Genomic DNA, 288,358 nt, shown 5'->3' with positions numbered 1-288,358 from the left:
TGTTGTTTTATTTTTTCTTTCTTTTTTTTTAAGAGAACTACCTTGAAAGAATTCTATTGTGGATGTTTATCTTTCTATTTCATTGGACCCATTTTTTTCTATATCTGCAGTGTTCATAATAGAAGTTGACTTTGATCAGAAGTTTTTATTCCTCTATCCATGACTGAAATTCTACAATTATTTCTTCTAATTCTGAGTTGAAGTCCCCCTCTCCTTATTTTATAGAATACTATTTAATCCAATGTTCGAACTTCCAAATTTACCTTTCAAAACAATTACTTTACCTATATTAGTATTAATTGTTTAGGATTTCTTTTTTTAGTTCTTTGATATTATAAACTTGTTCTTCAATATTATCCTCCTCGTTCAATGACTTTAGCTTAGCTACATCCATTCTGCCTTTTACTTCTTCGGGTGATATTTTTAATCCTGGTTTAATTTTAAATTTTTGTAATTATCCCATTATCATATATTTTGTTTTTAAAATACTGAATTAGTTCTCTCTTTTAACGAACTTGTTACAGAATGTTTTAAAATTTTCTTCAATTGCTTCTGCTGCATTTGCAACATGTAATTTATTATTAACTCGTCATTTGATTCTTTTAAATCATAAGATGTCTTCATTTTGCTGAATTCTTCTTCCTTTCAATCTATCATCCCTTCAAGTTATCTTTTTTCTCTCACTGCTAAAATGCTATAAAAAAGTAGTCTAAAAGTCTTGCAATTCTCATTTGTACTTACCAAAAACTCCCACAAAGTTCAGACATAGAAAAATCTGTTTCACATTATAAAAAGGATCTGACTAAAGGCAAAAGCTAACATTACATTTAATAAGGAAATACCGGAGAGTTTTCAAAAAATACAGGAGTAAAATAAAGATACCCCCCTTTCCATGATGTTATTTGATGCAATTCTAGAAATTCTAGAAATTAGTAGTAAAAAAAGAGAAGGAAAGGAAAGGATAAAAATAAGCAAATAAATAAAAGTCACAAAGATAAACAAAACAGATACTCAATTTTCCATTTGTCAGTGATATGATAGTTTGCATAGAAAATCTTGGGGGAATCATCAAAAAAATAACTGAGGCCATCAAAAGCTTCATTAAAGTTGTAGGCTACATGAAAAATAAAAATAATTTCTAAAGAGCAATAACAAATCAGGAGCAGTCAATATTGAAAAGTAAGTTTCATTTAGAATAATTATAACAATGTATAAACATCCAGGAGTCAATCTAATAAAACATATTAACCTCTAAACAGTTATCTCATATGAATATTGCATCACATTCCTTTAAAAATGAATAATCAGTTAATAACTGGAGCAATGATCAATGTACATGACTGGACCAGCCGACATAATAAAAATTACAATACTACTGATATAATTTATAGATTTGATCTTTACTGATGTTAAACTACTAATGAAATTATTTAAGGATGAGTTGTTTCAGTTATGTCCAAGTCATTGTGATCCCATTTGGGGGTTTTCTTGACAAAGGTACTAGAATTGTTTGCCATTTCCTTATCCAGTTCATTTTACAGATGAAGAAACTGAGGCAAATAGAATTAAGTAATTTTACCAGAGTTAGACAATACTAAGTGTTTGAGGATGGATTTGAACTCATAAAGATGAGCCTTCCTGATTCCCAGCCCAGGGTTCTATCCACTATACCACCTACCTGCCCCATAATTTACAGAGCTAGAAACAAATATTAACAAATTTAGTAGAAAGAACAAATGTTCTAGACTATGAAAGAAAATAGTGAAAAAAGGTCCAAATGAAGGAAAAATAACACTTCCAGATTTCAAACTATATTATATAGCTTAAGTCATTAAAACTATTTGAACAATTGTTTAAAAATTAGAAAAGTAGATCAGTGCAGTAGACTAGACAAAGATCAGAAATAATTGAACATAACCCAACAACATAAACCCTAAAACATCAATTACCTAGGAAAGAATACTCTATTTGATAAGAAATCCTGAGAAAAACTGTAAAACAGTTTGGCAGAACTTAAATTTAGAATAACATCTTACACCTTATACCACAATGAATATGAATGAATACATGACCTGAATATAAAAGATTATAGCATCAAAAATTAGAAGAGAAACAGATCAGACATCTTTCACAGCTATGGCTAAGGAGTGAATTCTTAACCAAACAAGGAATAGAAAAGATTACAAAAGATAAAATGGATAATTTTGATGACATGAAACTGAAAAGCTTTTATATGAACAAAACTTCAACTAGGATGAAAAGACAAGTTGTCTGGAGAAAATCTTTGTATCAAATATTTCTGAGAAGGGTCTGACATCTGAGATACATAGACAATTAGGAGAAATTCATAACTCCCAAGAGACATTCCTCAGTAGGTAAATGGTTAAAGGACAGGAAAAACAGTTCTCAAAATAAGAATTGCAAACTTTTAACATGGCTGTAAGGAAGATAGGGCATTGGATGTAGAGACAGAAACACCTGGGTTTAATTCCTATCTCAGATGTTTATCACCTGGATAACCCTGGGCAAGTCATATAACTTCCAGTTTCTAGGTTTCATTATCTATAAAATAAGGAAATTTGACTCAGTGATCTCAAAGATTCCTTTAACTTCTATGTGATCCATGTGATGGATCTCTGATCCATGAATGCTCCAGATTACTAATAATAAGGAAAATGAAATTAAAACAACCTGAAAGCTTTCCTTCACCCCTAACCAACTGAAAAAAAATGACAAGTTTGGAATAGTCTGTTTTGAAGGAGTTAGAAAGATGGTACACCAATGCAGTAATTAGTATAGCCGTGATTTTACCAAACCATTCTGGAAAACAATATAGAATTATGTGAAAAGGATATAATTAAAAATATTTATTATAGTAGCCCTTTTTATAGTGGCAAAGAACCAGAAGCAAAGAAGACACACATTGATTGATCAATAACTAAACAAATTTTGGCAGATGAATATATAATGGAATATTGCTATGTTATTGAGAAAGAGCTGATATAATTAAGAGAAGGAAAACTGAAAGAACTCTTTCCTTGAGAGCAGGAACTTTTGCTTTGTTTTACTTTCTTTGTATTCCCCTTGATTTAGCATAATTCCTGGTATATAATGGATTCTTCATAATTTCTTGTCGTCTTTATTTGAATGGTATAAACTGAAGTAATCAGAACTATACATGACTATAACTGAAAGATGTGAAATTATAATAACCAAACCTGATCACAAAAAGAAATAGGAGAGGGCACTTCTCTCTGCTTGTTTGCAAAGATGAAAAACATGGGGCAGCTAGTTGGCATAGTGGATAAAGTACCAGCCTTGGAATCAGGAGTACCTGGGTTCAAATCCGGTCTCAGACACTTAATAATTACCTAGCTGTGTGGCCTTGGGCAAGCCACTTAACCCCATTTGCCTTGCAAAAACATAAAAAAAAAAGATGAAAAACAGCATATACCTTTTTTTTATGTTGGTTTGGTTTTGCCAAACTTCTCACACTTCTGTTTCAAAGGATGACTCTTTGTATTGAAGGTGGAGAAAATAAAACATTGGAAAATGCAGATGATATAAAAACAAAAGATATCAATAAGATCCTGTGTTTGGGTTTGGGGAGGTTGTTTGTTTTTATGAACAATGTTCTTAAACTTTTCTACTTCCCAATGTGATGATGTCCTTCTGTTGCTCCAATTGGGAAGAGCATGGGGAGAGAATCTCTCCCTCTCCTTTTCCTGCACTCTAGAAGAGGACACAAAAGGAGAAGGAAAGACCCAGTCCACAAGAACTGAGAGTTCCAATGAGTATGATTAGTTTTTTTAATTCTTTATGAAGGGAAATGGCTGATTCTTCAGTCAATCGCTAGGAGTTTCATTTGTTCTGTGGAGGACATTTCAATTTGCTTAGGGGTTAACTAGTCTTATGTCCTGTAACTTCATCAGGTTTATTTGAGAATTTTCCAAACTGATCAAAGATCTTCTGATTTTTCCAAACCTTATGATATTTTAAATGTTAAATCTAGCATCTTTCTCCTTCCTGAACTTCTATGTTCCTTTCCTCCAGGAGACTCTCCTGGCTTGGCTTTAATGACATTTCTCTCTCCCATTTTTTTTTTCCTTTTTCTTCTCTAAAATTCCCTTAGTTTACCTATCTGACACATTGTCCTCCATCTCAGTCCTCAAGTGCTATCTCAGGACCCATCCTACATTTCATCACTTCTGTGGTGAACATATGCACTCCACTGGATTCATTCATGACCTCTCTTTCTTCCCCTGAAGTCCAGTCTCACACCACCAATGAGATGAACTGAGCCATTAAAATTGCTCAAAAAGACAAGTTGTCTACTGGGGGAAAGTTGTATCTCAACTTGTTCCCCACCTACAACCTACCCCTTCCCAAGCTCATTTTTAGAGATGCTGCCACCTTCTCCTCAGTCACTTGGCCTGAAAACCTCAGAATCATCTTTGGTTTTCCCTCTCCCTTATCCTTCATAGTCAATTCAGTTTGATTCAATTAACATTGTGCTAGTCATAGTTTAGTCACTGGATATAAGAACAAAAGTGACACAATACCACCTTCCGGGAGTGCTGTGACAGAGCTCTCCTCTATCTTATTCCCTCTAGATCCCTAGTTTTCTGAGAACATAGACTAGGGAGTGAAGATGCCCCAAATGTTTTTCTCCCCATTTCTCTATAGTCAAATCTGATGTACTCCTTTCCCTTCTCCAGCCTGCATTATCAAAATCCTAAACAAGGTCTGGGTAAGAGGTAGCAGCAGTTTCTTTGCCTTTTTACTCACTCTCTGAGAAAGCATCAATGCCTTTGTTCCTATGGCCTTCTTCCCTGCTGTTCCAGGGAAATGTGGGTGAGTGTTCTAAGCAGCATGGGCTCTGCAGAGGGACTGGGGCAGGAGATCAGGGGCTGGGCCACTTAACAGCTGTCCCTGTGTAACTGCAGCTGCTAGATCTCTCTAGGAAAATACATTTGCTTTTCTTTTTTAAAAAAAGGATTTTTTAATTTGTGTCCCCCATCCCCACTCTGCCCCTGTTTTATAAAGTGATTTTGTGGTGGGGTTGGAGCATAGGGATAAGGAAGATTGTGAAGTTGATCCCCCATCTTTTGACTAGTCACCTCCTTCAAAATCTTTTAGCAACTTTTTTAAAACCACAGATTTATATGTCCAAAGGGCAATCAAACAATATACATACCATTTGTCTAGCAATGACACTGTTAGGTCTTTAATCCAAAAAAAAGGTTAAAAAATAGGAATGGGGCAAACCAAACAATATTTTTTAAAAAGCTATAGGCTGGGTATACTCTTTGTATTCCCCTTTGTACAAAAAATATTTATAGCATCTTTTTTGTAATGGCAAAGAACTGACAATTGAAAGGGTATACATCAATTAGAAAATGACTCAACAAGCTGTGATATAGGAATATGATGGAATATTGCTGTGCTCTAAGAAATGACCGGCAATAGATTTCAGAAAATTTTGGAAAGACTTACCTGAACTGACACAAGGTGAAATCAGGAGAACAATTTATACCATAACAGCAACATTGTACATTGATCAACTATGGATGACTTGGTTATTCCAAACAATACAATAATCCAAAACAATTCCAAAAGACTCATGAAGAAAAATGCTTCTCACATCCAGAGAATGAGTTGATGGAAGTCTAAATTCAGATCAAAGCATACTATTTTCACTTTTCTCCATGTTTTGTTTTCTTTTGAATTGCTTCTTCTTTGAAATCACAAGTTCAGCCTCAGGATTTGAAGGCATGCCTCACAAAGAAGGTTGACAAGTCTATCTTCTCTTAAATGTGAATTCCCTAATCCCAAGGAATATTTCATTTTTTGTTTGTTTTTAAATTCAATTTAATTTGTTTAATGAGCAAAAAATCTGTTTTCTCTTCCTTTTTTTGAGGTGGAGAAGAAAAGGAGGTTGGGAACCCTTATAATAAATGCACAAACACAATGACCATGTTTTATTGTCACAAAAAAATAGATATCTTGGGGCAGCTAGGTGACACAGTAGATAAAGCACGGGCCCTGGGGTCAGGAGTACCTGGGTTCAAATCCAGTCTGAGACACTTAATAATTACCTAGCTATGTGGCCTTGGGCAAGCCACTTAACCCCATTTGCCTTGCCAAAATCTAAAAAATATATATATATTATATATAATATATATATATATATATCTGAATAAACTCTGAATAAACCTACTTCTGAGAAGATGCATAACTTGTTTCAACATTGGTCTCTAGAAGTGTGGTTGGCCATTGTGTTGAATAGTTGTTAAGTCTTTCAAAGCTGTGTGTCTCTACAATGTTCTTATTATATAAATTGCTCTTTTGCTTCTGCTCACTTCACTCTGCATCAGTTCATACAAGAATATTCTCTGGTTTCAGAATGTTCCTTTTTCAGCTTCCCCAACCTAAGACCAAAGCTGAATTTCCATGAAGCCACACTCCACACTTTATATCTTTCCTAGTAACCAGATTTTGAGAGTTCTTGTTTGATTACCTGTGCACTACACCACTACACCCCCACCAATGCTTGATCTGTGTGCACAGAAGAGGGGGAGTCTTTTGAATATCCCTTAATCAGTTTGTATCATAGTGGACAAAAGGGTATCTGAGACTGATAGTTATTACTTACATGGGACCATCCTAGTCTACTTTTTTGACTGATGTTCAAAGGCTTTGCCTATGTGGTCCGTCACTGTCTATTACCCTGTCTCTTTCTCTCTCTCTCTCTCTCTCAAATTACCCTGACACTTTGCTCACATTTAGCCACCACATCCTTAATGCAATTTCCCTGAATATCACAGCTTAATGGCAGGGATTCATTAGAATAATAGCTCCCATTTATATAATGTCCTATGGTCACAACAGCCCCTTATGAATTATGTGTTTTATCCACTCACCTTATGCTTCATTTTGTCCTCCTGTAGTTTGCCAAAGAGCAGGTGCCTTCAAAACCTAATGTAGGTTCCATTGTCATAAGTAGATAGTAATGATTCCCATCCCTCAATAGTTTTGGGAACTCGAGGTCAGCCGTATAGAAGATGATTATTTCCACTTAGGAACTATGCTTTAAAAACTAGTTGCCACCAGGTGAAGATTATTATCCTTGAATCATATGTGTTCAGTCCATAGCTTTTCCTCTGTTTTGTATATATAGCATTTCTATAACATATGAAAGTTTGCAAAGAACTTAACATGTTATCTCATTTAATCCTCACAATAAACCTATGAGATGGGTACTATTATGGATATTATGAATAGGGAAACTGAGGCCGAGAGTAAGTGACTTGACCAGGGTCACATAACTAAAGAGGCTCTAAGGTCAGATTTTAAGTCAGATCTTCCTGACTCCAGGCCCAAGGCAGTATGAACTGTGCTAAAGTTGCCTATAGTGTAAAAGTAGTAGAAATTAGTGTGAGAAATCAGAAGAAAGGATTTATTAAAAAAAAAATGCAGCAAGGTGGCAAAGTGATAGAGCACTGAACTTGAAATCAGGAAGGCTCATGTTCATGAATTCAGCCTCAGATATGTTCTAGCCGTGTGACCCAGAGAAAGTCACTTAACCCTGTTTGCCTCAGTTTCCTCATCTGTAAATGAGCTGGAGAAGGAAATGACAAACCACTCCAGTATTTTTTGCCTAGAAAACATAAATCTAATCACAAACAGTGGGACACAAATGAAAATGAATAAACAGTAAATGTATTAAGTGACTACTATTTTTCAGACACTGTATAGTGGGGAAGTTTCATAGAGGAACAGGCACCTGAGATGAACTTTGAATGAAGGGAGGGACTTCAACAGATCTGAGATAATACATTCTAGGAATAAGTGATAGCATGGGCAAAAGGCAGACATGTGATTGCCAAGTAGGTTACTTTTGGCTGAAGTACAGCACAGACAAGAGAAGAATACTCTGAGAGACAAGGCTGGTCTGTGTGGGGCCGTAAATTGGAGGATTGGGAATTTTTATTTTATTTGGCATTCAAGGGGAACCACTGGATGTTTTAGAGTAGAGGAATGACATGATTGGAGAAATGTATTACAAAAATTACTCAGGCAGCAGTGTGAGAGATGGACTAGAACAGGGCTAGATTGGAGTCAGGAAGGTCAGTTAGGAGGCAATTGCAGTAATCTACGTAAGATGAATGAGGCTCTGAAGAAGCATCTTAGAAAGGAGGGATACAGGAGATATTGTCAAGACAAAAATCACCAGGGCTTGGCAGTCTGACTAGCTGCGAGGGGGTATAAGAGATGGAAGAATCCAAAATGAGGTTGTGAGCCTGTGTGAGTGGGAGGAGGATGGTACCGTGAAGACAAATAGACAAGTTAGAGGGAAGTGCAAGTTTGGGGAAGAAGATGAGTTCAATCAATCCAGTATTAAGTGCTTACTTTGTGGCAGGAATTGTGATAAGAGCTGAGGACACAAAAAGTTAAAACCATTCTAAAAGAGATTAGGTTTTAAGGGGAGAAGATAAGATATGGAGATTGGATATGTTGAATTTGAAATACGGATGTGAGACAGGTAATGGCATTCATAGACAGTTGGAAACATAGGAATGAAACTTTGTGAAGATGTTAAGGGTAACCATATACATTTTGGAGTCATTTATATAGAGGTGATAAATGATGCCATGGGAATGGATGAGATTATCAAAGGAGAAACTGAAAAGAGAAGAGAGGGTAAAATTTAAGGTCAGCCCATGTTTAAAGGGTAAAAAGAAGGAAGAGAAGCCAAGAAAAGGGAACATTTAGAGTTGTAGTAGGTGAGCTATGAAGGTGTCGTTTCACAGGTGCCAAAGGAAGAGAGGGTATCAAAGGCATCATCTACAGTATCACATGTCACTGAAAAGTCAAAGATAAGGAATGAAAATGTCATTACATGAAGTGATAAGAGAATCATGTGCAGCCCTGAAGAAAGCTGTTTTAGTACAGTGAGAGGAACAGATTGTGAAAGGCTTGGTGAAGGATAATGAAGGAAGTGATTCTTTCTAGAAGTTTTAATTATGGGGGGGAGTGGGGAAAGAAGCTAGGACAATAGACTGAGGAACTAGAAATTAAAGGAAAGGTCCTTTTTTGCATTAATTTTTAAGAAGTCATAGTAGATTGGTAAATTTAGGACTGAGGGAGCAAGGCAGTAGAGAAGAAAAAAATTGAAGATGCCCAAAAGAAGGGGAGGTTGATTGACACTGCAATACCACAAGAGGGACAGAAGAAAGTAGAATCAAAGGTGATTAAACTTGGGAGGAAAAGGGGGCAATCTATCTCATCTGAGGCAGTCAGAAACATCTGAGTTCAAATCCTGCCCCAGATACTCACTAGCTGTGTGACTGTAGGAAAGTCACTTCAGCTCTCTCAGTCTCAGTTTTCTCATGTGTAAAATAGAGATAATAATATCTTCTATCCCCTAGGATTGTTGTGAGGATCGAGATATCTAAACTTCTCTATAAATTTTAAAATATTATATCAATTCTGGCTATTATTATTATTATCTTCTAAGATTGGAAGTTAGAAAACATGGTTTAAAAAGGGTGGGTTTTTGATGACCCCCCCCCGAGAAAAGAAGGAGGCACTCTGCTGAGAATGAGAGAGGAAGTAGGAAGTTAGCAAAGAAGCTTGAAACAGCCATTCAAAAGAATCAATTAAAACATGAATAAATTTGTGATTTCTTTGATGTAGATATTCTTCCTACAGGCTCCTATCACATCCCATACCATGCAAGAGGCATGAAATTTGCAACATAGAATCCATGAACTTGGTTTGTTGTTTGTTTAATATTTTTGTAATTTTATTTCAATATAATTGGTTTTGTCTGTAGCGCTGTTTCATATATTCAAAAACATGGTGCTAAGAAGTGGTCCATAGACTTCACCAAACTGCCACCAAAGGGGTCCATGACACATGAAAGGTTAAGAACTCCTCCAATTCTTTTCATATTTTAAAATTATCAATATATCATTCATTTGCCATCTGTTTTCTCTCACTCTTGCTATAAGACCTCCTAAATGATATCCATTACACCACTTCTCAAATGTAGGTCATCATTGGAAATATTACAGCTTTCTTGTGCCTATTATACATCTCCACACTGGCCTTGGAGTCACTTAAAATATTGGTTCTTCATATATTTTGAAGATCCAAGATTTGCTTCTAGGAGAAATCACTGGGAAACATTTATATTTTTAAAAAGATGGGCTTTAGTGTTGGGGAACAGTTTGACGTTATTAAAAGCACTCTACAATTTATCAAATACAACTGTCTACTTTCTTCCTTATGTTCAGTTCTCATAGCATAATATGGGTTGGGGGTGTTTGGGGAGAAGGCCTTTTTCATCCATTTAGTTTTTCTGATATGAATTCAAATCAATCTCCTTTGAATAATCCTTATCTCACTGAGGAGTCACTGTAATGATCTTAGACTTTGTTAAATAAATATGAGCTCCAGCAGAGACATAACTAGAAATTTTTGCACCAAGCATCAATATTAACAATACAAACTGTGCCAGGGACATCCTAGGATGAACAAAGGAATGAAGAGTATAAGACATTGTCCTATGCAGGGAGAGACGCAGAAGTCCTTCAGGGGCTCTCAAAACTTTATAAATTCAGCATCCTTGGACAAAATTTTTGCTCATCTCATTCTGATTACAATTTTGTAATCCAGAAACAAAAGCAAAAAGAATCCCCATCTACAGGAAATTCATCTTCCATTTGAGTTCTATGTAAAAAATCTTCCAATTATAGCTATGAATATTTTTGACTACAAAATATTTTTGACTAGTCTTTTCCCTCATCTGACACTAATAATCAGAGGGCTATTATCTCTATGATTAACGTTTATCAAAGAATTTTGTAAGATCTCAATAGAGAGGGGGATGGGAGAACCTCTAATGATAGTGGAACCATCATATTTACATCCTAACATTTCAGCCTTCTGGGGTGCTATAAGAGAAAAAAGACATGGCAGTTAATAAGATGAAGTCAGGAAAAGAACCATTGAGAAAACCTAACTGTTGGCTCAAAATATTTTTGTTACCTTCAATGTATGTACATATTATTAACATAGATTTTAAAAGATAAAAATGTAAAACTTATGGGCCAGTAGTTATTAATATCATCTTACTTGCCATGTCAGGGAAACCATATTATCCAGAATTTTCTCCATTATTTTAATGCTTCCTCTCCCTGAAAGATCTTATAAAATGTCTCTTTCATTGCCTTCAGCAGAGATTTCCTCAGATATATTGATCTAAACCAATCACTCTTCCAGATTTCATCTTATTCCCTGCTATGTCTATTTTCCTATATAGCACTACAAAGTTTGAGGTGTCAAGATTCAAATGTGGTGATTTCCACTATCAATAAAGATGATAATATGTTGTAAATACAACAGTAACCAATCTGTTCTGTTTTCTACCTACTTGTTGTCTCGTCCTGCCAGCTTTATCTATGAACACTCCGGGGATAATCTGTCTTACTTTGGTCTCCTGGAAAGTTTTCCATAACTTTGGTTCTGCCTCCACACCTTTTGACTGTTTTACAAGGTGGTACAATTTGTAATCTTCCAGGATTTTCCCCCATAAATGAGCATATCTACTAAAGTAGTATTGTCCCTAGTTATTGCTTCTCTTCACTTGTCTAGGAGATCAAATATTTGATCATGGAGTTAATTAAAGATGAATAAAATAATTGCCTTGAAAAAGTGAAGGCACAATTGAGGTTAGACAGTAGGAATTATAGTGGACCCAGTTGTCACAGAGCCACCTCTCAGGTCTCTGACCTCAAGAGGATGCTTTCCACAGATTCTTCCAATATGTCGGACTGCTTGGGTATAGAATAGGACCAGATTAGAGGAATTACATAGCATTCAGTGATCTCAGACAGAAGAAAAAGGGGATAAGAGATTTAAAGATGGAGGGAAAAGGCATTATTAAAATTGTGAGCTACTTGAGGGCAGAGACTGTCTTTTACCTCTTTTTGCACCCTCAGTACTTCGCTCTCAGTCTCTGGCAAGTAGGCTGGTAAGCTCTTAGTAAATGCTTATTAACTGACTGCTGACAGAATCATTACAGGGTAAGTACAGAAAGTGAGAGTATCATTAACAAGTGTTTATTAAGAATTTATGTGCCAGACTCTGTGTTAAAAGCTGGGGAAGCAAAGACTATCCATGCATTGAAGGGATTCACATTCTAATGGGGAGGGAGGGGGAAAAGCAATATTTATTAAATATTGGCACTGTCCTAAACACTTTAAAACTATCTCATTTGTTCTCATTCTAATAAAGAAGACAACATGCAAATAACTATTTCATATATATATATATATATATATATATATATATATATATATTCAGTCATGTCTGACTCTATGACCACATTTGGGGTTTTCTTGATGAAGATACTAGAGTGGCTTGCCATTTCCTTCTCCAGCTCATTTTACAGATGAGAAAACTGAAGCAAAGAGGGTTAAAGTGACTTGTCCAGAGTCACCCAGTTGGAAATGACTGTGTCTAGATTTGAACTCAGAACTTTTTGACTCCTAATTCAGTGCTGTAGCCACTGCAGCACTTAGCTGAAAGGGACTATATAAATGTCAGTTATTGTTATCAACTTGAAACATTCCATTAGCAAGGACAAGACACTATCAGTGGCGATGGAAATCAGATGGGCCCACCCTCCCGTTTGGAATAGAGCTGCTGATCGACCTCACCTGGTGGTTCCTTAAGAGTCCATTCACAGAGGCACCATTTACCCTAAGAACATAATTCCCCTGAATGGTAATTTTCACTCATAAAGACCTTTCCTTAACAGCCTAACCTTCAAAGCAGGATATTTGCATGTGCTGCAGAGCCTTTCGAGGCTCAGGCTCTCTTGGGAGTCATTTTTTAGTGACAGTTGTGGTTTTATGACACTTTTTTTAAAGACTTGTTCAGCTCCTTGAAAACCACAGAGCTTGAAAGTTTCCAGACGTGATACCATATCATCTCCTTTGCAGTTTCTGATGGCATCAGCTCATCTGGTTGCCAGCCACAAGACAGATTCCATTGACTTCTAGTGAAGTCAACATTTAGATTTATTGACTGAATAGAACATTACTGACCGAAGCTTCACCCAGCTCAATATTTGCCTAGAGACAATAAATCTTGGTGCTGACCAAAAATGAAAGTCAATGTCTATGTATTGTTACAGGCTTTGCTTTGGCAAGAGGAATCAATCGCACTATGGATTTTTATATAATATCATTTTGAAGTGGCCATGAGGCTAGGTTCAGGAAACAGGAGGTGGAAAATACAAGAGGAACAATTGTTCTTTGTAATCCTGTAGTTAAATATGGTACAGTGTGCAGTATTTAAAAAAAAAGCTGTCAAATGTCATCCAGAAAGGCTGTTTTATGTAAGATGATGTCATCATAATGGCAGAGGGTGTTAAGTCCTTTGTGAATCCCCACAGGGTATTTGTCCCGCATGAGAATCAATTACTGAAAAGATAAATGGTGCATTAGAAGTGGGATTTGGCATATATTTCATTCCTGATATATGTTGTTCTGCTGAGCAACAAACGATTTAGATAAACCTCAAGGTCATGTTGAGACCAGAGAGATGTTTTTCATTAGCCAGGCAGTGACCATCCTGATAATAGAAAGAACAGCTGGTTTGAAAATTGTAAAACACTTCTCTCCTAAGGGGACAGACCTAAGCAGCTACCTGGCCAACAACGATCACCCTGGTGTTCAAAGAAAGGTGATGTTATAGGCAAGCTGGGAAAATAATTTGTATTTATGGAGATGGATGTCTTTGGCACTGTCCCCCCACCATGTATTATTCTGGGGTTTCTAGATGAATATTGCCTTGAACCAGAGCCACCTCTCAGGTCTCTGACCTCAGGAGGATGCTTTCCACAGTACAGCTTTCAGGCAATCACAAATCCACCTTGTTTCTGAGACTGGATTGTTTTCTACAAAGCTTTGTGGACTGATCTATCATTATTCTTCCCACCTCAGCCTCTGCCTCTCCTCCTCTCCTTGTCCCTTAGATCTCCTGAGGATCAACTGTGGCAAGGGAAGGAGAAATTATGAAGGTTCTTGGAGGTGGTAAAATGCTTTTTTTTCTTATTTTTTTCTGTATAATTATTCTCTTTATTTTATTTCTTTATTTTTTCCAACTACATGTAACAGTAGTTTTCAATTATCATTTTTTTACATTTTTCTCCCTCCCTTCCCCTTAACAAAAAGCACTATAATATAGGTTTTACATCTATGACCATGCTACACATAGATCCATATTAATGATGTTGTGAAAGAAGAATCACATCCAAACAGGAAAAAAATTTAGAGGAAAAAATTTCACAAGGCAATTTTCTTTTAAAAATTGAAGATAGAAAACTTTGGTCTGCCTTTAGACTCCACAATTCTGTCTTTGGATATGGATATGGATATGCTATTCTCCATCACAAGTCTTTAAGGATTGTCTTTGGTTATTGTATTGCAGAAATGATCAGAACTATCATAATTGATCATCGCCCAAGGTTGCTTTTTAGTGTGTATAATGTTCTCCTGGATCTGTTCACTTCACTTAGCATCAATTCATGCAAATCTTTCCAAGTTTTTCTGGAGTTCTGCCTCTCATGATTTCTTATAGAACAATAGTGTTCTATCACATTCATGTACTACAATTTGTTTAGCCATTCCCCGATTGATATGATGCTGTTTTTTCTTACATAATTTATCTCTATAGCTATCACTAGTCAGAGTCCTCAGTAACATTTCCTTGGGGTAGCTGAACTATTCCCTCCTCAGCATTTCCTAAAACCCCTCAACATTCCACAGAGTGGCTTCCAACTCATGATCTAAAAACGCTCTACCTACTTGCTGAATACATGGTATTCCAGTTATTGGAATTGATCCTCTTATAGCCAGATTCCTTATCCTTATGCAGTCCAATTATGTGTTTCCAGTTTGTTGTCATTCAGGGTCATTGTACCCCAGATCTGAATCGCATACACTCTGAAAACTCAGTATCTTGATCTAGGGACCTGATATTATTGAACCCAGTTCAGTCCCACCATGACAAGTTATCCCTTGGAATCACTGCTTCTCAAACTTCTGCCTTATGAGAGACTTTCTTCTGCATTTCTCTAACATAAAGTTCAGAGAGCAAAAAAGAACAAAAATCCATTTTCAGAGCATCAGATTATTAAACACAGTTCTATGGTTCCCTTTTGGATTTTGATGCCAACAGGTCAGAAGCAAGAGGACCATCTTTTGGTCTTGGTCTCAATGTTTCCTCTTTAGGCATAGAATAATAAAGCTAAAACTGGAAGGGGCCTCAGATGCCATCAAGCATCTCAATCACTTTCTCATTTATAAAGTGAGAAAACTGAGGCAGAGAGAGAGTTGAAGTGACTTTCCCAGGGCCATAAAGGTAATAAACATCTGAGGAAGAACTCCTGTACCAGGTTGAAGTCTCTTAGTATAACAACACATTCAGGAAAGCTTATATAATGGTTGAGATATCTATGCTCTAAGTTCAATTTTACTGACTCTGCTGACAGTTGTAATGTTTACGGAATCATGGAATTCTGAACTGAGCATAGGGGACAAACAAGTTGTAATGAACACAACTTGGATTCTGAGATTCATTGGCATCTCAAATTCAGTGGAACTTGAAATCAGTATTTCTCAAATTGTCTATCTCTGGCTACTCCTGGACAGGAATTAAACAGGCTTCCTTCTAAGCAGTTGTAAAAGAAACTCCCCTGGTTGAGATACCTAGCTAGACAAGGAGAGATAAATTTTCCAAGGGGAGGAATATTATGGGTTTCAACTTACTTCTTATTATGCAAAGCCCATGTAGCTGTGTCATTTTTACTCAGCGCTAACATCTCTTTACCACCTTCTAAGCTTGTACTTCCCTCCCTCCCTCCTGCCTGAGCAGTCTCAGCCTACAATAGTTTATTCTCTTGTCCCCTTTTAACCTTGTGAAACTCTTGACTATGTGAAGTCTCCTCTTCACCTTCTGAATATTCAGAGACCTAAATCCCAGAAGGCTGACTCATGTGAAGATTCCAACTTTTAAGTTTGATAAGAAGGTTGGGGCTTATTGTTTGCCTTTTTAAAATGGGATTTTACCTTTACTATTATTCTTACATAACTTACCTTTTTAACAGGATGGCTAGGGGGTATGTTGGATGGAACACTGGGAATGGAGTCAGGAAGACTCGTCTTCTTGAGTTCAAATCTGAACTAGCTGTGTGACCCTGGACAAGTCACTTGATCCTGTTTGCCTCAGTTTCCTATCTATAAAATGAGCTGGAGAAGGAAATGACAAACCACTCCAGCATTTTTGCGAAGAAAACCCCAAATGAGGCATAAATAGTAGGATACTACTGAAAAAAATGACTGAACAGTGCCAAATGAAAAAATGTTGAAATCTCTTAAGATAAAGAAATAAACATTCTTAATTTCTATGAAATCTCAAATTGATGACTCATGAAAATTGATATAGAATCTCAATTATCAACACCAATGCTTTACAAATGGATTATCTTTTTTTCTCCTTCTTACAATATCAAACACTCAAAAAAAAAAAAAGAACCATTGCAATATCAAACACTCTAAGCCAAGACTTTTCTCAAGCCTCTAGCAAGAAATTTAATAATAGGGGGCGGCTAGGTGGCACAGTGGATAGAGCACCAGCCATGGAGTCAGGAGCACCTAAGTTCAAATCCGGCCTCAGACACTTAATAATTAGCTAGCTGTGTGGCCTTGGGCAAGCCACTTAACCCCCATTTGCCTTGCAAAAACCTAAAAAAAAATGAATAATAGGTATTATAATTAACCATGATTGTCTCTTTGTTTGGCTACAACTGTAAGAGACAGCACAGTATAGTGAAGAGAATATGAGTCTCAATGCCAGGAAGACCTTGGTTCAAGTTCTATTAGTGATGTACATTATCTAGGTGAGTCACAATTTCTAGGTTCTCCCAAGCCTGTTTTGGGGGAGAAAGTTTCTTCAATTAAACATTCTCTATAGCAGTAAAATCACAAGTTCAGGTCTTAATTGATGACAATAGATATTCTTGGGAGTTGTTGTATAAAACAAAAATATTGAATGTCCTTGAGTTAAGAGCCACTTCAAATTTCTATAAAACTTATTGTTTTCATGGTGTCATATACAAAGCTTTTTATAATCTAACTCCAGCCTAGTTGGCTTTCTGCCTCCTCTCCTATAACTTTGATATATGATCCTTGACCTCTCAGAGGCAACATGGAATATTTAAGAGCTTTGGATTTCAAGTCAAAGGGACCTGCCTTTGAATCCCAGTTCTACTAATAACATTGTTGCCTTAGACAAGTCACATAACAAGCAAAGCAGGTTGGACTAACCATCTGTAAAATTTCTTTCAGTTATAAATGTATAATCATCCAAACCTAGGCTACTCATTATTCATTATTCCTCAAAGATGTCTTGTGATTTTTTACCTTTTTGCCTTCATGACTACTATTTCTCTGCCTAAAATGTTCCCCTCTGCTGCCCTGACTACCTTTTGACTTGACAGTTTCCAAAATCTAATTCAAATGCTATTTCCTGAAAAAAATCAAACTATTCATAAGCATATGAAAAAATGGTCCAAATCACTAATAATTAGAGAAATGTAAATGAAAACAAATCTGAGGCTCTACTTCACACCTATCAGATTAATAAAGATGATTTTTAAAAAAAACTGACAATTGTTAGAGAAACTATAGGAAAATAGACATACTAATGCACTTAGTGGTGGTGTGAATTAGATTTTCTTTCTTTTTCAGCTTGAAGGAGGTTGAAAGAAATAGGAAAGCTGAGGGGTAGGATTTTCCAAAAAGAATGAAAGAAAGAAAATGGTGTTATAAAGATCTTTTAAGGCACAACAATGGGGTGGCTAGGTGGCACAGTGGATAGAGCACCAGTCCTGGAGTCAGGAGTACCTGAGTTCAAATCCAGCCTCAGACACTTAATAATTTACCTAGCTGTGAGGCCTTGGGCGAGCCACTTAACCCCATTGCAAAAAAAAAAAAAAAAAAAAAAAAACTTAAAAAAAGACACAATAACGTTAAAAACATAATAACATTGGAAAATACAGGTTGTATTTGGTCATATATATGGAAAGAAAAGAAAACTGTCCATGGGAGATAGTCACATAATTGTGATATAGCAGAGATATACGAAGATAAATAATTAAATGAATGCAGTCTTAGAATAATTTCTAAATCAAGTACCTTCCCCTAGTTATCTCAGCCAGAAACAATCCTTTCCTACGAAACTAGAGAGCATCAGGCTTTTTTTTGATATCTTGCCTGACATGTCACCTTTCTTGTAGGACTGTAAATTCCTTAAGATCAGGGCCAATGCCTTATTCATGCTTGTATTCCTTAAAGTGTCCCAGCACCTTCTTCACACATACTGTTGTGAGCACTCAGTAAATATCTGTTGATTTACCAAATAATAATAATAACAATAATAACAAATAATAAAAAAAAAACAAATACACTCCTCGACCTTGACTTCCTTAGGTCGCACTTCTTAGGCAGCAGTGAGTCTTTCAGGTAAATTCCTTTAAAACGGTAAAATTAGGAGCAGCTAATTGTATAGAAAACCAGCTCTAGTCAGGAGGATCTGAGTTCAAATTTGACCTCGGACATTTGATACTTACTAGTTGTGTGACTCTGAGAAAATCACTTAACCCCAGTGATTCAAAAAAAAACAAAATAAAATGGTGAAATTAGACTTTATAGATACATCTTTTCACTCCTATGACACAAAGTCCTAAAGATGACCAGGATTTTACAGAACTCCAAATAGCATAATTTCAGAAAGGCTGAGATTCAATATAGATACTTTTATATGCTTATTTCTTCATATCTAAGTATATAAAAAGGAAGGGCAGAGAGAACATTCTGCAACACACAGGCTGTAAGTCCCTTTTTTATGACTGAATCAACAAAATTCTGCTTATAGACTACTTTAGATGCAATTCTGTGTAGCTCCAACTATACCAGAAACTTTCCTGTAGTCAAGGAGGGAAATAAAAATGGATTGTTCCCCCCACTACCACCACCACTCTCCTGCTCCATTTTGAAGTTGTATGTGTTAACATCAGGGACATGATGTCGTCCCCTGGAAAATCACCTTGGTCCAGGGCCTAAGAGATGACAGGGGACATTGCCCTGAACACACCAAGGCTTCATGGCAGAAACCCCAGAAGGCTCCTGTTGTCAGAGGGGTTTAAATAAGCATATCAATCAGGTCTAGTCTGCCCTGGTACACTTACAAGGAGCTTCCCCTGCTCTTTGATGACTGCATTCTTTGCTAATAAATCCTCCAGTTGGGAAATGGCTTTTCTTGAAGTTATTCAGAAATGCGGAATGCTCAGTAGGCCTTTGGTCAATATGATTTTATGGTTTGTTTGCAAATGGTTAAACAGCTATTAACCATCTCCCTTGCCTGTCTGTTTCTATGCCTTTATACAAACCACAGATCCTTGCTCTCCTCCCTTTCTCTGCCTCTCTCACCTCCTTCTCTTTCTTTGTCTCCTTTCTCTTCTCTCCTCTGTCTTTCTTCTCTCTTCCCTGTCTCCCCCCCTCTTTTTTAATCTTTTTCTCCTTCTCTCTTCTCTGTCTCTCCTCCTCTCCTTTATCTCTTTCACTCCTTTCCTACTCTTCTCTGTCCCTCTGTCCCTCTCTCTGTCTCTGTCTGTCTGTCTTTCTGTCTCTCAGTCTCTCTCTCTCTCTCTCTCTCTCTCTCTCTCTCTCTCTCTCTCTCACACACACACACACACACACACACACACACACACACACACACACCTAAAACCCCATGGTTTTCCATCCCTCTCAACATTCACTTGAATTTCCATGTTCATCACCTGCTTCCAATCTCTCAGACTTACCTCTTGCTAATAGCATGTGGCCTTATTTATCAAACCAGAACTTATGACTAATGTGTAGACATCCTTTCTTGAACCACTCTTAATTTCAAACAACTCATTAAAATTGATAAAAATTTAAAAAGTTTTCTTTGCTTAATGATTCTCCAACATACTATATTTTATTTCTGCTAAATTGGCAAAGATTGTTGACCAAGTTTATTCTTCACAATTCAGGGAGTCTAAGTGAATGGTCCCCCCCCTCAGCTGACTCACAGCTCCTAGTTCGAAATCTCATATGGTCCATTGGCTTAGGCAGGGAGTCTCTTTCAGGAGCATATTTTACTAGCTACAAGCTGAATTGTCATTTTGATCAGAAGCCAGGCCCAGATTCTTTTCCAATGTCACTCAAGGGAGAGACTCTGAGGCTGTGAGCCTTCTTCTGGGAGAATTCCATCAAACAGTTACACAGAACATGAATTTGGCCTGCCTGGTTTGAGACAATGCAGAATAGAATAATTTCCACTACTTTTATCTAGATAGCATAAGAAGGTTTGGTTGGGATGGATTCATATTTCCTATTATGACACACTTGGGCAGTTTTCTACCTACTACAGTGTGTTAGCTGAAAAAATATTTAAGGAAAAAATTCCTCAAAGGATAAATTTATTCTGGGGGGAGAGGGGGTTAAGAAGAATAAGGGAAAAAGAAGCAGATAGTGAGACAGAAGGAGATTTAGATAACATATATATATATATGTATATATATACATATATATATATGCTCCAATCCCTAAATTCTTCCCCATTAGAAGATTGAATTTCAAGACTTCAATCCACAGAATAAATTTGTATTAACTGAATTGTCCCCAAGGACACAGATGATTTTTTTTAGCAGTTTTAAATCTGTTCTCAAATCCAGAAATATCTCAATTTTCATTAACTTCCTCTTCATTTATAAAAAACAGGCAACTCAGGAGTCCTCAACTTCTGGGCAAACAAAAGACTGACCAACTTCTTTCCAGAAGCATCTGCTAATTATGGAAACAGATGAGCTTTCCACTGCTGTATGGAATGAGAGAGATTAGCATTTTTTCCTTAGGAAAATGAGGAAATGCAGTGAAATGAGGAGGAAAGCAAGGATAAAGATGACCTACAGTTTCTTGCACAAGCCTGCCAGAAAAAAGTTATAGAACATAGGAATGACTGGCCTAGCCAAAAAAAAAAAAAGTCCTTCCAAGAATAAATCACTAATTTAAATCTTAGTAGGTTGATCTACATAGAAACACAAGTTGCCTGCATTGTATGATTTGAGGGGAGAGGAAAAGTCTTATCCTCTCCCTCCTTTCCCCAAAATATCTTTCTCACTAATCTCTGACCATTCATTATTAAAGATATATGAAAAGCATTCATTTTTTCTGCACTATGTTCTTTTAAAGGGCATATGTCCCTAGGATAGTCCCAATATTCAGAGCTAGAAAGGACCTTAAAAATAGATTGATTCATTCAAAACTCATTCTGCAAATGAAGGAACTAAGTTAAGTACAGTTTATAAAGTCCCAGTGTTCCTCAAACTTGGTAGAATTCCCACTGGCGGGCAAGGCTACATACCTCTTTTATTGGGTGTTCTCCCCAATATAGATGTGAAGGTAGAGGAAAGCCCTCTCCATCCAAGTCAATGTATTCTTGTTGGTCCTTCCCATAATTGAATATTTTCTATTTTTTTTAAATGTTGTGGTCCACAAGCATGGATACTGTGTTCTAATCCCAACCACTGGAATTCATGGGAACCACCAAATTGGCCTGAGGTATGTCTGTCCCAAAATCCTATTGATGCTTTTATCCAAGTCAATGATAAAAAAGCAGAACCAAGAACATATCAACATGGGGCACATATTATAGACTTCCCTCAAGGGTGTCATTAGCCCATTAATGACTACTCTTTGTTTTGCTCATTCAATCTGTTTTTAATCTATTTTAATTGTACTCTCATATAACTTCTGTCTTTCCATTTTATCTTCAAGAATTATGTGAAAGACTTGCCAAATGTCTTACTCAAATCTAGGTTATGCATCTATGTCTTTACTCTGATCTTCTAACCTGATAACCCTATTGGAAAAAATAAGTACACTTACATAAAAAGTAATATTTTAAAGTATAATTTACTTTTCTTAATTTTATGTTTTTTCTCATTTCGTATAATGATAGTTTCCAAACCTTTTTTTTCTAAGATTTTGAGTTCCATATTTTTCTCCTTTCCTCTCTTCCCCCCTCCCCAAGACAGCAAGTAATCTGATATAGGTTATACAGGTTTAATGATGTTAAATGTCTTTATGACCTACTTTTCATCAAATCACACTGGCTCTTGGGGGGTTATCACTTTCCTATTAATAGTATTCACAAACATTCTTTTAATCATAAATCCTCTCAGGAAGATTGATGAATTTATGAGAAATCAGGACTCAATACTTCAAAACCAAAAAAATGAAAAATTGGAAGAAAATATAAAACATCTCATTGAAAAAACAACTGATATGGAAAACATATTTAGGAAAGATAATTTAAAAATTATTGGAATACCTGAGTCATGATCAGGAAAAGAGCCTTGGCATCATTTTCATAGAATTGCTACAGGAAAATTACCCTGATATCCTAGAAGCAGAGGGCAAAATAGAAATGGAGAGAATCCACCGATCCCCCCGAGAAAGAGATCCCAAAAAACCAACCCCTAGGAATATTATAGCCAAGTTCCAGAACTCCCAAGTCAAAGAGAAAATATTACAAGCAGCCAGAAGGACACAATTCAAATACCGTGGAGCTGCAATCAGGATCACACAGGACTTAGCAGCAACTACATTAAAAGCTCATAGGGCTTGGAATATAATATACCAGAAGGCAAAAGAGCTTGGAATGCAACCAAGAATCAACTACCCAACAAAAATGAATGTCCTCTTCCAGGGGAAAGAGATGGACTTTCAATGAACCAGGAGAATTTCAAATGTTCTTGTTGGAATGGCCAGAGCTGAACGGAAGGTTCGATCTTCAAATACAGGACTCAGGTGAAGCATGGAAATTGAAGGAGAAGGGGAAAATATGAGGGACTTAATGATGATGAACTGCATGTATTCCTGCATAGAAAAAATGACACTGATAATACTCATATGAACCTTCTCAATTAACAGAGCAGGTAGGGAGCTTTTATAGTTGAAGCACAGGAGAAAGCTGAATTTGAAGATAAAATATGGGTTAAAAAATGGAGTCAATAGAAAAAAAGGAAAATGTGATGGGAGAAAGAAAAAGGAGAAGGGAAATAGGCCAAGATATTTCATACAGGTCCTCTGGTTGATAGTTTAAGGAATCCACTTTCAACTGGGAAATATTTTCCCCATCAAATATCTCAGATAAGTTTTGAATAACAATACATATAGGGAATGAACACAGATATATAAGACCAAGAACCATTCCCCAATGAACAAATGGTCAAAAGATATGAACATACAGGTCTCAAAAGATAGATAGCGGGGCGGCTAGGTGGTGCAGTAGATAGAGCACCTGCCCTGGAGTCAGGAGTACCTGAATTCAAATCCAGCCTCAGACACTTAATAATTACCTAGCTGTGTGGCCTTGGACAATCCACTTAACTCCATTTGCCTTGTGAAAACCTAAAAAAAAAAAAAAGATAGATTGCAAACTATCAACAATCATAAGAAAGACTGCTTCAGATAATATCCCACACTTAGAAAATTGGCAAAGATAACAAAAAATGTTCATTTCAATATTGAAAGATCTATGTGAAGACAGGCATGCTAATAAATGAGTAGTGGGAACTGTGAATTGATTTCCCATTGTAGAATGTAATTTGGAATGATAATTTTTTAAAGTGACTAAAAAGCCATATCCTTTGACCCAGATATCCCACTGCCAAGCATATACCCCCCCCAAGAAATTCAAAGGTAGAAGGTTCCCATATATATCAAATTATTCATAGCAGTACTTTCTGTGTGAGCATTGAACTGAAAAATATCAATGGATTGGCTAACAAATTGTGGTACATGAATTTATAAAACTATGACAACCGCAAGAAATAACAAATATGAAAATTTCAGAGAAGTAAGATTTCTTACATGAACTGATACAGGGTAAAACAAATAGAACCAAGAAAACAATATGCACAATAACTACAACAATGAAAATAGAAAGAATGAAAACAACAAAAAATGCTGAATACTGTGTGATTATATTATCCAAACTTGACAATGAAAAGTACTTAAGAAAATTCAGCTCCCTTCTTTCCTTGCAGGAGTGGAGAATTATGGGTGTAGAATATTGCATTTATTATCAAACAGATGAATTATAAGTTGGTTTTGCTGAATTGCTTTTTCTTTTTCTTGGTTATCCTTTGCTTCAAAGGATGGTTCACTGGGGAGGGGAGGGTAAAAGACATCTAGAAATGTGGGTGATATAAAAATAAAAGATATCAACATTTTTTTAAAAAAGAATCTACCCTACTCCCTTTTATGAATAGTAAAGCAGCATTTGACCATCTCCTTTTTTCAAAGGTCATGGATTATTTCTATATTCCTGTGTATCCATACCAAAACAAAATACAGGACTCTGAGCTGACATAATAGCAGCAACCTAACTCCATCATTCAAGTGATTTTCCAAATAATTTACTTTTTCAGTAGGAAAACTAGTATATAGAAGTAAATTTTAGAGAAACTCCTCTTTTAAATCTTATGGGTATTTTTTTGATTTTGAATCTGTTTCCTAGCCATAAAGGTTCTGCCCTACATACAATAGTGCTGATTCAGGGTTTCATTTTCAATGAAAAATGTGATCACTATGAAAGTACTATTTGCTTTACTGTTGCCGCAAGGGTACTATTGTTTGATAGAAGTTAAAAAGTAACTACCCTACTGATAATGGGGAAATAATAGAAGATAGGTAACTGACTCCTGATAATAAATCTCTTCTTTGATTCTATGGCAACTGTTCCATTTGTGGTAAGGAAGCAAAGTAAGCTGGTTTGTCACTGGGAACAAATTAATCTTCTGTTACCCTACATAAACTATGCGGACAATATCCTTATCCTTCCTGATTTGGCAGTGGTTTACTAGGATATTAGATAGGGTGAACTGTCCTTGGGACCTCCCCAGTCAACCTTCCTCCCAATAGCTAAAACTACTTGCTCAGTAACTCTTGACGATGCTTAATTGGCCGTGGCTATTATTAATAATGATATAATGTATATGCACCCTGCCTTAGGCTTTAGAGCCATTGGTATTCTATTCGTTTAGCAGACACATAATTAGAGAAACAGAGCCTTGAAGTGACTTTCTCAGGGCCATAGAAGAAGTCAATGGCCAAGCTCAAGAACAGAATCTAAATTGAATATGCAATTCCCAGAATTCTCAGTTCTAACAGGCCATTGTCTTGTCCTCTGACAAGGATAGAGATATACACTATTGAAGCTGTTTAGGTGAAGATACTGATACATGACCAAGTAATAGATCCAATTTAGAAGAGAGCAGGAGGAAATAAATGTATTTTAACCACTCTGCAGGGTGATCACTCAACAGACTTGGGATGCTGCTCAGCAACATGCACGTGCATACCCTATTGATGATGGTCATTTAATCACCTCCCTAGGTGGTAGTGGAAACATCTTGTTCTCATATGAATGAGGTCACAGTAACTTTTTTTTTGCATTACAGAAAGTGCCTCAGACAAGGTTCAGCGCACAGTGTCACTGACAACCTTGCTAATTGAAATCCCATCTTAAGTGTTGTGCTTAACTAAAGGAGACTAGTCAAATAAATCAAGGTTTTTCACAACAATCTTCCTTCTGTTCCCTCCCCATACTACTGAACCTCAACTCATTTGGCCAATTCATTTTCTGTTGATTTTCAACAATTTGCTGGTGGGATACCCCAAGTGACCCAGAATTTGTAATTTATTGAACCCTGTCATGATTTGGTTAACAATTATTAAATCCCCTAAAATGGCTGATAATAGAGGAAGACTGGGAGATGAGATATTCCAAAAAAAAGTAACCAACCTCTCACCTTGACCTCAAGAGCAAGTAAATGAATTAAAGTGATCAGGGAACAAGGTCTTTTGAAACATGATGAGTCATTGTTTATATGTATATAGATATATAGATTGTTAGTCTAAGGAACAGACCATAAAAGTCAACTCTTCCCACCTTCTTTTACAGATGAAACTGAGGACTAAAATGTTTAAATGACTTACCCAAAGTCACTTAATGACTATTACCGTTCCCATACAAAACCTTGTTCTGTCTTACTTTAACTTTCTGGAACCTAGGCATTGAAACCCATTGAGGTAAGTATACTATCACCCTAGAACTGTCCAAGTACATTTCCCTTACTCATAACCTACTTCCCAGTGCCACAGCATTAGATACTAGCCCTAATCTCTCTTCCTTCTAAAACTATTATGACCTTGCTTCTTCTCCACATTAGAGCAGTACACACTAGGCTTGATATTCCCAGCATCACAACTTCCAGTGACTTGGAAGATTAACTGTGACCCAAAGGAAACCAAGACACTAATGATGTACCAGTGAAAATTTTATAAGACAAAAAAAAAAAAAAAAAAAATATATATATATATATATATATATATATATATATATATATATAAATGCAAGCGAAGAAGTTACAGGTTCCTTGGAAAAGAACAGTTTGTCTGGACCAGTTCTTGGTCAGGAAAGTGCATCATTTATTACCTTTATCTTGGGATATAACCCAAGGAAGCAAGTCATTCTGTAGTCAACCAAATTTTAGCCAGCTTGGAAATGTCGATTGTGTCTGGAGATTGTACAAGTTTAGTTATTTTTTAGCACTTTGGCCTGTCATAAAAATGCTCTCTCAAATCCCAGTGTTTCTCCTTCACCCGCATAATAACTTCGAAATGTATTATTGCTGAGAGACTCCACTCTGCCAACACGTCCCTGGAGAGATGCTTTAGCAGGAGGAAAAACTTTTTACAGTCATTGCATGAGAGAGAGTCACTCATCCACTGGACCTAATCAAGTTTTCCAAGAGATGGCCCAGAGCAGACACCCAGAGCCTCAATCTTGGTTTTTGTTCTTTTTTTTTATTTTTCTCTCTTAAAAAAGAAAATGGAAGTGGGTAAAATTATGTACCTTTTCTTCCATTGCAAGCATAATAGACAGTGCTGAATGACTGTTATTATGTGGGTACTAATAGAGAATCTAGCTTGTAAGTAAAAAGGACTTAGCAGGACCAGAGGACTAATTAACAGGTCAGCCTGATAATGTACTAACACAGTAGGAAATGTGTGTTTAAAAAATAGGGTTGAGTTAGTACAGCATACTGTCTACTGAATTTTTAGTTGCTCTTTTGGCTCCATGGAAGAGTATTAGCATCAGGGGAATGGAAATCTCAGTTCAAGCCCCATTAGTGACTTCTTCTCACCTCAATGAATCATGCCTTATATACGGAATTGAAGTCCCTCCAGAGGCCAAGATTTGGGCTGAGTGACTTTCTCTTTCATTGCTTAACTTAGATTTTAATATTTACTGAGCATATCCAGTGTGTAAGACATTTGCTAGAACAACTAGATTCACATATCACCTCTGATATTTACCTGAATGCCCCTGGGTGAATCCCTGAGCTTCCATTTTTCTGGATTGAGTTAGACGGTCTTTTCCAGATCTAGACTATGATCTTATGACCTTATGATGTGATCTAGGAGATATAGTTCTTACCTTCTCTAAGGCAAAGTGACAAAAATCTACCAGATAAACAAGTACATCCTATCAACAAAAGATGCATCTTTATCTATCTTTTCTTTCACTGAAAACACAATGGACAATACTGAATGTCACCATTCACTGTCACCAAATAGATGACTATACATGTATTATTTAAATACATAAATGTTTAGATACAAAAACATATATTTCTCCTTAAGCTTTTCTTTATTTAAATGCTCTATATTTATACAAATTATATCTATATTTGTAGATAGATATGGAGAGAGAAAGAGAAATTTTAAAAAGGATTACATGTGGAGATATTGATGAGTGTATTCATATTTATCACATATGCATTCCTAACTGGTTTGTTTGATATTCTATCAAATAGAAATTTCCAAGGTGCCATGTCTGTATATCTCCAGTTCATTGATGTTCATAATGATGCTCTAAAGGAACTTTAAGATTCTGAAATATCTTCTCACTTGTCAAAGAAGCATCACTTCTGCTCAGCATAGTTTTTAATGTTAACTTCATTTGATTATAGATTTTTAATTGATAATTCTTACATTGGTGTGTATAAATGTGTGTATTGTGTATGTATGTGTGTATATATATGTATATATATACATATATATATATATATATATATATATATATATATAATTCTCTTCCTGTTTCTTCCATCTCTGTCTATCTCCTTCCCACCCCTCATCAAAAAAATCTGTTCTCAGGAAAAGAGCTTATAAAGTACAATTTAAATGTTAAACTTGCAGTGCCAGTGGAACTTTCTAATAGAGATATCCTATGGGCGACTGGAGACAAAGATCATAAGGTCATAGGTTTCAAGCTGGTAGGGACCATAGATATCATCTAATCCAATCTTCTCACTTTAAGGAGAAGGGGGCTAAAACCCATGAAGGGATAAGTGATTGGCCCCAAGTCAAAAAGATAATTGGGAAACTAGGTGGTGAAGTAGATAGAGTGCCAGGCCTGGAGTCTGAAAGATTTATCTTCCAAAGTTCAAATCTGACCTCAGCCACTAACTAGCTTTGGGACCCTCAGCAAATCATCTCAATTTCCTCATCTGTAAAATGAGCTGGAAAAGGTAATGGCAAAATACTCCAGTATCTTCACCAAGAAAACCTCAAATTGAATCTCAGAATTGGACACAATTGAAAAATGACTCAACACAGAGATATAATAAATAGCAAAAGAATGGCATATTGGAAGGAAGTTCAACAGTAATCTAGTTCAGCCAATACTAGAAAGGAATCCCATTATAACATTCTTGTGATCACCTAATCTCAGTTTAGTCTGGTGAAGGGCAATCCAACACCTTTCTTAGCATAGTGTCTGGCACTTAATAAATATTTATTGATTGATTAAGTGGACTTAACAGAAGTCTTTTCAATCCAAAATCTACGTGCTATCTAATATAGACAGAGCTTCAAAGAGTCATCTTCAGAGAGGCAGTTAGGGCAACTGTATGGCAAAGAATGATTCTAAGAGAGAAGAGTTAAGGGCAGACCCAAATGAAGAGATCCGAAAGATGATTAAAAGTGAGAGAATTGATTAGAAAACAAATAGGGAAACCAGGAGATTATGGTGTCAACTGAAGCTAAGGGAGGGGAATCCAAGAGATAGGGTAGTCAGTCACCTCAAAAACTATAGAGAGAGAGATCAAGGAAGAAGACTGAATCAATCTCCAACTCTGGGATTTCAGACATAAGGATAAAGGCTGGGAAGATGTTTGGGAGAGCTGGGAGTGTCCTGAAATCACACCATATAAGTGGAGGCCTCTCAACCTTTGTTTGAGGCCCATACATGTACATACATGCAATACTATTAAATGCTGACTTCATGCGGCTGGGTATTTCCTTTTAAATCAGAGCTTCTTACTCTACCATAGACTTTTCCCCTAAGGGATTTAGGAATAGATAGTAGGAATTCTTGAACTTGGGTGGGAAAGAAAGTTGTATCTTTACTTCAGTATAATTGGTTTACTTTTTTTTTAACTTTTTAAACAAAGGTTTAAAATCCTTTGTATTTTATTTTATGCATTTAAAAGCATTTTTTTTCTGAAAAGTGATCACAGGTTCCACCAGATTGCCAAAGGGATTCATATAGGAGGGTGTAGGAGCCAGCTAGAACTAGGTCCCATTCATTAAATTTTCAATATAAGCACTTACACCCCAGAAATCTGTAAATTCTACAAATCAGGATTTGATTTTTATTTTGTTCATTTTATAGACTTAAGACAATGATAAAGAAAATGTTAATAATGCACTTTAACTTAAAAGCCAGTCAAGAGAATACTCTCCCCCCCTCCCCCAATCAGAAACAGTTATTTATGAGCACATTGCTGAGTCCATGATACAAAAAAAGGTTAAGGCTAAACATCTACTTTAGCTAGATGTTTAGAAGAGGAATCCTTCTTCAAACTACCAAATCAAGATCAGTTTTCTAGAAGAACATTTGGGGTGAAGGCGGGTATATCAGTGGCTAAAAAAATACAGTAATACTTTATGCAAACTGGGATATCAGTAACCATAAATCAAATTGTTGAATTCTAAGCCAAAAAAATAGATGAGGACCCCTAGAACCTTCTGTTAACTCACTTTCTAGATGAGTGGAGAGCCTTACTTTCATGGGCTTCTTTATGGTATTATTGTTCAGTCATTTTTCAGTTGTGTTCAACTCTTCATGATCTCATCTGACATTTGCCTGCCTGTCCGTCTGTCCATCCACCCATCTGTTTATCTTGGCAAAGATACTGGAGTGGTTTGCCATTTCCTCCTCCAGCTCATTTTAAAGCTGAGGAAACTGAAGCCAACAGAACTTAAGGCATTTGCTCAGTCACATACTAGTAAGTGTCTGAGGATGGATTTGAACTCAGTTCTTCTTGACTCCAAGTCCAGTACTCTGTCCACTATACCACTTAGCCATCCTCACAGTATAATAGCTAGTTTGGTAATACAGACTTGGAAAAAATCTCATGAAGTTAAGAAAGAAAAGGTGACCAAGATTAGGTTGACTTGGTTTAGCTAAAGGGAAGAATGATTAAAAGAGAAAATAGAGGAAAATGCAAAACCCATGGATGTCCAATGAGAATATGAGATGAATAATAATACTGAGTCTAGGAGAGAAGAATGATGCATTATGAATCACAGATTAGGAAAGTGCAAAGGGTAAAAGCTAGATAACCTCAATGTTATTAAAATGGTGCAATAAAAATTCAAAAATACCAACCTGGAATCAAAGTAGAAAATTTTCTTTATCACTAATTGATTTAGAGACCTTATATATGTATATATGTGTGTTTGTTTCTGTGCTGTATCATTTCAAATCTTTGAAAGAATAAAATATTACTTTTAATCACAGCATCGATAAGCTATAATGTTTATTTGTTATCTTTGTTTGAGTTAAGGACTACCCAAGGAGCTCTAAAGAATCCTGTGTGGTCCTAGAGGTACTTATCACCTGTATCAGAAGGGAAAGTAACTTTGGCAGCTTCTATAGAACTTCTGCTTATTGGAAGGAGATGAAAAATATTGTCAGTAAGAGACTGTTTAAATTGGTTAGTAAGTGTAAGCAACAGCATAGAGGGTTTACATTGTGGTTCAGCTAGCTGCTTAATAATTATCCTAAAGCACAGAACAGACAGACAGGGGAAGAGAGAGAGAGAGAGAGAGAGAGAGAGAGAGGGAGGGAGAGAGAGGACAACACATAGATGTTAACTATTGGAAAAGTAGATGGATGATATAGTTAATAGATGAATAATCAGATAGATGTTTAATACCCAAATGCTAGATAAATAAGATGACAAACTTATAAACAGACAGACAAATAGATAGATGATAAGTGATAATGGATGGGTGGATGGATGGGTGGATGGACAGATGGTCAGACAAAGAGACAGATATCAATAGGCTGATTGATAGATGAATAGATGGATAGATTGACTGATAGATGAGCAGATGGATTGAAAGGTAGATAGACAGCTAAACAGAGATAGAAAGAAAGACAGAACAAGATTGATTGATAGATATTTAGAAGAACAAGTGGATGAATAGATGTTTAGATAGATAGATGGACAGCTGGCTTGACAGAAAGAGAGAGATGAATAGATGGACAGATGATAGGACAGAGAGAGAGAAAATGGATAGAGAGATAGATAGATAGATAGAGAGAGAGAGAGAGAGAGAGAGAGAGAGAGAGAGAGAGAGAGAGACAGGTAGATAGATAGAAGGCTGGCTGGCTGGCTGGCTGGCTGGCTGGATGGATGGATGGATGGATGGATGGATGGATGGATGATGGATGGACAGATTGATGGACAGATGGACTAATAGATGGACATATGGATGGACCCAGAGAGACAGATAAATAGATAGATGAGTAGCTAAGTAGATAAAGCATTTATTATTTACTGTATCCCAAGCACTGTGCTAAGGTCTAGACATTTAGATAAAACAAATAAGACAGCCTTTACTAACATCCTCCTCCATGCCTTATCATGGCAGGAAGGTGACCTCAGGTTTTCAAACTCTATGTCAAGGGAGTGTAAGCTCTGACAGGCCCTGCCAAGTTGGCAAAGCTCCAAGGACAAGCCTGGCAACAGACTCTGTGCCTGTCATCTGAGAACCAGCCTCCCTAGATTCAGAGAGACATCACCAGAGGGAGAGTCACTATGTTTTCAGCCATAGCAACTCATGAACACTATCTTCTAAGGCATGGAGAGTTTTTGACTTTTATCAGGATCAGGATCAGTAACTTTGCTTTGCAAAGTTCTTTATACATATCATCCCACTGGATTCTCACAACAATACTATGAGATAGATGATATCATTAAGCTCATCTTAGACCTGAAGAAACTGAGGCAAAGAAAAGTTAAGAGATGTGATCATGGTCAAAAAGTTGATGAGTTATAGATGCTAAGATTCAAAGAAATGCTGGACTCTGGTGCCAGAGTTCAATCTCTAAACTATACCTTATGCTAGTCTAAGTTCCATCCCTAACCTTTTCCTAAAGGCAAATCTTGTCTTTCCTGGCAAGAGTTCACCTTTTAAATAAAGATATGAGTTTCTGTGGGAAACTAATTTTTCAAAAGGACTTCAGAAGTTTCACATTAAGGATGAACATCCATGAAATCCTGTGCAACTTATCCATAAGCTGTCATTTTCCTTTGAAATAATGAATATAGCAGACACCAAATGGGGCTCAAATAGACTGCCGGAAAATTAATAAAAGCCACATGGCATGCATTCCACCTGTACTCAGTGGTCTTATAGCTTACTTATAACTGCTCTCTTTAATCCATTCTCCCTCAAAAGGGGATGAGCTGGGGTTCATTACACGAATTCTTAAAAAAAATCATGATTTTGTCATTGTGAGCACTTCCTCCACATCTAAATTAGTGATTACATGAGTTGCTGTGGCAGAAAAAATTCATCCCCAAGGGATCTGACCCTTTTAGGATCCTTAGACAAAGGACACATAATACATTATAGGCCTATCCCCAGAACCTTTCCAGCCTGAAAGTATCTGCCAGATCTTCTCTTGTTGGCATAGCCTTCAATAATTCAAGGTTTCCACCAAAGCATGATGAAGTATTAAAATAAATTTCTCAGAGATAATGTCTTTAAATGCCTAGATTTACAAAGGAAATCAATGATACTGAAATAGATACACACATGAATTACAGAGATTCTTAATCTGGGATACATTAATTTTTATATATATGTAGGTATATGTATATTTGTGTGTATACATATGTGTATGTGTGTGTTTGATTCAAGCTGTCTTTATTTCTATAGCGACATTTGAACAAAGCAAATGGGTTCCCCATATCATCCCCACCATGGCCCTTCCCAGCTACAAGGAGAGGAGTGCAGCCCCCATCCTCAGAGTCTAAGGAGGAGAATTAGAAGCATTAGAAACCCAGGTGTGAGAGAGGAAGGAATGGTTCAGCAAGTGGTACCTCAGGAGGGAGACAGGTACTAAGAGAGGGTGGGGAAAACAGAAAGGGAGGCAGGGAACAGGTAAAAAGTACCTGGAATGTGACTCAAAGACAGCTTATTTAAGGTCCAGGAACCACCACATGAAAAGGCTCCATGGTGGATAGATGGATAGACAGACAGACGGATGAATGGATAGATGGATAGATAGAGATATCTCTGGGGAGATATCTCTGTCCACAGAGATATGTTCATATATCTACAGAGATATCTCTATCCATCCATCTATCTATCTATCTATCTATCTATCTATCTAAGTCTCAAATTAATGAATCCCAGTTAAAAATTCCTCTCTCATAATAATAATCTCACATACAAACCTTCAAAATGGATTGCAAAAGATCATGCTCTAACTACAGACTATTAGGATTTGAAGTCTTGGAAACATGGTGTTCTTTTAGAGATGATATTAATTTTGTTATCTGATAGAAGCCATGTCCAGTGATCAGTTAATTTAACATAATATTTATGGGACATAAGCCGTCTTCAGAATGTGCCCTCTTTTTAACCTGGCTTCACATCCCACTAATTAAATGTATCAGTTCTAAGATCAGTCAGAGTCCTTTGATCAACATTTAAGTTTTGTTTTCAGTTAAACTTCTTAATTGGGATCACTGAGGAATTGCGATAAAATGGAAAGATTAAAAGAATAAAATTCAAAAGATTAGGATTTTAATTCTGACTTTGCCACTAACCAGCCATATGATATTGGACATGTCATTTTATTTCTTTGTCTTGGTTTATTTCTTTATTTTTAAAAAGATTATAATCCTTTCTTCTTTGACTGCATTTTTGGACCTGTGTTGATCAGTTCTATAAATTATAAACCATTTAGCTGATATAAAATATTGATACAATGGGGGGAAAAACTGACTCTAGGGTCAGACATTCAAATCCTAACTTTGATACTTATTAAATGCGTGACCCTGGGTAAATCACTTTACCTCCATGGTACTTAGTTTCCTTATCTCTAAAATAAGGTGGTTAGACAAGAAATATGGCTTCTGAAGTACCTTCCAGCTCTAGAGTTAGGATCCTATTGTAATTTTCTCTATCTGTATGATTCCATCAGTGTAGAGAACTCAATGAGGAAGCTTCTTCCACTAATATAGAAATTATTGTTTTAATTCCAAATGCCTACATAATGTGAAATGAAAGGTATCCAAAGGCCCCTCTGCCTAAGCATGTCCTTCAATGTCATTGCCATAAATCCTACAGTTTCTGCAATTATTCATTCCTTTGAGTTAGGTCACTGAAGGTCCCTGTCAGAATGTAAATATATGTTTCAGGAGGGATAATACATTAAGGTATTGTCATCCATTAATATTTCTTATGAATTAGTTCATTCAACAAGTAATATTATTTTAATAATGTTTCTTTTTTCACCAATTGCATATAAAAACAACTTTTAACATTCATTGAGTTGTTTTGATTTTTTTTAGTTTTGGATTCCGAATTCTATCCCTCTCCCTCCTCCCCTTTCCCTGAGACAGTAAAGAATCAGATACAGAGAACAAGTATTATTAAATAACTCATCTGGCTCAAGCATGATGCTTAGTGTTAGGGAAAAAAAGACAAAAGGGAAAATAGTCCTCAAAGAGTTTATCTGGGTAATATATATCCCTGAAAAGGTAAAAGCAAAATAACTTTAAGAGATAGAGAGCACTAAAGATAGAAGGTTGGGGACGCCTTGTATAGGGAACAATATATGGGTTCAGTTTAATTCACTTCCTCTGGTTGGTGAGTGCCTGACCTGGGTCATCCTATCTTGAGGGACCTGGTTCAGGTTCATGTCACTCTCCAGACTTTATATCCTTTGGTTGTCTTCTTCTCATTGTCTCATTATATCCTTTGATTGTCTTCTCATTGTCTCTCTCTGTCTTTCTCTTTCTCTCTCTTAAACACATACATGCACACACATATATAAATACATATATAGACACACATACATATCTCTTAAAGCAGATAGAGCAGGAGAAATGGAACAGAGAACAGGAAAGTTTTATTTTATTTTTTTTAGGTTTTTTTTGCAAGGCAAATGGGGTTAAGTGGCTTGCAAGGGCACACAGCTAGATAATTATTATTAAGTGTCTGAGGCCGGATTTGAACCCAGGTACTCCTGACTCCAAGGCCAGTGCTCTATCTACTGTGCCACCTAGCCGCCCCAACAGGAAAGTTTTATAACAGATCAGAAAGTTCTAGAACTTGGAAGGTTATCTAGAAGAAGCACTGTGGGCATCCCTGGGGAGAAGGTTTGAAGGAAATAGGAGGTAGCAGGACACTACAACACAACCTATATCTCAATTTTTGCCAATTATGGATGGAAATTTAATATTAATCCCATCATCAATGGGAATGCCTCATGGTGGCCTTTTAAATATCCAATTAAAACTGATATTATAATATATCACAAACCAGTTCTTTACAAGGGAACAAACTTTCTTCCTTGAGTGATAGGTTCCTCATCTATGAAAGGAGTTGATCTTAAAAGGGCCCTTCCAGGTTTAACTTTATTCTTTTTTTTTTTTTTTTTTAGTTTTTGCAAGGCAATGGGGTTAAGTGGCTTGGCCAAGGCCACACAGCTAGGTAATTATTAAGTGTCTGAGGCCAGATTTGAACTCAGGTACTCCTGACTTCAGGGTCAGTGCTCTATCCACTGCGCCACCTAGCCGCCCCTCAGGTTTAACTTTCTATGAATCTAAATTTGTTGAAGGGAACACCAAGTGGAATGCCCTCAAAGGTTCATGCATGACTGCTTATGATATTTAAAATACACTACATATAAAAATTTGGAGAGGCAAGCTGCAATAATGGTGAGAGAGCTGGACTCAAGGTCAAGAAGACCACATTTTTTTAACTTCTGATTCCAGGACCATGGACAAATCACCCTCTCAGTAACCTAGGCAATCAATATAGAAGTTCATTCGTGGAAGGCAGCTAGGTGATACAGGAGATAGAGTGCTAGACCTGAAGTCAAAAAAGACCTGAGTTCAAATCCAGCTTTAGATATTTACTCGATATGTGACTTAACCACCACCTGCTTCAATTTCCTCACCTTTAAAAAATGTGGATAATGATAGCACCTACCTCTCAGAATTGTTGAGGACAGAATGAGATAATATTCAAAAGGTGCTTTGCAAACCTTAAAGCACTATGCAAATGCTAGCTATTATTTTAAATTACAGATGGGTTGCCCACCTGCATTGAACAAATTGGCATTACAAAGTCTTCCCTACATAGAAAAAAATTATAGAATCAGACACCCCAGCCCAATAAAAAAAATTACAGAAAGCATTATAAGAAAAAAATCCAAATTCTCAAAAGTCCTTGAATTATAGGCAAAACAAGATTGTGATATTTAGGTGAATGGACGTACAGCTGGCCAGGACAATTCAATTTATTTAATTAAAAAAAAAAAGTAAAGTAGTTTTTCTGAAGAGCAATGTACCCAGCCAGGGAATGTACTCTGAGCCAAACAAACATCCATCATACTGCTGGAAGAAGGGATTCGAGGGTTACTGCCGAAGAATTACTGAAATCATCAGTTCTTGTATGTGTGTGGAATTGTTCCCTCAAGGAAAGGGATGGAAGCTCCATCATGTGAGACTTTCAAAACTGAACTGGACATTGTGTGGGGAAAGATACCTCAAGGGGCAATTATGGCCCGGCAGGAGAATAGACTGGATGACCTAAGGGCACAAGACCCTTCCAAGACTGCTCCTGTGATTTGACATACCACCCCAAAGTAAAGAGAAGCAAGACCACCAGATATTTGATCAGATTCGCATGGAATAGGAAATGAGAGAATATGAATGGACTCTAAAACAGTCATGTTTCTTATTAGTGGAGTGGACCCTCTCACTGAGTGTATCATGAGCAGGCAGAAGCAGCCACACTCTGGTAAAGCCTGGACATCCCAGCAGAATCCCATACCTAGGTTTTTCCCTAGACACCTTTCTAACTGAGCTGGCTGCTCGACTTGATGTAGTTACTTATTTAAATGAGGCAGTCTGATATAGTGACAAAACTCTAGACATGGAAAAGACCTGGGTTCAAATCCCACCTCTGATGCTTGTTAGTTGTGGGATCACATCTACTTCATCTCTGATACTCAGCTGCCACATCTAAAAAATGGGGATAAGTCCTTAACTCTTAGAGTGGAGACCACTTGACAAATGAGTAGAAAGCACTTTGCAAATGTTAAAATCCTATAAAAGTACCCGTCATTATTGGTCACCGATAATGATAAAGTAGGGGCCCATGGGCTGTGATCACTAAATCTTAGAGCTAAAAGGGCTCTCAGAGATCTTCTACTCCATTCTTTTACAAAGCAGGAAACTAAGTCCAAGATCACACACCACATACAAAGTAGACCGCAGTCTTCTATCATCTGACTTCCTTAACAGGAGCTATGGAAGTAAGAGGCGGTCTGAAATCACTTTAGGAAAATCTGGAAAAAAGGAGTCATGGGAATTAAATAACCCTTTTCAACTTTGGAGATATGTCTAGAAAACAAACCCTAATTGTTTCTAACATAGCAGTTCTTAATCTGAGGTGGTCCAAGGATAGATTTCAGGGGTTCCTAGAACTAGGATGGGGGGGGTCACATCTTCATTTTCACCAACCTCTAATTGAATTTTAACTTTTCCTTCAATTATTTAGAAACATTAATCTGTAGGTTTCACCAGACTGCCAGAGAGGTCCAAAGCACACAAAAAAAAAGTCAAGAATCTGTGCTCTAATGGGAACCAATCAACCTTCCTGGGGATACAAGGATTCAGGGGCTAAATACTGCTCCTCTCTTATGTGAATTATCCAGCAATGACAAGAACATCACCCAGCAGCCTGCCACCCCTTCTGCTGTGAGGGCAAGGGCCAAGAACAGCACCACCTCCCTCTAGCAACAAAAAGAGGCACACCATTTAATCAGCTTTCCAGATTTCTTTCATCAGAAATCCCTCCTGATAGGTATTTCTCTTCTTTTCCCTCCTGTCCTGTCCCTTGCTTCCCTTGGAAACTATAAAAGGTCCCCAAGAATCTTTTCCTCCTACTCTCTCCCTTGATCTCAGGTACTGAAGTCCCCAAGGAGTCAACAATCTTCCCTCTCTCACTCCACTTTTACTGATGTCAACTGCTAACCTTGTTACAAGTCCCTCAGCAGGGCAATCTGAGCCTATCAGAACAAGCAAGAAGGAAGGGGTATATTGTCTTTTAAGCCTGAATATTATCCATGAGAAACAGCAGATTCCCTCAAAAGGTCCTTTCCTGTATGAAAAAGACAGGACCCGAGGACACATTGAAAGTTGATGGAAGGGGCAGCTAGGTGGCATAGTGGATAAAGCACCAGCCTTGGAGTCAGGAGTACCTGGGTTCAAATCCTGTCTCAGACACTTAATAATTACCTAGCTGTGTGGCCTTGGGCAAGCCACTTAACCCCATTTGCCTTGCAAAAACCTAAAAGAAAAAAAAGTTGATGGAAATGATGTGACTTTTTTCACAGAATTTCTTTTGTCCAGACTTTTAATGATGATGATGATGATGATTTGCCCAGGGTCCCATAGCTAGTATCTGAGGCTGAATTTGGAACAGGTTTTCCTGACTTCAGGTCTGGTATTCTATCGATATATCTATATGATTTAGTTGACTTTTCAGCGAGTCAACTTCCTCTACTAAAGTTCCTCTATAACTAAAAGTCTTTGAGAGTTTCCTGAGGCACTGCCAAGCTAACTGAGTTGTCTTTGGTCACCTGGGAAATAGGATTCAGAAGCATGACTTGAAATGAGATCTTTCTAATGTCTAAGGCTGGCTCGATGTATCCCCTTTGCCTCACTGAGTCTCAGCAGAATATGAAAAATCAAATTCATAGTCTTCATTTCTGACTTGCCAATGCTTCCCCCTGATGGTTTACAGTGTCTGTAAATCTCTGACTTTCTTATTTAATTGTTTAAATAATTGGGGGGAAGGGAGGGAAATGAAAGAAAAAAGAGAGGGAGAGCATCCTTTATTCATTTGTTAAATATCACAGCTAGAGGTGAGATTGAAAAATGGTTCCTTGGGGTTTTAAGACAAGACCAACATTTGTTAAAGTGTTCCACTGCAGCACCAGCTGGAGACCTCCCAGTCATTATAGTTGAGACCCAGGAATGTTCCAGAAGAGGACACAGAATAAGGGTAGCCTCTCTGAATTCCAAGTAATATGACTTTCTTCTTACTTCAATGATTTTTTTAACAGAGGCCTGGGTTTGAGTTTGAGATGCCATCCTCTGTTCTTTGGAGACACTGCTGCTGTAGTTTCAAGAAGGCCATGGCAAATGAGGGCAAGGATATTTTGCTGGAAGTTGACTCCTGGTTGCCCAGCCCTTTCTACTGTTCACATGAACTTAGAGTACCACCTAGTGGACATTCCTAAGAAAAAACTGCTTTTTGGTTAAAAAAAATGTTTTTCTGATGTAGACAGGACAAACAGTTTGTGTTTTTCCGGTTGAGACTCCCTGGAGCATTCTCAGACACTGACCAAACACTGGCTTCCCCCAAATCTCCAGTCCATTGTGACTGGTTCTGACCATTGGAGAAGGATTACTCTTCCTAATAATTAAACAGGGTTCAAGTGCTTTGCATACTTCCCAAAGGAATGTTGAAGATAACATTGAACAGAATAAAGATGATCAGAGTTGCAAAAACTTCAATCTATCTACTACAAAAGGTTATGACAAATGGTCCTTGGGGGATGGTCTGCAGTTTTTATAGTTTGACCAAAAGGAAAGGCTAGGAAGAAAGGGAGAGAAGGGGAAGAAGAGAGAAGAGAGAGAACGTGGGCGGGGGGATAAAGAGGGAGATTGGTGGGGAGGTGGAAGGAGGAGACAGAGAAAACCTCCAGTCCAAGCAACCTAGAAGACTCTGAAATGCTTTGTTGTCACCCTAGAGCAGAATGAGTCGTTTCAGTAAACAAAACCATTTTTCAAATGGAGAAGGTGAAGGTTGAGAAGGAAAAAAATCAAAGGTGAGAACACAAATACCTGAGGGAAGGGAACCTGTATTCTCAGGTGGTTAGGGGTGAGAGTTGGGGGGTGAGACCAGAAAGGGACTATACATGAGGGAGGATTGGGTGAGAAATTTCGCAGTGATCAGTAGTAAGGATTAAGAAAAATCATTTGATGTGGGCTCACTTGACCTGGCAATGATGGCATTCCCCTCCTCACTTAGCTTTGGAGTAAATCACTCTTGAAATGTCCCAGAGATAACAACAACAAACAAAACACTACCTCCCATAGCATCTTTCATGCAAAGTGTCCCAAAGAGGTTCAGCAGAATAGAATTGAGCCCAGTGCTGAAATGAGAAAGTATATATGTATATATATATATATATATATATATATATATATATGCTATAAAGGAGCATTCTCTCTAGAAGCAATCAATCCAAGGTGATTCATGCAATCAGTCAGACAGAGGTGTAAATCCCGAGAGGGGAATGAGGTAAGCGCCTGGCCAGGATGCCTATTTTCTAGGGGCAATGAATGAATGGATTCCCCCCCTCCTTCCCAGGCTCCAATGCTTTTAGCAATTGGCACTGGGGCTGGATTTATACCACAGTCCTTGTAAATTGTACCTTCTCTCTCTCCATTTCAAAGGTTTCTTTCAATAAAATGCAGATGGAATTGTTCAAGAGTAGCTTTTCATGTGTTTATAGGTTACTTCTGCTCCACTGCCTATGCAGGTGCATGTCCCTAGGCCTCTTTGTTTTGTTTTTTTGCTTTTTTTTATTTTCTCTGCCTATTAGGGAAATAGAAACATATGGATTTCTTGTTTGGGCCCAGTGGACCTTATATAGCAGTATCCCAGTTGCCTTCCCCACACATCTTCCCATAATCACATGGCTCTGAATTAGACTCTTAATCCCAAGTGAAAAGGATATCATGGGGAACATTTTGGGAAAAGTTATGTGCCATGTGAATGTTGATAAGACATTTACAATTATGGACAGAAATGGAATAATATATACAACTGTGTGACAAAAAAGCACTAATGAGCAGTTGTGGTGACATGTGATTCTACCAATGATGACATGGGTAAAAAAATCAAAATGGCAGGCTCCCACCATTGCTCAGAGAAGCAAAGGGGATGATAAGGTGTTATAGAAGTAAAGAAAAGCTCCTGAAATACAAAGACATGAGTCTGAAAGAGAACCATGGGCCTCTGGAAAACCTATATGAAACATCTGAGGGGGCCCCTTCTCTGTAAATAAAGTGCAGTTCAGAAAGACAAGTATGACAAGGAGAAAGTGTTTCATCTTTATGTGGGTTAGGCTATTGCAATGCCCTGGCATAGTGAACTGTGCCTGGAGGCGGGAAGACCTGAATTCAAATCCACCGTCAGACCTTTGCTAGCTCTGTGAATCTGAGCAAGTCAATGAACTCTTGCTTGATTCAGTTTCCTCATCTGTAAAATGAAGATAATAATGGCTCCCAGATTGCTGTCGAGGTCAAATGAGATAATAAATGTAAAATACTATAGTGTTTAACACATTGTAAGCATTACATAAATCTTGTCCATTATTATCCAGAAGTAATATGTATGGGTGAACATCTTGGATAGAAGTTTTTGGTATATTTTGTGTAGGAGTCCCCATCCCATGGAGGATGAATGGAGATGATCCTGCCCTGGCCCCTTCTGGTGAGCCACATATACTCTAGTCCCTCACTAAAGGATGTGAATGAATGAAAAGTACTCATTGGACTCTTGGTCCCAGTGATAGTTAGAAGAGCTAAAAAAGATGGCAAAGCCACCCAGTAGGCTAATGAAAAGAGAAAAGCTTACAATTTTTTTCAATGCAACTTTTTTGTTGAGACAAAAACCAACTTACCCTCTGACTCACAGCAAGGGCTAAGAAAAGGATTTTTCTCCCCTCCTTAGTAATTTAACAACTTCAAACACAGTGGGGCTCATTAGAAGGGCCCATAGAGTATACTCAATCCCAAATATGTTCCATGGGATACTTTCCATTACATTTTTTTAATTCAATTCAACAAGCTTTCATTAAAAGCCTACACGTACAAGCCTCGAGAAACAAAAATACAAAAATAAAGTTGAAAACATTCCCTACAAGACCTCCCTATACTCATCCCAACACTATTTGTTGGGGATAGGGAACAGGTTTGGAAGATTGCATATATTGCCAGATTAAATTTCATTCCATTGATTAGGGCAGCTAGGTGGCAAAGTGGATAGAATACCAGCCCTGGAGTCAGGAGGACCTGAGTTCAAATCCACCCTTAGACACTTGCTAGCTGCATGATGCTGAATAAATCACAATTCCAATTGCCTTCAAAAAATGTAATAATTGGTTTCAATAATGTTTTTCCTTATACCTCTCTCTTTTTTTTGAAATTCTTTGTTACAATGGATGACTCTCTGAGAGGAGAGAGAAAGGAACACAGGAAGAAATGTACCACATTTCCCCATGTATTGATGTACCCTTGTTAAAAAAAACTGGGGGTTTAAAAACTGGGAGTGTCTTATACAGTGGTTGTAGATTTTTTTAACTTGCATTTCCCACTCTTTCTCTCTTGTCTTTGCACTCATTGTTTCACATTTGCTACCACATTTGTTAACGTGTTCTACCCAGAAATGGTTCGGAAAAGATTTTTATACAGTGCTGAATTCAAGTTCAAAGTGATGTGGCTTGCAAAAGTGGATGGAAATCCTGCTGTTGAACATCAGTTTGGTCCTCTTCTTGAGAAAACAATCCAAGACTATCTATGGGAAGAAGAAACTCTACTGAAAACACCATGGCAAAAGAAGGCCATGGGAGGCAAGGCAGCCAAATGGCCAGAGAGGGAATTGAAGAGATGGACTGAAGAGCAAGGGGCCACTGGAATTCCTATGTCCACAAAGGTAGTTTAGCAGTGACTCATTGAGAAGGAAGACACAACTGGTGCTTCAGATTCATGAAATGGAATGGACTAAGCAAATATCCACACACCCAGACTTGCCCAAAAGATGCCTGAAAGCAATGAGCAGAAGGTCCTTGAAATTCATGATGAATAAAACTTGAGGGGTGGCTAGGTGGCACAGTGGATAGAGCACTGGCCCTGGAGTCAGGAGTACCTGAGCTCAAATCCCACCTCAGACACTTAATAATTACCTAGTTGTGTGGCCTTGGGCAAGCCACTTGACCCCATTGCTTTGCAAAAACCTAAAAAAAATGAATAAAACTTGAGTTCAATAACTGTATTTAATACATTTTTTCAAATTTTGGGCCCCAAAATTAAGGTGCATCTTATACATAGGGAAATATAGTAGTTCTGTGAAAAACAAATAATTTTAAAAATAAAATACTCAAGAACAAAAAAAAAATTTTTCAGAAAAACATTCTCTACCCTCAGGGAACTTACAATTTATTTGATGAAACTTAAACTCCAACTGTGCTACAATATTGTAATACAATAATTTTCATTGCAAATAATTATAACACTAAATTGTAAATTGTATATATATTTTATTGAAATATCTTATGTATCCCATCTGTCCATGAGGATGTCCACTGTCCCCAGTAGGAAAAGAGCTTAATAAAATTGCCCGATCAAGAGCAAACAATGTCTAAAAATGCTCTTGGAGCCAGACATCTTCCCAGAAATGATCATTTCACAGTTCTCCTTACACACCTTCTGAATGACAGCCTCTCCTCATCAGGAAGGTGAAGGGGTGAAGATATCTGCACTCATCTGACATTTGAAACAAACACAAATATATCTCATTATGTGCAAAGCATCCAAGGTCTTTCATGGGCCACTAGAAATGAAGGCAGTGTTTCCCGGTGTGTGACTGCAACAAGTCTCTTTATATTGAGAACATTACTAAAAGATCATCAAACAATACTCTCTTGATGTCATGGAAATGGGACTGTTGTTCAGTCATTTCATTCATGCCTGACTCTTCATGACCTCATTTGGAATTTTCTTGGTAAAGATACTAAAGTGGTTTGTCATTTCCTTCTCCAGTCCATTTTACAGATGAGGAAACTGAGACAACCAGGGGTTAAGTGACACATAGCTAGTTTCTAAGTTCCTAAGGCCAGATTCAAACTCACAAAGATGACTCTTCCTAATTCCAGGCCTGAGTGCTCTATCCATTCTGCCACCTGGCTCCATACATATCTGTATCTTTATGTAGATATAGATTTATATCCATATAGATATATAGATATAGCTATATAGATATGTAGATATACACATACATATACATGTATATAGATATATCGATATATGAGAGGTGTGTGTATACACACACACATATATATATATGTGTGTGTATATATATATATATATATATATATATATATATATAGTCCCAAAGTCTTAGAGCAATTTTAAACTTTAGTAGCTCAAAACTGCCCAAAGACTTTTGGGACACACTATATTTGCAAACTGCATTAGAACCTGGGTCACTGCAGATCCTCCTAAATGAGATTCATAACTCCTATAATAAATTTAGCTAAATAAACCTAGAAAAGACTAAGTATATGAAGACTACTCATTGTCTAGAATAGATTATAATATGCAGTTGAATAATTAGTGCATAGAGTTCACCTATTGGTATATCTCTATCTCTGCTCCCTATATCTTTGCACTGACTGTCCCCCATGTCTGTAATCTACTTCATAGACTCCCTCTCTTCCTTCAAGATGTAACTAATGCACCTGATCCTCCCAATTTCTCATACTCTTCCTTCCTAACAATCTTGTATCACTTCTCTATATACTTTTATATGTACATGATGCATGAAGAATGTAAGAATTCGGATTGTCCCAGTCTGCATATTTGTATTGAAATTACCTGCTAGAGGGGTGGCTAGGTGACATAGTGGATAAAGCACCGGCCTTGGAGTCAGGAGTACTTAGGTTCAAATCTGGTCTCACACAGTTAGTAATTACCTAGCTGTGTGGCCTTGGGCAAGCCACTTAACCCCATTTGCCTTGCAAAAACCTAAAAAAAAATAAATAAATAAAGAATAAATAAAATAAATAAATGCATATAAATACAGATGCAGATGCAGATATGTATATATATATTATATATATTTATATATATATGTATGTATAGACACTGTCTAGGTTGCTGTTTACCCTTCATTTCGAATGGATGACATCATGAGGCTATGTCTTGACTTGTGTGTGAACTGGATTTAAGTGAGATAGAGTCACACAAAGTTGTCAGCCTCACTCCCTCTTCCTGAGTCATCAAAGTCCAATAGTTGGACAAAAATCAGGACAACTAGTGATGGACCAGAATGCAGCAGATGACATTGGTGCCTTCGATGTCTGACCAAGCACCTGCTTCATCTATCTTCATGGCTATTGGAACAAATTATTCTCATTTGCCCTTTCTGCCACAATTATTCAGATGCTTCAGGGAGACATCCCTCTAACTCACCAGCAGGTCTGAAGCTTATTAGTTACTGTTTATCCTGCCATGGAGACAGTTTTAGTGGAGGGTGGCCACTATTCATACTGCAGCTTCTTGGAACCACAGGTGAGAGTTGGGAGACAGGTGGACACCAAAGATGGATGAGGGGCTCTGAAAAGTTCTCAGCAAGCCCTCACACCAGGTGCTAGTCTTCCCTTAACATCTCATATGTGTATTTATATTATATAGGTGATTTCAAATGGATAATCAGTTATACAAAAGCAACTGTGTAGCATGGTCAATAGAGCACAGGACTTGGAGTCAGGAAGACATAATGTTAAATCCAGTCTCAGATAGTTACCAGCTGTGTGATCCTGGGCAAGTCATTTAATCTCCATCTGCCTCAGTTTCCTTATCAATAAAATAAGGATAACAAAAGGTAGGCTTACCATTCAGAGTTGTTGTGACAAGAAAATGAGGTGTTTGTGAAAGTGCTATAAATGTTAATTGTTTTTATTATTACCATCATTTCTGTTATCACAGAAGTGAACAAGATGAGAAAGATTGCTTGTCTTTGGGAAATTGCACCAAAATTTTTCAATAAAACAAAGGTTCCTCTTTGTAATGTTTATTCTTCTAGAGCTGATGCATGATTGAGAGCTACAAAACACTGTCTTTGAAAAATTGAAATTGTGATTCCCACAAAGGGCAACCAAAAGTCATAAGGTGACTTGCAGCAAGCAGATTACAACATATTGCAAACAAGAAATTAGGAAAGAAAAGCATAGTGAATGATGTCAAAGAAATAAATGAGTAAAAGGTGGCAAAGAAATGGAAATTGAGGGAACGTCTCCATCAATTGGAGAATGGCTTAACGAACTGTGATATATGTATGTGATGAAACACTATTGTTCTACTAGAAACCAGGAGGGATGGGCATTCAGGGAAGCCTGGAGGGATTTGCATGAACTGATGCTGAGTTAGATGAGCAGAACCAGAAAAACACTGTACACCCTAACAGCAAAATGGGGGTGATGTTCAACCTTGGTGGACTTGCTCATTCCATCAGTGCAACAATCAAGCACAATTTCAGGGTATCTGCAATGGAGAATACCATCTGTATCCAGAGAAAGAATTGTGAAGTTTGAACAAAGACCAGAGACTATTACTTTAATTTAAAACAAAATGTTATCTTATTATGTAATTCTGCTATATCTCATACTATATGTTTCTTCCTTAAGGATACGATTTCTCTCTCATCACATTCAACTTAAATCAATGCATACTATGGGAACAACATAAAGACTAAAAAAATTGCCTTCTGTGGGGGGTGGGGGAGAGAATCAAGATTGGGGGAAAATGTAAAACAAAATAAATAAAACCTTTCTAAAATTAAGAAAAAAAAACTAATGCTTATCATATGATAAGAGTTCAGGATAGCCAATGAACAGACCATGTGCTTCTCTAGTATTCTCGTGATATGAGGAAAGGAAGACACTCCCTCTCCTCACCCTCCACCCTCCCCCTGCCAATTAATTGGATATAGTCCCTGTGGTAAAGTCATACACAATAGTTGCACAAGATTAATGGACATGGATGGGTTGCAATCTGTAATACCTGTATCAATGAAGTCAAGGACATTTCTGAGTTTTTAAATGTAATAGACTCTTCTGAACTACTAGGATGTCAGAATTACTGGACCATGAACCAAAAAAACCTGAGTTCTAGGTCATATTCTGTTATTACCTAACTGAAAAACCTTGAGCAATAGTAACACTTAAACTTGCATTCTTCACAAGAGCTGTGATTTCATTGATGTGGGCACTCTTATCACTTAAGCAGATTGCAATGGCTTAGTCAATAGTTTCAGGAATTGCTGTGATCATAAATCATTCCCCAGTGGCCAACTTTTTTAGTGATAAACTTCTTTGCCCTGGATTAATCTGATCTACAGAGCAGGGGTCTCTGGATGGACCATAGGCCTGAATTCCAAGGACTTACCAAAACTCTACTGGCAGAGCTTCCAAGAACCCAGGGTCCCTGATGTACTGTGGCAAGATACGAGGGAAGCCTTTAGTGGAGAAAGAACGATAGTAACTGTTATTGCTAGAAACATCTTAGGGTCTTCGTATCTCCTTATCTTCAAATGGGGAGATTATACTGGATGACCTCGACAATTCCTTCCAGTTTTAACCTCTTATAAGTCTATTAGGACAATATTAGAATGTTCTGTCTGTGATACATGAAAGGTGTTCCTGGCCAATTGGTTGTTCAGAATGTTCCAATCCAGATGGCTTCATCCAATCGCATTCTCTTGCCAAGGTCCCCTTGTGACCACCAGCCCACTACTAAGCTGCAGCTGGCCAGGAAAGCTCAGAGCTTGCCTCTCAATATGAAATCATTTCCTCATTTCGTTTCTTTTGCCAGGTTCAAGATACAAACAGTAATCATTAAAATAATCTTCTGTGGTATCTTTCATTCTGACAAATAGCTCTTCCCTCTCTTTACATAAACAAATTAGAAAAATAATACAAACACATACAGTCCCTGTAGAGACAGAGAGGGAAAGCCTACTGAATAAGGCATCCAGGATATGTCATGAACTATATTATTTGCCAGAAAATGCTGCTGTTTCAAATGTAATTAGTTCCGTCACCCTACCCTTACTCCCCCACTGGACAGGGACTTTTCAGATGTGAACAGATTCCACTGTATGCACATGAATGGTGTTCAATAAGTGACAAATACAATTATAATAATTAATAATTCATATGGATAATATACAATTGCACACATGCACATACACACACATGAATAATATCAGACAATTCCATGCAGCCGACTTGGACATTTCTTCATACTCCTGAAAGTTGCCTCCAAAAGGTCACCTTGAACAGAAGATTGCAGCTGTCTATCAAAGAGAGATCATGGGTGAGAAAGCTTCATTTTCATCTCATTGCTTTCACATTTCAAATATTTGGAACTGTCTACAAGCCTCTACTCTGATATAGAAAAGCTCTTGTTTACAAACTTGATAGAGGTCTTTGGTTCTCTGGAGTCTGGTGGGGGGAGCCCCAGAATCATAAAATCATAATACTTAGCTAAAGTTCTTTCCTTATCCACCCTCACACATGAATTAAGTGAGATTTACATTCAGATCTTGCCCGTTGTCTGGGCCCCACTAGAGCAGTTGAAAGAACCTTGAACCATGGAGATTTTGCTTATCTAGGGTGAATTACTGAACTTAGTTTGGCAAATCCTTATCCAACAGTGAACCAGATTGTTCATTTCAAAGACAGCCACAAAAAATCAAAAACTCAAACAGGTTATTAATATCCTAGCATGTCTTCCCAGGAGAAAGCTAATGTTGTTCTCTTTATCTTTTCTGTGTTTTCTTTTTTTCCTGATATTCTTTGATTTTATCACAATGAAGGTAATTTTACCCTATTTGATCAGAACTTAACTCCATTGCCTAATGAATTTCAATGACTTGTTTATTAAGTTTTTCCACTTAGCACCACCTCCTCCATGATTCTGATTGACATCCAAACTGAAATTAAAACTAGAGTTCCTAGTTTGCAGATTGGTGTTGGTTTCCATTTCAGATATTTCTATTTACCCTAACGAGGTCTGTGTCTAGTGTAAGTAGGTAGTTCAGTGGATGTGGTGCCAGACCTGGAGTCGGGAAAGCTCATGTTCATGAATTCAGCCTCAGATACTTATTAGTTGTATAACCCTTAAAAAGTCATTTAACCCTGTTTGCCTCACTTTCCTCATCTGAAAAATCAATTGAGAAGGAAATGGCAAATCACTCCAGTATCTTTGCCAAGAAAATCCCAAATGGGGTCATAAAGAGTTTGAAACAACTGAATGACAACAAAGTTCAATGTCTTTATGGGGGGGAGGGGGTAAAAGACTTGCCTAAGGTCATTCAGCTAAGTATTAAGCATCCAAGGTGGAATTTGAACTTAGATCCTCCTGACTCCAGGGTTGGTGCTCTATTCACTGCCCCAGTTAGCTACCCAAATTTTTATGTATTTATCTGCAGTTTTTTTCATTTATAAAATGAAGGTAATTTCTATGGCATTAGCCAGTTTGAACTGTGTTCAGATCTATGATCCTAGTGGTAATAAACTCAAAAGACAGCACAAAGAAAAGTCAGTTCATTAAAAATTGGCAGTATTAGACCAATGGCTCTGGGGGCTTGAAATAGTGAAAGAATCAGAAATGATTATTTGAATAAATAATCTGGAGAAGTTTTACTGCTAAATAAAATAAAAAACAAAAATCTAGTTTATTACCTTTTCTATATCTAACAGAGGGGGAAAGTATTAGTATAAACATTTACTCACAGAACTTGTATTTATATGGTACATGGTACATAGTTTGGGAAATCCTTCATTAGACAATCTCTACTCATGTAAGAATGGTTCTATCAAGGGTTTGATGGAAGCAGATCTGGTCAGATTATTAAATTTTCAATGTGAGCATATACATTTCAGAAGTTGGCAAATGCTACAAATCAGTACTTGATTTTTGTTTTATCAATTGTTAAGACTTGAGAAAGTGATAGAGAAAACATCAATAGCATACATTAATTTTAAAGATGTGTTCTGTATACATCCCCACCCCCATCCCTACCCCAGAAAGATACTGATTAACCATTTACCTGCACAATCCTGACTAGAAATAACTTGTTTTTTAATGGTTTTTGGTTTGGCAGGATAAAGTTTATGATCTTTAAGGTCTCTTCCAATTCTCCTGGAATATTCTGATACAGAGAATGACAAGTTAAAATTTCAGATATAATTTAAAAATGTTTTTCAAATATGATTTTGCTGGATGTAATACACTGAATATAATCTAAACCTGAGAATAAAGTTCTAATCCCATCTCTGACTAATTTAATGTTTCTTAAAATAGCATTAGCAGTGAACATTAACTTCCTGACTGGAGTCAGAAAGACTCATCTTCCTGAGTTCAAATCTGGTCTCAGACACTTGTTATGTGACCCTGGGCAAGTCATATAACCCTATTTGCCTCCATTTCCTCATCTGTAAAAGAAAATGGCCAACCATTCTAGGTTCTCTGTCAGGTAAACCCCAAGATGAGTTGGAAAAGAATTGAACACAATTAAAAATAACTGAACAACAATAACATTAGTATTGTTCTTTATTAGGATGATCCCCAAGAGAGTTTGGCCTAGTTAACTCCATACTGATCTTTAACCCAGAGTCTCCTCTGTGGAATTACAGCTATCTCCGTGCCTAATCCTCTATCTAATGTTGAATAAGGCCTGAAAGAGTTCCCAAAGACTGAAATGAGAAAGCAACAACAACAATAAAAAAACACAATTTCTTTGATAACTCTGTTCCTTAACACATTGTTATTAAGTATGTATTGGGACGGCTAGGTGGTGCAGTGGATAAAACACCGGCCTTGGAGTCAGGAGTACCTGAGTTCAAATCCGGTCTTAAACACTTAATAATTACCTAGCTGTGTGGTCTTGGGCAAGCCATTTAACCTCATTTGCCTTGTAAAACCCTAAAAAACAAACAAACACAAAAAGGTATGTGTTATGTAAGATCAAAACTGGACCTGTGATTTCATTGGAATAAGGGATTCCTAGGAGAGAAAACTCCCTCTATCAATACAGATTGAACTTTCTTTGGATTTTACAGCTTTTTCAGAGTTGACTAGACCAAGTTAAGTGACTTGCTCAGGATCACAGAAGCCAGTATGTACCAAAGACAGGATTAGAAACCATATCTTGGGGCAGCTAGGTGGCATAGTGGATAAAGCACTGGTCCTGGAATCAGGAGTACCTGGGTTCAAATCTGGTCTCAGACACTTAATAATTACCTAGCTGTGTGGCCTTGGGCAAGCCACTTGACCCTGCTTGCCTTGCAAAAAAAAAAAAAATTAAAAAAAAACCCAAATCTATGGCATTCTTCCCTTTGGAGGAAAATGTACACAAAAGCAAATGTTGGGGCTATAGGAAAGGGGACTGTGATGGGCAAATAGCTATCAAAATAGTATTTGACGGGAAAGCTCAGTTAAACCCATCATGTATGCAAACGTTCTCTAAATAGCTATTGGGTTTTTTTTAAAAAAAGACAGTTTCCTCATCTACATAGGCAGTTGTACTTTTTGATTCCACCCCCACCCCCACTTATAGGAAGTATTTTGTGTATATTTTGTCTACTCTATACAGTGAGCCTTGCAGGGGGCTGGGAAAGAAGCCTTTTTTAAAACATATGGATTTCCTTAGTTGTTTCTTTTTTTCCCCTCTCTCCTCTCTCATGCTTCTGTCTTTCAGTGGATGTCAAAGGGATAGTACCATGGCTTTAACCCTTTCCTGCCAGAATCATCAAAAAGCATCCTCAGCTTTAGCCAAGCTTTTTCTTTCACTGAATTCCAGATGCATCATTTAAAAATTCCACTGCCTGGCTATAAAAACCCTCTAAGAAAACTCTTATATACTTGAAATCAAGTATTTTGAATCGTCCTTTGTCATTGGCTGGATAGCACTGATCAATTAAGTTTTTCCCTTTTTTTAAGAGATTTTACTGATTTCTTTTGTTTTTTACATCACCCATATTTCACCCAATATGCTGTCTTCTCTTCTCTGAGGATCATTCTTAAAACATGAATTTTTAAATAGGAAAGGCAGGAAAAAGCAAAAGTAAAAATTAATCAGCACCAAAATAAATATCTGCTTTTATATATTCTATACCTCTACAAAGGAGCAAGCTGGAGAGGAGAGGGAAATGACTCCTTTGTGGTCCAGCTTAGTTTGTTTTTGTTTTGTTTTGTTTTTTACAATGGAACATTTACTTCAAAGATACATAAAGAACAAAGGTAAAAATATTTTTCCAACATCTGGGATGTAGGGAGGTGGGAGCAGGGATGGGGAGAAAGACACTTTTGTTATACCACTTCCATCTCTGGAAAGAGGGTGCTCAAGTTTAAATCATTTTTCCATAGCATTTGTCCCACCAAAGTCACTTCCAAATGTGGCATAGGGTAAACTCAACAGATGGACGGTTTTACATCTTTGCTACTGCTGGAATGAGCCAGGGAGGTTGCTTAGGACTTCAGTCCTCACCATCTGGCTTCCAGTGAATATCATCACGGACTCCACTCTGGGACTTCCAGGGGGGCTCAGTCTCCTGACTTTGCAAAGGTCACAATGTCATAACTATCTCCAATCTCCTTCACCTAAAAGAAGGATAAACCAAATGCAAAGAGGTAAAAATAGAGTCCAACTTGGCCTTGGGTGGGCTCACCTTACAGGATCATCTCTGTCATTAGAATTCAGGGAGGAAGGAAAAATCCAGCAAAAATACTAACATTATTCTTTTTTTTTAGTTGTTTTTTTTTTGCATGACAATGGGGTTAAGTGGCTTACCCAAGGCCACACAGCTAGGTAATTATTAAGTGTCTGAGGATTCGGACTCAGGTACTCTTGACTCCAGGGCCAGTGCTCTATCCACTAAATCACCTAGCTACCCCAACATTATTCTTTATAATTTCACAAAATTCAGTTTTTATTGTTTTAGGTTTTGTTTTTTAAAAATTACATTGTAGTAGTCATTGTGCAGAAACTCCTTAAAATCATTAGAATTGGGAAAATCCCTGAACAGATGTTCTCTTGTTGAGCAAATTCTTCAAAGACAATTTGTGAAGTTTTTTGATAGTAAAAAGTATACTTTAGCGATCTAAATTCTATTACTATATAATCTCAGGAGAATCCCTTAATATTTTTATGCCACAGTTTCCTCATATGAAAAATGAAAAAGTTAGTTGGATACCACGACTTGTAAGGTTCCCAAATGGAGTTAAAATTCCATTAATTTAAAGAAAACTCTAAATTTTATCCCAAAAAGCAAATACTTATTAAATGAACCTCTAGTGTGCAGAAAGAGATCTGAAAAGTCCAAATAAAGTGATATTGCCTGCCCTCGTGATATTTGTCCTTCTTTCTTGAAGAATACATTAGAGAGGTGATTCCTTGACAAGCATGTGATTTAGATTTGAGTGAGGGGGATACTGTGCAAAGCCATCAGTCCCACATTCTCTTCCAGAGTCTTCTGAGTCCAGTGTCCAGATATGGATCAGGATGACTGGAGATGATCCTGAATACAAAGCAATCAGAGTTAATCGACTTGCCCAAGTTCACACAGCTAGCAAGTATCTGAGATCGGATTTGAACTCAGGTCCTGATGACTTCGGGGTCAGTGCTCTAGCTGTGCCCACTATGCTACAGTTTAATGTCTAATGACAGAATATAGAAGGGTGATTAGGCTACAAAAAAAAAAAATTGTTACTCCAAACAAAGAAATCTAGGAGTAACCAATGACATTAGCAAAGTCAATTAATCTAATTAACAAAGCCTACACCCTGATGCCTATCCTCTTTGATTGAATTACTAAATCAATCAATCAAAGGTATAAAATGGGTGTCATCAACCTCATTAATGAGTTGGGAGGGAATAAAGTACTTCTGCTATTGGATGCAATCAGATGATGAAATATATTGGGATAACATGAAAGAATAAGATATACCTCTGGGTCTCTCTATGACAAAGGAGGAAATTCCAGGAGGAGACTCAATTCCAGCAACTGCTTTGAGAATTAAGCTTTGAAGAGCCGGGCCCTTGCTCCTGCAACCAGAGTGAGGGAGAGAAGATAGGAGGGGGCTGAAGTACTCCCAGAGGGAGCATTGCATTCCTGTCTCCTTTCTATTTGGTCATATCATCAAAGAGACTAGACCTGAATTAAATAATTCACCTAGCAAGGCAGTGAAAGAAGACAAAATAGATATGCTGAGGAAAGGCAGCTTTAGGGGTTGGGACTTCTTTAGGGTAGAGAATAGTGAAGCTTTAAGATTATACAATGGCTTCAACCTTTGGTTCCTAGAGGAGACAACATGCATCAAGGGAATTTCACTGAGACTGGCAAAATAGGACCATCCGACGAAGACATCTGAGTTATCTCTTGTTCATGTATTGTCTCTAAACTTGGTCATGTTTCCCCTGGACTCTGTATATACTTATGGAAATATGTTCCCGACTTTTAGGAAGGAAAATTCTGTACCATCAGTAAATACCCCTTTCTAAAAGCTAATTATCTCTAGCTAGTTAATTGATGATCAATGATGAGCATGCCAGTGACAGAATTAGAGGAAATTGTTCAAACTTTCCATTATCCCTAAAACCCTGAGGGATGAAGTAATCAGCTGCCCACTGCAGTCTTAGTCCACCAATGTAACTAGGAATGAGGAGAAAGCAGTCCTTTATAGGAATATTGACTACTGCTCACATCCATACCCTTGTATTCTAGGGTAAATGATAATGATGGTAGTTTGGAGAACAGAAAGATTAAATAACAATGATTCTGACCATAACCATGCTTTCTCCCCCCTTACTGAGAAATACAAGAGACTATGCAGAACACACCTTTGGATAGTTCAAAGGAGAGCACAGAGGGATATAAAGAAACTTTTTAATCAAGTATTAATCTGCCATAGCCCTTGCTCTTATGGGCCATATTGGGGAAAGAGAGAGGACAGTGGAAGGTGACTCCCAGTGGGGTCAGCACTCCATAAACAAGTAAGGTCCAAAGAGAACATGTTGTGGAAGCAGGCAAAGGCTATTGATGTGGAGACCAGACCCAGAGAGTAGACATTCAAGGATAAAAGCAGAGGAGATGGGTAGCTTTAGTTATGTTCCAAGCAAAACCAACCCTCACCAACTGGCAAGAATGCTGGGAAACTGACCCACACCTCTTGGTATTCCCTATTTTCTTTTGTTTTTACCATTCTAGACCAAGACCCACATTTGGGTCTCAGCCATCAACATGTCTTCTTTTATTTCCTTTCCATGGCCTACATGTACAAGAGAAGTTTCCAGATATAGTGGAGGAAAAGGATGCACAGGAACACTGAAACCATTTTCCTTGTATTTATACCATATTAAAGTAAACCATGTAGCTTCAGAAAGTGGATTGCTGGTGCACGTTAAATGTAGGGAATTATTTGGAATGGGAGAAGAATTTCCAGAGAAGAAATAAGAGATGCATCAAATTTAGTTTTATTTTAGAGTTTACTTATAATTGGGGAATCATATTTTGTCATAAATTATCTGAATTTAGAATCCAGTTTACGTAGTAGTAGTAGTAGCATTGTTACTGCTCCTGTTGTCATCTTTCAATTGTTCCTCTCCTCTTCCTGGACCCACATACCCTGGGATGGGAGAGGTTCATTTCATGTAAAAACCCACTATAGGGATCCTGCCCACTCTTGCAGTTGCTTGGAGTAGACCACCACCTGGTGGGCTAATGATAAATAACACTCCTTTGCTGGTTAATACAGTGTCACTAAGAAATACAACTCCAATCCCAGTTTGAGTTGCTTTGCTACCAGAGAACCCAAGCACCTCATGAAGTGCCCACCATACAGCCCAAACAGCCTAAAGAACTGTTATATTTAGGGGGAGGATTGAATCTATGATTCCATTAGCATCATGAACCTCCAAGGAGGAAATTCCTTCTATCAACTGAGATTGTTGTGTTTGCTTGCTTCAATAATCACTTCAGGACATGTCAATGGAATGTCCTATTCTCCACTTCAGAGTAGGACTGTTTCCAGTCCACTAATCTTGAAATAAAGAAGGCAACATAAAGAAACAAACTTGATTGGCTTCTGGGTAGGAACTGGGAGTACCTACCAAAGACACCCTTAAGGGAAAGTTCATTCCTTTCCTCTTTAGTTGGTATCGAGGAGGTCATGCTGCTATGGACCTCTGGAGGGGATAAGGCCTACAGGCAGTTAGTATTATAGAGAACCCACTGGAATAATGTTCACTGAGGGGAGTTCACTACCACAGTGATTTAAGCCTTCATTCTAGCATGCTCACTCAGTATTAGGTGCCATTGCTTATTATTACTGCTCACTTAACCAATGAACATCAATTAGCTTTTACAGTTATTTCCTGAGAATATATAGCAAGAATGGAAATACAAAAATATTCCACCAAGCCTGGAGCACACATTTCCTTATCCCACCTCCTTCCCTAAGGAGCTCCATAAACCTTTTGCTCCATCAGGCTCATTTCCCAATTTGAATTTGGCATAGAATTTGGATGGCTTGTTTTCCTGCTTGTGGGACCCAACATGTTGGCTGCAGGGTCAGTTCAGTGAGGGACTGGATCCTGGTTGCTTCTCTGAGTTGAGCATGTCACCTGTAAACTCTAGCTTTGACTCACTCTGGACTCATTCACCTTTCAATTCACAAGGTAACAGTTGAGTCTATTCTGCCTCTAAAACTTCTTTATCTGAGGCAGGAAAGAAGAGGTGCAATTGGAATGGAGAAAGAAACAAGGTCATACGTTCCTGGTTCCACGTCAACCCGGGTGGTGAGATTAAGTCCCTGGTGGGTTCTATCTCTCTCCTGAACTCCTGACTTCGTACTGGTTTCCAAGTGAGATCCCTTGAACACCAGGAAGCAGTTTGTCCTACTTGTCCAGCTGGACACCAAGGAAGGAAAAATTAGGAGCTGAATTGCTCGCAAGTCTTTGATGTGCGCTCCCCTGTTTTAGGTCTGCAGCCAGTCGAAAGTCCATTTACCAAAAGTCCAGGGTACTTCTAGGACTGGATCCTCAAATGACCAATTCCTCATTCCCATCCCATACATCAAAGCTAACAATATTGTCTGCTTTGAGAAAGGGGGGGGTCTTATAGAATTACCCAGGGTCACTAAAGAGTTTTAAAAAACCAACCCTGCGCACATGCACACACACACACACACACACACACACACACACACACACACACACACACAGTCTCCCTCCCTCCTTCTCTCTCTCTCTCTCTCTCTCTCTCTCTCTCTCTCAACTCTCCTCTCCTCCTCCTCTTTCTTCTTTCTTCTTCTTCTTCTTCTTCTTCTTCTTCTTCTTCTTCTTCTTCTTCTTCTTCTTCTTCTTCTTCTTCTTCTTCTTCTTCTTCTTCTTCTTCTTCTTCTTCTTCTCTCTCTCTCATATCAAAGCAGAATTTAAACTCAGATCTTTCTGGCTTCCAGGCTGGCTAAGCCACGTTGTTACTTGGTGCCATATTCCATATTTCTTAGAATAAATGAGTTAATGGCAGCTAAGCTATGTGGGAACCACCCTCCAGCAAGTTCCCCCCACACACCCAAACTTCCACCTGGTCCCCAGGAATGGTGATCATAGACCATGTGCCCAAGGGAGGAGCAGGCTCAGAACAGCAGCTGCTACCCTGGAATTTGAATGTTTCAGCCTTTGCCCTTGCACTTCTTTGCCCAACCTGATTCAGTGAGGCTCCTAGTAATCATGAATTTTAAAAGAAAACAGCCAGGATCTTCCGGGACTCATTCACCCTCAACACTAAGGGGTTGCAACATTGATTCAGAAAAATCCTGGGAAGGTGTACACATCTGCTAAGAAAACTAACCTCTATGCAACATTTAGCATTCACATAGGATCAAATTTTCTTTTAGATACCCAGAGACCTTTTAGGTATCCAAGGTTACCTCTGAGAAGCAAGATTGTCTTTCTTATATTGATATTAAGTAGGATCATTTAAAGTAGTGCAAAGCACATAGCTGGCACAATGGAAAGAGCACAGGCCCTGGAGTCAAAAGGACCTGAGTTCAAATCCTGCCTTGGGTAGTTTTACTAATTGTGTGACCCTGAGCAAGTCATTTCATCTGAGTTGTCTTCAAAAAAAACCCCAAACAAAAGTAAGTCAATATATTTTATGACTATCTTTATTTCTCACAACCTCTCTAGAAAGAAACATCAAAACTTGATGTGTTTACCAGAAGTCAAGTTGTATCCATTTCCTTCAGCATGCTATAATGGGAAGAACACTTGATGTCAGGAAAGATCTAGGCCAAGGGTATGCTGGAGAGAATTGTTAAATTTTCAGTGTGAGTATTTACACTTTGATTTATTATCTTGTTTATTGTCTAGTCTTAAGAAAACGAGCGGGAAAAAAATCTTAATAATTAAAGTTAAACTTAATATTTTTAGAGGCAATCAGGGTTAAATGACTTGTCCTGGGTTACAGCTAGTAAGTGTCTAAGGTCATATTTGAAATGGGGTCCTCCTAACTCCAGGGCTGTTGTTCTACTGCAACACTAGCTGATCTCCCCTGCCTGCCTTCCCATTAAACTTTTTTTTAGTTTGTCTTTTTTTTTTTGCAAGGCAATGGGGTTAAGTGGCTTGCCCAAGGTCACACAGCTAGGTAATTATTAAGTGTCTGAGGTCACATTTGAACTCAGGTACTCCTAGTTAATTATCTTTCTAAAATTCAATTTCCTCATCTGTTTGGGGCGGGGGAGGATAATACTCCAAATTTCTCAGTCAGAGGATCAGATGAAATAATGTATGCAAAGTGTTTTGTTACTCCTGATAAAGCAGCTCTCTCTCTGTTGCATAGACTGTACCTTCCCCCCCCCCTTGTCTATTCCATATTCTGAGGTACCAATGAGAGATGGAAGTATTAAAAGATCACTTATCCTAGGTCAATTTCAGAAAAACTTTTCTTTTACATGTTTTTTTTATTGAACAAAGTTTTTCAAGGGGTCAGACACATTGCTTTTGAGTTGTCATTGTTATATCAGTCACATTGAAACAAACTCATGTTTTCAATATAAAGACTATAGCAGAACTGACAGTTAATGCATTCAGCCTGTTTACTTAATACATGAGGTCTCTGGAGCTATGCTGAGAAACAGGATTGGGATCTCCAAATGAGGGCTAGGGTCATTGGATTAAATTATGATTTTTTAGGGAAATAATCCTGCCACTAGGTAAAAATGTAAACCCCAAAACATAAAAGTACAAACAAAGGTCGAGACAACTGTTAGGTGAACAAACATGCCTGGTTTGGAGTGAGCCAATGTAGCTATAAAGGTTCAGGCACCACTTTCTGATTTTAACCTAGAGAGTAGATTTGAACCCAGGTCCTCTGACTTCAAAATTATTATTCTTTCTATTCTGGCAAGGACTAATGATACAACCTTAGAACCTAATTAAAGAGCTGCCACTCAGAGAAAACAAATGCTATCCCTTTCTACACAAACCTGTTATCCAAAATAATTGTCATGTATCTCTGAGACTTGCTGATAGGTGTAAAGTAAGAAGGGAAGGAGAAAAGAAGGGATAGATTTTCTCTGTCTTACTTCAGCTGCAAATTTTCTAGGCTATACGACCGTGACAATTGATTTATTTTTCATTTAACACAGATTTATTCTGTGCAGCTTTGAACACTCTTTACCTGCGAATAGGGAATTTTCACTTTAGTAAAGCAAACGCTCAATAAATATGATTGGATATGAAATTTGTTAATCTGTACTTCCCCTGTTTGGAGATAACCAGGTTTTCTGCTGCTCCATTTGACACATCTCCAACATTTAGCATTTCAATGTTAATCTGAAATGATAAGTGATCAAAGCCCATAACCCATTTCCTTTTCAAAACTTAGAACTGACATTAAAAAAAAATAACACCTCAATCTTTAAATTTTCCAAAGAACTAGTCAGGAATCCCTAGAGAAATCTAAGCAGATCCATTATGTTAACCATAAAGGATGTCCCCACCCCAGGAAAGAAAGAAGGATTTTTCAAAACTAGAAAGTAAATTGCCAAGTCTAATGGATTCACCGTGTGACCAAATCATTGTATTATTTCTCATGTTTGAGGATATATACACATTTCATGGATAGGCTCACTAGATGCATCAATATTCTTGCTTTTACAGCTGTTGACTGTTCTAGTATCTAAGGTCAAGTCTGCCAAAGGTAGAGCCCATCAGCTCTTTACAGAATTGGACCAAAGACATGAATGGATGAAAGAATTTTTTGTTGATATTATCCTAAGACTTGAAGCACTCTCTCCACTCTGCCCCAGGGTGGAAAAGAGTCTGATGAGAGGAAGAGAAGAAAGGGTGGGGGGGAATCTCTCCAGCTCATAATGGGATGTGGGTAAGATTAGGGGGATGATAGCCGATGATGAAAAAGTTCTCAAGGGTCTGGGAAGCATGAGAAGCTTCAATGAGGTGGGATCATAGGATTTAGAGCTGGAAGGAACTTGAAGGGAGCCTTTAATCCAATCACCTCATTTTACAGATGAAGAAATTAGTGCTAGAAGAGGTGTGATGACCTTGTCCTTCCTCTACAGAAGCCAGAAGGTGCCCTAACACTGCCTGGCTGCCCCTCTCATTTTTCTCCAACTTTGTCCTTTCCATTTAACTTTCGTGAATCTGCTTCTTAGTGACCATTACTTTCACTCACTCCAAGGAAAACACAAGCTTTTATCCTTGCACTTTTCTTAGAGTATATACCCAGAAAGCTCTACTTTCATCTAACTATAACTTAAATATCAAATATAATCTGGCCTTCCAGGCAGAAAGACTGTACTCTCCCATCCCATTTCCCTCATCAGAAGTTTTGACTCCAGCCCCTTAATCTGTTTACATACAACTTGCTCGTTTCTATAGCCAAGTCTTTGAACGCACCATTCCCTCAGTCTGGAATGTTCTCCCCCTCTTTTTTCAATCCACATCCTCACCTCCTTCAAACCCCAAATCAAATCAAGATTCCAAGAGGTCTTCCTTGCCTTGAGAACAAAATAATGGCTGCTTGAAGCAGAAGCTTTGATCTCTGTCCAAGAATGTGCTTCGGACCACAATGTGGGAAAGGTGGAAAATCTCAAGTGCTTCTTTGGTCAAGAAAACAGGAATTGCTGTAGGATTTTCTTATTCTGAAATAAGAATAAAAAGGCATTATCTTGGAAGAAAAGTCCCTAATGGAATATTTGGTCAGAATTAGATCTCAGAAATAGATCGCTGGAACTAAAATGTTTTGGGTTTTTTTTTTTCTGGTCTTAAAAAGGAGAAGGGAAAAGGTTACCGTCTCGCTTGGCTTCCCCAAATGGGTTAAAATTTGCTCTAGTTGATAAGTTCCTTCATGAATTTTCTTTAGTTAATACATCTAACTCAATATAAGTCATATTTTTTATTGCACTGTGAGATTTGCAAAAAACCTCTGAGGAAGTTCTGAGAAGGCAGTTTGTAGGCATCTGAGGTAAGACTTAAACCAAGGTCTCTTGAAACTGAGCACTTCTTCCTTAACACTACATAACTCTCAATCAGATTTTAAATTCCTGGGACAGCTAGCTGGTACAGTGGATAGAACACTGACCCTGGAGCCCAGAGGACCTGAGTTCACATATTGCCTCAGAAACTTAAACCTAGCTGTATGACCTTGGGCAAGTTACTTAACCCCAATGCCTTATTTAAAAAAAGAAGAAAAAGAAGAGGAATATAAATTCCTTTAAAAAAAGGAATTGTGTTTTCTATAGCAGTGGTATGGATCCTGACTATAAGGCCTCTACAATCTTCTCAACTTGATGAGTTCAGATAATAAAACTTGTTGACTCACTTTCAAAGTTGGCCACTTGGGGAATTTTTGCATAGGAAGACCAACAATTTCTATAAAATTGTTTCCATTCCCCAACATCAGAATACTGATTAGATAGGGGTTCTGAAAATAATCATACCTACATATTAGAAAGGGAAATTAGGAAACACCTCTGTTCCTTCTCAGACTGTTCCTTTTCCTATCAAGCTGTCATTTGGGATGGGCAAAGGAAAGAAAAAAATGTCTCAGAGTCATAAATGAGAAGCACAGCAGCTTAGGAGGGTTCATTACACCTGGAAATGAGATAGACAATCCGAAAGCAGGAATCACTATCTGTCTTCAGAGCAGAGAAGGGCTCACTCAGAATAACAATTTCAGGCTAACTCTCAAAGGCACTAACAGACAGGGAACTAAAGTCAGCTTCCCAAAATACATAGAATAAAGCATTTAAAAAGTATTTACTGTGTGCTAAATATTGTGCAAAGCACTTTTGGGGTAGGAGGGATATATAGAAAGACTAAAGGATAGCCTCTGCCCTCAAGCAGTTTATTTTGGAATAGGAGAGAAAAAGGGAAAATTACTTAGATACAAATAAGATATATGCAGAGTAGATGAAAAGTAATCTCATAAGGGAAGGCACTAAGCAACAAATGCAACTGTTTCTGAATGCAGATTGCATTTTCATGATTCTCAAAACTCTGAGAAAAAATAAATAAAATAAAAAGAACAGGTCTAACAGAAAGAATTTAGTTAGGGCTGATCCCCTCTCTGCCTCTTACTGTGTGACTTCGCCAGACCCTGAATTTCCTTATCTATAAAATATCATTTTTATTTCATATTCTGATTCCAATTGTTCAGTCATTTTCAATTGTGTCCAACTCTTTGTGATCCCATGTTGGGATCTTTTTTTGGCAAAGATACTGACCTGGTTTGCCATTTCCTTTTCCAACTCATTCTATAGATGAGGAAACTGAGGGACACAGGGTTAAGTAACTTGCCCAGGGTCACACGGCTAGTACATGTCTAAAGTCAAATTTGAACTCAGGAAGACTCATCTTCCTGACCCCAAACCCAGTGCTCTATCTACTATGCCACCTATTTGTCCTAAATATGGTTCCAATAACTGCATTCAAATTAAAAAGGGTTTCTTAATAAACTCTCTACATTCCTTTTCTGACAGAAGATATTTTAGAAAGGTGTGGTTTACATCAGATATAGTTGAAAAATAACAGGAAACCCTGTGTTGTTTAATAAAATCAAGATTCATGGCAAGTTTTAGTCAGATAACAGTGTCTTATTTCTCTTCCTGTATTATCAGTTAGTCACATATCATTTTCCCAGCGTGAGATGTGGTTGGTTTTGTTTTGTTTTGTTTTTTCCCATTGGTTCAAATGAAGCTTCTCTTGGGGCCTCCAGTTTCCAACAACTTTCATTTAGTGTAAGAATGCTAATACCTGAATCTTGAAAAGTTACTAGATTCAAAGCAAAGAAAAGACAAAAGAGCTATTAAGCAGACTTCTTGAGGAACCAATTTAAAAAAAAAAAACCCTCCCAAAAATGGCTGGAAGAAGCTTTATCCTGAAAATCTGGGACTGAGAGTCTTTGAGTTGTCAAGATAATTGAGGAAAAGCAATTTCCTAAATGATAATGAACTAAAGTGGAAGAAATGGATTTCTTTAGCACTGGAAACAGGTTGTACCAAAATATCAAATTTAGGGAGATCCCAATGAGACAGTTTGACATGTGTAGCTCCGGGACTTTGAAAAATGGCATCCTACGGGGCGGGGCGGCTAGGTGGTGCAGTGAATAAAGCACCGGCCCTGGAGTCAGGAGTACCTGGGTTCAAATCCTGTCTCAGACACTTAATAATTACCTAGCTGTATGGCCTTGGGCAAGGCACTTAACCCCATTTGCCTTGTAAAAAAATCTAAAAAAAAAAAAAAATGGCATCCTACACAGCAAATTCTGCTACAGGAATCAGAATGAAATTTGATTTAAAAAAAAAAACCCTCTGTATTTACCCAGTAGCAGAAGAAGGTGTGGCCAGGAATAATAAGGTCAATTCAACATATGAAAGGACAAGGTCTTTGTTCTGACTTTGACCAAATCTTCTGGATAGACATAGGCAAGGTCCATACTCTAAACCTTTGAAATAAATCCTTGAACTAGGGCTTTAAGAGGGAGCCGATTGGACTTGGGAGTCCACCCTCAGCAAATTTCCAAAAGATGAACAAGTTTCCAGAGGAAGGGGATCTATCTCCATCAAGGAGAATGAAGTTCCAAATGTACTCCAATGGTTCCCAACTAGGAGGCACAATCAAACTCAGAACAAAGACCTTATAGTAACCTGATAAAACTAATCAGATTTTTTGCTAATACTAAAAGTTCTCCCAGTGTCTGACATGTTGTATTGTTGCTTACAATCAGGCAAACCATATTGTCCATGATTTTCTTGGCAATGTGGTTTGCCATTTAACTTGGCTAGAAGTAGCTTTAACCTGAAAATCTGGGAAAAAGCCACTGGAGTGATTTGTCATTTCTTTCTCTAATGGGATAAGGCAAACAGGATAAATGACTTGCCCAGGGTCATACAGCTAGTAAGTCTCTAAGGCTGGATTTGAATTCAGATCCTCCTGATTCCAGACCCAGAGCTCTATCCACTGAGCCACCTAGGTGACCTACCTAACACATTAAATACTTGGTTCATTCAGCCAATGGGAACTCCCTGCTATAAACAGCTCATCATTCCTTCCCAGAGAGCTTGGAGGCAGTAGGAAGGGGATGAGCAGTTACAGAAACTGAGTTAATCATTTGATTAAGATCCTCCCCAGAGGAAATAGTGTTAAACCTGTTGATTTTTAATCAACCAATGAACAAACATTTATTAATTAAACCAAATGCTGTGCTAGGAGATTCAAAGACAAAAATAAAATGATCCTTGCCTTCAAGGATACTGAGCCTCCAGGAGGGAATCTGCAATCAATCAAAGGAATTTATCCATCCACCCAGGAAAGGCCAAGTGGATAAAGAATATCTATTGTCCATATTTTAAAATGAATGACCCAAATGGTCCATCCAACAAACAGACAATGATCTGAATCCAGAGTGGAAAAGGAGGAGAAAATGGACTGGATTTCTGTTGAGAATTTGGAAAGAATTTTTACTGTTGCCAGACTTCCCACAAGAACAAAGGCCCATCTTTTCTGAATTCTTCCTTCATCAAGAAATTACATAACTGAAAGATGGACTGGTCAAGGGGTGAAAGTAAAGTATGACAGGTGGATGGCCAGATTATTCTACCATAATCTCAGATCTCCCTATGGTGGACTTTCAGGAGGACATGGAAGAAAGTTGACTGGGACAGGAGTTCAAAAAAATGAGGGAGAGAACACACTAGAATCTGGGGTGATTCAGGGTGAGCTTCATGTTATAAAAGGTACAAGCAGAGTTCTGAAGGAAGAAAGGGCATTCTTAGAAAGGGAAGTGAGGTGGGAGTGCATTTAAGATATGGGAGACAGTAAGTGCAAAGGGATATAGGCAGAAAAATGGGTTATCAAGTGTAACAGTAAGAAGGCCAATTTGGTTAATCAATCAATCAATGAAAATCTATTAAGCATCTACTGTATTCTAGACACCATACAAAATGCTGGGGATGCAAAAAGAGACAAAAGAATATCTCTGACCTCAAGGAGCTTGCAATCCAATGGTGGCACACATAGAGTACAAGAAAAAAGTTGGGTAACAGGACTGGAGAGGTGAGATCATATAGTGAATGACTTAAAAAGTCAAACAGAGGAGCTTATATTTAATCCTAAATTTGAGAACTCTTCAATTGAATGGTTTTCTTCTAGTAGTATACCTATTCCAGATTTCACAAATATAACAGGTTAGGATTCCAAGCTCTAGTTCCAAGGAAAGCACTGTCGCAATTTAAAATAAAAAAAAATTAAAAGAAGAAAGCAAGGAAGGAAGGAAAGAAAGAAGGAAGGAGGGAGGGAAGGAGGAAGGAAAGAGGGAAGGAAGGAGGGAGGGAGGGAGGGAGGAAGGAAGGAAGGAAGGAAGGAAGGAAGGAAGGAAGGAAGGAAGGAAGGAAAGAAAGAAAGAAGGAAGAATTCAACCAGTTTTATCAGGAATCCCCTCCCCCTTATTTTCTCTGAATTAGGTGTGGTTTGTGATTAGAGTCTAGGGAAAGGAAATCTGGGCAAGGAGCCAGGGAAAATCAGACTTTGGCTCTGCCTCTGACTCTGGTTCAGCCATCAAGCCACCAAAGTGACCTTAAAAAAGACCCAGACACAATTCCCCACTCTGTAAACAGGTATAACAATATAACAATGCATGTTGCAGCTGATTGCTGATGGGGTGGGAATAAGGGAATGTTGTTTGGGGAAGGGGCTATTCACTATATATTCATGGCTATGGGATATGCAGGCTATTACTTTTTCCATTTGAAAAAAAAGAGTAGAGACAAAGTGTAGAAAACATGCTATAGAAAATGAATCATATTTGGAAGCCATTCTTATGCCATATCAGATAAATCATTCCAACCCACACAAAACACAAATATAGAAAGGAAACAAAAACGGAAATGAGAGGTGGAGGAGAGACTTCACTTCAGAAAGTAATAAAGACTGCTATTCTCCACCTCCACCCTCCTTTTCCTATTCCTTTTCTTATCTCCCCCTGCCTCTCAGCTCTCTGTCCTGTGTATTCTATCTATAGATGGACCCTGTACTGAATACTACAAAACAGGCTACTTTTTACTTCTAAAAGGAATTCAATAAAAATGAAATACATTAAAAGCCATGCTTATAGATTTTTTATTAAGATCCTTCTCGACTTGGCTTTTAAAAGATTCTCTGATGTTGGAAGAAGCAGAGAAAGCAATGCATCCTACTGGAGGATTCCAGATATAAGAAAACAAAGCTGGATTGTCTACACAAATAGTCTTCCAGCCAAAAATATGAACTTAGTCTTTTGCTGGAGCCTGTTCATGACCATTCTCCTTAGCAGATTCTTGATCAGTTTGGATATCAGGGAGGCATGATCCCAAAGACTTCGCAAGATTGTTTTCATGGATATTTATATACTTTTGGACTTGGCCAATACATTAATTTGCTTTGTTCAACAATACATATTTTTTTGAATAATAGTTTTGGTTTTCTCCCCTCCCCCTTATCCAGCACTGGGATGGAAGTGGGAAAGTATAACAGGAAGGTCTAACTCAGACCATTACCCAAGTATGATATTAGATTGAAATGAGATGTGGTACTTTGCAGGTTGTTAATTAACAAAAGGAGATTTACTTAACCTTAGCAGAGAAAGGATATTTGGGAAATATTTGCATCACATAGCTTGGGTAGACATGGCCTTCATCTTCATATGGAAATGCATCAGGTTCACAGGTGTGGCAACTTGTGAGGTCTTGGGATATCTGCCAAGTTCAACAGAGCCCGACTCTATGTGGGTCTCTTTTTGCCCTTTGGTGATGAAGAAGCTGTGTCAATATGACCAGGGGTTACTGGAAGCTGATTTAAGGGAAGCAAATCTGAACTTTGCCTCCCCTAAACCAATCAAGTCCCAGGGGCATCTTGGTCACCTCTTGGGAAAACACACACACACAGAAAATATATTTTTTTACATTTTTTATAATTTTTATTAAATATGTTAATTAAATGTTAAAAAATAATTTCTCATGAATGTATTTTTTTAAAGCAGCAATAGATAGGAAATTTTATGTAGACTGATGGACTTAGTTGTCTATAAAAAAAATTAGAGTCTCTCACGGGTAGTTCAGTGGTAGAATTCTCACCTGCTGTGTGGGAGGCCTGGGTTCAATTTCCAGCCAATGCAAAATTGAGCTTTGGGGGCAGCTAGATGGTGCAGTGGAAGAAACATGGGCCCTGGAGTCAGGATGACCTGGGTTCGAATCAGACCTTAGACACTTGATAATTGCCTATCTGTGTGATCTTGGGCAAGTCACTCTTAACCTTACTGCCTTAAGTAAAAAAATAAAAAAATAGATAAAAAATAGATAAATGGTGATTGGGATGGAAGATGTAGTCCTAATGCTTATATAGTCTCATCAAGTAAGAGGTCTCAAAATATAACAGCCACTGAAGCTATGGTATGGGGAAGGACCTTTAGAAAGGATATTTGTCACATTGTTCTTTCAAATTCTCTCCCAAAGCTTGATGTTTCTATTGTTAAGTCTAAGTTGACTCTAGCAAGGGAGATTAATAGATCTGAAATTATTGGAATACTAGGTTTAGTACTTACTATCTCTCAGTCACTTTAATTCTCTGGGCTTCAGTTTCCTCAGTTAGAAAATGAGAAAGGTAGTTAGGTGGCTACAGTGAATAAGTACTAACCTTGAAATCAGGAAGACCTGAGTTCAAATCCTGACCCAGGAAATTATTGTGTGACTTAAGCAAGTCTCTGTCTCTGTCTCTCTCTCTCTCTCTCTCTCTCTCTCTCTCTCTCTCTCTGAAGATATTCTGAGTAGAATTTTTTGAACAACAAGTTCAGGGATATTCTAATAAATGCTTAAACCTGGTTCTCTGAAAAAAAAGTATGTAAAATATACTTTCAATTTTAATTTTCATATTAACTTTTTCCTCATCATTTCTTTTTGCTCATTTTTTGAATTTTCTTTTAAATTTATTTAGGGCAGGGGAGGCTAGGTGGCGCAGTGGATAAAGCACCAGCCCTGCAGTCAGGAGTACCTGGGTTCAAATCCGGTCTCAGACACTTAATAATTACCTAGCTGTGTGGCCTTGGGCAAGCCACTTAACCCCATTTGCCTTGCAAAAACCTAAAAAAAAAATTATTTAGGGCAACGGGGTTAAGTGACTTGCCCAGGGTCACATAGCTAGGCAATTATTAAGTGTCTGAGGCTGGATTTGAACTCTTGTCCTCCTGACTCCAGGGCTCTCTACCCCCTGCGACACTTAACTGCCCTGTTTTTGTTCATTTTTTTAAAAATTATGTAACAGTTTTCAACATTCAGTTTATATAAGATGTTGAGTTTTTAGGAATGTCTCTTAACCTCTCAACCTCATTTTCCTTGTCTGTGAAATGAAGAGCCTGATGACTTATCTGACTCCCCCAAAATTCCATCTAGTTCTAAAACTTACAAAATTTTTGCTATGTGATAAACTTGCTCTTCCTATAGCAGACTGGTACGAGCATTCAAATATATGAACATGAACCAAGGAAAAATACTCCTGGGAAAATAATAAGTAAGAAACTTATCCTTTCCCCTATCCTACCCCCAACTAATTCCTCCATAAAACTTACTAAGAGCCCTAGGAATAATGGAGTTTACAGTGCTGAGTTCTCAGTTATCATCCCAGAAAACAATCCCTATGGAGATGCAGCCCAGCAATGGTGCGTCAGCCACAGCTATCGAAGACCCCCCAAAAAAAGAAAGTCCTTGTCACCAAAGTCCTTGGTCCTGATAAATATAATTCAACATCAAACCCTGATGAAATTTTATCAGTGGAAATGATATTAAGGAAGAGGCATCCTTTGATTCCAGAAAACCCCCTAGCAATTAATTTTTCTAATGAAAACACAATAATGCACATACTCCATATTGCAGCCAAACTGGACTGCTTATGGTTACCTAAACTCAACCCAGGTACCCAGGTAGTCATCTTAAACGTCCTCCTTTCTTACCTCTGCCACTTTTAATAGTTAGCTCCCCTGAAGGCTCAGCTCAGGGACCACCCCTTATGGGAAGTTTTCCTGAATTCTAATGCTCTTTTTCTTCTGAAGTCATCATACATTTACTTACCTGTGCAAATGTTGAGACCTCTCAGTAGAATGAAAGCTCTTTCAAGATTGGTTTTTGCTTTTTCCTTGTATACCCAGCTGCTGGTCCAGCATCTGGTGTGGCCTTAATAAATGCTTGTTGAATTGAATTATATTTTTAGCATTATTCTTCTATTAGAACTCCATCCCAGTCAGAATCCTTCTGACATCATGATTTCAAATTTTAAAAAACCACATAATCTGTGTTCTAAAGCAACTCTCCCAATATCTGGGGAGTGCAAACCCCTTGAGGACAGGAACTGGGTTTTGTCTTTGTATTGGCAATGCCTCATAAGGTGTCTTAAATAGAATGGGGATTTAATAAATGATTGTTGGGTAGGATTTTATTTGCAGAATGAAAAGGATGAAGAAAAAAAAAAGAAAAATTCTCCTGCCTACATATTTCCTAGAGGTGAATTAAAGGATATGAAAATGGGAAAGGTGTTGGGGGAAGAGCCTCTTTACAATCCCATATGGTCCTGCTGCTGGTGGACCTCACTGGCACCTTTTTCAGTGCATATACATTTTCTTAGCAGGGAACATTTCTTTGCACATATTATTTACACATACAATACTCATGGGTTTGAGTTGAAGAGAAGGTCTTAGAATCCTGTTGTGTTTTGAGCTTTGCCTATTTTTCTTCATTTGAGGCATTATTGGTCTCTATAGAGCACACATTCACATATGGCTTCATAAACCCTGCTATCCCAGTCCCAACACTTGCACTAGGATTTTTAAAACCTCAGTAAAGCTTCCTTTTTTCCTCTCCTGGCATTTCTCATTTTCTCCCCTCAAGATTCTGCCTGTTTTGCACTTCAGAAATCTAGGTTCAAATACTAGCTCTGATAATAAGTATGTGACCATAGGCAAGTCACTTAAACTCTCTGGGTCTCAATTTATTCATCTGTAAAAGGAGAATAAAACCTGTAGTATCTACCTCACAAGATTTCTCTAAAGAACAGTTTAGATCATATATGTAGGGTGAGATGTTTGTAATTACTGGGAAAATTAAGGCTTGTCAATCATTAAAACTTGGAAGTTCTGAGCAGCTATAAGACTAAAGTTAAGTGCCAAGATGTTCCCCTGGAACAAGAGACGCCACAGTTGACTAACTGATCCAGTCAGAAAAAGAGTGCAGTGGGGCAGCTAGGTGGCACAGTGGATAGAGCACCAGCCCTTGAGTCAGGAGGACCTAGGTTCAAATCAGCCCTCACACATTTAATAATAACCTAGCTGTGTGACCTTGGGCAAATCACTTAACTCCATTGCCTTGCCAAAAAAAAAAAAAAGAAAGAAATGAAAAAGAGTGCAGGACAAAACTTGCCAATGCGTAGCTGAATTCTGTCCATGAATGGTGACTGTAAATATGGAGATTAGTCTAAAATATACATATTTAAATCACCTTGCAAAATTTAATGCCAGTTATGATGGTAGTGGTAATGATAAGGATAATAATTATCCACAAGAGAGTCTTTTGTTTCACTAAAAAAAAAAATAGAACTTTTCTAGGCATGCCTCTGTTGCTGGGAATCTAGTCCCTGCAATTTCCCTCACCTGGTCTAAAAAGAATACCTTGGGCCAACTTTCTTTTATTGTTATTATTTTATTACTTATATTTTCAATTACATGTAAAGATAATTTTCAAAATTCATTTTTGTTAAGTTTCCCCTTCCCATCCTTCCCTCCCCCCCACCCTAGGATAGCAAGTAATCTGATATGTCATACATGGACAACTGTATTACACATTTTCCATGTTAGTCACGCTATGAAAGGAAAAAAAGTCTTCACCGTTTGTCCCATTAAAAAGCAGCAACAACAGCTGAAGCTATATTCCATCAGAAAGAAAAAGTGCTTTAAAAAAAAAAACACAGATAAATAAATAAATAATAAAGTTGAATGAACAAATATTGGCAGAATGAGATTGCACCGTGGAAGTATCCATGTCCAATTGTATTGATCCAAATATGGTCACTGGACCCAGATGGCTCTGGAGGAGAAAGTGAGGTTGGTGACATGCCCCTTTCTCCTTAAATCCCATTCACTTGATGTCATGGCATCACCTCCCTAATATCATGGTCCTCTTCTAGAAGGAGAATCAATGGCAAATAACAACAGCAAACCTGCCAGAAAGTATCTATTACTAAACAACACAGGATTTAACTTTCTAAAGTGCTTCTTGGCGACTAGGTGGCGCAGTGGATAAAGCACCGGCCCTGAAGTCAGGAGTACCTGGGTTCAAATCCGGTCTCAGACACTTAATAATTACCTAGCCGTGTGGCCCTGGGCAAGCCACTTAACCCCCCCCACTGCCTTGCAAAAACTTTAAAATAAACAAACAAACAAATAAATAAATAAATTGATAGATAAATAAAGTGCTTCTAAAAAGGTAACTTTTTTCTTAAAGTAGATCCACTAAATAGCATAAATCTACAGCAGCAGTATATCATTTTAACCATCTAAGAAATGATTTTCTAGTGTCCCTGCTGCACCATCTAGTGGCCAAAAATGAAATTACTTTGTCTACACCACATTTTAATAAAAATAACTACTATACTGCCAAAAACTGTCCCAAGTTCAGGTCTGACCAGTAAGCAGTCAAAGTTATGACCCTGAAGGAAATTTAAACCAAAGGAACCAAGCATCTCTAGTTCTAAACCTACCCAATAAAGATAGGATTTAAAAAAATTGTATGCAATCATCAGATCACGCAAAGTAGAAAGGAAGGGTTTTGGAGGAAGGTCAGAAATAAAATGTATTAAATATTGACTTTGTGAGAGATGTTATAGTATGCATTTTACAAATATTATCTCTCTTAATTCTCACAAATAACCTTGAAAAGTATTACCCCATTTTACATTTGAGGAAACTAAGGCAGGCATAGTTAAATGACTTGGCCTTGGTTCAGCTAGGCAGTGAATGAAGCTGGATTTGAACTCAGATATTTCTGACTCCAATACCAAATGCTCTATCAATTGTAGCTGCCTCAATGTACAGTATAATCCATCCATCCTGACCCTTCTTCTAAGACCTTGCCCATGTCCTCCAATAAATCTCCCAAAAGGAGTCCCCAAAATGATGAGGGTCTTCTAGTTCTCTTGAAGAACACAAGGGCTAGGTATGGGCAACAATGACTCACTTTGTGACTGGTTCACATCCTTTCTGGGCCATACCTTTCTCAGATGATATTCTTTGCACCTCTGCTATGGAATTCTTTCTTTACAGTATATTTCCACCTGCTCATGGGCCTCTATTTTTCATTTAGTGGATCCTCAAACTCAATTTGTCACAGACTGTGATATTCCATGACTCATGGTCATACAACATTATCAGGAAAATATTAGCATTTTTAAAAGATAGTGTTTTGTTTTGAAGAGAAGATTGAAATCACTGAACAACTGCAATTTCTCAAAAGAGATCTGCTTTCTTCTTCCTGTTCAATTCTGGACCTCCTTTACCTGGAAGCATATTGAGCCTACTAATCAATTAAGAAGAAGAAAGATAAACACAAAATAAGGACACAGTTTAGTAACATGGAAACCCTACAGGTTTACCAATGCTGTTGAGTTCTCTATTAGTAGCAAAAATAAGAGAAGTTTTCTTGCAATGGTAAAATTGGAAAAGGTAAAGTAGTTAGTTGAATGAGAGTGAGGCCATAAATGAGACTGTGTAAGCAGATACCAGAAAGGGCATCCCTGTGAGGCAGCATTTCCTAGTAGAATGAGCATTAATGGATTTAATAATGTAGTCTTATTTCTGCTTATTTACTAACTTTGTGACTTTAAGCAGGTCCCTTCTTCTATCAGAGCCTCAAGTTTCCTCACCTGTAAAAAGAGAGGATTGGACAAGATAACCTTTAAGGTACTTTCCAGATCTAAATCAATGATCCTGAGATCCTCTTCTGGGAATTGAGAATTAACTTTGGAAAAGAGATGGTAGCAGTTAACAGGCAAGCCTAGTTGAGAAAAAAATGGAATGAGATAGTAACCACTTGGGTTGAGTAGATACAAAGGAGGCATTAGCAAATAGACCACTTTTCTAATGATTTCATTCAAATCTAGAGTTGATATACTTTTCATAGAAACTGGCCCATTAGTGGAAAGGGCCATGTAAGAGGATGAAATGCCCCAGCTCTAATATGCATTTTAGAGATATCCTAAAACACACCCTGCATGATATATTCTTCTTTTAAGTTTGATTTCCCACAGAAAATTGAAGGTGGTGAAAATGAAAGCTATACTATAGAGAAACCAATCTAAGGAGAAATATCTACAGCTAAAAACAAGACAGACAATGTTAGTTTTCCTTCTAGTGTTCAAAGAAACATGTGACATCCTGCAAGTGCAGGAGACTAGTGGAGCTTTTGTTATGAGAATCAAATATTATATAATTAATTATAATTTTAACCACAAATCTAAGATTGAATCATAAAATCTATTCTTCTTGAGCTCTCTATAGACACCTGTGGACCACCCCTTCCCTTTGAGGTAACCTCAGCCCTTGAATTTTGCAACACTCCCATTTCCCCATTTGCCTGAAACCTTTCTTGTTTTTATTTCCGGCTCCTCCTATCCCTTAAAGAAGACCCTTAAAAGATTCTTTCATTCCTCTGGACTCTTTCCCTTGGGAATTTCACTGTTCTCATGACTTTAATTATTACCCTCAACCAAATGATTTCCAAATCTGTTACTACCTTGAACCCTGTCCTAAATGTCTGGATTCCAACTGTTTGCCAGATCTATTTCTAATACTATCCAACCCCTCAAATTCAACATGTCTAAAAGTGAACTACTTTTCTTCATGACCCATCCCTCCCCCTAACTTTTCTATTTTCTGTTGATGGTGCTATTATCCTGATAAAATATAAGCTCCTAGGAACTGAGGTAAATTTGCCCAAGGTCATTCAGCTAGTAAGTATCAGAGACTGAATTTGAAACCAGGCAGGGCCTGCACTCTGTCCACTATACCAGAGGTTCTAGAATCTTCTTAAGAGAGTAACTCCTCTCACCTAGACAATAAACCAAAAGGTAATACTAGATGATAAAAGAGTTAATTTGCATCAACTGATGGACAATTGCCAAGTGACCAACAAAGATAGACACATATATGGCATTTTATACAGTATTAGGGCAAATTACAGCCTGCAAAAAAAAGAGCCTATGAGGTGAAGCTGCTCAGTCACTTTCCTTATTAGGGAGGTTGAATAACAGGGGTAGGATGTCAGGTAATTTGGGGGAAGAATGTCTTAATCTTGGGGTTATAATTTGTTAACCTCAGTGTCTCTCAGGAGTTGCTCAAGATCAGGTTTATTCTGGTGATATTTCTTTGTAGTTAATCCCATCAGACCATCCTGATGGGGCTGAAGGTCTCTAGTTGATCCCATCAGAATATTTAGATGGAAGAAGAGTTTTTAAAATAGTAGAGATTTTCTTCAAGGCAAAAATCAATGGACTTATAACCCTGCTGTTGAATAAAATACAAACATTTTGTACTTTACAAAGCCCTGTGGTATTTTATTTTTTTTAACCTAAGGTTACTTTTAATAGGGAGATGTTTCTTCCAAACTCACAGCACATAGATTTTATCTATTTTCTCCACAGAATCATTCCTCTAAAGGACAAGAAGCAAAAAAAATATAGTTTCAAATCACATAAATTTTTTCATTGATAATGAAACAAATGCAAATCAAAACTCTGAACTTTCCCCTCACATCCAAGAAACTAACTACAATGACAAAACATGGAAATAATCAGTGTAAGAGGGGATGAAGGAAGATAGGGCACTAACATACCCTTGATGGAGTTATGAAATGACCCAATTATTCTAGAAAACAATTTGGAATTATGCTAAAAATGTGACTAAAATGTCTACACCTTTCCAACAACACTAGATGAGTCCCATAGAAATCCAAATATTCACAGTATCATAGTGAATAGCTCCAAAGAACTAGAAACAGCAGATTCCCATCAAATGAGGACTGACTGGACAAACATAGTACATAGATATAATGAGACATTACTGTGCTGTAAGAAACATGAATGATGAATATGATAAATATTGAGAAGACATATGAATTGATGTCAGAAAAAATAAGGCAAACCAAAAAAGCAGTATGTGATTACAACAATACAAATGGAAAGAAAAGTAGCAACAACAAAATCAGCACTGAATGCTGCAAAATTATAATTATGATAACCAAGATTAACCTTCAAAGAGGCCAAGACACTCTTTTTTTGGAAGTCATAAAATAAGGGAAGGGAATGAAGGGGGGGGCTTAAATTTTGGGCTTGTTCTAATTAAAAAACTCACAGACTGACCCCCAGAAGTACAAGTCTTAGACTTTAATAGTCACAGACTTGCAAAGTTCACATGTATTACAGAAAGTTCATAGGTGACCACAAACAGTTCACTGATTAAACTCTCTGTTGAGACAGAAAGATAGGGAGCTATCTAAAGGATAGACTAATTAATAAGGAGACTAAAGTCCTTGAGGAAAGAGGAAAGGAAACAGAAAGTAGTCACAAGAAGTGACTGGGTTCAGACCAGGATCCAGAATGGATTCTGCATCATATCAGTAGTTACAAGCTGAGAAAAGAGAAGAAAACCTTGGGAGAGAGAAGACAGAAAGAGGGAAAATGGCAGAAACTTGGATCAACATAGATCCAGGACCATATAGTTAAAGAGAAGGGTGGGGGGGGGTGTTGGTTGGGTGTTTTTTTTTTTTGAGAGAGAGACAGAGAGGGTGGGATAAGGGTGGTGCTTGAGGAGTGTTTTAGCATGTGGCTCCAGGTATTCTCCAATGTGTATGCCATAGGGGCAGTCCCCAAGGAGTGGCTAAGATAGTACTCATCGGGCATGGGTGGCATTCTATGTACTATGTCTTTCCTGTCCCAAAGGATGTAGTTTAGGAAATAAAGAGAATGGAGAATACCTTCCACACTACAGAAAATTTCAAAAGTTTACAGCATTGTCTCTGTACTCTGCTTCATCAAGATTATAGAAAACAACATATTATGTCATACTCCTTCATATGTTGGTTAATTCTGTTGAATTTTTTTCTTAATTTTTTTATTATAAAGACTGACTCTGGGAGAAGGGAAAGGATATAGTGGCAATATAGGTAATATTAAAAACAAAATATATTGATGAAGTCACTGAATTTCAGTGAAGTACCTTGCCCCTGGCAAGAACTGGGTGAATCCCTGCTCCCAGGTACAAGAAAAGCCCCAATCAAAAAATAAAACAATAAATCTCACCCTAGTCTGAAAGGATTAAGTCTTTGAGCTTACCTCACCTACTCCCTTCCAATTATTCAGGGCTATCAAAATGACTTGAAACCCAGCCATACTCATAACTTTGCAACTGTTCTGAACTTTTTTCTCCAAATAAATCCTGATCTGGCTACTGATTCAGTCCAGTAGCAATCATCCTGTTATTATCCCTAATTTCTTTCTTTAGTTTCTTATCTCTGGTTGGCTGCTGATCTGGCAGCTGTTCCAGCCTTCTCCATTTACTAAGTTACCTAAACAGAATAAACCTTCTTTGTCCTTAAATACTTCTGGGTCAAGAATCAGTCATTTCAGTAAATTTATTCACATTCTCAAGTCTTAGACTAGATCACCCTAATCCACAATAACTTTTTTATCTTTTTTTAAAAATTCATTTAGTATTTTGATTTCCTCCAGTTAAATGTGAAAACAATTTTTAACATTCCCATCAAAAAATTTTAAAAACTGTTTGAGATACTCTATTAAATCCCTTGTTCAAGTCCAGATAAAGTAGTTATAGCTTTCCCCAGATGCACCATACCAGCAAACTGTCAAAAAGGAAATAAGCCAAGTCTAATGTGACCTGTTTTTATTTTTAATTTCAATTTTTTACAAGGCAGTGGGGTTAAGTGACTTGCCCAAGTCACACAGCTAGGCAATTATTTTTTTTAAAACATAAATATTTTATTTATTTTGAGTTTTACAATTTTTCCCCTAATCTTACTTCCCTCCCCCTACCTCCACAGAAGGCAATTTGCCAGTCTTTACATTGTTTCCATGGTATACATTGATTCAAATTGAATGTGATGAGAGAGAAATCATGTCCTTAAGGAAGAAACATAAAGAATAAGAGATAGCAAGATCAGACAATAAGATATCAGGGGTTTTTTTCCCTAAATTAAAGATAATAGTCCTTGGTCTTTGTTCAAACTCCACAATTCTTTTTCTGGATACAGATAGTATTCTCCATCACAGATAGCCCTAAATTGTCCCTGATTGTTGCACTGATGGAATGAGCAAGTCCATCAAGGTTGATCATCACCCACATGTTGCTGTTAGGGGGTACAATATTTTTCTGGTTCTTCTCCTCTTATTCACCATCAGTTCACGCAAATCCCTCCAGGCTTCCCTGAAATCCCGTCCCTCCTGGTTTCTAATAGAACAAGAGTGTTCCATGACATACATATACCACAGTTTGCTAAGCCATTCCCCAATTGAAGGACATTTACTTGATTTCCAATTTCTTGTCACCACAAACAGGGCTGCTATGAATATTTTTGTAGGGGGCAGCTAGGTGACCCAGTGGATAAAGCACCGGCCCTGGAGTCAGGAGTACCTGAGTTCAAATCCGGACTCAGACACTTAATAATTACCTAGCCATGTGGCCTTGAGCAAGCCACTTAACCCCATTACCTTGCAAAAACTAAAAACAAAACTAAAAATAAAAATGAATATTTTTGTAAAAGTGATTTTTTTTATCCTTTTTCATTATCTCTTTAGGGTATAGACCCAGTAGTGGTATTACCGCTAGGCAATTATTAAGTTGCTGAGGCTGAATCTGAACTCAGGTCCCCCTGACTCCAGCACTGGTGCTCTATCCACTGCGCCACCTAGGTGCCCCTAGAAGGTATTTTTTTTTCTTTTTTAGTTTTAACATGACTGTTCTTGATAAAACTAGCCTGTCTCTTGAGAATTATCCTTCCTTTTCTAGATGCTCACTAGTCATCTGTTCTAAAGTTTTCCCAGGAATTGAAATCCACTCACTGGCCTATGGTTTTGTTCTTTGGGAAAATTGGGTAATCTGATCTTCTAAGGTGCTTCTTTAGGTCTTTGTGGTCTTACAAATGCCACTAATTTGGCCATCATATTTCCCAGTTATTTCAGTACCTAAAGGTGAAATTTCTGGGGGCCCCTTCATTGAAATCATTAAGAGCAATAAAATGTTCTTATGTGTTCTCCTGATTTATTCTGAGTAATCAATTAGTCAATAATGTCTTATTAGGAGCTGTTATGTGCCAGACAATGCTATAAGTCCTGGAGTTACAAAGAAAGGCAAAAGACATTCTCTGATCTGAGCTCACAGTCTAACAGAGACCTCACATACAGTCAATTATGTATAAATAAATGTATATAAGATAAACTAGGGAAATATCAAGGGGGAATGCACTAGTTTCAAGGAAGATAAAAACAAGATCACTTTACCCAAAGGCAGCAAGGGGAAGAGACTGGCTTCAGAACAAAATCAGTTCATAGGAACTAAAATTGGAGTGATAAATAAATGACAGAAAACATTGACCTGTATAAAGAATTACTAGATCTAGAGCTGCCCAAAAACTTAGAAGAGTTCTACCAAAATGACTTCAAGCAGAGATGAAAAGGAAAAAATGGATTTTCCTATATGCTGTGTAAGACTATTTTTAAAGCCTCCTTTTTGGATTCTTTAGCAGTATAAAGACATAGTATTTTCTTCTAAAGCCCTTTCCAATCTTCTGGGAAAAGGACCCTGAATAGGTAGGTGCTAATCAGGACAAAAAACAAAAAAGACTGTTCTTAGGGAAATAAATTAAAATGGTAAGACATCTTTCAACAAAGAATAACTTCAGACCAGTTTATCTTTGAAATGCTTTGGTAACTGACCCAGCTAAGAGTAATTTCCTAAAGTGATTGACAGTTTTTCCATTGAGAAAGATTAGAATATTCTCTGGATGAGAGATGGTCCCTTGGTTTAACTCTTAGAAGTGGTCCAGGGAAAATGGGACAGTGATTTGGTTAGTCAATTGGTTAAGTAAATAATAGGGATTACCTAATCAGTTCTACATAGTTAACCTTGATAGTATTTTAAGATTATCTTTTCTTTATTCAAAATTCCTAAAAATGTTACCTGAAATCATCTGGGGGCAGAATCATGTTATAGGACATGGTGAGCATGATAGACTATGTCAGATGGAATAACTCTCTCCTAACAATTAATGCCTTAAAAATAGATTAGTGTAAAATTGAATAAAGATGTTTCTGGAAAACTTGAGCCTAAATTGTAGAGTACAATAGAAGTACTTTGACAATACAAATACCAAAAACAAATGAAGCAATATTTTTTTAAAAAGCTATTGAGGGGCGGCTAGGTGGCATAGTGGATAAAGCACCGGCCTTGGAGTCAGGAGTACCTGGGTTCAAATCTGGTCTCAGACAATAATTACCTAGCTGTGTGGCCTTGGGCAAGCCACTTAACCCCATTTGCCTTGCAAAAAACCTAAAAAAAATAAAAATAAAAAAATAAAAAATAAAAAAGCTATTGAGAGGGGCAGCTAGGTGGTGTAGTGGATAAAGCACCGGCCTTGGAGTCAGGAGTACCTGGGTTCAAATTCGGTCTCAGACACTTAATAATTACTTAGCTGTGTGGCCTTAGGCAAGCCACTTTAACCCCGTTTGCCTTGCAAAAAAACCTTAAAAAAAAACTATTGAGGAAAAGTTTGAAAGGAAAATAAGGAAAATAAGAAGAGAAAGGAGTAAATCTCATGTGAGAAATGAATCCCTGAAAACTAGAAGAGATCAAAAAAAATTAGTGATTCCTTAAGACAGCAAACAATATTAGAAAGGAAAAACACAAATATTGGAAAAACAGGTAGAAAGGAAGAGGATCTAAAGCACAACAAAAAGATAAGACAAGGATGGAGACAGAGACAAAAGTGAAAGAGGGAAAATGAGACAGAGACCAATGTAGTGTCAAATAGATTAAAATGTCGAAGAGGGTAATGGTATAAGAAAAGAGTAGTACACTGTAGGATATGCTAAGACAAGTCAAAGACTTGCCAAAAAAGACATAATAATAGCTAGCATTTATATAGTGCTTTACATATATTATATCATTACATCATTATAAAAGCCTAAGAAGGTTCTACAGGCATACTACAGAGAAATTATGAGTTCAGTTCCAGACCACCATAATAAAATGCATAGCTCAATAAAATGAGTCACATGATTTTTTGTTTTCCAGTGGCATATGAAAGTTATGTTTATACTATACTGTAAGTATAAAATAGCATTATGTCTAAAAAATATGCATACCTTAAATACTTTATAATTTTAAAAAATACTTTAAAGTTAAAAAAATTGTAGTCATCATCTGAACCTTCAGTGAGTCATAATCTTTTTTGTGTTGGAACATCTTACCTTGGTGTCAATGGCTGCTGAAGAATCAGGGTGGTAGTTGCTGAAGTTTGGGGTGGTTACAACAATTCTTAAAATAAAAACAAAAGGGACAGCTAGGTGGTGCAGTGGATAGAGTACCTGCTCTGGAGTCAGAAATACCTGAATTCAAATCCAGCCTCAGACACTTAATAATTACCTAGCTGTTTGGCCTTGGGCAAGCCACTTAACCCCATTGCCTTGCAAAAAAATAATAATAAAAAATAAAATGAAATTTGCCACATCAATTGGCCCTACTTTTCCCCTGAATACTCACAGACCATTGTAGGGTTATCAATTGACCTAATTTCAATGTTATTAAGTTTGCTAACTTAAATCGTGTCCCAAAACACTTATAAAAGTGACTTGAAAGATCACCAATCATAGATCACCATAATAGATATAATAATGATAAAAATACTTTGAAATATAGCAAGAATTACCAAAATGTGACATGGGAATACAATGTGAGCTAATGCTATTAAAAAAAATGGAGCAAATAAACTTACTCAACATAGTACTACCACATACTTTCAATTTATGAAAAACATGGTATCTGTGAAGTGCAATAAAATGAGGCATTCCTGTTTATATTTTCCCCATTTTACAGATGAGGGGCCTGAAGGTAAGAAAAGATAAATGACTTGCCTAGGGTCCCACAACTAGTGAGTACCTGAGGTGAAATTTGAACTCAGGTTTTTCTAATTCCAAATTCAGCGCTCTTCCATCAAGATGCCTAACTAATTATATTGGTTTGGGGATAAAAAGTCCATTAATGGCCTTATAAAGAATTGCTATAGTAGAATATTGAGAAGGGAAACAAGACCTTAAATGTTGGAGAAGTGAGTAGGTGTATCTAAGATGAAGGGAGAAGGGAGAAGGGGAGAAGAAGAAGAGGGAGAAGGAGAAAAGAAAGAAGAAGAAGGAGGAGGAGGAGGAAGAGGGAGAAGGAGGGAAGAAGAAGAAGAAAGAAGAAAGGAAGAAGGATGGAAGAGAAAAAAGAAGTATTTTGCACTCCATCAAAGGAAAGTGCCTTACATATGAAAGATATCCTTTTTACCACTCCCACTACTCAAGAATTTGGCCATAATAGCCTGGGAATGAGCAAGTGACTCCTTCCACCTTTCTTTATAAATCTAGATGAATTAAAAAATGTAGGATTGAAAGAGTAAAGGAATACCTGCTCATACTGGCTGTCTAGCCACTGAGAGACATCAGAATGATTCCTACATGTAGAAAGCATAAAAAAACAGTCAGGGTTGGACCTACTGCTTACAGCTATTTAGGTCACTGTTCCCCCTCCAGAGTACACATGCTGAAGGGGCGGCTAGGTGGTGTAGTGGATAAAGCACCGGCCCTGGAGTCAGGAGTACCTGAGTTCAAATCTGGCCTCAGATACTTAATAATTACCTAGCTGTGTGGCCTTGGGCAAGCCACTTAACCCCATTTGCCTTGCAAAAACCTAAGAAAGAAAAATAAATAAATAATAGTAGCTACTCCCTCCAACCCCCACGATGGCAGTGAAGATAGAATGAGATATATTTGTAAAGCTTAGCTAAGTGGCCTGGCACTGAGAGCTTGAAAAATGACCAGTTGAACGTGCCAAGTCTCACCAAGGAGAACAAGAATAGCTGACCTTTGCACTGAAGTCCACTGGAGAGTATTTGCATTTATTCAAGGTTTGCCTCCCAGTTTATCCCAAGAGAATCTCGAGTCTATCAGAATTCCATTAACCTTGGCTGCTAATGTAGGAGGTAACAGATAGACTTATTTACATACATGCACAGAGATAGACAGTAGATGCTTATAGATGTGAGTTCTAAAATCTAAATGTTGGATCATATATCATAGATAGGCCTTATATACCTAGTTTAGGCATTTATTTGGCTGTCTGGACACTAAGATCAGAAAATAAGTGGATAAAGTATGAGATCTGGAATCAGTAAGACCTGAGTTCAAATCCAACCTCAGACACTTACTAGTTGGGAGACCTTGGGCAAGTTACTTAAACTTCAGTTGATCTCAGTTTTGTCCTCTGTAAAACAGGGATCTATGCAGCAAGGTGGTTGTCAGGGACTTTGTAAACAGTAATATGCTTGATAAGCATACACAGACACATGCCTATATGTATATATATTAGCTTATATATGTCATATGTAGCTGTATCTGTGATTTTGGAGTTCCAGGTGAGAAATTTCTTGTTCTGCAGATCAACACTTTCTCTGCCACTTACTGTCCCAAAGGAGGCACACTGAGTACTCAGAGAAGGCTGAACTCTGAATCCAGGTCTTTTATGACTAAGACTGGTTCTGTATTCACTATGCCACTCAATCTAATTAATACAAAAGGTTTAAAAATACTAAAGTAAATGAAACCTTGATAAGAAGGTCAGGGGTAAGGAATAAAGATAAAACAAACTAGAAAGAGGATATTTAGATTTAACCTTTCAATTACTTTAAGCTGTTTCTCCTCATCTTTCTATGGAGTTATGCAAATTTTTCTTGGGTTATGCTTAGAGGGAATCTTTTGGTTGAAAATTGGTTTTCTTTTCATACATAAAGGGGAGAACCACCTACTTAGATGCAGAGTTAAAAACTGTTAAGCTAGTATACACAGCAGGATATGCCTTATTGGGCACGAATGTGCCAATGAATGCTTTGTCCTTGTCAAGACTTTACTGTAATTATACATCTCCTTAGCGATTTCAATGGAAATGAAGCTCTGAGGGGTCCTTAAGGAAGAGATACACAAACCACAGAACAAATCTCTTTGACTCAGAATGGTAAAAGCCAGGTGACTTGGGACTACCCTCAGCTTGATTCCTGGAGAATAAAAGAAAAAGTAACTAAAATAAATCTCCTCTTTAAAGGTCTCAAAATCTTCGAAAGCACAGAGGGCTAAATTTACATCTTCTACCTCCACAAGCTACTTTCTTTTCTTCTAACAACCCAGCTTTTGAGGTTCAATAAAAATGAACTACTCTCCTGTCTGGGGAAAATGTGGTTAGTGTGGTATTAGTGTTGAGCTTACAGAGATAAGCAAGAAGATATTTAGACATAGGTAACAAAAAAAAAAAAAGAAAAGAAAAGAAAAAACACCAGTGCTATTATGTGAGTGTTCAGAATTTACAGTACATCTTATCTTTGTCCAGCTACTGAGGCAACTGATATTGTAGTATGGATGAAATGTCAGAGTTTGAATTTCATCATGAAATGTTACTGGCTTGTCTCAGTTTACTCCACTAGAAAATGGGCATAACTTAATTTAAATCGTCCTTGAGGGAGTGTTTCTCCCCCTTTCCATTTCCATAAAAGTATGATATATTAAAAAACCAATTTTCAATCAAAAGATTCCCTCTAAGCATAACCCAAGAAAAATGTGGGACAGCTAGGTGGAGCAGTGGATAGAGCACTGACCCTGGAGTCAGAAGAATCTGAGTTCAAATCCAACTTCAGACACTAGCTATGTAACCTTGGGCAAGTCATTTAACCCCATTGCCTTAATTTGTGAAAAAAAAAAGTATATATCTATGTGTATAAACATATCTATATCTATATATCTACATATATCTATATATCTGTATCTATATATACCAAAAAGATCTGACCTTGAATCCCAGTTCTGCTTCTCACTGTGTTACAAATGGCAAATCACTTTATGCCTGTCACTATAAAATGAAGGGTTTGAACTAGAGGAGCTCTTATCCTGGATTCCTTGAACTTTTGAAAACTCCATTTCAATATAATTAGTTTCATTTGCATCTCTTTTCTTTCTTTCCTAAGTCTTTTATCTTATACATTTAAAAACATTCTTAAGGAAGGTCCTTTGCCTACACTAGACACGTTACAGAACAATGACATAAAGAGGGTAAGGACTCTTAAAAGATGATCTCTAAGCTTCTTTCCAACTCAGTGGTCTTTATTCAGGTAAAGGTGCTAGAATTTTATTCAATTTATACCTTTGTAAGGCCCCAGTAGAAAAGCCTGCTTTGCTTTTGTCTTTGAAATCCCCTTTTCTTAGGATAATGGCCAGCATACGCTAGATATTTCAGAAAGATTAACTGACAAGTTCTTTTTCCCCCATAGTCTTCATCTTTAGGTATAATGGGTTGCATAGAGAACTTGACCAACTTGACTTACTCTGTTAAACAAAATAGGATTAAGAAATGTAGCAGAAAAGAATGGGAAAAGCACCTTATCCTCAACTAGTTAAGGGCAAATTGGCTGCCCAAGTCATCAGCTGCCATCAACAGCTTAGGAAAGATAGATGCACAGTTTATCCACAGTGCAATTCAGTCCAGTCTTCTCTGTTTTTGTTCCTTTTATCTAATGGAACAAAAACACCCCTTGGAAAATTTCTGTCAAGAAATTACAGGAAAATGGAATAGGGTTATAAGAAATGTCATTATCTCTGTTTTAAGCCAAGGAAAAAAGTTACACACATACAAATGAATGAGTATTCATAACTATCATCAAACATGCATTTCCCAATTGGGTTATCAAGGAATTTAGAATAAAAATGAAATAGCATTTTAATATTCCACATTTCTGTTGCATTTGGAAAGGCCCATTTGGCATGTTGAAGCATGAGGACTTTGACTATTTGTTCTCTCCATATATTAATCATTTTGCCATTTATATTTTGTCTTTTATTTATATATATATTTGTTTTCTTTATGAAAACCATAAAATATATTTTTTTACTGAAAAGCAAGAATATCTTTATATTGGGGTCTCCCTTGAGATTCTTAGCTACTTTTTATGTTAGGAAGAAATATAGTTTTCAAGAAAAAGTTGATTATTTGCTGAAAAAACAATCCATTTTCTAGCTTAAAAATGAACTAGAGTATTAAGAGTTATTTGAAAAAAATCTGACTGTCAAGTCTAGATTTAAGTAACATTATCTCTGCTACAGTTTACTTCTATAGAGATGTGATCTATGGGATAATGCTAGATTAATTGAAAATTCTCAAAGAAAATGTTTTCCAGACCTAGACCAATTTTAACATAAGTATTTCATAATATAAGACTGATGAGAACACCCTCAGTTTTTTGCCTTGTGATAATAAAAATAATATCAGTGGTACAGTGGATAGAGTAGGCAAACCCGATAATAAACCTAATAATAGACCTACCTTGAAAGGTTGTGAGGATCAAATGAGATATTTGTAAAATATTAATACAGTGCTGGCATATAGTGATATAGTTTTATCATCATTATTATTAATTAATTGTAATTAATTAACACCTACCCAACCTGTAATCTAGTAAGGAATGGACAGATCCCAAATGAAGAATCCTAGGTGAGATACCATTTGTGTATTTCTATCTATTTCTATTTTTTAATCTCTTTCAGCTTTATTGATGTATTTTGTTTTTACAGTTCATGAATTTATAGATTATCTTCAGTTTGTGAGAGCTCTCTTGTACAAAGTTGAAACCTGTTAAGTAAAATAAAAATAACCTCAGCTGAAAGTGTATACATTTCACATCTGTATTCCCCCTCCTCTCTTTAAAAAAATAAAAAGAATCAAAAATCTGCCTTCTTCCTACCTTTCATCCCATTGAAAAGAGAAAAAATATTTCTTGAAACAAATATGCAGTCTATTTTTCCTAGTAAGAGTAATTATATTTATATACTATACCTACTATATGTAAGGCATTGGTTAGGTATTTTACAAATATCTCATTTTATCCTCACAGAGACTATGGGAAGTAGATGCCATTAGTATGGCCATTTTACAGCTGAGAAAGGGACTTTGCAGGGTTTCAGAGCTCTAAGTATCTGAGGTCATATTTGAACTCAGATCCTTCTGAATCCTGACCCATTTTACCTACCCAATGGATCACCAAGCTAAATCCTATACCTACCTGTCCATCCTTTTTTATAGAGAAAGAAGCACAAATAGGGAGCACAGAGCCTTTTTTTTTAATATTATGGGAGCTAAAGGGAATTACAAGGTTCCAAATTTCTGATAGTACCTGGTCCATACGATTAGCTGGTTTTGTTGAGATCAATCTTTTCCTGTGCCTATAATTTACCAGCCTGACTATGTAGTTCCACTAGGGCTATATATGTTCCCAGAAAAAGAGGCAGAAACTAAAGTTTACTGACTTAACCCTTTTCTTTAGTGCTTGACCATTAATTCAATGGCTTAAAATAAGAACTTTGCCTTTTCTCTCTCTAATATTTGATTTTCCCACCATGGGCCCATAGGTTTTTGCAAGGCAAATGGGGTTAAGTGGCTTGCCCAAGGCCACACAGCTAGGTAATTATTAAATGTCTGAGACCGGATTTGAACCCAGGTACTCCTGACTCCAAGGCTGGTGCTTTATCCACTATGCCACCTAGCCTCCCCACTACGCCACCTAGCCGCCCCAAGGGCCCCTATATATTAATGAAGATTTACCTTCCACTGGATACTCTCCTGCCCAAACACTATGTGTTGGGTGCAAAAGAACAATAAAAAATTTTCCCACTTCTGTATGTATGCAACTGCCTATAGTGCATTTATGGCTATGAAACTATAAAGGGCAGCTGGCTAACCCAGTGGGTAGAGTACTGGGTTTGGAATCAGGAAGATGAATTTTCCTGAGTTCAAATTCAACCTCAGACACTTATTAACTGTGTGACCCTCAGTTTTCTCCTCTATAAAATGTAGACGGACCTTAAATGAGATCATAAAAGAGATAGTTGCCACTGAAATGACTGATTAACAAAGCAGGTTGAAGGAGGGATAAGGCTGACCTCCACAATGTTAGCAGTTTATAGATTTGCAGGAGGAATATAACTCACAACTTAGATAACTGGACTATATTTCATAATATGATAGATTTTTAAGAGGCTTGCTATGGTACAGTGGAAAAAATACTGGCTACTTTGCTCACAAAACCTTTTTTTCCAGAGCTGCTGCAAAACTAAAAGGAATACTAAGTTTTTATTTTCCTTTGCCTCCCCAGATCATTCCCAGGTCAATGTATATTAGCAGAATAAAGTATCTAGATAGATTTATGTGGTTTGTAGAACAAACAGATCCAATAATTAGTCCCTGAATAACTGATTAATTAGATTCCAAGACAGTATTTCTGCAAACAATCTAAATGATAACAAAATTAATTCAGAGTTTTCCCCAAGCTCAACAAGTAAATAGGTATATAGATAAAGTCCAATGAAAGGAATCTTATAGAAGTACATACTTAAGAAATTGGGACATGAGTAAATTGAACATGGGTAAAAGGCTACCAGAGACAAAAGATTCCCTTTTCAGAGATGTGGGAAATCTGGGACACTAATACATAGTTGGTGGAGCTGTGAACTCATCCAGCCTTTCTGGAGAGTAATTTGGAATTATACCTAAAAGGCAACAAAAATAAATACCCTTTGATCCAGCAATACCACTACTGGGTCTATACCCTGAAGAGATTTATGAAAAGGGGTAAAAACATCACCTGTACAAAAATGTTCATAGCAGCTCTCTTTGTGGTGGCAAAGAAATGGAAACTGAGGGAATGCCCATCAATTGGGGCATGGTTTAACAAACTGTGGTATATGTATATGATGGAACACTATTGTTCCATTAGAAACCAGGAGGGATGGGAATTCAGGGAAGCCTGGAAGGATTTGAGAGAACTGATGCTGAGTGAAATGAGCAGAACCAGAAGAACATTGTACACCCTAACAGCAACATGGGAGTGATGATCAACCTTAATGGACTTGCTCATAACCAATAGGGCATCAATCAGGCACAATTTTGGAATATCTGTGATGGAGAATACCATCTGTATCCAGAGAAAGAATTGTGGAGTTTGAACAAAGACCAAAGACTTATGTACCCTTAATTTATTTTTTTAAAATTGTCTCATTATGTAATTCTGCTATATCTCATACTATATGTTTCTTCTTTAAGGATATGATTTCTCTCTCATTGCATTCAGCTTAGATCAATGCATACTATGGGAATGATGTAAAGACTAACAAACTGCCTTCTGGGGGGTGGGGGGTAGGGAAACAAAATTGGGGCAAAAATTGTAAAACTGAAAATAAATAAAACCTTTCTAAAATTAAAAAAAAATATTCCCTTTCAGATATTGTAAATAAGGGGTCTTCAACATTTTTCCTTTCAGATCAAGCTTGCAAATCTCTAGATTTGATTTAGTAAATTTGGAGTGCTGGAAACAAAAGATGCTCTAAGCCCAATTATGAAAAGTAGCATAATATTGAAAAGATCATGAAAGAAAAGAGAAAGGAGAGTATCAGTAGTACAGGCTAAGGGGGTTCAAACTAGGAACCAAAGATCAACAGTGCCCAGCTTAAGATAGTAGGAGAAAGGACATAGATTGACAAAGGACGCCAGGAGAAATGACCCACTATGGAGGGTAATCCAGATGGGAGAGATGGTACAGGAAAGCTTACTGGGACATAGCAGTAATGTCTGAATTTTTTTTTCTGAAGACCCTCTAACAAATGAGATAGGACTCAAACTGTGCACTAAAGGAAAGAGAAGCTTTGGGAAAGGGCATTAAAGGCACTGGGGATAGTTAGTAATGAGCAAAGATACAGCTATGGGCATGGCATTTTTAGGGATAGTTTGAAGTTGACTTAAGGTGGGGAAAAAAGTAAAGTTCAACACTGGGCTGGATCCTCTGGGGGGTGGGGGATACAAAAACATGTTGATCCTGGCCCTCAAATTTTTAAGGAGAAATAGAATAAGATATGAATTCTATCCTAATACGCATTGTACTTACAGTAAGTGTGCTATGGGGCACAGTAGACTGAACCCCAAAATACAATAATGGAAATAGTATCTTTGTTTCAATTCAATTTTGTCATTTGTAATTTCTAGCTTAGTTGTTGATATGGTGATAAATCTCATTCATTAAACTAGACATACACGTAGGAGATATCAGGACTCTGTTCTGTTAAATTTATATTAAATTTGTAGTGCTTTGTAGGTCAAAGTGGATTTTCCACCCCAGTACACAGTAGTGCAGTTACAATATTTTGCTCCATTAAATGGTACTTTGTATTTTATAAGAGGCAGGAGAAAAAGAAAAAGAGAAAGGACAGGCCCAATTATAATCTGAATAAATGGAATTTCAAGAACTAGATGTGTTCTGAAAGGCAGGAAGCTTGCTTGTTTAGGTAAGTTACCCTTTGTGATATTTCCTTTTTCTTACCCTACAAAAATATAGACAAATGTCAAATTGCCCAGCATACCACTGAGTTCCCTCATTCAGAATGCTGAGCCGCCGGGCAGCTTCTCATTCACATGGCTTTTAAGTAACTCTAGTAGAAAAGGATTGGATAAAAGGAATTTCCCAGTAAGTCAGCTCTTAAAAAGGGAACAGATTAATACTGCCTTAAGCTTTAGATTCACAAAGGGTATAAATTAATGCAAATAGCAGGTTTCCAAATAATGCAGGCTGATGTTTTTAAAAGAATTGCTACTAAATTTCAACAAAGCAGAGAAAGAAGGGCAAGGAAGTAGCAACATATTCAAGGAGCAAAAAGAAAATATATTCTTTTCCAAACTCTAATTTTTGCTCTCACTTGCCAGTCTATAAGATTCCAATGCTACCATTCCAAAGATGTTAACTTTAAGGATATTAAGCTAATGAATCTGTCACATAAGATTAGGATTTTTTTATTTTTTAAAATCAGAGCCAAGGGGCAGCTAGGTGACACAATGGATAGAGCACCAGCCCTGGAGTCAGGAGGACCCAAGTTCAAATCCGACCTCAGACACTTAATTACCTGGCTGTGTGACCTTGGGCAAGTCACTTAATCCCGATGCCTTGCAAAAACCAAAAAAATGCGAGCCAAAAACTAAATTAGCATATAGTCTTTAATGTCTGTACTTTGTTTTTGAAAAGCATAATATACAAAGGCAGAAAAAAAATAAACAGTTGCTCAAAAATCAACAATTCTACCTCAACATAGTAGAGAAGGGCTGAGTTGATCATAAAATCATAATTGAGAGTTAAAAGAGAACTTAAGAGGCCATCTCATCTATACCCCTCCATTTGCAGATGAGGAATCTGAGGCCCAGAGAGCTTCCCACAATTATACAAGGATTTGATTCCATGTTTTCTTTACTGAAAGCTCAGCACTTATTTCAAGTATCCCCACCATATACCATAAGTTTCAAAAGAAGAAAATGGAAATGAATGAGGCTCTAGCAGCAATGGGCCATTGGTTTGGTTTGTTACACCAATGTACACGTCTCTGGACTCATATATGTCAAGCCTGTACTAGAGCTTATAGAAAAACTATGGTGTGTATCTTACAGTCCATTAAAGATAAAAAGGACAGTAGCAAAAGGATGGAATGAATGCAGGTTCTTATATGCATTCATGTACACATGCACACTCAAACACAATTGAGAGTCTATTATGGGGATCTTGTCTCATGAGGATTGTGAACATTACTTTATAAACCTGGTCTTAGTCTACTTCCAGACAGCCATAACTTGATTAGTTTGGAAACTCCCTCTATTTGAGGCAAATATAACCAGTCTATGTCTGAGAAGCAAATTTGCTATTGTGCCCCCGCGCGCGCACACACAAACACACACACACACACACACACACACACACACACAAATTGTCTTGGGCAACAGAGCTCTTGATAATGAGACTACCATCCCTGAAATCTTTCCAGTTTGATAGGAACTACTGTCTTATCTTGAAGGAACAACTTCTAGGATCCTAGAGTCACTTAGAAGTCATCATTTAAGGGAAGAAGTAAAGTGAAAGTTGACTTCAGATATTTAAAAGGCAGTCTCTTGGAAGAGGGATCAGACATGATTCTACTTAACCAAGAAACAGGAATAATGGGGTGGCAGTGGGGAAGGAAAAAACTTAAGACTTTATGTAAGGAAAAATTTACCTGCCATGTGAACTATTCAAAATTGTGCAGGGTCGTTTTGGGAAGAAGCAAGCTTTCCTCTCCCTTGGGATTTTTGAACAGAGTTTGAATATTCACTTATTAGGAATGTCACAAGGATTGCTCCAATGAGGTCTCTTCCAACTGACACTCTGGAACTTTCATAACCTTTATATGTTTTTTTTTAATGCACACAAAAGCTTTCCACACAAAAAAAAGGAAGTGCAGATAACTTTTTCATTCAACAATCACTTAAAATTATAAAGAGGTGTAAGGCAAGCTTTTTTTTTTTGCATCATACTTAAATAAAAGACTTTGTATCTTGAGAAAAAAATAATTTTTGTCTTGGACCATGCAGCCTTTATAGTCAGTCTTGTACCTGTTAAAATCCTGTCTGATGAAGTAAATTTTGAGATATTAGAGAACAGTGTTGCAACATCATTAAGTTGGTCACCAACCACTAAATAATGTTAGTTCAATCATAGAAGCATGAAGATAAAGAATAGACAGGCTTATAAAAGAATGAAGAGGTTATTGTCTTTGCCCAGAGTACACTAAAAGATACATAACAGTAGTGCACTGCCCAATATTTAAACTCCATCTATTCAGATAACAAAAAAATAAAAAATGTGGTAGACAAATATCGACTTAATTATATTAAATCCCCAATAATGGAAATCACACTAAAGTAAAACAAGGCTATTTCACAGCAAGATTTATTAATACATCCAAAAGAAAGAAAGAAAAATCATTTTGTCACACTATATACAGATAATACATACAGTGTTTTTATACACATATTACATCAGTTTTTACACAAGAAAAATATACATAAAAATGTAAACTTTTGTATACAAAAACCCTTAAACAAATTAAACAAGGACCAGATAACAAAAGGAGACCAATCCATTATTATTTCATCAAATTTTTTTAAAATGGTCATACAGTACATTCATTTGAGATATATATATATATATATATATATATATATATATATATATATATATGGAAAATGTGAGCCAAGTCTTCCTGTTTAAAGGGAAAATACAAACCAGAAGCCTACCTGCTCCTAAAATGTGGTCCTCCAGCACACCTGCTTTAAAAGCCATTGGTGTGAATTTTGATCAGAACTGGGGGCTCTGGCCAAAACCATTTCTCTCCTCGTCTTGTTCCCACATACTGTTTAAAAGCGGTCTCTGCAGAAACAAATGGCATCAGGCTTTTGTGCATACTAACTAAGCTTTCAGCCACCACTAATATTGAGGAGAATTGAAGTTTGTATGTTCCCTTTAAGCAATTATTATTATTTTTTCTGTGAGCATTTTCAATGTATGGCATGTTAGCAAATTTTGTGTGCCAAGGTGAAAGGGGACAATGAAAAAGAAGGCTCGGGGCTGGGGGGGAGGGGCAGGACTGCTAGTCCTTGCTACCGTGCAGCTACTTTAAAAAAAAAGAAAGAAAATGAAAGTGTGCAAGCTGTCGTTCACTGTTCCATATGCACTGCCTCCTATTGGCTTCCCCACTGAGATTGATTCATATTCTATCGCATTCTTGCAGCTAAACAACTACCATGAGGCTGTTTGTTGCAAGGTTGCTTCTGATATCTGGTTGTGGCTAGGCTAACTGTTCAAATGACAGAATCACAAACCTCTCTAGGACAGTCTGAAGGTCTACTCCACTGTTTTCTGTAACATCTTGAAATGTACGATTGTCCATCTACCTTGCTTCTTTATTATGTCTTGAGGAGGTAATCTGTTCTGCCATTCAATCATACAATCAAATGGCAATTAAGAATTTTCTTAATGTTCTTGCAATCAGCATGATAGATCACTAAAAAACACTTGAGGCTGTGGGTCCAACAAAGAGTTAGACCCATGTCCAGTATGAACAGTCTCAAAATTCCTTTAATAGAATTCTTAGTGAAGGATACTTTTAATTAAATAAATGAAAGGCTCGCTTCAGACAGCTTCATGAGAAATCCACACTCTCTAAGGTGTATTTTGAGCAAGGCTAGGTAACAATGAGGTGATATTTTTCTCCCTGCAGCAGGAGGAGAATATTTAACTCTCCTCAGTCAAATCAATTTTAGTTATCATTATATATTAATGAAATAAACAGGCAACCAATGGTGGACCACTATTGATCTAGGGGATAGTAGACAAAGTGTAGTAAAGGAAAGGTTAGGGTGTCTTTGTAATTGAAATGACCAGACTGGTTGTAGCACATCTCTGTTTCAGAGACAGGAAAAACCACACAAAGTTCTTCAAGTGCACCTCCAGCTCTCTCTCACTCCCTTTGAATAGATGACAACTTTTAGGACCGCTTCCCTTGTGATTTAATTTATAACAACAACAATAAGGAAACAATAAAAATAATAAATAAATAATTTCCCAATGACTTTAGATGACTTAAAATTTTTAAATGTTTTTAAATAATTTTTATAATGTTACATTTCTGACAATTTGTTACATACACCTGCCATTGCAGGGGCAATATTCCAGTAGGGGCAGCATTTTGCTAAATGTAAAAGATTGCCATCCAAAACTCATACATATACATGTGTATATACAGTATATCCACACTACTTATATACATATATTAATATACATATGCATGAGTATATATCAGGAGAACAATTATTCATTGTCTCCAAATATCTATATATTCACTCACATAATATATACTAAAGACATACTGTGTGAGTATATATGCTAGTATATGTACACATGCTCCAACATGTATATATACACTGTTCTGTGTGTGCATAAGAGTTTCGAAGGCACAATTATAAATGGATGTAAGTTTTCTATAAAACTGCAGCAAAGATAAAACTCAATGTCACTATTGTGAGACTATCAAAGGCCATATTGCCATATAAGAATGAGATTTCACTAGAAGAGATGAGGATTTAAAGAACAATGACTACATGAATTAAAGGAAGGATTAGCCCCCAGGTTTAAGAGGCTTACATGGGGTTGAGTAGGTTTTTAACTGTCACTGAAAAAGAAAGTGAAAATGGCAAGTTAACTCTAATGTGAACCAAAAATTTCAAATGTCAAATTAACAAGTTTAAATAAAGGAGGGAATAAACATATTTTCTCTACAGACACTAGTGTAACTTAGAAAAAGCTTCAACTGTTACAATTCTTACTCTTTCAGCAACAACTCTATAAAATGTTCTAGATAAAATTCCTAACTTGGTGGGACATTGTTTCAGAAAGGCAGAATTCAAACCCACCTTTCCAAATCTGTGCAGTGTATGCTACTGAGAACTAAGTTTTCTAGGAAACCTCTGAAATAAAGGCCTTTTAGAGGAACAAACAACAGTGATATCTATGTAAGTAAGACGGGGTGGTTGAACCAAATGCTTTGGGCTAGATTGGAAGTGATTAAAGTGAGAGGAGCAAGTGCTGAAATTTGGCTTTTAAATGATGAAAGTAAACAACAGTTGGTGATGATGGTAATAAGGAGCAGGGGAAATGAACAATAGAAATCATTTTAAAGGGCATCAATTAATTATAAACAGAAACAAGACTATAATCCAAGGGACTACTATCCTAGGGAGTTATGATGATGTACCCTAGTCATTTTGTCTGGTTTACAATTTCATCTAGAACCCCACTCCACTTGCTGACATATTAATTTTGTTAACAAAGGCTATTTATCTATTATACACACACTTTTGGGGAAATATATGTATATAGCTCTATCTATATACACACATATACATACGTGTATATATAGATTTAGATTATACAAATGTATAAATAAACATAATACTTTTTAATCTTTCCATTGACAAGGGCAAGTTTACATTCAGCAAAGTGCCACCACATCTGATATACACATCTCTGTACAAATATACATTAAAAGGGTTTTTTTCCCTCCACTGATGAATGGGGAATTTATTTTGGTAAATCCCATTACAAACAACCGAAGGGAGAATGGCACCAGTACAAACTCTCCTCTTTCATTTGCATGCTTATGTACAAGAAATATGCAGGAAACAAATTTTTTAAAAATCCACAGAGAGAGTGAACTTGGGAGATGCTGGAAAAGTACAACTGTAAAAAGAACCACATACAGAGCTTTCCTAGGTTTTGACTGCATTGAAAAAAACGTGGCTGCAAAATCAAATGACAAATATCTGTGTCTTATGAGAAGCTGTTTTAAAAGAGTTTTAAAATACATGATTTTCATTATTAAAAATATGAATGAAACACTCAGTAACATCTATGGTTTTAGTTACTTCAGACTGCTGAATATTACAGTGAAGTATAAGAGAACAATGACTTTAAAACCAAAATAAATAGGAATGTCTCTTTTGAAGTTGACTCTTAGACAAATATCTAAGAGAAAGCATCATCATCCCCCCCTTAGACAAAATATGGGAAATAAAATTGTCTTAAATTTGAAATGGATAGCCCAGGTGAGATAAAAATATGTTTAAAATAATTTAAACTCTCCCTAGCTTTGAAGCATAGTGAAATGATCCCACCAGCTCTTCAGGAAAACAAAACAGTCACCTATGAAAATGACATTCTTTAAAAAAAAAATGCCTACCACAATACTTGTCAAATCAAAATAAGGATGATGGGCAATATTTTCAAAGTCAGAGTATAAAGTAATTTACTATTAACTTAAAAATTTACAACGGATATCTGGTCCCACTACCCCACAATAAAATACAAATAACACCTCATTTCCTCTCTCTCATTTTAAAAAACAAAAACAAAAACAAACAAAAAAAAAAAAGAGGGGACAGAAGGGTGTCTTAGAGCCTGGTATTTCTCATGCCATTTTTTTTTTTAAAATGGAGCACAATGCAAGTCAATCAAAAAGTTTAAAATAAAATGCACATGATATCAGAGCTAGCCTTTTAACATAACATAATAAAGAATTTGGTGTATTTATACAAGTGACAATGAGAAAATAAGTCCAATCCCCTCAACTAAATAAATCATATTTCTACAATACATTCCATCACCTTGTGTTGCTACTTTTCTCTATTTTACCCTACATACACTCATTCATCTCTTTCTCTCTCTCTCTCCCTCTCTCTCTCTCTCTCTCTTACACACACACACACACACACACACACACACACACACACTCCCCCAATGCATATTTTTGCATGTGTGTAAAACACAAACATATACATGCACACAAGTAATTTAATTCTATTTTTAAGTCACAGTGGGAATTCCTTAGTGAGGAGGGGTAAAAAGTTCCTGAATAAGACACTGAGAACATCTAGATTTGACATTTTCTCTCTTTTTGATTTCCCAACTTACAGAATGAACTGTAAATTAAAGAATAAATCCATAGGAAAAAAAAAGAGGTCTTACAAACTTAGTTCACAATTCCAGCTACAGTAGTTGGAGTTTTTATTTGATCTATGTATTTCGTATTTCTATTTACCCTGTAACTAAGCTTCTAGCCGTCTTAAGTGTAAACCACGATCATTTACTAAAGAATGAAATACTCAAGAATTCTATGAGCAGTAATAAATGGGCTAAAAGATGTTCTACATTTTGAGGCTGCAGGATATCATTTTATTTTATATATCTGCAAGGTAGCAAAGAATAGCTATACACCTTGACACGGCAGAGATCCAGTGTAAAAAGGTGCTTCACTAGTTTGTTTTTCACCAAAAAAAAAAAAAAAAGCTTGTATATAATTTTATAGCTATTAAAACACATAGGAAACATAATTCATTACACTCAATACAGCTTTAGTATAAAACTTATAATTTATGAGGTGATGTTAATAGCATAAATTAATATACCTTTTTCTCTTAAAATCTACAATAAGTATTCTGAAAGCTCATTAGGGAAGGGAACTTTTAAATAAAACTTTTAAAGCTGAGCGTGATGGAAAAATATTCTGTATGCTGAAATTGAGATGGAGAGCCTCAAGGAGAAAGAAAGAGTCCCTAGGCAAGACACTGTGGACTACAAAACTCAATGTGTTTTCTCTTTCTTGCGCTCTCTTTGATGATATTCTACCTTTATTTTCTTTTAAAACTATTTAGTTTTTGTTATTTTTTATTAAATTGCCCTTATTTCCACAAGGAATCCCTGAGACATACTCAAACTGTACAGTGAAAATAATCATCACTGTTCAGAGGAACTGGTTCAACCCATCCAAGCAGATGAAGATACTATCAACAAGTATCAAACTTTCCATCATTGCAGCATTGATCCATTGGAACCAACTGTACCTTAATGCTGAAGATTGGAGTCATTTCAGGGCAAATCAGTCTACTCCCAAAGTAAAAGCAATGGTGTGGCATTTTAGCTGCATTGAAGCCTTCTGCACTGCATGTTGAAAATTTTCCATGGGGAACTCTGGGTGCATATAGAGCTTACTTCAGTGGTCCCCAGCTTTAAAAAAAAAAAAGTGAAAGATGTTTCTATTACTCAGACCAGAATAAGGTATAGCTCATACACTTTGTGTATGTGTTTCATTACTGAGAAGTGGGCAGAGGCAAGTAGGCAGAAGAAAAAGAAAAGAACTGTGCTGTCTTAAATAGATTATATATAGATTTCTAAGTTTTTCTCATATAGATTTTTCTGTAAGACTAAACTCTAGAAGATCAAAAAACATATTAGACAAACTAGCCAAAATCCCCAAGTGATAAGAGATGATGAAAAAAAAAGGAAATGATGTCATATTCCCTCTCCAAACTGCCATATAGAATATATTTCCTTCTACCAAATACAAGACACATAACACCTTATCATTAACATCAAGGTACTGAGAGATCTAAAGCAGGTGATACCAAAAAAAAAAAAGGAAAAGCAGTGAGGAAATCCATTAACCAAAAAAACAGAGTAAAAATGTTTGATGTTTAGAAAAAAGTTCCCTAAAATCAATTCATCTTCAGCATTTACTGACATAGCAACTGGCAATAAGGAAAAGTCCATATTGCCATGCATCTTCTGATTTTTTTTCCCTAAGTAAATGTTTGGAGGAAAAACAACAGAGTTAATTGAACAAACTCAGCTCCTTTCTAGCATGCCAGTAAAAAAAAAAATCATCCATTGAGAGCTAGTCTTTCTAAAAGTTATTCTTAACATGTATTTCCTCTCATGTTTTTTAAATAATAGGTCTGAATTTTATAATATATTATCCAATTAAGAAGAAATCGTTAAATGGTTCTACTTCTATGTAGATTGACAGGGAGAAGGATAATTGCTTCCAAACAAATAAAACATCTATTCTATTTCTTATCTGCCATACATACATAGTATATGTGTGTGTACATACACACACACACACCTGTATATATGTATGTATATACATACATATGCCTATATACATATGAATAAAAAACATTTAATATAGCTTTTTTTTCAATCAAGAGAAAATTACTCCAAAAAGAATATACTGTTGGTTAGACATTCAATATAAATGTTTGATATAGGGAAACCTCATTTAATCACAATTACAAAAGAATCTATCTGCATCATTCTGACCACCCTAAAACCCCAACCTTTGGTGTAGTCTGAGGGGTCTACAAACATGAAACTTGTCCAAATGACTAGATTTTGTTTTAAGGTATCCTTAGAAATGTTCCACAAAACCCCAGGATTCTGTAAACCACCTTTAGAAAAGGACTGCATTTAAGGCCTTAAAATATACCAGATTCAAAAGTTTTGGCAGACTTCATTTTCAAAGGAAGGGGCAAAAGCTAGAAGGGAACAGGAGAAAGAAAACATTACAGACATTAAAAGTTAAAAGAAAAAACAATTAATTTAAACGGATTGCAAAATTATTGAACAATTAGTGTTGTGACTCTTCCTACCTGTTCTTTTTGCAAGCCCTTAACACATTTTACTCAAAACTGGTAGAAACAGCTATTGTTTTATTCCTGCCATCAGTAATGCTCCCTCTTTAATGTAATTCAAGATCTCAGAAAAAAATGAGAGGGAAGTTCCTCATAATGAAATATCTATGATTTCAAAATTACTATGACTATAATTTCTTACAGACACGTGCCCAAAGTTTACAGTTCCAATTTATACAGCTGGTTGGTCCAAGTCACTAGTGAGATAAATTCTTTGATATAAGCAATTATTCTTCAAGAGGAAAACTGACCTGAAGGAACACCGATATGCAGCAAATATTTAATTTTCTTACCTTTTAATGAATAAAACTTCCCTCTCTGGATTAATGTAATCATAGGCTGTAAATGAGCTCAAGTTTAGTGTCATTAAAGAAAACAAATACTGATCATTCTGAACTTTCTAGTTTGAGACTCAATGAACTTTTTATGCAGTCAACAACATAAACATTTCTTCGGAAGAAATAAATTCCCTACAGAATTATTGGGTGAAGAAAAAAGCTGTTAGATTTCTTTATGCTTAAACTACAAGCTATACCATCACCAAAAACAAAACAAAATAAAACAAAGAACACACACAATACTTCTTACTTGATCTCCAAAGCCACTACCTTTTTTTCAATAAATTATCATTTTCTCATGGAGGGGCATTTTATACATTTACCACATTTCTTGCCAACATGAAATTGCTCAAAAAAGTTATTTACAAGCAATTTTCCCACATGTGGTAGGTTACTCAAGAAAATAATCCTTCACTATATAACCTACAGAACAAATATTAGAAAATCCTTCCATTGCATAGTCTGTTACTTGGTGGGTTAAGTGTAACCGCCATTCATTATTGTGAACAACTGTATACTAGCTACATAACCTACCCAGATGTGCAAAATGCTAAGCCAATTCCACAGAGGAAATGAAATAGTATTTTAACTCAAATAATAATAATAATTATTATTATTATTATTATTGTGTGGGGATAATAAAGGAGAGACAATACAACTTTTCTTCAGATGCTATATTAGATTAGTAATCTAATATACAAGCAGAAGATAGCATACATTGAAATGGTGATTCTGACTCCTACAGCATAGGATACTTCCATTAACTGCAGCAACTCTGTAAACGAAATTAGTATTAACTGTACCTAACTGGCCTTTACAAATGGTCCCAAACCACTGCAGAAACAAAGCGACTCTTCTTGTGTCATGGTATTATTCTACTATGCATTGTGTACCTCAGTCTAAAATACCAGCACTTTTCCACCCAAAGAGGACCATATTCCTAATGTAAGATTTGCTTTTGATGCCAGTATTACCTCTTAAACATTCCAAAGAAGTAGCTAATTTTTAGATTTTCGGAATGAAAAAAAAAGCTTTATTCCATTGTTTTCATATAAATAAATATATCTACCAAGAGACTGAAATTGCTACACTGACTCTTTGGCAAGAGGATAATGGTTCTAACCTCTTGGTATTATAGAAATGTACTTCTCTTTTCAACCAAGGGAACAAGCCAGGCTAATGGCAAGAGCAAATCAAATCAAAAGCTATGCAATCTTTCAACTGGGTGAGATGAGAGGAAAGAGGTTGCACTATTTTCAACCCTGCCCCAGTGCTTTCTAAAGGTGTTCCTCCCTCTGGCCTCAGCACAGGGGACTACATGAACACTAATTTACTCAAAGTTTTTGGTGTGAAGCTATAACTGGCAACATTCCTGATCATTGCATGCCTCCTTAGTAGAAAGCAGAAAAGGGCTTTTCAATGCACACACAACAGGAAACTGCAAACAACATAATGTGCAACTTACTACAGGTTTTGTTAACTGAAGATTTTTAAGAAGCCAATGCACAGGACAAAGAGCCAGGTTAAAAAAAAATCCAATTTATGATTACAATGATTATGAATTTCCTTTTGCTCAAAAAGGGGAGGCAATGAGGAAGACATGTTATTTTGCAATAAGCTTTATTAAGTACAATGGGAACTAAGCTAACTTTATGGGAATGGTTGAAATTATCCAATGATTCTTCAATCTGTACTGAAAATTGGAAAATAATTCAGAAAACTAAAAGACACTTTCTGAGTCAAGGTTAACCACTCACAATTATCCCAATATGTACATTAAGGAAAGCTCACTAATAAAAGGTTCACTGATGAAAAGCTGTCAAATTATCTGTCTTCTTCACCATTGCAGAATAAATTTATGGTGAGAAATCTTGCTTCATAACATAATTTATAATTTAGAAATTTTTCAATCTGAAAAGACAAAGTTATTCAAAAAATAAATCTTACAACCAACTTTTCATGATTAAAAAAATTAAATACATTACAATCATTTTTTTGGCCCATAAAAGTAAAAGAGTTTAATAAATACTTGTTTTAAAGTAGGGCATATAAGGATTAAAGACAGTCATGACATTTCCCCTCCGTAAGCTCAGGCACATGGTTTCAGCAACGTGCACGCTGATCACTGCCATTCCTTTAAAAAGCAAAGAAAAGAAGCTTTCAAAAGAAGGGAGTGGCTAAAACTAGCATGGCAAAAAAGAGATACATACATGAAGTAGGAAAAAAGATCCAAAACTTCACTTATTTGGAAGGAATTAAATTCAAATATTCCCTGACTCAAAGGAACCTATTGTCCCACCTCACTAAAGATTATGCTCTACCTGGTTGGTTGGTTTGTTTTTTAAATATATAAATTAGACTAGATTCCGTAATAAACAGCCAATGATCTATCTCATGGGATGGTGAAACCTCTCTGCAAGAAAGCGGAAGCAGATTGCTTTTTAAATCTCTTTCATCACACATTTAAAAGACACAAAAGCAGGCAATAGGGAACCCTCGTATGTAATTTTGGAGTCATTAATTACTAAATCATCCAATGTTTTAATCCCACTAATCATGAATAAACCTATAACTTTGAAAAAATTTTCCCAAACCAATCTTGAACTTGCTTTGCAAAGAGAACACCACACAGGTCCAATTCTACTCACACTAACAAAATTCAAATTTACTTGCACCTAAGTATTTAAATTATTTTAATAAAATTAGGAGGTAGGTGAATTTAAGAATAATTTCTAATTTCTGGGTTTACTTTTACAAAAACTATCAGTGTACCCTTCAGATATTACAATTATTTCATAATTGGAACATTGATTTCATAAGTGTCTTCAATATTTTACAACTCCTACTAAAAAGTCACTATTAAGAAAATGAAAAAAACTCTAAAGTAATAGATGGCTTAAGGAATTCATAGATTCCCAATTTTTGAAATCCATTTGACTTCTCCTTTACACATCAAAATAATTTGTTCAATTACTTCTGGCAAATAGATTTCATGGAAAGGATTTAAAAACAAAGGCTGGCCTGACAAACACTGCTGTGAGGCCACAGAAGCTTAAAGTAATTCTGGCTAGTTTTTCCTGGGACTGTTAAGTCTGTCATTCCATGTACCAATTAAATTTTTCTTTTGACTTTTTCCCTCTTTGGGCTGCTAACCTTCAGAAGAAAAAACTGCTGTTTACAAAGTGCAACTCATATGACCAAGTCACTTCCCTCACTAATCAATAGATTCAAGTTAGCATACAGTTGGAAAGAATGATGGATTTCAGTAAGGTTGGGAATTGGGAAAAAGGAGGAAAGTAAGCCAAAACAACCTTTTTTTTTTCCTTATTAGAAAAATATGGGACTGTTGCTTGCTGCCTCTACATTCATACACACAAGCACACACAGACAGACATACACAGAGGAGGTCAAAAGACATTTTTTTTCTTCTTAAGCACTGTCCTACTTGAGATTGTAAATCTAGCCTCAAAGCAGGGTTTCAGCAGACTAGTGCTAATCCACCTCTCCACACCATCAGCTCTTTTCTTAAATGGGAACTCAGTAAATCAGCAATCTATCCAGAACCGCCTCTTATAAAATCTGGCAATGGGATGGAAAGTATTGATCTGAACCCTAGGAAGTAGTAAAGGGCACTGGTTATCTGAGGTATCTTCTCATTTCTCAGTCTCACTGCTAAAAATCAATGGCATCCAGTCACTGTGCTGAACCGCTAAGGAAAAACGTGAGGGTAACGTGAACCTGTCGGAAGGAAAGGAGCACCAGCGGACAGAGCACGCGTGAACACTGAGGCCAGGCTTCCCGCTGGCCCCGGCCTTGTTCTTTAAAATGCTGAGGAAGGGGAAGCAGGAAGGGATGCCTAAAGAGGAAACTAAAGACAGAAAACACACGGTCCCCACCTGCCTGCAAATGCACAGACACGCCACTCAGTGAGGGGCGGGGAAGGGAGAAGATGAGTTATTGGTACTTGTAGCAGCGGCACCTGTCACGGTGAAGCCAGTCGGAGGGGCTATTGAGCTGTGGCTGGGTTGCAGGTCCTTCGGAATGCCGCTGTGAGAAGTCAGCTGGTGGCCAAAGGCCGCGCTGAACTGGGGGAGCTGCTGCTTAGGAGAGCTAGAGGCCATCAGGTCGGCTGAGGAAGGCCCCATGCCGCTGAAGCTGGTCTGCGGTAACCCTGGGAGCACGCTGGGGCTGTTGGGGGTCACGGTGGCGAAGGCAGGCTGTGTGGTCTCTGAGTTCGAGGTGGTAGGCGGTGTGGACAGGGAAGTGGAAAGGAGATGTCCATCTGCGCCAAGAAGGTTGCTAAATGGAGAAGGATCACCAAGGTTGACGGGGAGATTGCCCCAGTGAGTTCTGGGGTTCACCACCCCACTGAGGGGCACCTCGAGTTGGGTTGGGAGCAAGTGCTGCGCCATGATGGGCATTTCTGCTGAGAAGGTAGCTGCCATGTTATCACCAGAGAAGGTTGTGGCATGGGGAGAGGTGATGTGATCACTGTAGGGAGACGGCACATGCTCGCTGTCATAATGGCTTCCGTGGGGCGAGGAGTGTGAATGGTCACTGCTATATTGCTGTCGTGAGGTGATTAGGTCATCTGCCTTGCTCAGCAGCTGGGCAGGGTGTGGCCTCTGGGAGGCATGGCTGCCATCATGAAGTCCATGGAACTGTCCTGGGAAGGCTCTCTCCCCAAGCGCACTCTGGCTTATCAGAGTAGCAGAAGTAAGGCCAACATTGGCTGGGGCCGAGAACTGCCCCTGGATCTGCCCTGCCAGGGGTGTGGGTGGGTTAGACAAGGTAGCAGAACGGAGCAAGTTCTCATCCAGCTCTAGACTAGAGAAATTATCATGCACTATCCGCCCATTCAGCAGCTCCCCGAGGTCTGTGTTGACTTCTCGACTCAAGGACTGTATTCCTGAAGCTCCAGTACCTGTGGAGAACACCCCAATGCCTCGCTCTGAAAGCTCCTGAACTGGCACACCGTCTGACTGGGTAAGTACTCCAATGGTACTCAGGCACTCAAGGGAAGTGACAGCCTGCAAAGCCCGTTCGAGCTCCTCCGCCTCTTCTGTTGTAGGAAGGAGGTCTCCATTCTTACCTAAGGAACCAAAAAGAAAAGAAATTTACACCTGACATTGGAGGAATAAATTTCAACTGTTTTAAACAGTACTCCATTCAAAGAATAGGATGAAATAAAATACTTTAATGAAGTGAACAAGAAAAAAAATAAATACTAAACTGTGGAACACAATCAAATTTCACACAGTTATGGCATTTGAATCTTAATTTTATTATGTGAGAATCTATGTCGCAACTCATAAAAGTAAACAATCAAACTTCTCAGTAGCAGTTCAAAACTTTTAACTGTTTACTTGCACACGGGTTATATAGAGATACAGATTATACAAATATTAAAAAACATAGCAAACATATCAGTTGAACTTTGAGACAAAAAGTTCAAAAGGGGAGGTCCGCTCTTAGCTCTTACATGCTGAGACTCCTCCACTGGACTGGTAACTATAAAAAACTAGAACAAAGAAATTCATTTATATTTCATGTCAAGACTTAAATGTTCAGCTCATTTCATAGATTATCTTTTAAAACTCTTTTCTTGACTCTCCAACTCTCTAATCTTCCATGTACTTCCAAAGTTTTCATAAAACTGAAATCCATAAAACTATTTTGCTTTGTTTCCAATGACATTTGACTGATCCCAAGGGAGGAAAAAACTGATACAAAGGCTGATAGAAACATTCAAAAGGACATGAAATCAATGACTAAAAAGTTATATTTTGCAATATCTAAGAACATTTCTAAAAGGAACAAAATTTTAGACAGAAAAGCAAACCCAAATGTTGAAATATATATTTCAGCTAAGGTTGATTAATAAAGTTAGGACAAGTATTTGTTTCCTTGAAGATTTACAATAAACTATTTTTTAACATTTAAAAGCCTAATTTCAAATGAAACCTAGAAGGATGGCTATCAAACAATGAATCTACCAAAACAATACTACAATCATGAAGAAAACAAATACCACAACTTTGAAAGAAGGTGGAAGCAACTTTTAGTAATTTGCAGTCTCTACTTAAAATAAGAACTATGGGGTAACTAAGTGGCGGCAGTGGATAAAACACCGGCCCTGAAGTCAGGAGTACCTGGGTTCAAATCCAGTCTCAAACACTTAATAATTACCTAGCTGTGTGGCCTTGGGCAAGCCACTTAACCCCATTTGCCTTGCCAAAAAAAAAAGTCTATTATGAAGGGCAGCAAAGTGGTGCAGTGGATAGAGCACTGGCCCTGGAGAACCTGAGTTCAAATCTGGCCTCAGACAATAATTGCCTAGCTGTGTGACCTTGGACAAGTCACTCTTAACCCCATTGCCTTAAAATTAAAAAAAAAATAAGAACTACAACTACATCTCAAAAAGAAAAAAAACTGCTTCCTTCCTTTTCAACTCATTTTTTGAACTTGCTTCCTAAAAAATAATAATCAAAACAAAGAATTAAATATACCTTCAAAAAAATCAAAATCTTGTAAGTCATCAGGTAGCCGTGGCAGGACATCTGAAAAGTCCTCCTGATTTAATTCCAGGTCATGTGGAATGTCAGTGATCTCATTGGCAATGTCATCAGGCAGCTCGTCAGTACTCAGCTCCGGTGTGGAAGGGCTCCTAAGAGAGGAGAAAAAGTCGCAGATCTAAGGAGTTTCCCTCAATTTCTTATGTTTGTTACTAAAACAGATTCATTCATCCCTAGAAAGTTTTCTGTTATTCATCACAAACATGGAAAACCCTAATCTATGAATAGTTTCATATTTTCCTATTTGAATACATGTGAATTAGACAGTTCCCTAAAAGACAAGGAGGAAGAAAGGCTACAATGAGCAGTTCCATAAAACCAAATTCTGCTCAATACCTATAAGTACTTGGAAATAGGTAAGAGGTAAATTTTCCCAGTTATTAATGACATATATATATTAAAAATTACATTAAATAAGCCATTTGAAAAATTATATTGGCTGTCATTTTGATTATTATTATTATTAAACTGGCATAACTACAAGAACAACAAAAGACATAGAAATCTGGCCAAAGAAATTTCTTACACATAAAATAGGGATGTTAAAAGGAGGAATTTCCACCTTACTCCCTCATTTAAATGGTTTTTGGTAAAAGAACAGAAAAAAAGGAAAAATAAAAAACTTTTCTTTCTCCTCTACTCACTGTAAACTGCTCTTTTCAAAGAGCAGTTTGTGAATCTATTAATCATGCTGACTCTGGTATCCTTTCCATCACTTTTACCCAAATTAAATAATATATAAGATTATATATTTTGCTTTTTCAGTACCATACCAATCAAACTACAAAAAATTATAAATCTAAAAAAAAAAATCACAAAAATTCATCTGGAGGGATAAAAGGTTAAATCTATCCAAGTGAATTAGTGAAAAAAAGTGAAGGAAGGGGGCCTGACAATATCTGCAAAATGATACTCATCAAAACAATTTGGCACTGGAAAAGAAATAGAGTGGTCAATCAGTGAGACGCAAATGATATACATGAGCAAATGAGCACTGTAACCTAGTGTTTAATAAATCCAAAGATCCCAATTACTGGGGTAAGAACTCACTATTTGAGAATAATGCTGGAAAGACTGGAAAGAAGCCTGTCAAAAGGGGTATACAATTTATACATAAAGGGTGATAACATAAGCAAATTAGGGAGGGAAGAAATAACCTATCAGATCTATAAAGGGGGGAGTTTTGACCAAACAACAGATAGAGAGGTTCATGGAAGGTAAAACGGATAATTTTGGTTATATAAAATTAAAAAGGTTTTGTACAAATAAACTAAATACAGTCAAAATTAAAAGAAAAACAGGAAAAAATAAAAAAAATTTTAAAGAAAAGCAGGAAACTGGGGGGGGGGGTAGCAGCAATTTGCAGCAAGCAAAGGTTGCACTTCTCAACTATATGGAGAACCAGGGTAAATTTATAAAAAATAAGAATCAGTCCCTGGTTGATAAAATGGTCAGATATGAAGAGCTAGTTTTCAAGGAAAGAAATCACAGTTATCAATTTGAAAAAAAAATGTTCTAAATTACTAATAATCAGAGAAATTCAAATTAAAAAACTTCACACCTATTAGATTGGTCAGAAAAGAAAAACGACAAATGCTAGAGGGAAAGTGGAAAAACAGTTACATCAATGCACTGTTGGAGTTGTCAACTAGTTCAACCATTCTGCTGAACAATTTGAAATTGGGCCCAAAAAGATTGTAAAATTTTTGTATAGCCCAAGGGGCTAACAAACTGTATACTCCTTGAACCAGAAATACTACTACTATATCAATATTCCAAGGAGATCAAAGAAAAGGAAAAGGATCTACATATAAGAAAATATTTATAGAGCTCTATTTGTAGTGGCAAAGAACTAGAAACTAAGGATGCCCAACATCTATGAAATAGTTGAACAAGTTATGGTTTATGAAAGTGATGGAATATTACTGTGCTGTAAGAAATAATGGGGGCGGCTAGGTGGTGCAGTGGATAAAGCACCGGCCTTGGAGTCAGGAGTACCTGGGTTCAAATCCGATCTCAGACACTTAATAATTACCTAGCTGTGTGGCCTTGGGCAAGCCACTTAACTCCATTTGCCTTGCAAAAAAAAAAAAAACCTTAAAAAAAAATAATGAAGAGGATGGTTTCAGTAAAATCTGGGAAGAGTTTCCCTCCAGTTCAGCTCTGCCATGATGAGTTGCCAAAATGATAGACAAAAAAAAAGTTAAAAGGAAAGGTACTAGATACCTATTTTCTAGGCCCTATTGGAAACATAGTATTGTTCCTTTGGCTACATATGTGCACATATACAAGAAAGATGATACTGTAGATATCAAGGAATGCCGCACAAATGTTACCATATCAAGATTGGATGGGTCTAGAAAGTTACTAACATGCTGTAGACATTGCTGTAAACACATAGGCTAAGGGCAAGATTCTAGCCAAGAGAATTAATGTGTGTATTGAGTATAGAAAGCACTCTAAGAGCAGAGATCGCTTCCCAAAATAAAGGAAAATGATCACAAGAAGGAAGCCAAAAGAAAAAAGCACTTGGATTCAAAGAAGCATCAGCCTGCTCCATCAGAGAGGCATACTTTGTGAGAACCTATGGTAAGGAACCCGAACTATTGGAACCAATCCCATAAGAATTCATGGCAAAAAGGACTGGATTGGGGTAGGGGGTGGGGATCTGGAAAGACTTACATGAAATGATGCGAAGTGAGCAGAACCACCATATCATAAAGATAATGAACTATGAAAGATTTAGCAACTCCAATCAATACAATGATAAGTAACAATACATAATTTCAAAGGACCAATGATGTAACATGCTATCCATCTCCAGAGAGAGAGAGAACTGATGGACTCAGGGTGTAGATGAAAGCATTTTCCCCCTTAATTTTTGTTTCCCCCCCAAAAAAATGACTAATACAGAAATATTTTTCACGACTTCATATTATAATACATATTTTTTGCCTTTGCAATGGGTGAGAGAAGGGACAGAAAGGAAAGAATTTGAAACTAAAAATAAAATTTTAAAGACTGCAAGTGATGTTTCATTATATGTCTAATATGATAATAATAGCTTATTCCCAAGTTTTGTTTTGTTCTTAAATAATCTCATCTGTTCTTGACAACACTGTGAAGTAAGCAGGGAAAGAACTGTACTTTTCATTTTATGTGGAAGAACAGGACCATAGAAATTTCATGATTTAGCCAAAGTCACATATTTATGAAAAGAGCTAGGACTTCACTCCAAGGCTCATCAGTTCAAATGCAATGCTCTTTAAACTACACTATTCCCTAAAACACAGCTGGTAAAATAGAAGGATTAGACACCACTCCACAATTTTCCATTTTTGTATGTTTCTTTCTTACCTTATTAGAAAATTTTGCTTTAGATCTAATATAACTGTTTTATATAGTTATAATTAGGTATTATAACTAGATGTTAGTAACTGAGATTTTTTTCTCTTTTTAAAATTTTTTTTCTGAAACCTAAGAGATAAAACAAGCATTTTCATTCCTTCCATAGGGAAAAAGAAAGATGATAGCACATGAAACTGCAAATCTATTATGCACAGTGCTATTCCTTTTAAAAATATATTAAAGTTATCATGTAACTTGCTTATATTTTTTCTTTTTTTTTGCTTATACCCCTCACATCCTCCCCTAGAGATGGCTACTATTAGACATAAATGTGTGTGTGTGTGTGTATGTGTATGCAAAATTATTCTATATATGTTTCTATTTATCAGTTCTTTCTCTGGATGCTGATAGCATCTTCATTCATAGGCTCTTTGTAGTTAATTTGAGAATTTACAACATTCTCTTTATTCTCTCATTTTGCTCTTCATTATTTCAGGCAAGTGTATCCATGTTTTTCTAGATCAGAGAGTTCATCATTTCTTATATAGAACAGTAGACTTCTATTACAATCATATATCACAACTCATTCAGCCATTCCCCAAATGAGTGGCATCCCTACAATTTCCAGTTCTTTGCCACTTCAAAGAGAGCTGCTATAAATATTTTAGGTCATATAGGGTCTTTTCTTTTCTTTGGAAATAGATCAAGTACTAGTAATGCTGGGTCACAAAGTTCAAAAACCTTTGGGCAAGATTCTAGATTGCTTTCCAAAATGTTACAGAGCAGTTCACAACTCTACCAACAACGAATAAGTGTCTCAATTTTTCACATTCCCCTCCAACATTGGTCCCTTTCTTCTTCAATAATTTTAACCATTCTTATCATTATAAAATGATATCTCAAGGTCATTTTAATGTGCATTTCTCTAATCAATAATGATTTAGAGCATTTTTCATATGACTATAAATTATTTTGATTTCTTCATCAGAAAACTACCTCACCATCAGAAAATGCCTCTTACCATTTATCAGTTGAGGAATGACTCATAATCTTATAGATATGACAAAATTCTTTATATATTTGAGAAATGAGATCTTTATATAAGACACTGTCCATAAAATTGTTTTCCCAATTTTCTGCTTTTGGCTACATTTGTTTTGTTTGTAGAAAATCTTTTAAATTTAACAATCAAAATGAGTTCTTGGAAGATCTTAAAAAGGACTTCAAATAAAAAAGATCAAAACAAATTAGTTAAGACTGACAAATTGCCTTCTGTGGGGGGTGGGGGGGAGAGAAGTAAGATCAGGGGAAAAATTGTAAAACTCAAAATAAATAAAATCTTTATAAAAAAGCAAACAAATTAGTTAAAAAACAATAAAGCAATCCAAGAAAATCAAGAAAAGTGTGAAAAGTAAGTAACTGAGATTAAAGAATCTGCAAAAACAAAAAGTAATCAGGTTTTCTCTTCCAGAATAGACTGCTCCAAAGCTACAGGTATTAGAAAGATTGGATGCAATGTTTTAGATCTAATTTCTTTCATCTCATTCTTCCTCCTGCAAAGAGAGTTAAATACCCTAATAATGTAAGTAACTGACCGCATCTGAGAGATTTCCACTGGCAGTGAGACGCTGGTGGGCATGCTGAGGTTTCCTTGGGGCACTGCAGGGGGAATGGGTTTCTGCGGCCGACGTGGTCCACGCCTTCTTTTCTTCTTATGTTTTTTGGTAAGTGCAGGTGGCTTTGTTTTTTTCCTGGGTTTCCTCTGCTGCTGGTGCTGAACTTTACGGGAGCTATCTCCTCTCAAAAAATTATCCTTTTGTAAAGAGTATGATTCGGAAATAGTAAATATCATGGTATCAGTTGGGTTGTTAACTTTTTTTTTTAATGCAATTCACCGTTTAAAAAAAAGACTGGGGCAGCTAGGTATCACAGTAGATAGAGCACTTATCTTGTTATTCTTGTTGATTTGAGTAATGACTTCACTAGAACTCATTATTAACAATTTACATAAAAGACAATCATATAAGGGGACAAAAAGAATCACTAAAAATTAGTCCTGCACATCTCAACTCAATTTTCTCTCCTGCTTCACTAAGCCTAGGGCTTTGAACATAGAACTGAATTAAACTACAATAAATGGATTTCTCCAAACCAATTAAAAACCTGAGGTCACTTATAGTAATCTTGATAAAACCTTATTCACCCCTCATAAAAACTTTGGAGCACAGAAACCAAATGAGTTGTATCTACCTAATACAAGGTCAAGAAAAAAAATATATTAGTGGATGGCAGTTCTAAGAAATGCCTAATGCATAAAGTCAGGTTCAAGAAATATGTCACATCAGAAGTTTTCATAGAGAAAGGAAAAAAAAGTAGGGGGCAGCTAGGTGGTACAGCAAGGAGTTAGGAGGACCTGAGTTCACATCTGGATTCAGACACTTGATATTTACTAGCTGTGTGACCTTGGGAAAGTCACTTAACCCCATTGCCCCACAAAAAGTAAAAAGCAAAAGTTCAAAAGTAAAGTGTCAGTTATTTTGATACATATAGTAAAATATCATAACCAATGTTAAGGGAATACAAACCAACAGAGTTTATATCTCCTTTTAGCCTAAAAAGTCAGAAATTCATGGCACTATGGTAGTCAGGTGCACATATATAAAAAATATATATGAGGGGCAGCTAGATGGTGCAGTGGATAAAGCACCAGCCCTGGAGTCAGGAGTACCTGGGTTCAAATCCGGTCTCAAACACTTAATAATTACCTAGCTGTGTGGCCTTGGGCAAGCCACTTAACCCCATTTGCCTTGCAAAAAAAATGTATATGAGCAAAATAACTGCAACAAATTATGGAATTTTCAAAAATCCAGAAGAAATGAATGTAAATGGATTGAAAAGCTTCATGCAGACCAGAAAGAGTAATTCTCATCATCAATTTGATCTTTTTTTGATGGTTTATGTTGGATTTAACATGCAGAAATGAAGAAATACTTTTGGCAAGGTGAATGCAGAAGTAGCTCTGAAATAGGAGGACCTAAGAGCCCCGAGTCTCATCTCTTCAATTATTCAATTATGTAACCTTGGGCATATCATAACCTTTCTGAGCTTCTATTTCCTCATCTAGAAAAATAGTGGGGGGAATGGTAGAATTAGGTGATAACGAAATCTCTTCCATCTTTAATATGCCAACCTCTTCCTCCTCTTCAGTTTTATCCATCACAACAAATAACATGCTAAGCCATACTTTCTTCCTCCTTACTTCACCTCTCACACACACTACTGACTGTGCTTAGGCTCTCCCCCTTTTGCCTTCAGTAGACTGACTGATACTCTTTGAGACTGCTTTTGTCAAAATGTATTGGCAGCTATTTCCCCAAAGTGGGTAGAGATAATGGAATTGTAAGGGAGGAGGAAGGACTGGGAAAACAGGGGAAAGTTTATGGTGAAAGAACTCAGACAGCTACTCTGAAAATACATTACAAGCCTGTCAGAACACAGCCTCCTTGGGTAATTACACTCTTTCCCTCTAAACACCACCACCACACCACCCCCAAAGCAAAAAAAAGATCTTATTATCATGATAGAATTTTTTGGTCCCTTTTTTAATGATAAATGAAATCTGAAGCTGATTCTCCCTATTTGGCACATGTCTGAAGGCCCAATATTCAAAGAATTTTGTTTATTCTGGAGAATCCTAGAAAAAGTCATCCATACATGGGAAAGATAACCTAGTTTTCCTATCAAATAAAAATTAACAATGATAAATTAACTTTTGTCATTTTTTTTAGGTTTTTTGCAAGGCAATGGGGTTAAGTGGCTTGCCCAAGGCCACAAGGTAATTATTAAGTGTCTGAGGCCAGATTTGAACTTAGGTACTCCTGACTCCAAGGCCGGTACTCTATCCACTGTGCCACCTAGCCACCCCGATAAATTAACTTTTAAAGATTCTGTGACTCCCTTTGGACAGATACATGAAGGATACTGTTTAATCAGAGACATGCGGTCAGGGGAGGCAGCAGAGGCAGAGCTTCTGCTGACAGATTAAGAAAATTAATAGTGATAAAAAATAAATATTAATACTTACTGATCTGTTTATTTATGTAATTTCTGTAGGATTTCAGTTGTTTTTATAGACAAAAACAGCTGAATTCATGGGAAAAGATGTGAGGTGAGGCAGCAGCCAGCTATGACTCATCTCAGATTGCATAATCCTTCACAAACTGAATTGAGTGCATATAAGAAGCATGTGCCTATTATGATTTTTCTGCCACCAGCATTATGTTTTATTTTATATGCTCATTTCCAGGAAGATGATGCCTTGACAAACACATGAATTGGATTTTTTTGAGTCACCAGTCTCAATTTCTCCCTCAGAGCCATCTGGGTCCAGTGACCAGATATGAATCAGTACAACTGGAGATGGCCAAGGCAGTCAGGGTTAAGTGACTTGCCCAAAGTCACACAGTTACTCAATATAAAGTGTCTAAGGCTGGTTTCGAATTTCCATCCTCCTGACTCCAAGATCAGTGTTCTATTCGCTGTGCCATCTAGCTGCCCCCTTCAGGGATAACAGAGGAATAGGGAAGAGTTAGTGGTAAATAGGCAAGAGGATGCTCAGTTTTTTCATTTATAAAATGAAGAAGCTGGACATGAAAACCTCTAAGTTCTCTTCAGCTATACATTTAGTTATCCTTCACCAAAACAGGAACCTTATTTCTCCTGGGCTGTTTGGTTGTTGTTTGGGGGGAAGGGTCTGAACCTGAGAATTCATCAGTCTTGAGAACTCTCTTAGTAAAGCAGATATGTAAAAAAAAAAAAAAGTTATGCAGATATACAACTTTCTGGAACTTAAAAGGCCTGCCTATGGAAGCTGAGAGAGTCAAGTGATTCGCCCTTGGTCACAGAGATAAGATGCAACACTGAAACCCAGGTTGAACTGATTTATATAAAAATAAAACCTGAACTTACCATTTTTTTGGCATGTTCTTCACACAGAGGTGTCTGGTGCGTAATGTCAAAGACTGGCACACAACACTGCTGTCCATCTGCAAACTTAGCTGTGCAACTTGAGAAGAGCTGCTGAGAGCGGTTCAAGAGGATATCTGTGTTTTTCAACGTTAAGAACAACACACAGCAAGCAATGATAGAAAATTCCATTCAATTTTTCTAATAATAATAACTGCATAAAATATATAAACTATGTTTTAAATAAAAGATATAAGATATAAAATGTAAAAGAAAATGCACCTCTTTCTTTTTGTCAAAGAAGTAGTAGACTGTTAATGGAATAATGCATGAGCACAGTTGTAGCAAATGTACTGTTTGGTTTTGCTGCATTTTTAAAAACCCTGATCCTGAGGCAGCTAGGTGGTACAATGGATAGAGCACTGGCCCTGGAGTCAAGAGGACCTGAGTTCAAATCTGTACTCAGACACTTAGTAATCACCTAGCTGTGTGACCTTAGGCAAGTCACTTAATCCCATTGCCTTGCAAAAAAAAAATACAACAAAAAAAAAAAACCCTGTTACAAAGACAAGATATATTTGGGAAGGAAAGAATTATATTCAAAAGTGAATGTGAAATTGAAAAAGAGATCAACAAAAATTTCTTTTTAAAGGGAAACTTTTTTTAAAAAGTACCTCACAGATGAGCAGAACCAGAAAAACACCATATACCCTAACAGCAACATGGGAGTGATGATCCACCTTGAAGGACTCACCCATTCCATCAGTGCAACAAGTGGGAACAATTTTGGGCTGTCTGCAAAGGAGAGTGCCATCTGTATCCAGATAAGGAGATGTGGAGTTTGAACAAAGTTCAAGGACAATTCCCTTTAATTTAGAAAAAAACAGATATCTTATTGTCTGATCTTGTTACCTCTTAGACTTCTTGTCTCTTCTTTGGGATATGATTTCTCTCTCATCACACAAAATTTGGATCAAGGTACAACATGGAAACAAAGTAAAGATTGACAGATTGCTTTCCGTGGGGGGTGGGGGGTGGGGGAAGTAAGATTGGGGGGGAAATTGTAAAACTCAAATAATATCTTTAATAAAAATAAATTTTAAAAAAAAGTACCTCACAATGCTTTCTAGACATGTTTCTAGAGACAGTCCTTTTTGTTAATTTTCTTCCAACAAGAGCTTCCATTCACAGTACATTCTTCAATTAATTTTGTCATTTTAGAAAAACATGGCCAATATGTAGAAATTCATTAGTTCATAAAAGCTTATGATTGAAAGAAGAAACTTTTTTCCTAAAAGGAGAATATTTTTACAAATAATCTAGCTCATGGGTTAAAATCTGATATACAAATAGATCCAAATCACAAGAAAACTAATCAGTAAACAAGTAAATTTTATATCTCACATTTCCAAAGACTCAAATTTAAAGATCTAATGTGTCATTTTTATTCCAAAATATTTCTTTAAACTATAAATTATACATCAACTGTCCCATAGTCCTAAATTAATATCCTACATTAAGACTTTAAATACTGCCCAAAGCAACAAGGGTACAAAATAAGTTGAAAAATAAAACTATCAAAATGAAATAGACAAAACTAAATTTGTAAAGTTAATATCCTTCTCAGGGGAAAACTTATACCCAAAGAAGTACCCTTCCATTTTTCACATGTAAGCTACCAGCAGTTTTGTTTTTTTTGTTTTTACTTTTGAGTAAATTCCAAAGAAGCTGTTTAAAGAAAAGGGAGAATTCAAAATTATGAGTAAGGAAAAAAAAACAGGCAAAAAAGCAAAATTTTTTTTAAAAAATTTGTTTCTACCATTGATAGAATCAAAATAGAAAACTTGTTAATAAAGAATATAAGACTCCTGTAATAGCTAGAAGTGGAAGCACTCAAACTTAAATGCCCTTCAATCAATCCCCAATGGAGCTATCTCATTTCCTAGATAGTGATATGAGACTTTTGTCTTTCATTCATTCCAGACTATTTCCTCACTCACTAACTCTAACCACTGTGTCTATGACTTAATTTCATTGCAAAAGGTAAATTCTAAATTATATAATTATTCTACAGAATCTAGAAGTAGTTACTGAAATTGTTGAAATGTAACTTATAGAATTTCTTCAGTGAGTAAAATTATCATCTCTTAAAATGTACTTGTACTGGGGCAGCTAAGTGGCATAGTGGATAGAGCACTGGCCCTGGAGTCAGGAGTACCTGGGTTCAAATCCGGTCTCAGACACTTAATAATTACCTAGCTGTGTGGCCTTGGGCAAGCCATTTAGCCCCATTTGCCTTGCAAAAAAAAAAAAAATGTACTTGTACCATAAGTAATTCCAAAAATACAAATTAAAGTCACTCTGAGTTTCCATCTCACATCCATTAGAATGTCAAAAGTGGAAAAAAAAAAAAAGGAAAATGGCAAGTGTTAGAAGGGCTATGGGAGTTATGGAAAAACAGATATATTAATGTACTATTTGTAAAGCTGTGGATTTGTGAACAATTCTGGAAAGCATTTGGGAACCATGACCCAAAAGTTATTAAGCTCTCTATACCTTTTTTTTCCCTTAGTTTTTGCAAGGCAGTGGGGTTAAGTGGCTTGCCCAAGGCCACACAGCTAGGTAATTTATTAAATGTCTGAGGCCAGATTTAAACTCAGGTACTCTTGCCTCCAGGGCCAGTGCTCTATCCACTGCGCCAACTAGCTGCCCCCTGTCTATACCCTTTTAACGCAATGATACCACTATTAGGTTAAACTCTAAAGAGATTTTTTAAAAAATAGGGTCCTAGTGTATAAAGATATTTACTAAGCTCTATATTCAGTGGTCGAGAATTGGATGCAAAGAGAACTCTCATCAATTGGCAAATGGCTGAAACAATCATAGTACATGAGCTCAATGGAATGCTATTATGCCATAAAATGTGAGGTTTTATGTGAATACTGGAAAGACTTGTGGGAACTGATGCAGAATGATGCAAGGAGAAAAAAAAATCATACTACAATAATATTGTAAAGACAAACAATTTTGAAAGACTAAAGAACTCTAATCAATGAAATGACCAACCTCACGGTTGGCATGGATCCAGAGGACCAGGATGAAGTGTGCAAATTATCATCCGACAGACAAGGTGATGGATTCAGGAAGCAGAATGAGACATATTTGTAGATATAGCGATATGGAATGTTTTTGCTTGACTTTACATAATTGTTACAGGGTTTGGGTCCCCCCCCCTTTCAGTGCTGGAGGAGGGGGAAATCACAGGAAGGGAAAACAAATGCTTTATGGGCTGCTACTGTTGAATTTGTTTATTCTGAAATGACTATTCAATACAATGCTACAGGGATTTCCTTAAATATAGGAAAGAGCAGTAAATTAGCTCTTCTGGCTATTATAAGATTCTGATAAGAAAAATGGTTAACATGTATGTAAAATCCAGTACAGCTTTGCAAACTATAATTTTAAACATTAAATAATCCTGATCCCCAGTTCACTGTCACTGACTCAAGAATGAAGAACACAGTATATAAAGAGGTAGCTACTTCCAGCACACACTAAATACTAACAAGAGGATACGTTGAAAACAATGTCTGGTGAACGGAAGGGCTTTATTAGTGCATGGCTCCCCCTTCACCATTCCACTACATGGTGCTGGTTCCACCTCCCTCAGTTGAGCCCGGTTTGTGCTGGGGGAGGGAAAAAGAGAGAGAAAAAAATTTCGTGAAAAAATGTTAAGCATCTCCTGGTGTAGCATTACATACTATAAAATGTAAACTATAGAATTAATAAAGACATTTCTATTACATGTAATTCACTAACATTTGATATAGCAGATTATCATTTATAAGCTACCAACCATTTAGATTTTTGTGCCAAAATATTTAAATGATTTCACCTGAATTGATTTGTTAAATGCATTTATCAATAAATATGAAATGCATTTGATGAAGTGAGAGCATCTTAACATCAATCAACTTATAATCACAAATCTTACTTAAAGGGACTCATAAGCAGCAGCAAGACAGTGAAGAAGTGTTAAAATTAGGAAAACCACCTTTCCAACGTTGCCTCTGATATTTTCTTAGCGATGATTTAAAGATAGAACCCAATGAAAAGTAATATCTTGGTCAGTGTATTTTCATAATTATTAACTTGAGGAGGCTGGTTGCCTGTAGTAATCACTACAAGATTAAGACAGTTTGTCACATATACAAAGTGCTAACAAAATGATGACTTTTTACCCCCCATCACCTTAGAATAAAATAGCACTGGCATGGCATTAACTTTCTCAAGTAAACCAACTAAATTAAGTAAAGAACTATACCAGAGCTTACCTTTTATCTGTTTATGATGAGCTAAGATTTCATGCATATTTTTAAAAAATTACTACTGCAGATAGTTTCGTACAATTCTCATATGGTAGAAGTAGCTTCAGCCTAACATATCTCCTTCATTTAATGTTTATGGGCAAAAAGCAACTTCCTGCTGATACCAAACTATACCCATCTCACAGTATTTTTGCATTGGCAAGGTTCATATAAACACAATATAGTAGGACAAAGTATATGACTTGCCACAGATTCAGTTCATGCAATCTTGACTTCGTGGTTCTACCATAGGCAATAAGCAATTCCAAACTGAATTGAGCTAACTGTATTTTAAGGACTTAAATCAGCTCATTCATTGACCAGAGACATGATAGTGGTTTAACTAGTTCTGAATGGAGTATTCCCTAATCAGGCAAAAGAACTAGAAAATGGAAACTGCTGCCACCAAATGGAGAATTTAAGGCTGTCCTTGTTCTATCTTGGTCCATTATATTCATAAGAGTACTGAACAATTTTGCATGCCAAGAATTACAGCACTCTTGGGAGCATTATTACGTGAAATACACAATTAAAAATTAAGAAATTTAGTTTACATATGTTGAAAGAGCTGACAGAAAAAACAAAATAGATCATTTATTGAATGTTTACAGAAAAGGAAGCATGATCAAAAATTACACGGCTAAGATTTTATTCAAAGAATAAAATGTAGGACCATTTACATCTAACCATAACCTACATTAAGGAACCAAGTATTATAGTTTCAGAACTCCAATTTCTGGATCAAATGGGGGAAAATCTTAGGAATTCTAAAAAAAGCATTCAAATTAATATATTAAAAGTACACCGTGGCCTACATATAAGGAGACAGCTGAAATACATGATCAAATAGCTCTTTCATATACATGTATACAACAAAATTCTACAAAGCAAAACAATATAAGGAGCGGCTAGGTGGCGCAGTGGATAAAGCACTGGCCCTGGAGTCAGGAGTACCTGGGTTCAAATCCTGTCTCAGACACTTAATAATTACCTAGCTGTGTGGCCTTGGGCAAGCCACTTAACCCCATTTGCCTTGCAAAAACAAAAAATAAACAAAAAAAAACAATACGAAGTGATGTTTTTGATAAATTTCCAAAGAATTATTTTAAAATAAAATTTTACCTTAAAATAGTTCTGTGGACATTGAACAAAGTTACCTAGTTACAAGACAACAAATTTTCAGTAGATGTTAATATATTTTCTGAATATTACTAAAAAGGCTAAAAAATTATTTGTTAGTATTTTGAATTTTTAATTGAATAAACTATTCATAAATGATCAAACTGTTAATAAGCAGTAAGTACATAGGCAAAATGACAGTGAAACTTCAAATTATTCTTTTTTGTGCTTATTTTTTATTCTACTTGTTTGATGGAAAAACTTTTTAGAATGTATCTAATTATTAAAGTATTAACTCCAGGAAAAATAAAGTTATACATTAATTTACTAAAGTAATATATTATATAGAAATGTGATCAGAGTGATTTTTGGCTCCTATGTAGAATAGGATTTCAGATACAGAGCTTATAAAAGCGCTATGCAACATTACCCTTTTATTAGGGTGCTCAACTTCCCTTGGGTCTCAGTCACAATAATAGAAATACATAACTAAAACAAAACTGGAGACTACAATGCTCCTGCAGAGTCGAACACTGTATCTTTGCTCTAACCTGGTTCGAGTGCATGCAGCTTTTCGCAGTTCTTGTATCAATTGCCCAGCACATTCTGGTTCTCTACTGGCCGCCTGCAGCAAGGCTTTCCGAAATGTATGCCGGCATTTCTTTTGACGAGATTCTGCCCGCTCCAGGCGGCAGAGGTGCTTATATTTCTGCTGAAAGTAAGTGCAAAGTTGGGTCACCCTGGAGCTCCTGCTATCTGTATCATCATCATCTGACCTGGAAAGATAAGAAAGAGAAAAGGAAAAAAGTAACTCCATTAAGCTTTCAACACATTTTACAGAAGTAAAATTAGGGGAAAAGAGTAATAAATTTCATAACTTACACAATGTGCATTAACACTCATCTATCAAAGCAAGGCATAAGAGGACTCCACTAAATAGGAACAGACCCAAGTTTTCAATAAAGGAACTTGACAGTGAAGACATTTTAATATGCCTTCTGAATTCTAAGACATTTAAACTTCTTAGCTCATAATAATTAGAGCCTGAACCAATGTATCACAGCATCTTCAATATATTTAATTGTCAAAGGATTTCTGGAAAAGAAAGAAATCTATATCTTTACCTTTACTTACTGTAAATGTCTCAAGAAAAGACATGCCTTTAAATCAAACCTCAGTTCTTAGGCAGCAGTCAGCATAATTTCATAAAAGAAAGGTCATGACAGAAACACTGCTCTGAATTTTAGCAGCAGGCTTGCAAAGAGTTGACCTTTTTCAGATGTCTGACACTTTTTTGGTGCTACATTCAACTCTTCCCATTCTCAATATAAAAGGTGAAATCTATGAGCTGGTTTTTACTGCCCTAATTCTCACAAACACCTAGTCTTTCTGGATTATCACTTGACCTCTGCTGTGATGAAAAAAAGAGCAAGACATCAGGAACCATTTCCATTGTATTTATGGGAAAACATGATCAGCAGGCTAGGAAGGCATGGGGGAAATTGCTATCTGCATCATTGAAGGGGGACTTCATAGGGATAAAATGATATTTTCTTCTATATCACCTAACTAAAGATTTCTTCCATATCACCTAACTAAAGATTTCACTCTAACTCCTCAGAAAAGAATCATGGGATCCCAGTATCTAACATGCAAAAGATGATCTGTGACACTGACACGGGGGGGGATTCTAAAGACTCATAGAGTCCTATGCAATATTAATTCAATTTTTCTCTTCCCATCAAGAACTAAAAGTAGCATTTTTTTCTTTTGTGATCCACAGTGCACAGAAAAGAGAAATAAACAGTATATTACTAAAACTTTTTTGATGATTAAAGTACGAAGTTTCTCTTTCAAAGTCACTTAGTACAGATAGGTAAATCAAAGAACAAAGAACTCACTTCATTCTTTCAATCATCTAATAAATATATATTGAATGCCTATTTTGCTATTTGTGTTGGTGTTGATGATGAAGTAGAAAGCAAGGCTCCTTCCCTCAAGTAACTTACAGTCTAGAAAAGGATTAAGAGCATAGCTCTGGAGGATTTATTAAGTAGGGAATAAGCTATTTGAAAAGTAATGGGGAAAAAAATTGGCTAGACAGGGTATTTATAGAATTGGCCAAAGAGCAAAGATATAAATACTAGTCCTCACCATTCTAAAAACAAACTGTGTGAGATACATGATAATGCAAATTATTCCTTTGAATAGTTTGGAAACTACTGAGAAATATTATTAAATGCAAGGAACCTCTTACTATTTATAAATTTAAAAAATAATTTCATAAATTTTAAAAATAATGCAAATTATTCATTTTGGATAGTTTAGAAACTCCAGAGTAAGAAATATTATTAAATATGAGGGATCTCTCAATATTCATAAATTCTTTAAAAATCACTACTACAAAATGCTGATAAATCTACCAAGCAAAGTTCTTTCCTTCTTTCTGCAAGTATATAACTCACACTTAAGGGAATCTCAGTTTCTTTTCAACTCCCCTGACAAATCACACCATCCTTCTAAACAAGCACCACCAAATAAACCTTTAGCATTGTGATGATACTTGTCCTTCTTTCTCAAAGAGGACCATGGCATCAGGGAGGTGATGTCATAACAAACACATGAATTAAGACAAGTATGTGGAATGGATTCATGTGAAGAGGTACTGTACTAAGTCACTAGTCTCACCTTTTCCTCCAGTGTCATCTGGATCCAGTAGCCAGATATGAATTAAGACAACTGGAGATAGCCCTGATGTGAGGAAATCTGGGTTGGGTGACTTGCCCAAGGTCACACAGCTAGGTGTCAAATATTTGAGGCCAGATTTGAACTCAGGAGGCTCCTGATTCCCAGGGCTGGTGCTCTATTCACTGCACTATCTAGTTGCCCAATTAAAAAGCTCTTTATAGCTATGGATCCAAACCCCCATTTTACAACTAAGGAAATAAGTCAGAAAGGAGCCTAGAGGTGATTTACTTAAGGGCTTCAGATCATGAATAGCCTGGGTGTGACTCAAGTCTGACACAGAATAATGAATAGAACCCAGATTTGAGATCTGGAGGGCTACTGCCACTTCATATCCTGATCAACACTTAGTGATCTCAAACAAGTTGTTTTCCTTCAATGGATCTCAATTTCCTTACTTGTAATAATGGGGGGGGGGGAATGAGAGAAAGAAGAGACAATAAGATGGTGAGGTCCCTTCTAGTTCTAGAGTACATTCAGTACATAAACCATAAGAACTACATAAGGATGTTTTCTCCACTAAAGTACTGACTCTCAAGCTTGGATCCTCAAGGCTATGCCAGGGAAATGCAAGCAGTAAGAAGTTCTATTCAACTGGAAACGTTTTTTGAGTTGGATCTCAGGGGCAGATCATATCCTCGAAAAGTAAAAAGAGACTCAACTAAGAGAGCAGGGACAGTTACCCCCATGGAGAATTTACAGAAATAAAGACAGAATCACATAAGAAAAGAAGGGATGAGTGGGTGGTTATTTTGCACAGCTTGAGAAAGTATCCACATGGATGAGATCAGAGATCCATCAAAGTGTAGAAATAATTATGAATATATGAGGGACATTTTGCAATCCTCCTTCTGAAGAAAATTTTTACATTTAAATAAAGTTAATGACCTTTCAAGTTCCTTTTTACATTTTCAACTATAATTCAAAATGAAATAAGCTATCCATAGACAGAAAGGTTGAAGCCTCCCAAAATTGAGATAAAAAAAGTTGATAAAATGCAGACAGCTTACTGAGAGCTTCCTCAACCTGAGATACCCTTAACAAAATAAACAAATCAGCTAGACAATCTGATATCTGATGAAAACTGTGAGTTTAAATTTCCATAGGGATTGAAGATCTATTTTTTAACATCAATTTTTTATAATACTATACAGAGAAGGATGGTATTGCCATACAAAACACCTCAAAGAAGAAAAAAGTAAGATTGCAACAATTAAGAAATTTATTTACCACAAGAAATCCTTTAGATTTTAGAATTACCTCATGCCTTCCTATTCCAATCAGGAGGGATCATATTGTAGTACAATCACAAGCACATTCTCCTGAGAAATCTTTTAGAAACTACATTTTTTCAGTGTTAATAGTCCACACTCATGGGGTCAAGTTTCACTTTTACATATTGACTAATTTAGTTAAGAAATTAACTATAAGGGAATCAGCTGTCTACATCAAGATGAAAGTATTCTTGCTAACTGAACTAGTAATAGAATATTACTCCCACAGTTTTTTAGGTCACTAGCCCTATTTCAATTTAACCATCTAAAGAAAATAAGATGATTTTTTAAAAAATATTCATCTAAATCTTCATCCATTACTACTCTTACCTCAAGAAGGTTAAAAAAAATCTTAAAAGACAGGAGTTATATTGCTTGCAACACAACAAAAAGATATTCAGTATATGTGATCTAAGTAAAAATATCCATGAGGAGGTGGGTGCGTTCTATTAGAGCAGATGTCACTAAAATAATTACAGCTTAGTGTGTGGAAACTACAGGTTTAAGATAGAATTTTAGAAATGTACTTTTTACACCCCCTATCCTAAAAAGTCTAGCTATCAAGAATAACTTTGCTTTGATGTAAACACCTGTTTATGTGAATTCTTTAACTAGGAATAGGGCAAAGAAAGTAGGAAGGCATGGAGGAAAAATAATACAGATATCTTTTACAGCTCTAGCTAAGAGAATTATTTTAAAAAGGGGTAAAGACCATGGAAACAATGTAAAGACTAACAGAATGCCTTCTGTGGGGGGGTGGGGGGAGGGAAGCAAAATTGGGGGGGAAATTGTAAAATTCAAAATAAATAAAATCTTTAAAATTAAAAAATGGGATAAAGAAAATTACAAAAGATAAAAGACAATTTCAATTATAAAAATTCAAAAGCTTCTATATGAACATAATATGTAAATGCAAATTAATCATACAGGAAACTGTCAAATGAGGGAGAATTTCAAATTTTTACATCAAATATCTCAACTTAAGATCTGACAAATCTTAAATCTATAGGAAATAACACAATTATTTATTGTGAAGAGTCAATTCTTTTGTTTTTTGGTTTTGGTTTTTTTGGTTTTTTTTAGGTTTTTGCAAGGCAAATCGGGTTAAGTGGCTTGCCCAAGGCCACACAACTAGGTAATTATTAAGTATCTGAGACCAGATTTGAAATCAGGTACTTCTGACTCCAAGGCCGGTGCTTTATCCATTACGCCACCTAGCTGCCCCTATGAAGAGTCAGTTCTCAAGATGGCACTAGTAGAATATTGTTGGGGAGAACTGTCCAATCATTCTGGAAAATACTTTAGAATTATGTGAATTTAAAAAAACTACAATTTCCATACACTTTGACTTAGAGATCTCACTGCTAGTCAGTATCAGGCAGGCAGGCAGGCAGGCAGGAAGGAAGGAGGGAGGGAGGGAGGGAGGGGAGGAGGGGAGGAAAGGAGGAGAGAGGGAGGAAGGGGGAGGGGTAAATGGAGGAAGGGGAGAGAAGGAAAGAAAGAAAAAGAAGAGTTCCATACATATCTACTATTGAAGAAGGATCAGTTCACAAGAATAATTTTTTGTTAACCTAAAATAGCCATCCCATCATAGTACTTTTTTGTGCAGTCAAGGATTAAAAACAAAATAGGTGCCCATTGACTGAAAAATTATTAAAATATGATATGTAATATATGTAATATATTATGTAATATAATAATATGTAATATAACAGAATATGACATTGCTGTAATAAATGATGAACACAATGAAAAGAGAAAAGTCTACAAAGATTTAACTGACCTAACACAAAGTAAACAGAACCAGAAAATAAAATTAAGATGGTGTAAATGAAAAGAATATGGGGGAAGAGGGGGAAGGAAACTGCCACAAAGTTATAAAGACTAAAACTCGGAAGAGACATCAAATTGCAGATCATTCCTGGCAGGGATAGGGACCAATGCAGACAGAGAATAGTTTTCTTCCTAGCTATCATTATACAATGATATCATCTCCATTTTCTCCTTACCTGAACCTTAGAACCATGGAACTACTCAGGACTCTAAAAAGGTCTCTTTGAATATATCTTTCCAGGATCCAGGGTTGCAACATCCTTTCAGGACATCTCCACACTCACTATACCATTGTTGTACACAAAGAACTCACCCTCTTTTAGTATTGTTGTCCTACTCTAGAATATAAACTCTTTTTGAAGGCAATGATTGATTGGCTTGGTTGCTTGCCTGCCCTTATATCCCCAGTTCCTAGTACTGTGATTGGCATATAAGCAGCTAATAAATGCTTTATTTATCTAACATATTAGTTTGGTTGTTTTTTTTTAGGTTTTTGCAAGGCAAATGAGGATTAAGTGGCTTGCCCAAGGCCACACAGCTAGGTAATTATTAAGTGTCTGAGGCCGAATTTGAACTCAGGTACTCCTGACTCCAGAGCCGGTGCTCTATCCACTGCACCACCTAGCCGTCCCCATAACATGTTAGTTTTGCTAAAAAATTTTCACCTCTTTTTTATTCTTTGCCTTTAAGAGATGGTGAACCAAAGAGCAGTGCCTTGAGAAGTGTAGGTAATATAAAACATATTGATAAAAAATATATTTTGAAAAAGCAACAATAAAAAAGGAAAAAAATATTTTTTGATATATTTTGGTGGCTCTGTAATCTAAACAATGTCAACTTTTTTTTTTTTAGCCCAGTGATAGAACACTAGACTTAGAATCTGGGAGATCAAAGTTCGAATTCTGCCACAGATTTTTATTAGCTGTGTGACCCATGCTCAAATCATTTAATCTACCTTCATTTGACTTACCTAATTTACATTATTGGAATAATAATAGTATGTATTTCATAGGGTAGTTGAGGTCTAATACGGTGATATATGTGTGTATACACATACATATATAAAATATATGATATATATGTATATAAAACTATTTAAATATATCATGTCACACTTTAAAATTAGCACCCTATGTAATTTGGTGGAAACATGTATATAAAACTAAAATCTCCTGTCCTAATGGCATGGCACGTTTAGGATAGTAGATGCATATACTGTATATTTTTCCTATCCCTTTAGGCCTTGCATGCTCTAAGCAAGTGTCTCCCTTATAACTTGTATTCAATTTTAATACTTTATGTGTTATAACTGTACCTGAGTTATCTGACCTTGTTACATGTCTGTTCCAAAACTTTTTCCAAGATTACACTTCATTAGAGGAAAAAGTCACAAGGAAAACCCAGGTCACATCTCATACTCTTTTCTCTACATGATGGTGATTTATGAGGAAATTTACTTGTTAGAGGTATGAAATGCACAAGGCTAGAATCAAGAAAATACGACAATTTTTCAGCATAAACAAAATTAGAAAAGATACAGGTTTGAAAAATAAGCGAAACTGATTAGAATGCAATGGTTATGTGTCATTTAAGAATTTATCAGTTACATATTTACAAAAAATGGTGATTAAAGTGTATAAATTATTAAATTTACATAGTGATGGCCTTTTTCATTTCTACTTTGGGTCAATATAAAAAAGGAAAGAGAAGAATTGAATATAAAATAAAATGGCAAAGAATGCAGATTTTTTAGAAATAATCAACTTAGATCAGAGGAAAACTATACAAGACACAAGATGGACAAATAACTTTAATTACTTTTACCATTACTCACTGAGATCTATATTATTTTCATAAGCTGATTTTTTTGAGGAATTCAATTATTATACAACTTTGCCCAGCACCTATCATTACTTAATGAGTATTTTAATATTAAAGACTTCAAATTTGACATTAACAATATGCATAACAACAGTTTATCCTACCATATCAGAAAGAAGCAAATGAAACCATATTAGACTCAAGAAAGTTACAGAAGCAGAAGTTAAATTATATAATTGCAAAGATAATTAATTTTGGCCATAATTTTCATTCTAAAATACATAACAATTATTGGCATCTAAGCAATAAAATCCTTTATCATTCCACTTTTCCCTATATGCTGTTTATCCAAACTAAAATCTCCATTCCCTTCACTGCTTGTCCCTATCTTTCAATAAATTGGAGAATGGCTTTTGTTCTTGCAAATTTGAATCATTTCCTTATATATCCCCCTTAGATGGGGGCAGCTAGGTGGCACAGTGGCTAGAGCAATGACCCTGGAGTCAGGAGTACCTGAGTTCAAATCTGACCTCAGGCACTTAACAATTACCTATCTGTGTGACCTTGGGCAAGTCAACTTAACCCCATTGCCTTAAATAAATAAAAAAACAATTTAAAAAATTAATCCTCTTAGATGAGATCTAACTTGCTGCAAAGATTTTCCCTATAGTTACCTGTATCCCTTCTAATTTTAACTGCATTAGTTTTGTTTACACAAAATATTCTATTTTTATCTCACTGAAATTGTGCATTTAATCTCCTGAGATCTTCTCTTCCATTATCCATAGATCTAAAAGGTAGTTTTTTCCTCACTCCTCTATTTTAAATAGGATTTCTCATTTTATGTAAACATTCTGTATCCATTTAGAATCTATCTTATTAACTAGAATTCACATAGCTTTTTAAGGTTTGTGAAGCACTTTACATGGTATCTCATATGATACCTATAATACCTCTGTGAGGTAGGGGTAATTATCCATTTTACAGAAGAGGAAACCAAGGCAGAGTGAGGTAAAGTGACTTACCCAGGATCACAAACTAATAAGAATGAGGCAAGATTTATACTCAGGTTTTCCTGACTTTAGTTCATCACTCTATTCACTGCACCAACCACCTGGCTAGTTGGTATCTTGTTCTATGATGTGAGATGTTTGGTCTATGCTCAATTTGTGCCAAATTATTTTCCAGTTTTCACAGCAGTTTTTGTTATTTAGTGAGTTCTAACTCCAGTAGTCATGGTCTCTGGGTTTATTGATGTGCTTCTTTACTGGGTGTATTTACTCTTCTACTGGCCAACCTCTTGAGTTTTTTAATTAATAACAAGTTATTTTGATGATTATTGCTTCAAAAGACAATTTGAGTTTTGGTGCTACTTAATTCAATGACATTTTCTCAATCCACTTCCGAAGTTCTTTGATATTCCTAGAACACTTGTCACTGTTGATCCACTTCTTCTCCTGCATGGTCAAGTCAATGAGAATTTATCAAGCACCTCTTACATGCCAGGCAACATAGCAAATACTGAAGTCATAAAGACCAAAGCAGCACCTGCCCCTAGAGAACTCCAATCTAATGAGGGAGACAACAGTAAACACTTAGGTATGAACAAGCTATAGAGAGGAGAAATTGGGGATAATCTCAAAGGGAAGAATACTAGAAGGGGGAAATTGCTTTACTTTCTCCAGGTTCCTCCTGTCTGTCTACCAGTTTTCTCTCCTTTGCTGGCTCATCATCCATATGGCATAGGATCCTAGATTTAGAATTGGAAGTGCTTTCAAGAGACCACCTAGTCCAAAACTCTCATTTTTTCAGATGAGAAAAAGGGGAGATTAGTCACATAGGCAGTCAACATTAAAAGGTGAATTTTGAAGTCAGATCCTCTAACTATTCATTCCTAATACTGACTCCCACCCCTGATCCCTTGGGTCCCCTTCTCTTCTCACTCTACACTACCTTGCTTGGTGGGATCACTAATCCCAATTAATTCAATTATTATTTCTATGTATATATACATACATATATAAATCTTTTCTCACTCTCCTGAATTAAAGTCTCAAATCACTAATTGCCTTTTGCAATTGAACTCAATATTGCATAGTCATCTCAAAATCAACATATCCAAACCAGAACTCATTCTTCTGTATATATAAAATTGTTTTCTTCAATCCATTTTTGTGTTTCCTTTTCTAAGCTGTTGACTCACTAGATCATTTCTTTTCCCAATTCTTCTACTTGATTTTTAAAAAACTTTTTTATCTCTTTCAAGAGAATTTTTTGAACTGGAGATCAATTCATATTCCATGTAGGTTTTTTCCCCAATGTCCTCTTCTGAAATGGTGTTTTGAACTTCCTTATTACCATAGTTAATCTGTTTCTTACTCATGGTTAGTTTAGTTTGTGGTTTTTAAGGTAGAGTTCTGCTCCTGGGTCACGGTGGGACACTGTCCCAAGCTTTCTGCTCATCAACCTTCCATATGTTGGGACCTCCAGCTTCCCTAACTTCTCTGGTGTTGCCTGGTCTAGTCACACCTGCTGTGCTGTTTCTAAGGCCTCTCAATTGACCTGCTGAACCAGGATCTGAGACCATAGTTGGTGAGCTGGGCTGTGGCTGGAAGGTTTCCACTGCCTTCTCTGTCCCTCCCTGCTCTGGGTCATTCTTCCCCTGTACCTTTTTAGAAATCCTTCCAAGACTTCTTTTTCTTTTTTTTTTGGTTTTCACAAGGCAATGAGGGTTAAGTGACTTGCCCAAGGCACATTGCTAAGTAATTATTAAGGGTCTGAGACCGATTTTGAACTCAGGTTCTCCTGACTCCAGGGCCAAGTGCTCTATCCACTGCAGCACCTAGCTGCCCCTCAGGACTTCTTAAATTGGAAAATGTTCCACTCTTCCATTTTGTGGGTTATGTTGCTCCAGAATCTGTTTAGAGGTTTGTCTGATATTTTTTCTGAGGGAAGCTGAGGAGAACTCAGGGAAATTCCTGACTACTCTCTGCCATCTTTGGAACTCATTGCTCTGTACCAGCCTCTCCTCTCTCCCAAGAATGCTGCCATTCTCCCAGAAACTCCCAAACACATTCATCCCAAACCCGGATGTGTCATCTTCCCAGTTGCCAGTATCCATAGACCTGAGATTATCTCCCACTTGCTCCACAGAGATAACTCATGAGTAACACAATTATTTACCAGCTTTCATCTCCTTTAGAATGTGAGTTTCTTGAGGGTAGGAAATTTTTTTTCCCTTTCTTCCTCTGTATCCCTGTACCTGATCCACAATAAATGACTAATAAATGCTTTTATGATTGAATCAAATGCATGTAATGGATTTAAAGTCCTTTTTATAACCATAAGTTACTATATAAAATATGTGTTGTTTTTCTATTAAAGATTTGTAATCTTTCTGAGGGAAGCCTATTGCTACAATCTGACAGCCATGTTTAGGATCTCATACTTAGATATTTTACCTTCTATACCAATAGTATGTTTGTCATCCATTCCAAAATTTTCCCATTAAAAAAACATAAAAAGAAAAATTTTAAAAATCAGCTTATTGGAAAGAACACAAGAGACTTTTGTTTCTAATTTGACACCACCACTTCACTTTCCTCATTTGTAAAATAGAGATAAAAATATTTTCACAGTTGAACATGATGAGATTCAAAGGAACTAATGTAAATAAATCCACAAAGTACTATTAAAATGAGAGATATTTTTATTAAAAAAATATTTATTTAGTTTATCTATTAGACAAACTTAACTCAATTGTCCTGGGCTCCTTGCACTTTAGAGTTAATGAATGCAAAAGTACACTTGAAAGTCAAAGTGATATAATAACTAAAATATGGACTTCAAGTCTGAAGACCTGTACTCAAATTCCACCTATAATAAATCAAAGATTTGTGACTTTGGACAAATTATTTTACCTCTCTAACCTCAATGTCTTCAACTGTAAAATGAGGGTGTTTTGAACTAGATAGTCTCCAACATCCCTTACAATTCTAAATTTATAATCCTACAGATCTAGATTTATGATCTATAGTCTATCATTCTTCTGGTTATTTTGACTACCTTTTCTCATCCACCACACTACTTGGATACTTCAATCCAGTCAATCATCAAGACCTGTTGAATTAATTTGTACATTAATCTTTATTGTTTTCCTTGCATTTTCTCTGTGACTATCCTAAAAATCAAGACCTCCTATTATGTGGTGTAGGACAACTGCAAAGTTCTTCTAAATCTCTCTGCTCCCCTTCTTAACCCTTTTAGGAATATATCTCATACAGATTCACCAAGCAGCTAGGCAGTACCGCACATAGGACACTGGGTCTAAAGTCAGGAAGACCAAGTCTCAGATGGTTACTAGTTGTTATATCCTTAGGCAAGTCACTTAACTTCAGTTTTCCTCAGTTCCCTCATCTGTAAAATGGAGACAAAAGCCCCTATCTATCAGGTTTGTTGTGAGGATCAAATGAGATAGCCATTATGAAACTACTTCACTCAGTGCAAGCATTATATGGATGCTAACATTGCTAATTTCCCTTGTAGGCTTATATACTCAGCTTTGCAGGGTAAATCATTTGTGGTTGTAAACCTCTATCTTTTGTCTTTTGGAATGCTGCATTCCAAGATTTCCTCTCATTTTAAGTAGAAGCTATTGGATCTGAAGTGAGCCTGAAAATTCCTTAAAACTGTTTATTTCTGGATGCTTGCAAGTTTCTTTGTTTGCTGAGGAAGTTCTGGAATTTTGACTTTAACATTCCTGAGAATTTTCCTTTTGGGTACTTTCTAGGAAGTAGATCTATTTCTATTTTGTCCTCTGGTTCTAATTGATTCAAACAGTTTTCATTTATGATTTCTTGAATTGCAGCATCTAGCTCTAAAGAAACATGGAATGAATTATAGAAACTGATGCTGAGTGAAGGGGGCAGAATCAAGAGAACATTGTACATATTAACAACAATATTGTGAATTGATCAACCCTGATGGAACCCTCAGCATTTCAGAGAGCTAGGACAACCCTAGGAGACCAACTATGGACAATGTTATTCCCATTCAGAGGAAGAAAAACAAAACACAACACAATAAAAAAAAACCTTACAGAATCTGAATGAACACTACATTCACTTTTTAAAAATTTCTCTTATGTATTTCTTTCCTAACTCATGGTTTTCTTTCCCCTTAATCCTAATTCTTCATACAGAAAATGACTAATCTGTAAACATGTTAAACACAAACATGTATTTACAATGTTCACCCAACTGTTTGTTGCTGAGGGGAGGAGGGATGGGAAGGGAGGGTAGAATGAAATTATATAAAAATATGCATACACATGTGGATGAATTTTGAAAAACTTTCATCTCATGTAATTGTAAAAATAAAATAAAATATCAATTTTAAAAAAAGAAATGAAGTGTCCAGGCTTTTGAAAGTCATGATTTTCAAGGATTCTCATCTTTTCTCCTTGAGCTACTTCCCAAGTCAATTGTTTTTTACATCAGATAATGTCAAAAGGTAAGGTAATTTCATGTTTTCTTCTATTTTTAAAAAATCTTTAGCCTACATGAAGGCAGTAGCAGTGGGAATTCAATTTAATAGCATTTATACTGTATTTATTCAAAAAAGAAAAACATCGCATTAGATAGATGTTAGGAATACAAGAACAGAACATTTCCTTTCTACAAGGAATTAGCATTTTCCTGAAAAGAGACAAGTTATCCATGGATAACTAAATAGTAAATAGATATACAACAGGGAAAGATCAGGAAAGAATTTATTCAGAAGATAGCAGTTAAACAGAATCTTGAAAGGAGCCAGAGATTCAAGAGGCAGAGATAAAAAGGGAAAGTATTTAAGGAAAAGGGACAACATGTACATAGGCAAAGATTTAGGACAGAAAGCATACCCCTGAAAGAACAAAGGGTCCTTGAGGGTAGGGACTGCTAGGCCCTTAATAATTAGTGGTTGTTCTATACACAGTCATGCTGTATATAGAAGAATAGCAAGGCCTGTTTGTATCCAATGTAGAGTGTATAAAGAGAAGTACAGCTAGGTTCTAGTGAATCTCATGAAGTGGTTCCATTATTTGCTTTTATACTATATATTTCCACTGCAATAGAATCAGTTACTTATAACTTTAACTAGTATGAAGTCAAAAACATGTAATCACTTTATGGAATTCTGAATTTGAATTAATTGAAGCCTAACTATAATATGAAATTCTTTAAAAAAAAAAAAAGAAAGAAAGATTAGGCCAGATTGTGAAAGTCATAGTGGTAATTAGAAGTCAGTGAGCTAGGAGAGTAATATAATCAGACATATGCCATATCAGGCATATTTAATTCGATAGCTATGTGGAAGATGGAATGGAGAAGGGAAAGGAGATAAAACTATTATTTAAAATCATCCTGGTGAGAAATAATGAAAGTCTGAAATTAGGATAGTGGTCAGTTAAGTGAAGAGAGGGGACAAATGTGGAATAGGTTGCAGGAACAGACTTTCTGAAAAGACTTATAACTAAATGATTATGAGCAAGTAGTTGTTACAAAGAGAGAAGAGTTAAAGGTAACTCCCCAGATTTTCAATTTAGGAGAAGGAAAGGATGGCGAGATTCTCAATAGAAATAGAAAAGATGAGAAAAGGGATGGATTTAAGGGGAAAATAATTACTAATGCTTTGGACATATATTTGAGATGAATATGAGCTGTCCAAATGGACATGTCTAGCAGAAGTTGGTGACATAGAACTAGTGAATAGGAGAAAAATAAGAACTGGGTAGAGATTTAAGAGCTCTCTTCAGATAAATGAATCCTTACGGGATAAGATGCATGAAGAAAAGAAGGCCCAGGATAGATACCTAGGATACACTCATGCATAAAGTTTAAGACAAAGAAGATGAGCTAATAAAACAAAGAGGTCAGACTAAAAATCAGTAAAGAGTGGTGTGGCAAAAGCCCAGAGAAGAGAGAGTATACAGCAGAAGGAAGTAATTAATACTGTAGAAAACTGTAGAGATAGTCAATGATGAGATTTCATAATTTAGAGAAATCTGGTAACCTTGAAGAGGATACTTTCAGTCTGGTAGAGTTGACTAAACTAGAAGTTAGAAAGTGGTCAAGGAATTTGAGGCAACAAAGGGAAGCGAAATAAAGAACCATAATGTAAGGGACTGGCATGGATCAAGTGAAGTTGGTCAGGAAATTTATTTTTTAAGTAGGGGGAAGGTCTTGTCATATTTATCCAGAGCAGAGGAATGAAGAGATTGAAAATTAGAGAGATTGTATGATCAAGGGGAATTTGATAGAAGGCACAAATAAAGTATTTTAAAAGTCTCTGTGAAGTTTTAACCTACTAAAACTTAAAACTGAACAAAAATTTTTGGGACATCATGAATAAGGACTGATCTCAGTAAGGGGAACAACCACCCCTTCTTCATTGCCTATTCTAATTCCTTCAATTTCTTTTTATTCTCTTATTGTTAAAGTTAACATTTCTAAATCATTACTGAATAGTGGTGATAATGGGTATCCTTGTTTCACCCCTGATCTTGCAGGAAATACTGCTAGTTTACCCCCATTACATATAATGCTTGCTGATGTTTTAGATAAATACAGCTTATCATTTTAGGGAAAATTCCATTTATCCCTATACTGTCTAGGGGTTTTAACAGGAATGGGTACTGTATTTTGTCAAAATATTGACCGTATCAATATTTTGTGACTGATTGTTTTCCTAATATTGACCCATTCCTGCCTTACAGGTATAAATCCTATCTGCTCATGGAATATTATCCTAGTAAAAACTTGTAATCTCTTTATTAATATTTATTTAAAATTTTTGCATCCATATTCATTAGGGAGATTGGTCTATAATTTCCTTTGTTTTGGCTCTTCCTGATTTAGGTATCAGCAACATATTGGAGTCATAAAAAGAATTTGGCAGAACTTTTATTTTTAAAATAGTTTTTGTAGAATTGGAATTAATTGTTGCTTAAATGTTTAGTAGAATTCACTTGTAAATCTATTTGGGTCTGAGATTTTTTCTTAGGGAGTTTGTTGGTGAGGAGGAATAAGGGGAAAGGAAAGTATAAATGGGGATGAGAGAATGGAGGGAAATACAGAGTTAGTAATCATAACTCTAAATATGAATGAACTCTCCCATAAAATGGAAGTAGATAGCACAGTGCATTAAAAAGTAGAATCCTGCAAGATTTCTTGTTTCTAAGGGAGGGGTGGAATGGAATCCTTGTTTACAAGAAACACATTTGAAGCAGAGGCACATGGGGTAAAGGTAAAAGGTTGAAGCAGAAAATATTATGCTTCAGTGGAAGTAAAAATATCAGGGGTAGCAGTCCTGATCTCAAACAAAGCAAAGCAAAAACAAGTCTCATTAAAAGGATAAGGAAGGAAACTACATCTTCTTAAAAGACATCATAGTCAGTGAAGTAATATCATTATTAAATATATATATATATATATATATATATATATATATATATATATATGCAACTAGTGATATATCCTCCAAATTCTTAGAGAAGGTGAACAAATTACAGGGAGACATAGATAGTAAAACTATAACAGTGGAGGACCTCAACCTCCCTCTCCCAGAAATAGATAAATCTAACCACAAAATAAACAAGAAGGAAGTGAAGAAGGTGAAGAAAATTTAGAAAACTTAGATATGATAAATCTCTAGAGAAAATGACCTTCTCTGAAAAGACACCTACACAAAAACTGACCATGTCCTAGGGAATCAAAACCCCACAATCAAATGCAGAAAGGCAAAATATTAAATGTATCCTTTTCAAATCATGATGCAATAAAAATTACATATAATAAAGGGTCATGGAAAGATAAACTAAAAGTTGAAAATCACCCCTTCTTTTAGACTAGAGCAAAGAGAAGAAAATGGAGGTGTTGAGGGGGTTAGAGAAGTGGAAATGAAAAAAGGGAGCTCATGAGGGACAGGTTCTAGTTTTTCAGAAAATTAGGAAGTAAAATTTTTACTGAGGGGGAAATGAAAGGGAGATAAAGGTGGCTGAGGAGGATTCAATACTAAGTCAAAGAGAGAAGAGTAACAGGGCTGCCATGCAGTAGTGATCATCCCCCTTTGACATTAGATAAACATGTTAGTATTGTGTGACTTCATTTGGGAACCCTAATATAGGTGTGAGAAGGCAAATGATGCAAATAACCCAAGGTTGTAGTTTGAAATGGGATGAACAGTCATAGGATGAGGATACTATTAAGTTAAATTGGGTTTATTAGAAATTTGTGATCTAATCTCAACTGGACTCTTACTTTAGCAAGGCAATCATTCTATTTCTCTTTAACTGAGTCAACTCGCTCTCTAAAGTCATACTATTTCAAACGTTTCTATCTCTCCTCAAGGCATTCCCTGACCCTACGCTCTCCCTTAGAATTTTGACCAAATAAATTAATTTGGCATTTAAACCTCTTCATAACCTTGTCTCTTCCAACCTGTTCAGTTTTCTTAGATTCTGCTCTTCCCCACATACTCTATGATACAATCATGTTAGTCTACTTGCTATCTCATATAGGACCCCCCCCACCCCGGCTAACCCCATGCTTGGAATGCTCTGCTTCCTCCTTCCACCTCCTAGATTTCTTGGCTTCCTTCAAAACTCTGCTCAAGTTCCACCTTGAGCAGGAGGCTTTTCCTTCTCCTAACAGGTGCTCTTCCATCTATTCTGTTTATCTCACTCATGTATCTACTTATTCAGATATTCTTCCCCCCCCCCCATTAGAATGCAAACTCCATGAAGGCAGGGGCTCTTTATATTCCCAGCACTTAGCATTGTGCTTGGCAACATTAAATGATTAATAAATCCTTGATTTACAAATAACTAAGGAACAAGACTTCAGAAAATAAAGGAAGGTCAGAGGAAGGGTAATAGACAAGAAAAGCAGGAAAGGTTGAAGTGGTAAGAGGTGATAATGAAGATAGAAAACATTTAAAAGTAAGGCAGAGAGAGAAATAAAAGTATTAAGAAATATAAGACAGCCTCAGACACTTAATAACTGCCTAGCTGTGTGACCTTCAGCAAGTCACTTAACCCTACTGCCTTAAATTAAAAAAAAAAAGAGAGAGAGAAATATAAGAAAGGCATTTCAGCTTTTTAGCTCATAAGAGATCTAACAGTTATGGGTTCACAATGTGACTAAGGAAGTTTTAAATTAGTTTCAGTATATTTGGGAAATGATGTATGATTATACACCTTTCAATAAATTCTTTTTAAAAAACAAACTAATAACATTCATTCACATTCTTTTTGTACTTAGTATTCTTTATATTTTCTTCTATTAAAAAATTTAAATGTAATTTTTCTTGAGATACATATGTGATCTATTTTAAACTCTAACTAGAAGAACAGACTATTAACAATGGTAGGCAACTGTTATTTTTTTTTTTAGATTTTTGCAAGGCAAATGGGGTTAAGTGGCTTGCCCAAGGCCACATAGCTAGGTAATTATTAAGTGTGTGAGACAGGATTTGAACCCAGGTACTCCTGACTCCAAGGTCAGTGCTTTATCCACTACGCCACCTAGCCGCCCCCAACTGTTATTTTTTAAAAGAATAAATCTCTTTCATGGGATGGAATGCTAGCTAGTTGTATGGATCAGCAACATGTTGATGATGACTCAATATCACACAGAATGCTATCTTGACTTTAGCCATTTTAACTCACACCTACCATGAGTTTTTTTTTGTTTTTGCAAGGCAGTGGGGTTAAGTGACTTGCCCAAGATCACACAGCTAGATAACTATTAAATATCTGAGGCTGGATTTGAACTCAGGACCTCCTGACCCCAGGGCCAATGCTCTATCCACTGAGCCACCTAGCTGCCCGTCCCATGAGTTTTTAATAATCCACTTTAAATGGCACATATTTTAATTTTCATTTAATTTCTAGTTCCCAATCAGATTTATAAACTCCATCAAGACAAGAACTACACTATATATTTTTTGTATGGACCCAAGCACCTAAAAATGTTTCTTTGTATATGTTTCATATAAGGTATGCAAATACCATCTTCCTCAACAATATAGAAGTTCTTCAACTAGAGGAACTGTTTCATCTTAATCCTTTTATCTCATTTCACAGCAAGTGTCTTGAACACAGTGGGAACTTAATAAATGCTGAGTGATTTAACTGGGTAAGGTAAAATGAAGGTGCAAATCATTGAAGCTAAGGACACTGTTAAACTGGGAGACTAAAGTGTGTTAGAGGAAACCAAAGAGTCTCCAAGTATGAATACAGGGGTTGAGATAGAGAGGGAAACCATGAGTCAGTTACTAAACTCCACAAGAAAGGAGGGAGAATGACCTAAGGGCAGATAGACAACATGTTCTAGATAGACAACCAAATACCAAGAACCTAAAAGGAGGAAATGTTAAATAATGATTGGGGGAATGGAAGAGATTGATCTAAAAGTGTCAGTGAAGAACAAGGAGTATATCTGCTTCTCATCCTGGTCCAATGAATAGAGTAAGAAGAGTAAGGTACAGCCAGTACTGGAAAGAGAGGCCATTATCTTCTTAAAAGGGTAAAGTTTCCATTTGTGCAAAAAGGAGTATGTTAGAAAAAATTAGTATTAATGAAAGCTTGCTAACAATAGAGTGGGGGGGAGGGAAAAATGGAAAGGGAGAGCAAAATAGAAGAGACATGATAGCAAAGGAAGGGAGTTTTTAGTTAGCTTTTGACAATGAATTACAGAGGATGAACTAAGGAAATAGATTTAAGAAATACTTTAAATGAAAAATTAATGATGGAACTTGGAGACAAAAAATCCCCGAAAATTCAAAAATTAAAACTAAAATGTTTAATCCAGTTAATTAAGAGAAAAACAAAAAAAGTTAGATGCAGTTGATTTAGGAAGGGAATGTGATATGCTAGGAAATATTAAGTTTTAAGAAACAGTAAGACATTCAGATGGGGATGTGATAAAGCACTTAAAGACGTAAGAGTAATGCTCATGGTTATACATATATATAGCTTATATTAGATTGTTTTCTGTCAAGGAGGGAGATAGGAAGAAAAATGTAAACTCAAAACTTTGTAAAAAATGTTTGCTGAAAAAATACCATTTCATGAGGCTGGAAAACTAAGTAAATTTAAATTTTTAAAAGACAGTAATACTCAGATCTTAAAGACAAACCTAAAAAAAAGAGTAGACGGGGTGGCTAGGTGGCACAGTGGATAGAGCACCAGCCCTGGAGTCAGGAGTCCCTGAGTTCAAATCTGGCCTCAGACACATAAAATTACCTAGCTGTGTGGCCTTGGGCAAGCCACTTAACCCCATTTGCCTTGCAAAAAAAAAAAAATTAATTAGTTAATTAAAATAAAAAAATAAAAAAGAGTAGAACAGTAAACTTCAGTTTTCCTTTAATATCATGACTTTCTCCATCCTAGTTTTTAATATCATAAGTCAGCATAAAAAATTAAATGGAAGGGCCAACAGAAAACACAGAAAAAGTTTAAAAATAAAATATATGTATAGTATAGTATAACATCAACCCAAATTTTACAATAAGGTACTGTAAATAACCCCCCCATAAAAGAAAAAGAAAAAAATTCTGACTTATCTAGTATGAGTGGAGGATCAAATAATTTTACATGGATTTTTCAGATTCTGAGGACATCATGCCCCTCACAAAGTGGAAGGAATGACTATAAGATGTCCATTAATGAGAGAATGGCTAACACAATTGTGGTACATGAATGTAATAAAACATCACCACAGCAAAAGAAATAATAACTGTATGAAAAATTCATAAAAGCACAGAAATATACAAACTGATATGGTAAGCAAAACCAGGAAAACAACATAAAAAATAGTTATACAATGCAAACAGAAAGAAAAACAAAATAAAACCTAATTTCTAAAATTATAACTAAACTTGGTCAGAGACAAACTGGAAAAATATGAAACCTTCTTTTTGTTACAAAAATAGGGAAATGTTGAATGTAGAATAATGCATATACTGTTACAGATATGGTAAATGTTTTGTTTGGCTTCCTGAATTTTTTTCCTTTCTTTTAAAATCTTTTTTACAAAGCATAGTTCATTGGAGGGAGATGGAGGGAATCATCTGGAAACGAAGGTGATGTAAAAAAGGCTTAACAAAGGATATGCAGAGGAAATATACAGATGAGGAAATCAAAGCAATCCATAGTCATATGAAAAATTGCTCTAAATCATTACTTATTAGAGAAATGCAGATTAAAGCATCTCTGAGGTACCACCTCACACCTCTCAGATTGGCCAACATGACCAGAAAGGACAATGATCAATGTTGGAAGGGATGTGGGAAATCTAGCACACTAATGTATAGTTGGTGGAGCTGTGAACTCATCCAACCTTTCTGGAGAGCAATTTAGAATTATGCCCAAAGGGCAATAAAAATGTTCATATCCTTTGATCCAGCAGTACCACTACTGGGTCTATACCCTGAAGAGATCATGAAAAAAAATGTAAAAACCTCACTTGTACAAACGAATTCATAGCAGTTCTGTTTGTGGTGACAAAGAATTGGAAACTGAGTGAATGTCCATCAATTGGGGAATGGCTGAACAAATTGTGGTATATGTACCTTATGGAACATTATTGTTCTATTAGAGACCAGGAGGAATCGGAATTCAGAGAAGTCTGGAGGGATTTGCATGAACTGATGTTGAGCAAGATGAGCAGAACCAGAAAAACATTGCACACCATAATAGAAACATGGGGTTGATGATCAATCTTAATGGACTTGGCTCAGGGACAGTTCTGGGGTATCTGTGATGTAGAATACCATCAGTATCCAGAGAAAGAATTGTGGAGTTTAAACAAAGACCAAAAACTATTACCTTTAATTTTAAAAAAAAAGGTAATCTTATGTAATTTTGCTGTCTCTTGTATTTTATTTTTTTCCCTTAAGGATATGATTTCTCTCTCAATACATTTAATTTATATAAATGTACAGCATGAAAACAATGTAAAGACTAATAGACTACCTTCTATGGGGGTGGGGGAAGGGAAGTGAGATGGGGGGGAAATTGTAAAATTCAAAAATAAATAATTTAAAAAAAAAAAAAGGTTGACAGCAGCAAAAAAAAAAGTGATAGTGCACTGAGGTGATCTCATGGTTTCAATTAAAGGAAAGCCCATAGAGAGAGAAGAGATGATTGTCAAGTCAAAGCTAATTGCCCTAAGGAGCTTACAATTAGTGAATGAAATAGAGTGCAAATAAAATGAATGACTGGTCAGAGAAGAGAAATAAAAAGATGATGCTTCATGTAAGGCAAGATAACAGTTAATTAAATTGATCAAAATGTTAAAGAGGTCAAGAAAATTGAGAAAAACCATACCTATCAACTGAGTTGAACAAATTATGATATATGAATGGAATATTGTTATATTAAGAAATGAATGAGAAATTCAGAAAAACAAAGGAGAACCCTATATCAACTGATTAAAAAAACAAAGAAAGCAGAACCAAGAGAGTAACTCCTTAAAAACAACAATAGCAACAACAAATCATACTAAAAGTCTGTCAGGGGCAGCTAGGTGGCATAGTGAATAGAACACCAGCCCTGGAGTCAGGAGTACCTGAGTTCAAATCCAGCCTCAGACACTTAATAATTACTTAGCTGTGTGGTCTTGGCAAGCCACTTTAACCCCATTGCCTTGCAAAAACTTAAAAAAAAAAGGCTGTCAGATTCAGAACAATTTTCATGACCAATTCTGGTCAGGAAAAAAAAGATGGCAAAATACAGTTCCCTTATCTCAGCAAAGAGATGGACAAGTTATGGCAATAGGATATTGGATGCAGTCATTCTATTAGTCAGTCTTGTTTAACTGTTATTCATTGGGAGGGGAAATATAATGGGAAATAGAGGTGATATAAAAAAATTAAATATATATAAATACAGACTTGCATAAAATCATGCAGAGTGGAGAAAGCAAAATGAAAAAATAATAATGTACATGATGATTACAATATTAATAAAAGCCACAAAACTCTAGCCAAATACAATGGTCAAAGTTCAGGACTCATCTTAACAACCAAGAATTTATTTCTAGGGAACATGTTTTGAAGGCAGATTTGTTTAGATTTGTTGGGAAATGACTTCCATGTCAAAACAAATCACATACTTTTTTAAAGGTAAAAGAGGGATGAAAGGGTTTTGGGGTTTTTTTTCAAACAATGAAGTGCTTTGAATTTGTTCAAAGGGAATCCTTGAATTTTTTTAACAAAATGTATGATCGAAAATAGGTGTTTTATGTACTTATCAAATAATAAATACTTCTGTATTAAGCATTATACTAGATGCTGAGGTTAAGAGAATAGAAAGGTAATAGGATAATATCCTCAAGGAATTTACATTCTACAGATGCAGAAGTCAGCAACTAAAATGTACAATGTTGTGGCCTTGGCCAAGCCACTTAACCCCATTTGCCTTGTAAAAAAAAAAACCCTAAAAAAAAATAAAAAAATAAAATGTACAATGTTCATCATCCCCCCAAAAAAACAGAGAAACGGAACAGGTTTTTCTAGTCATAATGTATCTATCCTAATAGAGTTGAATAATCAAATGAATCCAATAATTCCAGGGTATACAAGCAAGAAAACTACCATGGCACTAATGGTTTACCAGGAAATAATTTCCACTAAATGAAGCTAATTTCTCAGGAGAAACATTTAACCACAGCTTCCCCTACCATAAGACCAAACCCAATGTGATGGTCAAAGAAATTTGATGTCAAAATATAAAATCAGTGTTACATCATAAATTTATTTTTAAAAACTAAAGGATAAACTTACTCTTGTCTCTCATATCTGAGGGTTTCTCGGATGGACCATGCAACCTGGTATGGTGAGGCTTGCTCTGATTCCTCCAATTCTTCTCCACTATCTTCAGACCAGTCCAGCCCTGGGGCACATGAGCAGATAATGTGCAGGAAAGAAAAATGAAAATTCAAAACATTAATTTATCTTTGAATTTAAGAAATAAAAATTGTCCAAAATATCTAAATCAATATTAGTACTACCGTAATATAAATTCCACCTAATATGCCTGAGTTTAATTCTAAGATATTACTAAAATAACTAATTAATATCCATTCAGTATTCAAGAAAATTGATCATAAAATATATCTTCCAACAAAAAAAATTTTCTACTCTTTATTGGAGATGTATATTATCAGCAGGGGTAAAAACAAGGAGTCACAAGATTTATTCTAAGATATAAGAAAAGGAGATTTATAGTAAGAACATATTTCTATATTTCAAACATTTGTAGTTCATTGGTGTGGATGCTCCAATTACCAGTACAGGTCATAATCCCTCTATGACTTCAAAGGCAGTCTTCAAGAATTGCTATAGTTGAAATATCCATCATTGCTTAGCCAAACTGGTAATGAGCTTAGAACTTAACTAGGCTAGTCTTTGCAGAACAAAATACATAGCACAAAATATCATTCAATACTAACTAAAATAATATGAAATATGCCACAGAACAGAAACACAAATCTGGGAGCCTCAGGGAGAGGACCTAAGGGTTAACAGAAAAGGGAGACAGGTACACTCTGCTCAGAAAAAGAGAAGGTCCACTGAGCTCCAAGTGCTCATGAAGTTTATAATGAATAAACACACACTTTTCTTTTCTAAGCACAGATGAGAAGAGATGAGTAGGGAGGAGTACCACCCAGAGTGCCTGAAGTGAAGGAGGAAGTTACCACTGGTAAGGATGCAAAAATAAAGGTGAAAGACAAATTTTGCCAATTTCTCAATTTGGTCAGAAGCAACCCATTTTTTTTCCCTTCAATTATTCAATTATGGATTAAAAAAAAGCTATGCATGGAGTTATTTTTTGTAATGTACAATATTTAACAATATTGCCTCAATTAATTTATGAAAGTTATATTTATTTTTCTGCACAGCCTACTTTGTTACAAAAGAGCCTCAGTGCAAGAGCACATATTAAGTCTTTTTTAAATTCTGAGTCAAATTTAATAAGCTTTTACTTATACTCCAATATAAATAGAACTACCTCATAAATGAAAGCTAAATTATATTTTTAATAATTGAATTTATAGCATACCCCAACCCCCACACAAAAAGACTAAATTATAAAGTTGAATATTTCTAGTTTTAAGAAGGGCAAATGATACAAGGTAAAAACCACTGATGGTCAAATAGGGTCATCATTCACCTTCTAATTCACAATAATAAACATATTTTTATATAGTTTCAAAAAGACTTCCAAAGAACTTAAGATTATGGATACAGATTTGGTGTTGGTGCTTCATTCAATTCCTTAAATTGAGAATTGTAATTTAAATCCACTCCCCACCTCAGTTTTTCTAGGATCTAAATTTAGGGAAATACTGGAAAAAAAATATATATCTAATGTTACTTTGAAGAATGTTCAATTATTTTAACTAAACATAATTATTATATTTGTTTAAAATTAATTTCATTGTAATCAGTACAAATTTATGTTATTTTTTTATTTTTATATAGCTGTTTTCCAATTATATGCAAGAACAGTTTTTAGCATTCACTTTTTTTTAAGATTTTGAGTTCCCAATTTTTTCCCCCTCTCTCCTTCCTTTCCCTTCTCCTCTTCCTAAAATGCTATTAAATTTGATATGGGTTACATTATATTATTTCTGCCCAAACAATTTTTATACTTTTAAAACTGGATTTTGTATATTCACTTTTTCTTTAAAAAAAATTTCTAGGGGACAGCTAGGTGGCACAGTGGATAGAGCACCGACCCTGGAGACAGGAGTACCTGAGTTCAGAACCTACCTCAGACACTTAATAATTACCTAGCTGTGTGACCTTGAGCAAGCCACTTAACCCCATTTGCCTTGCAAAAAAAAACCTAAAAAAAAATTTCTAAAATGATTTTGGGGGGGGGGGGCATGGAATAAGCATTTTAACAGCTATACATGCACTGTGTTAAGCACTTTACAAATATTCTCATAACATCCCTCAGAAGTAGGTGCTGTTATTTTCCCCATGTTATAGTTGAAGAAAATGAAGGCAAACAGAGGTTAAATGACTTGTCCAGGATCACAGAGCTAGTATCTGAAGCTGAATTTAAACTCAGGCCTTTCTGACTCTAGTCCCAGCCCTCTATCCACTGTACCAACCAACCACAGTCAGTTATCCAACTTTAACAATATGGAAAACATTGCTCTATCTTTCACAAAAATATGAAACTTATTGACTTTGGCAATTATTATTATTACTACATTAGTATACTTGTTTGTGCAGATGTTTATTTTAGCCAAAGAACTATCATCCAATTTAATTAAACAAATATTTATTAAGTATCAACCACATATCTGGCACTGTGTTGGCACTAATGGACAAGGATAAAACCAACCCCTGACAACAACTGGGAACTCAGGATGGTGGAAGGAGACCTCCCTTTTAGGAGATGACCCTGAAGCTAACTGTTGAAGGGAGTTAGGCATTCCAAATGACATTAGGAGGAAGAACACTCCAGGCTTAGAGGAAAGCCCTTCAAAAGCAAGGATGCAGGAGACAGGATATTATGTCTATCATATAGATCATGTCAAAACATCCTGCTATCAGCATAGCAAGCAGGCCAGTTTGGCTGGAATACAGAGTGAAATGAATAGGAGTAATGAGAAACAGGTTTAGAAAGATAAACCATAGTCACATCTGACACAAAGGAGTTTGTGTTTGATTCTAGAAGCCATAAGGAACGACTGCAATTCTTTAAGCAGAGAAGTGTCAGACAGACCTGTACTTAGCAACCATATAGGGAGTGGATTTTTAAAAGTATAGAAAATGATCCAAAGTCATATGAAAAATTGCTCTAAATCATTACTTATTAGAAATTCAAATTAAACCATCTCTGAGATACCACCTCATACCTGTCAGATTGGTCAATATGACCAGAAAGGACAATTATCATTGTTGGAAGGGTTGTGGGAAATCTGGGACACTAATACATTGTTGGTGGAGCTGTGAACTCATCCAACCTTTCTGGATATCAATTTGAAACTACACCCAAAGGGCAACAAAAATGTGTATACCCTTTGATCCAGCAATACCACTACTGGGTCTATACCCTGAAGAGATGATGAAAAAGGGTAAAAACATCACTTGTACAAAAAATGTGGTGGCAAAGAACTGGAAATTAAGTAAATGTCCTTCAATTGGGGAATGGCTTAGCAAACTGTGATATATGTTATATGTATGTCATGGAACACTATTATTCTATTAGAAACCAGGAGGGAAGGGAATTCAGGGAAGCCTGGAGGGATTTGCATGAACTGATGCTGAGTGAGATGAGCAGAACCAGAAGAACATTGTACACCCTAACAGCAACATGGGGGTGATGATCAACCTTGATGGACCTGCTCGTTCCATCAGGGCAACAATCAGGGACAATTTGGGGCTCTCTGCAATGGAAAATACCATCTGTATCCAGAGAAAGAACTGTGGAGTTTGAACAAAGACCAAGGACTATTACCTTTCATTTGGGGGGGGGGGGGGAACTGGTATCTTATTGTCTGATCTTGCTATCTCTCTTTTTTCTTTTTTTTAGGGTTTTTCAAGGCAAATGGGGTTAAGTGACTTGCCCAAGGCCACACCGCTAGGTAATTATTGAGTATCTGAGAAGACTGGATTTGAACTCAGGTACTCCTGACTCCAGGGCTGGTGCTTTATCCACTGCACCACCTAGCCGCCCCATGATCTTACTAAATCTCTTATACTTTATGTTTCTTACTTAAAGATATAATTTCTCTCTCATCACATTCAATTTGGATCAATGTAGACCATGGAAACAATGTAAAGACTGGCAAAATGCCTTCGATGGGGGTGGGGGAGGGAAGTAAGATTAGGGGGAAAATTGTAAAACTCAAAATAAATAAAATCTTTATAATTCAAAAAAAAACCCACTATCTTCTTATTTATGTTATCCAGGCCTCTGAAAATATATGCTAATCTTAAACATTAAAAAAAAAGTATAGAAAATGGAGGCGACCAAGAAGGGATCTAGTCTTAGGAGCTCTCTGATAAAACTCATAAACTAAGGACTCTAACTAAACTTTCGAGAGACAGAACCCACAAAGGGACCCAGTGAGGCAGTTCTCCTACTCAAGGTAACCCAGAAAAGAGCAGAAAGGCTCTGTTCCATGGGTCGGAGGGACGGCCAGCCAGAGGGGTGGTGCACCAGAGCAAAAGAACTTCAGCCTCCCAGAGGCAGCCCCAGGGTGCTGGGAGCCGGGGCTCACAGCAGCGGAGGGAGCCTCCTGAGCTGCACCCCAGGGAGCACCAGGCACAAAGTGGGGGAACAGCAGGGGACCTCTGCCAGAGGGAGCACATGGAGCCCAGCCCTCAGGGCACACAGCCAACAGACCCGGAAACAGAAGCAGGCGGAGCCAGTAAGCAGGAGCCCCCAGGGCATGAGCCCAATGAGCTGAGGGAGGGGAGTGAAGAGAGACTGCAGAGCTCTGTCCTCTGCCCCTGGAACAGGACTCTGGGGCTCTGACCACATTCAGATCCTGATCACAGTCTAGGCCCCTGCCAAAGAAGAGCAGGGACCCCCCCACCTCAGCCCCGTGGCAGAGGGAGGTGCTTATGGTCATTCACAGACCAGGAGGGCGGACAGAGCCTCACACACTGAGACCCTTGTGGGAGTGCCCCAAAAGCTCAGGAAACACTCCCAAACCAGGCCCAGGCTGGGAAAATGAGCAAGCAGAGAAATAAAAGGAAAACTATTGAGAAATATTTTGCAAATGAGCCCAAGAAGGATCAAAATACTCAAGTCTGAAGATGAGGAAGCACAAGCTCCTGCATCTAAAGACTCCAAGAAAAACAGAAATTGGGCTCAGGCTATGACAGAGCTCAAAAAAGACTGAAAATCAAATGAGGGAGTTGGAAGAAAAACTGGGAAAAGAAAGGAGAGAGATGCAGGAAAAACATGAAAATGAAGTCAGCAGCTTAGTCAAGGAAATCCAAAAAAATGCTAAAGAAAATAACATGCTAAAAACCAGCTTAGGTCAAATGGAAAAAACAGTTCAAAAAGTTATTGAGGAGAAGAATGCTTTAAAAAGCAAAATTGGCCAGATGGAAAAGGAGATAAGAAAACTCTCTGAGGAGAAAAAATCCTTCAGACAAAGAATAGAATTCAGGGAGATTGATGAATTTACCAGAAATCAGGAATCAATACTTCAAAAACCAAAAAAATGAAAAACTAGAAGAAAATGTGAAATATCTCACTGAAAAAACAACTGATATGGAAAACAGACTTAGGAAAGATAATTTAAAAATTATTGGAATACCTGAAAGTCATGATCAGGAAAAGAGCCTTGACATCATTTTCAAAGAATTACTACAGGAAAATTGCCCTGATATTCTAGAAGCTGAGGGCAAAATAGAAATGGAGAGAATACACCGATCCCCCAGAGAAAGAGATCCCAAAAACACAACCCCTAGGAATATTATAGCCAAGTTCCAGAACTCCCAAGTCAAAGAGAAAATATTATAAGCAGCCAGAAGGACACAGTTCAAATATCATGGAGCTGCAGTCAGGATCACACAGGACTTAGCAGCAACTACATTGGAAGCTCATAGGGCTTGGAATACAATATACCGGAAGGCAAAAGAGCTTAGAATGCAGCCAAGAATGAACTACCCAGCAAGGCTGAATGTCCTCTTCCAGGGAAAAAGATGGACTTTCAATGAACCAGGGGAATTTCAAATGTTCCTTTTGGAATGGCCAGAGCTGAATAGAAGGTTTAATCTTCAGATACAGGACTCAGGTGAAACATGGAGATTGGAGGAGAGGGGGGAAATATGAGGGACTTAATGAGGATGAACTGCATGTATTCCTGCATAGAAAAATGACACTGATAATATTCATATGAACCTTCTCAGTTAATAGAGCAGGTAGAGAGAGCTTTTATAGTTGAAGCACAGGAGAAAGCTGAATTCAAAGATAAAATATGGTGTAAAAATGGAGTCAATAGAAAAAAAGGGAAATGGAATGGGAGAAAGAAAAAGGAGAGGGGGGGAATAGTCCAAGATATTTCACATAAGATTTTTCTTATTACAATGAGCTATTGCAATGATATGGAAGGGGGGAGGCAAGGGGGAATGAGGGAACCTTTGCTCTCATCAGAAATAGCTAGGAGAGGAAACAGCAAATATACTCAATGGGGTATAGGCATCTGGAGTAAGGAGGGGGGGGAGCAGGGGGAAGAGGTGGGGATGTGAATAAAGGAGGAGAGGATGGACCATGGGGGAAGAGTGGTCAGATATAACACATTTTGTTTCTTACTTCTTGCAAGGGGCTGGGATTGGAAGGCCTGCCCAGGACCATGGGGCCAGGTGGATGCTGGGCCTAAGGGGTGGTGTGGGGGTTCAAGGCTTCTTGGCCCCAGGACCAGGGATCTGTATGCTGAGCCAGTCAACGACCCTACAGCAGAGTCAGAGTGAAAGGAGAGAGAAAATAAGAGTACATGGTAGTGGAGAAATAAGAAAGGAGGGAGTTGCGATCAGCAATGGCAACGGTGAAAAAATATGGAAGTAACTTTTGCCATGGACTTACCATAAAGAATGAGATCCACCCATGACAGAGTTGTTGGTGTTGGAACAAAGGCTCAAGCACATTTTTTGTTATTATTATTTGGGGGAGGGTGCAGGGCAAGTGGGGCTGGATGGCCTGCCTGGGGCCACATAGCAGGGTGATCTTTGGGTGTCTGGGGCCGGATTTGGACCCAGGTGCTCCTGGCTCAAGGGCCAATGCTCTGTCTGCAACCCAACCACCCCTACTATTATTACTATTTTATTTTATTTTGGGTCTTTTTTTTTCTTTTTCTTTTTGGTTTTTGCAGGGCAGTGGGGATCGGGTGGCTTGCATGTCAAACGGCTGGGTGATTGTTGGGTTTACGAGGCTGGATATGGACTCGGGTGCTCGTAGCTCCAGGGCTGGTGCTTCGTCCATTGCGCCACCTGGCCATACCTACAATTATTACTATTATTTTTTTTATTTTAATTTTTTTCTCTCCCCTTTACTTTTTTCGCCCAAGTAAGTCTATCTATATCTATGGGGGGGAGGAGGGGTATTTTGTTTACTTGTAAACAAGAATATTTTATTCATGTAAAAAAAACATTTGTACAAAATGAGAATAAAAAAATAAATTTAAAAAAGAAAATACAGTACATGGTAGTGGAAAAATAAGAAAGGAGGGAGTTGCGATCAACAATGGCAACGTTGGAAAAATATGGAAGTAACTTTTGTGATGGACTTATCATAAAGAATGAGATCCACCCATGACAGAGTTGTTGGTGTTGGAACAAAGACTCAAGCACATTTCTTGTTATTATTATTTGGGGGAGGGTGTAGGGCAAGTGGGGCTGGGTTGGCCTGCCTGGGGCCACATAGTAGGGTGATCTTTGATGTCTGGGGCCAGATTTGGACCCAGGTGCTCCTGGCTCAAGGGCCAATGCTCTGTCTGCCACCCAGCCACCCCTACTATTATTACTATTATATTTTATTTTGGGTCTTTTTTTTCTTTTTGATTTTTGCAGGGCAGTGGGGATCAGGTGGCTTGCATGTCACACGGCTGGGTGATTGTTGGGTTTATGAGGCTGGATGTGGGCTCGGGTGCTCATGACTCCAGGGCTGGTGCTTCGTCCATTGCGCCACCTGGCCATACCTACAATTATTACTTTTTTTTTAATTTTAATTTTTTTCTCTCCCCTTTACTTTTTTCGCCCAAGCAAGTCTATCTATATTCATGGGGGGAGGGGTATTTTGTTTACTTGTAAACAAGAATATTTTATTAATGTAAAAAAACATTAGTATAAAATGAGAATAAAAAATAAATTAAAAAAAGAAAAAAGAAAATGGAGGCTACCATATTAATCTCATCAAGAAATGATTAAGATCTGAAAGATGGGATGCCAAGGGAGTGGAGAAGACAGATGCAAGAAACGTGGAGGTGTCAAACTATATAACTGAAAGATGGTGGTACCCTTGACAGAAACAAGGAAATTAGTCTTAATTTGGGTTCGTCAGAAATAATATTCTCTCAAGGATTATTTTAAGTGGGTTTATTTATATATGCCAAAGAGTATCACCTAATTGAGCACTAAGAAAAAAGTTAAGTGAAAAATATATTGAGATTTAAGATTAAATAATACCTTTCTACCAACATAAAGAAATTCTTAAATCTACACTGAAATTACTGGCAAATGAAAGGTCACTTTAAAAGGTACATTACTTTCCTCTGTCTAACATAAAATTCTAATTTACCAAAAAAGGTACAGGGTTAATAATGAAATGATCTGGGGCGGCTAGGTGGCACAGTGGATAGAGCGCCAGCCCTGGAGTCAGGAGTACCTAAGTTCAAATCTGCTCTCAGACACTTAATAATTACCTAGCCGTGTGGCCTTGGGAAGCCACTTAACCCCATTTGCCTTGCAAAAAACCTAAAATAAATAAAATAAAATAAAAAAATAATGAAATGATCACAATAGCAGCAATTTCATTCTATATATCCCAAGAATAATATGCTGTCCTTCATACATAAAGTGATGTCTCAGGTCTACCATTAGTAGCACAATTGTAATGGCTTTATACTAAGCCATCCAGACCCCCTTTGCCTGGCCACTCTGCGATCAGTGCCACATACCTTTGAAATGTCTAGGATGAGGAATGCTGTCTGTGATCATGGGAATAACTGTCCTAACATTAAACTATTTGAGCCTTAAGATCAAAACTTTTCTTGACCTTGGTCTCATTTGCACTGTCTAATGTAACCAACTAAACTAACCAGTAACAGATTATGGGTGGGCAAAGTCCCTAATTTGCTTTTTTCAACTTCCTCAACTTTTCATTTTGCTCTTGGCAAAATTAATATGATTTAGATGATTATATTTGATAATGATTATCTTCTTTTTTTAGATTTTGCAAGGCAATGGGGTTAAGTGGCTTGCCCAAGGCCACACGGCTAGGTAATTATTAAGTGTCTAAGGTCAGATTTGAACCCAGGTACTCCTGACTCCAAGGTCGGTGCTCTATCCACTGTGCCACCTAGCCGCCGCTTGATAATGATTATTTACCAAAATAAACCTTACTTTTAAATTTTTTTGAGTCCTAAACATTTGGATTTCAATTTTAGAAAGACAACAATTTTTTCCTGTTTCCTCTGTATTATAATACTAAATATTAATTCAAAGGTGTTATATTCTCATAGCTTTAGTTAGCTACTTTAAAATTCAATGAAAGAGGGAAAGGGATTTTTTTTTAAAGTTTAAAAGATTATCATCTGTCATAGGTGCAAGAAATGTTGAGGAGGTATCAAACTGTATAACTGGAAGATAGTGGTGCCCTTGACAGAAACAGGGAAGTTATTCTTAAATATGATTTATCAAAAAAAAAATGTGAAAAGATAGTTGTTCTTACCAAGATTATTTTAAATGGATTTAAATTTTAAGATTAAATTTTCCCAAAGTCCTGTGACAATACTTTTTCCTTAGATTTTTAGTTCATATATGCTAGTTGAATTTATATTTCTATATATAAAATATTTATAGATACATAGTAACAATAAAAATACACAAAATATTTATAAATTTCTATTTATAAAATGTATTTTCCATTTTAATAAATATACACTAGTACACTGCTGGTGGAGATGTGATTTGGTTTAGCCACTCTGGAAAGCACTTTAGAACTGTGTTCCTAAAATTACTAAACTGCAAGTACTCCTGGAGTCAACTATACCATCACTGAACCTACATTCCCAAGGAAATCCAAGAAAAAAGGACCTCTATATTCAAAAATATTCATACCAGCTTTTTATACTAAACCAAAATTTATGGTATGAATGTATTCAATGTGCTGTAAGAAATGATGAAAAGGACAGTTTAAAGAAAAGTGAGAACAATGAGCTAATGCAGAAGGAAGCAAAATTAGAAAAACAATTTATACAAAGATCACAAAGAAAAAACAACTATGAACAGCCTTAGAGCTCTGATCAATGCAATGATAAACCACAAATCAGAAGACTACAGATAAAATACACCACTACTGACAGAAATTAACTTAAAATACAGAGACACATTTTCATGTAGGTTAATCCAAGAAATCTCCCTGCAGAACCATGATTATTTGCCATGCATGATTTATTATGAAAAGTGGCTGCCACCAATGCCTGGAATTTGCCCCCTGCTCATCTCTGCCCTCTGATTCCATTCAATTACCAGTTAAAAACTCATTTTTTTTTTTAGTTTTTGCAAGGCAATGGGGTTAAGTGGCTTGCCCAAGGCCACACGGCTAGGTAATTATTAAGTGTCTGAGGCTGGATTTGAACTCAGGTACTCCTGACTCCAATGCCAGTGCTCTATCCACTACGCCACCTAGCCACCCCAAAAACTCACTTCTATAATAAACCTTTTCCAATACCCCTTAATGCTAAGGTTCCCCTTTGTTGATTATCTTCAATTTATTCTGAATAAGACATATTTGTTATTATGTTATTTTTGCATGCTGTCTCCTCCATTAGATGGTGAACTTCTTGAGAGCCCTGGTTTTAGAATCAGGAAGACCTGACTTCAATCCAGCCTCTGATATTTACCTGCCATGTGATTTTGAGCAAATCACTTAACCTGTATGTCACAGTTTCTTTATCTGTAAAATGGGGATAATAATTGCACCTACCTCCCAGGGTTATTGTGAGGATAGAACACAGTAATATTTGTAAAATGCTTACAAACCTTGAAGCATTACATAAATACTAGATACTATGAGACAACTAGGGAGTGCAACAGATGGAGCACCAAACCTTTCTCTGGAATCCTGGGCAAATCATTTAACCACTTATTTTCCTCAGTTTCCTCATCTATAAAATGAAGAGAATAATGTAGTACCTGTACTTCTTAGGGTTGTTTCAAAGATAATACTTGTAAAGTGCTTTTCAAACCTTAAAGCATATATAAATGCTAATTATTATTATTTTGGGTCTTTTTTTTTTGTAATCCCAGCAATTAGCACATAATGTTTGTTAAACTGACTTATTTTTCATTTTGTTATGAGTGCTGTTCAAATGGAGGGAGTGGAAATATGGGAGGGCAAGATTATAAATAAATGTCAAACCAAATGCATTTTTAAAAGTTTACCTCTCATAAAACACTTTAAAATCAATCAGCTAATCTACACAACATTCTAACGAAATAATTTGTTTTATTCAGAAATATTACACAAAAACGAAACCACACCAACCCCAGAGCTCAGCAGCAATGATGAGAAGAGCAGACCCATAAAAGTCCCCACAGCCCAAGGTCATAGTGCTGCCCCACACAAACACCTGAGTAAGACAGATGGCTCCATCCATCCATTTTACCTCCATTCCAGAAGTAAGGGGCAAAGAATGAAAGGTCTCCCACCACAGCACAGACTTAGCTTCTGCCATGCCCCCAGCATCCTGCTTTGGAACAGATCATAGACTTACCTAGATGGGGAAACAGGTCTGTGTCTAGCTGCTGCCGGCGAGTGCACAGTTTCACCAGTCTCTGCAGCCGGCTCATGCAAGCTGAGTGTGGAGAGAAGGCCGTGGCTTTCATGAGGACCCGGTCAGTGCGGGGTGGGTCCGCAGCAGGAGCCCCAGCAGATGGCGGGAGGGGTAGAGGGCTCTTCTGGGACAACGGCCTCACTTGTGCTATAGTGTGTGGGGGGGGTGCCACTCCCTGCATTGGTAGGCTGGTGTTCGGAGGTGGAGGGGACTTGCAGACTAAGCCCTGCGGCAGCCCTGGAGGCTTTAAAGAAGTGGATAAAGGTGACAGGTGGGAGTGCTGCTGCAGGGGCTGTTGCTGCAAAGGTGCAGGAGGGGGGCTAAAGTGCTCTTGGCGGACTTTTAAAATATCTGTCTCTCTCTGGCGTTGCCGATTCTGGGCCAACTTACTCTGCAACTTCTTCCTCACAGTTGCCCCTTTTTTGAGATCGTCATCTTCCTCATTGAAAGCAAATGGATCTTCCAACTCTGTCTCCAGATAGTGGAGAGGGACCCTTGCCCCAGGTGGTGACAGGGACATTCCATCAAGTCCATTGGGCATCTTCAAGGCCAGTGTGGGCACCGTCAGGCTGAAGGCCATGGTATCCATTTGGTGCCTGACCTTCACCTCCTCTATTGGGTCATTCTTTTTCTTCCTCTCTTTTTTCGGTATAAAGCCAAGTACCTGCAAGTGGCTGTTGCAGTACCTTTAAAAAAAAGGACAAACACATTAAGTTCTAGATTTCCTGTGCCTTAATGAGAAAACTACATGGAACAAATATAGCTAATTAAAGACCCTAAATCCATTTTGTTTCTTTAAAAAATGGTTGCTACGAGTTAAAATCCACATTTACTAATAATCAAAATTCTTACACTTATAAGCTTATCATTTGATGGTAAGGACTAGGCTGAAATGATCTTTTAAAAAGAACCCAAACTATATGTATGTCATGGAACACTACTGTTCTATTAGCAATCAGGAGGGATAGGAATTTAGAGAAGCATGGAAGGATTTGCATGAACTGATGCTGAGTGAGATGAGCAGAACCAGAAAAACACTGCACACCCTAACAGCAACTTAGGGGTGAGGATCAACCTTGATGGACTTGCTCATTCCATCAGTGCAACAATCAGGGACAATTTTGGGCTGTCTGCAATGGAGAATACCATCTGTATCCAGATAAAGAGCCGTGGAGTTTGAACAAAGTTCAAGGACTTTTCCTTTCAATTTAGAAAAAAAAACTGATATCTTATTGTCTGATCCTGTTATCTCTTATACTTTTTGTTTCTTCCTTAAGGATATGATTTCCCTTTCATCACACTCAAATTTGGATCAATGTACAGCATGGAAACAAAGTAAAGACTGACATTGCTTTCTGTGGTGGGGGAGAGGGGGAGGGAAGTAAGATTGCAGGAAAAATTGTAAAACTCAAATAAAATCTTTAATAAAAGAAAAAAATTTAAAATTTAAAAAAATAAAAAGAACCCAAACAACAAAAGTAGATATTTCATTTTATTGACTTGATTCACTGATCTCAGGCATTTCAAGGTGATAACTAAACCTGAAGGCCTGAAAGAGAACAGAGGAGAGAAGTGTCTTTACAGTTTCAGCCCTGTATTGCTGAGTCCTATGCTTCTTGAGCCCAGGATTCCCTCCTCATTTATTTTACCACAATAAGAGAACAATAACTGGGTAGAGCAAAGTAAGCCTTTCATTCTACATAAAGATCACATGTCTCAACAATGTTTTACAAAGTTCTCTTTAAAGCTAGGGATACTAGTAATACAAGTATTCCATAAACATTTTAATGGAAGTTACAAGGTCTATAACTGCTACAGATGATATACACAAAGCAAAAGAACCCATTTAGGGATGTTTGCAGTTTGGTATGCTTACATTACAGAGATGGGTATATACATCATATTTATTTATACTTCTATTGTCAGTTATAAATCTGTTTCAATTTAGTCTGTTACTGCCATTACTATCTTTCAGTAATAGAGAAAGAATTTGGACATATGTGATTATATAAGTAAATCTGAGCAGTGACCAGTATCTCACTTTTTATAGAATAATTCCTAGCAAAGGTAGGAAAAAGAAAACAAAAAAGTTTTACACTAATTAATAGATGTCTTTCAAAACAGGACCACAAATAAGAATCGAATAGGAATAGCTTAGGTTTAAGAACCAATGGCCTGCAGGATACCTGATAAGGACCAACTAAAGAAACAAGTACCTAAACAAGTACACAGAAACCTTGGATTCAATAAATGGAATATTTTAATCTCATTGTTTTTAAAAGTGAATTTAAATTCAATCCTCTCTCTATGCTTGAACAGGTCTCTTTTGCCAGTTTGCACATGAATTGTCCCAACTACAAATGATACTACATTTTGTTTTGTATCCAGGAAAGACATACACCATCCTTACCACAATTAATTCTTTTTTTTTAAGGTGTTTTTTTTTTTGCAAGGCAAATGGGGTTAAGTGGCTTGCCCAAGGCCACACAGCTAGGTAATTATTAAGTGTCTGAAACCGGATTTGAACCCAGATACTCCTGACTCCAGGGCCGGTGCTTTATCCACTGTACCACCTAGCCACCCTCACAATTAATTCTTTAAAAAAATACTACTGACAAATCTGTTAATCTCTCATATAATATTCTATATGGTATAACAGGTGAGTTTCAGACACAGGGATTTTTAACCATTTTTGTGTCATGGATCCCTTTTGGCAGTCTGGTGAAACTATGGTGAAACTTTTCAGAATATTGTTTTTAAATTCATAAAAGACATAAAATTACAATAAAAATAATTACTGAAATACAGCCATCAAATTTTTTTTAAAGTCCATGAAGGAACCCTAGGTAAAGACATCCTGTTTTAGAGTTATTTACAAAAATATTAATTTCTAATCTATGTTACAAAGCATAACAATGGTATAGAGGCAGCAATGAAAATGGAAAAAAAACTGGGTTCAAATCCCCCCACACACATAATGGTTGTTACCCTAGGCAAGTCAAATCATTTTTCAGTGCCTCAGCTAATTGTCTAAATTTACAAATCACAGAGCAGCAGCTGCAGATCTGCATTGGTGGAGAGTTTCCTCAGCCAAAATTCGTGTATACTTATGAAATAGAAATCCAGATTCCTTCCCTTTAACTGCATAAAAATGTGTGTGTGTGTATACATATATATATATACACACACACACACACACACATATACATATATAAGTTCTATGGGAATATAAATAAGAAATTAATTACCAATTATAATATAGTTTGCACACACACAAACACACAAGGTGTGTTTGTGTGTGTGTATGTGTATGAATATATATATTGCTAGCTATCATTTTTGGTAATCTATGCCAAAATTTCCATGCTGCTTTGAATTTTCAAGAACTAACTTTGTGACATCACTGAAAATTTAATATAAAATTAAAGGAAGCTTAAAAAAGATTATGTGTTAACATAATTATTAAAAGTAAAAACCTTTAACAAAAAACCTCGGCTTATTAAAGGGCAAATTGTTTTTATGTTGTTTCCTCTCCATTATACTATAAGCTCTGGGAGAGCAGTTCCAGCTTTTTGCCTTTCTTTGTATCCTCAGCGCTTAGCACAGTGGCTGACATTTTGCAGATATTTAATAAGTGCTGTTGACTTGATAATTCCAAGCAAGAAAGAAAAGGAAAAAACAACAAATAAAATTCACTCTACAATCACCCTAGTCTTTCCACTGGGTACATGGAAATTTTACAATGCATTGTGCAATTACAAATACAAATATGATCCAATTCAATCTTTTTCAGCAAGGTCAAAGAGCCTCTTAAGGTGGAATTGGTGGGGCGGCTAGGTGGCGTAGTGGATAAAGCACCGGCCTTGGAATCAGGAGTACCTGGGTTCAAATCCAGTCTCAGACACTTAATAATTACCTAGCCGTGTGGCCTTGGGCAAGCCACTTAACCCCCATCTGCCTTGCAAAAAAAAAACAACCCTAAAAAAAAAATGTGGAATTGGTGATAAGTTTGGCCAAGTTTTAAGTTAAATATTAAGAAGTTTCCTTAAAACTCCAATCTCCAAAATGATACCATAAATTATTATCCTTAGTACTCTGTTTTCCAAAAGAAAAACAAAACAATCTTAAAATATTTATCCTAATTATCCAAGGAGAACTTTATCAGGAGTACTGAAAAATCTTTTTTTTTAAAGGTACCTAAGGATAGGCAAACAAGTTTAGTCTTATAGCCAAGTACAACAGCTTGTAAACATGTTCAGGCATGATACTAAATATTAGGTTCTAGACTTCTTCAGATTATCTTAAAATATGAACTCTCTCCCCAAGTTCTAGTTTCACAGTTTAGGAGTGACTTTGATTTAGATCTTTTAGAATTTGAACAACAAGAGACTCTAATAATATTTAAGTTAATACAGAAAAAAATGAATATAGAATTGTGAATCCTATCCCATAAAGATGTCTAAATTAGTATTTAATCATAACATCTCCAAAGAGTTATAAAGAATTAAGTCTATCCCTACTCTATCTTTGCCTTTCAAAAAATCTTAGGTCAATTTCAGAACTAAAAAGTGAGAAAAAAAGAATCTGTCTAGGATATCTATAATGACGGGGGAGGGGCAGTGTTTGTCCTCTCATTTTAATTTGTGCTCTTAACACTAGTGATATTACTAAATCTTTAGTACTAGCCCTTGGGAAAATATCCAAGATTGGCAAATGCAAGTATGCTGAACTAAAATTAAAGGCAAAATTATATAGATATTAAAAAATGCTACTTAAGGCAATGAATTAATTTATGTTCATCCATCACCCTCAAATAAAGAATAAAGAGAAATTATAATTTTCAGACTACTTATTAATCTATAAAATCAAATTCTGACATGCCCATTTGCAACAAAGTTGGATCTTTTTTCATCTAAGATTAAACTTTTATTTCTTCCCTCACTAAGTAGCCATCTGTAACTTTTCAGGTATTGAAATTTGAAGTCCAAAGTGCTGATTCGCCATTCTTAGGCAGTACTCCCAAATCATTAATTATACCACACTCATCTTGGTACAATCCATTTTATACAAATTAGTTATTTATAGGTCTAGCTGCTCATCAGAACAACTTTTACCCTCCATTCAAGCAGATTATTTACTTGAACACAGAGAGGTGAAGGTCGAATTGTCAGTTCCCCCCCCCAATGGAAATATATATATGAAAATGCAAAGGTAGAATTGTGATTTTATGTTTATTTGAAAGCTGTATAACCAGGGATATTTTTTAAGGGATAATTAGAATTGTTGGGAAAATTTGCAGCATTTCCTCTACAGAAGTGGTAATCACAATAGCATGGTCATTGCTCTTTGGAGATGAGAGAAAACCATGAAGGAAAAAGTAAGCTGTAAAAAAGATTACAAATTCTCTTAATATGCAAAATGAGTGACAAGTAGCATATCACATCTTTCAATGCACATACACATTTCATTTTAAAACATTTCCATGATGACGTTTTCTTAGAAAGAATTTCCTTGAGCATAATTTTTCAGTTTATATCTTAAATCAATCCTAAATGTAAAAGCATAGTTTAATATTCTGCGAGTATACCACATACTGAACTTTTTAATACCAAACAGTGTTATGAATAGGCTTAAAAATCATTTAAAAGAACATAAAATCTGGATAATATCTTTAATTGGACAGATTAAAGCATAATTCAAATTTCTGGTCTTTTCTTCTTTTAAGAAATACATGCCTATACACCCTACTATCTTTTAGCCAAGAATGCTAAGATCCTTGAAAAATATTTTATTTATTAATATTTCCTGCACCTAATTTTCATTTAACTAATAAACTTAAAGAAGTCAGTGTCTACTTTGCAAGGCCTTAATAAGCTATATAGATAATAGCATAGATTTCTCAGTAGCAAACCATGGGGGAAAAAGTTTAATAGTAACTCTGGATTGCCTACAAAAAATTAAGGGGGTAAAATATCTTTAACATAATTTTTCTCCCTAATAAACCTGGCATTCATATATTTAAATGGGGGGGGGGGCGTTGCAGGGATGGTAATATCCTTAATCCTCATACACAAGTTCTCTTGCTTAACCTTAAATCCCCAAAGGAATAAAAATGCAACCTAAGCAAAAAATAATAAGAAAAACAAAAATTCCAAAACACTGTCCATACTAAATACATTTCTCATTAAGTCCTACCTGCGATCCTCCGATTTGGGGATGGGATTAGTGCAGCGTTGACTGTTATACTTGGCCACATATTCACATTGCTTGAAGGGGGCAGTCTTGTCCTCCAGAACGTGTCTGATACAGAAAGCGTAGCCGTTGAGCCGCCGCTGCTTGCACAGTTTGGGGCTATATGAGCACAGGGGCTTATTGTCAACCTCAGAGAAGTGTATGTGTTTCCCTTCATACATCACGTGACTCTATTCCTGGGGAACATCAGCTAAAAGACAGCCAAAAAAAAAGAATCAACATGCAATACAAATGTGTCCAAATGGAAAAAGTTTAACTTATATCTCATGGGAGAATTGTGTCCATCTAAGCTTACCTGGTTTTAAATCTTCTGTACCATATCAGTGTTCAGAAAGAGCCCCACAGACACCACAATCCTGGAATCCTGCTGCTGAATCAAGATGAAGCCGATTGTCTGAGAAAAATAGAACAAAATCTAGTCAACAATTTGAAATAAACAATCTGATCACTTAATTAAAAAAGGGATTTCTTCAATGTAATCAAAAGAGTTTAATTCCCACTAAGAAACTAAAAGGCATATGACAAAACTTAGAAATTATTCCAAATAACCAAATTTAATCTTTTGAATTCAAATTCAAAAACAAAATAACTTTTCCACAAATGAAGGATATTATCACTGGTTACTAGTGTCACTTCTTTGTACTCTGTTCAGACTCTGAAATCCCTTTATATGCAAAAAGCTCAAACACTAAATGTATTCATCAGAAATTCATTGTTGGATAATTTTATAAAACAAATGGCAGACAAGTAAAACTGTTAAATTTTTTTCTTTGGAATGTTCAAATAGTTAATTCATTACAATAATAAAATAAAATGCTTTGTGATTTACAAAGCACTTTCTTCACAAAAGTCCTGTAAGACAGACAGATAAAATGTTTTATACACTTTATCTCATTTGATCCTACCAACAATCTAAGATAGGCAATTCCATTAGTACTATTCCCATTTCATAGGTAGGAAAACTAAGGTACAAAGTGATTAAGTGATTTGTTCAGGACAACAACCCTCATAAATAGCAGCATCAGTTCATCTGCCTTCAGATAAAGGATTCTTTCCCCTACATCATGATGTTTTCTCAATAGCAAAGCTGCTTTCTTTATAGGATACCTGTCCTTCTTGGGTAATTTAATATTTGTTTTATCTTCCCATTGAAACTGTAAATTCCTAGAGGACAAAATTCAGGTTCCTACTCTTCAGGTAATAACATTATTTAACACTTTGAGTCCTTTATAAATGTTACTACTAATAATAGTGATATATAAATACTTGGTAATTTTTTTCCTTCCTTCTTTTCCAGAGAAACTTCCATTAGCTATCACTACATTTACCATGGTCACAGGAATTAGTGATATTTTATAATGCTAGATTACAGTATCCATAATGAAGCAATTATGGAATGTTAGAGCTGAAACAGATATTAAAGATCATCTTGTAAACATTCATTTTAGAACTGAAGATACTGAAGCTGGGAACAGTAAATGCTTTTCTCACAGACACTGGGTCAGTCAACAACATAATTTTATTTCAAGGAATGAAATACTCCCTCTTGTGAAATTAGATAGGAAATACCTGGTACCTCTGAATGTTAATACAAGGATAAACACATTTTCCTTCATATTGCCAATGGATTTTGAGGGGAGAAATAAGGGTAGTGGAAGAAAAGAAAAATTTAAAGAAATATTTCTTGAATCAACCAGGTTCTCAGTGCATCTGAAGCTCCCTGGGGAATCCCCTTAGACTCTTTTCAGAAGGCTGTGGTTGTTCAGTCATTTTTTTCAGTCTTGTCCTCTTAATAACCTTTGGGGTTTTCTTGGCAAGGAATTTTGGCAAGAATTTTCCTTCTCAGGCTATTTTATAGAAGAGGAACTGAAACAAATGGAGTTAAGTGACTTGCCTAGGGTCACAAAGCAATTAAGTGTCTGAGACCAAATTTGAACTCAGGAAGGTGAGTTCTGACTCTAGGCCTGATATTCTATTCACTGCATCACCCAGCAGCCCTCTGAAGATATATTATAAGATCAAAACTATTTTCATAAGAGGAATACTAATAAAGCATATTAACTTCTAATACAGTAAATGTTGATAAATATAACCCACATAAATAAAAACTCCTTGAAATTCTCAATAATTTTTAAGAGGTATAGGAGTCCTAAAACCAAAACTTTGGAGAACAACTGAATTAGGGAATATCCAAAGATGATTTTCAGGAAATCTCTCAAGTAAATCTTAAGTGAAGAAAAAAAATAAGTTTTTTTTTTCTGAGTAGATTTTTCCTTCCTAAATAATCATGATAGTTGACTAAGATTAAAATTCTTTACTTCTTCCAAAAAAGTATCCAGGAAATTTCAAGTTGTATTACTAAAAAGTGACTAGTTCCTCAATTAGTAATTTCCTATTGAATATATATCTGTGCACTGCCAAAAAAAAATAAAATTAACCAGAATCAGATCATGTCTCTGCAGCCTAGCTGTTATTCCTTGGAAGATTCAGAACTTAACTGTAACTAGAAATGTAAGTTTACATAAGGTATTTTTTCTACTTGGTACAGACTGGGGAAAGACCTGAAGTGAAATCACAATTCACAAACTATCCACTGAAAACAATCTCTTGTTATATAAAATAAAAGATTTTTTTTTTCTCCACTAGAATTGGAACCAGTCAGGTAAAGCTTAACCAGAAAGCACATGACCAGGGTCAGTTTAATTCAGCAAGCATTTAGGAAGTGCCTGCTGCATGGAGCTAGATCAAGATAGGTATATAGGAAGATAGATAGAAATCCAATAAGAAACTACAGTGACTTCTTCCATTCCTAAATTGCACAAAAATCCTACCAATGCCCCTCCAGAAAATCATCCTCCTTTCACCTAAACTCTCAGCAAGCTCAGAGACAATAAAACCTGTATAGCTTGAATAGCTTGTAGAGCTCCACATCTGGAAGCAGCAAAAGCTAAGAAAGGACTCTACCACGTGAATCCCAGAATAATCAGAAAAACCCAAAAATCAGAGCTTGGAGGTCCCTAACAGTCTATCCTGAGATACCAGAAAGGGACCAAAAGATTATTTGAATTTTCAAATAATCCAGGAAGGCAAATCCTGGAAGGCAGAGGTCAGTACATGACCCAGGTGAAAAAATGCATGCAGTTCAATTTCCACAGAACTATATAGTTAGGTACATAAAAAACCAGGCAGCTTCTGCTAAAAACAAGAGTTCTTGGAATATACAATATTTTGAGCAATAAAAAGATAAAGGTATACAACCAAGATGCAACTCTGTAAAAGCTGTGTATATAATTATGGACAAGAAATGATATTTCAATGGAATAGAGCACTTTCAAGCATTCCTGATGAAAAGAGAACTAAAGAAGAATTCTAAAAAACAAAGACATGAGTCTAGAAAAACGTAGAAAGGTAAATTTAATTGAGCACATAGAAAGAGATATGTGATGATGTGGTACCAACAATCTAATGGGGAGAGAGGAGGAAATAAACAAATAATACCCACTTCCTGACACAAGACATACAAAATTTATTTCAGTAAATAGAAAGAAATATGTGATGATGTAGAAGAAGAAACAAGTATTACCCTCCTCTTAACCCAAGACATACATTTTTGGATATGGATACTGTGTGAATTTATTCTACGTGATCATACTCACCATTATAAAGGATATATAAGATTTGCTTTCTTTCTTTAGGTTAATTGAGGTTGAAGATTGGAAAAAAAGCAAGGATGCCCCCCCAAAAAAAAAGAACAAGTAAAATTTTTAAATTCATAAAGAAAACAGAAGAAATTTCACAAAGAAACACAGATAGGGCAGTTTTGAAAGTAAGAGTAGAAATTATATACTTTTAAAAAAAAGCAAGCAGTGTATGTAAAATGGAAACACAGTTTTATATAGAATCTTTTTGTTTTCTTCTTTGAAGATGGAAATGATCTTTTGAGGAATGGTTTAAGTTCAGAGTTTTAAAAATAAAATAAAGCAATTATTTCTATAACCTCTTGCTAAAAAGTGGGTAAGGTATCTATTAGATGACTAGCACTTTGCTAAGAGCCCAAGAAACATAAAAAAAGAAGTAAATTTCATAATCACTTCCCTCAATAGTTTATAATCAACTGAAAAAGACAAAACTTAGAAAAATGAAAGAAAGGGGACAAAGAAAATGGGAATGGAACAACCCATAGACGGGAGTAGAACAGAGCTAGTAACTATAGTTTTATAGTCTACCAATATCTTCCCACCAAAATAGAAGATAAATTCATTAAAATACTTCTGTTGCTGTGACATTTTTCCTGAGCATAGATCAATAAAATAATTTCTCATTCATAAAAATTATAATGATCCTGAAACTTAGGAAATCTAAAGATTACAAAAAAACTTAGGAAGTTCTTAACTAGAATATTTTTAACATTTCATTAAATCTGGGGCAGTTAGGTGGTATAGTGGATAAAGTACTGGCCCTGGAGTCAGGAGTACCTGGGTTCAAATCCGGTCTCAGACACTTAATAATTACCTAGCTGTGTGGCCTTGGGCAAGCCACTTAACCCCATTCATTGCCTTGCAAAAACTAAAAAAAAAAAAATTTCATTAAATCATCATAGCTCTACATGTGGTACCCCTGTAATTCATATTTAGCACTTAGCATAAAGGAATCAAAATTTTACATGAATTCTTAGTTCTAACAGCATCCCTACAATATTTACTGCCCATGTACAATTTTCTTCCCACTCTCTGAGTTCACAATCTTCTCAGCTCTTGAGATTTCTCCATATGTTACTATGAAGAAGTGAGAAGCTGATTTAAGTCACCTCTTTTCTTCTGCAATCACATGAAGAGTCCAGAATATTATTTTTGCCTTTAATATCCCCTAAAACAAAAACTCTCCATCTTTGGTATTCTTTTAATGTATTCCTTTCTTCACTTTTAAGATTCTAGACTAAATCTTTGGTTAGGACTTTTTTTATTGTGTCCTCTTAAATTTGGGGTGCTCTTTCCTACCAGAAAAAATGCTTGTTTTCCATATTGTATTGGCTACTCATCAATTTGGAACTATGTTCAAACTTCAAAAAAACTGTGCATAACCTTTGATCCAGCAATACTACTAGTAGATCTATATGCCAACAAAGAGATGATTTTTTAAAAAAGGGGAAAAGATCCACATTTACAAAAATATTTATAGCAACTCTTTTTATGGTGGCAAAGAATTGGAAATTGAAGGGATGTTCATTATTTGGGGAATGACTGAACAAATTATGGTATATGAATGTGATGGAATACTATTGTCCTGTAAGAAATCATGAGTAGGCTGACATCAGAAAAGCCTAGAATGATTTTCATGGGGGCGGCTAGGTGGCGCAGTGGATAAAGCACTGGCCCTGGAGTCAGGAGTACCTGGGTTCAAATCCAGTCTCAAACACTTAATAATTACCTAGCTGTGGCCTTGGGCAAGCCACTTAACCCCATTTGCCTTGCAAAAACCGAAAAGAAAAGAAAAGAAAGAAAAGAAAAGAAAAGAAAAGAAAAGAAAAGAAAAGAAAAGAAAAGAAAAGAAAAGAAAAGAAAAGAAAAGAAAAGAAAAGAAAAGAAAAGAAAAGAAAAGAAAAGGAAAAGGAAAAGGAAAAGGAAAGGAAAAGGAAAGGAAAAGGAAAGGAAAAGGAAAAGAAAAGGAAAAGAAAAGGAAAAGAAAAGGAAAAGAAAAGGAAAAGAAAAGGAAAAGAAAAGGAAAAGAAAAGGAAAGAAAAGAAAAGAAAAGAAAAAAGAAAAGATAGATTTGCATGAACTGATGCCAAGTGAAGTGAGCAGAACTAAGAGAACATTGTGTCGGGGTGGCTGGGTGCACAGTGGATAGAGCACCAGCCCTGGAGTTGAGAGTCCCTGAGTTCAAATCTGCCCTCGGACACTTAATAATTACCTAGCTGTGTGGCCTTGGGCAAACCCTTGCAAAAAACTTTAAAAAAAAAGAGAGAGAGAACATTGTATCCACTAACAGCAACATTGTGAGATGATCAACTATGATGTATTCAGCTCCTCTCAAAAGTTCAGTGATCAAGGACAATTTTAAACTTGTGATAGAAAATGTCATTCATATTCAGAGAAAAAACTACGGAATATGATTTTTAAAGATTCTTTTATTTTTTTTCTTTCTTTCTCATGTTTTCCCCCTTTAATTCTAATTCTTCTTTCACAATATGGCTAATATGGAAGCATGTTAAACATGAATATGTACAGCCTATATCAGCCTATGCCAATGAGCACACTGCTGTAGGGAGGGGGGGGGAAGGGAAGGGAAAATGGTAGAAAAATGTGGATCTCAAAAGTTTACAAAAAAAGATGAATACTGGGGGCAGCTAGGTGGTGCAGTGGATAGAGCATGGGCCCTGGAGTCAGGAGGACCTGAATTCAAATCTGAATTAGACACTTAATAATTACCTAACTATATGATCTTGGGCAAGTCACTTAACCCCATTGCCTTGCAAAAACCAAAAATAATAAAGCTGAGTATAGAAAAATTTGCATGTAGTTGGAAAAATAAAATAATGTATGAAAGATTGACTTCTTATGATTGCTACCTTTTGATTCTTTAGTTCTTTCTTTAGCTGTGTCATTTTTCTAGAATCTTTATATTAGGATTTCAGCTCCCTGCTATAGTCAGTCTTAACTCCATGCAAAATGAGAGGAAAAGAATGGTGGGGCAGCTAGGTGGCTCAGTGGATAGAGCACCAGTCCTGGAATCAGGAAGACATAACTTCAGACAATTAATACTCACTAGCTGTGTAAACTTGGACAAGTCCCTTAATCCCAATGCCCCACAAAATTCAAAAAGATGGAGGGGGCGGGGAGAAGAGGAAAAGAATGCTAAGGAATAAAGGCCCTTGGGGACAGCTAGATGGCACTGTGGATAGAGCACCAGCCCTGGAGTTCAGGAGGACCTGAGTTCAAATTCGGCCTCAGACATTTAATAACTGCCTAGCTGTGTGACCTTGGGTATGTCACTTAACCCCATTGCCTTAAATAAATAAAATTAAAAATAAAAAGGAATAAAGACCCTTCATTCCTAATGTTTAACTGTCTTCCAAATGCATGTTTTTATAATATCCAAATTAGTTCATCTATAAAGCTGGAAGCAAATAGCAATCATGTCTTTAGGAATTTATATAGTATCAGTATTCAACTATTTTTTATATTAGGGGAAAGGGGAGATGAATGGGTTTAAAACAAAAGTAGAACTTGGAAAACAATTCTAAATCATTTGCCATGATATAATGTTGATGTTTGTTCTTCATTCAAGAAACCCATGACATGCATATGAATTGGATTTAAGTTGAGTCTAAGTCACCAGCCTCATTTTCTCCTCCAGAGGCATCTGGGTCCAGTAGTCAGATATAAATTGGGTCACTGGAGTGGCCCTGGATAAGAGGCAATCAGAGTTAAGTGACTTGCCCAAGATCACAGTTAGTGTCAAATGTCTGAGGCCAAGTTTGTGTTTAGTTCTCCTGATTCAAAGATTGGTGCTCTAGCCACTGCATTACCTAGCTGCCCTGACCTGAGGTCCCAAAATTCCCTAAAATATTTCATATAGGAGTTCCTATCATCTCCAGCTTTTACTATCCTAGAGAAATGAATAAAAAGAGGAGAAATGAATATATATAATACCACCAAAAAAGAAAATGCTGTGAAGTCTAATCAGATTAAAGATTCTACTATATAGAAAATATATTTAAATTTCCCAATGTTATTTCAGAATAAAAGTCTCTTATATCCTATGAAGAGAAATGGCTATAACTCAAGTTATTAACATATGTTGCTACAGAATAAAATTCTTAAATATTGCAGTGAGGAAATCTGCTCTCTTTAATTATGAAATAGAGTCAACTAAATCATTCATTTTTACAGAATCTAGATAGGTTTATGCTCCTTAAAAAAAGAAAAATGAGTGATTAAAACAAAGTTAACCAGGCATAAGCAATCATTGTTTAATGATTAAGGTCAATTTTAATCAAGGTCATTATTAAATAATTAAGGTCAAAAGCAACTAGTCTGAAGAATGGACAACATGCAAGTAGATATTTTCAAAATAAAGTCATACTTTCAACATTTGTAGATGCACAAGACATTTGAGCTATAACGTAATAATGATACAGGCAATGCTTTATGATAAAAACGAGTTTAAAAGACCTTGAAACAAGATGCTACATTTAAAAAAAAAAGAAAACAATTCACTTCTAGGCTATCTTTTTAGGGAAAGCTACAATGGAATAAGATATCATGGTGGGGGAAGAAGTGAGAAAGGGGGGCGGGGATAAACTTTTAACAAAAGCTATCTGACAGCACTTTCAGGCTTCCAAAAGTTAAGTATAAAACAATTTGACAAAAAATATGGAGATTATACTCTTTGGGACTGCCAATGTGTCACCTCAATGTGGAATCACTGATATGTCACTTCTGGTCTTTTTACTCTCACATTTCAAAAGTATGGTCGTTTCACTGCCACAGCATTTTTCTTTTCCATCTGTAATTTTATATCCTATCACCTTTTAACATTTGAGAGCAATAATACGCATAACACCTTTCCTAAAAAGGGTAGGAATCCAGGCTCTTTGAATATAGTATAATAATAATCATAACAGGGGCAGCTAGGTGACCCTGGAATCAGGAGTACCTGAGTTCAAATCCAGTCTCAGACACTTAATAATTACTTAGCTCTGTGGCCTTGGGCAAGCCACTTAACCCCACTGCCTTGCAAAAACCTAAAAAAAAATAATAATAACCATAACAACAATAGCTTTCATACCGCACTGTTACAAACACTACATTAAGCATTTTACAATTATAATCTCATTTGATCCTTACACCACCCGGGAAGGTAAATACTATTATATCCTCGTTTAACAGATGAGGAAACTGATGCAATCAGAGGTTAAGCAACTTCCCCAGAATTAACCAGATAGTAAGTGTCTGAGGTAAAATTTGAACTTGAGTCTTCCTAATGTCAGGCTCAGTGCTCTGAACACTGGCACCATCTAACAACCTGACATGCAAGTAAAAATAATCTTATTGAAGAGATAACTAATTCATGAAGACCCAATTCCCCTAGTTCAATTATTTTATTCTCCCAATGAAGACCTCAAAGTCAAGATCATATAGCTAATATAATTTCTTAGAATATTAAAAATGTTTGTTTCTTTTGTATGTCATTTTAATTCTTAAATAAATCAGGACATTAACAAATATAATACTAACCAGCATTTCTGAAATATATTGACTTTTTAATAGTTAACATCAAATAGATTAGAATTAGTCTGAAAATTGATAAACCTACCTGGTTCATAACAGACTTCATTCATTTGTTCTGTATTAACTTGTGAAATAATCTAATTCTCTGTTCTAAAGCCTATTAACCTAGTATGATTCAGACAGCAGAGTAGAGTAGGAGAGAGAGAAAAAAATCTTATACTTATTGCCCCAAATCATGAGCAATATTTAGTATGTAATTCATAAATTCAATTTATTCAAATTAGGGAAAAATAAAGTAATAATAATGCTTAAACACCTTCAAATAAAACAAAATTATATACTGAATCATTCAAATGGTTTCTACTAGTTTTCTTATTAGTCATATTGTCTTAATTCTAGTCTTTACAGTCCTAAAGAGTAGTTTGCAAGTACATAATTTTCTGGATGGGTCAGTAAAAGTATAGTTCCTTGAAGCTATCAATCATAAATCCTCTCCATATTTATGCCTTAGCATCCTATCTCCTTTAAACTAATTCCCACAGTTTGTGACTTCACTCGGAAAGAGTAATTATCAACCAAGAAAATCCACTAGCAAGAACCTTATCTGACAAGCCCCTGACACACAAATGAAATTAAATTAAAACAAATATAGCAATGCGTTTTGCTATTATTTATATGAAATATGCTTGTAGATGATCAATAATAACAACAGTATTTTGATGATCTGTTAATAACAAATTCACAACATGAATAACTCTGTAAAAGAAATGCTATCTTAGTTCCCCATCAACATTAAGTCCCCTCTCTCCTATAAAAGTATCTGACTATGTTAAGAAAGAGAAGTCAAGAACTAGGTTATAGTTGAGATCTCTAAAGCTCTTTTGTTCTGCTAGGAATGACCATTTCGCACATCTCAACCATTGTCCTCCCTAAATCTCCAAAAGCCAACAATCATAATAAAAACAGACTAAAAAAATAGTCCTGGAGCTTTAAGGAACTGAGTAAATATGTAAACATAAAATGTCCCTCTTTGTCCATCTGTGCATAGAACTCTCTATTCACTACAATTTGGTTGGACATCTGTTTCTTTTCCAGTTTCTAAAAGTCTCAAATATTACATTCATTTAAAAATTTTACTGCAACAAAGATATTTAGATTGTTCATAAAATTTGTTATAATGGAATTTTATCTAGGATCATAAATTTTTAATGCTGGAAGGGACCTCTGATACTATCTGGTTCAACTGCCCTCATGTTACAGATAGGAAGACTGAGGCTAAGAGAAGGTAGGTTTCTTGTCCAAGGTCACAGAGCAAGTTAACAGAGCCACTCTTTCCAGTCTTCTAAACTGTCTCTGAAGCTGCTATAATACAGACTCCTTTGCTGCCTACACATAACATTGAGCTAATTCATGAAGACCCAATTCCCCTAGTTCAATTACTTTATTCTCCCAATGAAGACCTCAAAGGTCAGGGAACTATAACAGTCTTGCCAAAAAGTTATGAAATTAGTCAGAAGCACAACTTGGGAGCTACAAGCCTCATCAACTTTCTGTAATTATGATACACTGTCTTTCCTGTACTTAAGAAGTTCAATAACTGCCAAATAACATCAAATTATCTAAAGAAAATATTCAAAATATAAATCATAAATAGTAATTAATAACTCTGGGAATAAAATCTCTGTCTGTCATTTCACTGCAGATAACTCATGGATACAAATCCAGCCCCAGTCCCTCCCCTGAGCTCCCACATCAACAATTACCTATTAGACATTCCAAATTGGATGTCATTTTAATGTGGATCTATGTTTAGCATGGGTTATAGATGTAGTGCCACTATTACACTGCTTTCTGTCAGGGGGAAGGGAGGGGGAGGGAAATGTAAAAAATAGTGATTGTTGAAAATTACCATTGCATGTAGTTGGAAAAATTAAAAAAAAGAAATGGGGGGGGTTACAAGCAAAGTGAATGTCAGAGACATCTCAGATTCACTGTGTTCAAAAACCTTTCATCCTCAATCTAGCCCTCTTCCAAATTCTCCCGTCTCTGTCAAAAGCACTGCCATATTCCCAGGGTCTTAAATTCATAATCCCAGAATCACTTCCCCTTCTCACTGCCCTTCCCCTCACATATCCTATCAGTCTCCAAATCTTGTCATTTCTCCCTTCATAACATCTTTCCTATTCAATCCCTTCTCTTCACTGCCATAATTTATCATCACTTTGGTTCAGGCCCACATCATCACTCTCCCCCTCCATTACTGAAATATCCTCCTCCTTACTCTCCTCATACTTCCTATTCCAGTCCATCATCTACTCTGCTGTCAAATTTTTCCTTAAGGGCAAATCTGACTTTGTGACTCTCTTACCAGACAAACTCCAGTGACTCCATTATCTCATATATCAAATACAAACTCTGTTCAGTTTGCAAAGCCCTATACAAGCTGCCTCAACCTATCTTTTCAGCCTTACTTGATATTACTACTCCTTCCTCAATGAGTTAGTCAAACTGGACTCCCTTCATAAGCAAGGCTTAATTTCTTCATATTCTTCATATGCTAAGCTTAATTTATTGTCTATTCACCTTCAAGTCCCATGTGCCTGGAATGAACTACCTCTTTTCCTTTCCCTCAGAATTTCTTTTTTTTAGGTTTTTTTTTTTTTTTGCAAGGCAAATGGGGTTAAGTGGCTTGCCCAAGGCCACACAGCTAGGTAATTATTAAGTGTCTGAGACCAGATTTGAACCCAGGTACTCCTGACTCCAAGGCCAGTGTTTTATCCACTGTGCCACCTAGCCGCCCCTCCCTCAGAATTTCTTTCTTCCTTTAAGATGGAGTTCAAATACAGTCTTCTGTATGAAGCCTTTCCTAAGCCTCCCCAAACTGTTTGTACCCTCCTTCTCACACTATCCAGCATTTGCCTAATTTGTATTTATTTCACATTTACACTGTATACATTGATGTATGCTTACTTGTCTTTCCCATCAGAATATAATATAATTCTTTCCAGGAGGGATTGTTTTATTTTGTATCCCCAGTACCTGGAATAGTACCTTTCACAAAGGTCCTTAATAAATACTTGTTGGTTTATTGAATATTACAGTCAAAGTCTATGATATCTGGTTTAGTTGTACAACCAAGTCAAGGCAACCAAAAAGGCAAGTCACTGAACTCCTCTGAATCTGAGTTTCCTCATCTGCAAAATGGGAATGATAATACCTGAGGTGCCATCCTTGCAGAGGTGTTGTGAGGCTCAAATGTTAACATATATGTCTTTTGCAAACTTTTAATTTATATGTGTATGTACATATACACATGTACATATCTATCATATGATATGGCATCATAAGAGATTCAGTTCTAGAATCAGAAGAAATTGTAAAGGACATAAGAGTCCAACCCCCTCATTTTAAAAATGAAGACAATTAAGCCCAAAGAGCTGAGTGACTTGCCCAAGGTCACAAAGGCAGAAAGTTAACAGAACTGATAAACAGGTCCTATGACTTTCCAGATATAAAATTTTGCCTGGAAATATGCTTTAGGCTATAACATTAAAATTCTCTAAATTTTTAATCTAGCATGAGACACAATAATCACCTTTCAAATATCCCCAAATAAACTAATGTGCTGCCTCCTCCTCTTTACCACCTACTGGGTTATGAGTTAACAAGTCTGGAAAGGGTCATGACTGGGAAAAAGACTAAGTGTCTAAAAGTGTATTTCACTCATAATATAGGTACCTTTTTTTAAAAAAATCATACCTCCATTTCATTCCATGAACAGAGATTTGAAAAGAAGACTTGGGTAAGTTTTAAAACACAAAAAAGTGCTTTCAAAGTTTTTTACATGTAGGAATTCAAAATTTTAAACTCTTACAAAAAAATTGGTAACAAATGTATATGATAAAGGGAAAAACACAAGAATTTTCAGCAATTGTACTAGTTTTAAATGGCATAAAAGTTTGGTTATTTAAAACTTCCAAAAAATAAAAAATTATATTCCTAAAAATTAAACCTGATGATCTCTAATCTTCTAGTTCTGAAAATGATATGGTATGATTCTATGATATTCTGTGATCTACTTATTAAACTAAAATATCAATGGGGAAAAAGAATATAACTTTCTAATCTAAAATTAATCCAATACTTATTCCTTCTGTGAGTCTTGTGCTCTCATTAGTTTCAAGCACTAAGTTATTTTCTAAGTGAAACCTAACATTTCTCTTGGAAGAAAAGTACCCATCATGAACAAATTATATGAATTGGGCTAGAGTCAAAAAAGGGAAAAAAAACTTTGGAATTCAATGTATGTATGCAGGTGTATATTTGTGTGTGTGTACATATATATATGTACACACACATATATATACACACATACATATATACTTTCCCATGAAATCCCATCCATCTGTTTTTGTTGTTCAGACATGTCCAACTCTTCCGGATGCCATTTGGCTTTTCTTATCAAAGCTACTGGAGTGGTTTACAATTTCCTTTTCCAGATCATTCTACAGATGAGAAACGGAGACAAACATGGTAAAGTGACTTGCCTAGGATCATGCAGGTAGGAAAGTCTGAGGTCAAATTTGAACTCAGATCTTCCTGACTTCCAGCTCAGTTCTCTATGTACTGCTGCCTTGTCCTACCTAGCTGCCCTTATATCTATAAATCAATGAACAGCATAAGAAAAGATGCTTTTAAAATCTTAAAGTATCATTTTTTTAAAAAAAATAACTTCTCCATTAGTTATCTATAGTTCTAAAACCATGAATTTGAAGGCATGACCCAAATCAAAATGTAAATAAACTAATTTTAGTACCTGCAAAACTCCTTTTAGAGGCTGGGTGGTAGTGGGAAAGCACTGGACCTGGAGTCAGGAGAACCTGAGTTCGAATCTGCAGAAAACAGGATCATAAGTTTGGAGTTGGAAGGGACTTGAAAGAGAGCAGAGATTTTAGAGTAAAAATGATATCTTTGAGATAATCTAGTCCAATCACATTTTACAGGTAAGGAAACTGAGGACAAGAGTTTTTAAGTAACTTGTCCAAGGTCACAGTAATAGAAAGTAGACAAAACCTAGATTCATACCCAATTTTTTTATTATACCAAAGTACTCTCTTGCCTCTTAGTTGTCTGACCAACTCAGTTTCAGTTTTTTATCTGCAAAATTTGAATATCTTAGGGAAGATAATATGTATTAATCACTTTGCTAAACTTAAAATGCTAATGTCAGTTATTTTTATTTCATGGCAAAATTGAAACTGCTTGAATGACAACGACCCATTTGTACACTTAACTCGGAAGATACTGTAACAATTAAGGATACAAAAGAAAATCCCGGGGCAGCTAGGTGGCGTAGTAGATAGATAAAACACTGGCCCTGGAGTCAGGAGTACCTGGGTTCAAATCCTGTCTCAGACACTTAATAATTACCTAGCTGTGTGGCCTTGGGCAAGCCACTTAACCCCGTTTGCCTTGCAAAAACCTGAAAAAAAAATCCCAAGACTATTTAAAGAAGTTAAGTAAGTATCAGATGCATTTACTAATTTAATTTGTATCAAATTCAGGCATTCAACATCTTCGGGACTATGTTTATAATTTTTTTTTAAAAAGCTCTGTATCACTCCAGTAAAGTTATTTTACCTTTGTTTTGTTTGTAAGAAAGAATGGAAGGGGCGGCTAGGTGGCACAGTGGATAAAGCACCGGCCTTGGAAAAAAAAAACCTAAAAAAAAAAGAAAGAATGGAGGTGCTGCAGTGAATAGAGCACCGGCCCTGGAGTCAGGTGTACCTGAGTTCAAATCCGACCTCAGACACTTAATAATTACCTAGCTGTGTGGCCTTGGGCAAGCCAATTAACCCCGTTTGCCTTGCAAAAAAAAAAATCCTAAAAAGAATGAAATATTTATATGTCACCTAAAGGGTCTCACTTAGAAGTTAGGCAATAGGGGGGAATCATAGTTTATCTATTATTTTTCAAGTGTCAGGTTTTTACAATTTATAGTATTCTGGAGGTCAAATTGTCAGGAACCGAAATACTCTGCCAACAAAATCCCAGCATGAAGCATTGGTACAGGACAGGAGGAGTGTGTATATAGAGACATACTGCCCTAAATTTACAAAAATAGCAACGAGAACAAATTGGGCGGAGGGGGTGTAGGGGGGGTGGAACACTGGAGAAGAAACTTTGCAACATCATACACGCTTTAACATTAAGTAACAAAATCAAAGGTAACTGTAGCTCCGGGAAAGCATACCCTGAAAAGTTGGAAACATGAGTTTCAAAATAAAATAATATATTTGTTATAGTTCTTTTAAGGATCACTGACCCCAATTACTGCTAAAACTCATTTAAACATCTATAATGAAAAAGTAAGCAGCTCACAATCACCAAACACCGTATATCCTTTAGGGTTCCTTCTTCTGACCCTACCTATAATTAGTACTAGCTATTACAGCTCATGTCAGACAAGAAGTTTTCTTAAAATTCTCATTTTCCTATCCTGGTGCCATTCTCAGAATATTACATAAATCCAAATGAGTGTCTGCTAAGGTAAATTTTCACAAATGGAAAGAACCTAGAATCAGGAGTTGCTATATCTATGAATCAATCAATCAAGAAGCAATTCTAAGGGCATTCAGCGTCCCTTCCTCCTCTTCCACCCACCCTTAGACTGTTTCTAAGCCTTCATCGGTGGCTCAGAAGAGGGCATCTACGCAAACCCGTCCCAGACACGGACAAAATAGGAACGAGAACCCCTGGATGTGGGGACCGGACCCAGAAATCCCTGCCCACTAACAGTGACAATCTCCTCACTGGTTCCTAATCACATCCCTAAGCCCAAGAACAGCCCACACCGGTGCACGGCCTTCCCCTCACCCTCCCCCCCTCCCCCCCCCCCGAAATCACCAGGGCTTGGGATGGGGGAATTTCGGTGCCAACAGAGCCACACCGAGTTCCAGATTAGGGGGGGGGGCCTGGGTCCCCCCCACACACACACATCCGAAAGCAAGCCCACAGGGGTTGAATGGGCAAACTTTTCCCTAAGGAAGGAGGAGGTTCGCCCTTTGGGAGTTCGGGGGGGTTCTACGGAGGATGTGGGGGAAGGGTTGGGTCAGGGGTCCGGGCTGAGAAGGGCTCTCCGGGGAGCGGGGTGGGGCAAGGCTGGGGGGGGGGGGGGACGCCGGGGTGGGATTGCCCTCCCAAGCCAGGAGCCGGCAAAGAGTTTCTAAAAACCACACCTCGCGCGCTCCCTGGCCAGACCCCAGCCCGAGATGGGGGCTCGGGCGCAAATTCCGGGTCCCCTCCGGGGAGACCAGCCCCCCAACGCGGGCCTGAAAGGAAACTTTCAGGGTTGCGGCTGCACCTGCCTCCCCACGCCCGCCCCACCCACCACCCACGGCGGCCCCCCGGGGCCCGGCTCCCAGCCGAAGGGGGCGCCGAGGGTGGGGGGGGGCCGAGGAAGGGCCGCTTGCCGCCCCCCCCCCCCGCTGCCGCCCCCCGCCAGGCCCCGCCGCCCCGCGGGGGCCGCTCCCGGGCCAGAGCGCGGAGTCCCGCCGTGGGCCGGGGCTCCCGGGGCCGGGCCCGCTCCCCTCGGGGTGAGTGGGTGGGCGTGGGGGTGTCCGGGAGGCTCCACGGGGGGCCCGCGCTCACGGGGGGGCCCCGCCGGCCTGAGGCCTAAGCGGCGCCTCCCCCTCCCCTCCCCCACGCACTCGGGCCCTCGCTCCCCCCCCGCCCCGGGCCCGGCTCCCTGGCCGCCCACCCCGCGCCGGAGGCCCGAGGGTGGGCAGCGAGGGCCCCGGGCCCCCCCCCCGGCCGCCGCCCCGGCCCCCGGCCCCCTTACCCCGGCATTCCCGGCCCCAGGCCCGCGGCGGCCCGGCGCCTCCCCGGCCTCACGTGAGCACGTCCGGCGCCCGCCCTGCCTCCCCGGCCCGGCCCGGCGCCCTACGGGAGCCCGGGGATGGGGGCCGGGCCTGGGGCCGCCTCCGCTTACCTTGGAGCTGCCTCTTTTCCCCTCCTCTTCCCCCCTTTCCCCGCGGCTGGGGCGGACGGGCGAGAGGCGCGGAGAGAGGCGCTGGCGAGGGCGCGGAGCCGCCGCCGCCGCCGCCCGGGCTCCCGGAGCCGCGCCCGCTCAGGCCGGGGCGCCCAGCATCATGGTGCGGCCGGGGAAGTCCGGAGCGCGGCCGGGGCCGGCGATTATTGAGGGGAAATCCCTGAATCTCGGCTCCAGCCAAGAAGGCAGGGCTGCTGGGGCTGCAGCACAAGAGGAGCCAGCAGCCTCCTACAGCACCACTACCGGCACCGAGAGGACATAACACCAGACAGGCGCTCCTCGGCCCCGCGGAACGACAACTTTCCTACCATCTTGGAGCCGGAGAGAGGGGGGCAGGGGCAGAGAGGGCGCCGCGCCGCGGCCCAGGTAGAGGACGGGGGCGGCGGCCCGCGACCCCCCGAGCCCGGCCAGGAATGCCCGGCGGGGCGGGGGCGGCGGCCACCTGCGCGGCCTGGCCTGGCGGGGCCGCCGACGGCCACCAGGCGCCTGCTGCCCTGCCAAAGGACCCTTGGTTTGTTTTTTACCAGAAACAGGTGTTTCTCTCTTCCCCCTCCTCACCCCCTTTCTATCCTGACCCCCCCCTCCACCTGAATCTCAGGGGGTGATTTTAATTTTTTTTTTTTTAACGATAATGATTTTTTTTTTCCTCCTCACTCCTTTACAGACAGGTTCAGCTTCCAGGGCTGGTGCTTAGTCCACTTGGCCACTTTTATCTTCAGCTCCTCTCTTCATCCTCCCTCCTCATCCTCTCTTCGCTTCTGATCATTCTCTCTCCTCATCCTCTCCACTTTCCTCCCCCTCATGCTTTGTGCTCCCTCATCACCTTCATCCTCATCTCATCTCCTGGGTCTCCTTGTCATTCTCTTCCCCTCCTCCTCCTTTCCTTATGCTCATTCTCCCTCTTCATCCTTTTACTCATCTTCATCCTCGTTTCTCATCTTTATGCTCATCCTCCCTCCTCATCCTTATGCTTCTGTTTCCTTATCATTCTCTTCCCCTTCTCTTTCTTTATTTTAGGCTCATTCTCCCTCTTCATCCTCGTTTCTCATCTTTATGCTCATCCTCCCTCTCCATCTTCTTCCTCCTTCCATACCCTCAAAACTTAAATTCCTGTCAGACCAGGATAAAGAAAAGGATGCACCCAGCTTCTTTTTTTTTTTCCTCCAGGCAGTGTAAATAGAACTTTGGACTATCGGGGAGGAAATGGAACACAGCAGTTCCTTGTTTTTGTGTTTGTTTTCTTTTGTTTGCCTCCCCACAGTCTTCTGTGCAGAGAAATCTAGTCTTAGGGACTCTCTCTCGTCTAAGTAAGTATCACCAATTATCTTTCTGGAAGGGTATGCTCCATCTGGTGTGATCTCTGACCATGAAGGGTGGGGAGACTTGGACACTGATAGTTTCAAGATACAGTTGGGTTTTTTTGGTTGTTTAGTTTATTTTTTATAATGGAATCATAACCTTGTCCATGGGAAAATTTTTGGTTGGATTCCAATTGATTGAACTCTTTTGCTCCTGGTAACTATTAATTTCTGTGTAACAAAAGGGACAGGGCCAAACAAATTACTTTTTGGTTGTATAAATGCTAATTTTTTAATAAACAATAGCATTTATTCTGTTGCAAATAGAGATAGTTAATTATTTTATTTTTAAAGAGCAAAGCTACCAATGATGAAGTTGAACTAAAATTACATCCATCCCAAAACTTTTTAAAGTATCCAGAAGTGAAAGCCCAAGAGTTTGCACACTGGAGATTGCAAGCAATGGTTTTCCAGAAGAATTCTTCTGCAAAGGTGAGCAATTGGGCATGGATCTTTTCTGGTTTTGTATGAGAGGAATGTTCTATGATCTTTTTGTAGTCTTTACAGATAAAAAGCATATACTAAAGTTATTTGATACAGTTTGAGTAACGGAGGAAATTTAACAGTAAAATTGCTTTTTGTAGTAGTGATGGTTTTGAAATGGCATGGTATAGAGTTCCACTCAAGTTTTGCTTGATTTAATGTAGTATATGGTGAGTGTTTTTGGATGACTTCATTCATGTTTGTTTTCCAAACCTTTAAAAATTTCTTTATAACTTTAAGCTGAGCTCTAAAAAATATAAATTAACATAAAGATGTTACATATCTATATATATAGATATATATAGATATATATGATACATATTGTGAGAAAGAAGGGAAGAAATATGCAGATGTGATATATATTAAGTAATATTGTATAATTATTTAATATAAAATTATGTAATACACACTTCCTTACCTAAGGTTGGTTTTTTCAATAATTTTCCTCTTTTTTGTGAGAACAGAATAAAATACAGATTACCTGTTCTCTTTATTATTAGAAAACCCATAGATGTGATGATTTGTTCCTAAAATATATAATAAGCTATAGCACAGAACTTGGCAGTAATGAATATTTATTAACAAATTCCTATTTGACTGAAATAAACTGAAGCACCTCTACTTTTAAAAAAGTATATTTGTTTAAAAAAAACTAATTCTAATGAAATAAACAAAGGATTTAGACCTAAGAGTTCATTTCTTTCCATCTCCACCTTTTGTAGAATTCTACTTTAACTGAAGAAAGTGTTATATTCTCCTCTCCTAGAATGCATACTCCTTAGAGGGTATCTTTATAGCTCCTTAGCACCAATTATTCTCCAGTGCATATAGTGGGCACTTAATAAATGTTTGAATGAATTCTAGAAGAAAAATCACTAAAAGATAAGAGCCTATAGTGGTTTGTGTATGACTATACTGATTCATCATCAGTGCAAAGAAATCTACTCTTAGGAACTCTCTCTCTCATCTAAGTAATGAGTCTTTTTCATTAACTTCACACATTTATTTCAGTTTCCTTTGTAATCACTTTAAGAACCAAATTTTCAAGGTATATTGTCTAAGGCAACAATTCTCAAATCATGGTCCAGAGAACCAGAACCCTTTCAGAGGGTATATAAAGTCAAAACTATTTTCATAAGAAGATATTTCATTTTTAATACTATAACTATCAATGCATAAAACCCACATAAACAAGTTTTTTGTTGGGATCCTCAATCATTTTTAAGAGTAAATGAGGGAGGGGCCGCTAGGTGGCATAGTGGATAAAACACCTGCCTTGGAGTCAGAAGTACCTGGGTTCAAATCTGGTCTCAGACACTTAATAATTGTCTAGCTGTGTGGCCTTGGGTAAGCCACTTAACCCCATTTGCCTTGCAAAAAACCTAAAAAAAAAAAAAGAGTAAATAAGGATGGGGCAGCTAGGTAGTGCAGTGAATAGAATACTGGCCTTGGAGTCAGGAGTACCTGAGTTCAAATCTGGCCTCTGACACTTAATTACCTAGCCATGTGGCCTTGGGCAAGCCACTTAACCCCATTGCCTTGAAAAATCTAAAAAAAAAAAAAAAAATAAATGAGTAAATGGGGGGCAGCTAGGTAGCACAGTAGATAGAGCATCAGCCCTGGAGTCAGGAGGACCTGAGTTCAAATTCGACCCCAGACACAATAATTAACTGGCTGTGTGACCTTAGGCAAGTGACTTAACTCCATTGCCTTGCAAAAAAAAAAAAAAAAAGAGTAAATAGGACCTGAAACCAAAAAGCAGGAGAATCACTAGACTTAGGAAAGGGTACAATTTCTGGTCATGGGCGAGATATTTTTCTTTCTATAAACCTTTATAGGGAACTTTCCTATGACTTTGACTGCATTAGCACCAGACTCCAGTCAACTAAACAACTAATACAAAAAAAGTGTAAAAGACTAAAAGGAATGCCATTGAATTTGAAGTATCAGAGAAACCAAAATTAGTACTGTCCTGGACACACATTTGTAGGGTCAGTCTTTGCCCTTTCCCTTCACCTTAGCACTATGGATACCATAGGATCTGACATAGTCTGAAAAACAATAAATAGCCTGCTCTGTTCTTGCAGTCCAGGTGAAGCATTTCAAGACTTTTATGTTATAAGGTACCAAATTTCCCCAAATTACAGTAGAATGCTTCCACAACTATGTTCCACAAATGGGATTTGGGCAGTGAAAACTGGACCCCAGTAAGGCCAAGATACATTCAGAAGGACTATGACACCTCTATGAAATCTAGTGCTTAACATCTGTTAAGGCAAATTTCTGAACTTGGGAAAGAATCAAAATTTAGCCATTTCTAATGCATTTGATTTAGAAAAAAAGAATTCCTTTGTGATTTCTTCAGTTATTGAATTATATTCTGGAGCATGAAAATAAATTTGAAATCAAAATTGTCTTTGATTCAACTCATCATCATCATCATAATAATAATAATAATAATAATAATAAAAGTTATTTAGGATTATAAAGCTATTTTAAATATTTTTAAGGTCTAACCTAGTTTTTAGCTGTGTGGCCTTGGGCAAGCCACTTAACCCCATTTGCCTTGCAAAAACCTAAAAAAAAAAAAAAGATCTAACCTAGTTTTGAAGAACTCCATGCCAAACACAGAACTTCATGTCTGATTCTAGAGATAATAGTGAACCACTGGCATTCATTAGGGGTGGTGATATGGTCATACATACACTTTAGGAAAATCACTTTTGCAGATAAGTAGAAAATAAAGTATAATAGAAATGAGATAACATGTAAGGCATTTTGTAAACTTTAAAGCATCATATCATAAGTGCTGGGTATTATTTAGTTGGTCAGCTGACTGTAGGACCTAAGCTGATGATATGTCTCCTAAACAATCTGGATTTAAAGATTTAAATATTCTGATATACAAGGCCAGATTTTTAAAAATAACTAGAAAATAGATGAAATTTAGAATTTTCATATAGCATACAGTAAAGATCTCCTTTCAGATTTCTAGTTATTCATTCATTCCATAAGGACTGACTAAATATTTTTGTGTTGAAAATATACTCATATATGTGAGTTCTGAAAAAAGCAGAAGATAACCTCTACTTCTGAAGAGCTTGTGTAACTGAGGAGACAAAAACCATAATATTCTAGGACTTAGAGCTCAAAGGTAGATTTGAAATCAAATAGTAACCCATAATGGCTCACATTTTTATCTCTTTAAGGTTGGATATCTAATCTAGCCTCTTTATTTCACTGAGGAGAATTGAGGCCCAGAGATCTGGAGGCTTGCCCTAAGCCACATAGGTATGACATGCCCATGTCTTTTACTTCCAAATTCATTTTTCTTCCTACAATATCAGAGCTGCCTCTCAGCTGCCTCTGTATTTAAACAACCAGAGAACAATTCAAGGTAAGATAAATATTGTCATGGACTAGGAGGCTTCATGAAAGACATAAGGTAGATCATGGTTAGGACCATGTTGCATAGGAAATAAATTAGCAGGGAGGAGAATGGCATTTGAGGAAATGGTATAAAGACATGAAGACAGAAAAGAACCCCATTTCTATGAAGGCTAAACTAATAACCAGCCTAAGTTGAATAGATGAAGAAAGGTAAGACTGAATGGTTAAGGTACTTAGCTTTTCACCTTTAAAAAAGTGGAACTCACAATATTCTATTTCTGTCTATATTGTTCTCTTCCAATCTTGCCTTTTCTTTAAAAATAAAACCAAAAAATCCCTTGTTGAGTTGCATATAAACCATAAAAATGACTGTACAAAAAGTTAGGGTGGTGAAAGTTATAACAGTCAAAATAAAGCAGTTTCTTAACTTTCAGATACTTAAGGTATGATGTTATTATTAAAGTCTTTGTTTTTCCAACTCTTGGTTTTTAATTATCTAGTTTCATATTGTGCTATCACCAGCTTTTTCATTTTATATAGTTAATGGGTTTCCTTATCATAACATACTTCATGGTCCCATGATTTCATTACTGTGGGTGCTCCCTCCATTGATACGAATCTTGACCCCGCCATGGTTTAGCAAACTCAACATCAAAGCACCTTATAAAAATTGAGTCCAGAAATGTATAAATTGTTTGATTTGTTTCCTTTAATCCTTTAGAAAATTATTTCTATGTGGGTCAAGTGATGCTAGTTTTTCCACTCTCAAAATTCAGTTTGGCGGCGGCTAGGTGGCGCAGTGGATAAAGCACCGGCCCTAGAGTCAGGAGTACCTGGGTTCAAATCCGGTCTCAGACACTTAATAATTACCTAGCTGTGTGGCCTTGGGCAAGCCACTTAACCCCACTTGCCTTGCAAAAAAAAAAAAATTCAGTTTGGAAGTCTATAATAAAAATTATATATCAAAGATGTTACAAGCATAGGAAATATTGAATTTACAAATAGCTTATCTTCTTAAAGTACAATCCCTTTCCTTGAGGAGCTCAAAATCTAATGAGAAAACATGCAAACAACTATATGCATATAGTTGTTTGCATGTTTTCTCCACATATACATATTTATATATATATATACATACATATATACATACACACACACATGCACTCACACAGCTAAATATGGAATAAAAAGGAAATGATCAACATAGGGAAATTAAAGAGATTAGGAAGGTTTCCTGTAGAAAGTAGAATTTAAACTGGGGCTTGAAGGAATCCAGGAGGCATAGATAAAAAGGGAGAGCACTCTCGACATAGAGGACTGCTAGCAAAAAAAAAAAAATGACCTGAGTGAAGAGATTGGAGTGTCTTGAGTGAGGAACAGCAAAAAAGGCCACTGTCATTGTATAGATCAGTACATGGTGAGGCAGAAAGTATAAGAAGACTGGAAAGGTGGTGGTGGGGAGGTATGAGGCAGGCCATGTTATATAGCATTTTAATTTTAAATGCCAAAAAGAAGATTTTTTTACTTGATCCTGCAAAGGGATAGGGAGCCACTAGAATTTATTGAGGTGGGAAGGTAGGTATAACATGATTGGATAAATGCTTTAAAAAAACAAATTACTTTGTCAGCTGACTGGAAGATAAATTGAAATGGGAAAAGACTTGTGACAGAAAGACCAACCAAGAAGTTACTGCAATAATCCAGATGTGAAAACCAGAAGGCCTGCACCTAATGGAGAGATGTTACAAAGGTGAAATCCACAGGCCTTAAGGAGGAGTGAAGGATGATATCTGGGTTGTGAGCCTGGAAGACTGGAAGATGATGGTATCCTTGGCAATAATAGGAAAGGGAGGAATTTGAAGGGAACCTGGAATACATTTTCCTATACAAAACAATGTTATAAAATTGGCTGAATTCCTTAAGTTATTAACAGAAGCTTATTTTAAGTCACAATATACCTGAAATTAACTTAATTTCCCCTTCTAGTTGAGTCACCTACTGTGAGTCATCTGCTGCTCAGTGGGGTCTATTTCCTTCATCCAGAATCTTTCAGTTATGTTATGGGTAAATAAAATCTTTGTTTTAGGTAGAAACACTGCCAACAAATATTTCCAAAATAGAAATGTTTAAGGTGAAACAAACATTTGTCTTTGATTTTTATAAACATTTCCTTAATGCAAATGCCACTCATCCCAACTTTCCCTTCTCTGTAAGTATTAGTACTAGCTTAGGAGAGTTTAACAAATCCATCTGTGCCCTTAGGAGGTTCCACATTAAAACAAAATAAACCACATTTAATTCAATAAGTGCCTTTGTGTAAGGAATTAGAGGGAGAAAGTGTATGACATCGTTCCTGCTCTTAAGGAACTTATGTTGGGAAAGAGGTAAAAAGGGGGACTAAGTCATCTATAAATAAAAATAACAAAGAAAAAAGGTCCAAGTTATCAGATTGTAGGCATCACTTCTGATTTGGCAGGAACAATCAGTCAAGGTTGCATAGAGGTGACTACATTTGAGCTAGGCCTTGCGGAATGAATAGGATTTCACAGAACTGGAACTAACTCAAGGCAAATTGGACTTTGACTTTTTTAGACATGGGATGAGGGAGGGGCACAGCCTCCTTTCCACAGCAACCATTAACTAGGTTTCCATTCAGACTCTGCTACGGCAGTGTGTGTGTGTGTGTGTGTGTGTGTGTGTGTGTGTATGTGTATGCCAAGCTAATGGCTCTCTAACTCTTCTTTGGTAACTTCTACCCTCTTAAGTACAGTTTTCATCCCTGCACAGGTAATTGCAAAACCTAAATGTTTGTTGTTGAGTTTTATCTGTCATAACTGACTCTTCATGACCCCATTTGAAATTTTCTTGGCAAAGATATTGAATTCATTTGCCATTTTCTTCTCCAGCTCCATCTAACAGATGAGGAAACTGAGTAAATGGTAAAATGATTTGCCCAGGGCCCCACTGCTAGTAAGTGTTTGAGGCCAGATTTGAATTTAAGAAGATGAGCCCTCCTGTCTCCAGGCTTGGCACTCTATCCTATCTGCCACCTAGCTGCTCCCAAACCTATTTATACAATTATAAACTCCCCCCACCACTTCCTCCTCCTTTACCTGTCCCATCTGCATCTCTGACTCAACAAGTCCAAAATGCAACTCATTATCTTTTCCCTGAATGAGTCCATTTGTAATAAAATATTAGTTACCCAGGTTTCTAACTCTGGGGTCATTCTTAATTTCTCTACAATTGCTACTTTTTAATCCATCTATCTCCACACTATTCGTTATAGCTATTTCTCTCCTCTCAGAGGAGAGCTCAGGTTGTCCTCACCTATCACTTCTTATGGTTTCTTCCCTCCCTTGTCTACTCTCCACAGAAAAGCCAAAATCTTCTTTCCAAGCCACAGGTCTTGACTGTGATATTCCCTACTTATTCTCCCACCACCTCACTATCCCCCTTCAGTGGCTGCCTATTGTTTCTAGGATAAAAATACCAAGGTATCATCTAAAGCCCTCAGTGCTATTTCTTTTTTTTTTTTTAGTTTTTTTTAGGGGTTTTTTTTTTTTGCAAGGCAAATGGGGTTAAGTGGCTTGCACAAGGCCACACAGCTAGGTAATTATTAAGTGTCTGAGACTGGATTTGAACCCAGGTACTCCTGACTCCAAGCCGGTGCTTTATCCACTACGCCACCTAGCCGCCCCCCTCACTGCTATTTCAATCAAGCATTTAGGTCTTTACTATATGCCAGTCATTTTGCTACATGCTGGTCATATGAGGTAATATTTCAAATGTTTTTCCTTCATACATGCTTTTCTGATCAAACTTGGTTGCTAATTGGTTCTAAAACTGGACGTTTCATCTTCTGTGTCCATGTTTTTGCACATATTTTTCCCTACACCTAGAATATAGCATACAGTCTCTTTCCTTTGATCTCTTGTAGTCCTTTTCTTCAAAATTTGGCTCAGGTTCTTTCTTCCTAGGAGAAGCTTTCTGTGATTGCCCTAGTTGTTGATACTGTATCCTTCATCAAATTACCTTTTATTCACTTCTCTGTAGCTCCAGTAGAATATTCTTGAGGCAGTATGTTTTGTTTTTGTATCTCTAGCACAATACCTTGAATACATCAGGAGCTTAAAAATGCTTATTAAATTGAATAATTCAGTTGACATGAATCACAGCTCGTTTTCTTTATAAATATAATGGACAACATGAATATATATCCTTTTGAAAATTGGTTGTCATTCCCTGCAACAAAGACTAGCCAGCATATACACTACTCTACAGTGTTTCTAAAAGTATACCCTTGGGGACAGCTAGTTGGTACAATGGTTAGAACACTGGTCAGGAGGACCCGAGTTCAAATGTGACCTAAGATACTTGATAATTACCTAGCCATTTGACCTTGAGCGAATCACTTAACCTCATTGCCTCACAAAAAAAATTAAAATAAAAGTATACCCTTCATATGACACATTCACAATTGCTTACTTTACTATAACACACAACTTCTCTAGAGCATAGGTTATAATAATAAAATAGTTGATATTTATATAGTACTATAAGTTTGACAAAACACTTTTCATCTATCATCTTATTGAATTCTCCCAGATAGGTACATACTACTTTTTTTTTTGGTACATACTATTCTTGATAGCTTTAGTACAGTATTCAGAGTAGAAAGCTAAAGAATGCTGTCAATTTTTATAAAAGCTAAAAATCATTAAAATTAGAACAAATATCATGGAAATTATCAGATAATCCTATTTCAATGAAAGCAAAAAAGGTCCTATGAAGTTAGTCATTGGTAACAAGTAAAATACTATTTCAGGGGCAGCTAAGTGGCACAGTGGATAGAGTACCTTGGGAAAAAACCCAAGGCCACACAGCTAGGTAATTACTAAGTGTCTGAGGCCGGATTTGAACTCAGGTACTCCTGACTCCAGGACCAGTGCTCTATCCACTGCGCCACCTAGCCGCCTCACTGTATGACCTTGGACAAGTCACTTAACCGCACTGCCTTGCAAACCCCCCAAAAAAACATTATTTCAGATTTTTTTTAAATTGTTAAATTGTGAAATTGACTGCTGAAGGAGGCAACTCAAACAAGCAACTGAATGGTTAAAGGCTTGAGGCAGGAGGAATCCAGATAGAATGCTGTTGCAATAATCCAAATACTGATGAGGTCCTAAACTAAGGTGATGATTGTGTGGCAGGAGGGAAGTGGATCTATAAAGGGACATGTCAAGGAAAATTTAGCAATGACCCAGAGATAAACCTGGGTGACTAAAAAGAGGATCGTGCCTTTTGGAAAGTTCAGATGACTGATGGTTTTGGGAGGAAAAGATGAATTCTGATGTGGACAGATTGAATTTGAGATGCCCACTAACCATTTGGTGATGTAGGATTTGAGAAACTCAAGAGAGAGAGTCTAGGAATAGGTAAATAGCTCTGGGAATCATTTGTTTAGAAAAGATAATTGAATCCATGTTAGCTAATGATATCAAATAATTGAGTATAGAGAGAACTAAGGAAAAGGCCCAGAAACAAAGCTTTGAGGAACCTTATAATTAGTGCATACCTATAGTATGATAAGGATGAAGATAAGGAAAAGAGACTAAGAGGAGAAAAAAAAGTCAAAAAACTCAGTTTTGGAGGAATAGATTAATTATTAGGATAGTGTTGATATTTCCTAGACTATTAAATAAGATAAATTATCTTGATTAAAACTGATAGTATCAGGGTGGCTAGTTTAGGCACAGTGGATAGAGCACCAACCCTGGAGTCAGGAGTACCTGAGTTCAAATCCGGTCTCAGACACTTAATAATTACCTAGCTGTGTGGCCTTGGGCAAGCCACTTAACCCCATTGCCTTGCAAAAAAAAACTGATAGTATCCATGAGTAAAGAAAAAAAGATTTCAGATTAATTTTAACTTTTTAAAGTTTGGATCATTACTATTGCTGTCTAACACTGGTTCAAAGTTCAAGGGTCACTCAGGGGTCCAGATCTCCCCCTGAGCTGATTCCTTTCCATGTCCACTCCACCTTTCCTAATAGATCACCAGCTCAGATAGGATCCTCCAGCTTGGGCTTACAGGGATGTGCCACCATGTTCTGAAGAAATGGTGAAATTCTAAGCACCTTCCCCAACAATAACAGATTCATACAATACAAAATGCTGTTTTGTACTATCAATCTGAACCTGATCATCACACCTTAAAAGCGATATGACAATACTGGAGAAACTCCAGTGAATGGAAAAGGGAAAGATCAAGTAAATGGAGGTATTGCCTGTGAAGACAGCTTGAAGTCATTAGGATGAATCCAAAATGACAAATTGGGGAAATATGATTAGAACATAAAAATGAGAATGTGAATCAGATTAATAGATCTTCACCAAATCTGGCAATGACCCTTTGAATTTTATAGGGACAAAAGGAAGTATGACTTGGAATTAACACTATCTGAAATTGTCTCAAAGGTTAACAGCTCAAGATAATGACAATTATAATAGTTAACTTATTGTTTTAAGGTGTACAAAGTGTTTACATATTATCTCAGTTGATAGTAGAAACTTTGTACTTTTAACATTTAATAAAGATTAAATATGTATAAAACATGCTAATTGAGGTATAAATACAAAAGGAGCATAGAATATTAGACTTAACTTCAAAGAGTTTATGATCTAGCTATAGAACATATAGTCTACCATTACATGCAGAGACACTAGGTCTTTCATTTCTAGAATCTTTTCTAGGACCAGTTCCTTGGATACCAAGGTTAATCAGGACACAAATATATATGTGCAGTTTATAGGCTATGCATGGGCAGTTAGGTGATCCAGTGAATAAAGTACCAGCCTTGGAGTCAGGAGGATCTGAGTTCAAATACAGCTTCAAACACTTGACACTTGAACTTGAGCGAGTCACTTAACCCAGATTGCCTCACATCCAAGGCCATCTCCAATCTTCCTGATTCATATCTAGTCACTGGACCCAGATGGCTCCAGAGGAGAAAGTGAGGCTGATGACTTATAATGCCCCCTCTCACTCAAATACAACCCATGTGCTTGTCATGGCATCACCTCCCTAATGTGGTCTTTGAGGATGAAGGTCAAAACAATATCATAGGCTATGTAGTTGGGAATGTATAGTAGGCTATTGGTGACACAGGGCTGGGACTTAAAAGACATTCTAGGGCTAGGATATATACATACACATACACACACACACATATATGCATGCATAGATACATACAATGTCTGAGAGTTGTTAATTGAACATGATCACATGGAAGCTTATGTAGTCACTGAGAGGTTGCAGAGACAAAGCAAAGGTCCAATCCAGGATAGAACCTTACTCCATGAGGAGAAAGATGGATATTGATCTAGCAAAGGATTTTGAAGTAGGCTGAAAATAGAAGCTGGGCAAAGTAGGAATAAAATTAGGAAAGTGTTGGCACCAAAAAAAGCATGGAGTTTCCAAGAAGAAATAATAGTCATGCCAGATGAGGACTGAGCAAAAACCATCAGAATTGGCAAATAAAACATTGGAAAGAATAGTTTCTATTGAGAGATGAAGACAAACCAGATTATAAGAGTTGATAAGTGATTGAATGTAGAGATTCTAAGCAAATTTATCCCTGGGTATCACTGAGAGATGGTAGAATGAGACTTATTCTGCACTGAAAAGGGCATAGTTTATGCAAAAGGAATAGGATGGCAAACTTTAGATAACAGAATCAGAATCATTGAATGATCTTGATAAGCCAGAATATTGCCTGACTCTAAGATAATATTTATTAAGAATAAATGTAGGTGTGGGGGTGGCTAGTTGGTGCAGTAGATAGAGCACCAGCCCTGGATTCAGGAGGATCTGAGTTCAAATTCGGACTCAAGACACTTAATTACCTAGCTGTGTCACCCTGGGCAAGTTACTTAACCCCATTGCCTTGCAAAAACAAAAAAACAAGAATAAATGTAAAGTTTTACACTTGGATTCAAAAAAATCTTTATAAACATAAGATGAGGCTTGTATGGCTAGACAGGTTTGTCTAAAAAAGGTATGGGGGGGTTAGTGGACAATAAGTTTAATATGAGTCAATAGCATGAAATAGCAGTCAAAAAAACTATTGTAATTTTGCATTATATTAGTGAGCTAGTGTAGATTTCCAGGGAAGAAATAATTTCATGTACTGTGCTTTTATCAAACCACATCTTGAGTATTATACTCAATTTGTCAATTGCGGAATGACTTTTTTTTTAACTGAGTCAATTTTTTTTAGATCTATTTTCTTGTTTTTTCTTAAATTTTATTTATTTAAGGCAATGAAGTTAAGTGACTTGCTCAAGGTGACACAGCTAGGCAAGTATTAAGTGTCTGAGACCAGCTTTGAACTCCTGACACCAGGGTCAGTGCTCTATCCACTGTACCACCTAGCTGCCCATCCAGTTTGTTTTTAATGATGTTCTCCATCACTTCCTTGGTCATAAACTGCTTCCCTTTCCATAGATATGACAGGTAAACTATTCCTTAATCTCCTAGTTTGCTTATAATATTATCTTTTATGTCTAAAAACTGTACCCATTTTGATCTTATCTTGGTATAGGGTGTGAGATGATGGTCTTATCCAAGTTTCTGCTATACTAACTTCCAATTTTCTGCTATACTAACTTCCAATTTTCCCAACAGTTTTTATGGAAAAGAGAGTTCTTATCCCAGAAGCTGGGCTCCTTGGGTTTATCAGACAACAGATTACTATAATCATTTCCTACTGCCTCTTTTGCACCTAGTCTACTCCACTGATCCACCATTCTATTTCTTAGCCAGTTCCAGACAATTTTGATGACTGATGGTTTTTAATATAATTTTAGATCTAGTAAGCCTAAGCCACCTTTTTGTACTTATTTCATTAAATTCCTTGATGTTCTTGATGTTTTGTTTCTCCATATGAATTTAGTTACAATTTTTTCTACCTCATTAAAGTAATTTTTTGGAAGTTTGATTGGTAAGGCACTAAATAGTTTCATTTAGGCAGAATTGTCATTTTTATTATATTAGCTCAGCCTATCCATGAGCATTTGATATTTACCCAGTTATTTAAATCTGATTTTATTTTTTTTTTAGATTTTTCAAGGCAATGGGGTTAAGTGGCTTTCCCAAGGCCACACAGCTAGGTAATTATTAAGTGTCTGAGGTCGGATTTGAACCCAGGTACTCCTGACTCCAAGGCTGGTGCTCTATTCACTGAGCCACCTAGCCGCCCCTAATCTGATTTTATTTGTGTGGAAAGTGTTTTATAGTTGTTTTCATAGAGTTTCAGATTCTGCCTTGGCAGATAGACTCCCAAGTATTTTTATATTGCCTGAAGTTACTTTAAATAGTATTTCTCTTTCTAGCTTTTGCTGCTATATCTTGCTAGGAATATATAGAAATGCTGAGGATTTATGTGGGTTTATTTTTTATCCCACGACTTTGCTAAAGTTGCTAATTGTTTCTAGTAGTTTTTTGGTTGATTCTTTGACACCAATATGGTGCTGATACCTGAACCAGGAAGAGTCAAAACAGAGAAAGAAAATTATAGACCAATTTCCCTAATGAATATGGATGCAAAAATCTTAAATAAAATCTTAGCAAAGCAATTACAGCAAGTTATCACTAGGATAATACACTATGACAAAGCAGGTTTATCCCAGGAATGCAGGGGTGGTTCAATATTAGGAAAACTGTTAGTATAATTGACTATATCAATAACAAACGTAGCAGAAATTATGATTATCTCAGATAGTGAAAATACATTCCTACTAAAAACACTAGAGAGTATAGGAATAAATGGATTGTTCCTTAAAATCATAAGCAGGATCTCTCTGAAACCATCAGCAAGCATTATATGCAATGGAACTAAACTAGAGGCATTCCCAATAAGATCAGGGGTGAAATAAAGATGCCCATTATCACCACTACTATTCAATATTGTATTAGAAATGTTAGCTTCAGCAATATGAGAAGAAAAAGAAATTGAAGGAATTAGAATTGGGAAAGAAGAAACAAAGCTCTCACTCTTTGCAGATGACATGATGGTATACCTAGAGAATCCTAGGGAGCCTAGTTTTCCAAGTCAAACAGGAATTTAAGTAACTGACCCTCTGACCCCATTTGCCACCTGGGAACTGCCACCATCTCCATCCAATAGAACAAGTCATTTATTAAGTACCTACTTTATTTAGGCACAATGGATATAGTCAAAATGGGGGGGGGGGGAAGGGGCACCAATGGGCAGGGAGCCTCAGTCCTCTTGGAGGAACTCAACAGGAAAACTATCCAGAGAACTATCCAAAGAGAAACTGTCAACTTCCTGAAGTCATGCCTATACTTCCCTGTAGTCTTCCTGGAAAAACATTTACTTGTCAAGTATATTTTTTTCTTCAAGTCTGGGGTGGTTTAAATAACCTGTGAGATCACGACAAACTCAAATTCTGTTAACATTTATTAACCTTTTTCTGTGGGCAAGGCTCAATACTTGGGCTGGGCACACACAGATAAGTATTTAAAAGAAGTAATCTGGTGGGCTGTAAAAGAACATCAGATTTGGAGTCAGGAAACCTGGCTTTCTATTTTGACTACTTAAATTGTGTAACCTTGGACAAGTCACATCCTTTTTACAGACTAGTTTTTTCACTGACAAAATGAGATTGGACTAGGTAATCTCTTAGTGCTCTAAATTGTATTTTTTGATTGCTGAAACCTTGGGGCTTACTGCTTGATTTCTTTTTTAAGGAAGGTATCTTGAACCCAAATTACTCTGACACACTAGATTGCAGGTCAAGCCCCACTTGGTCAGTGTTTGAGCCCTGATTGGCTCAGAATGACTGTAAATAGTAATTTTACTGTTTTGGCCAGAAACCCTGAGAGTCTTCCTCTCCCAGTTGATTTTTTTTAACTAGGGTTAAATAAGTCATTCTTTACTTCATTTCTTTCTTATCTGGCCTTAATCACTGAATGGATGTTGACTCAAACAAACTGAAATCTATTAAATGCCTTAGCTTAAAAAGATCAAGGACTCTCACTCTATCCAGGGTCATCTCCAGTCATCCTGATCTATATCTGGCATGGGACCCAGTTGATTTCAGATGGAAAAGTGAGACAGCCTTCCCTCACTTTAATCCAATTTATTTGCAAATCATGACATCACCTGAGGTCATGGTCCTCTTTGAGAATATTTACAAGAGACTACAAGGGTTTGGCTGATTACTTGGGTGAAAATAAAACAAGCATGTGTATATGATATATTAGGATAAGCTTATAATTGGTGCTTAAGCATTGGACTCAACCTGATCACTACTCTCTACCTAACTGGAAGATAAGGCAATAAACTCCAAATTTCCTTTTAAGAGGATCACTACTCTCTATCTTACTGGAGGGTAAGGCAATAAACTCCAAATTTCAATTTAAGAAGAGAATCTAGCTCAGACATCTTTTCATTTCTTGACTGTTTGTACCATATTGGAACTTCCTGACTTCACCACCACCACCACCGACCCATACCATATCCCTTCTCTGAGGCTCCCCACTTTTTATATTTTTATATTGATAGAGGTATGAGATTTGATATGAGAATGATGTAGTCAGTAGTGACTTTAGAACTGTTTGATTGGATTGCCAGGGAACAGATTGCAAGTACTTGTGGAATGATTCATTAGCAAGGAAATGAGGTAAGGATGGTCTTCCTTTCCTAGAAATATGACAATACAAGAGAGAATGATAGAGAAATTAAGGGATGCTTTTAGGCCTGGGGAGACCTGAATGTTTTTATACAGAGGAATAATATCAAGTAGAGAAGCAAAAAAGGGATATCTGATGGAGGAAGTATTAGAAGATACTAGAGACAAGAAGTGACAGTATTAACCTCATTAAGAAGAGTAACTTTTTACCTGAGTTCAAATCTGGCCTTAATAATTACCTAGCTGTGTGACCTTGGGCAAGTCACTTAACCCCACTGCCATGCAAAGCCAAAACATTAAAATAAAAAAGAGATAATGAAGAAAAAAAAGAGTACCTCTTTCTTTGAAACTGAATGGTATAAAATGGATGAAGATTTTTGGAAATTTAGAGTTGGGAAGTTGAAGGAGTTGACATGAGATAGCTTTGTTCTCAATCAAATAAGAAAAGTCAGCTGCTGATGGTGAGTGGGGAAGAGTTCCAGAGAATAGAAAATGTATAATAATATGGCAGAAGGAGGACTGGATTTAGAGTTAGAGCACCCAAGTTTGAATCTTTGCTTTTGCAAAGGTCCCTGAACCCTCTGGGCTTGTTCTTTCTGTTATAAACCAAAGGGATAGGATTTAACACAAATGCAAAATCTTTCATATTGAGAGCTCAAAGGGATTTTAGAATATGAAGTCCAAACACTTCTTTTTATAAATGTTCTCTAAATTCCCTTCCATTTTTTAAATCCTGGGAGCTGGAAATCAAAGAGATGAATGAAAAAATTGTTGTACAGCAGTGAGGACCTATTTGAAATGAATGTAGACAGTATATTTTATGTGAAAATATATTGAGGTTTTATACTCTACTGAAAAATTATTTTTATAAGTACAATCACTTTGTGATTGCTTAAGAGATGGCTTTTAATTAGCTTTAAATGAAAGTTGTTATGAAAAAATGAACATAAATTTTCTTTTTATGATCCTCTCTAAAAAAGACCAACTTGATTAGAAGCCTATCTGTAAAATTCTGATTATTGCAATAATACTTGAGTATAATATTCTAATTAAGATATTCAGGAATAACATTTAAATATTGCATTCTATGTTGTATATTTCTGTTGTGAGTCATGTTGTTAAAGATAACTCAAATATGCATGTGTTTTAATATAATTTTAATGTTCAGGAGATAATTTAATATTAGAAACCTATAGACCCAAAGTTCATGAAGAAAGAAAAAGGAACAACCTTAATGATCTTAGAATACAAAACACTTATCTGAAAGTAAGAATGCATGCATAGTTTCTATTGGGCAAAAGAAAAATGGTTTCATATGGTCTTGTACATAGGAAATCTGAATCATATTTGATTATAGTGTCTTCAAATAAGTCCCTTTTCCTAATAATTGGATATAATGAATTAGAGTATTTGATATTTCAAGTAACTTGGTAACTATTACTTGACAAATATTATTCCCTGAATGTTGCTGACATTATGAATAATATTAGAACTTATGGTTCCCAAAAGCTGCTGTGGTCATACCAGTTTTCAATCATAGAGAAAAAAATAACGATTGCCACTTGGGAAAAAAAAAGCTAAAGATATATGATGAACATAAGACACTTCAGTCTTCTTGGAGTATTTCCAATGACTAATAATAATATTAGTCCTTCATTCTCGGAAGACCATGACATCAGAAAGTTGATATCATGACAAGCACATGAATTGGATTTGAGTGAGGGGGTGCTATGCTAAGTCACCAGCCTCACTTTCTCCTCCAGAGTCATCTAAGATTCAGTGGCCAGATATGAATTAGGATGACTGGAAATGACCTTAGATGTGAGGCAGTCAGGGTTAAGTGACTTGCCCAAGGTCACACAGCTAGTAAAAGTCAAGTGTCTGAGACTGGATTCAAACATCTTGTCTTCCTGACTCCAAGGCCAGTGCTGTATCCACTATACCACCTAACTCCCCACCTCACACACATTAGCACACACAAACACAACTAATCTGACTAACGGTTGTATAGGAGCTAGTGATGCTTGCCTCTGGGCTGTTTCTCATACAAGATACTCCATCTCCAAGGTGATCTTGCATTTTCATTGGCTATCCTATATGCCAAGGAGCTGTTTTCTTCTTCACTTCTGTCTCTTGTTTTCCTACAACCACACCTTCTGCAAGGAACTTTCCTCATCCTCTTTAGTGTAAGTGTCTTCTCTCTGATTTTATCTCCAATTTGTCTCCTTTATATAATTGTTTGGATGTCATCTCCCTAATTATAAGGTAAGCTCCTTAATCAAAGCAATCCATAGCCATATGAAAAATTGCTCTAAATCATTACTTATTAGAGAAATGCAAGGTACCACCTCACACCTCTCAGATTGGCCAATATGACCAGAAAGGATAATGATCGTTGTTGGAAGGGTTGTGGGAAATCTAGGACACTATTACACTGTTGGTGGAGCTGTGAACTCATCCAACCTTTCTGGAGAGAAATTTGGAACTACGCCCAAAAGGCAACAAAAATGAGCATACCCTTTGACCCAGAAATACCACTACTGGGTCTATCCTGAAGAGATGATGAAAAAGGGTAAAAACATCACTTGTACAAAAATATTGATAGTAGCCCTGTTTGTGGTGGCAAAGAATTAGAAATCAAGTAAATGTCCTACAATTGGGGAATGGCTTAGCAAACTGTGGTATATGTATATCATGGAACACTATTGTTCTATTAGAAACCAGCAGGGACAGGGTTTCAGGGAAGCCTGGAGGGATTTGCATGAACTGATGCTGAGTGAGATGAGCAGAACCAGAAAAACACTGTACACGCTAACAGCAACATGTGGGGTAATTATCAACTTTGATGGATTTGCTCATTCCATTAGTACAACAATCAGGGGAAATTTGTGGTTATCTGCTATGGAGAGTGTCATCTGTATCCAGAGAAAAGAATTGTGGAGTTTGAACAATAACCAAGAGATATTCCCTTTAATTTAGAAAAAAACAGATATCTTATTGTCTGATCTTGTTACCTCTTAGACTTCTTGTCTCTTCCTTAAGGATATGATTTCTCTCTCATCACACTCAATTTGGATCAATGTACAACATGGTAACAAAGTAAAGACTGACAGATTGCTTTCTGTGGGGGTAGGGGGAGGGAAGTAATATGGGGGGGAAATTATAAAATTCAAATAATATCTTTAATAAAAAAAAAAAGGTGAGCTCCTTGAGGGTAGGGACTGGTTTTTCTTTTTTTTAGGTTTTTGTAAGGCAAACGGGGTTAAGTGGCTTGCCCAAGGCCACACAGCTAGGTAATTATTAAGTGTCTGAGGCTGGATTTGAACTCAGGTCCTCCTGACTCCAAGGCCGGTGCTTTATCCACTACGCCACCTAGCCGCCCCAAAATCTGGATTTTTTTTTTCAATCAAAAAATAAATATTTTATTTTTTCCAATTACATTTAAAGATAATTGGGACTGGATTTTTTTATTTAACTTATTTGTTTTTTAACTTTTCTTTGGATTTTCAATACTTCACACAATCTCTGATCTATGGGTATTTAATAATTGCTTCTTGATTTAGTAACAACTTGATTTTTTAAAAATACATAAATTGATTTTTTAACTTTAAAAATTTGAGCAACCAAGTGATTTTGCAATTCAACAGAAGTTTCTGTTTCAAATGGGAAAGAATTGACAATCCTAATTTGCCGGCAATATTGTGGTATGATACACAGATGCTTCCTGTTGCCCTATTGAAAATGATTAACCTCAGAGAAGATCCGTTAAGCCACCCTATAGCTAGGTAAGGAATACTGTGTTCTTCTATAACAGTAAAAAGTAGAAGTAAGTATCTAGGATGTCAATAAAAATTTATTAGTATTTCAATGTTCTGGGCAATTTAGGAAAACTTTAGTCCCTAGAAAAATACATATAGATACAAGGATACAATTCTTTTTTAAAAATTCATGCAAATATGTTACAGAGGCTAATATTATTTTTTATATTTTAAGATATGATGGGAGTTTCTGAAAAAATGAGTTTCTAACACAGACTGGTATTATTAAACTTCTTCAGGATTTGTCTCTTTTTTTTTTCTTGTATCCAAAAAAACCCTGAAAAAAATTCTTGGAGCTATATGAGAAGATTTTTTGCAATATCAAATTTTGTCATATTTCAAAATAAAATATAATTTGATTTTTAAATGATTCCCCCTCCCAGAAAGTCACCCCTCTCTAGTAAATCAAAGTAAATGTGAATATCAAGTTGAGAGTACTCGTAAATAAAAATTATTTTCATTAATATATATAAATCAAAATATCCATACTTAGTAAATAAATCCTTTAAGGGGTGTAAATCTTACCTAATTATGCCCTCCTGAAGATCAATGAAAATGCCTAGGTTGAAATCTTAAATGATTATTAATAACAGTTAGTTCTAAATTTTAATCAAAGCAAAATTTTTTTTAAGTTGTTTTGCAAGGCAATGGGGTTAAGTGGCTTGCCCAAGGCCACACAGCTAGGTATTTAAGTGTCTGAGTCTGAGGCCAGATTTGAACTTGGGTCCTCCTGACTCCAGGGCTGGTGCTCTATCCACTGTACCACTTAGCTGCCCCCAAAGCAAAATTTAATGGCCCTTTTTTTTTGATAGTGGAGGGAGAAATGAGGCACTAATAAGTGTTTTATCCATCATCATTTAAACAATTGTAGTTTAGACATTTCAGTTGTGTCTGACTTTTCATGACCCCATTTGAGGTTTTCTTGGCAAAGATACTGAACTGCTTTGCAATTTCCCTCTCCAGCTCATTTTATAAATGAGGAAATTGAAGCAAATGAGTTGAAGTGTCTTACTCAGTGTCTAAGGCCAATTTGAACTCAGGTCTTCCTGACTACAGATCCAGTACTCAATCCACTATGAGACCCAGCTACTTCATTTAAACTAACTCTGTTCTCTCTAAGGTACCACCTCATACCTCTCAGACTGACCAATATGACCAGGAAGGACAATGATCAATGTTGGAAGGGATGTGGGAAATCTGTGACACTAACACATTGTTGGTGGAGCTGTGAACTCATCCAACCTTTCTGGAGAGCAATTTGAAATTATGCCCAAAAGTCAGCAAAAATGTGCATACCCTTTGACCCAGCAATACCACTACAGGAAGATTATGAAAAAGGGTAAAAACATCACCTGTTCAAAAAATATTCATAGCAGCCCTGTTTGTGGTGGCAAAGAATTGGAAATTGGGATGTCCATCAACTGGGGAATGGCTTAATAAATTGTGGTGTATGTATGGAATGGAACACTATTGTTCTATTAGAAAGCAGAAGAGATGGGAATTCGGGGAAGCCTGGAAGGATTTGCATGAACTGATGCTGAGCAAATGAGCAGAACCAAAAGAACATTGTACACCCTAACAGCAACATGGGGGTGATGATCAACATTAATGGACTTGCTCATACCAACAGGTCAACAATCAGGCACAGTTTTGGGGTATCTTCGATGGAGAATGCCATCTGTATCCTGAGAAAGAATTGTGAAATTTGAAGACCAAAGACTATTAGCTTTTTTTTGTTTTGTTTTTATTTTTTTGACTATTACCTTTAATTTTTAAAAAATGTTATCGTATTATTTACTTCTGCTATATCTCATACTTTATGTTTCTTCCTTAAGGATATGATTTCTTTCTCACCACATTCAACTTAGATCAATGCATACCATGGAAACAATGTAAAGACTAACAGACTGCATTTTGTAAAATTCAAAATAAAATCTTTCAAAGAAATAAATAAACTAACTGTTCTAAAAAAGTATGGATTCAAGAGTGGATTATGTCTATCATCAGCTATTCTTGCCTTTTGTTATCTTAGCCATTTAGTTGAGTATGAGGTAAAACCTCACAGTTGTGCATTAAGACAAAAATATATTTATCTTATGTTTAATGATTTGGAGCATTCTTTCTTATGGTTTTGGTTTTGTTTTCATTTATTTTGGGTTTTTTGAGGCAATCAGGGTTAAGAGATTTGCCTGTGATCATACAGCTAGTAAGGTTTTTTCTTTTTTTGGGGGGGGGGGGGTTTGCAAGGCAAAGGGGTAAAGTAACTTGCCCAGTGACACAGAGCTAGGTAATTAAGTGTCTGAGACTGGATTTGAAATTAAGTCCTCCTGACACCAGGGCCAGTGCTCTATCCACTACACCACCTAGCTGCCCCAGCTAGTAAATTTCTGAGGTTAGATTTGAACTCAGATCCTCCTTACTCTAAGGTCAGTGCTTCTTTTATGTTAAAAGCTTGCATTTGTTGTTTTGAAAACTTTTTGTTCATATCCTTTAACCACATATTTTGGGGTATAACTTTGAGCTTAGAAATTTCTGTTGGTTGAATATGTATCTATATTTCTATACACACATGTACACATATACATGCATGTGTATATTTATGTCTATGAGTATGTATAATATGTATGTATTGGTACTGGAATAACACTCTTACTAGAGATATTTGATGTAAAGATTTTCCCCTAGTTAAATATTTTCTTTTTTACCCTAGTGGCATTTTGTTTGTACAAAAGTTCCTCAATTCCATATAATCAAAATTTTTCAATCTTATCTTTTGTAATTACCTCTGTCCTTTCTTTGGTTAAGAATTCATCTCTTACCCATCTCTCATCCATAGCTCTAAAAAGCCAATAACCTACTTCTAATTTCTTAAATGTGAAGATTGTTAATATTCAGGTTGCACATCCATTTTTAATTTATTGTGAAATATGATATAAGGAGTTGACCTAAACCTAATTTCTTCCAGATTGCTTTGCAGTTTTTCTTCAGTTTTTTTCCCAATAGAGTTCTTTTCTAGGGAATTTATGTTTTCTAGTTTAGTTATCTTCCCCCCCCAAAGAATGCTCTTATTCTATCTAACTCTATGAAATATCTTTTTGGTAGTTTGATTAGCATATCATTAAATTTACAAATTAATTTTGATGGTATTTTCATTTTTATCATATTGATAATGCCCAGCCATAAGCACTGAATATTTTCCAACTATGTAAACTCCCCTTTTTTTAAAGGACTGTTTTGTAATTGTATCTCTGTGTGCTTTGCTAAATTGGTTCTCAAATATTTTGTGCAAATTTGCAGTTATTTTGAATGGAATTTTCCTTTCTATTATTATTTTTGGATAGTATTGTTATTATAAGGAAATCTTATTTATTTTTATGGATTTATTTTGGCATTTGCAACTTTACTAATGCTCTTATATCAATTAATTTTTGCTCTTGTTGCTAATGATTCACCAGAATTTTCTACTAAAGCATCAAGTTAACAGTGAATAGGATAGTTTGAAATTGCCACAATAGTGTAAAAAGAAAGAATAATTGCCACAAAACATGTTTCAAAATTAAAAGAATAAGTGTGGCCCAAAGGAAGAGTTATGAAAAGCTAAGTGGCAAAGTGGTTAGAGCACTGGTCTTGGAGTCAGGAGGATGGGAGTGTGAATCTGGTCTCAAGACACTTGATACTTTAGTTGTGTGATCTTGGGCAAATCATTTAACCCTGATTGCCTCACTTCCAGGGTCATCTCCAGTCATCCTGATTCATATCTGGTCACTGATCCCAGATGACGCTGGAATAGAAAATGAGGCTGGTGACTTAACATTGCACCCCCTCACTAAAATCCAATTTGTGTGCTTGTCATGGCATCACCTCTCTGATATTGTGGTCTTCCTTGAGAATAAAGGACAAACATCATTATCATCATGAGAAGATATCTCCTTTGCAGAGGTGAGAGGTCTTTGGATGTGAAACATGAAATATGTTTTCAGATTTTTTCAACATATTAACCAATTTTGCTAATTTTTTTCATCTTTTTCTTTTTTTCCTTAAAACATTTAATTATAGGGGCGGCTAGGTGGCACAGTGGATAAAGCACCAGCCTTGGAGTCGGGAATGCCTGGATTCAAATCCAACCTCAAACACTTAATAATTACCTAGCTGTGTGGCCTTGGGCAAGCCACTTAACCCCATTGCCTTGAAAAAAAATCTTAAAAAAAAATTTAATTATATAGGTGTCTCTCTGGGGAAGAGGGAGGAAAGGGAAACAGTGGAGTATCTCAATGATATAAAAATAAAAGATATCAATAAAATTTATTTTTAAGAACTTATTTGTCCCAAATCATATAAACTGAATCTATTCTAAAGAAATGTTAGTTCAAGAGTCTTGGAAGTCCAACTTAATTCTATTTGAGTATATGATATACATGAAAATATATATATTAGTATATGAATTACATGCAAAATTATACAATATATTTTGGACTCTTGGAATTGCCAATTCAAATAATTCAAGACCAAGTAGAATCTTCTTTAGAAAATTATATAATATAGGGTGGCTAGGTGGCGCAGTGGATAAAGCACCGGCCCTGGAGTCAGGAGTACCTGGGTTCAAATCTGGTCTCAAACACTTAATAATTACCTAGCTGTGTGGCCTTGGGCAAGCCACTTAACCCCATTTTCCTTGCAAAAAAAAAACCTAAAAAAAAAGAAAATTACATAATATTACATAATATTAAGGGGTGGCTAGGTGGCTCAGTAGATAGAGCACCAGCCTTGGAGTCAGGAGTACCTGAGTTCAAATCCAGCCTCAGACACTTAATAATTACCCAGCTGTGTGGCCTTGGGCAAGCCACTTAACCCCGTTTGCCTTGCAAAAACCTAAAAAGAAAAAGAAAAAAAATTACATAATATCCATTTTCACTTTTCCTTTTCAAACCATAGCTGTAAATCTTTTTGAACATTACATATTTCTCCAAATATACATATTATCTTTTGAGTATAAAGACAAAGCTACCACTGCAGCAGGTGTATGAATTTGTTTTTGGACACAACTCAGTTGCCAGCACTAACTCATCACTATTTCTGGAGGGAGGCTAGGTGGCATAGTGGATAGAGTGCTGGGTCTAGAGTCAGGAAAGATTCATCTTCCTTGGTTCAAATCTGGCCTCGGACACTTTCTAAATTACTTAGCCCTGTTTACTTCAGTTTTCTCATCTGGAAAATGAATCAGAGAAGGAAATGGTAACCCACTGCAGTATCTTTGCCAAGAAAACCCCCCAATATGGGGTCATGAAAAGTTGGACACAACTGAAAAACTGGAAGAACAAATCAATACATCTACTGAATTGTAGCTTTGTCTATTTAGTCAAAGAATTTCTCATATATATATATATATATATATATATATATATATATATACACACACACATATATATTACATATAATATACATATAAATGCACATATGTATATGCATATACATATATAAGAACAAATATGTAAGGTTCAAAAGAATTTATTTCCCTTTATTTCCAGTTACAGTAAACATGACTAGTTATAATTTTTCAAAATACATTATCATTCTTCCAGAAAAAAAAATTTGAATCCTCATGCTCCTAAATTACAATTATTTGTTTAAACTTTTTCCTAAGAATGACATGACCAGAGCCAAATGAAATAGATTGGACTCTCCCTGACAATATTTTCTCTCTGTAATATAAATGAAAGATAGCCGCTCTAGCATTCTCTGAAGGTATCATGGTAATAAGCTCCAAGTGAAACAAAGATGAATAAGGTAGGATACAGAAGTAAAAAATGATATTATTAGCAACTTAATAACAAAGTATCATTAAGGTATTCAAATGTTTCTCTGTAATCAATGTTACTTCTCATCTGTCAAGAAGATAATTTCTATAACCAAACAAATTAGCTATACTTGTAACTTTCTAATAGCTGGTCCAAAAAAATATTGGCTATATTCTACATCCCTTTTATTTTCTATTTTCCAATGCAGAAGACTGACTTCTACTAATCTACTGATTATTTTTGTTAAGCATCCAAATCCTGGAGCATGAACTGAAAACCTGAAAAAAAAATAGTACCATTCAGTAAATACTGATGAAGATAACGATCCTAAATTTACTGATAAATTAAATAATTTCCCATTCATGAATTACAACTTAAAAAAACCCCAACAACTATATTCTCAATAGATGGAGAGATCAGACTTAATATACCAATTTTCTGTTTAACATGGTAAGTGGAACTAGAACACTATAAACCAAAGTTTTTTTATACTAAATTCCACAATGTTGCCACTGTAGGAAACTCTCTTTAATTGATTTTTTTGTGTGAGGCAATGAGGTTAAGTGACTTGCCCAAGGTCATGTATTATTAATTATCTGGGGCTGGATTTGAACTCAAGTCCTCCTGACTCCAGGGCCAGTGCTCCATCCACTGTGCCACCTAGCTGCTACAGGAAACTCTCCTTAAAACAATGACTTAAGTAGGAGTAATATTTCTTGATGTTTTTTGAATTCAGAGTAATGAAAAAAATTTAATTATGATAAAATGAAATTTGTTAACAATGGAATGCCATTCCAGAGAACTAAATGAAATTAGAGGGGAAACTTCTAGCTTGGATATTAGGAGGGGAAGGAGTATGACAAGGAGTAGTTAAGGGTAAGAGATTAAAAAGTAGTAGCAAAGGGAAGTGATGGTTTTTGCTTAGGCAGATAGAGATTCTCTATATACTTGGGATCGGCCATAGAGAAGGGATATAATATATTGTGACTGGGACTTCTTACTTTATGAATCCTGTGAATGGCAAGAGTTGATGGTATTTTTACAAGCTCTGGAAAGAAAGTCAGTATGCTGACCTATGTTAACAGAACTTGTAGATGAAATCCTGACAGCAAAAGGTCAGGTATCTGGGACTTGGGTCCACAAAGCAGGGGCTTAGTGTTGGAGACTACTTCTGCATCAGAAACACCTGAACTCTGACTTTGGTCTGGGGTGTGTTGTGAAGGTAAGAGGTATTAGACCAATCCAGCTACAAGCTTTGCCCCGTCTTATCTCAGTGCTAACTGAAAATCAGTACAATTGCCAAACTTATTCACATGACTTTTCCATGGATTTATAAGCATTTACTTTTAGCCCATGGAATAGAGAATACCATTGACCTTATTAAGTAAATCACATAAAATTAAGATGTTGCTTTAAATACGATTCGTAGTAATAATAAAGACAAATGATTTTTTTCTCCCTTATTATGAGAAGTAGCTGGTGCAACATTTTCTTTTCCAGCAAGAAAATGGTATAAGGGAGTGCAGTTTCAGTGAGCTGAAAGGGCTATTCCTATCATACATCAAACATGTGAGATAAGAATATGATTACTTAATCTTATGTTAATCAACCAATAAGCACTTACTATATTCTAGGCACTATCATACATCAAACATGTGAGATAAGAATATGATTACTTAATCTTATGTTAATCAACCAATAAGCACTTACTATATTCTAGGCACTGTGCTTAGTGACAAAAAAAAAAAAGCAAAGATTGTCCCTGTCTTCAAGGAACTTGTAATCTAATGGAAGATATAATATACTGTATCTAATGTTATGGACAAATATGACCACTTTGTGTAAATATGACAGTTGTTTTGGAGGACAAGACATTTTTCTAACATCTTCACCCACAAAACATTTTGGATCTTCAGATGCTAGGTACATTCCTCCCTAACACGTATGTATTAATGAGCATGAAGAAAGAGGGTTAAGAAAAAAAATTGTCCCAGGAAACAATTAAGACCTTTCTTTGCATTTTTAACACCACATCCTTTTCTGTATACTACTGCTATACTTGACAATGTTTTCACCTAGGTATTGTGTCAGATTGTGTGCTGAGTCAAAGATTGTATAAACTCTACTTTCTGGAAATATGACTCCCAAGAGAAGGGGAATATGTTCTTTCAGGACAGCAGGGTCCTACTTAGAAAATTGCCTCTCCTAGCATATTAATTGGTGTCCTGGTGCCCTGGAAAACTTTCCATCCCCAGGGTAAGCAGGTTGCTTGCCCTACTCAATACAGCCACAGGCAGAATAAATGGAATCCCTTTTAGATGGTCTTCTCTTCCCCTCCCCCTCCCCCTCCCCCTCCCAATTGATGTATTTTCTTTGCAAGTTATTCATTTACATTACAAGGAATAATTGAGGGAAGTAATCTTGCTAAAAAAATTGTTATAGCAAAATAAAATATGGATATTCAAGATACGAGAATAACATTTAAATAATTGAATGTATATCTTCTGGCAACATATCAATCCCTACCCTAAGCATATTAGTTCTCTTTAAGGAAGTACTGGTGCCAATACCCACTTTTTTTTTTAATAAAAGCTTTTCCATATTTAAGCATGTAAATGTAAACTTGCCAAGTTATTATAAAGCACTGTATTTCTGCAATGTGAAAAAATTGGCAGGCATTTAGCACTTTTAAAGATTCAATATACATTTTGTTTTAAATCTGAAGAAAAGACATAATGAGTTAGAATATAATTCTTTAGCATTCAAGAATGATATGCAGGATATACAATGTGAGGTATAAGAGGGTATTTGGGCTCTGCAAGAATGTGAAGGGAGAATTGTTAGTTTGCATTATAAAGACTAGGGTCTGCCTGAATTGTTGCCTATGGGGAGGTACTTGAGTTAAGACAAAAGACTTAACCTCAATTTTATCAAAACCTGAGATTAGGTCAGATCTGCCCCACCTGGTTCTGAGTTAACTAGGGTCTGTGTTTCCTTTGCTCAAGAAGGTAGCTGTTCTTATAATGAGCAGGGCAGGGAAAATGAATGGGGGCAAATTATATCAATTAGATTGTGACCCAAGCCAATGATTGGCACTAAGGGGCAGGAACAAATCCTTTAAAAGTGCATTTAACACCTAGCAGCTTCAGATTTCAGGGTCCCCCTCCCCTTCAGAGAGATGGACCATTTATTAAGATGTCTTAAAAAAAATTTTAATCACTTTGGACTAAGTATTTGAGAGGCATTTATAACATTAAATAAATAGATCTGAGGCCAACCACTCAAGACCAGTGCATGAAAAATGTATTATGTTTCTTGTGAACTGACAAGTTTAGATAGAGACAACAGGAACAATGAGGGGAAAGTGGAAGATGAATATGGTAAACACACTGATCATAAACATAGTTTAGTTCAAGAAGAATTAATCCTTAAATCTGAAATCCTTAAATAAAATCTTGGGGCAGCTAGGTGGCGCAGTGGATAGAGCACTGGCCCTGGCATCAGGAGGACCTGAGTTCAAATCCAGACTTAATAATTACCTAGCTGTGTGGCCTTGGGCAAGCCACTTAATCCCATTGCCTTGCAAAAAAACCTAAAAAAAATTCATTATATAAAATAAATAAAATAAAATCCTTAATATATCCTTAAATCCAAGGACCTAATGTACATGTACATCTTCCTCTTCTACCTATCCCTCCCTCCATAATGACTTTCCCCTCTATCTGTGCCTCTTGGACCTTGTAAATATAAAATATAAGCAACAAACTATAAAAGAATGTGACTATTTAGGTGTCAGTTAACACTGGACTTGGAGTCAAAAGAACTGGATTCAAGTTTTTTTAACTTTACCACTCAACTTTTTTAAATTTTTAAAAAAATTTTTTATTTAAGGCAATGGGGTTAAGTGACACAGCTAGGCAATTATTAAGTATTGGAGGCTGGATTTGAACTCAGGTACTCCTGACTCCAGAGCTGATGCTCTATCCACTGTACCACCTAGCTGCTCCACCATTCCACTTTTAACCTTGAAAAAGTCACTCAATTCTTCAGTTCTTTAATGTTCTCATCTGTAAAATTACAGCATTATACTAGATCTTCAAGGTTTTTTCCTACTTCTACCAAGTACATAAGATTATATTTATGTTTATGATTATGTAACTAGTCAAATAAAATGTATGTATGATTGTGTAACTAGTCAAACAAAACAAATTCAGCCATAGTTTTATCTTTGTGTCTATTAAAAAGACTTTTGTTCTAGTGTTAGCTTACATTGCTTAAACATTCATTCCACTAATAAAAGCATTATTCTGTATTTGGTCTTGATTTCAGAAAGACTCTGGGTTCAGGTTGACACATATTTTCTGTGTAACTCTGGGCAAATAACCTCTAGGTGTTCTAGGAACTCTTTAATGTTATTAGCTGCAGGGGCAGTTAGGTAGTACAGTGGACAGAACACTAAAACTGGAGTCAGAAGGACCTGCCCTTCAATAATTACCTAGCTGTGTGACTCTGGGCAAGTCACAATCCCACTGCCTGTAAAAACAAATAAATAGAAATATAAAACATTTTAAAAGCATATTTTTAGTTGCAGAACAGTGATTGCTCCAATATGATTGAGATAATTTCTTCACAAGAGGTGCTAATAATATATAAAATTCTAGTTCTAAACCCTTCTTCCAAAGTAAAAAACCCAATATGGAGTCCTTTTCTCTGAGTGATTTCCATCTTGAAAAGAAATGAGTGATGAATAAGAATGTAGATAGCCCCAGAAGGAATTTTGGTTTCACTTCTAGCACAGTCTCTTGCACATAAATTGAATTAAATTCCATTTGACAATGATGAACAAGTCAGATCTGCATCAGCAGAAAACACCCATACTGAATTAATCATGGGTTCACCAAAGTACTGTATTACTGCATTTGTCTCTGGGATCTGAAACCAAAGGAATGGAGTCTTGTCCCATTGTTCTTCTTTGACTCTCTTCCCAAATACCACAGTGATCTCCCATGGCAGCAAAGGAGGCTCCTTTCTCAGAGCAAGACAGGCAAGGAAAGTTACTTCATTCCAGAGGGAGGAAAAGTTGGGAAAAAATCCTGATGACTTGGAAGCATGTACACTCCTAAAATAATCTCAACTTATTTTCAAATTTGTATTAGTTATCTTCTTGCCATTGTTGTTTATTCTATTTCTTTTAATTCTAGAAAAACATTTGACTCATAGTATGTTATCTGATAAAAAGAACATTTTCATTGTTGCTGAAACAAAAAATATTCAGGTACAGAACATTTCTGTCCTACTGAAAAATGTGCTAAGGTAGTTTTTACTAATTCCTTCTCATTTGATCCTTACATCAATTTTGTTAAGTAGGTGCCATTGTAATTCTAATTTTATAATTGAGGGAACTGAGGCAAATAGAGGTTAAGTTTTTGCCTAATGTCACATAGCTGGTAGTTGTCTGAGGTCAGTTTTTGATTCAGATCTTCCTAACTCCAGGTCCAGCTCTTGATTCATAGCACAAAAAGCTGCCTCTGAAGGGATGTAGTAGAAAGGACTCTAGACCCATATCTGTTAGAAACTGCCCTTCATTTAGACACCTTACCTGAAGGCCTAAGGTAGTAAAAGAGAAAGAAAAGTCCCACAAAAACAAAAATAGTCATAGCAGGATTCTTTATGATGAAAAAAACTTGAAAACAAAGTAGACATATTGATTAGCAAATGGTTAGAAACACCAATGAATATGAAGGATTTCAACCAGTACAAGAGACATCTGAATGGGTACAATGGGTACTAACAGAAGTAGGAACCCAATAGACACAGTGATTAGAGCAATGTAAGCTATTGAATAAATTGAATAAAAAGACAAGTAACAACCTGTTTCATCATCTATAAATTAGGGATTAGCTGAATGCATTCTAATGTTCACTTTTTTAAAACTTCTTTTTTTTCCCTTCCTCTGTCATGGTTTTTTCTTTTCCCCTTAGTTCTAATTCCTCTTTCACAGCATTACTTATATGTAAATATGTTAAACATGAATATAAATACACAACTTTTACCAGACTGCTACCATGGGGAGGGGGGATGGAAGGGAAGGGAAAATGGTAGAAAAAAGTGGAACTCATAAATTTTCAAATGGATGAATGTTGAAAAACTACCATGGCATATAATTGGGAAATAAAAAGAAAATTTCAATAAAAAAAAAAAGAAACTATCTGCCCCTTCCCATTTAGTGTGCACTCATTGAACATATCCAATTCAATTTAACAAAAATCTAGATTAGACAGACAGACAGATAGATGATAGATAGATAGATAGATAGACAGACAGACAGATACCTTTAGGCATGGGAGACAGAAAGATAAAAGGAGATATTTCACTTGTGGGCACAGGGTAGACAATGATAAGTAAACACAAAGGTTATACAGTCACTCCTAAAGGGGGAAAGGACTAATTAACTACTGGGCATGATAAGAAAGGCCTGGTTCACAAAGTCAATCCTGAGCTGTGAAAATGAAAGGCTAGGCCCGGCTAGGTGGCAGTGGATAAAGCACTGGCCTTGTAGTCAGGAGTACCTGGGTTCAAATCCAGTTTCAGACACTTAATACAGCTGTGTGACCTTGGGCAAGCCACTTAACCCCATTTGCCTTGCAAAAACCTTAAAAAAAAAAAGAAAAAGAAAATGAAAGGCTATCTATGCAAAAGCAAAAAAGGTGGGAGATGAAGGTTTTAGCCCAAGAAATAATTTAGTAAACTAGTTTGACTCAAATGGACATTGTCTGGAGGGGAATAAAACAGAAAGACTGGAAAGATAGGTGGGATCCAGATTGTGGAAGGCTTTAAAGGTTAGACATGGTGTTTCACATCTTAGAGGCAATAGGGGGAACAGGAGTTTTAAGAAATCTTTTCCAGTAGTCCAAGTAAGAAGGGCCTAAATTAGAAGCAGAGAGTTGCAGAGATAAGAAGACAGTTTATAGTAAATCCATATGGAGTTGTACAAAAGGCAGATAGCAATTGGGGACTGGAATTTAGAGGGAAGTTTAGGGGAACTGGGTATATAAATTTGGAAATTATTGTATTGAGTCTTAAAAAGAGAAGTTTCAGTAGTTAAAACTGAATCCAAGGAAGATGAAAAGATGATTAATTAACATTTGTAAATGCATACAACGATACTAAGACTACAGAAAAAATGTTAGGGAGTTCACTAGCAGAGCTTTGGTTGACCATCATACTTAATGATTAGAAGTATGATCATTCAGAAAAATATTCTTAAAAACAATGGAAAATTGTAGAAGAATCAGGACAAAACAGTGTCATGGAAGCCAAGGGAGGGGAGAATATATAGGAGGAAATGATCAATGTCAAAACCTGAAGCAGGATCCAATGGGTTACTTGAGAATTAGTGACAATGGGAAAAGCCATTTCAGTTAAATTTTTCAGCAGGTCAAATTGCAAAAGGATGAACAGTGAGGAGAGGGTGAGGAGATAGAAACAGCAGTCTTAATCAGTGATATTCAACTCTTAGAAAGTTGGAAACCTCTGAAGTTGGAACAGGATGGGATTAAGAGTTCAAGAAATGAACAAGCTTTAATAAGAAGGAAAAACATCTTGGTCAGAGAATGGACAGGACAAGAAACTTGGGTATAGTGATAATTCTCAATAAAATATGAAGTAAGTTATTTGCTGAGATGGGTGTTGGGGTAGAAAGGGCATAATAGACTTGATGAGAAAAGCTTTGGAACAGCCTAGATGAAAAATATGATAGAGAAGATTTAAAGGATTGTCTTGCAACAATGAAGATACAATTAAGACTAGAAAAATTAGTAGTTAACCAATTCAGCATAATTGTATAGATTCCTGGGCAAAGAGTACAGATTTTTTGTCATTTTTTTGGTTCCATTTTTATTTATTCATTCATTCATTCACTTATTTATTTATTCATGTGTGTGTGTGTGTGTGTTTTCCAACTACGGATAAAGATAGTTTTCAACAATCAATTTTTTTTGTAAGATTTTTCTCCCTCCCTTCCTCCCTTCCCTTCCCTTGACAGAAAGTAATCTAATATAGGTTATATATGTATAACTATGTTAAACATTTTTCCATATTAATCATATTGTAAGAGAAGAATCAGAACAAAAAGAAAAAGAAAACATGAAAGGGGAAAATAACATGAAACAAAACAATTGAAAAAATTGAAAATAGTAAGCTTTGGTCTGCATTTAGACTCCATGGTGCCTTCTCTGCATGTCAATGGTATTTTCTATGACAAGTCCTTTACAATTGTCTTTGATTATTGTGCTACTGAGAAAAGTTAATCCATCAGTGTTGATCATTGTTATAAAAGACTTGTAATTATAAATACTTAGTCCAGAGTAATTAAAATAGCTTTTATTAATAAACTCCTCTGTAGAGGAGGGCCAGTATAAAAAAGGCAGCAAATCTCAAATCTCCCCTTAGTACCAGTCATCATTGGTCAGTTACAATCTAATTGATATGTTTACTCCTATACCACTCTAATAATAAGTGTTCCCTGCACTGGTCATTATACTAATGAGCACACAGGAGAGAACAGTATTATGCATGAATTTCCTTGAGCAGGTGTACTTATAAAGGGCAAGGATCCTAGGTCAATCCCTGACCAGCTGAAGCTAGTTTTTGACCTGGGGAGGGGGGTGAGGAGGCTTAATGTTGGGTGAGGGGACATAATTCAGCTCAATGATTGTTCAGGATCATTTGTCTTACACTCACATACCTGTATGTAGGCATCAACAATCACAGGCAGACCTTAGTCTTTGTGTGTGTGTGTGTGTGTGTGTGTGTGTGTGTGTGTGTGTGTGTGTGTGTGTGTGTGTGTGTGTATGAAGCCAAACACCCTACATTCCTGACAATCACCACACAATGTTACTGTTAATATGTACAGTGTTCTGGTTCTGCTCACTTCACTCAGTTCATGCAAGTCTTTCCAGGCATTTCTGAAGTCCAATTGCTCATGATTTTATACAAAACAATAGTTCTCTATCACATTCATATACCATAATTTGTTCAGTTGTTCCCTGGGGTTTGGGTTTTTAAGGAATGATTGGCAAAAGGACAAGGTGGTAAGGAAGTCAAAAATAGAAGACAAGGAATATCTGAATATCTGGCTTACCATAGGATCAAATTTTTAAAACAGGGAAAGAAGCCAGAGCAGATTTGATATCCATGGAGTGACTTAAAGTAAAGGTGAGGAGTAGGAAGATTTAGGTGAAGTGGAAAGTGTTTGTGATCCAAGAGAGAAATTCAGAGTCTTGGTCATGAAAATGATAATGGGGGATATGAAGTCACGGGCATGCAAGGGTATCTTGTGATCAAGTGAAAATAAAGTGAAGGTGCAGAGATGAGGTTCCAAAGGACACAATGGAAAGTGAGAGAACTGGGAGAACTAGAGACTTGGGAAGCATAGGGCCAGAGTAGATAAAGATGAGAAGCCAATGAGTTAGCAGGAATCATAGCTAACAATTCTGAATCATGGAGTTTAGGAGTGTGGAAGGTAAGCATTTTCTGGTCACAAGAAAGGGAAAAATCTTTTTACTGGGTTCCCTAATTGATAAATGAGGATATGAAGAAACAATTTTTAGAGTAAGAAATCCAAACTATCAATAGTCATAAAGAAAAAAAAATCACTAAATCAATAATTAGAGAAATGCAAACTAAAACAACTCTGAAGCTCTGTCTCAAATTCACCAGATTGGAAATTGACCATCAAAGAGGTAAAGTTCCAACATGTTAAAAAAATTTAGAAAAATTTAAAATTTAAAATTAATTAATTTAAAAGTTAAAAAAAATGTTAATCTCTCTCTCTCTCTCTCTCTCTCTCTCTCTCTCTCTCTCTTATATATATATATATATATATATATATATATATATATATATATATACACCAGCTTGTTACTTTCTCATTCTCATTCACCAGGAAAGAAGGAAGATTAGCTTGGGAATTTGAGTGCAAAATTGGTGATTTGGTTCACAACAGCCTGCCTGAAGATGTTCCATACATGATCCCCTTTTCTGGTGGTCCTGAGACCCCTCATGTACTCTCATGGCATACAAGGGAAGCTGAATACATCAAGGAGAAAAACTAGTGAGATGAAGTTGGAAAAAAAAAGTTTAAAAATTTTGAGGTATAGAGTTTAGAAGAAGAAAAAGTTTGTAATGAATAGTTTTATAAGAAGATGATTGTAAACATTCAGAAACATATTTTCTATTTTCATTTTTTCCATAAACAAGGAAGCAAAAATCATCTACTAAGAAAGTGTTATGGGGTGGCTAGGTGGTGAAGTGGGTAGAGTATCAGCCCTGGAGTCAGGAGTACCTGAGTTCAACTCCAGCCTCCCACACTTAATAATTACCTAGCTGTGTGGCCTTGGGCAAACCACTTAACTCCATTTGTCTTGCAAAAGAAACGAAAGAAAAGAAAGAAAGAAAGAAAGAAAGAAAGAAAAGAAAGAGAGAGAGAGAGAGAGAGAGAGAAAGAAGAGAGAGAAAGAAAGAAAGAAAGAAGGAAAGAAACAAAGAAAGAAAGAGTTACTAAGAAAGTGAAAGTAGAAGGTACTTGAAGAGAAAAGATAATGCTTGGAACATCTGTTGTGAGGAGCATGAGAGAGAATCAATCAGAAACTACTAAAAAACATTGCTATATTTTTGTAACCACCTATCATTCCAGTTGTGGTGGTTCCTTTGGTAGCATGTATCAACATGGTAGTAAGAATAGAAGAGGGTGATAAGTGGGGTGTGATCCTGAATGGAGTCAGCCAGCGTGGTCTTTGTCATGTGCCTTTTGTTAAAGATTCAGAGTGTCCTCAATGGTTTGGACCTGCCAGGAGGAATGTGTCCTAAGGGATACAGTCTGCTTTACTCTAGTGGAAAGGTGACTGAAGAATGGGGGGACTGATAGACACATGACTTTGGTGATGGGGGAGGTGGCAGCCTAAAAGCTAGATGAAGGAGAGGATGAGTAAGGAGGAATTATCCAAGGATAGGAAGTACTCTTTTGGATGTTGGCAACTGGTCAAGGCTCTCTTAGCTTTGTGATAGTTTTATTTTTCCTAGTTGGGCCCTTCGTTCATCACTCCATACCTTCTCTCAGTTAAAAATCTTTTGAAAAACATCTTTTGCTATTTCTTTAGGTAAATTATTATAGAGAGATATATTTTATGATAGATTGTTATTATATTTTCATTATTTTTTTTTTTAGTTTTTTGACTTTTTGCAAGGCAGTAGGGTTAAGTGACTTTCTGAAGGTCACACAGCTAGGTAATTATCAAGTTTCTGGGGCCAGATTTGAAATCAGGTCCTCTTGACTCCAGGGCTCAGTCTGTGCTCTATCCACTGCACCACCTAGCTGCCTGTAATTATATTTTCATTATAATGGATTTAACATTAGTGGAGTTTACTTATAGATTCTGAGAGAATATGGTAAAAATCTGAATCTCTAAAATTATCTTGAAAAGATAATATCTGAAAGTTAGATATTTCTCTTGAAAACACAAACCAATAATGGTCTCTAATATCCTCACAAAAGTTAATAATCAGTTGTTCAGATATATTTTATTTAACATTCTATTTATTTTTTCTTTTACAATGAACTCTGATCTTGGTCTTTTTCTATTCCTGCCTATTTTTGCTATGTTCCTTGTGAAAATAAAACTTTATTTTTATGACACCTACTTCCGGGGAAAGAGAAGTATGAATCCTTGAGTAATGATGAATAAAAAGTAACAAAGGGGCAGCTAGGTGGCTCAGTGGATAGAGCACCGGCCCTGGAGTACCTGAATTCAAATCCAACCTCAGATACTTAATAATTAGCTAGCTGTGTGGCCTTGGGCAAGCCATTTAACCCCATTTGCCTTACAAAAACCTAAAAAAAAGTGACAAAGAGAAGTCTGTTCATCCCCTAGATAGGTACAGGCTGACATTTGTTGGTAAAATACAAATTTTCTCATAGAACTGCATCTTGATCACAAGCCCATATAAATATATATATATACATATATATATATATATATATACACACACACATATATGATATACATATATAAAAATAAATATATGATATAGACATATCATATACATATATGTAAAGTTTTATATAGTTCTGTTTTTTAATCATAATAATTTCCTAGTATATTCCTCTCCCCAGTAAATCAATCAACCAAATAATCAAACATGATAGCATATGTAGCATTTCAAACTCTTAGATCCTATTTGTTTAATTTGTTATTTTTAAAATTAAATTTTATCTTATTTTCAAACCACCTTCCCCTTCCAACAAGCTTTCCTCCATATTCCATTCTACCCCCTCCCCACATTGAGAAAGCAAGAAAAATAAAATCCCTGTTATAAACCTACATAGTCAAGGAGCACAAATTTCCACATTGGCCATGTCAGAAAAAAGTTTTAATCTGTTCTCTGAATCCATTACCTCTTTTTTTAACTCCTGGGTATCATGTTTCATTGTGAGTCCTCTAAAATTATATCTTTACCCATATTGTTATTATCAAATAAATCATGCTGGTTCTTATCTCATTCTGCATTAGTTCAAACATGTTTTCCTAAATTTCTCTAAAATTGTTTCCTTAATCATTTCTTCCAGTATAATTATATTCCATCACATTCATATGCCATAACCTGTTTAACCATTCTCCAATTTTGGATACTTCAGCAATTTTGATGTCTTTGTTACCTCATAAAAAAAAGTTCTGTAAATTTTTTTTTAACATATTGGAACTTTACCTCTTTGATGGTCGATTTCCAGTCTGGTGAGTTTGAGGCAGAGCCTCAGAGTTGTTTTAGTTTGCATTTCTCTAATTATTGATTTAGTGATTTTTTTCCTTTATCGCCATTGATAACTTGGATTTCTTCCTCTAAAAATTGTTTCTTCACATCTTCATTTATCAATTAGAGAATGGATGTTATTCTTACAAATTTTAATCCTTTTCCTATAAATCTTGAAAAGAAGACTTTTATCAGAGAAACTTGCTGCAAAGATTTTCCACTCCATTTACCAGATGCATTGGTGTTTTGCTTGAGTAAATTTTTTTGAATTTTATGTGTCCATTTTGCCTTTTGTGAGCATCTCTATCTTTTGCTTGACCATGAACTATGCTTTGATTTACAGATGTGACAAGTTATATATTACTTGCTCCTCTAATTTGTTTATGATATAACACTGTACATCCAAGCATGTATTCATTTGAAGCTAATCTTGGTATATACTGTGTAAGATATTTTTCTATAATTAATTTCTGCCAGACTGCTTTCCAGTTATCTGAACAGTTTTTTTCAAATAGTTGACTTCTTACCTCAATAACTAGGATCTTTGGGATTTTTCAAAAAAAATTGCTTCTTTTATATTTCATACTCATTCTGCTTCCCTGATCAACTTCTCTCTCTCTCTCTCTTTTTTTCTTTAGGTTTTTGCAAGGCAAGTGGAGTTAAGTGGCTTGTCCAAGGCCACACAGCTAGGTAATTATTAAGTGTCTGAGGCCGTATTTGAACTCAGGTCCTCCTGACTCCAGGGCTGGTGCTCTATCCACTGCGTCACCTAGCCACCCCTAACTTCTCTTTTTCTTAACCGATACAAAGCTGTTTTGATAATTAGTGCTCAGTAGTATATTTTGAGATCTGGTACTACTAGACCCCATTCTTTCTCACTGAGTTTCATTAGTTCCTTTGATCTCTCAGACTTTTTATTCATCCAGATTAATTTTATTATTTTTTTTCTAGTTATATAAAGTAATTCTTTGGTAGTTTATTGGTATGAGACTAGATAAGTAAATTAATTTAGTTTATGTTGTCAGTATATTACCTTGGTCTAACCAGGAGCAATTAATAATTTTGTAACACAAATGTCTTTGTGTGAAGTATGTTTTATAATCATGTTCATATAGTTCTTCTGCATATCTTGTTTAGTGAGGCCTTCTGTTCAAATTCCTTCCCTATCCCCCTGGTCCCTACCCTATCTTAAATTTTGTACACTTTTTTGGTTGGACAGTCCTACCAATAGTATTGGTATTTAAATCAAGAGTAACTGCTCATCATTCATCAGCCAGAGGTCAGAACCCAGGACCAGGGTTCCCCATGCAGGCTAGGTGAGGGTCATGACTTAGTGAACTATAACTAAATGTGCTTTTAATCTAATTTGGTTTTTATACTTCCTTAATACCAAAAAAAAAACTTTCTTTGATTATTTTTTGGGGGGTTTAATCTCAATTGTATTTTATTTTTTCAAATTATATGTGAAGATAGTTTTCAGCATTCATTTTTGTAAAATTTTGAGTTCATTGTTTTTCTCCCTTTTTTAAAAAATTTATTTATTTTGAATTTTACAATTTTTCCTCTAATCTCACTTTCCTCCCCTCTACCTCCCTACAGAAGGCAGTCTGTTAGTATTTATATTGTTTCCATAGTATACATTTATCTAAGTTGAATGTGATGAGAAATCATATTCTTAAGGAAAAAAAATATATGGTTATTTTAAATAGAATTTATTTCTATCTCTCTCTGCTAGATTTTCTTGCTATTGTATATAAATGCTGATACTTTATATAGATTAATTTTCAATTTTACATTCAATTTTGCTGATTAATTATTTCAATTAAAGTTTTAATTAGATGGCTAGAGTTCTTCAAGTAAACTATCATATTCCTGGCTAAAGGCACTAATTTTTTCCCTTTCTCTGTTTATGTATATAATTTTAATTTCTTCCTCTTTTTATAGTATTGCTATAGTTAACATTTCTATCATTATAGTAATGGTGACAATAGACATTTTTACTTTATCCATGACTCTAATGGGAAAGACCACTAGTTTATCTCTATTGCCGATAATGCAGGGTAAACATGTAGAGAATTATGACTAGCAGAAATAAAATTTGTTATCTTAAAAACTGTTAAATCATGCTAAATTGGGTAGAGGTCTCCCACTCTTGAGATGTAAATTGACTACCATTGTTTCATTGTTAATATAAAATTTGAACCCTGATCTCTTCAAACCCCTACCTAATTCTGGGTCGAGGAAGGAGGAAGGGAGTTCACCTTTTGCCCTCTGGATAAGGAACATGACCATAAAAATATGGGTTGGACCCTTGCTCTTGGCCAGTCTTCTCTGACTCGCTTGCCCAGTCAGCTCTGCTTGATTGTTCTTTTGTCTCTGTCTCTCTTTATCTCCCATTTTCTTATGTGTTGTAATTTCTTTTAATAAATGTTTATTTTCTTTTCACCCCTGCTTTCTTGCCTCATAGGCAGAACCAAACTCAAGTAGCCAGAGGCTACATGATGTTGAGCCAGCCAGGATGAAATCTGCCCAGACTTGGAAAACTGGATCGAGCTCCATAGGTGAGAAGTACCCCTCTTTTTAGATCCTAGAGTTTTAGAAAAGTGGTGAAATTACTGGATCTCTAGCTCTCCTTCCTTTGTGTGTGGTTCCCTGCTTACCCTCCCAGGAAAGGGAGCTGCCCTTAAATATGGGCCTGCCCTGTGTTTTGTTCAGGCTGACCAGTGAAGGCAGTCCTGAGGTGTCTAGACCCCTACGGTAGAGTGGAGAGTTGTTAAGGAAGGACATCTGGCACATGTCCAATGAGGTGTTTGCCTATCTAGAAGTTTAGGAGAATTAAAACATGGGGGAAACTTGGTACCAAAGACTCCCCCCATCCAGCTGTGTGCTATTAGCAAAACACCTGAGTTCCTGGAAATTATCTTTGGGTGCAACTCTTTTTTCTCTTTCTCTTTGAAATGCTCTCTCTCAATCTCTGCTGCCCCCACCCTCTGTAGGGGGAAGGAGAAGGAAAATCTTCCTTTTTAGAATTTCAAAACTCAAACCTGTGTCTCAGAGGGAATGCATGCTTCACTGCAATAAGGGTAAGATCGCCCTAAAACTTGTTTTGGTCCTATTGTTTAGAATAGTGGACCCCTATGCCTTCTTCCTGGTTTGGGGAGGAGGAGGGGTTGGGTGAACCACATTTTCTTTTTATTATACATGGTTATCAATTCCAAGTCCCATTCCCTAAAGACCTTAGCTGGGCTGAGAAAGTCTCACCTTTGGGAGGGGGAAGGGGAAACGGGCAGATTGAATAAGAAGACTTGTGGTCTAAGAAAAAGAAAAAAGAAAGAGAAGATAACTTTTTCTGGACCAGGAAATTCAGATTTCATCTTTTAATTAAGTCTGTGCTAATAATTAATATCTCTGTAATAGAGTAACTGGATTTGAACTTTATAAAGTTACTTAAGAATGCATTCAATTTTAACTATTGATTGCCTATTTCAAAATCTTAATGAATATATAAGAGGTTCCTCAAGAAATTCTCATTGATTCTAAAAATTATTTTTTGACTGGTCTTAATTGGTACATTCAATATATATTTATATTATATATATATATATAATATAAATATATGTGTGTATTTAAACATCAATGGGACTTTTCACATCTCTCCACTGGCCTGGAGAGGTGGGAAAATGTTTCTATATTCTAAGATTTGGCACCAACCAGGGTGTCCAAAAATCTCACTTTGGCAAATTTGAAATTTTTATACAAAAGAGTTGTGTCTGTGTCTAAACTCCTGTGTGTGAGAGTGTGTGTGTGTGTGTGTATAATTCAGATCTGAAATAGTTAGTTACCTGAGTTAAATGTTACTCCTTTTAGTTTGGCTTTTGAATTAATTGCTTAAAAAGGTCTAATTTAAAATTAAGTAATTAATATTGGGATCTGAGCCTACCCCCTTACTAGGGCTAAACTTTTGTTAACCTAATATTGATTGACAGCTGTATTCAATTTTTGTTAACCAAGACTTTTATGTTTAGGCAATGTGGACTTCTGCCCACAAGAGGGAGGGAAGGCCTTTGATAGACCAAGTCTCCCCCCTTGTGTTTAAATGGAAAAACTATGGAGAGCTAAATCTGAGATTAATTTAGTCACCTTTGACCTTTCAAAGTATTTGAAAGTTCTGTAACAAGTCTTGAGAATTTATATGTGTTATTAAGAAGGAAAAATATAATTAAGATAAATTTTATCTCAAGGAATTTGGGAATATCGAATCATTATATTTACTGATTTCTTTTGGGAAAGAAATATTGTACTAAATTTTGTAATATGATTTGTTCTGATGTTAAATCGATAGTGATAATACATTGTCAACAATCTCACAAGATCCTTTGTTGGTAAAGGAAGAAAATTTGTAATAATCTATGGCTCATCACATATTTATGGAAGGGAAAATATATATATATTATATATATAAGTAAAAGTAAAATCTTAACATCTGTTATTTGAAAATAAGAAAATGCATTAAAATTGCCTAGCGTTTATAGCATTTTACTCTTGTTCTAAGGGGAATAAGATGTTTAAATAAGAATTTTATGTTCAATGTAAATTAATAATGTATGCTTAATTTTAAAGTCAAGAATATGGACTTTCTCATGGTAACTATAGCAACTCTGACTGAACATAGCAATTATGTGGTCTCTCTGTTAACTAACTTATTGATGAATTGGATGTATTTATCAGTTATCTGATATTCTTTTGAAACTTCAAAGAAATTATATTTATAGTATTTGGCTATCTTTTGTGAACATGTAAGCTATTTGAATACTTTAATTTTTTTTTAGCTTTTTTTTGCAAGGCAAACAGGGTTAAGTGGCTTGCCCAAGGCCACACAGCTAGGGAATTATTAAGTGTCTGAGACCGGATTTGAACCCAGGTACTCCGGACTCCAGGGCAGGTGCTTTATCCACTACGCCACCTAACCGCCCCTGAATACTTTAATGTTGAAGCCTGGAATTAATATGTGATTGCTTTGAAGGGGTTGTAAGGGAAGTAATCACAAATTATGACCCCCTTCTGGGATATATCTGTGGATTCATGTATAATATAATGATGGGGGTGGCTAGGTGGCGTAGTGGATAAAGCACCGGCCCTGGAGTCAGGAGTACCTGGGTTCAAATCCGGCCTCAGGCACTTGATAATTCCCTAGCTGTGTGGCTTTGGGCAAGCCACTTAACCCCATTGCCTTGCAGAAAAAAAAAAACCCAACATAATATAATGATAAAAATGTATTATTTTGTAAAATTTAATAACTCATGCGTTAATTGACTTGACTACCTGGTTGTTTTCACTACTGATTTATTGCATTGGAATCAATATCACATGTTAGAAATTTAAGGTTACCTAAGATGTTCTAATGATTTTTATTTTTTTATTTTTATTTATTTCTTTTTTTAAGGTTTTTGCAAGGCAAATGGGTCATGACTTAGTGAACTATAACTAAATGTGCTTTTAATCTAATTTGGTTTTTATACTTCCTTAATACCAAAAAAAAACTTTCTTTGATTATTTTTTGGGGGGTTTAATCTCAATTGTATTTTATTTTTTCAAATTATATGTGAAGATAGTTTTCAGCATTCATTTTTGTAAAATTTTGAGTTCATTATTTTTCTCCCTTTTTTAAAAAATTTATTTATTTTGAATTTTACAATTTTTCCTCTAATCTCACTTTCCTCCCCTCTACCTCCCTACAGAAGGCAGTCTGTTAGTATTTATATTGTTTCCATAGTATACATTTATCTAAGTTGAATGTGATGAGAAATCATATTCTTAAGGAAAAAAAATATATGGTTATTTTAAATAGAATTTATTTCTATCTCTCTCTGCTAGATTTTCTTGCTATTGTATATAAAAAACCCAACATAATATAATGATAAAAATGTATTATTTTGTAAAATTTAATAACTCATGCGTTAATTGACTTGACTACCTGGTTGTTTTCACTACTGATTTATTGCATTGGAATCAATATCACATGTTAGAAATTTAAGGTTACCTAAGATGTTCTAATGATTTTTATTTTTTTATTTTTATTTATTTCTTTTTTTAAGGTTTTTGCAAGGCAAATGGGGTTAAGTGGCTTGCCCAAGGCCACACAGCTAGGGAATTATTAAATGCCTGAGACCGGATTTGAATCCAGGTACTCCTGACTCCAGGGCCGGTGCTTTAATCCACTACGCCACCTAGCCACCCCTAGAATATGATTTTATTACTTCTTTTTTTTTAAGGTTTTTGCAAGGCAAATGGGGTTAAGTGACTTGCCCAAGGCCACACAGCTAGGGAATTATCAAGTGCCTGAGGCCGGATTTGAACCCAGGTACTCCTGACTCCAGGGCGGGGTGCTTTATCCACTACACCACCTAGCTGCCCTTGATGTTCTAATGATTTATATTTGTAAACTGGAACTAAACTGTGGTTGTTTGCTTTGAGAGAAAGCACCTATGTAACATGAGGAACATAAAAATAATGATGATGATTTGAGATTTCTCTATGTCAAATCTCTAGCCATTTGTTATGTGAGAAATATGGAGATGATGGGCAACTTCCTAGCCAGAAGGAGATGTTTAGTTATTTTAGTTTTTTGCTTTTTTTTTTTTTTAGGTTTTTGCAAGGCAAATGGGGGTTAAGTGGCTTGCCCAAGGCGGCACAGCTAGGTAATTATTAAGTGTCTGAGGCCGGATTTGAACCCAGGTACTCCTGACTCCAGGCCTGTTGCTCTATCCACTGTGCCACCTAGCCTCTCTGTTTAGTTATTTTAATCATAGTTAATAACTAAATGGGTTCATTGCAAAATGTTGATTTAGGGTTATTGCATTTTTACATCTCAAAATCTGTTTATTGCATTTTGTTTGCAGCACTGTCCTGCATACATGAGCAACAATTGAATTATAATTTTTTCCCTGGATCTCTTATACCAAGTTACAGCCTGGCACACTCTTGGTTCTCCTTAGTACTCCAGTCACCTGAAGCTCTTATTATAGGTAATTGCTATATTACAACATACTGATAATTGATCTGTCAGACATCAGGTGTGCTAAAATAGAAAGACAATTTGCCATTGAAGCCATTAGCCATAAGGGGGTTGATGTTAAATGCTGCAGATGGAGTGACATTTGAAAGAAAGGCCCCAGCCTCAACTTGGGTAGGATTCTCTTAAAGGAATCCCTCACCTAGTTCATTGAAAAGGATTGTCTGGGGTGGCTAGGTGCCACAGTGGATAGAGCACCCGCCCTGGAGTCAGGAGTACCTGAGTTCAAATCAGACCTCAGACACTTAATAATTACCTAGCTATGCGGCCTTGGGCAAGCCACTTAACCCCATTTTCCTTGCAAAAACCTAAAAAAAAAAAAAAGCATTGTTTGTATGACTTCATATGGGAACACGCCCTCATGTCCCTCTCTGCTGTAATAGCAACTTGTCATGATAATTAACTTGTCATCATAATCAAGTATGAAAGTAAGCTGTTGGAACTCTATCTTAAATAACTGGCAAGTATTTTGTATTGATTTTAAATAAATACTTCTTATAATATTAAGGAAAGATCTGTTTTTTCCCCTATAATTTCTAAATTAAAAAAACTAGGAATAAATGTTTCTTGCTAAAAAAATTTTCTGCATCTATTGATATAGATTGATACAGCTTTTTCTGTATCTGATTTTTATTGGTCCAATTATTAATAGATCAGTTGTATTTATAGTTTTCCTAATTATGTAGTCAGTCCTAAAATTCCAGGCATAAATGCAGCCTGACCATAAATGTTTATGATTTGTTGCCATAGCTTTCTTGCTAATCATTAATTTAAATTTCCTTCTGGAATATAGTATTCAAAATCTCTGTTTCTTTATAGTGGTGACTGGTAATTTTGTGTGTTACTGAATTGGATATTTTGAATAGTATTTGAATTCCTTCTTTCTTGACTGCTTTCAGTATTTTTTCTTTGACTTGATAATTCCAGATTTTGACTATAATATTCTCATAGGTTTTCATTTTATAGTTTCTTTTAGGAGTAACTAATGGATTCTTTCAATTTCTACTTTGCCCTCTGGTTCTATGAGATCTGGGTAGTTTTCTTGTATGAATTCTTGAAATATGTTATATAAGCTCTTTTTTTGGGTAAGTTTTGTAATGGTCTAGGAAGTCAGATAATTTAAAAATTATCCTTCTTCAATCTGTCTTCTAGGTCAATTGCTTTTTGTTGTTTTTGTTTGTTTTTTGGTAAAGTGACTTACCCAAGGCCACACAGCTAGGTAATTACTAACTATCTGAGACCGGATTTGAACTCAGGTCCTCCTGACCCCAGGGCCAGTGCCCTATCCACTGCACCACCTAGCTGCCCCTAGGTCAATTACTTTAATTTTTCATCTGTTTGCTTTTAAAATTCTTGTTTCATGGAGTCACTTGTTACTTTTGGTCAATTATAATTTTCAGGTATTTGTATCTCTTATTCCAAGTTGTTAATTCTTTTTCCAAGTATTTCTTTCATTGTTTTCAATTCTTTCCCCATTTTTCATCTAGTGCCTTTGGTTTTGTTTGTTTTTTTAATCATTTCTAAAACTTTTTTTTTAAAATCTTGCTTCATCTCTTCCTGTTATTCTGGTTGTACTTGTGTATAAGCTATTTTCCTCTGAGGCTTTGCTTGTAGCTATGTTGAATCATTCTTGTCTTCCAGGTTTGTGTTTTGAGTCTCTGTCACCATATTTCTTTGTAATGGTTTTCTATTTTTGTTTGTTCATTCTTCTAGGTAATTCTTGACTTAGGACTGTACCTTAGGGCCAGGTTCCACTGGCCTCTCCTGAGGAATGGCTTGGTTGACATTTTGCCTTCTAGGTTCCTGCTGCTTCCTTAGGAGGTAATGAATGTTCTGTTTTTCCAGGATCTTTTGATCCTGACTTTGGGACCTGAAGTCTTGGTGCTCCCAAAATAATGTGATCTAGGGCAAAGTTCAATATTCTATTCCCCTGTTCTGAGATGTGCAGTTTTATATCTGGGTTTGGGTCTGTTACACACTCCTTTTGTCTGGCCCCTGATTGGAAGGCTTTAGTAGACTGCTGATGTCAATCAACATCAATCAAATGGAAAGGCTGCAGGGTCAGAGTGACAGAGCTACAGACTCCACTTTGGTAAGGGAATCCTGCTCTTGGTTATTCTCCCGCAAACTTCAGACTGAACTGGAGATTGACACTGAAGTCCTACACTGTCTTAGAGTCAGAACCACAGGGCTGATTTGTTTCGGACTTGTTCTCTTCCCAAGGAACAGGGAACCTCCTTATCTTGTGTCCAAATTCTTTCCTCAGCTCACTCATGATCCATTACTTAGAACTGGATAACTGCTAGATCTCAAAGGCAAATTGAATTTTAAACTTATATTTCTGTAACAAGACCCTAGAAATTCCCCTATTTCAAAAAATACTCCTTTAGATCAAATTAGGAAACAGAAAGGAGTAGGTGGGGCCAGTCGAACACCTAGTAATTAAGCCAATTAGCATTTGAGAAGGTTAGCTACAGAAGACTCCCAGAATAGTGAAGCCTTCTAATCATATCAGAAGTCACTCTAGGTATATATTTACCTTGAAGGTATATTAGATCTTCCTTTGGAATGTCTTCTCTTTCCCCTGGTCCCCACCCTATACTAAATTTTTTGTTTTTTTTTCTTTTGGTTGGACAGTGCCTCCTGATAGAACAGTTATTTAAATCAAGGGTAACTGCCCAACATTCATCAGCCAGAGGTCAGACCTTAGGTGCCAGGGTTCCCCATGCAGGCTAGCTGGAGGTCATGACAATGAACTATCAATAAATGTGCTTTTACTCTAATTCGGTTTTTGCACTTCCTTAATATCAAAAGTTCCATACTTTGGAGGAGTTTTCAACTATAGTTACCCCCCACCCCCCGGGTGGTCAATTGGCAACTATTCCTATATGAGATTTCTTTCTTGCCTCTGGGTAAAGTCTCAATCCTCTTTCTCAACCCTCAATCCTCATAATCTCTGTGAATTGGAATATTCAGCACAGTTCTGGTCAAACCCTGTCTGCAGTGTCCACAAGCCTCTCTGTTCTGATCTGGGCTGGAAAAATGATTCACTGATTTTTTTTTCCCCTTGAATTTTCTGATCAGGACTCAGTCTTATGCAATTTCTAGGTCTTTTTTTTTTTTTTGCAGGATGTGACTGGGAGAAGTCAGTGGTTCTTCTTGTTACTAAACTATCTTGGCTCTGGTCCCTGAGCTGTAATCTTTTTGTTTTTGTTTTGTTTTTTTACAAGGTAATTAGGGTTAAGTGACTTGCCCAAGGTCACACAGCTAGGTAATTATTGAGTGTCTGAGGTCTGATTTGAACTCAGGTCCTCCTGACTCCAGGGCCAGTGCTCTTATCTACTATGTGACCTAGATGCCCCCCACCATGTAATCTTATCTATTTTATCACCTGTTCTCAAGAACCAAGATTGATCATTGTTATTAATCTGCTGCTTTTCAATTAGTTTCATTTACACTATTTTAGTCCTTATGTATATTATTCTGTTGCTTTTTCTTCTTCATTCTGCCCAAGTTCATACATTTCCTATGTTTCCCTGAATTCCAAATCCTTGTCCTATAGAATAACAGTGCATTCAGAACTAGCATAAAGTTCTTTGTTCAATTATATCACAGGAAATGACACTCAGATTTTTCAATTTGATGCATTCTTTAGAAGTCCAAATCCTAAAGTGAAATATTGGAACAATCTGGTAATCCTTTTAATGATTCACAAATTTTAGTGCAGCAAAGATGAATATCAAATGGAGAAACCTGGCTAATGTCTTGCATACTCTATGATTATAGAATTTTATTTTATATCTTTAAAATTTTAACTACCTCATTTGAGTCATTCTACCTGCATTAAAGTAGGGATGGCCTTTCAGTCTGCTCTTGGAAGTATAGTTTAGAAGAAGGTAGTTCAGTAGAACTGAAACCCTCAAGTGGAAGTAATGACCTCTTTCTCTAACTACCACATCCCTTTGGATCTATCATTCCTAATAGTTAGCCTGTGTTATCTACCTGACTGGACTAGAAGTTGCTATAGGGCCAGGATCATGTCTTAGGTAAACTGCATCTCCTAAGCACATAGTGCAGCGCTCTACAGAATAAGGACATAATCAATGTTCAGTAGAATTTCATTTTAAGGACTGTTAGTTAATAACTCTGGTGTAATTCTACTCTCAGTAGACTTTGCTTGGAGTCAATCTAGAGACACTGGGTCAATACTAGTTCTTAAAACTTTGTTAGCGTTTAGGCAAGTCATTTGCCCCTAAGACTGGTTCTGCTTCCATAAAATGAGGGTGTTATCTGCTGTACCTTCCTCAATGGATTGGCATGATAAAAATATTTTGTAAATCCTAAAGTGCTATAGAAATGTGAGATTATTACTACCTGATTCTTTTTTGTATTTATATTTATTTAATTTTTGTACAAATGATTTTTTATATATTATTAAAATATTCTTGTTAAGAGTAATCATAATATCCCCTCCCCCCAAAAATGTAAACCCTCATGAACAATAAAGTAAAGAAGAAAAAATTTAAATTTAAATTAAAAATAATAATAATAATAATAATAGGGGCAGCTAAGTGGCACATTGGTCAGAGCACTGGTCCTGGAGCCAGGAGCACCTGAACCCAAATCTGGCCCCAGACACCCAGTAATCACCCAGCTGTGCGACCCTGACCAAGCCACCCCAACCCCACTTCCCTGCAAAATCCAAAAAAATAAATAAAATAAAATAAAATAAAATAAAATGATAATAATAATAGTAGGGGCAGCCAGGTGGCGCAGTGAACAGAGCACCGGCCTCAGAGTCAGGAGCACCTAGGTCCAAATCCCGCCTCAGACACCCAACAATCACTCAGCTGTGTGACCTAGGGCAAGCTACCTAACCCCATCTGCCCTGTAACCCCCCCCAATAATAATAATAATAATAATAATAATAATAATAATAATAATAATTTTAAAAAGTACTTCAGTATGTTCCAACACCACCAGCTCTGTCGCCAGTGGATCACATTCTTTATGATAAGTCCATCACAAAAGCTACTTCCATAATTTTCCACTGTTGCCATTGCTGATCACAACTCCCTCCATTCGTATTTCCCCAGTACCATACACTATATTTTCTCTCTCCTTTCACTCTGTTCCTCTTCTTAAATGAGCTGTAGGGTAGCTGAGTGGTACCAAAGACTGATCACCGGCCCTGGGGCCAAGAGGCCCGGAGCCCACATACCACCCCTAAGGCCCAGCAACCACCCAACCCTGTGGTCCCAGACAGGCCATCCAATCCCAGACCCTTGCAATAAGTAAAAAAGAATATGTGTTATATGTAACCACTCTCCCCCAGGGTCCACTCTCTCCTCCATTGCTCACCACCCCAATCCCCCTGTCCCTCTTCTCTCTTCTTATTCTAGATGTCTATACCCCATTGAGTATATATACTGTTTCCTCTCCTAGTCACCTCTAATGAGAGTGAAGGTTCCCTCATTCCCCCTTGCCTCCCCCTTCCATATCATTGCAATAGCTCATTGTAATAAAGAAAAATCTTATATGAAATATCTTGTCCTATTCCCCCTCTCCTTTCTCTTACTCCTATTACATTTCCCCTTTCCCACTGACTCCATTTTTACAATATATTATATCTTCAAACTCAGCTCTCTCCTGTGCTTCATCTATAAAAGCTCCTTCTACCTGCTCTATTAAATGAGAGTTCATATGAGTATTATCAGTATCATTTTTCTGTGCCAGAATACATGCAGTTCATCATCATTAAGTTCCTCATATTTTTCCCTTCTCTTCCACTCTCTACGCTTCACCTGAGTCCTGTACCTGAAGATCAAACTTTTTGTTCAGCTCTGGCCATTCCAACAGGAACATTTTGAAATTCCCCTGGTTCATTGAAAGTCCATCTTTTCCCTGGAAGAGGACATTCACTTTTGCTGGGTAGTTGATTCTCAGTTGCATTCTAAGCTCTTTTGCCTTCTGGAATGTAGTTGCTGCTAAGTCCTGTGTAATCCTGACTGCAGCTCCACGATATTTGAATTGTATTACTACTTAATTCACTCAAGTCCTTTTCAGATTCCTCAGCTGAATGAAAGGATGACTCTGAGGTTCTAAAAAACCAACAGCAGATTCTATCAAGTGGGGAAAGGTTTCAGGTGTGTACAAGCTGAGGGTCTGTAACAGATCTGTTTCCTGAGCACCATCCTAACCCTGTTCAGAGGCCTCTAGCCCCATTGGGTGATGGATTTTTTTGGCATTAGAGGGTGATGATCTGCTTGGAAGAACATCTACATGGATAAAAATCACAAGTCCTTTACATATGCTAGTGAATGAAAGAAATGTAAACCTACTTAGAAAATAGGTAAATGCTAATGATTTCCATTAGAATTTTAATGACTATATTTGAGACATTCTGTAAGATTTTCCTTTATGCTCACCTCTTGCTGTCCTATTTACCTAAAGGATATTTGTTCAACAAAGTTCACTAATAATAAAAAATGATGATATAGGAAATTTACTACTATTGTATCTTTAGCACATCTTTAGGTACTAACATTTTTCAAGCTAATTAACATCCACTAATTGTGATTCCTAAAACATCTGCCACTGCTTGCCTTTTATCAAAATACTGTAATTTATGAGTCTACATTAATGGTAATTTAACTTATTTTTAAAATGTGCCAACATTGTTAAAATACAAACTAAGTAACAGAATTATCATTTAAAAAAGCAATATAACTTGAGGGTATAAATTATTTTGGAGGGGGGAACACTTTAGAAATTATAAATTTGAAATGCCAGTTGCAAGTAAATTAGTCAATAATGATGCCAGACATGATTTGTAAAGATTTTCTTTCATTTATTGTAAATATTAAAATATTATGGAAATATCTCATATCTAATTAAAAGTCATGAGAAATTCCATGTTCTTAATTCGATTAGTCTGAATTGAGGTAGAATCTTGTCTTTGATTTTGATATTCCCCCACCCCTTATGAACTTGAGTAAGGTAGATAGCTTAGGCTAAGTAAAATGCTGAATAATTATTTATGGTACCATTACTATAGGGTTTTTATTTTTTCTGTTTTCTAAAAAGCTGTTAAGGGAGTTTTAGTTCTATCATTACATAATAGTCATGGTTATGAATACATGTATTCTTTGCTTGTTCTATCTGAACTTACATAATAATTCATTTCTTTTAGGCAGACATATCCTGTTTGTGTGTGTGTGTGTGTGTGTGTGTACTAGCCCAATAGGAGCCCAGTTTTCCATGGCACAGTCAACATGTGGGTAGCACATCTTCCTTAATTCTAGTGCTTTTGGACAATATGATTTTGGACAATTTATCCTGTATAAACAACAATATAGTTCTTTACCTTTCTTCTCCATTATACTGGGAGTTGCTTGAAAGCAGAGGTTTAGTTTGGTTTGGTTTTGCCTTTCCTTGTATCCTCAGCACTAGGCAGAGTAACTGACTGATTTATCAAGCACTTAAATGATTTATAGTTGACTTTTCTTCTTGGGAGGTCTCATCTCCAACACCATACAAACCTCTCTTCTGCTCACCTCATTTTTCTGCAGGTCTACACCATCAGTAAAGTTGTTAACTGTGGCTCCTCCCCATCCTCAATCCCTGAGGATCCTATTGCTTGCTCTACTTCCTTTTTGTCCAGGTGCACCTCCCCTCTATCCGATTATTTTTGCTCCAGTTGAAACTATTTTTCGTTGTGGCTCTGCTCTTCTAAGTTCCTTGAGGATAGAGGACTGTCTTGATCATCTTTTTATCTCCCCCAAGTGCCTAGCACTATAGGGACTCAATCAATATTTGATGAATGAATGATGTGAAACATTTCCTATGTATATACTCCCCAAAGCCTGTAAGTTTAATCATAATATAGTCTATAAAAAAGATAGGCTAGGAAAGGATTAACCTTTAAAATGTATTATAAATGTAATCTTTTACTTGAGTTTTTATTTGTACTCAATTTTCATAGCTGCATGATGGTCCTTTGGTAAGGGTTTGTAATGACAACCTCTGACATCTTAACCAAAAAGTCTTATATTCAGTGTTAACTAATTAAAACATGTTTCTATGGGGCGGCTAGGTGGTGCAGAGGATAAAGCACCGGCCTTGGAGTCAGGAGTACCTGGGTTCAAATCTGGTCTCAGACACTTAATAATTACCTAGCTGTGTGGCCTTGGGCAAGCCACTTAACCCCATTTGCCTTGCAAAAACCTAAAAAAACAAAACAAAAAAAACATGTTTCTACTGCTTTAGTTGCTAAGCTTTATTTTCCCTTTCCTAGGTCACATGAAGACTAATGCAGTTATTTAATGGGTGACCAAAATATAGCTGGCAATAAGCACTGGCCATATTTCCAAAGCTCCCATTATTTAAAGTCCCACCAGACCTGGGTGGCTGCCATGGGCTGGCAACCCTCCCAAAAAAAAAAATTTGGTGAAACTTAGTAGAGCAGGTACAACTCATCACAACTGATATTTGCAAAGAATTCTACATAAGAAAAAATGATTTTCATGCCCCTGAGGATGACTCATGGTAAATAACAGTGCTTCAATTGGTTGACCTTTCTTGGGCCAGTCATTTCATTTTTTTAAACTCACTTTTATCATCCATAAAATACTTAGATGATCTCTTAAGATCCCTTCCAGTTATTCTGTACAATAAATTCTCTACAAGGAAGTCTGTATAATAAATGTTTTAGTCCAGTACTTTTCCATGTAATAAATAAATAAAAGTGTCTTTTTGTCTTGTTTGTATTGTAATTGGAAACAGAAAAGCTTAGCCGGAGCTCTTTATTATGATTTTAACATGCATTTCTCTCCAACTTCCCTCTTCTTTCCACCAGAGTCTACATATGATTTAGAAAAACACCTACAAAAAGGGAAGGGAGAAGAAGGAACTAAACACAAGCACTTTCTTATTTGATTGTCACAAGAGCCCCATTTTACAGTTGAGGAAACTTGAGAGAAACAGAGGTTAAGTGACTTAACCAGTGTTTGCCACTGCACCTAGGGGCTCCCTCAAGACCTAGGAGCACACTTACTTATCTTATACCTGCATGAGTACACATTAGAGACATTTTCTCACCTGACATTACATTTGTTAATATCTTTTGACTACTTATCTATTCATATTTTCTTTTTAAAGCACAATCTCATCCCAGATCTTCTTAAGCTAGCAAGGTATAGAATTCTTACTTAGGCCCCTTTTAATATATGCTTAACCAAGTTACCTTAATAGTTTATATTTATGAAGTGTGACTAAAAATTGCTAAGACCATATTTTCTCTATGGCATAAGGAATCATGATCTATTGCAATGGAAAAAATACTACACTGTGTGAGTCAAGAGATAGGGATTTTTATATACCAGTAGCTCTGTGGCCTTGGACAAATAAATTAACTATTCTATTAATTCTATTATGATTCTATTAATCATTCATCTATGAGAGGGTTGGACTAGATGTTCTTATGGTTCTTTACAGTTGTAAAATCCTATGAAGTACAGCCCAAATTTTTTCCAAGTACTATAACTTGGCCTAGATAGCATTCCTTGGGCCTTGGGTAAAAAATCTTACTCCTAGGAAAACTGGATTTAGAACTGAAAGAGGCCTTAGAGATGTTTTAGTCCAGAGGTCAAGGACCTGTTTGACAAAAACCATACAGAAACTTATTTTAAAATATAAAAACCATTCTTAACTTGGGGGGTGAGATGGGGTATACAAAAACAGGCAGCAGACCTTATTGGTTTGACACCTCTTGCTCTAGCCCAGCCCTTTTATTTACAAATGAAGTTAGTACTCAAGTCTCACCTTTCAGGTTTTTGTTCCTATCAATCAGACCAACATTCACTTGGGAACAGCTCTTCCCCTTCTTGTCTCTTCTATAAACATGCTTTCCTTACTGTACCATGTTTTCTGTTGAGGTTTGAAAAAGAATTTTGACTAAGTCTAAATCTAATTTATGTAATTTGTAGCAAGTGTGGGTAAAATCTGAAGTGATATCTAATATCAAGTGAAATAAAATCTGAATACAGATTTGCTTAGAGGTAGGCATCCTCTGCACAAGGATTTGTTTTGTTTTCGTAATAGGCCTGATGACTTGCAATTCAAAGGGTCTGACATATCTGAAAAACCAATGGCCTCTGAAATCAAATTTATGTATAAAGGATTAAAGTTTTCAAATGTAAGTTATTTTTGGGTATGGCTTTGTCTTCTAATATTAACATGGTTGACTAAGGACTAAAAAGATTTGTTAAATGATAATGAAGATGTGATCAAAATTGGAATTTAATTGATATTTAATGAACTATTGCTTTATTCTAGGTTTCTGTTTTTCTATTTATTCTGGCTTATTATTTATCTTTTGTAACTTCCCTTACCTCCCTCTCACTCTCTCAAAACTCTATTAAACACATCAGGTATATACTTGTAATATATGAAAGAAATTTTCTAAAAATGATATTTACAGAATATTTAAGATAAATATTTTATAGAATGCTTACAATTTTTGCTGTAGAGTTCCTAGCCCCAGAAAGAGATTATTTTTAATCCCCCCCCATTTTATCCCTGTAATAAATTTAAATGACACATGAAGATAAAAGAAAAACTTTTAAGTTCTCATTTTCAGGATTTTCTTTTTATTTGTTTTTACAAAGACTTCTTATTAAATCTTTGCTCTCACACAAAAGAATATCCACATTTGTATTTAATAAACTATGTAATTAATGTTTGTATACAACCCAACATTTCAAATGCATAAATGTTTCTCGATACAGTATGCTCTTTGTTGAATATAATTTCCAAGAAAGTACTGGTGTATACACCTTTAAATATTACATTATTCAGACTTTTTATAGAGTGATGAACCTCTAAGGGATCACCACAACATAATTTTGTCTTTCTTAGTTATTTGCAGCAAAATTGGGTTTCCATTCATTGTGTGACGTTTTAGCATATGGATGGCTCCTCTACTGACTGAGCACCCTCAGTTACGGCTTTCACACACTTCGCCATTGTCTGTGATGCTCTGCTAATAGGATCTGTAAAAATATTGGAAAAAATTTCATTCATTCATTCATAAATAAAAGATATAAGGTCAGTCAGGCTTAGATAAAGGCATAGATGTAATGTGTATACTATATGTCAACCAATATATTTTGAAGATATAGGGTTTATCATATAATATCTTACTTAAAAAACATTTACAAACAGTGCACTGCCAAGAATTCTAATTATATACTTGCATATGTTGTGAGGTAGATGATCAACTACAACTGACTCAATATTGCTACCTTTGGCCCAAAAATTTGATCTACTTCTCTAACATTTTGACTTTCAATATATTTAAGACATCTCACTTTAATACAGGGCTCAACAAATTTAGTTGTCGATCTATAAGTCAGATATGTTTTAAATTTTCAAATATGGGAAGAGAGAAAAAAAAAGATATTGTATGTCACCATACAAAAGGCATTATTAGTTCCCAACTTTGGGTTGGGAAGGGTGCAGGGCAGAGTCTGGAAAGGTTCTCAGGAAATGCTAAGCTGCTCCAACCAGGATACCTACTTCTGGACCATGTATGGAGTAAGGAAAATTTCTGGTGACAACTCAATATGGTGATTTGGCTCCTGGGATCTATTTAGACTTTAATCTATATTCCTTAACATTTTATTAAAAAGCAAACTTTCCTTCATTCACTTTATCATATAATTTCAAAAAATCTGCCCAGTAGCTAATCTAAAAATATATATATTATCATTTCACTATTTCTGGATTTTTAGAACCAATCTTGTGCTAGGGAATGATACAAAGAAATTTTACTGATTGAAAAGATCAAATAACTTAAGATTATGAAAATGGCACTGCAAGGACATACCTGTCATATAGAAGTCTTTTATTGTGAGCTGAGGTGGAACAAGAGGCTGAGTAAGCAGCTGTTCTTTCACTAACTGCAAAAAGAAATGAGAAAAAGAATTGCAGAAAATATAATAACATACCATTACACAATTTGATACACATAAAAAAAAAAATCTTAAGGCAAGAATTTCATACCTTAGCTAGTTCACTTGCTTCTTGGAAGTAATTAGCATGCTCTACATCATCATATCGGACCAGGTTAGGGGATACTTCTTCCAATCTATTCCTCACTTGATCCAAAGTATCATAAGGAAGGGTCATACCAGCTATCTAGAAATCACCCATAGAGAAATAAAATATTATAATGCTGAAAAAAAGTGAAATGATTTTTATTTAACACGAAATAACAATACTATTAAAGAACTTAGTATTTATATTTATTAGTTACTTTTTTTAAGGTTTTTGCAAGGCAAATGGGGTTAAGTGGCTTGCCCAAGGCCACACAGTTAGGTAATTATTAACTGTCTGATGCCACATTTGAACTCAGGTATTCCTGACTCCAGGGTCAGTGCTCTATCCATTGCGCCACCTAGCTGTCCCTATTAGCTACTTTTTAACCGCTAGTTTGGAATACAAGAGTTATCAGTCATAATCTATGCTGATATTGCATAATTTTTAAAAATAGAATTGGTGGTAACCCCCCCCCCCAATAACACTGTGAGACAGGTATCAAAATTATCAGGTCCATTTTCAGATAAAGAAATTGAAGTTCAAAAAATACAGAATGACTTGCCCACTAAAGGCAGAGATAAGGGCCTTAAGCCCTTTGATTCCAGGATCAGTACCCTCTTCATTCTATTTACTGTTTTTTCAGTTGATTGTTTCATGTTGAACGTGATATCCAGGCGACATATGCAAAATGTTATATGTGCTTCCAGATGCAATTAACATATTGGTTGATTTTGCTCAGTTTTATTTTTGGCAGGGAGAGATAGAAGTCTGTTTTTAGAAGGCTCACAGATCAGATAGGATGGATATATTAAAAATTGACTATAAATGGCATTTTTTTAAAAAAAGGAAATAAACGATTTAAGTTAAATTTGAACAAACTTTGCTGACCCGGGCTTATAATAATCATGTAAAAATTAAAATTTTCTGTTTCACTTTTTTCATAGTAAAAGCAAATGGAGGGGCAGCTAAGTGGCGCAGTGGATAGAGTGCCAGAGTCAGGAGGACCTGAGTTGAAATCCAGCCTCAGACACTGTCTTCAATAAATTAAAAAAGAAAATCAACCAAAAAAAAGCAAATGGGAGACTCAGTGACACCCTTTTGCTGTTTTTTTGGAAAGCCTCCCTGGTGTCACATATGTCGTTTTTGGTTTGTTTTTTTTGTTTGCAAGGCAATGGGGTTAAGTGACTTGTCCAAGGTCACATAGCTAGGTAATTATTAAGTGTCTGAGGTTGGATTTCAGCTGTCTTCCTGATTCCAGGACCAGTGTTCTATCCACTGTGTGCCACCTACCTGCTCCCCTTGCATATGTCTTTTAACAAAAAAGAAAGAAAAAAGGTCACCAATTTTGAATGTTCAGGCTCTGAAAACACTTTATTTTAGAAGAACAATTCATAGTAATTTCAGACTTCCATCTCTGACTCCTTTAAAAATCATCCAGGGGCGGCTAGGTGGTGCAGTGGATAAAGCACTGGCCCTGGAGTCAGGAGTACCTGGGTTCAAATCTGGTCTCAGACACTTACTAATTACCTAGCTGTGTGGCCTTGGGCAAGCCACTTAACTCCATTTGCCTTGCAAAATCCAAAAAACAAACAACAACAACAAAAAAACATTCCAACATGATGTACACTACATGAATGTTCAAAGCTCTGTTTAGCAGTCTCACTTTGAAATGTCTTAAAAATCATACCTCAGAGAGAGCGCGGATAATTTTCCAGTCTTCTCTTGCCATGCCAGGAGGTGTCACTGCCACTCTAGTCTGCTGAGCTCTGCCCTCTGTATTGACGTAAGTAGCAGACTTTTCTGTGTAAGCTGCTCCTGGGAATATAACATCAGCTATAGGTGCTCCTACATCACCATGATGTCCTGCCAAAAAAGGGAAAACAGAAAAAAGGCTTAAATAAAAAAAAAAACACTTTGATATAATGCATCAGGGTTTTCAACTTGGTTGTTACCTCTCAAATTTCATTTGATTAGGAAAAATCATTCCTTGATATAGGTTAAAAAAAAAACCCCTCATTTATGGACATTTAAATTGCACAAGGGTACTGTTCTGAGACAGAGAGGATGCAGGCTTATTAAGTGGAACTAAAGAAGGCACTTAATCCAAGTCCAGGGAAGGGCTTGTCATAAAGAGGGACAGAATTTGAACTCAGGACTGCTAACTCCAAAGCCAGTACTTTTCTCAAAAGGAACCTGAGACCCCAAAAAAGTAAAATGACTAATAGTCACCTAAGAAAGAGACTGGATTTGAACCTAGGTCTTCTGACTCCAAATCCTTCTAGTTTATTGCTTCTGCTATCATTAAAAAAAAAAGGATCACCAAAGAATAGAGTCCTCAAAAATCTTACTCTGTATAGAAAAGGATTACAGTATTGCTTCATTTCTTTCAAATGGTACAGTTGATTAGACAATAAGTAACACTGTCATAAGGGAGTTAGAAGTCTTTGACCTGAATCCTGGTTCTGCTTGTGAATTAGCTGAACTCACTCTAACCCTGAGGATACTCTTGTTCCCCATCCATAAAAAGGGTATGTCAGCTTAATGTGATGCTACATGGATCAAATGAGTAACAAAGCTTTTTAAAACCATGAAACTATTCAAATGGCAGGCCTCTAATGTAATAACTATATTAACTAATTTGTAATCCATTTGTAACACAGGTATGTATTCAAAATCTTCTAACATAATCTTGAGAGTTGAAGAAGACTTTGAAATGGATAAAAGCTAACCTCCAACCATTGTATAAATCTCCACAAAGTCTGTCTACATTGCAACACAAATATATTAGGCAAATAGTATAAGTCCAAAGAATGAGTAGAATGAAATGAAAAAGTCACTCCTTTCTCTTCTTGTTAGTACATAAAAGGGGTGGAAAATGCTAGTGAAATATAGGCAAGGTATATCAAAGTAGCTAGAGTACTACCAAAAGGGCAAACTTGCAAAGTCCCTGTTTTTTATTAAGGACACCACTTTCCTTTTAGGGACCCAGGTAACGTAAAAATTATTTTTTAACTCCTCACTCTGCCTCAACATACACCAATCTAATAAGCTATCAGATCTTTTTTTTTTAGGGTTTTTTTTTTTTTTGCAAGGCAATGGGGTAAAGTGGCTTGCCCAAGGCCACACAGCTAGGTAATCATTAAGTATCTGAGGCTGGATTTGAACTCAGGTACTCCTGACTCCAGGGCCGGTGCTCTATCCACTGGGACACCTAGCTGGCCCTAAGCTATCAGATCTTATGGATTCTACATTTCTTACATCCATTCACTTCTCTTCTCCTATGCCTGCCTTCCTTATTCAAGCTTTCATCCTTTGTTTCCTAAATATGGCAGTAAATTTGTTCACTCCACCTGAAGATTCTCTCAGTGCAGGGGATGCTAACTGATGTTCTTTTTTAAAATGACTTTTTATTTATTTTCCCAATACTACAATAGTTTTGTTGTGAAAGTTTTCGGATAAATCAGCTCCGTCTCTGGAAGGGGTTGCATTCTTTATTTTAAGTCCATCAGAGAAGTTGCTTCAATATTTTCCCCAGTTGCTCTTGTTAATTGTATTTCTCTCTATTCTATCCCTCCCCATTCCTATTTATTCTATTTTCTCTCTCTCTCTCCTTTCAACTTGTCCCGCCTCAGAAATATGTATTAAATATCTGATTAAGCTTTCCTCTATCACCTACACTGCCCTCCCCGCCTCCTCCCCAATCCCCTTTCTTCTCTTTCCTTCTTTTTCCTTTTTCCTCTAGGGCAAGATAAATGTCTACACACTTATTAGGGGTGTATGTTATTTCCTCTCTGAGTCATTTCTATCTATTTATTTTTGAATTTTACAGTTTCCCCCCAATCTCACTTCCCTCCCCCCACAGAAGGCAGTCTGATAGTCTTTACATTGTTTCCATGCTATACATTGATCTAAATTGAATGTGTTGAGAAATCACATCCCTTGATTTCTCTCTCATCACACTCAATTTGGACCAATGAACACCATGGAAACAAAATAAAGACTGACAGATTGCTTTCTGTGGGGGGAGGAAAGTAATATTGGGGGAAAAATTGTAAAATCTTTAATAAATAAAAAAAACAAAAAATATAAAAGAGAGAAATCATATCCTTAAGGAAAAAATATAAGAGACAGCAAAATTACATAATAAGATTACTTTTTAAAAAAAAGTTAAAGGTAATAGTCTTCAGTCTTTGTTCAAACTCCACAATTCCCTCTTTGGATACAGATGGTATTCTTCATTCCAGACACCTCAAAATTGTCCTTGACTGTGCACTGATGGAATGAGCAAGTCCATTAAGATTGATTATCAACCCCATGTTGCTGTTATGGTGTACAATCTTCTGGTTCTGTCTAAGCCATTTTGGATGAGAATGAAGGCTCACTCATTCCCCCTCACCTTCCACTCTTCCACTCCATTGCAAAAACTTTCTCTTGACTCCTTTACATGAAACATCTTAGCCCATTCAACCTTTAAGACCTTTTCCCTAGCACATTCCTTTTTCATTCACTGACTCTCATCTTTATACTATATTCTACCATTATATTCAGTTCCCTCTTGTTTTTATGTACTCCTGTTTTATTAAATGAAAAGGTTCATATGAGTTATCAATATCATCGTCCCATGCACGAATACACAGTTCAACATCATTAAATCCCTCATAATTTGTACTCATCCACCCTCTCTATGCTTCACTGTAAGATCAAACTTTCTGTTCAACTGTAGCTGTTTCAACAGGAAAGCTTCAAAGTCTCCTGTTTACTGAATGTCCATATATCCCCCCCCGCCCCCCCCCACCGAAAGAGGATGTTCAGTTTTGCTGGGTAGTTGACTCTCGGTTGTTATCCAAGCTCTTTTGTCTTCTGGAATATTATATTCCAAGCCCTAGGAACCCTTAAAGTAAATGCTGCTAGATGCTGTGTAATCCTGCCTGTATCATTATAATCTGATGTTCTTAGCATGTCAGAGTCAGAGAATGACTTAATAAATGCTAACAGTCTCCTTTTGTCTATGGGCTCAAATATAAACTCAGTTTGGCATTTGTTCATTTGAAAGTCCTCTAAGAATTTGGCTCTAACTTAACCTTTCCAGATTTTTTATAAATTACTTTCTTTCTAGCACTCTGCTGTCCAGTCAAATGAACCTTCTCATTCTTCACATGTGACACTCTATCTCATTTTAGTTTCTGGACTAGTTTTCCTAGAAATCCTTTTCTGTCAAAACTAGGCTAAGGTTATCCAAATGAAACCTCTTCTGAGAGGCTCTCTTGCCCCCTCTTGCCTCCCCCCATCTGCCAGTGCCAAAACTTGCCTATATTGTGTGTATACCCTTCTTTTGTACTTTTTAAAGTAAATAGTGCCTTTACTGACAAAATGTAAGCTAGCGGGCAGACTCTTAATTTTTGTCTATATCCTTAGCATAACACCCTTCACATAGTAGGCACCCCCAAAAAGTTTGTTATTTATGGAATTAAGAAAAGAAATAAGGATAAACCTTCAAAACTAAATAATTATCTTTATTTATTTATTCATTCATTTATTTAGGATTTTGCAAGGCAAATGGGGTTAAATGGCTTGCCCAAGGCCACACAGCTAAGTAATTATTAAGTGTCTGAGACCAGATTTGAACCCAGGTACTCCTGACTCCAAGGCCAGTGCTTTATCCACTACGCCACCTAGCTGTCCCCAAAAATCAATAATTATTAATAAAAATTTTGAGAAAAGGTAATTACAACAGATTCACTGGAGTAATTTCATTAAAAAAAATGATGGACTGAATATTTTAAGACTTACACAGCATTTTATAGAAGATTCCCAAAAAAGTTCTTAACTACTAAAAGATGACAGTCTAAAGAGACAGGCCAAATTAACATAATTTACTTTTATCATTTTTGGCTAAGATGATATTGTCTATGCTTAAACCAGCATTTGCAAATAGCAACTTCACACATAAATTGTATAGTTTCCCTTGGTGGTTCAAAGTGACTTCCAGCTACCATATCATAAAAATAAGGTTTACACAAGCAAACCTAATTCCCTAAAATGTTGAAGAACAAACAGCTTTAGGCCCATTAAATAAAAGGTGAAAAATCTCAGGAGGACCCTACCTGGCTATATGGTTCCCTTATATTTCTATTCAGTTTCAATATATGTGACTGGTGGTAGTTACCTTGATAGACAATGAAGCAATCCTTTGGCAAATCAGCTCGGCTGATGCAACCTTCATCTGCTCCCAGAAGAAACAACATTCTTGGAGGGTTCTTCCGAATTCCTTCTACTCCAGGTTTAAACCCAAGGTCCAAAGCAGCTACCTGGCTTGCCACCCTGTGATGTGACAATAAAAATTTATCTTAAAATGATATGCTTTGCAGAAGATGCCTAGTTCCATTTCCATTTAATACTGCCAATGACTTTTAAAGCTCCTTCTTCTTCTTTTTCTTGGTCTTCTAAAAAGTGATTGCTAAAATAATAAGTACTGATTGTTTGTAATCCTGTCACTGGCAATCAAGAGATGATCTGCAACCCTCAGACCACTGTATTTCTCACAATATTTACCAAAGGATACCACAGGAAACACCAGCTAAAGATCTTTAACTACAACATTCTTCTTGGGTGGTTCTCATTTACCACAGCAAGAAATTATAGATTCTCAGTAAGAAGCTGCTGAAATTACACAGAATTTCAGAGGTCCAGTTTAATTACAGTTCACAGTGGAGGACACTGACTCTCAGAGAAGTGAAGAGACCCTTCCTAGAAGACAAAGCAGAGTATCAGAGACATAACTAGAGACTGGGTCTCCAGATACCCAGAAGTCAGTTTCTTTCTACTACACTTCACAATTCTGCCAATTTTTTATTAAAGACTTTTTATATTGTCTCCATTGCTCTCACCAAAAAAGACCATATAAATCTACTGGTGAGGGGGTAGGAGGGAAGGCAGGGACAGGGAAAAACCAAACCCATGATTTCACTGGTTTAGATTATGACATGCACAAAGTCACACACATCCAGTCAATGTCATAGGCAGGTCATGAACCTAGGTCTTTCTGACTCCAAGGCTCTCTAACACAATGACACAATATCTCTACTACACATTCATTCCTAAAGAACAGAAGTGGGGGGGAAGGGGCAGAGCCAAGATAACAGAGTAAAGACAGGGACTCATCCAAGCACTCCCCCAAATTATTCCATATACCTTTAAATAATTACTAACCCAATTCTAGAGTGGTAGAACTCACAAAAAAGACTGAAACAATTTTCCAGTCTGAGACAACTTGGAAGATCTGCAGGAAGGGTCCATTATACCAGGTTAGAAAGGGCCCACAGTGCAGCCCAGCCTCCCAGAGCAAACCAGCGCTAGTCATCCTGGAACAGACTGAAGGGCTCCTAGATCTGTGGCAGCGGGGGTGGTTTTTAGACCTCTCAGCCCAGGGATTGCCAAGAATAACTGGGAAGATCAGAAGGAAATCACTGTCACACCAGAGGGTGGAATCCAGTCCAGTGTAGGCCTCAGCGCAGACCCAGTTTCCTCACAGTTTCAGGGCAGAGGTGTGTGCTTATGGTTGTCCACAGATCAGAACACAGACCAGGAGAGCAATCAGAGCCTCTCCTAAGACCTTGGAGGAATTGAGGTCCTGGGGTGGTGGTGGTGGGGTGGGTGTGTGTCCCTAAAACCAGCTGCAAAAATCCTCAAAAGCTTGAAATAGTGAGTCCTCCACCTTAACAAGGAGCTGGGTAAATGAGTAATAAACAACAGAGGGGAAAAAAATCCGACCATAGACAATTATTTTGATCCCATGGAAGATCAAGACACACATTCAGAAGACAACAAAGTCAAAACTTCTGTATCCAAAGCCTCCAAGAAAAATGGCAATTGATCTCAGGCTATGGAAGAGCTCAAAAAAGATTTTGAAAATCAAGTAAGGGAGGTAAAGGAAAAATTGGGAAGAGAAATGAGAGCAATGTAGGAAAATCATGAAAACCAAGTTAGCAGCTTAGTGAAGAAGATAACATCTTATTAAACCATATTAGGTCAAATGGAAAAAGCAGTCCAAAAGGCCAAGGAGGAGAAGAATGCCTTAAAAAACAGATCTGACCACATGGAAAAGGAGATACAAAAGCTCTCTGAAGAAAATAATTCCTTAAAATACAGACTGGAGCTAAGGGAAATGGATGACTTTGTGAGAAATGAAGAAATAATAAACAAAACCAAAAGAACGAAACATTACATGAAAATGTGAAATATCTCACTGGAAAAAACAACTGACCTGGAAAACAGATCCAGAAGGGAAAATTTAAAAATTATCGACCTCATGACCAAAAAATAGCCTAGACATTGTATTTCAAGAAATTCTCCAGGAAAATTTCTCTGAGATCCTAGAAGCAAAGGGTAAAATGGAAACTGAGGGAACCCACCAATTACCTCCTGAAAGAAATTCCAAAATGAAAACTCCCAGGAATATTATGGCCAAATTTCAGAACTCCTAACAAGGAGAAAATATTACAAACAACCAGAAATAATTTAACCACTGTGGAGCTACAGTCAGGATTACGCAGCATCTACATTATAAGGGCTTAAAGGGCTTGAAATATGATATTCTGGAAGGCAAAAGAGCTTGGATTACAACTGAGAATCAAATACTCAGCAAAACTGAACATCCTCTATGATTTCTCTCTCATCACATTCAATTTAGATCAATATATACCATGGAAACGATGAAAAGACTAAAAGATTGCCTTCTGTGGGGGGTTGGGGGGAGAGAAGCAAGAATAGGGGAAAAATTATAAAATTAAAAATAAATAAATTTAAAAGATAAAGTCTGGTTTTTTTTTAAAATGAAATAAATGCGACAGCTTTGGATTAACAAACAAAAAAACTGAACATCTTCTTTCAGGGAAAAGATGAACATTCAATGAAATAGGGGACTTTCAAACTTTCCTGTTGAAACAACTAGAGCTGAACAAAAAGCTCGATCTTCCAGCAAAGCATAGAGGGTGACAAGAAGGACAAATTATGAGGGATTTAATGATGCTGCACTGCATATATTCCTGTATGGGAAGATAATATTGATTAATACTCATATGAACCTTCTCATTTATGCAGGCATTTAAAAGGAGCATATACAAAGCACAAGAGGGAGTTGAATTTGAAGATATACAATATTAAAAATACTAAGATAATGAGGAAGAACAGAATGTACTGAGATAAAGGGAAAGAAGAGGTAGAATGGGCTAAGTTATTTCACATAAAAGAAGCAAGAAAAGGCTTTTATAGTAAAGGGGGAAGGTGAGGGGGGAGTGAGTCTTCATTCTCATCAGAAATGGCTCAGAGAGGAAATAATGTACACACTCAATTGAGTATAGAAATCTATCTTACTCTAGAGGAAAGTAGAATAGGAAAGGGATGGGAGAAAGGGACAGGGGGAGGGGAGGTGATAGGAGAGAAGGAAAGTCATGGGAGAGGGTAATCGGATACAACATACTTTTGAGGAAGGACAGGGTGAAAGGAAAGAGAGAATAGAATAAATGGGGGGTGGGGAGGAATAGGATGGAGGGAAATATAGCTAGTAATAGCAATTGTGGGGAAAAAATATTGAAACAATTTCTCTGATGGACTTATGATAAAGAAGGCTATACATCTCAAAAACAGAGTTGATGGTATCTAAATACAGCCTGAAGCATACATTTTTTTACTTTAAGAAAAAAAGTTGTGAATTCTAGCTTATTAAAAAAAACAAATGAAACTGGGAAAACTATAAGCAAATTGTGAAAAACAAATAAATACAGCAAGAACACATAAAATATTCACAACCAGGTGGTGATACTTCTCAAAACCTAATAATGGTTTAAAAAAATTAGAACCATGAATGTGAGTCAAGATATGGGGGTACAAAGGTTGAAGAAAAATTCACACTCTTAACAATAACCTGAAGTATAGAAAATATTATTGCATTATCCCTGGTTCCTTCTCTGATGCCTACAAACATATCCATGTCTCTGCCACCCTCCCTTGAACCTGCATTTCTCTGCCAAACTCCCTGAAAAAGACTTCTACAATTGGTGCCTCCATTTCTCCTCCTTTGCAATCTGATTTCTAATCTCATCATTTAATTGAAACTACTCTCTCCAAAGATTCTGATTACCTAATCCTCATCCTTCTTCACTTTTAGGCAACTTTGGATACTTTTTATTACATAATTGATGTGACTGTAAAAAAATAGATTTTAAATCTTTAGGGGTAGTTTCTGTTAAAAGAAAACCTAAAGGTATTGAGAGAGAAGAATGGAAATTACAGCATCCATTCTTCTCTCTCAAGATATGGTTGCTCTATAAAGATATCGGCCTCTCTCTCTTCTTTCTTGAACAGAAATAGGGAGTGTTGCTGTTAAATCAAACAAGTTACAAAGACTTTGTACCTTTCTTTCTCTTTCCAAGATGTTCAATACAGGAAATGCAGACTTACTTAATTACTTAAAAGACTTTTTTCCCCAAAAGCCGATAATTAAAACTTGTGATTTTTTTTTCTACCCCAAACATCCACCTGTAATAATTACTGTTTCATAAATGCAAACTGGGTCCAAACTCAAGAACTGGATATTGTATATAAAGCATAAGACATAAAACTGAAATTAGAATATGAATAAAATTTTTCAACAAACCTATGAAGGATATTCATAATTTTCCATTCATCACCAACTTTTCTCGCAACCCTGATCTTCTGAGCAAGGGTAGAAAGAGTTGCCAAAATTGCAGCTCCATCACTTCTTTGGAGTGCTGAACTGCCTAAAACTATGATTGGTTTTTTGGCCTCTTTCAAGACCTGTATCAAAAGAAACATAATGAAAAACTAGTGATTTAAAAGGCAAGAAACACCTTTAGCATGCATGTGGGCATAATATTGCTCCATCCCTCAAGACTAAGTAATGTTAAGAAATCAGCTATTAAAAAAAAAATTTGCATTTGCTACCAGATGCTCTAAAACTTAAGTGTAACTCAAACATAACTATTTACTATCTAATTCAATGCTATAGGAATGCCTTGGTTTACAGTCTTAATGTATGACAGTATGACAGCTTGCTAAGGCTATTGTGTAAAGTATGAATAAATGCATTACTGTAAGAGAACCTGGTTGAATGGATGACGTCCTGAAGCAATTTCTTGGAGGACATTTGGAGAATCTCCCAGGTGATTATAGCTGTATGTCAGATCAACTTTTGTGCCTACAAGGGCCACCTTTAAGTCATTATGAAGCCAGCTGGAATAACAAAGACAATAAAGTTTTAATTTGAATTAAGCAGTTAAAACTTTTTATTATTGCTATTCTAATCAAAGAACAGAAAATGCTACATCTTTTGAGAAAAACATCTGAATCAGAAGCATAAATACCGTTCTCAAAAGAGAATAAGGACATAAATGAAAAAAAAATCTGATGTTGTAAAACATTGTCCCCATCCACATTCTCCCTTTTGCTAGTCATACATATGTTCTAATGTAAGTCATAAATTTCCAGCAAATAAATTGCTTCTCTTTCCAAATGCAGTGCAAGACTGAAAAGAGTTTTCAAACTAGAAATGGCAGAAAAGTCTTCCAGGGCATGTTTATCTCTATAAACTCAAAGATGTAATTTGTTTTATCCTTCATATTACTATTTCATATCACAATCTTTTAAACACTAGGAACAAGTCAATAGATAATTTTATATACATCACAAAAAACATCTGTATAGAAATATAAACAATTATCTTATAAAAAGTTATATCTCTGGAAATACTAACCTTTTCCGAAGTCTAGCATTAAACAGGGGTGCCTCAAAACGTGGATTTGTACCAACCAAAAGGACAACATCTGCCTCCTCTACACCAGCAATTGTTGAATTAAGTAGGTAGTTAGAGCGTAAATCTGTGCTAAAAACATGATACACATATGATGTTATGGAAAATGAAGTGTTAAGATGATGGAAAGGGAATTTGGGGCTAATTATAATTTTTAAAGTATATCCTTTAATCAAAAGCATTGTGAAGAAGATATGAAAGGTTCTCCAAATTACACTAGTTTTTATCAGTACTGCATCCATCTCCTACTGTTCTGTGCTTGAGTCCTTGTCAATGATGTGTATTTATGATTATTTTTCTTAGTCTTCCAAATTTAAATTGTTTGTTATGTTATATATTATTCACACCTAAATATATAATCCACACTTAAAAAATATATAAAAATACATTCTACATGAGATCTTTAAAAAAAAAAATCTAGTCTATAAGTTGGCTTACCCAGCTCCTTCAGTGGGGAAGACTTCTTCAGTATGTAAGGAGTCAGAGTCTACTCTATTAAGTAAGTCTTTGATAGATATAAGGGCTTCTGCATCCACCAAACCTCCTGCAATTGCTGCCACGTCCTTGCCCTGAACTGTCTGTAACTAGAAATAGAAGAGAATAATATCAGTGAATCAATACTCAATGTCTATTATAATAGGCAAGATAAAAGCAAAGAACCTAGTCATCATTCAAAAGTTGAAAGTTGAAATGTTTTTTTAGTAGGAAAAAAAGTAAACTAAGCTTTTGCTTTTAAGGGCTAGTAAATTAGAAATGCAATACACAGCATGGGAGAAATCTATAGTATCACACTGCAAAATTGAACAAATTTTATAAATGTTGAATAAAAAAATCAAAAACACAGGACTTGTGAGGACCAAGGAAAATGATACTACCTTGACAAATAGGAGAGAAGGTAGCGGTAGTTTTGAATTAAGGGGCAGATCCTCTCAGTAAAGGGCCAAAATACATGACAATTCCATTTAAATGCTATAGCCTTAAATGTCCTTAAGAAACATAATGCAGGAAGAATCAGGGAACTAGGAGAACATTATTCTTGTTCTACTATGATCCCTTTTGAAAAATTATATTTACCATAGTTCTTTTTTTTAGGTTTGGTTTTTTTTTTGGTAAGGCAAACAGGGTTAAGTGGCTTGCCCAAGGCTACACAGCTAGATATTAAGTGTCTGAAACCAGATTTGAACCCAGGTACTCCTGACTCCAGGGCCAGTGCTTTATCCACTACACCACCTAGCCGCCCCTTTACCATAGTTCTTTAAGTTCCTTACCATTCCAGCAACCCGAGAGAGTGCATCCTCCCATGAAGTATAAGTTAAAAGCCCTTTTTCATTTCTGACCATTGGCTCAGTAAGCCGCTGCCGTTTTAATCCATCATAGGAAAATCTAGACAACCAAAATGATACTATTTGTAGGGGATTCTTAAAGGATCAATTATAACATTCAAGTTAATAGACTTTACAGAAGAAATGTGAAAAAAATACTGCACTGATTAGTGTCCATAGCAATTTAAAACTACTAAGTGCTAACAACGTAGTCCACTTTTTAGAAATTAAGCACTAACAAATAGCAGAAAAATATCTGTTTACTAAAGAGTTACATTAAAATTTATCATCTTCTAAAAAAGTTAGTTCAGCTCAGAAAATACATACTTAAGAAACTAGCAATTAAACTGCAAACAAAATTTGTGAATTTGTTAATAAAAGTAGATCATTTTTTTGCTTTAGAACAGGGTTGTCCAACTTTACTTTGAAACAACAGACAATATATTCCCCTACAGAATACAAAAAGAGAAATGCATATGAAGTTATGAACTGCTACTATATTTAACATAGTAGTTCCAACATTGACCTCTTTGCCTGGGATAATTTTTACTTATATTTAACATTAATGCCTCTGTTTAACTGACATTACATAATGTAAAGTATGATCTCATATAATTCCAAGTTGGAAAGACTTAAGATTAAATAAGTAAGAAATCATCTAGAAACAGAATTCTTTGTTTATCAACTGTCCAATTCCTATACAATAGTTCCTACACAAAGGAAATGACATGGTAAACAGACAATGGCAAACAAGAGTTACCCTTTTTTCTTCAATTGGAGAATGGTTTAACAAACTGTGGTATATGTATGTCATGGAACACTACTGTTCTATTAGAAACCAGGTGGGATGGGAATTCAGGGAAGTGTGGAAGGATTTGCATGAGCTGATGGTGAGTTAGTTGAGCAAAACCAGAAAAACACTTTATATCCTAACAGCAACATGGGGGTGATTGAACGTTCAACCTTGATGGATTTGCTCATTTCCTCAGTGCAACAATCAGGGACAATTTAGGGCTGTCTGCAATGGAGAATACTATCTGTATCCAGAGAAAGAACTGTGGAGTTTGAACAAAGACCAAAGACTACTACCTTCAATTTAGGGGTTAAAAAAAAAGCCTATTATCTTATTATGTTGCTGTCTCTTATACTTTCTTTTTCTTCCTTAAGGATATGATGTCTCTTTCATCACATTCAACTTAGATCAATGTATACCATGGAAACAATGTAAAGACTAACAGACTTCTTTCTTTTTATTTTTATTTTTTTTTAGACTTTTGGCAAGGCAAATGGGGTAATTATTAAGTGTCTGAAACAGATTTGAACCCAGGTACTCCTGACTCCAGGGCCGGTGCTTTCTCCACTGCCCCACTGTGCCACCTAGCTGTCCCCAGACTGCTTTCTGTGGAGGGTGGGGGGGGAGGTAAGCAAGAATAGAGGAAAAAAATTGTAAAACTCAAAATAAATAAAATCTTTCTTAAAAAAAGTTATCCTTTAGCTGTTTTGTTAACACTTTTGGTTTAAAGGTATATGATTAAAGTATGCCTCAGTGGTAGGCTTAAGGGGAGTTGGTGGCAGTTCTATATATACCTGGTTTTATCAGAGATCCATTCTTCATTGATATCTTCATGCATCTTTGGCAAAATTCTCATCACCTCTCCTGTCCTTGTGCTGACCACAATGTTACTTCCAACTGCATCCAAAACATCAATAGATTCTGTCTTTCTGAGAAAAGAGGTCATATAAATTCATGCTGACTCCAATAAGAAAAAGTGAATTAGAAATTCAAAATTTAGCTTCAAACTTTAAGAAAAATGATGTTTCTATAAATTTTTGACTTTTTAAAAATCAAATGAAGATGTATGATGGATAATTTTTAAAGACTACCTAAAAATTTGGAGACAACTTCAATGATTGCTAGTACAGAAAAATTATCTTTGAAAACGACTTGTCATAGAAAACAAATTTTTAATGAACATAATACTAATAGGTCAAGTATAATAATAAAATGCAATGTAGCCATTGCCTTGAATTTGTTAAAGACACTACTAAAAATCTCACTAAATCAAAATAACAAGCTTAAGTAGCTTTTAAGAGCATTTATAAATTGTTAAAGTGGAACAGGGATAGGGAGAGGAAATGGAACTCTAATTTCATTGGTCTAGAAGAACTCTGGCATCTCTGACTTAGTCTTAGAGAGGCTCTTTGACTACTGAGAGGTTAAATGACTTGCCCAGGGTAACAAAGACAATGTATGTTAAGAGGTGGAATTTGAACCTACGTCTTCCTGGCACTGAGGTCAGTTCTGTCATCACTACACCATTTTCATTTTTTAATCAATAAATCAATGAGAAAAACAAATATAGTGTACAATAGGAAGATACAAACCTTGTTTCCCAAGGGCGTGCAGTAAAGGCATAGGGTTTAGATGTAAGGGCCCCTACTGGGCAGATATCAATGATATTTCCAGATAATTCAGACATGAACATTTTTTCGATGTATGTTCCAACCTGCATTTCATTTCCTCTTCCTGTTGTACCCAAATCATCCACTCCTGCAATCTCACTAGCAAACCTAGTGGAAAAAAAAAATAAGTGCTCAAATCTTCAAACCAAAATATCATATTACCTTTCCTCATTCATTAACCTTTAATAAAAGGAGAAATATTTCTTTTTAAAATGCCAGTTTATTTTCAAGAATTAAGAACCTCTTTAGTTTAATTAAAAAAAAAAACAATGCCCCAAAATGGTTATTTAACTCTCTATCTCACAAAGGACTCAAAAGAACAGAGAAACAAAATTAGAGACCAAAAAAAGAAAAAGTTAACAAACCATTCAGTATAGAACTTAAAGATAATAGTCCTCCTCACAGTTCTTTTTTCCTCTTTTGAGTTTTAATCCATGCTACCGCTACTCTTTGGTAACTATTACTTTTTCGTGACCTATATGGGAACAAGTCTGATTTATATAACTACTTTATTAAGTACTTTATTACAGCCCCATGAAATAAGTAGGAAAAGTATTTACAGATGCATCAGCCATAGTTCAGAGAGTCAGGGGCTTCTTTACAGGCAGTGTCAAAGCAAAAAAATCAAACACTGATATCCGGGATCTAAATCAGTGCTTTTCCTACCTTAGCCTCTTTTCCTGACATGATGACACTCGTCATGAACTTAAGTCTCACCTCTCCAGCTAAACTGTAAACTTCTTTGTATATATACCTATGAAGGTGTGGGTACATGTTGTCTACCCAAATGAATGTAAGCGCCTTAAAGCCAGGCACTATTTTCACTTTTTCTTTGTAGTCTAGACCTGAGGACAAAGCCTGGCAGACAGTGAAGACTGTGTTTTTGTACTCAAAAGGCACTTAATAAATATTTACTAATATTTTATATTGATTTGTAATCCAACCTAAGTTAAGCAAGTCATTTAATTTAGTGATATCTGGCACTTTTACAGCCTTTAAGACACACCATGTTTCTTTTTTGAATTTCATTTTCTTGGATCATCTGCATAATAAAAAAAAATTTATACTTGCCCTGCTACCTCACGAAGGTACTAGGAAAATTTAGTAAAATCAAGTGGTGACACTTTAGTACTTTGAAGATTTGTAATTTCCTGAGTAAGATTTACTCCTAACACCTCAAACTCAGAATATGGTTTTCAACAGTTGATATGCCCAAAGAAAGTTACTTGCAGACAATCATGTGATATATATAAAAGTTCTTTCCCTCTACCTGAAATGCCAACTTTGTTTCTTTTATCTGTCAAGATCTCAAATCCTACTTCTACTTGGTCAATTCTGATTTTTAAGAAGTTATTGTATTCAGTATTTTTTAACCTCTTGTTAATGTTCTTAATAATTTTCTCAGGGAGGCTAGGTGGCGTAGTGGATAAAGCACTGGCCTTGGAGTCAGGAGTACCTGGGTTCAAATCCGGTCTCAGACACTTAATAATTACCTAGCTGTGTGGCCTTGGGCAAGCCACTTAACCCCGTTTGCCTTGCAAAAACCTAAAAAAAAAATAATTTTCTTGCACACCTCTCATTTCTTTTCTTTTCTTTTTTGATTTTTGCAAGGCAATGGGGTTAAGTGACTTGCCCAAAGTCAAACAGCTACTACGTATTAAGTGTCTTGAGACTGGATTTGAACTCAGTAAGTCCTCCTGACTCCAGGGGTCAGTGCTCTATTCACTGTGCCACCTAGTTGCCCCCATACCTGTCATTTCTTTTCTCAGTTTTTTTCCTTTCTTTTTGGCCTTTTTGATTTTTAAAACATCTTTAAAAAATATTTCTTTAGGTCTTCTAGGCATCCTTGCTGGACTTGTATCCAATCTGCATTTTTCTTGAGTTTTGCTTGTAGTCATTATCTTCTTCTGAGTTTACACCTTGAACTTCCCTGTCACCATGGTAGCATTTTATAGTCAGGTTCTTTTTATTGTTGTTGTTTGATCCTTTTTCTACCCCTTTTCTTGATTTTGGAATTTATGTTAGTGTTTGGCTCTGTTCATTTAGGGATGGGAGAGAGGAAGGAAGGTCTGGCTGGCCTGAGCTTCTGACTTTTAGGTCCCTCTGCTACTTTCACAGCTCAATCTGAAGGTCTGCAAGTTTTCTGCTTCCAAAATAAATATGAACTGAGAAGTCCATTCACTGTCTTCTTGGTCTGAGTTCTGCAAGTTTCTGACATGATTTGGGTCATGTTGATTATTTTCAGATGTGTCTGTAAACTGCTACTAGACTCAAGTCATCGTTAACCTGATGGAAGGTTCTGCAAGTTCAGGGTCTGAACAGCTGACTCCCCCATGGTTTCAGACTTCTATCCCTGGGTTTATTCCTCTGAAGGTTTATGTACAGTATTACAAGTTAGAACTGAGCCCCCTCCACCCCCCACTCAGGTCTTGAGCTCAGAGCAGCACAGCTTTGTTTGTGGAATTTGTTCCATATACAGTTAGGCCCTCTGTCACTAAGGATCACTCCCCTCCACGCAGAGAAACTGTGATGCTGCAATGGATAGTGGATGACAGTAATCAGATGGCACCATTCTTGCTCCCAAAGCTTACACAGGGATCCCTTGGATCTCTTTCTGCTTAGGTGTTTAGTTCCCTTGCCATTCCTGGGCTCCTCTGTTTCTAAGGACCTCTCTATTTTCCTATGCCATCTTCTGCTGGAAAAAATGTCTCACTGTGATGTCTCATTGGTGTTCCTGAGCAGAATTTAATTTGGTACATTTTCTAGGTCATTGTAGGTTATGCTGGCTATGGTGGAACAAAGGCAAAATAAAAAGAGCTACTTCTTACTCAGTCATATTAACTATGTTCCTCTCCACCCTTTACTTCTACTCTAAAACCTTCCCTAGTGATCCAACCCGAGAGTCCTAAGAATGCTTGGAGACATCCATCTACATTTGGCATTAGGCATATAAGCCTTGAAGTTTCCATACATCTTATCTCTTCAACTAGAAAAATTCCTTGATAATGACCATATCTTGTATCTTTATGTCCCTAGAGCTTAGTTCTGTTCTAAATAAAATCTCATAATAACTAATAACATTAGAAAACAATTTTACATATCAAAGTTATCACATCCTAGTATACAGCTCATAGTAGCAATGCTTTGCCAATATGGTTACCAACAAATTTCCTAAACTGAATGTATACTCTGTCACCCATCCATGAAATGTCTAATTCTCCATGAGACAAGATTCTTGATTTTATACTGATTACATTATAAATGGAGAAAGAAATGTCCATTGAAACATTATTAAGTTCTTTATAATTATTTCTCCTACTCTTTCCCCACTTTTAAATATCCCTCACTAATGGAACCTCACCAAAAAAAGAACCCACCTAAACTCTCATGCCATCCTCTAAAACAAACTAGCATCACTCAAGAAAATATAAGAGCTGGAAAAAAAAAATGGTATCAGTGAAAGTAGAACATCTCCCTTTTCTCCTATTGGGTTTAAAGCAACTCTTTTTATATGTTAATCCATTCATTCATTCCTGAGGGCTTATTGTTAGGGAAAGCTTGTTAGATGTGCAGGTCTTTTGTGTCTAGGACTTCTTGAAATTAAAAATTACTCTATAGTTAAACTATCCTGAAACCTTATAGTTTTTATCTGTAGAAAATGTTACTTTTCATTGTTAATAACATTTATTTTACAAATACAAAACAAAAAGGGCCATAAAAAAGGAAAAAAATTTACCTGATACACCGAGTGCACTGTATACATCTAGTCATAATGGTCTTTACAAGTGGACCAATATTCTTGTCTTCCACAGCACGTTTTCCCTCTAAAAATCTGCTTCTATCACTTCCAAACATCATTGACTGATCCTAGATTAAATCACAGGAGACAGTTAAATTAATGCACTTAATAAAATCAAATTTGAGAAAAGTTCAATAATTTTTTTTAGCATTAGACTACCTACCTGCAGATCACATTCACCTCCCTGATCACAGATAGGACAGTCTAGTGGGTGATTTGCTAATAAAAACTCCATTACACCTTCTCTGTAAGAGGAAAAAATGTGTAAAATAAAGCAAATAACTACCATTACCTTGTGTTTACATATTACTTTTCTCCCAAAGAAGTCAATACATCTCACACATACGCTTTTTCTTCAATTAATATTGATCCTTTGATCAAGAGATAAGAATAGGGGATAAAAATCAAACCTGTGATTTCAATAGCCTGTGGAACTGGGGCAGCAAGGTGGAACAGTGGACAGAACACTGGCCCTGGATCTCAGACACTTAAATAATTAATTGCCTAGCTATGTGACTTTGGGCAAGTCATTTAACCCCTATAAATAAAATTTTTAAAAAGTAGTATATGGAATTCCCAGATTTCCTCTACCAGTGTAGGTTGGCACCTTTTTTGGAACAAGCACAGAGATGTTATTAAGTAACTGGTCCAAGATGATAAAACCAGGATGTATAAAAGTTGGGCCTTTACATTCATGACTTTAGAGGTACCTCTACAGCTATTATGCCATACTAACTTTTTTTTTTTTAGGTTTTTGCAAGGCAAATGGGGTTAAGTGGCTTGCCCAAGGCCACACGATTAGGTAATTATTAAGTGTCTGAGGTCAGATTTGAACCCAGGTACACCTGACTCTAAGGCTGGTGCTCTATCCACTGTGCCACCAAGCCGCCCCATACTAATTTTCTTGATCCAGAAAACTAATGACTTGTGACAATAAAAGTAGGTATTCATCTCACTCCCCCACCCATGATTACGAGAGCAGAACATTCATGTTGAGCATAAATAAAATTATATGCTATAAAAATGAGTGAGTAAAACTGAGTGAGTGTGGTAATTAAAATTACCCTAACTGGTACACCATTGCAATGCTCTCAGGTAAACAAACTACAGATTCACACATGTTGAACAAAACTACTTCTATCACAGCTCTGGCTTACCAGACTGACAACTTCCCAAGGTTCCATATCACTACAACCTCTTCTCCACACTGCCTTTATTCTCAGTGCCTATAAAGATCAACTTCTCACAAGTTTGAAGCTGAATTTTGAACTCATGGGATTAATAAATTAGCAATTAACACTCAAAATAGAGTAAAAGTACCTTGCTTTCCTGGACTTCTCTGAGTTTGTAAGGATGTTCCAACCTTTCATTACTGGCATAGCACAAGCAGCGACAGGCTGGAATTTCAATGGGAAAACCTATTAACACATGCACCTCTGACAGTAAAAATAATAAATTCTCTTTAGATATATCAACTCAATATTTTACAGGAAAAAATGAGGAATTTGCAACCAGAAATCAAAGAAATTACAGGTCAAGTTAAATCAAAATTTTCCCACTTTATTTATGTCTTGCTTTAAGTTGTCATTTTCCATTTTCTTTGAGTAGTGGAAAGAAATCACTGTTTTAGCTTATTCTACTTGATAAACAATTCGGTCCTTTATAAAAAATACTCAATTAGATAGTTTGCAACAAAATGCCACTGAATAAAAAGTAATATTCCCTCCCCCCGAAACTCAAAACTTCTATCCAGATAGAAATAACACATGAAACTCCTTTCCTTAACTTCTAATAGGTTTCTAAGAAGTGATGCACACATTATTAGGACTTTTCTTGATCCTGCTTCATAGCATTTAGATTTAAGTACAATAAGACCCTTTTTTTTAAAACTTGTTTTGTTTTTGGAATTTTACAATTTCCCCCCAATCTCAATTCCCTCCCCCCCCCACAGAAGGCAGTCTAATAGTTTTTTATATTGTTTCCATGCTATACACTGATCAAAATTGAATGTGTCGAGAGAGGAATCATATCCTTAAGGAAAAAATAAAATGTAAGAGATAGCAAAATTACATAATAACTTTTTTTTAAAAAATTAAAGGTAGTAGTCTTTGGTCTTTATTCCAACTCCACAATTGCCTCTTTGGCTACAGATGGTATTCTCTATTGCAGATAGCCCAAACTTGTCCCTAATTGTTGCACTGATGAAAGGAACAAGTCCATTAAGACTGACCATCAACCCCATGTTGCCTTTAGGGTGTACAATGTTCAATAAGATCTTCCTCTAATGATGACTTAAACATGCTACTCACTTTGCAGTTGTCTGTTTTTGGTTTTTTTGGGGGTTTTTGCAAGGCAGTGGGGTTGAGTGACTTGCTTAAGATCACACAGGTTAATCATTAAGTGTCTGAGGCTGGTTTTGAACTTAGATCCTCCTGACTCCAGAGCTGGTCCTCTATCCCCTGTGCCACAAAGCTGCCCCTGTCAGTGTTTTTAATATTCGTCACATTACATGATTTCTAAATTGAAAAATCTGGACCAAGCATGACCAAGGTCTTTTCTAGCTCTAAATTTTATGTTCACTTTTATACAAGAGTATTGAGGAAATTAGGACTGCACAAGGTTGATTGTGGGAACTGAGTGAACCACACAGATTCCATCCTGTGACACAATTCTAGAGCTAGCTTATTTTCCTTTCTATTCAATTATGGATTCTATCTTACGAGCAAACTTTATTCAATTGGGAGAACTGGGAAATTGGAAGAAAATCGCATGGTTTGAATCTAGCCCTATGTGTCTGGGAAGCTTCTATCTGAGGCTTAAAGTAAGAATCTAGGTTATAATAACCAGAAACCCAGTCAGATTCAAAGATTGCTGCAAGGAATTTTCTCACAATTACACACCTTAAGCAACCCATGTCTTTTCTGAAAACTGACCTTATAACTAATAAGTTACAATTTCCACATTTTTTCCCCCCACATATACTTGGGGGGTGGGGGGTTGAGGATGCAAGCAAAACATCATTTTTTCTGATTTTAAGAACTTGCACCTATTTACTCTCCATCTCCCAACTTAGAAAGTCCCTCATTTTTCCTCCAATTAGAAATCAGGTCATCTAATGTTATATTAAGCTTGAATCTTTGTTTCCTCATTTTATTTTTTTTTATCCTCCTCAGTATGACACCTCTGTAGCTACTAATTATATATGAAATGTGAAAAATACTGCAAGAGCATCAAAAAAAGGCAGAATAAAAGCCGCCTTTTGACCTAAGAAATAGTATAACAATAGAGTATTCTTAAAATCTTGGTCCTAGAAGACAATCTTCTTTCTTATTAGGACATAAAAGAACCACGAAGGTACTATTAGGTTTTTTTTTTTGTTTTTTTGTTTTAGGTTTTTGCAAGGCAAATGGGGTTAAGTGGCTTGCCCAAGACCACACAGCTAGGGTTTTTGGTTTTTTTGCAAGTGTCTGAGACCGGACTTGAACCCAGGTACTCTTGATTCCAAAGCTGGTGCTTTATCCACTACGCCACCTAGCCGCCCCCTATTAGTTTTCTTAAGCTTAAAAATATTTCATAGCCATTTTTTACTGATATCACTATTGCTAACCTGTCTCCCGCCAATTAAAAACTGAAAGGAAAAAAAAATCCTTGCAACAAATCAGCAGCCAAGCAAAATGAATCCATTCAGTAGATGTCCAAAAAACATTTCTGGCTTCATCCATCTTGTATCCACCGATTCTGCCTGGAGGGGAGTAACATTCTTAATAATAGGTTCTCTGGAAACCCAGCTACTCACTGTACTGATCAGTTAAGTCTTTCAGAGATGTTTGCTTTTAACAATGTTCCTGTACAAAACTGATTCTACTCACTTCACTGTGATAACTCAACCTGCTACCCACGAGTCTCTGAAATTATCTCTTTCATCATTTAATGAGCAACAATATTCCATTACATCTAGTACACCATGGCAGTTTTGACTTGTGATTTCTTGAAATAATAGTATCCAGGCTTTAAAAAAAAAAGTTAAGTTTTCAAGAAGTCCAATTATTCCTTTTTATCCGGGGGGGGGGGGGGGGGGATGGGAATGAGGAGAGTCTGGGTTTCCCTATCTCACCCACTTTGAAGGAGTATCAGGTCTCCCATAAACTTAATTCCAACCCCTATTCCATTTCCAACTTGAGTTAGCTCAATTCTCCTTCCCCCCTTCCCTCATGCTGGGAGGGGCTCCTCACAGTGGTGCCAGATAACTGAAATTCAGTACTCAGCTTAAGGAGCTCACACACAAAAACCTGCGCAGGGATTAAAGGTCTGTACCACTATACCCAGACTAATGATTCTTAAATGATAGTTCCTTGGCTTCTATTCTAGAGAAAATACAATTTATACTAGATCTCAGACTTTATTTTGTGCTATCTCATGAAGTTACTGTTTGGTTTGATCTATTTTAAGTTTTCAGAATGTAAATTTCTTGAGTAAGAGTTAAAACTTTCTTTTCTAAGCTATTTATTTTTCTTTCAATTCTTTCCTCAAGAGCTTTATTTTACTTGTTTCTTTTAGGTATTCATGAAATCTTTGTGAAAAGTCCATTTTTCATTAAGTCACTATTTACAGTTGTTATGGAATTACTCTTTGGGGATCTTTTGTTTTATAATAATTTTTTAATAGCTTGTTTTTTTTTGACAAGGCAGTCGGTTAAGTGACTTGCCCAAGGCTACACAGCTAGGTAATTACTAAGTGTCTGAGTCCAGATTTGAACTCCGGTACTCCTGATACAAGGGCTGGTGCTCTATCCACTGTGCCATCTAGCCGCCCCCCTTTATAATAATTTTTAATACTAGTTGATATTTTCTTTGATTTACTCATCTCTCCAGCTAAAGTTCTTGAACTGGAGCTTTGTGTTGGGGTCAGGCTCAGCCCTCTATTATGAACTTTTATGGGTTAGTCTCTGCTTAGATTTTTTTTTTTTTTAGGTTTTTGCAAGGCAAACAGGGTTAAGTGACTTGCCCAAGGCCACACAGCTAGGTAATTATTAAGTGTCTGAGACCAGATTTGAACTCAGGTACTCCTGATTCCAGGGCTGGTGCTTTATCCACTATGCCACCTAGCTGCCCCTCTCCTTAGATTTTTGTGCTGACATCCATCTTCAGTGGTTAGCCCCTATCCCCCCCAACTATCCAGATCTTTGAGGTTCAGTGCACTAGATCTGCTGGCCAATTAGAGATATCTCAGAATCCCAGAACCCCTGGGTCATTTGGCTGTGAGTGCTGCTCTCCTGAATTGGATGGTACTACCCGCCTTGGGACTTCTTAAGATCCTTATCTTGGGACTTCTTGAGGGAGGCAGAAAGAGACAGGATTTTTAACTCTTGCTGATCCAGACACAGAGCCCTATGAACAATGTGTCCCTTTCCTCTTTTCAATGTTGCTGGGAGTCTACCTTGCATTTGTGCTGGCTTTGCTGGTAACCTACTTTTCTCTTTCCTCCCTGGTTCGGGCTAACCTCTTATAAATTTGAGGGGGATGGGAAGGAGAGAAGAAAGGGAAGAAGTCACTTACAGTAGTCTCTCACTGAATTTCTTGATCATTATTCAGTCCAGTGAGAACTTCAGGATTTTGCTGAAGTAGATAGGTTTTTGGGAGCTGGGCTGGAAGACATCTAAAGTATTTGTAATTCCAAAATGCTAGGCATTATTTAAATTTCTATAAAGATCAAGTGACTTGAACTGCTAATAAAAGCCCACAAATTATTCATTTCAAGAAGAGGGATAAAGAGAGGTACTAAGTATGTACTATGATATTTTACACAAAAGTGATTTTTATTAAGATTTTTAAAGCAACATAGTATCATAGATTTAGTGTTAGAAGGGACCCTAAGAGGTCCCCTTATCAGATCCCTTCATTTTACAGATGAAACATTTGAGGAACAGAAAAATGACTTTCCAAGAGCCCACAGGTATAGACCTGACATTTGAACTGATGTCAGATAAGTGCTTTTCCTTTATAGTCCACTGTCAATTGCTATAGTTACCATTTAAAGACTAGTCACAGCTGACTGGCATTGAAATCTGTGATTCCTAAACAAATTACCAATCAGTCTTTTTAAATGGAAATTATTGTGGTCTCTGACAGTAAGAGCTGTAAAGAATTGTAGGGATTGTAAAGAAAAAGGAAAACCAGTTTCACTGGAATTATACTGTTCACTTCTGGCAAAGTAGGGTCTAATTGGAAACAATGCTTGTTGGCTATTTTCTTCCTAGTAGTAAATGAAATATAGTACTCGTGCACAGAGAACACCAGACTTCAAAGACATCAGTTCAACACCAGGTCCTATCATTTGATAGCGACGTATCTAGAAAATTAAAGCTGTTTTCTGTCTGCAAAATAATAATGATACCCCATCCCATCCATATGGATCATAATCATTTTTACTCAAAAACATTCTCTAAAACATGACTATTTTAGCTTTCCCCCTTTAAAACACAGAGGGCAATATTTTTAGGTATTAAGTACCTTAGGGGCCTTTTCTATCTCCACAAGACACATCCTACAGTTTCCAGCAACTGATAATCTTTCATGGTAACAGAACCGAGGAATCTGTATGCCAACTTTCTCACAGGCCTAGGAGATAAAAAGAAGTTAGGTTATATGAGAATAGGAAGTACTGACCTTGTAAACTGACTGCTTTATAGACAGGAATTCCTTTCCCCACCTACAGCTGTCAATTATTTCTGTGTTGAATATATAAATCAATATATAGGGAAAAAAATAGTCTCTACTCCAAGTAAAACTCACAAATGTAGAATAAAAATATATTGATAATAAAGAAATAAAAAACTTCAAAACTTATAGAAAATATAATGATTTTATGTTAGCTAAGAAACAAAAATATGAATACATTTACCATTCTTTTAAGTGAAAGTCAAATTGGTTTATTTTTAACTCCAAATCTGTTTTTACTTTGTTAGAGTAAGTTAAAGAAATAAAGGCAATAGGACAACAAAACAGTAATAGAATAGTTAAATTAGACATATTAAGTGTCTAGTATGTACAAGACTGTACTAGGTACTAAGGACACAAGGATGAAAGGCCTCAAAATGCCTCAAAACATCTGTCAGGGGAAAAGCAAGTACAATGAATAACCATCCAAGTTTGGGTAAAAGAGCAACACGAAATATTTCAATACAGAAAGATCACTTCCCTTCCAGGATGGAAAACAGAAGAATAAGAAAAGGAATCAAGAAAAAGGTTGCCTTTGAGCTGAAAGTGAAGGATTTCAAAAGAGATGGAGGAAAGCCATTCTTGGAATGAGAAATAAGAAGTTGGATGCATGGAATAGAAGACAATAAGTTAAGCAGAGCATAGGACACAAAAAAGGGGAATAATAATAGGATAAGCAGTAGTAAATCATTTTGGAATAAGCAGGGCTACTTCATAGCCATAGCAAACTCTAGTAGATTTTCATATTAGTTCCTTAAATATTATTGGCCATTATATAATATCTATCAGGAAATTCTGACAGCTTGAAAGAAAAAAAATTTAAACAAATTTTATGAAATTAAAAAAAAAAAAGAAAATGCGTAGAACTTTGATTTCCTGTTTACCTGGAGCACTGTGGTTCCTGGTTCCACCATAACAGGTTGACCATCAACAAAGACTTCAATCAAGTTGTGGGCTGCTGTTGTAGTTGTTCGCACTGACCATCAAAAACATGGAGTTGGGAATTCAAGTTAACTAGAGTTGAATCTGCTATGGCATAGGATAATGGATTTTGTTTATTCTAACCACTAAGCTAGAAAAACTGATTCTAAAATACTCATATTAATTATGAGGTCACATATAGACAAAAGATACATTTCCATACTTGTCTATGATTATATTGAAGAGTAGCATAAATGCAAATTTATTCTACCTAGACATTGCTATATATTAATATATATATACATATATATACACACATACACATACACACACACACACACATACACATTAAGGTAGTAGACTATCAAAATAGAATTAACAATAAATGTTGTGAGGAAATCTGAAAGCCAGTTCTAGCAACATTCTACTCCTTGAGAAATTTTGTTGATTATTTTTATCATCTCTTAAAAATCTAGCTATTAAACGTTCAAAAATATATTATAACTGAGAAATGCCCCATTCAATTTAGCCAATTTGGTTCTATTTTTGAAAAAATAAAATTAACTTCATATTCAATAATCCATTTCACTAAAACAGCTAAGTACCTAGATGTAAGAAACTTTTAGATCCAGTCACATATGTAAGAAATTCCAAGAGTTATTTCCAAGACTTAACAGAGTTGAACAGTTTAGCTCCACATATTATTAAAGAACATATTTAAGAAGAATACTCACCACATCCTTTTTGACACTGAACAAGGCCAGCTAAGGCCTTGCGTACAGGTAGTCGTAACATGTTGCTAAAAATAAAACAAAGAAGTCTTAAAGTTCTTTTTGTAGGAAAATATTCTAGTTTTGCTAATTTTTTTTAGATTGCTAATACATTTGATAGTTCATGCTAGTTAATAATAGAACTGCATTAAAATGATACAAGTTCTATATTATCTAATAGATAGCTATGATTAATCTGTCCTTCTCCTACGTAAAATGAAATTGCACGGCAAATTAATTTTTAATTTTCAGGATTAAAAAACCTGAAGTCTCTTTTAATTTAAGTAGTTAATAATACTAAGTACTAAATGCTGTTTCTTTGAAACAAAGGAGCTATTATTCACAAAGTTTTAAAATACATCACTTCCTTGATGTATGATATATTCTTTTTGTCAAAAAAAGATTGTCCAATATCATGAAGTAATAACTCAAAATATATACTGAAAAATTTTCCACACAAAAACTTAAGGCACTTAAACTTAGCAACTAGCTAAGACCTTGCAATGCAAATAAACTAAAACTGTTAAAATCAGCTCTCAATTAAACAAGTATAGACTATCAACTGCATTTTTAAAAATACCAAAACCCAGGTTTTCTTCTTCCTTCAATTCAGCGCACTTCTGAGGTGCTTCCTTAAGTCATCAGGTATATGCAAATATGGAATACAAAAAATAGTGTCTGCTTAAGGAAAACATAAATTTAAGAAGCTTAAATTTTTTGTACAAAATACTATCTTACAAAAAAAATTACTAGTAGAATGAATAATCAAGAGTTGACTAGATCCCTGATTTAACTGCAATGGACAGTTCCACTAGCTCTACAGACTGTGACTAATACTATAATATGCTGTGGCTCAAAAAAAAAAATCATAACTTGGTGCTAAGTTTCTCTGGCAGGAAGGTAAGGTGGTCCCTTCAGATCATCATAATAAAGCCTGTCCTTGAAGCTCTCCTAGTTTGTTTACTGTTATCTGCCAGAATTTGTGATTCAATGACACTGTACAAATGTCACCTCTTTGCCACTAAGAGACACTGGTTTTAGTGGATGTCTGTAAAAATAATAAAGACTTCCATTTACAACTCACAGTTATCTTGTTACACAGTCCTTATTCAGCTTAGAGCAGCAGCTTTACTACCTTTGGAAAAAAAACTGGTGATGCTGAAGATAAGAGAACTGGGTTTGCAATCAGATCGACTAGAGTTCAAATCTAGTTTGATACTTCTTGTGTGACTCTGGACAAGTTAATTCACCTCTAACTCAATTCTTCAATTGTGAAAAGTAAATGATAGTAAGGGCCCCTCCTTTTCCAGGGTTGTCTAAAGAATCAAATGAGATAATATTTGTTCTTTTATTTTGTGTTTTTGCAAGGCAATGGTGTTAAATGACTTGCCCAATGTCATACAGCTAGTAAGTATTAAGTGTCTGAGGTCAAATTTGAACTCAGGTCCTCTTGACTCCAAGATTGATGCTCACCCACTATGCCACCTATCTGCCCCTATGAGATAATATTTGTTTCATTTAAAAAAAAAAGTGTTTGGCACAATGCCAGACATATCATAGAAGGACCTATATAAATGCTTTTGTTCCCTTCCCCACAACTTTTGAGGGATGGTTTAATTTTTCTGAAAACTCAGTCAGCCTTTTCACAACTTTAATAACATTGGTGTAGTGTTTTACTGTTTACAAAGACCTACATATAATACCTCATTTTATCTTCCCAACAACCTTTGGTAATGTATTATCCCTATTACTATTCCCATTTTATAAATAAGGAAGCTAAAGCCAAGAATGATCACATGGTATTAGTGGTATCAGAGGTAAAATTCTAACCCAGACCTCTAAATTTCAAACAGCTTTTATTAAAAAAAACTTAGAACACTTCTTTTTATGAGTAAAATATAGAAAATTCAAATTAAACAAGAAAGTTTTTCCAAATCAATGTTTTTCCATTTAAAAATATGTCAGCAATAAAGCTCCAGTATCAAAATAATTAAAAAATTTTAAGTACATATCTAAACATAAAGTGAAAAATGTTAATTCAGAATCTCTACTCAGAATTTATAATCCATTATTTACTCACTTAACCCAAGATTGTCTTCTGTTTTTTTCCTAGTTAGTTAATTCTAATCTGTTCCCACTGATGGCTGTTACTTTAAAACGGTCCATATTTCCAAGTACAAGTAAGCTGCCTTTGTTTAACTCTTGCACACATAGGAAAAGGGAAAAACTGAATTACAAATTCTTCTATACTTATTCCATTCATTTCTTCTCTCTCTCTCCCTCTCTTATTTATTTAAGGCAATGGAATTAAATGAATTGTCTAGGATCACACAGCTAGGCAATTATTAAGTGTCTGAGGCTGGATTTGAACTCATGTACTCCTGACTCCAGGGTCCGTGCTCTATCCACCTAGCTGCCCCTTACTAATGCATTCTTGGTTGATTTGCAAACTGAGGCAACTATTTTGGAGAGCAATTTGAAACTTTTCCTTGAGGGCAAGAAAAGTGGGCAAACCCTTTAATCCAGCAATGCCACCATCACTATCCCATTCATTTCTAGTGTTGTTTTCACATTATTCATCAACTGGCAGAAATTATTTGCTCTTTACTGCATATAATGCTACCTAAGATTTGAATATTTTTATTTTTACCGTAAAATGTCACAATCAGTTCTCCAAAAAGACTTCCCTGACCAATTCAATAATCATTTACTGAATATCTACCCTATGTAAAGCAACTGGGGATACAAAGACCCTCTGCACCCTCTCCAAAGTTAGTACCCACAAGAATCTTACATTTTCCAAATGTTGTGATATATAGAAACATAAGAACATATGTACATAGATTCAGACATAGTACCTGTCCTCAATAAATTGCTCTTTCTCAAACTATACAAAATGCTGCTGCTATTCCTCCTACAAATGGAGTTTGCTTTGTAATGGCCTACAATTTATTCACCACAGGAATTATTATCCCATCTTCTCTACCTCTCTATTCTACCTGATGCTGTGTCAAAGAATCTATAGCAATTCAATAATTAACAGATCCTACTACTACTCATCCCATATTCTCTACCGCTCCATTCTACCTGATACTATGTCAAATAATCTATAGCAATTCAAAAATTAGCAGACACCGCTAATTATTATCCCATATTCTCTGCTTCTCCATTCTGTCTGATGCCATGTCAAAGAATCTATAGCAATCCAATAATTAACAGATCCTACTACTACTCATCCCATATTCTCTACCGCTCCATTCTACCTGATACTATGTCAAATAATCTATAGCAATTCAAAAATTAGCAGACACCGCTAATTATTATCCCATATTCTCTACCTGACGCCATGTCAAATAATCTATAGCAATGTAATAATTAACAGATAGTGATGACCCGTAGGTGACACTTCCGTTAAAGATACCCAAGAAAGTGAAGTCGGTTCTTCAATAATCCCTCTCGCAGAAAAATGATCTGTGTAATAAACTGAGAACTCTTTCAATGTTCCAAGTCCACCTTAATTTGTCATTTTGATCTTTAAAAGTATTTCCAAGGGCACACAGACATATGTACACGTTTATTTGTGTATGTATGTATATATACACACACACACACACATATGTGTATGATATACTAAAAACCAACCCCGAAGCAAGGCGTGCGGCTCCGCGGGCTGCAGGCCTGGCAAGTTCAAGGTCCTGCACCCCCTTCAACCCCCTGGGATGTCACGGGCCCCCGGGCGGGCTCGCCATGGCCTTCTGCAGCCCACTTCGCGGACGCCCCGCGCGTCCGAGACCCCGAGTGGCCCGAGGCGGGGGCTCCTCCCGGCTGCGCCCGCGGCCCGCGGCCCCGGGGCCCGGCCGGCCTCTGCGGGTGGGGGAGGCCGGACCAAGGACACCCGCCGGCCGGGGCTCAAGGACGGCCCGAGGCCCCGGAGGCCCGCATCCGCCGGCGCGGCGCTCCCCGGGCCCCCGACGCGCCCGCCCCCTCCCACGCGCGGCCTCACCTCCCGGGGGTCGCGCCGGCACCGTTGGGCCCCCAGCTCCGGAGCAGCCCCGCGGCTCCCCCGCCCTCGGTCCTCTATGGCGGCTTCGGCAATTTCCGTCGGGCCGCACCAACGAGACGGGGGGGAGGGGGAGAGACTTCGGCAATTTCCGGAGCCGCCGAGCGACGTTGGGGGGGAGGGGAACACTCTCGAAATAACCATCGTTATTCTTTTCTATCCGCACATGAAGGAAATAAGTGCAGCCAACGCTATTTGAAACTTAGTACTCGAGAGAGTTCATTTTTAAAAGCCAAACGGGGGTGGGGGCGGGGAAAAGAGAAGAACTTTGCCCTTTGAACTCTGCCCTCCACCGCCGGCGCGGCGGGGCGGAAGGATACGGCCTGACCTTATATAAGGCGGGCGCCGCGTGCGCGCGCTCCTTTTTCCGGTCGGCGGCGCCTGCACACTTCCCCGCCCGGAGCCGCTCCCTCCCGGTCCCCGCCGCCGCCGCCGCCGCCATGGGCTTCGGAGATCTCAAGACCCCCGCGGGCCTGCAGCACCTCAACGACTTCCTGGCGGACAAGAGCTACATCGAGGGGTGAGCGGGGGCGGCCGCGCGGGGGCGGGGCGGGGGGCAGCGGCGCGTGGCAGAGGCCCCTCACCCTCCCGCCGCCCTCTGTCCGCAGGTTCGTGCCCTCGCAGGCCGACGTGGCCGTCTTCGAGGCCGTCTCGGGCCCGCCCCCCGCCGCCCTGTGCCATGCCCTGCGCTGGTACAACCACATCAAGTCGTACGAGACGCAGAAGGCCAGGTAGGTGGGCGCCGCCCGCCGGGCGCCAGCTACCGCAGGGAGCCGCGTCCCGCCCCGAGCCCGGCCCTTTAGGCTACCCAGCCCCCAAACGAAGCTGCTGTAACTGCTTGTGCCACCCGGCTCGGCCAAGACACTGAAGCCCTCCATTTTTTCACAGAACAGGTAGAACATGGACAACAGCAATCCGAGCTTTCCCCTCACTGTCCTGCCACTATGCCTCGACCCTGACCTGGGGGGGCGCCCTCTGGGGTGAGAGGGGCAGTTCTTCTATGGCTCATTCATTCACTCCTTGGCCATGCTTCTGAAACTGCCAGCAAGGGTGGAAGTTGGGGCAAGTGGACAACCAGTTCACTAAGAACGCAACTGCACATACTGTTATGAAAGCTCAGACAAAAATGTCCATACTGAAAGATTAAACCATAGTGAGTATCCCTATAATATCTCCCAGGGTAGCAGAGTGGTTTGGGTGCGAGAGTCTTTTAAGAAAAAAGTCAAAGTATTTACAGGGGGTTTGAGTATGACTTAAAGGAATGCTAAAAGTTTTCATGTCCCGTTTATGGAGTTTAGAGTGGGCAGTGTTCTTGTACTCCCCCCCATCTGTGTACTTCCAAGTCTTGAAAAGCTAGGTCAAAAGTCATTCATTCCAGATTTAAGATTGCTTGTTAATGTTGCAAAAAATGCTACTTTTGTAAGGCTTTAACTTATCAGTTTGTAATGGTTGACATTGGCCTTGGTAAAACTTGTTAGGGCTTTGTTACAAATTTGATTTAATGCCCTTCGATTTGGGCATTTGAAGTTAAAATGATAGCGCTATTTTTTTTTTTATTTTTAAAGCTTGCCAGGAATAAAGAAGGCTTTGGGCAAGTATGGGCCTGCTGATGTAGAAGACACCACCGGAAGTGGGGGAGCTACAGATAGCAAAGATGATGATGACATTGATCTTTTTGGGTCTGATGATGAGGAGGTATGTTATGATATCAAGTAGAAAGTACTTTAGTTTTTGGTCCCTGAGATTAAGTGCCCATAGAGATGTTCCTTTGTAAGATGATCTTCACTTTTAAGGCAAACTCAGAATTCACATGATTTCTCGATAAATTCTTTTGGAGTCTCTTGTACGTACACAGGTACATAGCATCCTATTAAAATAAGTATAAAAACATATAAATACATCTTTACAAAAATGTAGGCTAGTGTTTTCACAAATAAGTGCCAATTGAGAACACGGATGTTAAATTTTGGGTTGTGTTTTAACTGGCTGCATGATGAATTAAATCCAATCACCATCTTTCGGCTGAATTCCATGATGGAGTTGCTTTTTTTTTCTGATTGGCCGGTCTGTTTTCTATATGGAATTCTTAACTAATTTTAATAAGAACAAATTAATAGCCTGAAATATATTGAATTCTCTTCACAGGAAAGTGAGGAAGCGAAGAAGCTGAGAGAAGAACGCCTTGCTCAGTATGAATCAAAGAAATCTAAAAGTAGGTTGTCTTAAGGCTTGACTTAGAAGTTTTAATTTTTGAGAGGGAAGCAAGAATATGGTACTTGCTATAAACTCAGCTTTTCTTTGGTAAGCTTGAATTTTCTGGTTGCTCCAACCTATGCATTTACTACTTACTAGAATTTTAAGAGACAAAATGTTCCACAGCTACTGGTCTGCAGCTGTTCTCATCTGTAGCAGTTGTAGTATTCCACTGTGGAAAAGAAAACTGTTACACTGTTAAATCACCTCTTTCTAATGCAAAAAAGAAAGCTGGGTTCCTTGTGTGACAGACACCTATTTTAATAGGAAAAGAATACTGATTAACTTTATTCCAAATTCTACTAGAATTCAGTCCTAGAATCCAATTTGTTTGTTCTCATCAGCATTCTAAAGTACCTTCTCAACAGGCACAAATTCTTTATTTGATGTCTACTCACTTTGAGTTTTTGTAACTTAAAGGTCAGTTGATCTCAATCTTCCTTCAGCTTGAGTCACAATCGTGCATTGTTTAATTGATGAGATGTGTTTAGTTTATTCTTCCACACCTGAGTGTCTTGTTTTTACTATGTGAGAAATGGCTAGTCCTTTCTCCATAAAGTATACAGTCAGTAGGGGAGGATTATCTATAAAATAGGAAGTACAGATTATTACAACCCAGGTAGGAAGAGATGGGTATTCTGGCTGGGAGGAAAATGTCATTTAACTTCAACCTTTGAAGATTACTAAGAATTACTAGTTAAGAAAGCTTTTCGTATTTTGCCTCCTTTAGAACCTGCAATTGTTGCCAAGTCTTCCCTCTTACTGGATGTAAAACCTTGGGATGATGAGACCGACATGGCAAAACTGGAAGAGTGTGTCAGGAGCATTCAGGCAGATGGCTTGGTCTGGGGATCTTGTAAGTTAAATCCTTAAGGATTGACTGGTATTGATCATGAATTTGCATTAGAATCAACACCTTAATTTTTATGTTCTTCCCCCTCCCCAGCTAAACTAGTTCCTGTGGGATATGGCATCAAGAAGCTTCAGATACAGTGTGTGGTTGAAGATGATAAAGTTGGTACAGATATGCTAGAGGAACAGATAACTGCTTTTGAAGACTATGTGCAATCCATGGATGTAGCTGCCTTCAATAAGATCTAAAACTTATCATCTTCAGAAATTGCATTTAAATAAAAATATTTGCAAGCAAGACCTGTTGAGTCTCTGGTCTTCTTATTAGAGTAGGTTTTCTGATTATCTACATTTCCCTATTAATAACTGGAATTTGCAGTGTGATTTGTATAATGGTAAAGGGTATTTACATCCAGTTTTGGATGTAGAAAGATAGAATCTTGGGTCTTTAGCTGAAAGGGTGATTTAAGTTTAAAACAGACAATATATTTTGATTTGCCATTTTAGTGAGAGCCAAGCTACACTTGGCTTCATTTACTAAAGCATTTAGTGTAAACCTAGAAATGACCCCAATAAAATTGCATTACTGGCTGCATTTTGGACATGCCTGAACTAGCATAATGCGGTCATGCAGGTAGTTGATTCATTTCCTTTTCCAGTGCAATCTAGGGGGGGACTGCCTTTGAGTTACCTAAGCATTAGATTAGACCACTTGTGTCAGGTAATGAAGTTAGGTGGGCAGTATTTCAGTGTTGTCTCAAGAATTGTGACTCCAGCCATTCCAAAACCAAGCAAAAGTAATTTGGGGGATTCATGCCCCAGAGGCAGGGTCCTGAACTGTGTGAAACTAGGGGTGAGAAGTTTGGACAACCTCTGTGGACCTGTCTAAAATCATCTGGTAATGGGAGATGAAGTTGGTGATTATGCAACCAATCTGTAGGCTAGACTCTGAAGGAGGAATTTTTTTTTTTATTTAAGGCAATGGGATTAAGTGACTGGTCCAAGCTATGATTCAGCATCCTATTTATAATGCTTTCTTATTGGCTGTCTTAAGTGCTATGTCAGGCAGATGTGGTCAGATAGTATGTTTAGGTCAAGCTGTACTTTGCTGTTTTAGTGGAGCCCATATGAAGGATATTGGGGTGGGGTATGGGCTAGGATTCCATTGGGAGCAATATCTTCTGACTCCCTGTCCAGTACTTGGCCTGTTACAAGTTGTTTTTTTTTTCATTACTGATAAGACTGCATTAAGAATGAAAAATTTTGAATTGTCCTAGATATGTACCTTTATACCACTGATTAAGAATGGGGAAAATTTGTTAAGACATCAGGGAGTTGATGCCATGACAAGCACGTGAAATGAATTTGCATGAGGGGGAAGGAGGATATTTCTCCATGGGCATTTGGTTCTACTGACCAGAAAAGAAAGGGTTGAGGGTGCTTGAAAAGTTGAGTTGGGACCAGGTAGCATCACATCTGAGTGAACAAAATCAGGCAACTAGAAGGGTTGTGAACCTGGTTATTAGGAGGATGACAGTTATCTCAATTGAAATAGGGAAGGTTGGAGAAGTAATGGAGATAAATCTGATATTGCAACCTAGTCCCCTTATATGGATCTTATCCCACCCCAAAATGAAGTGGGAAGTAGGACTATTACAGGTCACTTCTGATCTTCACTTAGTTCTCCCTCCAAGGAGTGTCAGCCTTAAAGACATCTGGGGAAGAGGTTGGATAGTGGCTGTCAGGTTTTCTCTTAAAAATGCGACTACTCCAAAAACCAGGGTGACAGTTGTACTTGTCCTGAGAGCAGCAGCTGATAGTCTAAAATGGAGGAGGTTGGTACAGTGGAGGGAGGAGGCAGTGTTGAAACAAAGTGCATGATTATAGGTGGACTAGACCTTGAAATCTTTTGATTCAATCCCACATTTCTCTTGAAAAAATGAAGATGCATAAATAGGGTTTGTTGGCAATGATGTGCCCAAACAGACGCATATATATATATATGTGATCTGCATGTTGCCTAGGTCCTCTGGAGGATATATCTTTATATCTCTATGTATATTTAGAATAAGTTGGTTTTTATAGTAATAGAATGATTTTAAGACTGTTCACTTAAATTCTGTACACTTCACGTTTTTTTCATTTGTTCAGTTGTTTCCAACTTTTGTTATCCCATTTGCTGGTCTCTTGGCAAAGATATTAAAGTGGTTTCCCATTTCCTTCTTCAGCTCATTTTTACAGTTGCAATTGAGTCAAATAGTTAAATGTGACTAGTACAGGGTCACAAGCTAATGACCAAATTTGTACTCAAGATGAATCTGGATACCACCCCCCCCCCAGTAAATAATCCCTATTCATTCCCAATTAGTGCTATCAGTACTACCCCATTAAGACTGTCTTCAAATGCTTTTAGTAACAGGCCTCCTGCCTGATAGTTGTAGTTTGGGGCAACAGCACCATGTAGTAAATTATAGTGAAATAAATGTGGAATATCATAGTATAAATATCTTTGTTTTTTGTTAGGTTTTTGGAAGGCAAATGGGGTCAAGTGGCTTGCCCAAGGCTACACAGCTAGGTAATTAAGTGTCTGAGACCGGATTTGAACCCAGGTACTCCTGACTCCAAGGCCGGTGCTTTATCCACTGTGCCACCTAGCTGCCCCCATAGTATAAATATCTTTAAAAAAAATCATTACTGCAATCCCTTTCTCCCCAACTACACTGAGCAAAATTAATAAAGCACCATATGTACTTGAATATTCAAGCAAAACAAATTTCCACATTGGTTATACTCAAAACACAAGTACTGGATTCATCATCTCTGTAAAGAAGTGAGTAAATTATCTTCATTCTTTTGGATTTGTGATATATTTATTGCTATTGAAATAGTCTTTTTCCTCATAATGTTAGCAGTACAGCTCTGCTCACTTCTTTGCAGTTCCTGGAGATCTCCCTAGGATCCTCCGAAATTGGCCATTTCTTTGCACAATAATATTCTGTTTACCTTCCCCTATTAGAATTTGTTTGGCCATTGATAGGAATTCCTGCCATAGTTTCTGAAGAAGCTGTCTAAGGAGGAAGCCAGATTGCAGACAGTTATGCAGACAGGTTAGATACAAGATAAACTGAGATAATCAACAAGGTACCACAGTTATGGAAATTATTGGGAAAGGCTTCTTGTAAAGGAAGGATTTTATCTGGGACTTGAAAAAAATTAAGGAAGCCAGGAAGCAATGTTCTGCTATGAATATTGTGCTCTAGGTTGAAACTTTGTTTCTGTCTTTGACCTCATCATAGGGCATTGAAGAATATGAAGGATCCCTTTTCTTTGTTTTTCATTAAAAAGTTTTTTAGGGAATAGAAATCCATCTTCTCTTCCAACTTCCTATCCCATTAAAAAGAAAAACAAAAATAAATTCCTTGTAACAAAAAATGCATGGTCAAGTAAACCCTCCTTGACTATCTTAAAATATGTCTCAATCTGCATCCTGAAAATGTCACCTCTGTCAGGAGGTGGATATAAAAGGCTTCATCATTGATTCTCTGGAATAATGCATGGTCAGTCAGTACTTGGAGGACAGAGTCTCTTAAAAACGAAGGCTCAGCAGTTCTCTCCATTTGTCACCAGTTACACATCTGTCCCTATTCCCCCACTTTTCAGCTCTGGGGCTGTCATCTTTTCCCATTAGATTGTAAGCTCCTTGAAAACAGGAACTACCTTTATTTTAATTTGTGTTTGCATCCTTAGCCCTATGTGATGCCTAATACATTGTAGCTATTTACTAAATCTTTATTGTCTGACTAACCATTTTCAATGTTTGTTTTTAGAGTGCTGTTGTATACATTGTTCTCCTAATTCTATATATCAGTTTATACAAATTTTCAAAAATGTTCATTAGCTATATTGATATTATACTAAAATTTGTTTTTCAGGTTCCATGTCTTCTTGAAATCATCTATTTCCCCATTTCTTTTTTTAAATTTATTTTTCCTTTTATATGTAAAGATAATTTCAAACATTCATTTTATTTTTTATTTTTTTTTAATTTTAACATTTTATTTGTTTTCCAATTATATGCAATAGTCATATGTACCCATCATTTTTTGCAAGGCTCTGAATTCTACAGTTTTCTGCCCTCCTCCCTTCCTCCCCTCCAAGGCTGTCTGACAGTCTCTACATTGTTTCCATGCCATACACTGATGTAAATAAGAGTAAACATAAGAATAAACATAAACCCCTCCCAACCCCAAGATGATGGGAAACCTCAAGAAGAGAGAGAGAGAGAAATAGTCTGTATTCAGATGTCAATGGCTTTGTCTCTGGGGTGAATTGCTTTCTTTATCATAAGTTCACCAGAGAAGTTGATTCAATATTTTTCCCTCAGTTGCTATTACTAGCTGTATCTCCACTCTATTCCTCCCCACTCCCATTTATTCTATTCTCTCTTCTTTCATCCTGGCCCTGTCCATCTGAGTACCCTCTCCCCCGACCTTCCCTATCTTCTATCACTTATTCCCCCTTCCCTCCCCCCATTCCCCCTCATCACATCCCGTTCCTCTGATCCTTTTCCAGGGCAAGACAGATGTCCTCACCCTATTAAGTGTGCATGTCATTTCCTCCCTGAGCCATTTCCAATGAGAATGAAGGCTCACTCATTCCCCCTTGCCTTCCCCCCTCCCCTCCACTGAAAAAGCTTTTTCTTGACTCTTATGTGAAATCTCTCAGCTTCTTCATCTCCCTTTTTCTTTCTCCCAGTACTTTCCTTCATCATCCATTGACTCCATCCCTTTACCACACCATACCATTATATTCCACTCCTTCCTATGTCCTGTCTATATATGCTCCTTCTAACAGCTCTTATAAATGAGAAAGTTCATATAAGTTATCAATATCGTCTTCCTGTGCAAGAATACAAACAGTTCAACATCAAGTTCCTCATAGTCCCTCTCTTCCACTCCCTCTATGGTTCACCCAAATATTGTACTTGGAGATCAAACTTTTTGTTCAGCTCTGGTCGTCTTGATAGGAAAGTCTGAAAGTCCCGTTTCATTGAAAGTCCATCTTTTCCCCTGAAAGAAGATGTTCAGTTTTTTTAGGTAGTTGATTCTCAGTTGTAAACCAAGATCTTTTGCCTTCCAGATATCATATTCCAATCCCTAGGAGCCCTTAATGTAGATGCTGCCAGATCCTGTGTAATCCTGACTATGGAGCCTTGGTAGTTGAATTGTCTGTTTCTGGAAGCTTTTAGAATTTTCTCTTTGATTTGAGAGTTTTGGAATTTGGCTATAATATTTCTGGAAGTTTTTCTTTTGGGATCCCTTTCAGGTGGTGACCAGTGAATTTTCTCAATTTCTATTTTTACCCTCAGCTTCTAAGGATCTCAGGGCAATTTTGCTGTATTTCTTGAAAAATGAAGTCTAGGCTCTTCTCCCGGGCGTGGTGTTCAGATAGTCCAATAATTTTTAAATTATTTCTTCTGGATCTGTTTTCAAGGTCAGCTGTTTTTCCAATAAGATATTTCACATTTTCTTCTAATTTTTGCCTCTTTTGGAAGAGTTTTATTTCTTTCTTATTTCATGCAAAGTCATCAGCTTCCTTTAGTTCCATTTTGCATTTGAAGGAGTTATTTTCTTCAGAGAGCTTTTTTATCTCCTTTTCCAGCTTGGTCAATTCTGCTTTTTAAGGCATTCTTCTCATTTGCTTTTGGTTTTGCTTTTTCCATTAGCCCTACTGGTTTTTAACATATTATTTTCTTCAATTTTTTTTTATATCTTTCACCAAGCTTTTTGATTTGGTTTTCATGATTTTTCTGCATTGCTGTCATTTCTCCTCCCAATTTTTCTCCACGTCCCTTAATTGTTTTTTTTTTCTTTAATTTATTTTTTTATTCTCATTTTGTACAAATGTTTTTTTTACATTAATATTCTTGGTTACAAGTAAACAAAATACCCCTCCCCCCATGAATATAGACTTGCTTTGACGAAAAAAGTAAAGGGGAGAGAAAAAATTAAAATTAAAAAAAAATAATAGTAATAATTGTAGGTATGGCCAGGTGGCGCCCTGGAGCCACGAGCACCAAGTCCATATCCAGCCTCGTAAACCCAATAATCACCCAGCCATGTGACATGCAAGCCACCCGATCCCCACTGCCCTGCAAAAACCAAAAAAGAAGAAAAAAAAAGGCCCAAAATAAAATAAAATAGTAATTATAGTAGGGGTGGCTGGGTGGCAGACAGAGTATTGGCCTTTGAGTGAGGAGCACCTGGGTCCGAATCCGGCCCCAGACACCCAAAGATCACCCTGCTATGTGGCCCCAGGCAGGCCACCCAGCCCCACTTGCCCTGCACCCTCCCCCAAATAATAATAACAAAAAATGTGCTTCAGTCTTTGTTCCAACCAACACCAACAACTAACTCTGTCATGGGTGGATCATATTCTTTATGATAAGTCCATCACAAAAGTTACTTCCATATTTTTCCAACGTTGCCAGTGCTGATTGCAACTCCCTCCTTTCTTATTTCTCCACTACCATGTACTATATTTTCTCTCTCCTTTCACTCTGACTCTGCTGTAGGGTCGCTGAGTGGCGTAGCAGACAGATCCCTGGTCCTGGGGCCAAGAGGCCCTGAGCCCCCATACCACCCCTTAGGCCCAGAATCCACCTGGCCCCATGGTCCTGGGCAGGCCTTCCAATCCCAGCCCCTTGCAAGAAGTAAAAAAGAAAATGTGTTATATCTGGCCACTCTCCACCCATGGTCCATCCTCTCCTCCTTTATTCACATCCCCACCCCTTCCCCCTGCTCCCCCTCCTTCATACTCCAGATGTCTATATCCTATTGAGTATATATGCTGTTTCCTCTCCTAGCCATCTCGGATGAGAGCAAAGGTTCCCTCATTCCCCCTTGCCTCCCCCCTTCCATATCATTGCAATAGCTCATTGTAATAAAAAAAATCTTACGTGAAATATATTAGACTATTCCCCCCCTCTCCTTTTTCTTTTTGCCATTCCATTTCCCTTTTTTTCCTATTGACTCCATTTTTACACCATATTTTACCTTCAAATTCATCTTTCTCCTGTGCTTCAACTATAAAAGCTCCCTCTACCTGCTTTATTAACTGAGAAGGTTCATATGAATATTATCAGTATTATTTTTCTATACATGCAGTTCATGCTCATTAAGTCCCTCATATTCCCCCCCTCTCCTCCAATCTCCATGCTTCACCTGAGTCCTGTATCTGAAGATCAAACCTTCTGTTCAGCTCTGGCCATTCCAAAAGGAACATTTGAAATTCCCCTGGTTCATTGAAAGTCCATCTTTTTTCCCTGGAAGAGGACATTCAGCCTTGCTGGGTAGTTCATTCTTGGCTGCATTCTAAGCTCTTTTGCCTTCCGGTATATTGTATTCCAAGCCCTACGAGCTTCCAATGTAGCTGCTGCTAAGTCCTGTGTGATCCTGACTGCAGCTCCACGATATTTGAACTGTGTCCTTCTGGCTGCTTGTAATATTTTGTCTTTGACTTGGGAGTTCTGGAACTTGGCTATGATATTCCTTGGGGTTGTTTTTTTGGGATCTCTTTCTCTGGGGGATTGGTGGATTCTCTCCATTTCTATTTTGCCCTCAGCTTCTAGAATATCAGGGCAATTTTCCTGTAGTAATTCTTTGAAAATGATGTCAAGGCTCTTTTCCTGATCATGACTTTCAGGTATTCCAATAATTTTTAAATTATCTTTCCTAAGTCTGTTTTCCATATCAGTTGTTTTTTCAATGAGATATTTCACATTGTCTTCTAATTTTTCATTTTTTTGGTTTTGAAGTATTGATTCCTGATTTCTGGTAAATTCATCAATCTCCCTGAATTCTATTCTTTATCTGAAGGATTTGTTCTCCTCAGAGAGTTTTCTTATCTCTTTTTCCATCTGGCCAATTTTGCTTTTTAAAGCATTCTCCTCAAAAACTTTTTTTTAGGTTTGTTTGTTTTTTTTTTTGCAGGGCAAATGTGGTTAAGTGGCTTGCCCAAGGCCACATAGCTAGGTAATTATTAAGTGTCTCAGACTGGATTTGAACCCAGGTACTCCTGACTCCAGGGCCGGTGCTTTATCCACTACACCACCTAGCTGCCCCTTCCTTTTTTTTTTTTTAGGCCTCAATAACTTTTTGAACTGTTTTATCCATTTGACCTAAGCTGTTTTTTAGCATGCTATTTTCTTCAGCATTTTTTTGGATTTCCTTGACTAAGCTGCTGACTTCATTTTCATGTTTTTCCTGCATCTCTCTCCTTTCTTTTCCCAGTTTTTCTTCCAACTCCTTCATTTGATTTTTCAGTCTTTTTTGAGCTCTGTTATAGCCTGAACCCAATTTCTGTTTTTCTTGGAGTCTTTAGATGCAGGAGCTTGTGCTTCCTCATCTTCAGACTGAGTATTTTGATCCTTCTTGGGCTCATTTGCAAAATATTTCTCAATTGTCTTCCTCTTGTTTCTTTGCTTGCTCATTTTCCCAGCCTAAGCCTGTTTTTTGGGGGTGCTTCCTGAGCTTTTGGGACACTCCCACAAGGGTCTCAGTGTGTGAGGCTCTGTCCTCCCTCCTGGTCTGTGAATGACCATAAGCGCCCCCCTCTGCCACGGGGCTGAGGTGGGGGGGGGGCTGCTGTTATATGGGGGGGCCTAGACTGTGATCAGGATCTGAATGTGGTCAGAGCCCCAGAGTCCTGTTCCAGGGGCAGAGGACAGAGCTCCGCAGTCTCTCTCTCTTCACTCCCCTCCCTCAGCTCAATGGGCTCATGCTCTGGGGGCTCCTGCTTACCGGCTCCACCTGCTTGTTTCCTGATCTGGGCTGCGGAAAGACCAAGCTGCTTGCTGTGTGTCCTGAGGGCTGGGCTCCACATGCTCGCTCTGGCCGAGGTCCCCCGCTGTTCCCCTGTTCCCCCACTTTGTGCCCAGTGCTCCCCGGGGTGCAGCTCAGGAGACTCCCCGTGGCTCCCAGCGCCTTGGGGCTGCCTCCGGGAGGCTGAAGTTCTTTGCTCTGGTGGGCCACCCCTCTGGTGGGCCGCCCCTCCGACCCCAGGGAGCAGAGCCTTTCTGCTCTTTTTCAGGTTACCTTGAGTAGGAGAACTGCCTCACTGGATCCCTCTGTCCTTAGTTTATGAGTTTTTATCAGAGAGCTCCTAAGACTTGATCCATTCATGTCGCCATCTTGGCTCTGCCCCCCCTTAATTGTTTTTCAAAGTCTTTTTTTGAGCTCATCCATAGTCTGAGCCCATTTTCTATTTCTCTTGGAGATTTTGGATACAGAGCTTAGATTCTGTCATCATCTGAGTATGTGTTTTGATCTTCCACAGGACAAAAGTAATTCTCTATGGTCAGATTCTTCTTTTTTCTGTTGTTTACTCATTTCCTCAGCCCAAGGCTAATTTACAGCACTTCCAAGCCTTTGGAGTTGTATTTTTTGGGGACACCTCACTGGGACCTTTATTCCTCCAAGGTCTTAAGCTCTCTAGCCTGTGCTTTGATATGTAGATGACCACAGCACTACCCTCTGCCCTGGGGCTATAAGGAGAGATCCAGCTTGGTTACTTAGTATGGTAGCCCAAACTGCAATATATGAGTGTAGGCAAACAACAGAGTTCTACCCCAGGGAGAGCATAGAAATCTCTGCAGACTTCCCTTACCATCTCTGGGGGTGCAGGCAACTTCCTCCAGATTCTTACTGCAGATTCTGCAGCCGCACTCCTCACTCCACACTCACCCAGGTGCAGCAGAGCTCTTTCCCCATGCCTTCAAACTGTTGCTGGTGATTTCTGGGCTTCACTGGGCTGGGCTGGGCTGGGCTGCGCCATGGCTTTTTTCCCAGCCCCTGGTACTGGTGAAACACACATTTCCTGTGGAACTTCTAAGTTATCTTGGGTTGTTCTGTGGGTTCTGCCCCTCTAAATTTTGGCTAGAGCCATCCTTTGTTTTTTGGGGGTTGGGGATCAGAGTTCTCAGGGAATGCTGCTTTCATACTGCTATCTTGGCTCCACCTCCAACATTCATTTTTTAATATTTATTTTCTAACTACTTGCAAAAATATTTTCAACATTAATTTTTTGGTAAGATTTTGAGTTTCACATTTTTCCCCTCCCTTTCTTCTGCCTTTCTCCCCTTGACTGCAAGTAATTTGGTATAGGCTATATGTATTTTTTTAAGTTTTCTCTGTCCCCCCTACTCCCCTCCCTTAATTCTAAAGACAGTAAATAATCTGATATAGGTTATACATGCACAGTCGGGTTACTCATATTTTCACTAATCAAGTTGTAAAAAAAGAACAAAAGTAGAAATTAAAAAAATAAAGCTAGAAAAACAAAAATATGCTTAGATCTACATTCAGACTCTATGGTTCTTCCTCTGGATGTGGATGGTAATTTCCTTCACAAATCTTTTAGAATTATCTTTGATTACTGTATTTTTGAGAAAAGTTAAATCTTTTATAGTTGATCATAACACAGTGTTACTCTTGTGGACAATGTTCTGCTTGTTCTGCTGCTTCTGCTCACTTCACTCAGCATCGTTTCATAGAAGTCCAGCCTTTCCTGAAATCCACCTGCTATCATTTGTTTATGGAACATAATATTACAGCATACATATATATATATGTATACATATATATATTTATACATATATATATATATATATATATATATATATATATATATATATATATAATTGTTCAGCCATTTCCCAGTTGATGGGTATTCCAGTTCTTTGCCAACACAAAAAGAGCTGCTATGAATATTTTCGTACATATTGGTCTTTCCCCCTTTTTTATATCTTTGGGAATATAGACCTAGAAGTGGTATTGCTAGAACAAAAAGTTTACATAGATTTAGAATCTTTGAGCATGGTGTCAAATTGTCTTCAGAATGATTGGACCAGTTCACAACTCCACCAACAGTACATTAATGTCCCAGTTAACCCACATCTCCTCAACATTTATCATTTCCCTTTTCTGTCAAATTAGCCAATTGTACTGATGTGCACAGTGATAACTCAGAGTTATTTGAATTTACATTTCTGTAATTAATGGTGATTTAGAGCAATTTTTCATTGACTATAGAGAGCTTTAATTTCATCATCTGAGAAGTGCCTGTTCAAATTCTTTGAGCTATTTCCTGTTTCTTACAGGATAATGGTATTCCATTATGTTCACATTTAATTTGAATTTTATTATTTTTTTAATCAGTATGTAATTTTTAGCATTCATTTTTTAAAATTCTGAGTTCTAAATTCTCCTTGAGGCAAAAATTAAACAATTTTACATAGATTATACATATGCAGTCATACAAACCACTTCCATATTAGCCATGTTGCAAAAGAAAATGCAAATCAAAGAAATCAAAAATAATAAAGTAAAAAAGCTCCATTGCATTCAGTTACTACAATCTGTTTAGTCATTAGCCAATTCATGTTTATTTTTTCGCTTTAGTTTTTTGCCACCACAAAAAAAGAGCCATAATAATTTTTTTCATATAGGACTTTTTTCTATTTATTTGATCTTTTTTTTTTTGAGTTTTAGGTCCATTAGAAGGATAGCTGTGTCAATGCCATGTACTATTTAGTAACTTTTTTAAAGCATTGTTGTTTATTTCTTTCTAATTACATGTAGCTAGTTTTCAACATACATTTTGTAAATTAACATACATTTTTTGTAAAAATAGGTTTTTGGGGCCAAATTATTTTCCAGAGAATACTTGATATTCTGGACAGAGTCACCTAGAATGCATCAATGTACTTGTTTTCTTATAGCCCCTCCAACATTTATCATTTTCTTTTTTTTGAATCATCTTTGCTAATCTAATGGGTATGAGGTAAAAACATCAGAGATGCTTAAATGTGCATTTCCCTAATTATTCATGGGGCAGCTAGGTGACACAGCGTCAGATCTGGAGTCAGGAAGACTCAACTTCCTAAGTTCATCTTCCTGAGTTCAAATCTGGACTCATACATTGTGTGACTCCTGGACAAGTCACTTAAAACAGTTTGACTTAGTGTCCTCATATGTAAAAACGAGTTGGAGAAGAAAATTGCAAACATTCCAGTATATTTGCTAAGAAAACTCCAAGTGGAGTCACATAAAGGTGAGTATCACTGAATAGTTACTCATATTTTGGAGAATTTTTTCATATGGTTGCCTTGAACCTGTTCCTGTTCTAAGACCATCTAGCAATTGGGGGATGGCTCTTATTATAACTTTGAATCAATTGAAAATGTGACTTTTATTAGAGAAAATTGCTACAAAGATTTTTCCCTAATGAATTGTTTTCTCCTTTTGAGCTTAGCTTTATTGGATTTACTCATGCAAAATATTTTAAATTTTATGTAATTGAAATTATTCATTATATCATCCTCTGTGATCTCTCTACCCTTTGTTTAGTCAGGAACTTTTCTCCTATCTTTATATCTGATAGGTTTTTCTTTATTTCTCTACTGTGTTTATGGTGTGATCTTTTATCTAGAGTCTAGGTCATATATCTATTTGGAGTTTATCTTGTTTTAGAGTGTTTGTCTAAATCTTATTTCTTCCTTTACTGCTCTCTGATTTCCCCCCATAGATTTTATAAATAGTGAGTCCTTATTCCAATATTGGGTGTCTTTGTGTTTAATTGAAGACTAGGATACTAGGTTTCATTGCTACTGTATGTTATATACCTAATCTCCTTCATTGATTATCTATTTTTAAACAGTTAATTATTTTGAAAGTTTTTACTTTGTAACATTGAGTTCTCCTACAACCATAACCCTTCATTCCCTTGACATTTTAATTTTTTTATTTCCCTTGACTTTTTTAAAATATAATTATACATTTATTACTGAACAAGCCTCTCTAGTCCAAAATAGGGCACAAGGATTAAAAATAAAAATTCATTGCACTACTTAATAAAACATTACTAGTAACTCATTAATAATGTACAAATTTTGTTAAAATTTCTCATCTTCAAATGATTTGATTTCAGGTATTTATTTATAATTCATTTAAAACTCCATTAAAATGACACAACAAAGTACAATAAGAAAAAGAGTCAATAAATATGATTTTCAACAAAAAACTCATAAATTCATAATCATTTACAAATTTGAGACAAACAGAAAAATGAGATAATTGAATGTTCTGAAAGAAAAATAAAAAGTTTTAATGGCAGCTCAAGGATATTTCCATCAAAAATATTTTCCTAAAATGAAACTGAGTTGGTAGATCCCATCCAAAGTATTTACAAGAGGTCTAAATTTTAAGAGCTTTAACAAATCACAGTTAAGAGAAAGTATAAAAACCTAGACTCACATATATTTTCTCCATTTTTGCTTGACAAATTTTCAGAAATAAACATGAGATTTTGATATCAGCAGGCTTTGACACCTCTGTTTCCAGAATCATCAAATAAAGCTGATAATTCATGAAGCAACACAGCAGACCTATGATGGTAATGCAATTATTTTCATTTTTGGGAGGAAAGAAAGGAAAAGAAATAAATATTAATATTGTTACCAGATTCTGGTGCTGAGGGTGTGAGTCAGGCACATACATGTGCATTATTTTGAAAGCAGTAGCAATTGACTGAAACCTCTTCCCCTTCCCCTTTTGTCATCCACAACAAGGAAGGATCCATGTAGCTAGTCTTAGCTGTGTGCCTTTCAAATTCTCCCAAACCACATGAAACCAATCTGGACAAATTTCCCAGGAATCCCATGCAAATAATATTTTCTTTCTAAAATTTCAGATTAGCTAGAAGAATGCAATAATTATATTAGTCCTTATGGTCTCTAAAACTGTAAACTGCTTCACAGAACTTTGCAGGAAAAGGACATTATGACAAGAATTCTTAAATTCCCCTAATATTTCTGACCCATCTTGCCTCCATATAATTTTATTTGGAAGCAATCAAGATTAATTGACTTGACCAGGGTCACACAGCTAGTAAGTATCTAAGACAGGATTTGAACTTAGATCCTCTTGATTCCACAGTTGGTGCTCTATCCCTCTTCCAACTATTATATCTAGTTCTAAAAGAGTAATCTTTTGGTAGTTTGATTGGCATAAAATTGAAAAAGTAAGTTACTTTAAATAGTACTATTTTTATCATTTTGACTTGTCCTATCCATGAACAATGAATATTTCTTCAATGTTTCAGATGGTGCTGCAAATAGGGCCAATAAAACCAGCAGAAAGAGAGAGAAAGAATTTCAGTAGTGGTACAGTGGATAGGGCACTGACCCTAGAAAAAGGAAGGACCTGAGTTCAAATTCAGCCTCAGATCCTTGATACTTACTAGCTATGTAACCTTGGACAAGTCACCTAACTCCATTACCTTACAAAAGCAAAAACAAAAAAAAGAATTCCTTCTAAAATAGCTATTCAATATAAAAAATACTCGAGAATCTATGTACACAGTTCCTTGTACACAGGGAGAATATAATGGAAAATGCTAATTTTTGAATCTTCTTTCACAATATGACTAATATGGAAATTTGTTTCACAAGATTGTATATATTGTATATTGTATATATATGCATATATATCAGATTATTTGCTGCCTTGGGGAGGGGGAAACAAGGGAGGAGGGGGAAAAATTTGGAACTCAGAACTATTAATATTATTCTTTGGGGCAGCTAAGTAATTATGGGCTTACCACTGCCTTGCAAAAAAAATTATTGTTCTTGTCAATTAATTTGAATATCAATAGATTAATAAATAATAGATTAAAAAAGAAAATGTCACATTTGAAGTCAAATGTGACTCAAATCCCAGTTCTCCTTACTTCTTAGCTGTGACATTGGATAATCATTTA

General features: G+C 36.7%; 4 protein-coding genes, 1 long non-coding RNA gene and 2 other non-coding genes across 22 annotated transcripts; 5 read left to right on the top strand and 2 right to left on the bottom strand.

Annotated features, from left to right (window-relative positions):
- Positions 1-90,582: 90,582 nt before the first annotated feature.
- Positions 90,583-180,418, bottom strand: INO80D (INO80 complex subunit D). 6 transcript variants are annotated; one of them, XM_074191543.1, is made up of 12 exons: positions 179,960-180,418; positions 176,786-176,861; positions 163,032-163,130; positions 162,680-162,926; positions 156,425-157,170; positions 144,738-144,846; positions 121,788-122,012; positions 119,327-119,436; positions 115,754-115,887; positions 112,381-112,598; positions 107,372-107,529; positions 90,583-105,954 (listed from the first exon to the last, which is right to left on the bottom strand). In XM_074191543.1, exons 4-12 carry the CDS (start codon positions 162,895-162,897, stop codon positions 104,786-104,788), a joined length of 3,087 nt encoding a protein of 1,028 aa, XP_074047644.1. In that variant the 5' UTR covers positions 162,898-162,926; positions 163,032-163,130; positions 176,786-176,861; positions 179,960-180,418; the 3' UTR covers positions 90,583-104,785. The 6 variants fall into 6 exon arrangements, with proteins under 6 accessions (XP_074047644.1, XP_074047645.1, XP_074047647.1 ...); XM_074191544.1 differs by lacking the exon at positions 179,960-180,418 and adding an exon at positions 179,810-179,833; XM_074191546.1 differs by lacking the exon at positions 179,960-180,418 and adding an exon at positions 177,610-178,829.
- Positions 179,133-205,042, top strand: LOC141491030 (uncharacterized). 11 transcript variants are annotated; one of them, XM_074191554.1, is made up of 5 exons: positions 179,133-181,326; positions 181,672-181,809; positions 185,070-185,151; positions 200,615-200,752; positions 201,906-202,884. In XM_074191554.1, exon 1 carries the CDS (start codon positions 179,241-179,243, stop codon positions 180,279-180,281), a length of 1,041 nt encoding a protein of 346 aa, XP_074047655.1. In that variant the 5' UTR covers positions 179,133-179,240; the 3' UTR covers positions 180,282-181,326; positions 181,672-181,809; positions 185,070-185,151; positions 200,615-200,752; positions 201,906-202,884. The 11 variants fall into 11 exon arrangements, with proteins under 11 accessions (XP_074047655.1, XP_074047657.1, XP_074047652.1 ...); XM_074191556.1 differs by having other exon boundaries at positions 200,685-200,752; positions 201,906-202,883; XM_074191551.1 differs by lacking the exons at positions 185,070-185,151; positions 200,615-200,752 and having other exon boundaries at positions 179,133-180,552; positions 181,187-181,326; positions 201,906-202,882.
- A 14,982-nt stretch (positions 205,043-220,024) lies between these two features.
- LOC141491727 (uncharacterized) lies at positions 220,025-222,470 on the top strand. Its single transcript, XR_012469732.1, has 3 exons — positions 220,025-220,077; positions 221,855-221,948; positions 222,384-222,470. It is a non-coding gene; the product is annotated as an uncharacterized LOC141491727 (long non-coding RNA).
- Positions 222,471-237,072: 14,602 nt separating this feature from the next.
- On the bottom strand, positions 237,073-270,477 carry NDUFS1 (NADH:ubiquinone oxidoreductase core subunit S1). Its single transcript, XM_074191541.1, has 19 exons — positions 270,380-270,477; positions 266,341-266,405; positions 265,570-265,661; positions 264,479-264,586; positions 259,290-259,366; positions 258,133-258,214; positions 257,907-258,037; positions 254,093-254,278; positions 253,295-253,429; positions 251,654-251,768; positions 250,824-250,969; positions 250,329-250,457; positions 249,679-249,808; positions 249,213-249,373; positions 244,725-244,879; positions 240,246-240,421; positions 238,523-238,657; positions 238,347-238,419; positions 237,073-237,510 (listed from the first exon to the last, which is right to left on the bottom strand). The coding sequence occupies exons 2-19, from the start codon at positions 266,399-266,401 to the stop codon at positions 237,419-237,421; spliced, it is 2,184 nt and encodes a 727-aa protein (XP_074047642.1). The 5' UTR covers positions 266,402-266,405; positions 270,380-270,477; the 3' UTR covers positions 237,073-237,418.
- Positions 270,478-270,809: 332 nt separating this feature from the next.
- EEF1B2 (eukaryotic translation elongation factor 1 beta 2) lies at positions 270,810-273,841 on the top strand. The gene is made up of 6 exons (XM_074191542.1): positions 270,810-270,956; positions 271,045-271,167; positions 272,002-272,131; positions 272,582-272,648; positions 273,420-273,545; positions 273,636-273,841. Exons 1-6 carry the CDS (start codon positions 270,877-270,879, stop codon positions 273,788-273,790), a joined length of 681 nt encoding a protein of 226 aa, XP_074047643.1. The 5' UTR covers positions 270,810-270,876; the 3' UTR covers positions 273,791-273,841.
- LOC141492402 (small nucleolar RNA SNORD51) lies at positions 272,419-272,501 on the top strand. Its single transcript, XR_012469882.1, has one exon. It is a non-coding gene; the product is annotated as a small nucleolar RNA SNORD51 (small nucleolar RNA).
- Positions 272,808-272,946, top strand: LOC141492408 (small nucleolar RNA SNORA41). Its single transcript, XR_012469887.1, has one exon. It is a non-coding gene; the product is annotated as a small nucleolar RNA SNORA41 (small nucleolar RNA).
- Positions 273,842-288,358: the final 14,517 nt, after the last annotated feature.

Source organism: Macrotis lagotis, chromosome 6, assembly GCF_037893015.1.
Source record: "Macrotis lagotis isolate mMagLag1 chromosome 6, bilby.v1.9.chrom.fasta, whole genome shotgun sequence".
Lineage (NCBI taxonomy): Eukaryota > Metazoa > Chordata > Mammalia > Peramelemorphia > Peramelidae > Macrotis > Macrotis lagotis.
This window is presented reverse-complemented; position numbering and strand designations above follow the sequence as displayed.

Excerpts from the sequence above, each read along its gene's own strand:
- INO80D (XM_074191543.1), bottom strand. The coding sequence starts at position 162,897 with ATGTATGAAGGGAAACACATACACTTCTCTGAGGTTGACAATAAGCCC. Across the intron at positions 144,847-156,424 it reads AGACCTGTTTCCCCATCTAG|GGCTGGACTGGTCTGAAGAT; the intron begins GTAAGTCTATGA and ends CATGTGCCCCAG. Across the intron at positions 105,955-107,371 it reads AGATTTTGATTTTTTTGAAG|GTAAGAATGGAGACCTCCTT; the intron begins GTATATTTAATT and ends TTGGTTCCTTAG.
- LOC141491030 (XM_074191559.1), top strand. The coding sequence starts at position 179,241 with ATGGGGGCTCGGGCGCAAATTCCGGGTCCCCTCCGGGGAGACCAGCCC.
- NDUFS1 (XM_074191541.1), bottom strand. The coding sequence starts at position 266,401 with ATGTTACGACTACCTGTACGCAAGGCCTTAGCTGGCCTTGTTCAGTGT. Across the intron at positions 249,374-249,678 it reads GACGTCATCCATTCAACCAG|GTCTTGAAAGAGGCCAAAAA; the intron begins GTTCTCTTACAG and ends CTTTTGATACAG. Across the intron at positions 244,880-249,212 it reads ATTATGAATATCCTTCATAG|GGTGGCAAGCCAGGTAGCTG; the intron begins GTTTGTTGAAAA and ends GTCACATCACAG.
- EEF1B2 (XM_074191542.1), top strand. The coding sequence starts at position 270,877 with ATGGGCTTCGGAGATCTCAAGACCCCCGCGGGCCTGCAGCACCTCAAC. Across the intron at positions 272,649-273,419 it reads TGAATCAAAGAAATCTAAAA|AACCTGCAATTGTTGCCAAG; the intron begins GTAGGTTGTCTT and ends TGCCTCCTTTAG. Across the intron at positions 273,546-273,635 it reads TGGCTTGGTCTGGGGATCTT|CTAAACTAGTTCCTGTGGGA; the intron begins GTAAGTTAAATC and ends CCCCCTCCCCAG.